General features: G+C 36.4%; 2 protein-coding genes and 1 non-coding gene across 5 annotated transcripts; 2 read left to right on the plus strand and 1 right to left on the minus strand.

The window, feature by feature from the left end:
* Positions 1 to 14,662: 14,662 nt before the first annotated feature.
* Positions 14,663 to 205,944, plus strand: THEMIS (thymocyte selection associated). 3 transcript variants are annotated; one of them, XM_028117032.2, is made up of 6 exons: positions 14,663 to 14,920; positions 61,993 to 62,151; positions 103,880 to 104,338; positions 117,162 to 118,210; positions 191,965 to 192,118; positions 204,260 to 205,944. In XM_028117032.2, the coding sequence occupies exons 1-6, from the start codon at positions 14,830 to 14,832 to the stop codon at positions 204,289 to 204,291; spliced, it is 1,944 nt and encodes a 647-aa protein (XP_027972833.1). In that variant the 5' UTR covers positions 14,663 to 14,829; the 3' UTR covers positions 204,292 to 205,944. The 3 variants fall into 3 exon arrangements, with proteins under 3 accessions (XP_027972833.1, XP_027972834.1, XP_027972835.1); XM_028117033.2 differs by lacking the exon at positions 191,965 to 192,118; XM_028117034.2 differs by lacking the exons at positions 191,965 to 192,118; positions 204,260 to 205,944 and adding an exon at positions 182,370 to 184,682.
* On the minus strand, positions 137,451 to 137,555 carry LOC114219565 (U6 spliceosomal RNA). The gene has a single exon (XR_003611411.1). It is a non-coding gene; the product is annotated as a U6 spliceosomal RNA (small nuclear RNA).
* A 31,607-nt stretch (positions 205,945 to 237,551) lies between the features above and the next one.
* LOC114219495 (protein LEG1 homolog) lies at positions 237,552 to 265,383 on the plus strand. Its single transcript, XM_088024250.1, has 7 exons — positions 237,552 to 237,852; positions 242,304 to 242,390; positions 243,166 to 243,350; positions 244,261 to 244,361; positions 250,448 to 250,686; positions 264,832 to 264,854; positions 265,276 to 265,383. The coding sequence occupies exons 1-7, from the start codon at positions 237,552 to 237,554 to the stop codon at positions 265,381 to 265,383; spliced, it is 1,044 nt and encodes a 347-aa protein (XP_087880376.1).
* Positions 265,384 to 288,358: the final 22,975 nt, after the last annotated feature.

The raw sequence follows: 288,358 nt of genomic DNA on the forward strand, positions 1-288,358 counted from the left end.
CTAGGAATATAGTACATGTGACTGAATTCTAAGGTGTGGGTTATAAAATCTTACTCAGGAGGAAAATATTTAGCATCTTTATGTGGTCAATATTTACTTCAAATGCAGAGTAAATAATGCTTTGGGGATTAAAAACCTGAATTTATAGTCTTACTTCAACAGAGAAGTCTCTTGGTGAGACAAATGCCCTAGCATTGGCCCCTGTCCAGGTCTGGTCATGACTTGACTCTGTTACCTTGAGGAAAAGAAAAGGAGGGCATAGGCACAACTTAACCTGGGTCAGTTTCAAATTATTCAATTAAATACGACAAATACGTGAAGGCCATTCATTTGTTCTTTTCGAGAATATTCTTAGCACAGTGCTTGGAGCTGTGAAGTGCATGCAGCTGAATTAGACATGGACTTTTCCCTTTAGAATTTTAAATCCAGAAACAGAGAAAAGCATACAGAAGCCCACATAATAAGAGATGGTGCGTTACTGAGACTTGTATGAAAGAAAAGAGACTTTCAAAAATAGTTCAAAGATCAAAAAAGGCTTCACGGAAGTAAAAGAATTCTAGTGGGAACTTAAATGATGAATGGAGGAGACATTGTTTTTTCCCACCCAGTATCTATCTGCCTTTCTCTGAGGAACGAGTCCTTATTTCACTGTCTATCCAGCTGTTGTATGTCCAGTGTCAGAATGGGGCTGTGACCTGACCTGGCCAGACAGAGCCCTGCAGTCCTGTGCACTGAGGTTTTTCAGGGGTGGATGAGTCACCCAGGCAGATTGCTGAGAAACACATATAATAGCAATCTTTTCCCATTATTTAAGGAACATGTTCCTAAAGAACAAGGTTCACATTGCTTAAATGGGTGGTTTCATGGCAGAAGCACTGGAAAGGTGGTAACTTCAGGCCAGGTTCTGGATACTAAATGGATTGGATTTTGTGAGACAAAAAAATTATTTTGTGTGAAAGGTTTTGCTCTAGAGTCCCAAGACACATGACATTGGTCATAATTTCAGGAAGATAATAGCTTTTCTTTTTTTACATTTGCTTAGAGCTTTTAAATATTTCTAGTTATGTATTGTGTCTATTAATAATTCAACTTAGACCATAGAAGCAAGTCATAGTCTAGAGGTCGAAGTTTTCTCAAAGAAGCGTTCCGGTTTCCAATGAGAACTTCTCAGACTAGTCTAAGATGATATGGAAGCTTGGAAATAATAAGATGACTTCCATAGCTCTTCAACCCTATTAAGCTAAATACATGCTTCAGGATTTGTATAAGTCATCCAAAGGAAGGTGAGATGGTGTGGATAAGCTTTGTCCATGGCTATTAAGCTCATGACATTTTTTGAGAAAATATCAGACTGTTCACTGCTCGCAAACAATCATACTTTAGTCTGGCAGCTCCCTGAGTGAAGAGATCATAACCTGTTTGGGGTTAGTGGACTCTCTAACAACTAGCTCAGGGCCTAGCCTATGGTACAAGTGCAATAGAGATCTATCAAGTAAGTGAATAAATGAGTACATGGCTTTGATTATTTCAACTTTATAATTTTAAATACATAACTAAGTCCATAAGTATATGTACTTATTTAATAAGTTTAATAAATTAAAATAATAATAATATTAAAAATAATGAACACCTGGTCACCTTAAGGAATAGATTGTTACCACTACCTTTGAGGTCCTTGAACACAACACATCTCTTTCCCCTTCTTCTCTACAATATTTGTAGTATCCTGATTTTTGTGTCTTTTATTTCTTTGCTTATAATACTATGTATTAATTGAAATACACGTTTGCATTAAATGTAATTATATTTGTATTATTTTGTGACCTCTTTTATTCTTGTGTTTGAAAAGCACTCATGTTGGTGTGTACATTTGTATATAATTTGTTTTTCACTCTGCATAGTATTCCAATGCAGAAATAGGTCCTGATGTACTTATTCATTCTACTATTGTTTTGGATTATTTTAGTTTTTTTCAGTTCTTGTGCATATTCATATGTTAACATGTATTTAAATACTTCCATACAGCAAAATATAATTATTAACTTGGAATTTAGTACCTGTATGTATTCTTCAGTCTCTCTTTTGTATCTTAGAAAAGATAATTAAGCATCTCACTGCTAGGTGATAAAGAGCTTATAAAAGTGATAATTGCCCAGGAATTCCGGGATGGAATTCAGACTTTGACAAAAGAATCTAACTGTGTTATTATGTATAATGTGCATATTATGTACACAGTGATTATATAATTGTATCATGTATTTGTGTATAAATGTATAATATAACCATACTGAAGGAGGGGGAGATAAGATAGCCTTTTATTTCATTTATTCTTTGTTATTTCATGTGTAGAAAAGAGAAAGAAAGGAAGGAAGGAAGGAAGGAAGAAAAGGAAAGAAAGAAAGAAAAAAGAAAGAAAAAAGGAAGAAAGGGAGAGAAAGAAATTGGATGTACTGGAAAGTAATGAAATCTAAAGTCACTCTTTTTATATAAAGTGAATCTGTAAATCTCTCACACTGCTATCCTTTTAATCCCTTTCTTTGAGACTTTTATTGGGGTAGGGGGAGGTATAGTTTCTCAACAAATTGGTTTCTTTCCATAAGTATTTCCTGACTCAGGTTATCATGTCACTAGATACATAACTTTTCCAACTTTGAAAATTATCTCAATTAAATTGTGTATTATGTACTTAGTTTGTAAAATAGGGGAACTTTGAGAAACATAATGACCTCAACCATATGTTGCTTATCCACCAAGTGAGCAAAATATTTCCTTCAGTTATTAAAATACTTTAAGAGGTAGGAATCCTGACCAAGCTGCAACAGTCACCACTCTCTTTTCAGTATATATATAGAGAGGCATTGGTCATTATTTTATATTTGTATGTTTGTTTATTTTTGATGCTGTCTCTATCACTCTCCCTATAATCAATCTGTTAGTGATACTCCAGAGATTTAGTCACCTGGTACCTTACTCAGTCTCATGGTACCAAGTGAAAAAAAGTTTACAATGAACAATTTCGTATCTGACAGGTTAAGCAAAAGGTCTATTGCTCATGAAACGGACTTGGGTTAAAGAAATACATAACCTTAGTTAAATTTGCCAAACTAAATAATTTACATTTAACATGCATTTTAATATTTTATTTTTCTAATATATTTTATAATATAATTCATATTTAACATATTTTTAAATTTTTAGGTCTAAAAAGAAAGCCCTGATCTAGAAGAGGTTGGAACTTAACATTTCATTTGCAATGAAAAATTATTTTAAATCTTTTGAAATTTATTTTTTCGAATGCTTAGGACTGAGTTGTTCCTCAGAGACTCTAGTATGTTATCAAACTGATACGTAAATGGCATCCTTGATTATCTTTCAGATATAACAAATATGTGAAAAAGAGAAAAGAACTGGTAAAAGTGGGACATCTTTTCTACAGGCATATTGCAGTTGTTAAATAATGCCATAGAAACGTCAGGAAAAAATGGTAGAGTTATATCACAGAAACTTCACCATTTGGAGAGAGAAAATGGAATATCTTTCATGAGTGAAGGGGTTTTATTTTTGATCAGTCATTATGGTTTTGAAGAAAGGGGGTGAGTTCTACAGCAAGGAAAATGTCTGCGCAAGATTCATATGATGCCGATATCCACATCATTCCTCTTTGCAACATTCATGTCACAACGGGCGCTCTTGCTCGGCACTATCTGGCCATGGGCAGAATCCCATGGAAAAATATGCATCCATTTGAGTAAAGCCTCTACAAGGTGAGCAGGTTTAGCTACCTAACCACCACTTACGTTTTAATAGAACTAGCCTCAGGAACACTGTCCCTAGGGAAACCCATTCTTTTTTTTTTTAAGATTTTATTTATTTATATGACAGAGAGAGACACAGCAAGAGAGGGAATGCAAGCAGGGGGAGTGGGAGAGGGAGAGGCAGGCTCCCCCCTGAGCAAGGAGCCCGATGTGGGACTCAATCCCAGGACCCTGGGATCATGACCTGAGCGGAAGGCAGACGCTTAATGACTGAGCCACCCAGGAGTCCCCAGGGAAACCCATTCTTAACTCAAGTCTCTGGGTTGGGTGTCCCTCCTGTGTGTTCCTGCTCATCCCTATGGAGAACTTTATACATTAGATTATGATTCTTAAGCTGTGTGCATGGTCTGCTAAAATATAACCTTATTTAAGGGTTATTTATATTCCCAGTGCCTTTTATAATGACAGATGCAGAGGAAGGCTCAAAAATGTTTGCTAAAAACAAAACAATTAAGCATTAGGGTAGAAAAAGGATAACCACAATGATAAACCTACTTGGGAGGAAATATGAGCCTTGCATTGAGCTTCATTCAAAAGGTGAATTAGAATGCTAGGAGGCTGGCACTTTGAAAATGGGGCCCTGATGAAGGTACACACTCACAGGTTGTGATACTTATAAAGAGTAACTGGAGAAGGAAGAGGTTTTGATTTAGCCATCTTTTTAAAGATATGCCTATCTGGAATTTGACAAGATAAATAATAATTTTATAGCAGGTTTTAATTTTCTTTCTGGACTATTAAATACTTTCTGCATTATTAAAATAATTCATACTTATAAATTAAGAATGCACATAATTCTATCTCCAGTTGGAGATGGAAGAACAAGGTGGCTAAAGTACTGTAAATAGGAAGCCATATATAGCACTGGGAATACTTATGGTAGTTGTACTGTGAATTTGCCCGTCAAACACCAGTTTCTCCTTTTGTTGGTAATAGCATGCTGATTTTCCTTTGAGACCTCTCCTCTCCCAACTCTATTTTTGTTACTTAGCAGGGACAACAGCCTAATAAAAATCTATGAATTTGACTTGGGCAACTAGCATATTCCATTTTCTCAGTCACAAAGTTTCGCTGAGAGATGGACATGTGACCCAATTTGAATCAATCAGAGCTTATCCTGGGACTTTTCCTGGTATAACTAGGAGAAAGGAATACTCTTCCCATTGCACTTGGGTCAATGGAGATATAAGTCTTGAGTTGCCAGGTGTTGCCAAGACAGCATGACCTCCCTAAAATGCAACCCATGTATAAGAAATCTGAACCTGATGCTCTGATGATGTTGTATGATTGCCCAGAATCACTTTATCCTGTAGCTAGAATTGCTTCTTAATGCATCAATGACTTGAACCAATAAATTCCACATTAGGGAGCAATTCCTATTTTCTAGGAAAGGCTTAATTTTTTATTTCAGAAATAAACAAAGAGGAGAATGTTTTAGAAATTAAGAGACTTAGATACCAGTCAAAATGATCCATCTCTAAGTTTAATCTCCACTCAAAAAATATTATGTCATATTCAAATATTGGTTTAAAATCCCTGCTTTGTAGTTTATGTAGTGAGTTTTTGTTTGCTTATTTGTTTTTTTATGTTCAGCTAGTTCTCACTTTAAAGAGTAGCTACTGAGTATTTAACAAAGGAATGAATATCTTGAGCAAAGCTTGTTTTTAACTTTTCTTTGTTTTTCTTCTTTTTTTTTCTCCGACATTACTTCTCTTAGGGCAGATATGGTTGACAATGATGGCAATGATGACTATAACCTTATCGTTTCCTTTTAGGTTGGCTAATGGGCAAGGCCATCTCTGTTCTTTGGTAAAATCACTGAGGGGCAAGCTCAGTGTTCAAACAGAGACTTTTCTCTCCAGGAACTTTCCAAGCATGTTTGAGTTATTGGAATAATGTGAAATGCATCTTTCTCAGGGAGATGCCCTTAAGCACTGGTGACGCTTACCTGAGAACAAAAGCTTTCAGTCACAAGTATTTATTCCTACTTTCCCTAAAAGAAAGGACCAAACGTCATGCACAGGATGTGGCCACAAGTTGTGTGGAGCACACTACCTGAGTTGAGCTCCTGTCACTTGCAATTTATTTATTGCAGATAATAACCACTGAAGTCTCCAGATAATAACCACTGAAGAATAAACTGCTAAAGTTTTGATGTTTGCGGTATAGTTGATAAAAGAATGTCACGTTCATTTCAGAGAAGTGTTTTAATGAAGGGAGGAATTTGGTCAGATTAATCCTTTAGAGAGATCAAGCGGACTTCACAGTGAGGAAGGAGGTTTTAAGAACTAAGAACTTTTACCCTCATGTAGGCAAGAGATGGTGATGGCCTTCATTACGTAGGTGCAATAGCCTTGGGGAGAGATAGGAGACTTGAGAAATATCCTAGCGACAGACCTGGATTTCTTCACTGATTGTTTGATAGAGGGTATGACAGAGAGGAAAATGTCATTAATAAGACCCAGGATTCTGACTTCAAAATTGGATGGAAGTTGTTGCTATTTCCTGAGATAGAGAGTATAGGAGGAGAGAACAGATATTGGAGGTGGTGGGTGGGGGAGTGAAGAAAGCAGAAGAAATGAACAATTCAATTTTGGGCATGTTGAATATAAAATTTGAAAAATATCCAGCAGTTCTTATATAGGTCTGGATCTCAGTAGAGAATTAGGGCCAGAGACACAGACTTAGAATCCATCACTATTCTGGTACAGGTCAGAGGTCATAATGGACAGCCCTTTAATTGATTCATTTTTGGTTAGCATTTCCTTTTCTGAGAATAAGTCACAAACTTTTAGTAAAAAGATCAGGCAATTTCACATAAAAATATTAATTTGGCCATCACTTTTAGAAATGAGAATTAGTTGCAAACATGGAAAGGTGATTTCATAAGAAAAACATCATTTTTTATTTTTTTGAAAATTTTGAAAAGCCAGGACCATTGGACTTATATTTTTTCCTGACAACATTTGGCTAGGGGTGCCTGGGTGGCTCAGTCATTGGGCATCTGCCTTCCATTTGGGTCATGGTCCCGGGGCCCTGGGGTTGAGCCCCACATTGGGGTCCTTGCTTCTCTCTCTCCCATTCCCCCTGCTTGTGTTCCCTCTCTTGCTGTGTCTCTCTCTGTCAAATAAATAAATAAAATTAACAAACAAACAAACAAACAATTGGCTAGAGATGGGACAGGCTCCTCTGAGTAAGGCTCTTTCTCCAAGAAATCTTGTTTTTTTACCTTGGCCCTTTTGGTGCTTCATATTACCTTATACATTGCATTTAAGGTAGAAATTGCAGTTGAATACCCAAAATAAAGGTGAGCAAGAACACAATATTTAAAAAGAAAGAGAAAAAGGAAGCTGCAAATTTGACCTAGAAGTTCTGGAGCAAGTGGAAAAATAGAATGAAAGCTGAGGGAAGCCAAGTAAAGAGAGTATTTCAACATAAAGAGCATGGCCATGAGTATAAAGGTAACATAAGGAATAAAAATGTCCACCAGATGTAATAAAGGGGAATAGATTAATAGGTAGCTTAGGTAAAAACAATGAAATGATGGTATTAGAAATTAAAGAATTAAAAAAGTAATCTTTATTTATCCAAAAGAAAACAATACTTCATTGACTTTTAATCTTTTTAATTTTTTAAAATAAAACCACTGAAGCATATTAAAAATATAAAATTTGGTGCCTATTCTAGACTTTGTTTTCTGTGCTTCTTCTCCTTTATCCTTAATTTTTCACATTATGTTATTGGCAAATTTCTGTCAACAATTTTCTTTGAAAACATACTTTTTAGTGGCAGTGTAGTATATAATCATGTAAATAACCTCCATTCTTGTACTTTAGGTTTCTTTCCTTTTTTTTGCCATTAAAAGTAATAAATGCTTCAATGAATGGTATAAATAAATCTTTGTGTGTAAAATCTTTATCTGATTATATTTAAATGCAAAATTACTAGATCAAATTGATTTTAAAATAGATCAGATCAGTTTGTAGTACAGGTGAATATACTGCATCCTCAGCAATATATGGGTTTTATGAATTAAATATGTGGTTGTTCTCTCAGCTATTGAGTGCAATTGACCTTTGAACACACAGGTTTGAATTGCACTGGTCCACTTGGACACTTTTTTTTTTTCCTGCAAAAATCTGCATTGTTTCCATTTGGTCCCTGGCTACGGACGTCCCTGGCTAGGGAGAGGGCTCCAGGGTCATTAAAAAGCCCCTCAGTGGCTGAAGGGAGAGGCTCAGGCAGAAGCCCTAACACCAGGGGAATGCCAGAGGCACCCCTCAAGGCCCGCTGGGCTCTGGAGGCTCCTAATTCCTGCTTGACCGTGAGCCTTTGGAGAGAGACTGGCCCAGGCCAGCCTGCAGGGGAGACTGGGGTGGCCGCCATCTTCCTGACGCTTTTCACCTCTCGTCCCGGAAGTGGCTCTTCAGGAAGTCCGAGTTGGGGTCTGGTTGCCTGGGCAGAACCCAGGGCATGCAGATCCAAAGCGCCAACGGGTTCTTGTCCAGGACCGTCGGCTGCCTCGCATCCTGGGTTTTACCCACTCGTCTTGGGGCGGCTTCTGCAGGCCCCGGGGAAGAGGGCGTGGTTTCCCAGCTGGTTTTGCATTTCGGGAGAGCTGGGGGGCCTCCCACTTCTCCTCAGTCAACTCCAGAGGAAACGGCCATTGATTTCCAGAGCCACATGATCACGCTGCAAACAGAGGCCCAGAGAGAGGTAGGTGTAGGGGCTCCACAGATGCATGTTGTCACTGGAATAATTCCCATGAATCTGGGGTGCATGGTGGATGGCAATGAGGAGCTAAGCGCGTAAAAACAAGACAAAACCAAAAACCACCCATTTACAATTGCACCCAAAACCATATGATACCTAGGAATAAATCTAACCAAAGAGGCAAAGGATCTGTACTCAGAAGACTATGAAATACTCATGAAATAAATTGAGGGAGACACAAAGAAATGGAAAAACTTTCCATGCTCATGGATTGGAAGAACAAACATTGTGAAGATGTCAATGCTACCTAGAGCAATCTACACATTCAATGCAATCCCCATCAAAATACCATCCACTTTTTTCAAAGAAATGGAACAAATAATCCTAAAATTTGTATGGAACCAGAAGAGACCCCGAATAGCCAGAGGAATGTTGAAAAAGAAAAGCAAAGCTGGTGGCATCACAATTCTGGACTTCCAGCTCTATTACAAAGCTGTCATCATCAAGACAGTATGGTACTGGCACAAACACAGACACATAGATCAATGGAACAGAATCGAGAGCCCAGAAATGGACCCTCAACTCTATGGTCAACTCATCTTTGACAAAGCAGGAAACAATGTCCAATGGAAAAAAGACAGTCTCTTCAACAAATGGTGTTGGGAAAATTGGACAGCCACATGCAGAAGAATGAAACTGGACCGTTTCCTTACACCACACACAAAAATAGACTCCAAATGGTTGAAAGACCTAAACGTGAGACAGGAGTCCATCAAAATCCTAAAGGAGAACACAGGCAGCAACCTCCTCGACCTCAGCCGCAGCAACTTCTTCCTAGAAACATCGCCAAAGGCAAGAGAAGCAAGGGCAAAAATGAACTATCGGGACTTCCTCAAGATAAAAAGCTTTTGCACAGCAAAAGAAACAATCCACAAAACCAAAAGACAACCAACAGAATGGGAGAAAATATTTGCAAATGACATATCAGATAAAGGGCTAGTATCCAAAATCTATAAAGAACTTATCAAACTCAACACCCAAAGAACAAATAATCCAATCAAGAAATGGGCAGACGACATGAACAGACATTTTTCCAAAGAAGACATCCAAATGGCCAACAGACACATGAAAAAGTGCTCAACATCGCTCAGCATCAGAGAAATCCAAATGAAAACCTCAATGAGATACCACCTCACACCAGTCAGAATGGCTAAAATTAACAAGTCAGGAAACGACAGATGTTGGCGGGGATGCGGAGAAAGGGGAAACCTCCTACACTGTTGGTGGGAATGCAAGCTGGTGCAACCACTCTGGAAAACAGTATGGAGGTTCCTCAAACAGTTGAAAATAGAGCTACCATACAATCCAGCAATTGCACTACTGGGTATTTATCACAAAGATACAAATGTAGGGATCCGAAGGGGTACATGCACCCCAATGTTTATAGCAGCAATGTCCACAATAGCCAAACTGTGGAAAGAGCCAAGATGTCCATTGACAGATGAATGGATAAAGAAGATGTATATATACACAATGGAATATTATGCAGCCATCAAAAGGAATGAGATCTTGCCATTTGCAGTGATATGGATGGAACTGGAGGGTGTTATGCTGAGTGAAATAAGTCAATCAGAGAAAGACATGTATCATATGACCTCACTGATATGAGGAATTCTTAATCTCAGGAAACAAACTGAGGGTTGCTGGAGTGGGGGGGGTGGGAGGGATGGGGTAGCTGGGTGATAGACACTGGGGAGGGTATGTGCTATGGTGAGCGCTGTGAATTGTGCAAGACTGTTGAATCACAGATCTGTACCTCTGAACAAATAATGCAATATATGTTAAGAAAAAAAAAGGAAGATAGCAGGAGGGGAAGAATGAAGGGGAATAAATCGGAGGGGGAGATGGACCATGAGAGATGATGGACCCTGAAAAACAAACTGAGGGTTCTGGGCGGGGGATGGGTTAGCCTGGTGATGGGTATTAAAGAGGGCACGTTCTGCGTGGAGCACTGGGTGTTCTGCACAAACAATGAATCATGGAACACTACATCAAAAACTAATGATGTAATGTATGGTGATTAACATAACAATAAAAAAAAAAAAACAGTGTTGGCTGGTCCTGGAGGCGGGGGATGGCTGCGAGGATGGTTTTGAAGTTTGGGCCTGGAAGAGGTTGGAGGGTGGTCCGAGGCTGGAAGAAGGGGTAGCCTCGGATTTGTTCCCCCATCCCCCCACACTATTGTAGCCAGAGATGGACCCCCAGGAACCCCCATCACAGGGCTACACCCAGAATAGCATTGGAGAATCTTTAGCCATTATCTCTTGAAATACTGCTTCTCCCTCTATGCCGTCTCTCCTTTCATGTTACGTTGCAGTGTACACATAAGACCTTTTCACTATGGCTTAAATGTCTCTTCTATTCTTAATGTTGAATTCTTTTTATCTCTCTGTTAATAGAGAATATTTTCTTCTTTCCTGTATCCAGTTAAGAACCTCTCTTACTATATGTCCAGTTTGCAGTTAAATCCAACTATTGAATTCTTAATTTCAGTTATTGTTATTTTTCAATTCCAGAATTTCATTTGATACTTTTAATAGATGGCTGTTCTCTACTGAAATTCTCCTTCTTGTCTTCTAGTTTCCAACATGTTAATCAAAATTATTTTAAGTTGCATGCCTCATAACTCCATATCTGAGCTTTTTAAATCATTAAATTCTAGACATTGTGTTTAAAATATTATAGAAGTTCTGGTTGCTTTTCCCCAGTGGCAAGGTTGACTTTTGCTTTTGTCCTGCAGCTCAAATGGGTCAGATCACCAATCCAGTCAGGGGTTGAGCTAACTTTGATCTGGGCATCAGAATTTATAAGGCCTATTTATTGTCAACGCTTTCTTTTGGGGAGTAGCCTTCAGGGGCTCCAGCTGAAAACACAGGGTATTTCCCGGAGCTCCTTCCTCCCCTTTAGCAGGGCCTGTTTTCCCACCAATGAGACCACCAGAAAGTGCTGCTTGGTTTTGTCAGCTTTTTACTGATCACTTTCTAACCGGTGTCATACAATCAACCCTGTACTGGTTTTGAATGGGCAAAACCCTGAAGGGGGAAAAATGTTGCTGAACAACTCATTTCTCTGTTTCCCTGGGTGCCTTGCTAGGCCCAAATTCCAATTTTTATCTCCCTAGCTATGTGAAACTGCTAAAAATTCAGCTTGGCTTCAGTCCCCCTTAACCACCACATATGCTCTGCTTCTCAGGTCCTCTTTTGATGCCAATTATTAATCCACAAATGCCTTGAGAGGAAAAGAGATGTGGAAGGTTGGGTTCCCCTCATCGTGTTTCCCTGCTTTTCTGGTCTGGCCTCTTGAGTCCCGACTGCTCTGATAGCTCTCCTGTTCCCTAAAACAGTAGTGTCAAAAAACCACTCACTTTTCTAGTTGCCGTTGGTTGGAGAGTTGGTAAGATACAAGCTCATAGCCAGAAGCAGAAGTCCTTGAATATTTTTTATTTGCAAATTGATTAATAAATGCTCTTTATGCATTCAGAACATCAATTCTTAATTTGAAGTATGTGTTTTTTTATTTTCTATTTTGTTAAATCTTCTTTTTGATTTATAGACATATTTCCTATGTCTGTCATCAAATCTATTAGTCTTTTCCTTCCATTAATGCTTTAAAAAAATTCTTCCTTACTTTCCCCAGACATTTTTCTATTTTTTCCTTTGTTTTATTTTTATTTAAATCTAATTTTTAAATTTATCTAAACTTTAACTTTGGTGCATAGAATTTTAGGGAACTAACTTATTTAAAAATTATTTAACTATTTGTTGAATAAAACATTTTTCTCTACTGCTTTGGAATGTCACCTTTTTCATATAGGAAATCATTGTTTATACTCTGGTTTGTTTCTGAGCTCTCATTAATCTGATTACTATTGCACTTGTAATTTACTGTTTCAGTTGTTCAACTTTAGTCATCCATTTTACTACCTGGTGATTCACGTACCTTCTCAATACTTTTCATTTGTCAGTTTTGTCTTGGCTGTTCATGTCAAGAATTCCTTGCCTACAGTGTCAGAAGTGATTTCGATCTAAACTGGTAACAGTGGGGATACAGAGCAAGAACAGAATGAGTGATAGTGAATATAAGGCTTGAGGGATTTGGAGGCCAGAAATAGCCTCTCCCATGGTGTAGCCTTCTGGCTTGGGAAACTGGTAGAATGGTAGTGTCATTAACTAAGATTGGTAATATAAGAGAATCAAATTGTAATAGAAACCGAGGGTCATCTGTTGAAAGAACAGAAGCAGGGGTAGCATAGATAACTCTAAGATATTGGTGATGTTTCAAAAAGGCTTTATTGGTTAGTAGGATAGAAAGTTGGTTTGGGAAAATTAAAAAGCAAAAATAAAAATAAAAAAAGCAAGTGAAGTCTAGCTTGAATAGGTGTGAAATGAAATTGGTTGTGGCACCAGTTCTAAAAGATGTATGATTTTTAAGTCCACAGCAGCCTTTTTTATATGTTTTACAATGTGAGATATGCTATTAGGCTGTAAACAATATTTGCAGCCAATTGAAGAGCCTGAGCTTAGGAGTGCAGGAGGCAGACAGATCAAGTTTGGGAGATTTTTGGGACAAAATAGTTGCAAGTGAGGAAGTAGAAGCTACTAGTGAAAAACCATAAATTCTAGTTTTGTAAAGAAAGAAATGAAGCCAAGTAGATTACTGCAAATGTTAAATATGATTATAAAAGCTAAAAGAGTTTTGTAAGCTCTATATCAAAATAAGGCTGTGTTTTTATTGCTTGGTCATTTATGTCAAGGATATGGTGGAGCTGGGGTGAGCCCTGACCCCCTCTGTTTAGCTATACTCTCTGTAGCCTGAAGCTGTAACAGTTTCTCAACAGAGAGCCAAGAGTCCAATTTATAAGGAGAATGTGCAGCTTCTTAGCATCATTCACCTGTATCTATACTAACTAGTCTTCCTTTACTCATCCTTAAAGAGACTTAGAAAATTTTCTGTCAACTTGAGGGATGCCTGAGTGGCTCAGTTGGTTAAGTGTCTGCCTTCTGCTCAGGTCCTGACCCGCATGGGATCCTCATGGAGGCTCCTTGCTCAGCGGGGAGGAGCCTGCTTCTCCCTCTGCCTGGCGCTCCCCCTGCTTGTGCTCTCAATCTCTGACAAATAAATAAATTAAATCTTAAAAAAGAAAAGAAAAGAAAATATCAACTTGAGTTGTATATACTAGGTCTAAAACATTGTTTCAGGTACATACAAAGAATAGGGAGGGAGGAAATTTTTAAGAGATCTGTTTCAACAAGACTTCTCTTGCTTCCTTTGACTTTGGGCATTTCCCTCTCCCTAAAATTTGGACCACAGAATCAGAAATGCAGAATTTTAGCCTGGGAAGAAATTGTTTGATTCATCTGACTCCTACTTTTTTTTTTTCATTTAATAATTGAGCCAAATGAGGAACAGAGAAGATAAGGCTGAAGTCACCTATACATCAAAAGCAGAGTTAAACCCAGGAAACCCAGTTTCCTTACAACACATTTAGATACTTTCACTATACTGTAGTGATTAGAAAATTCATGTTAACTTATAGGATTAATTTACTGTATCACTTTGCATATTGTGCCACTCCCCCGCCCTCCTTTAAGATTCAGCAAAATTTTTAATGTGGAAGAATAAAAAGTGGTTTCGATCCTCTCTCTTTAGAGTATCAGATTTTCTCAAAAGAGCTGACACAGAGCACTTCTGTAACCAAATTTAATATGAAAGCACTGAGAGTATGCAAATAAGACACAAAGCCAAACTTTAGAAATGAGCTAAAGACATAAAGAATTAACAGGGTGCCATTTTTAAGATTAGACTCTAGTCCTGTATTCCTGTTCTTTTCTGTTTCAAAAAGCCGCAAGCAGCCCTAACTCCAAACAGTCTTGCCAGTGTTGTAGATGCACACCTGGACTGGCAGCAGACAGTGAGCTGCTTAACAACTCTCATATTTTTGGGGCATTGTCTGTTCAAACATGCTCATCCGCCTCCCCATCCTGTTCTGCTTCAGTGTCAGAAGGAAATGAAGCCACAATGAGAACAAAAAGAGCTGTCACACCTTTTGTCCCCTGCCTCCTCCTTCCCTCCTCACAGTCCTCCCCACATAGAGCTACTCCACCCTAGTGAGACTCTAGTGTGACATTCTTGCCTGCCTGAAGGAGGAATGACCAGCAGGGACAACAGCTGCAAACAAGTGACAGCCAGAAGGCAGGAGCTTTTATAAGTGCCTGGATTGCACAAGACCCAAGCCAGAGTAATGGCATTGTCGCTGGAAGAATTTGTTCACTCCCTTGACCTCAGGACCCTTCCCAGGGTCCTAGAAGTCCAGTCAGGCATCTATTTTGAAGGTAAGCACCCTCCTATCTCTTGGCTGGCTAGAAAGTGCTTATAAGGTATGCATTCTTGGGAATTGGAGGGGGAAATTTTAATAGAAAATATATGAGTCCCATTGAAAGAAAGGTAATCACAAAAGAGGGGAAAGTAATTAACTGACAAATGGTTACAATCCAAGAGTGCTAGAGAGAAGAAACTAGATAGGACTCCAGGGTAGGTAGGGAAAAGGAATTGTGTGAAGCTTTTTGAGGTTTTTTATAGGCCTTCAAACAATCCAACATGAATGGTGAATTATTTCTCTCTTTGAAATAGGTTATACTCCAGGAGTGAAAAGTTACTATCCATGTTTATGTTTCTAGAATATAAAAAATAAAATTTAGTGTTTTTTTTCTTTAAACAAAAACAACTATTAAAAACACAGTGTTTAGAAAGAAAAACTAACCCAACTCTTAAACACTTCGCAATGTTTACGCCAACGTTTCTCTCACTTATTCTGTAGTGGCCTAACTCCTCTAATTCCTTAAATAATGACATTCTTATTTGAAGGTATAGGAATTAATATCTACTAATCACAAGATAATTTTTAAGAATCTATGTTGAAAAGTCAGAGTTCAACTAAGATTCTTGAGCAATCTTAGTGTGTTTTGAGGCGACTTACTATGTTAATTCAGTAAAAGAATGTTAAAGCCTACAAAATAGACCCTAAAATCTTTAAGGAGTGAGTTTGAATACATGCAAGACAAAGAGTTATTTTCTAGGAAAAAACATATTTCTGGTCACAAGAGTGGTAGAATTAGATCCAGAAGAACTACTGAGAAATTAAGTTAAATAACTGTTGGTAGGCACATCTTTCCTGTTCAGAGACAAAATAATATTTTAGATATTATATTATGAAATAAAGGTTGACAAATGTCAGATCTAGTTCATACACACATACACTCACCTGCTGTCATCATCAGCTTAACATAGGGTTTTGTTTAATTCATTTGTAAATTGATTATCTGGAATCAGACTATATTTTTCCATGTATACCATATTATGAAATGCATCTTTGTTCCTAAGCCAGCCCCACATCATTTTTTTTGTTTCATGGTTTGTGCTTTTGAAGCTTTGCATAAGAAGTTACAAAGATATTTTTCTTTATTATTGTATATCAACTTTACAGTTTTATATTTCTCATTTAGTTTTTAATCCACTTGGAAGACACTTTGTGATGCAGTGTAGAGGGATCCAATTTTAGATTTTTCCATATAATAAACCTAATTTCCCAGTACCATTTACTAGGTAGTCATCCTTTCCCGATTGGTTTGTGTCGCTACTTTAAATCATAGTATGTGCTCACATCTGGATTAGTCTGTCTCTGAAATATTTCTTCTATTCCACTGGTCTATTTTTCAGTTGTGCCCAAATCACCCTATGTGTGTAACAATGGTTCCAGGCTAAGTGTTAAAATATATTTCATGGATAGACCAGTTCCTTGTTTTTACTCCTTTTTTCTAAGTTGACTTAGCCTTTCATAGGCCTTTTAATTATGTTTTCAAAGAAGTTAATTTGTTACTTAAGAAATCCTACTACGATTTGCATCAGATTGTATTGAGTTTATAGATTAACTTGAGAAAAATTGACATTTTTATGTTAAGTCTTACAAAAGAAGATAGCTTATCTCTCCATGTGTTCTGACCATCTTCATTCTTTAATACTTTACTACTGTGTTATACTTCAGTTAAGAGAAAAGAATGTTCAGTTTGATGAGTTTTCACAAAGTAAACACATTTATATAACCAACACTCAAGTCAAGAAATAGAAAATTGCAAATATTCTAAAAGCCCCAGTTTGTGCCTTTTCTCAATCATTATCCACCATCTTCCCCAAAGGTAACAATTATCCTGACTTTTGTCCATTTATGAGCTTTACATAAATAAAAAATTATAGTATGTATTCTTTTTTGGTTGGCATATATTTTCAACATTATCTTTGTAAAAATCAATCCATGATGTTCTATATAGCTTATTCATTTCAGTGTGTATTTCAATATTCTCTTGGTTAACTATACCACAATTTATTTATCCATTCTATTGCTAATGGGCATTTGGATTATTTCCAGTTTGGAGCTGTTACCAGTAACGTTGTCATGAACATTCTTGTATAAGTGTGTTCATATGTCTCTACATAGGTGTTCACATGTTTATGCATTTAGTTGGCTATATAAATAAGTGGAATTGCCATGTCATATGGTATGTGTATGTTCAGGCTTGATAGATAATGTAAAACAAGTTTTCAAAGTAGTTATACTAATTTGCATTCCCACCAGCAGTGTATGTATGGGAGTCCCAATTAATCCATATCTTTGGCAATACTTGATGTTATCAGTCTTCATAATTGCAGTTATTCTGGTAAGAGTATAATGGTAGCTCATGGTTTGAGTTTGCATCTCCCTGGTGACTAATGAGATTGGTCACCTTTTCATATGTTTCTTGACCTTTTGGAAATGTTGTTTTATTTTTTTAAGGATTTTGTTTTTTATGTAAGCTCCACAGTCAGTGTGGGGCTCAAACTCACAGATCCGAGATCAAGAGTTGCAAGCTCCACTTACTGAGCCATGTGCCCCCAGAAATGCTGTTTTATGAAGAGAGCATTCATGTTTCTTGCTCATTTCTTTATTGGATTTTACAACTTCTTATTATTGATACAAACACACACACACACACACACACACACACACGTATGTATATATGTATATATATATAGGGGGTCCTGACCTTCTTGTCAGTTACTTGTGTTGCAAATGTCCTCTCTTAGTCTATAGATTGACACTTCATTTTTTAAATGGCAGCTTTTGATGAATGGAAGTTTTTAATTTTAGTATTAGTATAGTCATTTTATAATTATTTTCCTTTTTGTGTGTTGTCAGAGATTTTCTTTACCTTAAGTTCATGAAGATATTGTCTTAGCATCTATTCCATTGCTTACTCCCTCCTTTAGATCTAGAATTGATTTTTTTTGTATATGATTTGAGGTTGAGATCAGTGTTTATTTTTTCTTTTATAGAGCCAATTGGTGTAGTGACTTTGATTGAAAAACTGCCTTTTTCCTACTGCCTTACTGTGCTACATGAGTCATAAGCAGTGTCCATACATGTGTGGTCTCTTTCCATAGCTTCTATTCTGTCCCATTCAACTAATTGCTATCCTTACATTAATTTCATGCTATCTTAATTAATGCAGGTTTGGAACAATACATAATTTATATTATATTATATATGATAATATGCTGCAAAAGCTGTGGTTCTCAAACTTGGATGCACATGAAACACCTGGAAAATATAAAAAATCTCGATGCTGGATCTCTCCTCAAAGATAAGGATTTAATTATATAAGAAATAAGGTATCCCCATCAGGTTTTGAAAGATATTCCTGATGATTATAATAGGCAGCCAAATTTGAGAATTATACTGTAGAGTAAGTTCTTCCAGTTTATTATTCTCCTTCAAGTTGGGCAGTTTGAATTTTCATATACATTTTAGAATTAACTCATAAACTTTCACAAAATCTTCTTGGCATTTTGCTTAGCGATGCCTTGGTTTAGAGAGAATTGGCATCATTTTAAATTATGTCTTCTGACCCATAAACCTGGTATAGCTATCTAGTTATATAGATCTCTTTTCATTTTCTAGCTTTTGTTTGTGGAGTTCTTGTACTTCCTTTTATTCTTAATTTGATTTTTTCATTCCATTTTAAATAATATCTTTTGAAACTTTCATTTTCTCTTTGTTATGTTTGTTGAATTCTAAAAATAATATCCTTAGATTATTTTGGATTTGTTATGTACACATTTATGTATTATATGAATATTGATGGATCTCATTTCTTCCTTCCAATTATTGTATTTTTTTTCCTCAGTTAAGGAACTGACTAGTGCTTCTACTGTAATACTGAATAGGAGTAATGATTAAAAAAACCCTCCCTATCTCATTCACAACCACAGAGAGATTTCAATAATTCATCTTGAAGTATGTTTTAAGTTAAATAAGTTTCTAGTTTTCTGATAATTTTTAAAAATCATGAATGTATGTTTAATTTAACACACATTCTTTCAGTGACTTTTGTGATGATTATATGTTTTTTATATTGATTGATTTTTAAAATGTTGAATAAGCCTTTTCCCTGTGGAATAAAACCAATCTGGTCCTATAACACTAAATTTGGTTTACTAATTTTTTTTCTTTTAGGATTTTTGTATCTCTTTTAGAGAATTAAATCAGCTTACAATGTTTATTTCTTGTAATATCTTAGCCATGTTTTTGTACTGAGTTATGTTGAACTTAATAGAATTTCTTGGATAGTCTTTTTCTAGTCTTCTAAAAATATGCAAATTTACTGTTTCTTCTCATTTAAATATTTAGGAGACTTCCAAATGAAGCGATTCTGAGCTGGGATTTCTAATATAGAGATCTTTTAATTATGACTTCAGATTTTTAAATAATAAGGTCTTCGTATCTATGAGCATAGTTTCTCTCATTAAAACAAAAACAAAAAACCCATCTAGATAAGGTATTAGAGTCCAATAAAATGTCTTCTAGACTAGTTCCTAGAATGCACACACATAAACATGTATATATGTATTGCTATATTGACTGATGATCATATTTCTTCTGTTTTCTCATTGACTTATCACTGACATAGAGGAATCAAGTAAATTATCAATAGTACCGATGAACTCTCTTATTAATTCTAATAGTTTATCTTTTTTATTTCATTGGTTTTCCTAAAACCCTGTAGATATTGATATCATTAGAAAGTATCAAGAGATACATCCCTTTCCTACTATGTTTTACAAAATTTTCTTCCCCCTTACCTTTATAGTGTAGTCCAGGGCCTCCAGTACTATAGAAGCAATAATGGAAATCCTTGTCTAATTCCTAATCATAAAGGAAATACATCAAAAATTCTTTCTTTAAGCATTAGGTTCTGAAATTGGTATTTAACCTTCACTAAATTAAGGAAGTTTTCATCTATTCCTTGCTTTCTAGGTGTTTTCATAATAAATAGATATTGAACTCAATGAATATTTTTTCTTCATTGATTAAGATAATAATGTACTTTGGTTCCTTTAGTCTGTTAATGTACATTACCTTTAAAGAATTTTTGAGTTGAGGGGCACTTGGGTGGCTCAGTCAGTTAAATGTCTGACTCTTGGTTTCCACTCAGGTCATGAGCTCAGGGTCCTGAAATCTAGCCCTGCATGGGGCTCCTTGCTCAGTAGGGAGTCGGCTTGAAGATTCTCTCTGCCCCCCTCCCACTTGCATGCCCACTCATGTGCACACAGACTCTCTCTCTCTAAAAAATAAAATAAATCTGGGGCACCTGGGTGGTGCAGTGAGTTAAGCATCTGCCTTTGGCTCAGGACATGATTTCAGGGTCCTAGGACCAAGTCCTGCATTGGGCTCCATGCTCAGCGGGGAGCCTGCTTCTCCCTCTCCCTCTGTCTGCTGCTCTGCCTGCTTATGCACGTGCTCTCTCTCTATCAAATAAATAAATGTAATCTAAAAAATAAATGAATAAAATTAATCTTAAAAAAAAGGATTTTTGGGATGCCTGGGTGAATCAGTTGGTTAAGCATCTGCCTTCCACTCAGCTCATGATCCCAGGGTCCTGGGATGGAGTCCTGCATGGGGCTCCTAGCTCAGCGGGGAGCCTGTTTCTCCCTTTGCCCCTCCCCCCTCACTCATTCTCTTTCTCTCTCTCTCTGACAAATAAATAAAATCTTTAAAAAAAAAGAATTTTTGAGTTGAAGAATCCTTTCATATTACATATACATTTTCAAAATACAATTGTAGAAGTCTGATATTTAAGATTTTTGCATTTAATCATATTTGAAATGAGCCAATAAATTCATCTGTTTTCAATTCAAGGCAACACTAGCTTCCTAAAATTAGCTAGAGAGATTTTTGTTGTTTTCTATTTTCTGGGTAATTAAAAAAAAAAAGCTTCTGAATTTTTCCTTATAATTTGTTAGAATTCTCCTATAAGAACTATTGACCGACCACAGAATTTTTTGGAGGACAATCTGAATTTGGTTTTGTTGTTATGTCCTCTTCTTTTGCTTCTTTCATAGATTTCTGACTTGATTTTCATTATTTTTCTTTCTTTTGTTTCTCTTTTTGCTCCCTTGCTTGTTCTCTAGTATCCTAGGTTGAATCAGTAGTCATTTTAAAGACATTTTTGATTCTCTTGATTATAGTGTAAAACTAATTTTTCCTCTAAGTATTTCTTTGTTTCTTGTGAATTTTGTCAGGTAGTATTTTCTCTATTATGCAGTTCACAGTTTATTTCTTTTAATCCAATGACTATTTTATTTATTTACTGATAATATGGGATTTCTTTTTTTTTAATTAATTAATTACTTTTTTTACGTAGTGTTCCATGAGTCATTGTTTGCATATAACACCCAGTGCTCCATGCAGAACGTGCCCTCCTTAATACCCATCACCGGGCTAGCCCATCCCCCCACCCATCTCCCCTCTAAAACCCTCAGTTTGTTTCTCAGAGTCCATAGTCTCTCATGGTTTGTCTCCCCCTCCAATTCACCCCCCCTTCATTAGCACTCACCATAGCACATACCGTCCCCAAAATCTATCACCCAGCCGCCCCATCCCTCCCACCCCCACCACTCCAGCAACCCTCAGTTTGTTTCCTGAGATTAAGAATTCCTCATATCAGTGAGATCATATGATACTTGTCTTTCTCTGATTGACTTATTTCGGTTAGCATAATACCCTCTAGTTCCATCCATGTTGTCGCAAATGCCAAGATTTCGGGGTTTTTTTGATGGCTGCGTAATGTTCCATTGTTAATATGGGATTTCTTTAGCTATTTAGCTATTCTTAGCTTTTCTTTTGATTGTAATTAATAATTTTGTTGTATGTTGTTAGAAAACAATAGTCTGCATTATATTGTTTCTTTGAAATTGATTAAGGCTTCCATTACTTTATGGTATGAAGCATATCCTATTTTGGAAGTATTTCACATGTGTTCAAAGAAAGCATATGTTTTGTTGTTTGGTATAACATTTCTCTGTATATACCAAGTAGCTTGAGTTTTTAATTGTTTTATTTGGATCTTGCTCTCACTGCGTATTTTTCATCTGCTTTATCTGTCATTTTCTGAAAGGATTATATAAAAGAAATCCTTCAACAGTTCATTTATCTAGTTCATTCCTCATTTCTGTCTTTTATTTTTGAGGTTGAGTTGTTGCATGTGCTTATGTTAATGAGGGTTAATCTTCTTACTCTTATTTTTATCATCCTTTTTCCTATATGATTTTTTTATTACGTTCTATTTTGTTAGATAATAATAATCTCCAGTTTTCTTTTGGAATATCTACTTTCAATATTTTGGGGTCTCTTGTTTTTAGTGCAGGGAAACATATTCTTTATCTTCTTTTTGCTTCTTCTAATAGTGTAGAAAGTGGAACCAGGTTTTGCCCATCCCGTGGTTATGACTCCATGACAGGAGATTTTGGGGGAAGGGAGGTTTGAGGGAACTTGAGAAAGGCTGACATGAAGTTCTGTAGTAGTGGTTTCAATGCTCCCAACTTAACCACAGTAATAATAGGCAGGATAATACTCTAATAACATGCTGCTCATATTAAATTACCCTATTGATATGAAGCATAAAACTGGGTTAAAAATTCAAGACTCTGCCTGCTAGCTATCACAAATGAAAGATGATTTCACAGTCAACTTAAAATGTTCGACATTTGCTTTGTCCCTCTCTCAAGAAAAATAGGCTTCGTCATAACCCTGAAGATTGATATGAAGATTAATTAAACGATTTTATGTAAAATATTTAGCAAAATGACTGGCCCATAGATATCTTACAGGAAATCTTAACTATTATTATGATTACCATAATGGTGGTATAGAATGAGGAAAACTGATCAGCAATTTCTAAAAAGTAAAATAAAACTAGTTTGAATTCTACTGCTGTTACATGTACCAACATAAATTAAATATGGAGAAAAAACATTAAAAGTTAAAACATTAACAAAAAAACACTCAGAAAAACCATAAAAGAATATATTAAACTAGGGATTTTAAAAAATGAAAAATTGAACTTGTGAAATAGAAAAATTCCTTAATAAAAAATACATAAATGTGTATAAAAATCATTAAATAATAATAAACAATAATGAATAAAAATTTTAAAATGGAAAAATATGTAAAAGGCAATTCACATGCCAGAAATTATAAAATTTTTTCAAATTTATTAACCATAAAATGCAAATAAATAATAAATCATTCTTAATCACCTCTTAGATCACAGGTATTAAAAAGATTCACAAAACTTGTACGCAAGAATGTACAGAAATGAGAGGAGGCATGATCAGTGGGTATGTAAACCATTACAGACTTTCTAGGAATCAATTGAGCAATATGTGTCAACATATAATGTGTTTAAACATCTGACCTCTAGAAATTAACTTAAAATATAATTACAAATAGCAAGAATAATGATTTACTACAATGATCATAGCAGCATGTTTTACAGAGAAGCATCAAGTGAGCCTCAGCATGGAATAGCGTATATAAATTACAATAATATTGATCAGGCATTGTTCAACAAGCTAGAATTACAGTGGGGGAAAAACACAAAGCCCCTATCCTATTGGAGCCTATAGTACAATGAATAGGACAAATGACCAACAAATGATCGATTTAAAATATTTACAAGTGCCATGAAAAACTAAGTAGATAGAAAGTAAACTGAGGCAGACAGAAGGGATGAGTTTTTGATAGGATGATTAAGGCAGGTATCTCTGATGAGATGAAATTTGAGTAGGGGCCAGAATAAACTGAAGAAATAAGCCCTTGAGCATATCTGGAAGAACATTCCCGCAGAGGACAGAGCAAGAGCAAACCACATAATGGCTTTCTTCCTCTAATTGGGCAACTCAGAGAAAGCCAGTGAGAAAGAAGCAGAGCAGCTGAGGGGAGGATGACGTGAGATGAGGCTGAGGACGTGAGGAGACACAGATTTTGCAGGCCTTGAAGGCTCTAGCTATACATAATATACTGCTGGGTGGGGAAGCCACTCTAAAGAACTGATTTAGGAGCAGAGGCCTGAGTGATGAGAAGCAACTAGCCAAGAAAAGATCTAGAAGATGAGTGTTCCAGACAGACTGAAAAGCTAGTATAAACATCGGGAGACCAAAAAGAGCTTAGTCTGAGGAGGAGAAAAATACTCCTGTCACCTCGAACATATAGAAGAACCTCATAAGAGAAGATAGATGTTTGTGCCTTTGACAGAGTGGCTGTGGAGACCAGGGGAAGAGAGCTTCAGTGGAGATTGGAAAAGTTCTGTAATGGTCATGTGACATGTAAAAATCTGGTTATCCACGTAGAAATTTCAAGTAGACAACTGAAAAGCCAGTTTTGGCCACAGAGTGAGCTCATGGCTGGAACGCCCCATCTGTGACTTCAATGATCAGGACTTTATTGATCACAAACTTCACCAGTTAAAAAAAATGAGCATGTACCCTTATTATATGTATTTCTTTATTGATATTTATGGTCATTCTAAAACATACACAGTAATACAAATTTTAAGAGAATAAAGATAAAATTAATAGTATGTACTATATATAATATATACTTAGAGCAGATTTTCATTAGTGTTGGTGGCTATCAATCTACATGTGAAATGATCTTATTAATCTGATTTTGGTAGTTTCTTTAGATAGCAATTGTATGCAGCTGATGACAAGTTTGTACTAGGAATAGATGTGTCACTGGGCCATTTTCTTCTTGATAGGCTCTGTAGTCTTCAGTTCTCAAGTGTCTTTGTGAGCATCTTGCAAAGTTATTGTCTATTTTGTGAGAGTTAGTGTAGTTAAAATTAGATTATAACAATTCTTAAATCAACTTAACTTGATGCATATAAAATCCATTATATGGAAGTATTGTAAGTAAATGAATGATTAGGACAATTATTTTTTTAAATTTTAGTTCCGGTATAGTTAACATACAACGTTAGTTTCAGGTGTACAATACAATGATTCAACAGTTTCATATATTACTCAGGGCCCATCAAGATAAGTGTACTCTTAAACCCCATCACCTATTTCACCCATCCCTCCACCCACCTCCCATCTGATAACCATCAGTTTGTTCTCTAGAGTTAAAGAGTCTGCTTTTGGGTTTGTCTCTCTCTTTTTTCCCCCCTTTGTTCATTTGTTTCTTAAATTCCACATATGAGTAAAATCATATGGTATCTGTCTTTCTCTGACTGACTTACTTTACTGTCTAGATCCATCCATGTTGTTGCAAATGGCAAGATTTCATCCCTGAAACCTGAATAGTATTCCATTGTACATATACCACATCTTCTTTATACCACATTTACCTATTGATGGACACTTGGGCTGCTTCCATATCTTGGTCATTGTAAATAATGCTGCCATAAACATAGGGGTGCATATATAACTGTTCGAATTAGTGTTTTTGTATTCTTTGGATACAATTGCACCCAGCAGTGCAATTACTGGATCATAAGGTAGTTATATTTTTAACATTTTGATGAACTTCCATACTGTTTTCCACAGTGGCTGTACCAGTTTGCTTTCCCACCAGCAGTACACAATGATTCCTTTTTCTTGATTAGGACAGTTCTTTTAACTCTTATTTTTTGGAATTCCCAATCTTACTTAGTATAATGTAGATTATATGTGTCATGTGACCATTTGATGTAGGAATAAACTAGGATTTTTTTAATAGTAAATATTAGTAAAGTTTAAAATTAAATGTTAGAGGGGTGTCTGCCTGGCTCAGTCAGAAAAGCATACAGCTCTTGATCTCAGGTTTGTGAATTCAAGCCCCACAATGGGTATAGAGACTACTTAAATAAAACTTAAAAAAAATAAAGTTAAATATTGGAAAACACTTATATTAACTACAGTACAGCTTAATTTTCTTATTTGTTTTATGTAGAAATGAACATGAATTGAAGTTCATATTTTCTTCTCTTAACGCACATCTTTAATACTCTGTGGAGTATGTAGCCTACTTTAGAGATCTGTGTTAGGAGATAACATAATTGCCATCACAAATCCCAGATTAAAGAGCACTGGGTAAACTAGTTCCTGAATAATTATAATTATAGATTACCTGACTTGTGTCATCCTATCATGTTCAATTCTTTGAAAGAATAGTTTATCCCCAATGGAATAGTTTAATCACCATTTATATTCTTTTTATTGAAGAATAAAAAAAATTGGTGTTCATTTATTCCAGTTTCCCCTTTGGAGTACATTATAGGATTGCCACAGGCCTTGCATTGGCCCGTGGAATGAGAGCAGAAGTAATGTGTATCATTGGAAGGAGATGCCTTACAAACCAGTTCATAATTTTACATATTTCATTGTGGTAGACCATGTCAAAATGGAGCCTTTGACATTTTGGGTCCCTAAATGAGTACAATTATTAGATAGCTCACCCTCATCCACCTGTCGTGGACAGGTAGTGGAATAAGATATATACCTTTATTGTTTAAATCTCTTAAGACTTTGAGATTATTTGTTATATGAGCATAAACTTAGCTTTCCTGATTGATAAAGGTTATATTTATTATGATTGGAACTGTACTTATTATCAATTAAAAAAATTAGACATCAGACATACACTGGAGAGAGTCCTGTAATGCCAGGAAAGTTACTTGGTAATAATGCTACTGCATGTTCATGAGAAAGTGAGTTCACCACTCTGTGGTCAGGAAACATTATCTGTTACTTCTTTAACTACTCTCCATGTTGCTAACATTACCGTTTATCACTATTTGCTTCATGTATGTAACCATTTTGACTTAAAAATTTGGCAAAAAAGAAAGTTTGTTTGAATTATGATCATGTTCAGTGAACTGGATATTGAGACAATTTCTTTTTCTGCTTTATAGAAATAGTGCATGCACATGACTGGCAAATTGGAAAATGCAGAAACACAAAATTATCAATAACTTCATCAAACAGAGAAATACTATTAAAATTTTGATGTATTCCCTTCTAACTTTTATGAAATTCTGAGTTAACTTTTAAAAAGAGAAAAATTGATGCCAAAATCCCTTTCCCCGTGTTCTGTTTTTTCCCCCCACAAGCTTCTTGGTTCAAGCCACCATAATTTATTGCCAGAATTATCAAAATATACACTGAATCGGTCTCCCTGCTTCTATTCGTTCATACCTAAAATTTATTCTCAACATAGCATCCAGAGTCACACTTTGAAATTGTACATCTGATTATGCCACTCCTGTTAAAAAGCCTCCAGTGGCTCTCCATTTGTTTTAAAATAAAAACTATTACAATGGGTAATAAGGCCCTATATTTTTTTCTCCTGGCTCCCATTAATTATATGAATTCCTTGTTTACCAGTATTCTAGCCATGCCTGCCTCTTCACTGTTCCTCAAACTTGGGGATGTGCCCCTGACTTAAAGCTTTGCTCATGCTCTTCTCTTGGCCTGGCAAGTTCTTCTACCGAGATGTCACGTTGACTAACTCCTTTATCTGTGAGGCTTACCCTGACCACTCTATTTGATACTGCAAATTTTCCACCTTCCTTCCCTATATTCCCTAGCCTTATTATGTTCTTCATTTTGTTTGTAGCAAAACATCTATCTCTTTCTTACATACTATGTAAATTATTTGTTGTTTATTTTTCCATCTTGTCCTACAAGATTTTTCTTATAGTTTAATTGAGGTAAAATTTTCTAAACTATAAAATTCACCCACTGTAAGTGTACAATTAAATTATTTTTAGTAAAATTTATAGAGTTGTGCAACCACCACTGATTGTAGACCACTTCCATCTCCTCAAAGAAGTCTCCTGGACTCTTTGCCAATAATGGTCGCTTCCAGCCCCAGGCAACCACTCATCTGCTTTCTGTCTATAAATTTGCTTTTCCTTGACATTTCATATAAAATATATACTTTTTTGCCTCTAGCTCTTTTTACTTAGCGTAATGTTTTTGAGGTTCATCCATGTTGTAGCATGTATAGGTATTTTGTTCCTTGTTACTGCTAAATAGTGTTTTATTGTATGGATATACCACCTTTGTTTATCCAACACCCAGTTAAAGGACACTTGTATTATTCCCTTTTGGAGATACTATAAATAATGTATCATTTTACATTTCCATTTATAATATATTAGGATTTCAGTTTCTCCAAAATCTCACCAAAACTTGGTATTGTCTATCTTTTATGTTTTGCCCAATAGTATCTCATTGTAGTTTTAATTTGAATTTTCTTATGACAAATGGTGTTGAACATCTTTTTCCTGTACTTAATAGCAAGTTGTGCTTTTTAAATGAAATATCTCTTCAAATTGTTTGCCCATCTTTAATTGTTTGTCTTCTTGTTATTGAGTTATTTCTGCATACAAAATTATTATTTTTTATATAAAGATGTGTATAAAAATTATTTCTGTATTCTGGAGATACAGTTGCAAATATTTTCTTCCCTTCTGTGGATTGCCTTCTCATTTTCTTAATGTTATCTTTTGAAACAAAAAAATTTTAAATTTTGATGAAGTCTAATTTATCAATTTTTTTTCTTTAGGGCTCATGCTTTTATTCTCATGTTACTAACCCAAGATCACAAAAGCTTCTTCCTATGCTTTGTGTTGGGGGTGCTCCCCAGATGACTTCTAGTTTTGATGATTTTTTTAGAAATACAGAACTCAGTAAAGCTGTCACACTCAGAGTTATGGTATATTGCAGGAAAGGGATACAGATTAAAGTCAGCAAAGGAAAAAAGTATAATATAGGGCAGAGTTCATGAGAAAACAGGCACAAGCTGCCAGCTGTCCTCTCCTAGTGGAGATATATGGAGAACGCTTAATTCTCTTAGCACTAATGTGTCACAACACAAAGTATTTCCAATTTAGGGAAGTTAATCTGTGCCTTCATGTCCAGGGTTTTTATTGGAGCAGTCACATAGGTGTGGAGTATTTGTATAACACACCCTAGCTCCTGAGTGTCCAGCCTTTCCAGAGGTCAAGTGATAGTGTCATCCAGGATCCATGTGAATAAAAACAGGCAGTCACCATAAATCACGTTGTTATCATACACTATCTGGTGTAGTCCAAGAAGCCAGATATACAGAAATATTGTTTTCTGGCAGGATATTCCAAGGACTTAGATTTTATCTCTTAGAAGCCTGTCAAAGGGCTAGTCCTTTCTTTGGAATGTGCAGGGTTTGAGCATTTCAATCCTTTACTGCATAGCTTTCTTTTAGAAAAGGTTTATCTCTTATCTTTACATCTAAAATCCAGTTGAGTTAGCCAGAATTTTCTAAAGACTTAAATTCAAGTAATGGAGGAACAAACCAAATTTCTCCACAGGAACAACTCAGGTAGAAAAGGCTTTCTGTAGTTGAGAGAGGTGAGGGAGTTATTTAAACAGATATCTGGGTGAATGACCCTATAAGCTGAGGGAACATCTTCAGCAGGGACGTATTGGCATATTTCATAAAAAGTGAGAAACCAGTGAGACTGGAAGGAAGGGGAGAGTAATCGGAAATTATATCAGAGGAGAAATTGTGGAGAACCATATAAGGGCCTTTTGGACATTGCAATTTACTCTTGAAAGAATTGGGAACATAGAGGGGTGCCTGGGTGGCTCAGTTGGTTAAGCAGCTGCCTTTGGCCTAGGTCATCATCCCAGGTCCTGGGATCGAGCCCCGCTTCTCCCTCTCCCTGCCGCTCCCCCTTCTTGTGCTCTCTCTCTCTGTTAAATAAGTAAATAAAATCTTAAAAAAAAAAAAAAAGAATTGGGAACACGGAGAAACCAATCTAAATTAGCAAAAACAACTAAAACAATGCTAGAATTCTCCTCTTCACAATGAATTTAGACACCATCACTCTTTGTTTTTCACTTTTTATCGAGAAGGACAATGTTGATGATACCACACGTTTGCAGAAGTCAGAGCATAGTTTTGCTTCAATGAGTCCATAAATATAATGCTCAAAAGTGTTTGTTATAGCAAATTTTAAATACTGTGAAGATGTTTCTCCCCTTTTGGGTGGTAAAAATTTTAAGTACCATATTTTGAATGTATTAAGTATTTTATTTCTTTCTCCCTCCAAAATGTGTTGAAATCATGGAAATTATTTTGAAGATTACATATCTATCTCTCTTCATTTCTTCCTTCTGTACTTTCTTCCTTCTATAAATGACTAAAGTATGGTTTTTGTCCTTAAGAACTCCATAGGTCAGTAAAAGGAGATTGATTTTTTTAAAATCAGTATTTTCATCAGTATTTTGCATTTTACAATGCAAAAGTTGCTCTACTAGACAAGAACTGTTTTGAGAACACTGGGGAGAACACAACTTACCACCCAAGAAGTCAGAGAACGCTTGACAAGAGGTGGTGGTATTTTTTGCTGGGCCCTGCAGCCTATACGAAAGATGAACAGATAAATAGGTTCTCAGAATGAGAGAAAAGTGCTTAGAATGTTATACAAGTTTGAACATTCAAGATATGGTCCAAGAATAGTTCAGGGAATAGTAAGTAATCAGGTAATTTGTGGACATATTTTGAATGGCTTCTGAACTATAAAAGGGTATTTGAATTTATTCTGTAATCAATAGGAAACTATAAAAAAGATATTACTTTGTAGTGTGTTTTTCTGTTTGCAAAAAAATCAGAAAGGCAAGAAAAATCTCACATCCATGATAGTTTGTCCAGATGTGAGACAAACACCGGAAGTTAAAAGCAGATACAGATATAGGGACTAGACAGAATCCATGGTCTTTTTGGGTAGAATCTTCTGAACTTGAAAATATATGAGAAGCAGTGAGCAAGAAGGAGGAGTTGGTGACAGACCTGAGGCTCCTGGACTAAGTAAATGTGGTAGATGATTAAAAAATATTTAAAGAATTATTACAAGAGCAACAGTGGTTTTGGAGACGGAGGCATGATTCAGTTATAGTCCAATGAGTTTAAAGCTCCTACAGAGGATTCAGGTACAAATGAGCATTTGACCATTAAAAAGTATGTCTGACTTAAAAGGAGTAGTAGACTTGTCAGGTTTATAATTACAAATTTTAAGTGGATGAAAGAAGACTTGTTTTTTCAGGGATTATCCTATAATCCATGTGTCAGGTCCAGAGAAATATGTGGGTCTCAATGAACACCAAGGAGGTATGGACAGAGAAGGAGCCTGTCAAGCCAAACAACAAAAAAATCCCCCCAAACCCTCAAATCCTCTTTGTTGGTGGAGAGGCGGGAAAAAGTAGGGTAGTTCATTGATGAAAAGAAATGATAGAATACTAGATGAAGAGAATGTCAGGGATAAGTGTTTGCTTTCAGCACATGGTTTATGGTAGGTTATTAATTATAACTGTAGCCCTATATACTGAAGATTTATGGGCCAAGCAGTGTGCTATGCCCTTTGTATATAGATTTGGGTGAGTAACCATATATAAATATATTTTATATAGGTGTATGTCTATATATAAGTATATCTAAATATATCTAACACAACATAGATAAATAAATGAAACTAGGGGTGCCTCAGTGACTCAGTCATTAAGCATCTGCCTTCGGCTCAGGTCATAATCCTAGGGTCCTGGGATCAAGCCCCGCATAGGGCTCCCTGCTCGGCAGGAGGCCTGCTTCTCCCTCTCCACTCCCCCTGCTTGTGTTCCCTCTCTCGCTGTGTCTCTCTCTGTCAAATAAATAAATAAATAAATAATAAATAAATAAATAAATAAATAAATAGATGAAACTTTATATATGCTCATCTGTACACAAATTTAGTGTTCATATGTATAAATGTACATATATAATCCTATTTAAATTTTTTAATTCATATTTATAAAAACATTTAATCCTTGGAGGTATCTTGTGAGATCATTATTATTTCCGTTTTCAAGACCACCTTTTTGCCGTATCACCTACCTCTGGCCCAAGGATAAAACTTAAGAGTTTTTTCTTGCTCTGCCCACCACCTGAAGAGTTTCTGAAATTTTGTAGTGAATCCTATCATTATAGACCATTCGTGTTTGTAATAACTTATTACTGATTAATGACTGTGATTGTAATTTGATAAGTATGACATTAAATAATTAACTCTAAAAATGGTTGACTAAGTACACTGAATAATGATACTTAGTGAATTGTGCATTATATGAACATGACTTTTATGGATTTGATGCATATATGAGTTCATATGGCAAAAATTTACACCTGTTTTAATGCCAACATAATTATTTTATGGCTAATTGAAACTAATTTTCTTCAGGCTTACTCAGCTGATGACATGGTAGTAAAATCAAGGCAAATTTGAAAATTATAGCATTGTCTTCAACTTGCATTTATTCATATTTCATGAGCTTTAAGTATTCAGACAAGAAAAACCTTTTTTTCTCTTTTTAATATGTATTCACAACATTGATAGTGGTTCATGTGGACTTAGGAGGAATGAAATTATGTAAAAATCTAATGAAATATGGTCTGCTACATTTTTTAAAAAGAATTTTAGCAAAGTGAAAACAATACCAGTATTTATCTACATAAACGTATACTTACGTATATATTTATTTATATATTTTGAAAAGATTTATTTATTTATTTTAGAGAGAGAGAGCATGTGCACATGAGAGCATGGGGAGGGGCTGGGGGAAAGGGAGAGTGAAAGAATCTCAAGCAAACTCCCTGCTGACCAGGAGCCCGACGTGGGGCTTGATCTCATGATCTCATGACCCCAAGACCATGACCTGAGCTGAAACCAAGAGTTGACACTTAACCATCTGAGCCACCCAGGTGCCCCAGTATATTTATAATTATTTATTAAAGACAATAATTATTTATTTATTACTGAAGTAGAATTTTTCTGCATGTTTGTAACATGTTTTGTTGAGCTTCACAGTTATGAAACTGCTTTGAGATTTAGGACAGCCTAAGTTCACAGATACTGAAAATTGAAAACTTTATATCTGAGCTTTTTTATTTTAAGATACTATTTATTTATCTGAGAGAGAGACAGACAGCAGGGAAGAGAGGGAGAAGCAGACAGCCCACTGAGCAGAGAGCCCTGGGATCCTGACTTGAGCTGAAGGAAAATGCTTAACCAACCGAGCCATCCAGGCACCCCTATTATCTGAGCTTTAAAATGAAGTAAAGCTTGTTATATCTCCAAATTTAAAATTGATAATGGTTTATTAAATAAATAGAAATTTGCTCTGTTCCTGCCAGTGGCATATGGTTGGACACTAAAATGACTATCAGAATAGAATTCAGAAAACTTTACTCAGTTTCATTTAAACATATATATTGAAATTATATTTGATAATATGCAAAAATTACATTTGTAGCTACATTCTTTTAGGGTATAATATTGTTTGAAATTATGTTGAATTTTTTTTCTATGAAAACTTTGGAACCATGTTTTGTTATCTCAGACTTGACACTTAAGTTACTGTATAATTTGGTCCCTAGAATGCCTTTAGGCCATACACTGTGGATCAATGAGAAGTTACCCTTTCAGTGTAAATTAAATATTACATTTACAAAAATAAGTATCAAAATATTTGAAGTTTAAAAATGTAAAAGAATTTTTAAAAGTTCAGTGCTTTTTTGTTTGTATGCTTGAATGGAATACTTTCTCCCTAAGATTTAGCTCAAACAGGACTTATTTTAGGAAAAAGTCCTAAAATAGGTACATGAACAACAAACAAAAGCAGCTCAGAAAAGAATAATTTCAGTTGTATTATATACAAAAGCTGTAGAGCAAAATAACTGCCGGAAAATATTTTGTGTTGTTTACTTAAGTGGAGATGTTCCAAAGTGTGGACTTTTTTGTGCAGTGGAGTACATTATTCACACCTGTAGTGGAGTGTTCACACTTAAACATTTCTAACCTATTTATTGTTAAGTACTGACCTTGACTATGGAATACGAAGTTAAAAAATAGAATGCTGGCATATGTTTTACATATAATCATATAAATATAGGTTATTCATATGCTTACTTCATTTTGTAAGTATAAAGAAATAACTGAGCAAAAATCAGCCATTTCTTTTTTTTTAAAGATTTCTTATTTATTTATTTTTGAGAGAGAGAGAATGAGAGAGAGAGAAAGCACATGGGGGGAAGGGTCAGAGGGAGAAGCAGACTCCCTGCCGAGCAGGGAGCCTGATGCGGGACTCGATCCAGGGACTCGATCCAGGGACTCCACGATCATGACCTGAGCCGAAAGCAGTCGCTTAACCAACTGAGCCACCCAGGCACCCAGTCATTTCTTTATATAAAAATCAGTTAAGTAAAAATTGTATTGTCTGCTAGATTTTCAAATGCCGTGAAATGGGCATTTTGGTTTGGGATATTAATTATCTAAATTTATTTTAATAGGTACAAGTTACTGGTCAATTATTTCACATTGAACAAGATTTACAAAAGGAAAAGAATATCGAACTTTTGCCTTAAGTGTGGTAGTTTATGTTTTTGTATATTATGATACCAATTAATTTTTTTTAGGCACTGCTAAATGACTAGTAAGTATTGAGAATGAAAGAGAAAATAACCTCAAGTAATGTGTAAAAAACACCTGAAAAATTATTTTTAGAAATGACTTTGATGCAATATCCAAATTCTTGAATTTAATAACTTTACGTTTTAATTGGGAACTCTACTTTGTTTACTCCTAATAAATATTTGGAATCACTGCACTTTTTTAAAACTAAGATTTTAGCAAAATCCATGAGATGAAATTTACTTAAATGAGAAACATATCTTTTTTTCATGAAATAATGCTTTTTAAATGGTAATGAAGTCATTATTTAGCAAGATTTTGTTATTTTAAAGAAAACTAACTTATTGGAAAATGGAGCAAGTTTTCTACCAATCTGTGTAATGAAATTGGCTATCCAGTGTTCTGATTCTTATAAACAGTTATTAGTTTAAAGAGTTTTACTCTAGGTTAGAAGTGTTGGTTTTAGTGATTCAGCATTTGTGTCAGTTAGGAAAAGAACACCTGACCCATAAACAATGTATGAAGTCTAACCACAAAATCAAGTACTTTTTTTTTTTTACTTCTCAGTTGACATCAGGAAAAGCTTAAAACATACATAAACAATTTTTTCCAGAACTGAAATGAAATTATGTGAGTTTTGAATTAACTGTTCATTGCCAGAAACCAGTCTGCTTTTGAACATTAATAGCATAGTAATTTAAACATATTTCTACTTAAATATAGTATATATATTTATTACAGAAGTTAAAAAAATCTGCAAAGATTTAGCATGTTAAAAGAATTTATAGATTCTTGCAAATAATGGAAATTTGAACTTGTCTTGGGTCAGCCTGTTTCTGACCCACCCTTATTCTCCCCATTCTCTCTCCCTTCCATTCCCCTTTGTACGTGAGTCAAATGAGATTGGATGTATTTACAGATGCTCTTTGACAGTAAAGTACTGTATTGTATAATATATGTATTAGGTGTCATCTCCATCATTAGTCTCTTAATTATTTGTCCTTTCTTTGAATGAAAAACTTGATGGCCCTGGGTTTTATTTTATACGCACCCCCTAGCCCCCACCTCATGTTTTACTACAGTACATAATGGGTACTCAAGGTACATTACTGTCAAAGAGCATCTGTAAATGTATCCAATATATATATTCCAGATCAACTATACAGGCATTGCGTTCTTCAAAAAATCAGGAGAACCAGGTGGCTGTGACCCTAGTGATTGGATTAAACCCGGCCAGGGGTTGGGGCAGGAGTGGGCTCAGGGGTCGTAGATTAGGGCCTCCTGAGGAGGGTTAATGCAGGTGTACCACCGTGGCCCCGTGGAGAAAATCTGAAACAGAGGACCGGCCTCTGGGGAGGGCAGATCGTAAATCCTGGAAGACCAGCTCAGCGAGACACGTCAGGTCGGAAACGGAGCACAGCACCGAGCGGGGTAGCTCCAGCTCCTTGAAATACCCGCGGTAGGCTGTGCGGCGGCCGTGATACGGATGAGGGGCCCCCGCCTTTGCCGCCCCGCTCCCGCCTCCGGGGCCTCTTGAGGTGCAGCAAGCAGAGCCGCTACAGCGGACTGGAGCAGCTTACTCACCCTCCTTCCTTAACAACCCTAAGGATCCGTTTTCTTTTTTTTCCCCTACACCCTGCCCCCAAATAATGTGTCTGTTTTTTTAAAAAGTAATTTTCTACATTTCTAGTAAATCTACTCCTTTTAGAATGAGACAGCATTCCAGAGCAACGAAACTAACCTTGTTTTATAGAGGCAGAGACCTATCCAACGTTATGTTTTTGTGCAATTATTCCATGTCATGACATGCTCTATTGTAACATATGCTCAACAGGTTTTGTGATCACTCCTGGATTGATATACTTTTTGTCAACTATTAGACCATCTGAACTTTCAGATAATATGCCCAAGGGAAGTTTCCTTTTTCAGTATAGAAATAACATTATCTTGAAGTAGACTTTTTTAAGTCGACATTTAATAAACTACTTGTTATTATAACACATGCTTTAAAACTTAAGTGAGTGATCGAAGTAACCACTAAAGAGAGAAGTAAGAATGGAAATTTTAATTTCTGCTACTAAGAACATTTTCTTCTTACTTGGAATACTAAGCCATTCACTTGCAAATTCTCATTAAAAATTTGACAGTGAAATTAGCTACTGATAGATGCCATTCATCTAACAAGTGACCTGTGGCATTGTATTTTTACTGTTGGGGTTCATGCTAGTTGCTTTTCTCATTTATATTCCTTTGAATAAAAAAAGGAGAATTATTAAGAAAACATCATGCTTTAAAAAAAACACAGGCTCACTGCTCAGTAAAAATTCAGCAGCTCTTATTTATTAAAGTAACCCATTGATGAATATTAATTTCATGCTATGTAATAAGAATAGAAAAAATCATGCCAAACCTGCTGGAGAATATGACTTTTGTTGCACACTGACCAGAATTGATTTGATCATAACCATTATTAGGTTATTTTTTATAGATGTGTAATGCCCTCAATCCCTTGGAAACACAGGGTCGCATACAGTAAAATAAAACCTTAGATGAAATTTTGTGAAATGTGAAACACTATTTGCAGTCAGGCATAAAAACAGTTATATGACCTGGGTGTCAGCTTGATGTAGTCCTGATTGTTATCTTTTTATAAGCTCTGATAGCACCTTGCAGGAATGGTTCATTAGAGACGTCAGCAGTATTCCAGAAGTGGAATCCAGCTACCTTTCTGATTAGTGTCTAAACTGCTTTGAATCAGCCACTGAATCAGGGCTGTGAAACATAGAGTCTATGTTGAATTTACTAGATTCTTTTTTTTTTAAGATTTTATTTATTTATTTGACAGAGACACAGCAAGAGAGGGAACACAAGCAGGGGGAGTGGGAGAGGGAGAAGCAGGCTTCCCACCGAGGAGAGAGCCCTATGTAGGGCTTGATCCCAGGACCCTGGGGTCATGACCTGAGCTGAAGGCAGATGCTTAAGGACTGAGCCACCCAGGTCCCACTGAACCTACTAGATTCTTATACCCCTTTGCAAGGCAGGCATGTCCATGTTACCTTTAGAATTAATCACCATAGTTTGAACATCACTCATTTCACCAATGAAGTAGTCTTACTAATATTCATTGTTCTAATTAAGAAACTTCTATGTTAATAGGAGATAAATGTAGGTGAGACCTGTGGTAGTTGTTTAAAGAGTATAGACTTCAGATTAATCTTTTGTGTCTTAACTAGTCATCTTGGGTTTATTTTTCTGATTATTGTACTTCACATGTTAACATGTTCCTCAGCTCTTCCCTAGGGGTTTGTAGGTTAAAACTAAGGAGCGTACACGTATGTATCTCACTGTCTATGCTGAAGTACTTGAAATAAATTACATGCACGTGATAGTAATATTAAACATTTATCTTCACACATGTCCCAGATACTCTATTTTTCTAGCTCTCAGTGGAGATTTATCCTTACAGTTGCTTTTGTTTTGTTTTTGCTCTTAGAGTTTTATCTAAGTCCTAAATTTGTAGGATTTCTTAGGCTGACATATGTAGTCCGGATTCCTCTTTACCTAGTTACTGATTTGTAACAGTTTTTCTGAAACCTAAGTAAACTTTGGAATCTACTGGGGAACTTAAAAAGAATTACATATTCCTGGGTTCCACCCTGGAGAATCAGATTTAGAATTTCTAAAATATAGCACAAGAATCTGGATTTTTAAACTTTTTCCAATTACTTTTTGTGCAGCCTGCTGGCAAATAGTTGTTTAAGAGGAACTAGATGGGACCATCTTTTGCCTGAGGAAAAGCATTTGACAATAGAAGCAATATATGAAGAACTGAGCTCCTTGGTCCCTTCCCAGTTTTTTTCTTTTTGTTAGTCATCATTCACTCAGTGCCCCGGCTTCTCAGTCTGGAACTCATTTAGTTCATAGAGGGCCATTTCAGGTTTGCAGCTGCCATTCTATTCAGGCTCTGGTCCAGCGGTACCTGTAGCACGTCTCCTTGCCTCTGTGTCTTCTGTGATTCTGCAAGCAGCTCGTGGGACAGCTACTTTAGAGCCTTAGCACTGTATTGCCTGCAGTTCAAATCTACTGTCAAGTTTTCTCCAACCACTGACTTTTTATTTTGAAATCAGATCATCTTGGAAAGATACTTGATGTCAGATAATCCTTTTGACACCTGTTAATTTAAATCTGAAAAGTGATATTTTTTCTTTCGGAATGCCTTTTCCATCATTATTAATAACCAGTCATCCAGATTGTGTCCTTTTGGCCATAATCACAGGTTAATTACTTACATATATAAGAGATTGTACTTGAAGTTGTTTGTTGCTGACTTCATCAACATGAGAGGACAGTCAAGGTGCAGCAAGGATGCCCAAATTACCAAAGCTCTGAAGCACTTTACCTATAACAAAACCTAGGCTCTCATTAAGTCCCCCTCCTTTTTTTTAGTAGAAAAAGAAAATTCTGTTTAGTATAATAGCTACTAGCCATATAGTGCTATTTACATTTAAAATAAAGTAAGTTCAAATTTAAAAATTAAGTTCCTTAGTCACATTAGTTTCATTTCAGGTGCTCATGAACTTCATGTGGCTATTAGCTGCAGTGCTGGACAGCTTACATTATACTATGTCCATCACTGTAGGAAGTTCTATTGGACAGGGCCGCTCTGGAGTTTCTCAGGGAGCCCCAAAGGTGAGAGGCTCACACGTTTTCTAATATTGATATAATCCACTGCCTCTACCTCTGCTATCACTCTCCTAAGGACTTACTGCAGTTTTGTGGTTATAAATTTTCTTGGCTGCTTCTACTACTTTACCTTGTCAGAATTTTGTGTGTGTTTGACTCAGGTTTTCTCAGTCTGTCATTAATGTGGAAAGTTGTACTGTAGCACATGCATAGTACACAACACACACACACACACTCAGTTAAATTGAACTATTTTGAAATGATTGCAGATATGCACATACTAACTTAAACTATTTTGAGATCATATGGATTCATATGCCACTATAAGCAATGATACAGAGATCCTATGTATCCTTCACAGTTTCCCTCGATGGTAACATCTTACAAAATAATTGTACATTATCACACTGATCTATTGATCTATTCAATATATAGAATGTTTCTATCATCTCATCACTCATGTTGCCCTTTTATAGCCACACCCACTTCATTCCTACTTCCCCCAATCCCTCCTTAACCCCTTTCAACCATTAATCTGTTAAGTATTTTTGTAATTTTGTCATTTCAAAAAATTTTTTTCTGTTTTTTTTTCACATTTTTATTTACTTATTTTCACATTTTATTTAAAGTCTAGTTAGTTAACATACAGTGCAATATTGGTTTCAGGAGTAGCATTCAGTGGTTCATCACTTACATAAAACGCTCAGTGCTCATCAGACCAAGTGCCCTCCTTAATACCCATCACCCATCATCCCACCCCCCACCCACCTCCCCGCCATCAACCCTCAGTTTGTTCTCTATCATTAAGAGTCTCTTATGGTTTGTTTCCCTCTCTATGTTTTCCCTTCCCATATGTACATGTTTTGTTTCTTAAATTCCACATATGAGTGAAATCATATCGGATTTGTCTTTCTCTGACAGACATTTTGCTTAGCGTAATACACTCTAGCTCCAACCACATTGTTGCAAATGGCAAGATTTCATTCTTTTTGATGACTGAGTAACATTTCTGTGTGTGTGTGTGTGTGTGTGTGTGTGTGTGTGTACCATATCTGCTTTATCTATTCATCAGTGGGTAGATATTTGGGGTCTTTCCATAGTTTGGCTATTGTTGATAATGCTATAAACGTTGGGGTGCATGTACCCATTCAAATCTGTATTTTTGTATCCTTTGGGTAAATACCTAGTACTGCAATTGCTGGATCACAGGACAGTTCTCTTTTTAACTTTTGGAGGAACCTCCATACTGTTTTCCAGAGTGGCTGCATCACTTTGCATTCCTACCAGCAGTGCAAGAGGGTTCCCCTTCTCCGCATCCTTGCCAACATCTGTTCTTTCCTGAGCTGTTAGTTTTAGCCATTCTGACTGGTGTGAGGTGGTATCTCATCATGGTTTTGATTTGTATTTCCCTGATGCCGAATGATGTTGAGCATCTTTTCATGTGTCTGTTGGCCATTTATACATCTTCCTTGGAAAAATGTCTATTCGAGTCTTCTGCCCATTTCTTAACTGGATTATTTATTTTTTGGGTGAGGGGTTTGATAAGTCCTTTATAGATTTTGGATATTAGCCCTTTATCTGATAAGACATTTGTGAATACCTTCTCCCATTCTATCGGTTGTCTCCTATTGTTTCCTTTGCTGTGCAGAAGCTTTTTATCTTGATCAAGTCTCAAGAGTTCATTTTTGCCTTTGTTTCCCTTTCCTCTGGAGACTTGTCTAGCAAGATATTGCTGTGGCTAAGGTCACAGAGGTTGCTGCCTGTGTTCTCCTCTAGGATTTTGATGGTTTCCTATCTCACATCTAGGTAGGTCTTTCATCCATTTTGATTTTATTTTTGTGTATGGTGTAAGAAAATGGTCCAGTTTCATTCTTCTGCATGTTGCTGTCCAGTTTTCCCAACACCATTTGTTGAAGAGATTGTCTTTTTTCCATTGGGTATTCTTTCCTGCTTTGTCAAAGGTTAGTTGACCATATAGTTGTGGGTCCATTTCTCAGTTCTCTAATGTGTTCCATTGATCTATGTGTGTCTGTTTTTGGGCCAGTACCATACTGTCTTGATGATTACATCCTTGTAATATAGCTTGAAATACAGAATCATGATGCCTCCAGTTTTGTTTTTCTTTTTCAGAATTGCTTTGACTATTTTGGGTCTTTTGTGTTTCTGTTCAAATTTTAGGATTGTTCTAGCTCTGTGAAAAATGCTGGTGATATTTTCACAGGGATTGCATTAAATGTGCAGATTGTTTTTGGTAGTATAAACATTTTAACAATGTTTGTTCTTCCAATCCATGAACATGGAATGCTTTTCCATTTCTTTGCTTCCTCTTCAATTTCTTTCATAATTATTCTATAGTTTTCAGAGTACAGATCTTTTACCTCTTTAGTTAGGTTTATTCCTAGGTATCTTATTGTTTTTGGTGCAGTTGCAAATGAGATTGATTCCTTGATTTCTTTTTCTGCTGCTTTGTTATTGGTGTATAGAAATGGAACAGATTTCTGCACATTGATGGAGGGTATGTAGCTATGTCCTCTGTTTTAGTGTTCTTATTGATAATTTTTATTTTGTCTCTTTCAGAATTGCTAATGATTTGTCAATTTTGATCTTTTCAAAGAATCTTCTTTTTGGTTCATTGATTTTCTCTCTCTCTTTTTTTTATTGTTTTTCTTTTCAAGTTCCTAAAGAGCTTATATTATTGATTTGAGACTTTTTACCCTTTATAATTTTTATTTATTTATTTTATTTATTCATTTATTTAAATCTATTTACTTTTCAGTATTTCTACACCCAACATGGGGCTTGAACTCACAGCCCCGAGATCAAGAGTCGCATGTGTTCTGACTCAGCAAGCCAGGTGCCCCTGCCTGTTTTAATATATAAGAATTTGGTACTATATATTTCCTGCTTAGTACTTCTTTATCTGTGTTCCACAAACTTTGATATGTTGTATTTTCATTTTCATTTCATTCAGTTAAGTTTGTAGCTTAACTGAATGAAGTATATATAAAATTTTCAAAATTTAATATATATATATAATTTAAAAAATTTCTCTTGAAAAAGTTTTTTTTTTTTTTGTCTACAGATTATTTGGAGGTATGGCATTTAGTTTTCAAGTGCTTGGAGAATTTCCTGTCATCTTTCTGTTATTGATCTTAATTTAATTCATTGTTGTCAAGAATACTATGATTTAATTCTTTAAATTTGTTGGGATTTGTTTTATGGCACAGGATATCTTGGTATATGTTCTGGTGGGCACTTGAAAACAATGTGTAGGGGCATCTGGGTGGCTCAGTAGGTTTAGCATCTGACTCTTGATTTTGGCTCTGGTCATGATCTCAGTGTCCTGGAATTGAGCCCTGTGTCAGACTCCATGCTCAATGGGGAATCTGCTTGAGGAGTCTCTCTTTCTCCCTCTTTTTCTCTCTCTCTTTCTCTCTCTCAAATAAATAAATGAATCTTTTTTTAAAAAGTGAAAATGATGAAAACAATGTGTATTTGCTGTTGTTAGGTATAGTGTTTTTTAAATATAGATTAAATGCTGTTTGATGATATTGTTGTTCTTCTCCAACCTTACTGATAATCTGTCTAGTATGTCTGTCAATTATTGAGAGATTGATGTTGAAGTCTCCAACTATAATTGTATATTTGTCTAGTTCTCCTTTCAGTTATATCCATTTTTGCTTTACATATTTGCATGTACACATTTGGATTGCTTTATTTTCCTGTTAGATGGACCCTTGTTTTGTTATTTGGCATATACACATTTAGGATTGCTATATTTTCCTGTTAGATGGACCCTTTTATCATTATGTAATGTCTTTCTATGCCTAGTAATTTTCTTTGCTCTGAAGTTTACTATACCTTTTGTTAATATAGCTACTACTGCTTTCCTTTGATAAATGTTTGCATTTATTTTTTCATCCATTTTCTTTCAACCTGCCTATATTGTTATATTTGAAGTGAGTCTCTTGGAGGCAGCATATAATCAGGTCATGTTTCTAAATCTACTCTGTCAATCTCTCTCTTTTTATTGATATATTTAGGCGATTTACATTTAATGTAACTATTTACATATCAAGGCTTAAATCTATCATTATATCTCTAGTTTTCCATTTGGTTTCTGATTTTTGTTTCTCTAGCAGGGGATGGGGTGCACAGCTTCATTATTGTCAGGTGGGCTTATAAGTTCAGGCTCCCCCTTTATCCTCTACTGACATGTGAAGGGGAAGGGATCCTCCTTACTGCTGGCCAGAGTGGGAAGTACTGGCTCCTCATTTGGCCTTCACTAGCATCACTCTTTTTCTTTTTTTCTTAATTGAAATATTTCTTTAATTGGAAATACTTCAACACATGAAATAACCTTAAATTTACTGAATATTTTCACATATTGAATCTGTCACAATAATAAAAGAGAAGCAAGGAATGAATTCGATGAACATAAATCCATGCATACAAAGTGGTATTTATAAAGTTTATTTTTCCTTAGAAATTATGGCTAAAAAGTAAACTTTTCTACTATATTTATTTATTTATTTATTTTACTTTTTTTTATTGTGTTTGTTAATCACCATACATTACATCATTAGTTTGTTTGTTTTTTTTTTTAAAGATTTTATTTTTATTTATTTGACAGAGAGACAGCCAGAGAGGGAACACAAGCAGGGGGAGCAGGAGAGGGAGAAGTAGGCTTCCTGCAGAGTGGGGAGCCCCATGCGGGGCTCGATCCCAGGACCCTGGGACCATGACCTGAGCCGAAGGCAGATGCTCAACGACTGAGCCACCCAGGTGCCCCTACGTCATTTGTTTTTGATGTAGTGTTCCATGATTCATTATTTGCATATAACACCCAGTACTCCATGCAGAACGTGCCGTCTTTAATACTCATCACCAGGCTAACCCATCCTCCCACTCCCCTCCCCTCTAAAACCCTCAGTTTGTTTCTCAGAGTCCATAGTCTCTCATGATTCGTCTCCCCCTCCGATTTCCCCCCCTTCATTTTCCCCTTCCTGCTATCTTTTTTTTTTTTTTTTAACATATAATGTATTATTTGTTTTAGAGGTACAGGTCTGTGATTCAACAGTCTTACACAATTCGCGGCGCTCACCATAGCACATAACTTGATGGGAGGGATGGTAGTGCCTCATTACTATTACTCACATGGCCTTATGCTGGGGAGGTGCCTCATTACATTTGACAGTAGTGAAGGTTCTGATCTTTCACTAGACATCTTTTGGCATCACCCCAGTGGCGAGGGGATAGGGCATCTCAATACTCCTGCGTGAGGGCGAAAGTCCAGACTCTCCATCTGGTTTCCCTGACAGGGCTTGGGGGCTTATTACTGGCTCAAAAAATGTGAGTCCCGTCTCAACTCTGCCTTTCGTGCCTAATTACTCTCATCAGGGGTGGGTTCTAAGATCTCCACTCATCCTTTCCTGTGTGGAACCAAGTTATTTTCTGTGGTGTAATGGTAATTGTCAAAAGATTTTCTTTCTTACAGGCTGTTCCTTTTCTGATTCTTTAGCTAGAGAGAACAGGATTGGTTGGAGGTTTTGTTTTGTTCTGTCTTTATCTGTACCCATTGGCATTTCTAGGTTGCCAGCTTCTTCACCTTCAAGACTGGGATATATGAGGTTAGGAAAATTTATGTCTACTTCATCCTCCCAGAAACAGAAGTCCCAGCTGCAATCTTTTAATAAACCTCTACTGTAACCTTGAGATTGGTATGCCTGACACTCAATACATATTTATTGAATGGTTTAATGAATAAATATAATACAGATGTACTATTCACTGGAGCCCAGAAGCTCAGGCCCTTTCTCCTAGTATTATGCAATTTTATTTCATAGTAATTATCATTTTGTAGTCATTTATTTGTATGATTTTTTGATTAATATCTTTCATTCCAATATATTAAAAATTTCATGAGGGTTGAGTCCACATGTCATTTGCTCACCATTATATCAATAGAATTTATCATAATTCTTTTGTTTGGCAAATAGCATCTATTCAGTTAATTTGTTGAATAGATTAAAAAATGAAAAAAATGAATAATTTGATAAATACACAAAGTGTCTTTCAGAGTGCTTTTCTGAATGGCTATAGAGCTGTAACCTTCCCTGGCATAACAGTTACTTCTCAGCCTACTTCCATATGAAAAAAAGCACTTATCTTTTCCGTTAGGAGTGTTCTTTGAGCATTCCTCCCAACTCTTTAAATTATATCAGACATGTATACCTAATAGGAATATTTATTTGGCACATGGGGTAAATAGATAAGGCACCTTACAGCCAGAGGTTACCAGCTAAAGCCGCTATTCATCTCAGAACCACCTCAGTTGGTCACTTCAAGGAATGAGGAGTTCAGTATTTGGCACCTTGTAACCCATTTGTGGCATACCAAGTTTCATTGGTACAAGTTGGGAATAAAGTTCATTGCCATTCTCAAGTTTCTGTTTTCTTTTCCACAATCATCTTCTTAGGATGATTGACAAAGGAAATATCAATTTTTTATTCAGGGAAAGCCCTACCCGCATCTGTAAAAGCACACTTATCTTTCATTTTGGCCAACAAAATCATACCAGCTTATAATAATATAACATTATACTGATTTGTCTGGTTTTAACATCATAGGGAATAATAATAATGACGTCAGTGATGGCTAATATTTGTTAAGCCCAATATAGATGCCAGGTGCTGACCCATGTGCATCTAAAAATTATCTTCTTTGATCCACAAAGTAATTTTTTTAAAAGATTTTATGTATTTATTTGACAGAGAGATAGAGAGAGAGCACAAGTAGGCAGAGCAGCAGGCAGAGAGAGAGGGAGAAGCAGGCTCCCCGCCGAGTAGGGAGCCCAATGTGGGGCTCCATCTCAGGACCCTGGGATCATGACCTGAGCTGAAGGCAGACGCTTAACTGACTGAGCCACCCAGGTGCCCCTCAAAGTAATTTTTAAAGTAATGTTACTATTCTCATTTTAAAGATAAGGAAATTGAGGTACTATCTCCATTTTACAGATGAAGATACTGCCTGAGGTCATGCATCTATTAAATATAGATCCTGGATTTGAACCTGACTCTAGAGAGGCATTCTTATCCGTGATTTTTACCTAGTTAAATGCCTAGGAATGAATGGAGAGAGGAATTTTATGCATGTTTGATGTCTGTGTGTATGTGTGGGTTTGATAGTTGTGTCCCTTCAGCAGAGATAAAGATCAGCCCTAAAATTCTGACCTGCGCACTCACTTCAGCAGCAGACCTCCTGGCTTTGGTGTTTCAAAGAGAAATATATGTCCCTCCACCCCTGCAATGTAAGATTTACAGGCACAGTGCAGCTTAATTTAAATCATGAAATATACATACCTTTCCCTCAGCTGTTGGATGAGAGTCTGTTAACTGTCCCCCTAACTATATCCATTCTCTCCTCCTTTTGTAGTAACAAAGGTTTCAGCTGTGAACACAACTGCCCAGTTAAAGATGACATTGCATAGCTCTCCTGAAGCTTATTTTGGTCATTTGATTCAGTTTTGGCTAATGGGTTGTGAAAGTATTTGATGTGTGAAATTTCTATTGCAAGCCAGTAAAACAAAGGGAATGTTTCCTCCTCTTCTCCATTTCTCTTTCTCATTTTTTATTTCTCACTAACTGAAAATTCAGACATATTAGGAGTGGAGCAGCCATCTTAGAACCTGACAGGGAAGTCTCATGTTGAAGAGGTGAGAATTGCAACATAGAGAAAAGCTGGATCCAATAAAGACTTCATGTAAATCCTGACAAGTTACCACTGTATTGTTACTTGCGAGAGAAATAGACATATTTTTTGTTTGTTTGTTTAAGCAACTGTTTTGCAATTTGTTTCTGCAGCTGAATTGAGCTTCTTGGGGTGGATTCACAACCATTCATTATTTTGTTTCTCAGTGTAGAGAAAGACTTTTGGCTCAAACATATCAATTAATATTACAGAGAAATCATTTGACTAGGCACAGCTGCATGAAAGTCAGTGGTTGCCTCAGAGTTTTTCCAACAATAATGGTTTATATAACTAAAGGAGTTCTTCATGTTTTTTTCCACCCAGAAGAAAGGAACAGTCTTCAGAAAGAGAGTAGTCACATTTCCTTTTCTACAGCACAGAAACCCTTTTATTTTTTTTCTTGGCTACTATCAGTTCTTTTTTTTTTTTAATTTTCTTATTTTTATTTTTTTAAAGATTTTATTTATTTGTTTATTTGACAGAGAGAGACACAGTGAGAGAGGGAACACAAGCAGTGGGAGTGGGAGAGAGAGAAGCAGGCTCCCCCCTGAGCAGGGAGCCTGATACAAGGCTCCATCCCAGGACCCTGGGATCATGACCTGAACTGAAGGCAGATGCTTAACGACTGAGCCACCCAGGCGCCCCTGGCTACTAGCAGTTCTATTAAATATAAAAATACTTTAGTAAGTTTAGCCACAATTCTTTGTGCCTAGCACTAGTGTCTACTAGCTTACTTGTTTTCATTCTTTACTATTTGTGTATGCCTTCCATTTCTAGTTACGTAGAACATAAACTTCTCAAAGAAAAGGAATCTTTTGTTTTTGTTTATTTGGTTGGTCGGTTGGCTTTTTGTATTTTTAGTTTCTGGTATTATGCTCTGAATTGTATAGGATCTCAGTGGATGATAGTTACTGATTAATAAGATTGAATACTGGAAATTCTTTATTATACCTGTCATCTTAATTAAGTATGAAACTTTCCTCATTGTTTTCAAAACTTTAGAGAATTATGAGGAGAGTGAGCTCTTTAACATAGGGCAATTTAATATTTAGAGTGCACTTTAGAATTTTATTGTGTTTTAAAATTTCTCAATTTGACTCTTTTGAACATAAAATTTAAAAACATTCTTAAAAATGATATTGAAATTTTATCTGTTGCAGACATGTTTTAATGAGAAAAGACTTATAAGAAAAATAATTTGATCTGCAAAAATAAATTATATTAAGTCACATAACTATATAATGATGTTAATTAGTGTTTATTTTAAAATTTTTACCAATAAGCACAGAGAAAAAAATAAGACAAATCAAGGAAAAAACTCTTAATTATACAGAACAAACTGATGGTTACCAGAGGGGAGGAGGTGGGGGATGGGTCAAATAGGTGAGGGGATTAAGGAGTACACTTGTCCAGATAAGCCCAGGGTGGTGTTTGAAAGTGTTAAACTACTATATTGTACATGTGAAACTAATATAACACTGTATGTTAACTAACTGGAATTAAAATAAAAAAATAAAATTTTTATTCTTTGAATAAATTATAGACATTTTGGGTAGGTACCTTATACTGAATATTGTACTTTATAGAAAGATTAGAGTATGTTGAATATATTTTGAAGACAATATAGATCTTTAATCTTCTCTCTTCACCTATCAATTATTTTTTAAAAATTCTTCAGTAAATCAGAAAACAGGGGAAGGGAAAGCAGGGCAAACAAAAAAAAAAAAAGAAAAGGAAATTTGCAGTATAAGTCATATACAACACTTTACATATGTAAGGGGAGTGAGTTTCAACACTGCATTTCCATCCAAATATAGACATTGAATACTCTCCTTATCAGATTATCAATGCGTTTATGGGAATCAAGAATCCCACTCTCTGTTACAAATGACTAGACATACTGAAAAGAGACTGTAAACACTCTGCAACTAATGTGAGATTGATAAAACATATTTTTTCACAAAGATAAAAACATCACTCCCATATAAACATAAAATGAACACATGAAAGATTTTACTGAACTCACTACATGAGAGAACCAGTGAGATATTAAAACCAGTTCAAACACACACATACACACATGCAAAAGTACAATCAGAAATGCTGAAATGAATTTTCCACTATTTAAACCTGATTATCATCCTTGAATATGTAATATTTAGGGTTATCTTTTCTGCAAGGCATAGGTTAATTGTATGTATGGTGTAAAAATTTATTTCAGTGGAAAATAATCACTTGCATTGCTTGGCTAAATATGTACATTTCTATCAATTTTCTGTAAGTCAATTTAATGTCATTCAAAGCTGCATATCTCTATAGAATTAGACAATTTCTAAAAGGTCTGCTAGATGATATTCATCTCTCCACTAAAAGGACGGCTATTGGGTGCCTGGGTGGCTCAGTTGGTTAAGCGACTGCCTTCAGCTCAGGTCATGATCCTGGAGTCCCTGGATCGAGTCCCCCATCAGGCTCCCTGCTTGGCAGGGAGTCTGCTTCTCCCTCTGACCCTCCCCCGCCTCTCATGTGCTCTCTCTTTCTCATTCTCTCTCTCTCTCATAAATAAATAAAATCTTCAAAAAAAAAAGGACAGCTATTATTCTTTTTTACTCTATTCAAATCTTGGACAACTTTTTTCTGACAAGCTTTAACAAAATCTTGATACATGGTGTACAGTAAAGGGTTAACTCAACAGCCTTTGGATGTTCAAACTCTGCACAATCTAAAGAAGGGGTTGGCCTTTGACTGGCTCCTTTGGAATATCCTGCCTGATAAGTGTGTATACTTTGGAACTTGGGCTATTTATTCTAGATAGCTTATATACATATATATACATATATATGTATATATATATATTTTATATGTCTATATATACTTATATACATATATACATATATATGTGTGTGTGTGTATATATATATATATTTAAATATTTTATTTATCTGACAGAGAGAGAGAGACAGCTAGAGAGGGAAAACAAGCAGGGGGAGAGGGAGAGGGAGAAGCAGGCTCCCGGCTGAGCAAGGAGCCTGATGGGGGCTCGATCCCAGGACCCCAGGATCATGACCTGAGCTGAAGGCAAACACTTAACGACTGAGCCACCCAGGTGCCCCTAGATAGCTTGTATTAATGATGTGACTTATGGTAAATGCCATTTCTTATTTGGCTGGGGTCCTGGGCCATGCTATTTTATTTTGACCTCTGAGGGGGTTGCTGAACATTGAGTAGTTAAGGTCAGTCATATGGACACTCCATGCCTATATAACTGACCTCTAGCAAAATCTCTGGACACCAAGGCTCAGTTGAACTTCCTTGGTTGGCAATTATTTGTATATGCTGTCATCCACCATTGCTGGTACAATTAAATTCTGTTCATGTGACTATTGGGAGAGGACAACTGGAAACTTGTCTCCTAGACTCTGCCCTCTGTGCTTTTTTCCTTTGGTGATTTTAATCTGTAACATTTGTCTATAATAAAGAATAAGTGTAAATATAACAGTTTTTCTGAATTCCGTGAGTTCTTCTAGTAAGTCATCAAGCCTGAAGATGGACATAAGGACCTCTGATAAATATGGATAGACTTCATTTTTACTGGGCATTCAGGCCTCATTGAGGGGAGCCCTTAAAAGTGAGAAGCTGAGACACTGAGCTTGTTTTTTTCATGTTTATGTAGTATTTATTAGAATGGCCATTTTTCCGAGACTGCAGTCACAGATTCCTGGAGTTGATCATAGAGGACACTGGGTAGGCTATTTATAGACATCTTTGTACCTCTCCTCAACTAATCTTCTCCAAGATGACTCTGCATTGAACTCACCTCTCTCCTTCCCAGCTGGCCTCCCAAAAGATAGCCTGGGATTGCTCTATTCTCTTTATAAACTAACCAAAGTATAATTTCTTATGACCCTCTTCTTTAGGACCTGGCTTTTACTTCTCTCAGTAAGAAACAGCTCTTGTAAATCAAAAGCTTTGGTTTACAAAAGTAATTTTTTTCCTGGTATGGCACAAAGAGCAAATTTTGGGAATAAAAAATAAGGTATTGGATTTTTTTCATCTTTGCAATTTAAAAAAAAATCCTAATTCTTTTGCAGCTAGACAATTCCTTTATGTCATGCACTGAGTCTCCCTTGTCTACAGTCTACAATATAATAATCTTCCATTATTTGATTCTTATATTCACATAAAAAGGTTTTGGCAGTTGTGAAAAAAAAAACCATCATCCCCTTCCAGTAAAATCTGTCTTTTCAGGATTATAATCTCCCCAAGTATTGAAAAATTCTTTGCATCTCAGAACTAAATAATGACTAAATCTGTCTCCTTGACTGGGGAAATAACTTCATGTCTTGGCTTTAATGGGGAAAGAAATGCAGAGAAGAATCTAGTTGCTGATGAAGTATTATTTCCTTAAATCTACTACTCAGCTTTAGGACATTTTTACTTTTTCTCTTATAGAAATTACTTTGACTCATTGGTTGGCAAAGCCCAATGTCGCTAGTGTGAAATGGCTGCGTTATTGCTCATACAAAGATGTTTAGTTTCATGGCAAGTTTCATCCTTGTAGGCACTATTGACCCTCCCCTGAAACACTCAAGGGCACACTTTTTGAGAGGCATGATACCATGTTACACAACTCTGAGAATGCCATTCACATCCATGTAAGTTGTGCTATAAGTAATTTTATAATGGGGCAACCTATGCTGTAAGGAGTGGCCCTGAACATGTTTCAGCTGTTTGACAGTTTGATTTGTTAGAAAGGACAACTGTGACAGCTATCTTCAAACATTTTAAGGCTGCTTTGTAGAAGAATTAAATGGAGGATGCCTGGCTGACTCAATCTGAAGAGCATGGGACTCTTGATCTCCAAGTCATGAGTTTGAGCCCCATGTTGAGTGTAGAAATTACTTAAATAAATAAGTAATTTAAGTAATAAATTACATAAATAAATAAAACTTAAAATAAAAAAGAATTAAGGGGCACCTGAGTAGCTCAGTCAGTTAAGCGTCTGCCTTCGGCTCAGGTCATGATCTCAGGTACTGGGATCGAGCCCCGCATCGGCTCCCTGCTCCAAGGGGAGTCTGCTTCTCCCTCTGCCCCTCTCCTGCTCATGCTCTCTCTCTCAAATAAATAAATAAAATCTTAAAAAAAAGTTTTCTGTATGATTTCAGTGGCTAAAAATAGTTCTAGTGTGTATATCCCATAGGAGCACACATTGCACTTAATAAAATGCAGAGGTTTTTTTTACAGTCAGAATTGCTCAAAAGTAGAGTAGTTTACCTTGAAATAATTGGAATTCAACCAGTGAAAGTGTTCAAATATAGTTTGAACAACTACTTGGTAGATATACTGTACAGAGATTCAGTCATTGTAATAACATTGGTAGGATAAGATGGTATTTAAGCTCCTGTCTGACACTGAAACTCAGTGATTCAAGGGATCATTAGAATTAGCAGCACTGTGCTTAGAAATGTAAATGAAATTGAAACTCATCCTATGGCTGCCATCGGGCTATATAAAGTTGTGATTGTTATCAAGTTAAGTGTTTCATGCCTCAATTCAGACAGCTGCCCTGGAAAAAAAAGATGGATTCAAGGAGTCTGTATTCTTCTGCCAGATTTCTTATAACTAAGCCTGTGGGAGTAAGTTAGCTCAATCTGGGATGCCTGGGTGACTCAGTCGGTTAAGTGTCTGCCTTGGGCTCAGGTCATGATCCCAGGACCCTGGGATCGAGTCCTGCATCGGGCTCCTTGCTCAGCGGGGAGCCTGCTTCTCCCTCTGCCTGCTGCTCCCCCTGCTTATGCTCTCTCTCTCTCTCTTTCCCTCTGACAAAGAAATAAATAGAATCCTTAAAAAAATTAGTTCAACCTGAGGATTAAAAATCTTTAAAAATACATGAATGAGGGCGCCTGGGTGGCTCAGTTGGTTAAGCAACTGCCTTCGGCTCAGGTCATGATCCTGGAGTCCCGGGATCGAGTCCCACAGCGGGCTCCCTGCTCAGCGGGGAGTCTGCTTCTCCCTCTGACCCTCTTGCCTCTCGTGCTCTCTATCTCTCATTCTCTCTCTCTCAAATAAATAAATAAAATCTTTAAAAAAATAAAAAAATAAAAAATAAATGAATGAGTGAATGAATGAATGAATGAATGAATAAATATTGGCCAAGAGGCTTAAAACAAGGTAAGTTGTAGAGCAGGACTGGGCTGGAAGTAATTCATACCTCACATGCCATCTTCATTTGACGGATAGTCACCTGGAACTTCATGTTGAGGAAGATTATTAGGCCTTATCTGGATTCAGCTGGATATGTGCCATGGATGATTAGTGCTGGGAAGGAAAAATGGTAGAATATTTAGTCTAGATATTTGCCATCTCTCTCATGCAGAATACTTGGCACTCTAGTTAGATAGAACTCATGGAATTCATCTCCTAGGAGACTTCACCTGCTCAGGGTTTTGGACCTTAGCTGCGTAGGTCCAAAAACTCAAAGCATTCAGGGTCAATTAGGTTCAAGCACTGCCTCATACAATCAGAAGTTTATAATGTGCAAATTAGAATGCCAATGTAATAATTTTCAATTAGAACTATTACTGTCAAGTTGATTAAAATTCCTGTGTTTTTTAGTCAGGGCACTCATGCTACTGGTGACGTTGAGATAGATGAGTTAATAATACTGCTTAAGACTTAGTGTATTACTTTATAACTCTCTTTTTCCAGTGTGTTCAAATTTCACTCTTTCTAACTTCCTAAGACTACATCCTGGTTCCCTGCACTGACTGTGGTCACACATTTGTACTTAATGGCTTAGGGTCAAACTATTGTGGTGAAGGTCCAATTTCTTTTGTTTTCCCAATCCATTATGGATTGGTACTTTAATAAAATGCAATATAAATGAGTTATTATAAAAATAAAATTAAAAAATGAAAAACATACAAATACAAGCATATTTTTATTATTTAATTCAGTGGGCATAAAATAACTTCAAAATTCTTATAAAAGTTTCTAAACCTTTACTTCTCAATGTCTAAACCATATTTCATAAGCAGAATACTTAATGAGGTGTTCAATGCTAATGATCTTAAGGCAAATTTATAATACAGTGGAGCTTAATTTTTATGCACTGGATGAACACATTACAGTGCATTGGAGCCCATGTATAATCAATTCAATCAGTATATTTATATTCATTAAATGAAATGAAGAGAACAGGTTTATTATTTTAAATGACTATAGAGGTCTGTAGTAGCTATATTTAATATTTAGGATATAAAGCATAGGCAATTATATTAAAGTATATAAAATGTACTTGAGACCAAGTTCTTCCTAAAATAATAAGCTCCCAAAACAACATTGTTCATATAAAAAAATTATAATAGTATTTATGATATCATTTTGAGGATTAAAACTTGGGTAAAATGTGGGGAATATTTGGTCAATAGTAGTGTCAGGAGATGTAGAACCACTGATTTGTTTTATCATCATAGAGAAATGTTTCATCGATGTGTAGGAGGAATATTCATTTCATATATACACGTTCCAAATCCCTTTGCTCTGATAATTGTTAACACAAAGAGACACAATGATAACTTCTATCCTAATACCCAACTTGCCAACTCTCATCATAGCTTTGTTGAATCTATTAAATTGATTCTGCCATTAAACGAACATTTAGCTAGCATATGAAACTATGCATTTTTGTTCCTCAGCCACTAAAACTTAGTCATTTAAACGCCACACACATCACACAGACTGGTTGAAAAGTGGACATTTTCTGGTTTCTGGCCTCACTACTATTTTAATCTGCTATATAGGCTCTTAGGCCTCAGCCTTTCCAACCTGTTGTGGTTTAAAAAAAAATATTTATTTATTTTTAGATGGAGAGAGAGAGAGAGAACATGGGAGGTGGCAGGGGCAGAGGGAGAGTGAGAGAATCTCAAGCAGACTTCCCACCGAGTGCGGAGCCCAAAGCGGGGCTTGATCTCATGACCTTGAGATCACAACCTTAGCTGAAACCTAGAGTTGGATGCTTAACTGACTGCCCCACCCAGGTATCCCTCCATGTTTATACTTTTTAAGACTCAGCAACATTCACTACAGTTTCTAGTGTATTTCTGTCTTTAGGCTTGACTTCCTTCCTGCATAACACTTAAATTCCCACCTCACAAGAAGAACCCCATATTCTTACAGGTGAGAGAGATTATTATACCTTAATTTTTCTTAGTGTGACCATCACTTTTCTTACTACCTGATGCCAACGTTTTGCCCTCTTTATATTGATATTTTGGCATTGGGTTAAGAGAGTCTGTACGACCTTGCAAGATCATTTCCTGTCAATGTTCAGATTTATATACCTCTCTGTGGTATATCCAATGTCAACTGGTATAATCCCACCCTAGTAAAACTGCAAGCTTGTTGTTTCATACCTACTTATTTCCACAATTGCATTCCAATATCATGCTCATCTATTTTTAGGCATAGTCTTCATATAGAATATGAATTCTATATGAATTATATTCATATGAATTCAGTGGGAATAACTTTGCTCTGCTCTACAGGGGATAGAGACAGTCTTTTTATGGAAGACTGGCTGGCTATGTAAATGTCTGTTACAACCATAGGCCACTTCAAGCTTTATGCCTATGGTAAACTATGCAGAGATTCATTTGGAAAATTGAACTTATTACTCTAATGGTCTCTAAATGCCTTATCAACCACCAAGTCTAGGGACAGCATTGCTAATAAAATTATTTCACGCTTATATGTTTCCTTTGTGGGAATGTTTCTTCTTGGTAATTTGCACAATCCTTAAGCAAAGAAAGAATAATCATAACTGTTTATGAGGAGCAAAGACACATCTTCACTGGCAATCCCAATCTGACATGGCTCTATATACACTGTCATACAGTATCAATCAAATTTTGCACATGTAATTTCCTAACTCTTCTAAACCTATCTCAGATCATTTCATGAGTACCACCCTCAAGTTCAGCAATATAAAAATGGTAAACTTAATGATAAAATGGGAAACTTAATAAGTAAGAGATTCATATTATAGAATTATCCATTCTAATATGCCTTGTCTAGCTAATCTCATATATGCTTGTACATTTGCTATTAAACTACCAAATGAAAATGTAACCCATGCCATAGCTTTGGTTGACCATGCTTTCTACTACATTCACAATAATTTAGTGTTATTTTACAGTAAAGCTAAAGTATATATAATTCAACATTCACTAAGGATCTGCTAAGTGTCAAAAACTGTATTACTAGCTGTGTGTAATGTGAGGATGGCTATAAATATAGTTAAGAGATATCTCTAGGGGGGCGCCTGGGTGGCTCAGTTGGTTAAGCGACTGCCTTCGGCTCAGGTCATGATCCTGGAGTCCCAGGATCGAGTCCCGCATCGGGCTCCCTGCTTGGCAGGGAGTCTGCTTCTCCCTCTGACCCTCTTCCCTCTCATGCTCTCTGTCTCTCGTTCTCTCTCTCTCTCAAATAAATAAATAAAAATCCTTAAAAAAAATTAAAAAAAAGAGATATCTCTAGGAGCTCATGATAAATTCTATTATACATAATATCAATGGGTAGAAAATTATATCCCAATAGCAGGCTGTGATAATAATCACATAGGGGCTATAATGGAGATACATGCATACTGCTTTAGAGTGCAGAGGAGAGAATTAATTCTCACCTAGGTGTAGGAATCAAGAAAGACTTTGAAGATGATGGGTATGAGCTGAATCTTCAGGATTGGTTGAACTTTGAAAAGTGAGGGTGAGTGAATGGCCTGGTAGGGCAGGAGAAGGAAGTGGGGAATGGAAGGAATGGGTACATCTTGAGTAAAGGGAAAAATAGCCTCTAAACAATGTAAGTTTTTAACTTTCTATAGGAAGTGGAAGAAAATCTATTGAACCAACTGTTTTGGCTGTTCCAGTGTGATCATAGCATTGCTTGTATGGATTGTCAAAGAACGGATGAGCTCATAAAAGGATATTAACGTGTCATTTTTATTGAGCAAAGTAGGATTACAGGAAAGGTGATTTCAAAGGCACATGGCTCTTTCATTACAGCCTTCAGGGGCAATGTTTGATCACTGAAAACAGCCTGCTTTGTTCCAGATTTCTCTGATGTTTGGCATTATCCTGAATACATATGTTCTGACTTGGAAAGAATCGGTCTATAAAGATTTAATAGATTTGAGATTTGCATATTCCAAATACATGTCATGGTAAAAATGAAATGAAAACTATTTTAATATCTACATCTGTATTATACATAAACGTGGTTCAGGCATATCAGCAAATTTTTAAAAGGCAATTACATGTGTTATATTTGCTAGTTCTGAGATTATGAAAGTTGGCTATTTTAAAAATTAACCATTTTATATTTTCACTGAAGAAAAATATTATAAGAGACATTATATTGGTGATAACAAAGGATAGGAACCCTTCAAGTTTCAGGGATTTGAAGTTGTTGTATGTTCTTGTCTCCTTTCATAGACATAACTTGTAGTGGTGTGTGTCAGCAACCACTTTCTTTATTAAAAATGAGTTAACACCATTCTTGGGTAGACGAAATTGAAAGTCACAAATAATTAAAGACAAATGTAAAAGATTAATATTTGCATGAGGTTCTTTTCCTTATATGACTGAAAGAAGTGACTCCCTCCTGCAAAGAGAGATTCTTGGAAAGGGACCTGAAAAGTCAAAAGCTTGTATGGTGACTAAAACAGTTTTCTCTTCATAGAATTCTCTGGCCTCTATTCCTGTAAATTTATATGTAATCTCACATAAATTCATCTTTTAATTTTGAATTCCAGTGGAAACTTTGAGAGAAAGATGGCATTCCAAGTCAGTCAGTTTGATATATATTACACCTACAATTAGACACTCATTGCATTGAAATTAAGCCCAATGGACTTCAGCTAATATTCTCTTTCATGTGACAAAGAAAAATCTTACCATGTCACTTAAGATCTTTCTTTTTCCCTGTCCCCACTTAAAACATCTTCCACCTCCATGACACTGAATGCTTTTGTATGGCATGTCCTTCCTTTTCTGGTTAGTTTTGCAACAGTCTCAAGACAGAGACTTTTCCAGTTATACATTTGTAGCCCAGATCACTGCTTTCCAAATGTTAATGTATTTATGTATCATCTGGAGATCTCATTAAAAATGCAGGCTCAACACCCAAAAAACAAATAATCAAGTCAAAAAATGGGCAGAAGACATGAACAGACACTTCTCAAAAGAAGACATACAAGTGGCTAACAGACACATCGTCATTAGCCATCAGGGAAACTCAAATCAAAACCACATTGAGATACCATCTTACACCAGTTAGAATGGAAAAAATTGACAAGGGAAGTAACCACAAATGTTGGAGAGGTTGTGGAGAAAGGGGAACCCTCTTACACTGTTGGTGGGAATGCAAGTTGGTTGGTACAGCCCCTTTGGAAAACAGTGTGGAGGTTCCTCAAAAAATTAAAAATAGAACTACCCTATGACCCAGCAATTGCACTCCTGGGTATTTACCCCAAAGACACAGATGTAGTGAAAAGAAGGGCCATATGCGCCCCAATGTTCATAGCAGCAATTTCCGCAATAGCCAAACTGTGGAAAGAGCCAAGATGCCCTTCAACAGATGAGTGGATAAAGAAGATGTGGTCCATATATACAATGGAATATTACTCAGCCATCAGAAAGGATGAATACCCAACTTTTACATCAACATGGATGGGACTGGAGGAGATTATGTTAAGTGAAATAAGTCAAGCAGAGAAAGTCAATTATCATATGGTTTCACTTATTTGTGGAACATAAGGAACAGCAGGGAGGACATTAGGAGAAGGAAGGGAAAAATGAAGGGGGAGGGAATCGGAGGGGGAGACGAACCATGAGAGACTATGGACTCCGGGAAACAAACTGAGGGTTCTAGAGGGGAGGGGGGTGGAGGGGGTGGGTTAGCCCGGTGATGGGTATTAAGGAGGGAACGTACTGCATGGAGCACTGGGTGTTATGCACAAACAATGAATCATGGAACACTACATCAAAAACTAATGATGTAATATATAGTGATTAATATAACATAACATAATCATAAAAAAAACTAATGATGTATGGTGACTAACATAACATAATAAAATAAAATTTAAAAAATGCAGGTTCTGATTCAGCAGGTCTGGGGTCTGGCCAAGATTCTAACAAGCTCCCAGGTGATACAGTAGACCACACTTTGGATAGCAAGCACCTAGATACATACGACCTCTTATTAAATTGGTATTAGTTCCTGAACCATGATAACTGAAAATTTAGATTTTCTTTTTTTTTTAAAGATTTTATTTATTCATTCATGAGAGACAGAGGGATAGAGAGAGAGAGAAGCAGAGGGAGAAGCAGGCTCCCAAGGAGCAGGGAGCCCGATGCGGGACTCGATCCCAGGACCCTGGGATCATGACCTAAGCCGAAGGCAGACGCTTAACCATCTGAGCCACCCAGGCGCCCGAAAATTTAGATTTTCTAACTTTGAGGTTGCATCAGACTTTGACCTTTTTATTTATTGGTAATCTCATAAAGAGGCTGCGTGATCTGGAGTTCTTTTTTTTCTCTAGTCTCCTTTCTTATCCCGTTCTTTCTTTACATTTGAGACATAACAAACTACTTGAAGTTTCCAGAATGTGTCAAGTTCTTTCACATCTCGCTACCTTTTCAAATACTGTTTCCTCTGCCTGTCCCAACATCTTGTGCTGCTCCCTTTAAAACTCAGCTCAACTAGGGGCATCTGGATGGCATAGTCAGTTAAGTGTCTGACTCTTGGTTTCAGCTCAGGTTGTGATCTCAGGGCTGTGGAATCAAGCCCCGTGGCAGATTCCATGCTCGGCACACACTCTACTTGAGATTCTCTCTCCCTCTCCCTCTGCCTCTCCCCCCCTCCCATATTCTCTCTCTTTCTCAAATAAATAAATAAATCTTAAAAAAAAAAAACCCTCAGCTCCGCTGTGGTCTCCTCCAGGAATCCTTCCCTAATCTCTTTAGGTTGTAATTGTTTAATTAAATGCTTCCAGTATTCTCCCACAATGCCCTGTATTTCCTATGTTATAACTTTCTCATAATTTATTGTAGTGTCTGCTGACTTGTCTGCTTGCTTCAAGACAACATTTCATGGGAGGAAGAGATTATGCATTTTATCTCTGTTACCTACTGCCAATCACAATGCCTGACACGTAGTAGGTTTCCATTAAAGTTTGCAGAATGAGTGAGGAAGGACAGTTGATGTGTTGTGCAATATATATGCAATGCAATATATTATAAATATGTTATGCAATAATATAATGCAGTATTTTCTTCCATGAAGTTTGAGTTGGGAGTAATAACTAAAATCATAAAAAGTTAAGTACAGGATGAGATAATACTGAAGGTATAACATGTTAGTATGTGATTAATTGCCAAATGAGGATCATAGAAAATAACTGTTCTAAGTTCATTGGAGAAAAATGTCACTATAGATTTATTACTGTGTCTTTAATATCCCAGTTTTTCCACAAAAGATTGGAGATAGCTGACAACACTATGTATGGGAGTTAATGAGAGGTATGAACACATACGTAGTTAAGGGGATAGCATTAGAAAAGGAGGGAGTTATGGAAGTACATGCTCAGAACTTGAGGAGCAAATATACTCGCATATTTGCAAAAATAGTCCTTATTCAATAATGGGCAGTAAGAATGGTGTGCTGGACTTCCATTTCCACTCTCTACCTTGGAGGCTGACTTCTGTGGTGGCATCAGTAGCTCCCTTGTCCTCTGGCTTCTGGCTGAATTTGGCCAAAGGAAGGGACGTACCCAGGCAGAGGATCAAATGGAGGGCGAAGAGTGAGGTCAGGGTATTTATTTTCTTGTGTTACCGAGAACTGGCTGTGCCTCTGTGTAAACTGCCCCTTTGTTAAGATCTCCTTAAATTATTCTAACTTGAGTGTGCCCCCTGTTCCCTGTTGACACTCCGATACAATCATGGAGTTGTTTAATGCTGGATTGGATGCCCGGCTTAATAACTTTTATGATAACCACTAATGCTACAAAAATGTTTTAGGTGTTGTATATCAGGTAAGATTCTATGAGGAGGGGGTTCAGTAGGAAGAATTTGGGAAGCAGACCAACCCGAAATCTCATACTTATACTGTTCACATTTTAATGTGGTAAAGAGGATATAAATCATATTGGAGGTAGGGAAGAATTGATAGGTTTAAATCCCCACAGTTCTATAATATTTTTTTACATCAGCCTTTCATTTACCGTTCAGTTGTAAAGTAACAATGTCTTAGAGATGTAATGTTTGGGTTGTTCCCTTTTTATTTGGGGTAGATTATCCAGAATTTTTGCCTCTCCTCTTTTCTGTTGCTCATTTTCTGGTTATTTCACTGCACACTCTTCTTCCATCAGGAGATAAAAAAAGAAAATAAATGGATGAAAAGCTTAGCTTTAGTATCTATGATAAGAGGTTTGTTAGGAAAAAGACTGAAATTCTGAACTAAAATGAAGCTTTTCAGTTTATCTGGGCTGGTCTGCCCCCTATTGCCGTAAAGATACCAAGAGGTATTTCCAGCTTGTCAAAAATCAACAGATAAAATGGACAGAAAGTCTTGTATTCATGATGATGAAGAGAAACAGGTTTAATAAATGGATAAGATGCTCTTAATATAAGGCCTTGGTGTATAGACTCTGTCTTTGAGCCTTGGATTGTATTACAACCTTGTTTGCAATACATACTTAGATCATTGTTGACTCATATGAGCCTAATTCTGTGACCCAGCAGAAATAGATCATAAATCCCAGCAATGGAAGACATGTTTGTGGTTTGACCTTGGAATGATGAGCTAAAGGTGCTGAGGAAACCATGAATCTACTTTACAGTAATAACAAAAATAAGGTTGTTTATACTTTGTCCAGTGGATGAAGTGAAAATCTAATATTTTTCTTGGTACAAGCTATACATTTTACCAAGCTTGATTAAATTCCTGTTTAGTAGGTAGCTAGGAGAGGAACTGAATAAAAACAATATATGAAGCTTTCGACTCCTACTTTGTTCTTCCTTATTTAATTCTTTTTTTAAAAGCTGTTTTAACTCTTCCTTTTTTTTTTTTTTTAGGTTCCATTTATGAAATGTTTGGAAATGAATGCTGTTTGTCAACAGGAGAAGTGATTAAAATTACTGGTCTCAAAATTAAGAAGATCATAGCTGAAATTTGTGAGCACACTGAGGGTTGTGAGTCTTTACAACCATTTGAGCTGCCTATGAATTTTCCAGGTACAGTATTTTGTAACCATTTCACATTTATAAAACTATGGTTAATATACATCTATACAATTGAAAACAAGTGGTAGCTTTTTTTTCACTCTAGGGTGGTGGGTGAAAAAATTAGAATTCTTTTTTATTTTTTTATATGCAGTGTTATGTGAGTTTCCGGTGTACAATATAGTGATTCAGCAGTTCCATACGTTACTCAGTACTCATCTTGATAAGTCTACTCTTAATCCCCTTCTCCTGTTTTAACCATCTCCCCGCCCCTACCTCCCCTCTGGTAACTATCAGCTTATTCTTTATAGTTAAGAGTCTGTTTTTGGTTTGTCTCTTTTTTCTTTGTTTCATTTGTTTTGTTTTTTAAATTCCACATATGAGTGAAATCATATATTTGTCTTTCTTTGACTGACTTATTTCACTCAGCATTATACTTTCTAGATCCATCCATGTTGTTGCAAACAGTAAGATTTCATCTTTTTTATGGCTGAATAATATTCCAGTATATATATATATACCACATATGTATACACCACATCTTCTTTATCCATTCATCTATCAGTGGACACTTGGGCTGATTCCATAGTTCCATAGTTTGGCTATTGTAAATAATGCTCCGGTAAACGAAAGGGTGCATGTATCTTTTTGAATTAGTATTTTTGTATTCTTTGGATAAACACCCAGTAGTGGAATTACTGGATTATATGGAAGTTCTATATTTAATTTTTTGAGGAAACTCCATAGTGTTTTCCACAGTGACTGCACCAATTTGCATTCCCACCAATAGTGCATGAGGGTTCATTTTTCTCCACATCAGTGCTTTTTAAGGACTAATAGAAGGCAAATTATTTTTCCCCTTTTTAATAAATATCCTTCATTTAGGACTTAATATTTTCTGTTAACAAACACTTAATGAGTTCTAACTGTATGCATTACTTGCTATGCTAGTGAGAATGAAGGAATCAAAAATATTTTACAAAGTTATGTAGGACTAGTATCTCTTAAACATATTTACTCTCTTTATTCCTATTGTAAGTAGAATCTTGCTCCCTGGATCATTGCTAAACTTCCCAGTAGGATCCTACTGACACATCTGGTTGCTCTTCTTTTTCTAGTTAATTCAACTCACCCTTCCAAAATTAGCTCAAATATCATATCTTCTGGAATACTTTTGCTGATGCCCTAACCTACTCTGGGTATCTCTCTTTTATGTTTCCATATATCTTGTTCACCAATAGCATTGGGTAGTCATTAATGATTTTCTTATTTGTCTTATTCTCCAGACCAGGTGTTGGCAAATGTTTTTTATAAAGAACAAGATAGTAAATATTTTAGACTTTGCCACCAGATGATCTCTGTCACAACCATTCCAATCTGAGGCTGTAACATGAAGGAAGCTATAGATGATCCATAAACTAATGGACATGGCTGTGGTTCAATAAAAATGTATTTACAAAAATAGGTGGCTGGCAGAATTAGGCCTGTGAACTGTAGTTTGCTGACCCCTCCTCTAGACTAAAACTTTTTGACAAATAAAGTATGACATATATGACTTTACGTCTAGTACCAAGCACTTTTTCAGTAGTCATTTATTGAATGGTTGAATGAGTGAAATGAGTGAATAATTGATTTAGTGGAAGAGAAAAATCTAGTAAACACTTACAATATGATGTGATTTGTGGTGTGATTGAAATATCCATGGGTTCCAAAAAAAAAAAAAAAAGGAGAAGGAGGAGGGGGTGGGGGAGGAGGAAAGAAGAAAAGAAGGAGAAGGAGAAGGAGAAGAAGAAATATGCATGGGTTCCATGAGAGTCTTGATAAGGAATATCTAACTCTAGTTGGTCATGTTTCAGAACATGGATTTTGGAGTCTTTATATATATTTGAATTCCAGCTCTGCCACTTCTTAGTTGTATAACCTTGCCAATTTACTTACTCTCCTCTCATGTAAAATGGGAATAATAATACTATCTATCTTCTAGTGTTTTGGGAAGGAGTGAATATTGAAATATATTTGAAGTGTTCACAATGGTACTTGTCATATAGCAAGGACGATAAAAAGTGTCAGGTTTTATACCATTATTATCAAGTGGAGTCAAGTTTTTCAAAGCTTTTGAAAGAATGTTATACTTCAGCTCAGATTTGGAGAATGAAAATAAATTAGCTATATGAGGAGAGGATTCTTCAAGTTTTCTGGTATCTTCTTCCTTTCAACTTGAATTTTACCTATTTTTCAATTCTATTTACTCCTTCCTTACCCCCATCCTCTATAGCAATGGTTCTCAAACTTGGCTGCACACTGGAAATCACCTAGGGAGGTTTAAAATATCCTGATGCTCAGGCCAATTGCCTGAGATATTTTGATTTATGTAGTCTGGAATGAAGTCTGGTTACCAAAGAATCTTAAAGTGACCAGGGTGATACTAATGAGCAGTCAAGGTTGCAAACCATTGTTTTATGAGAAGCTTTCCCTGAGTATTCTAACTGAATGTAACAATTCCCTTTTTGAACAACTATATAGTCTTTCATGCCCTAATCATTGCATTTATCACATTTTGAATGTAATTGAGGTTATCTGTGTGTTTGTCTTATGAGGACCAACTGCTTAACAGATTACAACATTGCTGACAACAGAATCCGAATCTCATTTACTGTTATAATCCCCACAGTGTTTAGGAGAAGATGTATATAATAAATATTTATTAAGTTAAAATTACTAGAATCTTCTAGTAGAAGGAGTGTTTCTTATGAGAGTAATGAAAACACTTAGCTTTTTTTGGAATTTGTATTATATTATATTATATTATATTATATATTTACTATAGGGAATTAGCTCACATGATTATGGAGACTGGCAAATCCAAAATTTGCAAAGCCAATTTCCCACTTAGCTTTTGACTAGCAGTTTAATTTGGGGAGTTGCTATTAAGAATTTTTTGAGTTTTCAGTTGACATGATCAGCTTGCATCAATTGAGCAACGATTAGAAAAATTTATTTACAAAATTAGTTTTAATGTAAGATCAGGGCTAAAGTGGAGGGGAAAAGTGATTGGTGATGATTACAGAATACTTTCTTTCAAAGAGGATCCCAGATATAGAAGTAATTCTACCTCAGTACTGGTGAGAAAGAGAAATTAAGGCCATTAACATTTTTTTAAAATAATTTCAACAGAAACATCTCTTTTTTTAAACTCTATTTAAAACTGTCAATTTAAACTCCTGGTTAGAAATTAAATTCAAAAAGTACTTTAATATATATTTTAAACATCCTTTCTTATTTGGGAATTTCTGAAATTTTCTTTTGTTACTGATTTCTGATTGCATTTTGTTGAGGTCAGAAGACATACTTTATATGGTTTCAATTCTCTTAAATTTTTTCAGACTTGTTTTACGGCTTAACGCATGGCCTATCCTGGAGAATATTCCATGTGTACTTGAGAAGAATGAGTGTTCTGCTGTCGTTTGGTGTAGTGTTCTACACATGTCTGTTGGTTCATAGTATTGTTCAAGTCTTCCAGTTCCCTGAGAATCTTCTGTCCAGATCTATCCATTATTGAAAGTTTCAACTATTATTGAAGTTTCCAACTATTACTGTCAACTTTTGCTTCATGTAGTCTGGGGTTATGATGTTAAGTGTATATGTGCTTATAATTGTTATCTCTTCTTGATGAAGTGCCCCATTCTTTGTCTCTAGTAAAATTTTTGTTTTGAGGTTTATTTTTTGTCTGATATAGTGTGGTTATTACAGTTTTCTTTTGGTTACTATTTGCATGATCTATCTTTTTTTAATTTAAATCCAATTAGCCAGCACATAATACATCATTAGTTTTTGATGTAGTGTTCAATGATTCATTAGTTGCATATAACACCCAGTGCTCATCGCATCACATGTCCTCCTTAATGCCCATCACCCAACTGCCCCATCCCCCTACCCACCTCCCTTTCCACAGCCCTCAGTTTGTTTCCCAGAGTCAGGAATCTCTCATGGTTTGTCTCCCTCTCTGATTTCTTCCCATTCAGTTTCCCCCGCCTTCCCCTATGATCCTCTCCACTATTCCTTATATCCCACATATGAGTGAATCAATATGATAATTGTCTTTCTCTGATTGGCTTATTTCACTTACATAATACCCTCCAGTTCCATCCATGTTGATGTACATGGTAGGTATTCATCCTTTCTGATGGCTGAGTAATATTCCATTATATATCTGAACCACAATTTCTTTATCCATTCGTCTTTGAAGGGCATCTCAGTTCCTTCCACAATTTGGCTATAGCTGCTATGAACATTGGGGTGTAGGTACCCCTTCTTTTCACTACATCTGTATCTTTGGGGTAAATACTCATTAGTGCAATTGCTGGGTCATAAGGTAGTTCTATTTTTAACTTCTTGAGGAACCTCCACACTGTTTTCCAGAGTGGCTGTACCAGCCTGCATTCCCACCAGCAGTATAAGAGGGTTCCCCTTTCTCTGCATCCTTTCCCCTTTTCTCTGCATCTTTGACATTTGTTGTTTCCTGACTTGTTCATTTTAGCCATTCTAAATGGTGTGAGGTGGTATCTTCATTGTGCTTTTGATTTGTATTTTCTTGATGGCAAGTGATATGGAGCATTTTTTCATATGTCTGTTGGCCATTTGTATGTCTTCTTTGGAGAAATGTCTGTTCATGTCTTCTGCCCATTTTGTGACTGGATTATTTGTGCTTTTTTGGGTATTGAGTTTGATAAGTTCTTTATAGATCTTGGATACCAGGCCTTTATCTGTTATGTCATTTGCAAATATCTTCTCATATTCTGTAAGTTGCCTTTTAGTTTTGTTGACTGTTTCCTTTGCTGTGCAGAAGCTTTTTATCTTGATGAAGTCCCAATAGTTCATTTTTGCTTTTGTTTCCCTTGCCTTTAGGGATGTGTCTTGCAAGAAGTTGCTGTGGCCTAGGTTGAAGAGGTTACTGCCTACTCCTCTAGGATTTTGATAGATTCCTGTCTCACACTTAGGTCTTTCATCCATTTAGAGTTTATCTTTGTGTATGGTGTAAGAGAATGGTCCAGTTTCATTCTTCGTCATGTAGCTGTCCAATTTTCCCAGCACCATTTATTGAAGAGACTGTCTTTTTTCCATTGGATATTCTTTCCTGCTTTGTCAAAGATTAGTTGACCATAGAATTGAGGGTGCATTTTTGGTCTCTCTGTTCGGTTCCATTGATCTATTTGTTTGTTTTTGTGCCAGTACTATGCTGTCTTGATGATCACAGCTTTGTAATATAGCTTGAAGTCAGGCATTGTGATGCCCCCAGCTTTGGTTTTCTTTTCCAATATTCCTTTGGCTATTTGGGGTCTTTTCTGGTTCCATACAAATTTTAGGATTGTTTGTTCCAGCTCTGTGAAAAATGTCGATGGTATTTTGATAGGGATTGAATTGAATGTGTAGATTGCTCTGGGCAGTTCAGACATTGTATCAGTGTTTATTCTTCCAATCCATAAGCATGGAATGTTTTTCCATTTCTTTGTGTCTTCCTCAATTTCTTTCATAAATGTTCCCTAGTTTCTAGAGTACAGATCCTTTCTCTTTGGTTAGGTTTATTCCTAGGTATCTTATGGTTTTTGGTGCAATTGTAAATGGGATTGATTCCTTAATTTCTCTTTCTTCAGTGACATTGTTAGTGTATAGAAATGTAACTGATTTCTGTGCATTGAATTTGTATCCTGCCACATTGCTGAATTCCTGTGTGAGTTCTAGCAATTTTGGGGTGGAGTCTTTTGGGTTTTCCACATAAAGTATCATGTCATCTGCTGAGAGAGAAAGTTTGACTTCTTCTTTGCCAATTTGAATGCCTTTTATTTCTTTTTGTTGTCTGATTGCTGAGGCTAGGACTTCTAGTACTATGTTGAACAAAAGTGGTGAGAATGGGCATCCCTGTCGTGTTCCTGACCTTAAGGGAAAACTCTCAGTTTTTCTGCATTGAGAATGATGCTGTTGGCTTTTTGTAGATGACTTTTATGATATTGTGTTATGTTCCTTCTATCCCTATACTTTGAAGAATTTTAATCTAGACAGGATGCTCTATTATGTCAAGTGCTTTTTCTACATCACTTGAGAGGATCATATGGTTCTTGTTTCTTATTAACGTGATCAATCACATTGATTGATTTGAGAATGTTGAACCACCCTTGAATCCCAGGAATAAATCCCACTTGGTTATGGTAAATAATCCTTTTAATATACCGTTGGATCCTATTGGGTAGTATCTTGGTGAGTATTTTGGCATCCATGTTCATCAGGGATATTAGTCTGTCATTCTCCTTTTTGATGAGGTCTTTGTCTGGTTTTGGGATCAAGGTAAGGCTGGCCTCATAGAACGAGTTTGGAAGTTTTCCTTCCATTTCTGTTTTTTGGAACAGCTTCAGTAGAATAGGTATGATTTCTTCTTTAAGTGTTTGGTAGAATTCCCCTGGGAAGCCATCTGGCCCTGTGCTCTTGTTTTTTGGGAGGTTTTTGACTACTGCTTCAATTTCCTTGCTGGTTATGGGTCTGTTCAGATTTTCTACCTCTTCCTGTTTCAGTCTTCGTAGTTTATAAGTTTCTAGGAATGCATACATTTCTTCCAGATTGCCTACTGTGGCATATTGTTGCTCATAATATGTTCTTAAAATTGTCTGTATTTCCTTGGTATTTGTTGTGATCTTTCCCCTTTCATTCATGATTTTATTAATTTGGATCCTTTCTCTTCTTTTGAATGAGTCTGGCCAGAGGTTTATCAATCTTATTAATTCTTTCAAAGAACCAGCTTCTAGTTTTGTTGATCTGTTCTACTCTTCTTTTGGTTTCTCTTTCATTTATTTCTGCTCTAATCTTTTTTATTATTTCTTTTCTCCTGCTTAGTTTAGGCTTTATTTGCTGTTCTTTCTCCCGGTCCTTTAAGTGTAAGGTTAGCTTGTGTATTTGGGATTTTTCTAATTTTTTGAGAAAGGCTTGTACTGCTATGTACTTCCCTCTTAGGACCACCTTTGCTGTATCCCAGAGGTTTTGAACTAATGTGTTTTCATGCTCATTAGTTTCCATGAATTTTTTAAGTTCTTCTTTAATTCCCTGGTTGACCCATTCATTCTTTAGCAGGATGCTATTTAACCTCCAAGTATTTGAGTTCATTCCAAATTTCCTCTTGTGATTGAGTTCAAGTTTCAAAGCATTGTGGTCTGAAAAATATGCAGGGAATAATCTCAGTCTTTTGGTGTCTGTTGAGACCTGATTTGTGACCCAGTATGTGATCTATTTTGGAGAAAGTTCCATGTGTACTCGAGAAGAATGAGTATTTTGTTGTTTTAGGATGGAATGTTCTGTATATATCTGTTAAGTCCATCTGGTCTAGTGTGTCATTCAAAGCCCGTGTTTCTTTGTTGATCTTCTGCTTAGATGCTCTGTCCATTGAGGTGAATGGGGTGTTAAAGTCCCCTACTACTAATGTATTATTATCAGTCTGTTCTTTACTTTGGCTATTAACTGATTTATATAATTGGCTGCTCCCATGTTGGGGGCATAAATATTTACTATTGTTAAATCTTCTTGCTGGATAGACACTTTAAGTATTATATAGTGTCCCTCTACATCTCTTACTGCAGTCTTTGGTTTAAAATCTAATTTATCGGAGAGCCTGGGCGGCTCAGTCGGTTAAGCGTCTGCCTTCGGCTCAGGTCATGATCCCAGGGTCCTGGGATTGAGTCCCACGTCGGGCTCCCAGCTCAACAGGGAGCCTGCTTCTCCCTCTACCTCTGCCTGCCATGCTGCCTACTTGTGCTCTCTCTATCTGTGTCAAATAAATAAATAAAAATCTTTAAAACAAAATAAAAAATAAAAAAATAAATAAAATCTAATTTATCTGATATGAGGATTGCTACCCCAGCTTTCTTTTGAGGTCCATTAGCATGGTAAATGGTTCTCCACCCCCTCATTTTCAGTCTAGAGGTGTCTTTAGGTCTAAAATAGTCTCTTGTAGACAGCATATGGATAGGTCTTGCTTTTTTATCCAATCTGATACCCTGTGTCTTTTGGTTGGATCATTTAGCCCATTTACATTCAGAGTAACTATTGAAAGATATGAACTTAGTGCCACTGTATTGCCTATAAAGTCCCTGTTTCTGTAGATTGTCTCTGTTACTTTCTGGTCTGTGTTACTCTTGGGGTCTCTTTTCACTTACAGTATCCCCCTTAATATTTCTTGTAGGGCTGGCTTGGTGGTCACAAATTCTTTCTGTTTCCGTCTGTCCTGGAAGCTCTTTATCTCTCCTTCCATTCTGAATGACAGCCTTGCTGGATAAAGTATTCTTGGCTGCATGTTCTTTTCATTTAGCACCCTGAATATATCTTGCCAGCCCTTTCTGGCCTGCCAGGGTTTTGTGGATAGGTCTGATGTTATTCTGATGTTCCTCCCTCCATACATAAGGAACCTCCTCTCCCTAGCTGCTCTCAGGATAGCTTCTTTTTCTCTAACATTTGCAAGCTTCACTATGTAGGGGTGTGATCTGTTTTTATTGATTTTGGGAGGAGTCCTTTCTGTCTCTTGGACATGAATGCTTGTTTCCTTCCCCAGATTAGGAAAGCTCTCAGCTATGATTTGCTTAAATATACCTTACGGCCCTCTCTCTCTCCTCACCCCCACAGGCAATTCTGACATTGTTTCATTTTAGGGCGTCCTTAATTTCTCAAGACTTTCTTCATGGGCTATTAGTTATCTTTCTCTCTTTTCCTCAACTTCTTTCCTTTCCATCAGCCTGTCTTCTAGATCACTTATTCTCTCTTCTGCCTCATTTACCCTAGTTGTTTGTTAGAGCATCCAATTTAGACTGCATCTCATTCATAGCAAGTTCAGCTTGATTAGATCTCATTTCCACCCTTTGAGATTCTGTACTGTCATTTATGCTTTTTTCAAGCCTAGCTATTAATTTTATAATTGCTATTCTGAATTTCATCTCTGACATCTTATCTATATCCATATCAATTAGCTCTGTGGCAGAGGACATTGCCTCTGGTTCTTTCTTTTGTTGTGAATTCCTCCTTCTAGTCATTTTGCCCAGAGACAGATGGGTGAGCGAATGAGCAGAGTCCAAAATGTCAACCATGACCCAAGCAAAATACACCCTTGACAAATCCAAAGTGGTTGGAAGCCACCACAGAAAAGCATACAAAACCAAATCAAACCAAAACAAAACAAAACAGGGGTGAGGGAAGAGAGACTATAATCTTGCAGGGTGGACAAAGCAGGGTATTCCACTTGTTCTTGTTCCTGATTGAATTTTGGTCTGTGTGTTAGAAGACACTACATCCCAAAATTGCAAAAAAATCAAAACTTATATATATATATATACACACACACACATATATATATAAAATTGAATAGAGTGAAAAAAGGACTAAAATGAAGCATGTATCTATAAAATGTAGATGTAAGAAATAAACGTTAAAAAGCAACTTAAAAACATAACTTGGTAAAATAAGAATCTAGTTGAAATGGGAAAAAGGTAAAAAAAGGAAATGGAAAATTTTAGACTGAAAGATAAACGAGTCATAAGAGAACACCTGGAGCTCAATATACTGTTTTCTCCTGGTGCTAGAGTTTTATTCTTGTGGGTTCCATAAAGTTGTAGTCCACCTGTTCTTCCAGTCTGTCTTCTGGGGGGAGGGGCCTGCTGTGCTGTTCCTTAGATGTCTTTCTCTGGGCAGAGCTGCCTCACCCCTTGTCAGGGGGCTGGGCTCAGTATAAGCTAGTCATCTGTGTAAATTTTTTTCCCTGGCGGCTTTCCACACCTCTTCAGAGCATCAGAGCAAAAATGACTGCGCCGCATCTCCAGCCCGGAGGCGAAAGATCCTCATCCCACCTACTCAATAAACCCTCTGGGACAAACAGTTTTCACTTTAGTGTGTGCCAAACTCCACAGACTCTTGTAGTGCAAGTCCACCGCAGTCTTCCTGAGGGGAGTCCCAGGGACCCCTGAGTGCCACTGTCCTTTGTGTCCTTGGGACTGCGAGTAGTTGCAGGCTCACGCCTGCACCCTGCTCTGCTGCTCTTGAGTCATGGCTGGGTGCTGTTCTAGTGTCCTTTCCAGGGACCGCCACCACTCTGAGAGCAGTTGCCTGGTGGTGGGTGCAACCATTTCACCCCTCCCAGGGGATGGTAAACGGCCTGCACATTCCAGTTCTTTTCATGGTGCTCATGCAAAGAGCGGTCACCCCACTGGCCTGGCTCGCAGTTTATGGCAACTCGAGCTGAGAGCCCCTCCTGGGCTCGCTGACCATAACCACTTTCTCTGCTCCACTGCTTGGTCACTCTATCGGTTCAAGCACCCCCTTTTCATTCTGTGTCTCCTGGGATCCTGAGACCACAATGACCCACCTAGAATTTTGCCCTTTTCATCCCCTGAGCCCTTTTCAGAAAGGGATGTCTCTCATTGGAGCAGATTTCTAAGGGTTCCGATTTTGCACTCTGGTGTTATATCACTTTTCAGTAGCCAGCTTATGGAGGCTCTCTCCCCCCACTCCATTTATCTTCCAGTATCTCACACAGATTCACGACTCTGCACCTCCTATCTTGCAAAAAGCAGTCGCTTTCTACTTGTACCGTTCCAGATATATTTTCTTACATCTCAGGCTGAATTCGTGGGTGTTCAGAATGGTTTGATAGATATCCAGCTAAATTCAAGGGACCAGATGAAACGAGGTCCCCTACTCTTCCACCATCTTGCCTAACCCCTGATCTATCTTCTTGTATTCTTTTTCTTTCAGACCATTTGTGTCTTGGAATTTAAAGTATATCTTTTGTGGGCAGCAAACAGATGATGTTTTTAATCTGTTCTGCCAATTTCTGCCTTTCAATTGGAGTGTTTAATCCACTTATACTTAATGTGATTAGTGATAAAGTAGAATTTACATCTACCATTTTGCTATTTGTTTTCCATATGTCTTAGGCTTTTTGGTGTTTTTTGTTAAATCGGTATTCTCTAGTGTACCATTTTAATCCTCTTCCCTGCCTTTTTTAAAATTAACACTCCATTTTATAGAGCAATTTAGGTTCAAAGCAAAATCAAGCAGAAGATACAGAGATTTTCCATATACTAGCTGCTCCCAAATATGCCACAGCTTCCCTAATATCAAAATATCCTAATGTCTTTTTATGGCTTTATAGTTCATTTCTTTTTAGTGCTAAATAATATTTCATTTTCTGGATGTGCCACAGTTCATTTAGCCTTTCACCTACTGAAGAAGAACTTGGTTGCTTTTACATTTTGGCAATTATAAATAAAGATACTATAAACATTCATGTGCAGGGTGGTTGTGTTTTCAACTCATTTGGCTAAGTACAAAGGAACATAGTTCCTAGACCGTATGGTAAGAATATATTTAGTTTAAAAAAAACCTGCCAAACTGTCTTCCAACAGCCATTTTGCATTCCCACCAGCAGTGATTGGGAGTTTCTGGTGTTCCACATCCTCATCAGTATTTTGTGTAGTCAGTGTTTTGGATTTTGTCTATTCTAATACATATATACCTATGGTATCTCATTATTGTTTTAATTTTCAATTCCTTAATGACATTTGATGTTGAGCATCTTTTCATAGGCTTATTTGCCATCTGTATATATTCGTGGGTGAAATGTCTGTTCAGGGTTTTGCCCACTTTTTAATCAGGTTGTTTGTTTCTTGTTGAATTTTAATAGTTCTTTGTATATTTTGGATATAAGTCCTTTTTCAAATAGTTCTTTATATATTTGGATATAAGTCCTTTTGCAAATATTTTCTCCCATTCTGTGGTTTGTCCTTTCATTCAGTATTAGTTACAGAACACAACTTTTTTTTTTAATGGAGCCTAGCTTATCAATTATTTCTTTCATAGATTGTGCCTTTGGTGTCATAACTGAAAAGTCTTCATCAAACCCAAGGTCACCTAGATTTTCTCCTGTCATTTTCTCAAAGTTTTATAGATTTGCATTTTACATTTAGGTCTATGATCCATGTTGAATTAATTTTTGTGAAGGGTGTAAGATCTGTGTCCATATTCATTTGCTTTCATTTGGATGTCCAGTTGTTCTAGCATCATTTAATGAAAACCTTTCTTTGCTCCATTGTACTGCCTTTACTCCTCTGTCAAGGATCACTTGTCTGTTTTTATATGGGTCTCTTTCTGGGTTCTGTATTCTGTTCTGTTGATCTGTTTGTTTATTCTTTCACCAGTACCACACTATCTTGATTACTGTAACTTTATATTAAGCTTTGATGTTGAGTAGTGTCCGTTCTCTGATTTGGTTCTTCAGTTTCTTTGGCTATTCTGGGTCTTTTGCCTCTTCATATAAATTACAGCATCAATTTCAATATGCATAAAATTACTTGCTGCGATTTTGATTGGCTTTGCATTGAATCTGTAGATTCAATTGGGAAAAACTGACATCTTAATAATATTGTTTTCCTATTTATGAACATGTAATATCCATCTATTTAGTTCTTTGATTTCTTTCATCATAATTTTGTAAGCTTCCTAACATAGACCTTGTACATATTTTGTTACATCTATACCAAAGTATTTCATTTTGGGGGCACTAATGTAGGTGTTATTATGTTTTTAATTTTAAAATGCACTTGTTCATTGCTAGTATATAGGAGAGTGATTGTTTTGCATATTAACCTTTTATCCTATAATCTTGCTATACTCAGTTATTAATTTGAGGAGTTTTTTGGTCAATTTTTTCAGATTTTATACATAGACAACCATATTATTTGTGAACATAGTTTTATTTTGTTCTTCTCACCAGTTCCTGGTCTGATTATCCCAACATCCTTGCCATATCTGAGTTTGCTTCTGATGCTTGTTCTGTCTCTTCAATTGTCTTTTTTTCCCTTTTAGTATATCTTGTAATTTTTTCTTGATAACCAGACATGATGTACTGGGTGAAAAGACACTGTAGTTAATAGGACTTCAGAATCTAACAGTAAGTTGTGGTAGGAGGGAAGCATTCTATAGCCCTATGATAAGGTCTCAGTATTTTTTCAGGCCTGTGCCTCTGAACCATGAACTTCACAAGTGCTTCTCCATTTTGTTCCCCACCCATTATGTGGGAAAGGGTGGTTACAGTGGGTTGAGCATTTCTCTTCTCACATGTGGAAGACTAGAGCAGACCAGATCTGGGTATTTCCATTTCCTTAAATGGAAAGACTAGAGTGGGCTTTAGTTGTACATTTTCCCTGAGTGAAAGGCTGGAGTGGGTGTTAGTTACATATTTTCCTCCCCCCAGGTCAGTTAGTCCTAATGAAACACCAATAGTGTTTTTAAGGGCAGGCCTTATTAAGAAGAATAGATTGTTCTGACCTATTTTGAAATTTTTGTTTGTTTGTTTGTTTGTTTTACCTTTCCCTTGAGAGAAGTATGAGGAGATTTTTCTCTGATATTTACTGTGAGAGTCTGGTCAAGACCTAGAGGTAAAACTTACAAAATTATGGGAGCTCTCTTATGACTAGGACCCTGGATCTTTTTACTCTCAGACTTGTCCATTCCGAGCTTCTAGCAATTCAGCAATTATAGTTGAGATTTTCCTAGCCTGGTATTGGTTCCTGTAGAGGTTTCCTTGGAAAGTTGTGGTTCTCTATACTTGCCTTTCTGTCTCTCCAATTTTGGAGGCATCAGTTTATCCTCTGATCTCACTTCTCTAATGGATCTAAGAATAGGTGTTGATTTTTCAGTTTGTTTGGCTTTTTAACTTTTTGTAGGATAGAGTGACAACTTCCAAACTTTCTATATGCCAGGTCAGAAACGAGAAGTGCAGTGGTGTTTTTTTGTTTTGTTTTGTTTTGTTTTTTAGCATATACATTTTTAGTTGTTTTTTTAGTGGTTGCCTGGGGATTATAATTATTGTCTTAATTTATAACAGTCTAGTTTGGATTAACTAATTTAATTTCAATAGTATGTAAACTTTGGCTTCTTTGTAGTTCTATTCCCTATGCTATCTTTCTAGTTGTTATTATCATAAAAATTACGTGTTTATACATTATGTGCCCATCAACATATATTTATGATTATTCTTTATGCAATTGCCTTTTAAATTAGATGGGAAAAAATATTTGAAAATAAAAAAGTACATGTAAAACTTTCTTTTATATTTACCTCTATAGTTTCTTTTGCTGTTACTTTTATTTCTGGACACAGAATAAAGTTACTGTCTTATGTCCTTCAGCCTGAAGAATTCCTTTTAAGATTTCTTATGTGGCAGATTTGATAGTAATAAATTCTCTCAGTTTTTGTTACCTGGAGATGTCTTAATTTCTCCATCATTTTATTATTTATTTATCTGAGTGTAGTTAACTCAGAGAGTTACATTAGTTTCAGGTGTACAACATAGTGACTCCACAATTTCATACATTATGTTGTACTTAGTATAGCTACCAATATAATTGACTGTATTCTTTATGCTGTGCCTTTTATTTCTGTGATTTATTCATTCCATAACTGCAAGCCTATATTTCCCACTCCCCTTCACCCACTTTACCCACCCCCCCAACACTCTTCCCCTCTGGTAACCATCAGTTTATTCTCTGTATTTATGTCTGACTCTGTTTTTTGCTTATTTGTTTTTTAGATTTCGCATATGAGCAATATCATATGGTGTCTGTCTTTCTCAATCTGACTTATTTCACTTGGCATAATAACCTCTAGGTCCATACACGTTGTTGCAAATGGTACAATCTTATATGGCTGTATACTATCTTCCCACATCTTCCTTATCCATTCATCTGTCGATGAACTCTTAGGTTGCTTCCATATCTTGGCTATTGTAAATAATGCTGCAATAAACGTAAAGGTGCGTATATCTTTTTGAATTAGTGTTTTCATTTACTTTGGGTAGATAGTAGTGGAATTATCGGATCGTATGGCATTTCTGTTTTTTTTCCCCTTTTTTATTGTTATGTTAAACACCATACATTACATCATTAGTTTTTGATGTAGTGTTCCATGATTCATTGTTTGAGCAGAACACCCATTGCTCCATGCAGAATGTGCCCTCTTTAATACCCATCACCAGGCTAGCCCATCCCCCCACCCCCCCTCCCCTCTAGAACCCTCAGTTTGTTTTTCAGAGTCCATCTTCTCTCATGGTTCATCTCCCCCTCCAATTTACTCCCCTTCATTCTTCCCCTCCTGCTATCTTTTTCTTCTTTCTTTTTCTTAACATATATTGCATTATTTGTTTCAGAGGTACAGATCTGTGATTCAACAGTCTTGCACAATTCACAGAGCTCACCATAGTACATACCCTCCCCAATGTCTTTCACCCAGCCACCCCATCCCTCCCACACCCCCCCCACTCCAGCAACTCTCAGTTTGTTTCCTGAGATTAAGAATTCCTCATATCAGTGAGGTCATATGATACATGTCTTTCTCTGATTGGCTTATTTCACTCAGCATAACACCCTCCAGTTCCATCCACGTCGTTGCAAATGGCAAGATCTCATTCCTTTTGATGGCTGCATAATATTCCATTGTGTATATATACCACTTCTTTATCCATTCATCTGTCGATGGACATCTTGGCTCTTTCCACAGTTTGGCTATTGTGGACATTGCTGCTATAAACACTGGGGTGCACGTACCCCCTTCGGATCCCTACATTTGTACCTTTGTGGTAAATACCCAGTAGTGCAATTGCTGGATCGTATGGTAGCTCTATTTTCAACTGTTTGAGGAACCTCCATACTGTTTTCCAAAGTGGTTGCATCAGCTTGCATTCCCACCAATAGTGTAGGAGGGTTCCCCTTTCTCCACATCCCCGCCAACATCTGTCGTTTCCTGACTTGTTAATTTTAGCCATTCTGACTGGTGGGAGGTGGTATCTCATAGAGGTTGTGATTTGGATTTCCCTGATGCCGAGCGATGTTGAGCACTTTTTCGTGTGTCTGTTGGCCATTTGGATGTCTTCTTTGGAAAAATGTCTGTTCATGTCTTCTGCCCATTTCTTGATTGGATTCTTTGTTCTTTGGGTGTTGAGTTTGATAAGTTCTTTATAGATTTTGGATACTAGCCCTTTATCTGATATGTCATTTGCAAATATTTTGTCCCATTCTGTCGGTTGTCTTTTGGTTTTGTGGACTGTTTCTTTTGCTGTGCAAAAGCTTTTTATCTTGAGGAAGTCCCAATAGTTCATTTTTGCCCTTGCTTCCCTTGCCTTTGGCGATGTTTCTAGGAAGAAGTTGCTGCAGCTGAGGTCAAAGAGGTTGCTACCTGTGTTCTCCTTTAGGATTTTGATGGACTTCTGTCTCACGTTTAGGTCTTTCAACCATTTGGAGTCTATTTTTGTGTGTGGTGTAAGGAAATGGTCCAGTTTCATTCTTCTGCATGTGGCTGTCCAATTTTCCCAACACCATTTGTTGAAGAGACTGTCTTTTTTCCATTGGACATTCTTTCCTGCTTTGTCGAAGATTAGTTGACCATAGAGTTGAGAGTCCATTTCTGGTCTCTCTATTCTGTTCCATTGATCTATGTGTCTGTTTTTGTGCCACTACCATATTGTCTTGATGATGACAGCTTTGTAATAGAGCTGGAAGTCCGGAATTGTGATGCCACCAGCTTTGCTTTTCTTTTTCAACATTCCTCTGGCTATTCGGGGTCTCTTCTAGTTCCAAACAAATTTTAGGATTATTTGTTCCATTTTTGAAAAAAGTGGATGGTATTTTGATGGGGATTGCATTGAATGTGTAGATTGCTCTAGGTAGCATTGACATCTTCACAATGTTTGTTCTTCCAATCAATGAGCATGGAAAGTTTTTCCATTTCTTTGTGTCTTCCTCAATTTCTTTCATGAGTATTTCATAGTTTTCTGAGTACAGATCCTTGGCCTCTTTGGTTAGATTTATTCCTAGGTATCTTATGGTTTTGGGTGCAATTGTAAATGGGATCGACACCTTAATTTCTCTCTCTTCTGTCTTGTTGTTGGTGTATAGGAATGCCACTGATTTCTGTGCATTGATTTTATATCCTGCACTTTACTGAATTCCTGTATGAGTTCTACCAGTTTTGGGGTGGAGTCTTTTGGGTTTTCCACATAAAATATCATATCATCTGCAAAGAGTGAGAGTTTGACTTCTTCTTTGCCAATTTGGATGCCTTTGATTTCTTTTTGTTGTCTGATTGCTGTGGCTAGGACTTCTAATACTATGTTGAATAGCAGTGGTGAGAGTGGACATCCCTGCCACGTTCCTGACCTTAGGGGGAAAGCTCTCAGCTTTTCCCCATTGAGAATGATATTCGCTGTGGGTTTTTCATAGATGGCTTTTATGATATTGAGGTATGTACCCTCTATCCCTATACTTTGAAGAGTTATGATCAAGAAAGGATGCTGTACTTTGTCAAATGCTTTTTCTGCATCTATTGAGAGGATCCTATGGTTCTTGTTCTTTCGTTTGTTAATGTATTGTATCATGTTGTTTGATTTGTGGATGTTGAACCAACTTTGCAGCCCAGGGATAAATCCCACTTGGTCATGGTCAATAATCCTTATAATGTACTGTTGGATCCTATTGGCTAGTATTTTGGTGAGAATTTTGGCATCCGTGTTCATCAAGGATACTGGTCTGTAATTCTCCTTTTTGATGGGGTCTTTGTCTGGTTTGGGGATCAAGGTAATGGTGGCCTCATAAAAAGTGTTTGGAAGTTTTCCTTCCATTTCTATTTTTTGGAACAGTTTCAGGAGACTAGGTATTAATTCTTCTTTAAATGTTTGGTAGAATTCCCCTGGGAAGCCATCTGGCCAAGGGCTTTTGTTTGTTGGGAGATTTTTGATGACTGCTTCAATTTCCTTAGTGGTTATAGGTCTGTTCAGGTTTTCTATTTCTTCCCGGTTCAATTTTGGTAGTTGATACATCTCTAGGAATGCATCCATTTCTTCCAGGTTATCTAATTTGCTGGCATAGAGTTGCTCATAATATGTTCTTATAATTGTTTGTATTTCTTTGGTGTTGGTTGTGATCTCTCCTCTTTCATTCATGATTTTGTTGATGTGGGTCATTTCTTTTTTCTTTTTGATAAGTCTGGCCAGGGGTTTATCAACCTTGTTACTTCTTTCAAAGAACCAGCTCCTAGTTTCGTTGATCTGTTCTACTGTTCGTTTGGTTTCTATTTCATTGATTTCTGCTCTGATCCTTATTATTTCTCTTCTCCTGCTGGGTTTAGGCTTTATTTGCTGTTTTTTCTCTAGCTCCTTTAGGTATAGGGTTAGGTTGTGTATTGAGACCTTTCTTGTTTCTTCAGAAAGTGTTTTATTGCTATATACTTTCCTCTTAGGACTGCCTTTGCTGTATCCCAAAGATTTTGAAGAGTTGTGTTTTCATTTTCATTGGTTTCCATGAATTTTTTGAATTCTTCTTTAATATCCTGGTTGATCCATTCATTCTTTAGTAGGATGCTCTTTAGCCTCCATGTATTTGAGTTCTTTCCGACTTTCCTCTCGTGATTGAGTTCTAGTTTCAAAGCATTGTGGTCCAAAAATATGCAGGGAATAATCCCAATCTTTTGGTGCCAGTTGAGACCTGATTTGTGACCTAGGATGTGATCTCTTCTGGAGAATGTTCCCTGGGCACTAGAGAAGAATGTGTATTCCGTTGCTTTGGGATGGAATGTTCTGAATATGTCTGTGAAGTCCATTTGGTCCAGTGTGTCATTTAAAGTCTTTATTTCCTTGTTGATCTTTTGCTTAGATGATCTGTCCATTTCAGTCAGGGGGGTGTTAAAGTCCCCCACTATTATTGTATTGTTGTCAGCGTGTTTCTTTGCTTTTGTTATTAATTGCCTTATATAATTGGCTGCTCCCATATTAGGGGCATAGATATTTACAATTGTTAGATCTTCTTGGTGGATAGACCCTGTAAGTAGGATATAGTGTCCTTCCTCATCTCTTAGTACAGTCTTTGTTTTAAAATCTAATTTGTCTGCTATAAGGATTGCCACCCCAGCTTTCTTTTGGTGTCCATTAGCATGGTAAATGGTTTTCCACCCCCTCACTTTTAATGTGGGGGTGTCTTTGGGTCTAAAATGAGTCTCTTGCAGACAGCATATCGATGGGTCTTGTTTTTTAATCCAATCTGATAGCCTGTGTCTTTTGATTGGGGCATTTAGCCCATTTACATTCAGGGTAACTATTGAAAGGTATGAATTTAGTGCCATTGTATTGCCTGTAAGGTGACTGTTACTGTATATTGTCTGTGTTCCTTTCTGGTCTATGTTGCTTTTAGGCTCTCTCTTTGCTTAGAGGACCCCTTTCAATATTTCTTGGAGGGCTGCTTTCGTGTTTGCAAATTCCTTTAGTTTTTGTTTGTCCTGGAAGCTTTTTATCTCTCCTTCCATTTTCAATGACAGCCTAGCTGGATATAGTATTCTTGGCTGCATATTTTTCTCATTTAGTGCTCTGAAGATATCATGCCAGTCCTTTCTGGCGTGCCAGGTCTCTGTGGTTAGGTCTGTTGCCAATCTAATGTTTCTACCATTATAGGTTACATATCTCTTCTCCCGAGCTGCTTTCAAGATTTTCTCTTTGTTTCTGAGACTCGTAAGTTTTACTCTTAGATGTTGGGATGTTGACCTATTTTTTTTATTTTTGAGAAGGGTTCTCTGTGCCTGCTGGATTTTGATGCCTGTTTCCTTCCCCACATTAGGGAAGTTCTCTGCTATAATTTGCTCCAATATACCTTCTGCCCCTCTCTCTCTTTCTTCTTCTTCTGGCATCCCATTTAATCTAATGTTGTTTCATCTTATTGTATTGCTTAGCTCTCGAATTCTGCCCTCGTGATCCAGTAGCTGTTTATCTCTCTTTTTCTCAGCTTCTTTATTTTCCCCCATTTGGTCTTCTATGTCACTGATTCTCTCTTCTGCCTCATTTGTCCTAGCAGTTAGTGCCCCCATTTTTGATTGCACAGCATTAATAGCCTTTTTTATTTAGATTTGATTAGATTTATTTCTCCAGGAAGGGTGTCTCTAATAACTTCCATGCTTTTTTCAAGCCCAGCTAGTATATTTAAAATCATGATTCTGCACTCTAGGTCCAACATCGTACTAATGTCCGTATTGAGTAGGTCCCTGGCAGACGGTACTACCTCTTGTTCTTTTTGCTGAGGTGATTTTTTTCGTCCTGTCATTTTGTCAAGAGAAGAATAGATGAATGAGAGAACAAAATGCTAACAGGTTAACAACGTCCCCAGCAAATATACTCTAAACAAATCAGAAAGGACCTGAAAGCAGGGGAAAAGAAAGGGAAAGAAAGAAAAAAGAAAGAGAAAAAAAAGAATAAGAAAAGGATAAAAACAAAAACAGAATAAAACAAAAAAAACAGAATATGATCAAATATGATCAGGCTAGTGCATAGCTCAGTGCCACACACTAGATTTTGGGTGTATTTTGGTCTGTTAGAAGAAAATGCCTCCTAAAATTTTAAAGAAAGAAAGACTTATATATGTATAAAATAAGGGTTGATGCAATGAAGGTATGGAAGATGACTGTAAAGAGGAAAATTATAAAAGATTTTATAAAAGGAATTGACAAGATAAGAAGGTGTTTGAAAAAAGAAAGAAGAAGATTTAAAAAAAAGGGGGGGGAAGAGAATGTGATCAGGCAGGAGATGAGAACAAAGCCGTACACTAGTGATTTAGGGTATATTTTGATCTGTTAGAAGAAACTGTATCTCAAAACTTTAAAGAGAGAACAACTTATATATATATATATGCCAAAAAATAAGGGTAACTACTATGAAGGGATAGAATATGACTCTAAAAATGAAAAATAAAAAAAATTTTTTAAAAGGGATTGATAAGATGTTGGTTGAAAAAGGGAAAAAGAAACATTCCAAAAAAAAAAAAAACTTAAAAAAAATTAACTTTGAAAAACTAATGAATCATGGTAAAAAAAAAAAAAGCCATGAATTCTATGTGCAGAATTCCCCTAGCGCTGGAGTTCTCCTGTTCTCCTTGATCGGTAAACTTGGTCTTGGCTGGCTGTTCATGCTGATCTTCTGGGGGTGGGGCCTGTTGGCATGGTTCCCAAATGTCTTTGCCGGAGGCAGAATTGCCTCGCCCTTGTCCGTCTGGGCTAAGCAATCTGCTCGCGTTTGCTCTCGGGAGATTTTGTTCCCTGCAAGCTCTCAGTACAGCTTTGGAGGATGAGAGTGAAAATGGCGGCCTCCCAATCTCCGGCCGGAGGAGCCGAGAACTTGGGGCCCCACTCCTCAGTGCATCCCCAGAGAAAAGCAGTCAGTCACTCCCGTCTCCCCGGTCTCTGGCCGCACTCCGTGCTCACCCGGCCTGTGACCGAGCGTTTCTATCTCTGGCACCCAACCCGGTGTGGAGTCTCCAAACCCAGCAGATCCCTGCGGTGCTCTCCCGCGCCACTCCTCCCGGGGGAGGAAGGGGAGTCTCCCCGGATCTGCCGCTTGTTGGGTCCCTGCTGGAGGAGCAGTGGCCCGACTGGGCCGCGGATCACAGTTTATGGCAACCCCGAGCTGAGAGCCCGCGCCTCGGCTCCGTCTCTGCAGCCGGCTTCCCCGCTCCAATACCTGGGAGCTCTGGCGCACTCAGGCACCCCTGGTCTTTCTGTGACCCTGAGGGTCCTGAGACCACACTGTCCCGTGAGGGTTCCACCCCCCGCTTAGCCACTGGAGCGACGTCCCTCAGCGGTGCCGACTTCTAAAAGTTCCAATTTTGTGCTCCGCGGCTCTATCACTTGCCAGAAGTGGCCGACGGAGGCCCCCTCCCCCGCCATCTATCCTCCCAAATATCGCCTCGGATTCACTTCTCCACACATCCTACCTTCCAGAAAGTGGTCGCTTTTCTGTTCAGAGAGTTGTTGCTATTCTTTTCTTCGGTCTCCTGTTGAGTTCGTAGGTGTTCAGAATGGTTTGATCCCTATCCAGCTGAATTCCTGAGACCAGACGAAATCCAGGTCTCCTACTCCTCCGCCATTTTGCTCTGCCCCCTGGTATTTCTGTTTTTAATATTTTGAGAAATTTTGAGAAAAATTGAGAATTTTCTGGGGGCACCTGGGTGGCTCAGTTGTTAAGCGTCTGCCTTCGTCTCTGGTCATGATCCTGGGGTCCTGGAATCGAGCCCCGCATCGGGCTCCCTGCTTGGAGGGAAGGCTGCTTCTCCCTCTCCCACTCCCCCTGCTTGTGTTCCCTCTCTCTCTCTCTGTCAAATAAATAAATAATATCTTTAAAAAAAAATAAAGGATAAATTTTCTGGATAGAGAATTAGTTCACAATTCTTTTATTTCGATACTTTAAATATGTCATCTTAGTGATTTCTGGCTTTCATGGTTTCAGAGTAGAAATTAGCTTTTAATCTTACTGAGAAATGCTTGTACCTGATGAATCTCTTTTGCTGTTTTCAAAATCCCTTATTTGTTTATCCTACTCGGAATATGTTGAGCTTTTTGAAAGTATAGATTAATATTTTGGAAGCTTTAGTCATTATTTCTTTAAATATTCTTTCTATGCCTTTCTCTTTCTTCTCCTTCTGGAATACACATTATTCGCATATTGATATGCTTGATGGTGTCATATATGTCTTTGAGACTCTGTTCATTTCTCTTTATACTTTTTTATTGTTGTTTCTCAGATTGGATAATCTCAATTAATTTATCTTTAATTTTGATTTATATTCTCTATTTGGTAAGACTTCATTTTCATATTTCCTTTTTAGTTCTTTAGACATAGTTTTCTTTAGTTCTTTGAACACATTTAAAATAGCTTATTTAAATTCTTTTCTCTAGGAAATCTAATGTCTGGGCTTCCCCTCAGGGACAGTTTTTATTGATTATTCCCCACCCCCCATCTTAGCCCCCCCGGTGGATGGGTCACACTTTCTTGTTCCTTTGCCTGTCTCATAATTTGTTGTTGAAAGCTGGGTATTCTAAATAATATAATGTGGCAACTCTAGAAATTTAATTTTCTCCCCTCCTCAGGGCTTGTTGTTATTGCTAGTTGTTGAGTGACTTTTCTAAACTGTATCTGTAAAATCTGTATTCTTTTTCAGGTGGGGCCATTAAGTCTCTGCTCAGTTAGCTTAGTGGGTTACTAAGGCCTGGACACAGATTTCCTCAAACAAGTAGAACCAGGAGGTTTCCCAGTCTTTGTTGAGGGACTCAGTTTTCATTTGGGGGCATGCCTTCAACACTCAATCTGGCAGGTAAAAATTCTTACTTGTTTCCTCATGTGGAGCCTTAAAGTCAGCCAGAATTGAGAGTTTAGGACCTTCTCAGGTCCTGAACATACACACAGTCTGAGGCATGTGTACAGTCTTACACATGTATGAGGAATATATTGAAACTTTTCAATATTCGTATGGATATCTCATTTCTCAGCTTTTCCTTTTAAACTGTTTTGGTTAGCCTATTTTTTTCCCCAACTGTTACAACACATGACTACAGGCAGCCACAAAAGTTAATAATTTTCTCCTTTTTGACAAATACTCCCTAGAGAAAGTCTTTTCCTACTGAATGAGCTCAAAATGAGATCAAATAAAGACAATGTTGCAAGTAGAATCTTCCAGGGAGTCACCAGACATGTCAAAAAAGAATAGTTCTCTGAGAATGAACTTTGAAAGAATTCTAGCTACTTTCTGCCCCATCTTGTGACTGCAGTAGTGTTGGTTTTACCATGATTGCAAGCTGTTAGTTTCAGTGTGAAGTTGAAGGGGGTGGGAGGAGTAGAATACTGCAAGTTAAAATGTCAAAAAATTTGCTGATCTTACCAAGATTTAGCCATTTTTTCTTTAATAAATGCTCCCCAGATTACTGTAATCCTTTGTCTAATTTCCAGAGTTCTAAAAAAATTAATTCTGACCATTTATTTTTAACCAATTTCTCCACTGCTTTTTTCAGAGGTCCTTATTCTACCATTCTACCATATTTGCTGACATCATCTATCCTATTATGTTAAAGTATATTAATAGAGATCCTTAATTTCTCATTGTAATTTCAAAGTGTTGAGGAAGATGGTCATAACCTTGGGCAAGGGTGCCCATAATGATTTCTTTGCAGATAAAGATGCTCTACTGAAAAAAGATACCCAGACTTTGATCAGTAAATAGAGCTTTATAGATGCAGCTCCAGCAAGTGGAAGCTCAAGCAACAGTCCAGAAAGGAAAGCTCTGTAGAGATTTGGTGAGGATACTTTTAGGGGACAAATGACGTTGATTTTTGCCAAATTGTGAATGGGGAACTAAACTTGCAATATATATCACTGGTTGCATTCTGTGCTAATGTTATATTTCCATATGTCTATTTTGTCATTTCAAAAACTGTCCAGTATATTAAAAAATAAAAAGCAATTATTTAAGTTCTTTATGGACATAAACATAGCACTTTGGAAGTACAATTTGTTCTTTTGGAAGACAGCCCTTTTGACTGAGCCTTTTTCTGAGTTAGAAAATGTGCCATTTTTACCAAGTACAACAAAAATACATTCTGATAGTTGGTAGTGGATTACATTATCCCCATAGATTGGTAACTCATGTAATGTTTGGGTTGTAGTGAAGTTCCAAATTTCTGAATTACTTCCTGGAAGGATCCTTATGAAGCATGAATACTAACTGCCTTCCCTTTAAACATAATAAATTTCCTGGAAGTGTTACAAGGAAGAAATACATTTTTCTGATAATCAGAGTCCCCATCCCCTCCCACCAACAGCAAGTTTCACAAGTGTCTCTAAACTATGTCCAAGAAAGGTTGTGGTTGCATCTCTAAAACCACTGTTAAAATTACGTAGCCACATTCAAGTTTTCTGTTTGAATTTTAAAATTCTGTGAACTTACTTTTACATATAAAAGTTTTCTAATCACTTTTATGTATATGTATATATTATTCATAATATATATGTGTGTATGTCTATATATATACATATATATATATGTAATGAATTAAATTTACATTTACATATGAGAAAACAAGGAACTTGCCCATGGCCAAATAGTGGGTAAGTGGTTGCATTAAATCTATGCTAGCACTGTTTAATATAATATAAAATGTAATGTGAGACTCTACATTCAATGTTCATTCATTTAAGTTTGTTTATGTGGCTGTTCTAGGAGGCTTCAGTTATTTGACACATGCCCACTCCATAAAGTTCCTCCTTAGTGAATGATCTGAGAGTGAGAGAAAGCCCAAGATGGAAATCATAGTCTTCTATAACCTGATCTCAGAAAAGAAATACCATCACGTCTGCTATATTCTTTTGATCTCCCAGGCAAATGCTGGTACACTTTAAGAGGAGACTGCACAAGGGTGTGACTACCAGGAGGCAGGAATCCCTGGGGACTATCTTGGAGGCTACCTGGCACAGATATTTAAATAAGTAAAAAAAAAAAAACAAACAGCAAAAAAAGACACAAACACAGAGACAGCGAGAGAGATGTGAAATTAATTTTAATAAAACATTTTATTAAAAATATATAACTAAAGTATTATCCTTTTGACATATAATCAGTATAAAAATTATTGAGATATTTTGCATTTTTCTCATGCCACATCTTTAAAATCCAGATGTATTTTGCCCCCATAATACATCTCAGTTCAGGCCATGCTAATTTCAAGTAGCCGTATTTCAAATGCTCAGTACAACGCCTCTAACAGTGGTACTGTATTGGAGAGCCTCAGTACAGATGCAAACAGTATGGCTCCAGAGTCTGTGCTCTGAAGCACTTCTTGCTTAAGTGTAGGAAAAGAGGGAATGATCTTTTTGTCAACCAACATCGGTGTTAGGATGAAGATCCGCAGATCCCTTGGATATGTGGCATTCTTTCTAATTTTTCTGTTATATGCAGTAAACACTGTAATATTAAAATGATCTAAATTGATCCCTCTCCTAAAAAAACACAAAATAGGAATTTTTAGATGACTGTTAGAAAATTCATTAAATATAAAATTTCCTTCATATGTTTAATGGATTTAAATCATGTTTTAAAGACAAGCTTCAGGAGTGCTTCCTACTTAAAAGAATTTCTATCAGATAAAGGGATAAATGAATTTTATTTGTCAAGTGGGCAGTCCATTTCTAAGCAGCCATGTAGCTGCCATGCTGAATTGCCACTCTTCCATAAATACGATCAGTAATGAAACAGTGAGCCCAAATGAACACAGCAGGTTAGTTCTCATGCCAAAACAGACAGCATTATCTTCATGTCTTAGTGTCCTTTGAACCCCATGTCTCATGGGGGTGATGCTAGAGTAGGACCCTGTGGGTGCTAAATGCACAGCAGAGAAACACTAAGTTTAGGAAATCCCAAACATGTGAGGGGCTATTGGCAAACCTGCCAGTCTTTGCCCCTTAGGAAAACATTGTTTTTATTATCCTGGAATGTAAGAAACTCTTCTTTAGGGAGAAGGAAGAAGACTTTGCTATCTTAGAATGTCTCTCAGGAGAGAGATATTCTCTATTATCTTTATCCTGGTCAGGAAACAAAACCTCTAGCTTCTGAAGCATGTAGACATGCCACAAAGCATGTAGACATGCCACGGAGAATTAGCTCCCAAAATATCTCTATCTCTTCTGAACAGTAAGATTCTTTTCAAAATCATTTGAAATATAAATGAGAAAAATAAGAAAAGTACTAGGAATAATCAGTGGCAAAAATTGGATTAATAGTAGAATTATTTCTTCAAGAAATTGATTAAGATTAAATGACTAAAATTTATGAAACCTGTTCTTTCATGCCTTATGAAAAATACTTAATACATTCACTTTTTCAAAATGAATTTTCCCATTGTTTCATTTGAGAAACTGTATACTTAATTGTTAGACAATGTATAATACATTCAGTGGTCATTCATTTTGTGTTTTATGTACCATTGAAATGATTAAATCTTTCATGTTTAGCTATTTTATGTTTAGCTATCTTATGATTATAGGTATTTTTTTATTCGACCAAAATATCAGTTTCTTAAAGGACCTGACAGGAAAAGTGTTATGCAAAAAATATTTAAAATATATTTAATGGCTTTATAGTTGAATAACCTTTTTATCTTTTATTGTGTGTGAAGGACTTTTGTCAAAAGAAACAAGATATAGGGCACGTATTGCTCCTATTTTTCCATCTGGATGTTATGATGACATATGATTCAGAGAAGCCCTAAATAGGGTTTTTTGCCTTTTGGATAATTTGCTATTCAGGGAATCATGGGGTATTTTTCCAAATTTTCTGGGTCAACTTCTCTTAAGGCATCTCTTCCCACTGTGCTCACTTAGGCAAAATAAATTGAGCTGTGTCTTTTATACAAAATATTTTCCTAAACAAAAAGGGGTATTCTGCATATACTGTGCAAGAAAATTTGAAGTTATCTACACAAGAAATTCAGACTTTTACATTAATTTTCATTTCCTTGGGGGGGCTATTTTTCTTCTATTCTCTAGCATGTGATCAATTATTTCTCTAAGCCCTTGGTCTTTGGATAAATAAAATATCTGGAAGACAAAGAGACCGCAGTTCTAGGTTAAAATGTTCTTTTCACTCACCTTAGTACATTTTATCATCAGGCCAGAATTTTGTCAGAAAGATTATTTTAAAATAGGCTTTTCTACAACTTGCACTGTTCTATAAGTTTTCATAGTATTGCTATTTTATGTACATCTTCTAAAAATCTGTCTCATCACAGTTTGCTCTTCCTGTCTCCTTTTGCATGTGCATAATTCCTCTAAAGATCTTTATGGTATTCTTTCAATGGTGTCACCACAGAGGGACTCTCATGAGAGGAATCAGTTGTCCTTAAAACATTGCCTACCCAGGTCTTCAGTTCCTTGACTCTCTTAACAGTGATAAAGCACACGACTATATTTATACAAAATTACATCTTAATGGTTTAGCGGTTCTGCCATTGGAACAAAAGCTTTTTTTAAATAGACTTTACTTTGAAGAACAGCTTTGGGTTCACAGCAAAGCTGAACAGAAGGTACACAGATTTCCATATGCCCACTGACCCCAAGTCTACATAGCATACACCACTATCAACACCCCATACCAGAGTAGCACACTTGTTACAATTGATAAGCCTACCTTGATACATCAGAAACACCCGAAGTTCATGGTTTACATTATGGTTCCCTCTTGATATTGTACATTCTGTGTACAACAAATGTATAATGACATATATCTATCAGTACAGAAGTATCACAAAGTATTTTCACTGTCCTAGCAACCCTCTGTGCTTCTCCTTTTCATCCTTCCTCCTCGACAACCCCTGGTAACCACTGATCTTTTTAGTTTCCGTAGTTTTACCTTTTCCAAAATGTCATACAGTTGGAATCATGGAGTATGTAGCCTTTTAAAGATTGGCTTCTTAAATTTGGTATTATGCCTTCAAGTTTCCCCATGTCTTTTCATGGCTTAATACCCATTTCTTCTTAGTGCTGAATAATATTGCATTATCTGGATATACTATAGTTTATTTATCCATTCACCTACTACAGGACATCTTGGTTACTTCTAAGTTTTGGCAATTGAATAAAGCTGCTGTAAACATCCATGTGCAAGTTTTTTGTATGGACATAAGGAACACAACTTTTTAAAGTTATAAAATGTATTGATTTTTTTCAATTTTACAAATACCACATATATCTTGTAGAATGTAAGAAAATGCAGGGAAGTGAATTAAAGCTCCCTATAATCTCATCACCGGAGCTGTCTAGCATTAATATTTGGTACATTTCCTTCCTTTGTTTTTGAGTACATTGAACACATGCATATGTTCTAATATAATGGGAAATAAGCCTGTTTCAGAGGACTTGCCCATGTCATTAAATATTCTTTAGAACATAATTTTTATATTCTAATAGTTTTTCATATGTATATATCATAATTAATAAATCCATCTCAAATATGTTCACTTATATGCAATTTATGCTATTAAGAGTAGCCTTTTAACTGAAGTTTTGTCTGCACTTCTGCTTATTACAATAATTTCATATACATGAAGTTATGACTTCAGAAATAAAACATTTTTAAAGGTTTTGGTGTGTATTGCCAAATCACATTCCATAAATACTCGGCCAATTTACATTCCCTCAGGACCTAATGAAAGGACCAATCTGACTGATTTTTTGAATCTGCTACTTAACTATTTATCCCTTCCCCTTCTGATTTTTAAAAAATTAACAGCTTTATAGAGCTATAATTTATATAGCATAAAATTCAGCTGTTTAAAGTATATAATTGTTTTAGTATCCCTATCTCAGTTTGTTTGTTTTTAGCAACACGAATTTAAAAACCTTTAAAATCCTAGAAAATGCAGGGCCTGACACAAGGTGGCAGAAGGTCACACTGTCAGCAGTGCAAGTGAATTTAGCAGGATGACAGAATAAAAAATGTATAGAAAACAAATATGTACAAAATATGCACATAAACAAATACACATTTATATATAGAAGAATATATAAATGCAGTCAAAACTTTCCAATTATAACCATTTAGAATTCGTAAGAATAATCTATTTAAAATAGCAAGGTAAAAGCATAGAACAACTAGGCTTAATATCTTTATAACCTAGTATAAGAAATATTAGAAAACTTTAACTTATGATTTACTTATTTACTTAAAAGTATTGTAAAAGCTTATTTATTAAAAATAAAAAGATATTTTAGGTGCTTGAATCAGAAAACTGAATATTTTGTGTGTGTGTGTGTGTGTGTACAAATTGCACATGAATTAATTTGTGAGATTAACAATGGTAAACATAATTCCCATATTATAATCATAATTATTATTATGTTGGCTCTTAAGAAACTGATTCTAAGGTTCATTTGGGAGAATGAACACGTGAAAATATCCAAGAAAATATTTTAAAAAAACAAAATAATAAGGGGATATTTATCCTGCCAATATTAAAGCCTATTATGAAATTAGAGTAGATTATACTGAATATTACTTATAGAAAATCAAAAGTTGAATTAATTAATAGCATTGGTACTAGTTATAGAAGCATCAAGAGCAATGATTTGAATTTGACTCTAGCGACTAAACTTAAGCATTTGTTTATAGCTCTGAGGTAGACCTTAATATAGAGTATTACTTTGTATTTGATGAAGTTGGTACTATACATCTGAGGTTAAGGAAAGAGTTATTTAGTAAATTATTGTAGTATGGTTATCAATTTAGAAAACAATAAATTAAATTGGATCATCATCTTAATACCACATAGCAAAGGAAAGTTGAAGTAGATGAAAAAGTTACATTTTAAGTAAAACTATTTTATTTGAAACAAGTTTCAGATTATAAATATAATGAAAAACCATAAAGAAACAATGTATTTTATTACATAAAATGCAAATTCTTGCATATCAGAAAAGTAAGAACAGTAAAAAAAAAAAAAGGTTAATAACAAACTGACACAATTTCCAAAAGACTAGATAGCACTAAAATGTAAAACAAAAAAATCAGTTAAACAGTCTAGTATAACACTAATTGGGAAACACTAATTGGACAATGGACAGAAGAAACTCAGACCACATATAAATTAGTTTGGATTCAGTGTAAATTAAAACAATAATGACACCTTTTCCATGTATTTGTTAACTAAGCTTTATAATTATGAAAATAAAATTGAGAAAGATACTGTCAAATGGTGACTCTCAAATCCAGCCGAAGGGTGTATAGAATGTTATAACCTTTCTGAACATAAATGTGATATTCTGTTTTGAGAGCCATCTGCCACTCAATTGGCAAATGTCTCTTTTGTGCATGTACAGAGATAGTGATTGATGACAGAGATACACTTATGTCCCGATCCCTGGTCTCCTGGATCTAGTAGTATGCTTGCAAAAGGGCCTTTTATTCAGTGGTTACACATATTAAAATAAACTCTAAGGGAATAATCATCTTAGAATTATTTGTAATAGCAAAATAATGGAATCAATTTAAATGCCCAATAGTGCAGAAAAAGATAAGTATGACACATTCTTTATGACATATTATTACAGCCATTGGAAATCATATTTATGAAAAAGACTTTAAAACATGAGGTTTAATCGTGGTTCAGTGTTTAATGAAACAAGTGGAATCCAAATGAATGTATATGATATAGTTTCAATGTTGTTAAGACACTTGTGTCTCTGCCTATAAATATGTATGTCAAGATTGAAAAAAAAATACCAAAATTTTAAGACTGGATGATCTCCTTGATGTGTTTTAGTGCATCAATTTATTAATTTCCTTATTTATAGAGTTAGGAAATAATCAAGCTCTTTATGTCATAAAATTCTTCCAAGAAATAAATAAATGAAATGAAGTGATCATTAAGTGTGTACTACAGAGATTGGTCTATAGAAACTACTCTATGATTTTAATTCTTCTTATTGTTAATCTTCTTGTTATCTTTTAAAAATTTAGAGGGGCTCCTCTGTTTCATGAGACCCAGTATGGGGTTCTTATTTCAGCTCTATCTTCCTTATTATGAAAGTAACCTTTCTGGCTTTTGGGGGCATTTAGTCTATTATTCTTAGTTTTTGATGGTGTGGTTAGTTTTCATCTTTTTCTCTCACATTCTGTGTCTCTTTGCAAAAGACAGAGAAGTTAGGGACTTTCATGTCTAGGCTGCTAGATAGTGATATTTAAATTCCTCTGGATGGCATATAAACCATATAAAACTCTTAATTCGTTTATCTTCACTGTCTAAAGTGATCAACAATAGCAGGTCCAGTCTCTCTGGTCTTTCCAGCAAGCTACCGTCTGGGCCAATCTCTGAATAGCCTGGGGCTGTTCCACAGGCATTCCCTGCACCAGATCTCCTAATACTCTAAGGAAACTCATCTCAGAACTTCTTAGGAACTCTTGCTGACTAGGTGCCAGGTCAGATCTTCTGTATGGGATTTAGCAACCTGCTCTCCAGAGCAAATCCAGTGGGCGTAGAGGTGGGCTAACCATCTGAAGAACCCATTGCCAGTTTTCAAATTCACGTCATTCAGGTTGCCTTTTTGTTGCCTAGTAATATGGAAGCAAAAGGATGTGCCTAGGAAGGAAACGTTCCTTTTTATATGCTGACGAATTTAGAAAAAACAAAGTTCCGTTTTCTTTATCATGCAAATCAAAATCTATTTAAATCATAAGCTCTGAAATCCATTTAAAACTTATGGTTATATCAGGAAATTATATCTCTTCCTAATTTGAATTTAATGTAAACTGATTTTTAATTGTTTCGTATAACCATGAGTAACAGATATTTTTGAACACTGCATGGTAAAAATCAGCAAATATGTCAGACAAAGCACAACATTAAAGGAAATACCACAGCATATGTTGACAGTTATAGAAGGATTGCTGCTGTTGTCACCCTTCACACCAGAATAATTTTTTCAATATTTACCTCCCATGTGAGGAGAGGGAAACATATGGGGCTTTACATAATCGTAAGCATAAACAGGTGGCTACTTAGGTACATTTAATTTGCAGGCAGCAGCGATACTGAAAAATGCAATCAGTGCCACATGGCTCCCCAACTCCTTCCACTAACATTCCATTAGCAAAATTAAGATCATTAAAATACAGGGAGGGTATACTCCTCAGTCAGTTGGCTTCGACTACCTTTCAGGGCCATGAATAAAACACATTTTCAAAAATGCCTTGGCATTTTGCTGTTTCTTTTGTTCAAGGGAACTTCAGCAACTGTATAATGTATACCTTGTGAATAACTACAAGCAGCACAATATTTGCATTTAAAATGTGCGTACATCTCCCTATAATCTGCTCATTGTGGGCATAAAATTATGGTGGTTAAATTCTGAGCAACTTGTCAAAGCATGGGGTCAGACAAACTCTTCAGAGCAAAGACAGTCCACCTTAAGAGATCACCTAAGGCTCCTTTCCATATTCTAACACTCTGGCAAAATCTGTAGAAATGATTGTTGCTAGGATTTTTTGCTCAGTCTGTGTCAGATGCTAAATTGTAGATTGTCTCATCTGATTTGATCCAGATTAGAATATTTACTTTGTCCTCTTTGACCCTGTAAATACTAATCTCTCTGACCTTATAACCATCCTACAAAGGTTTAGGATTCCAGAAAAAAAGAAAATAAGGAGAAAGAATAACTGTTATTATTTTGCTTTTTCGTGCTTGCTATGTGTATGTGTGAAGTATTGTCAGTATTGTCTAAACATGTTACACGTATCAACTCATTTAATCATCACAATGACTTTATGAGGTAGATGATATAATTTTCTCCATTATGCAGAAAAGGAAATTAATTGTGGCCCTGGAGGGTATAAGTTCTTGAGTTTACACAGTGATGAAAGGACTGAGTCAGAAGTAAACCCAGGCTGTTGAAATGAATAATTAACATTTTTAAAACCACTCCATTTTACTATTGGGATAGTTGTGTATTGCTTGCCCTGCAAATTCTATTGCCTAAAGTTACCCAAGGCCAGAAATCATAAATGTGTAGTATTTTTGAAGAACCTCCTAAAAAAAGCCTAGTGAGAGATTTTGGAGTGGCTGAGGTCTCTGGGGTTCTTTCCCATCCCAGTGCCTCTGTGTGTCTTCCTAGAATACGAGGGGCAGTGTTCTGCACAGTCCAGGGAGCTGTGCTCTTGCCCAGGTTTATGAGTTCTCACATTCTCTCTCCTCCCCCTAGTCTGTTACTTATCCTCACTGCTTGGGAGAGAAAAAGCTTTAGCATGAACAAGTATGTATGACACATTTGTTCATAACCTTAGATTATAACAGAGCTTTAGACATAGGTGTCAAGTTACGTCATTTGATTTCAAGACCTAACATTATTAATGTAAATTATTTGTTAACCCAAATGTGTTAAATATTATGTAGTTACTCCTTTCAAGGAGTTTAAATGTTACTGGGAAAAGACGTTTTTTGCTTGTTTGCTTTTTTGTTGTTCTTTTGTTTTTTAATGCAAAGTTTGAACCAAAAAGGAAAAGATGAATCGAAAGGTTTTATGATTTATTCTTTTTGTCTCCAGGTGAAAGAACTATTAAAAACTGCTAATAGCTATTATAGACAATTTTGATCCCATTGTAAATGTAAAGGCATTCAAACACAGGAATTCTACAGTCTCAATCTCAGCTAACATTTAACAAACATGGTCACCATCTTTGATATGGCCCCTGCCCTCCCAAATACTCAGTATTGCTATGCAAAATTTTCTTATCATGAACTTGACTTTCTTTAACATTTCTTGTTTCTGCTGTTCTATCAAGACTCTTTTGTCTTCTTCTATCAAGATTCTTGGAGTCACTCATTTGTTGATGATGTTATTATTATTATATATCTCAATACTTTGCTCAAGAATTTTGAGTTTTTGCTTTGGTAAGGTATTTCATGCACCCCATATCAGTCTGAAGTTGGGTAAAGATGCGTGAGCTAGAATTGCTCATGGAAATACTGGATTTGGGATAGTCTTGAAAAAGGTACTTTTTGTAGGATATGCTGACCTAAAAAATGTCTTGGAAACATAACAAAATGATAGAAGAGCCACAGGAGGCATGTGAAATGGAAAATCTTTTTAGACAAGTGTAAAATAATGAGGATGTTTAGGAATTTGACTGCAGAACAGAGTGCAGTTAAAATTTTTAAAGGAGAAGCACACACCCACTAAAATAAGTGAGATGCACTTTGCATCATTGGCAGAGAGACAAGACACATAATCAAAATTCGTAGTGGTCTGTTTCATCTCCAAATCTTCTTCTTCACATAGCTCAGTTAATTAGAAATTTTTGAATATGCATCTCAAATATCTATGTATTTATTCAAAATTGTGTGCATCTTTGACATATCTTTACTTGCACTTTCAAGGCAAATTTGTTTGTAATGATCATGGAAATGAATCCACATTTTGGTAACTTTGAGATGATAAAGAAGTTTCAACCACTTTTTATATGTTATTAGACTAGAGTATCATTGTTTTACCTCAAAATATGGCTAGGGAAAAGTTTGAGTGGGAGTAGAAATGTCAACTCTTTCATCTCTTTGTTGTTCACCTATGTTTATATTAGTTTTATTTTCAATACGTGGTTTCTTTGAAGGATGTGTTTAAAGGCATTTATCCGTTTTGTGAGAATTACTTTCTTTAAAAACTATAATAATGTATGCTTAAAACCCACTTGTATATGGCCAGGTGACCTGCAGCACACTGGGAGTACATGAGCCTGTGTGGGCAGCACTGTCAACCCCTTCACTTTGTGTAATCCCCAAGTCTCCCTCAGAGGCCTCACCTAATCTACAGGCACCTGGCCGTCTGACACATGGACAGATGAGACTAGTGCCAATCAACATCTTAAATATCAGTGAAGTTCACTTTCTTATGTTGCTTGATTTAAAAAGTTCTAGGACTTTCTGCACCCAAAAAGAGGGGAACTTCTTCATTAGCTAATGAAAGGCTGGACAAACAGTTTATGATTTACAATAATAATGGAAGAGTGAAATGTGTAACTCTGTGATTAAGCCCTTGAACTTTAGAGACACAAAAACCTACTATGTATCTTGTGAGCTATGGGGTAATAGAGGATTTATGGCATCTCTTCAAACTTTCATGTTCTTTCATCTGAGAAATGTTTGTGTTTTATTTGTAGCTACCTCATACTACAATTATGAAAATTAAATATCATACATGTACATTTCCAGCACATTCTAAGCTGTATATTTTAATAATCCTATTTTTGTTTGTTTTTACATTATTTTATTTTTTCATCATGATAAGTGTACTATTCAATCCCCATCACCTGTTTCCTCCATCCCCCCACCAACTCCTCTCTCGTAACCATGAGTTTGTTCTCCATAGTTAAGTCTGTTTCATGATTTCTTTCTTTCTCTCTCTCTCTCTTTTTTCTTTGCTCATTTGTTCTGTTCTTAAATTCCACATATGAGTAAAATCATATGGTATTTGTCTTTCTCTGCCTTATTTTGCTTAGCACTGTACTCTCTAGCTCTATCTTGTTGTTGCAAATGGCAAGATTCACTCTTTTTTATGGCTGAATAATATTCCAATATACATATACCACACCTTCTTAATCTATTCATCTGTCAGTGGACACTTGGGCTGCTTCCGTAATTTGGCTGTTATAAATAATGCTGCTTTATAGGGATTCATGTATCCCTTTGAATGAGTATTTTTATATTTTTGAGGTAATTACCCAGTAGTGCATTTCCTGGATCATGAGGTAGTTCCATTTTTAACTTTTTGAGGAACCTCCATATTGTCTTCCACAGTGGATGCACCAGTTTGCATTCCCACCAACAATGAAAGTTCCTCTTTCTCCACATCCTCCCAACACTTTTGTTTCTTGTGTTTTTAATTTTAACCATTCTGAGAGGTGTGATAGCTCATTGTAGTTTTGTTTGCATTTCTCTGATGATGAGTGATGTTGAGCATATTTTTATGTGTGTTTTGACCATCTGTCTGTCTTCTTTGGAGAAGTGTCTGTTCTTGTCTTCTGCCCATTTTTAATTGGATTATTTGTTTTTTGGGTGTTGAGTTGTGTAAGTTTTTTATATATATATTTTAGATACTAACGCTTTATCAGATATGTCATTTGCAAATATTTTCTGCCATTCAGTAGTTTGCCTTTTAGTTATGTTGATTATTTCCTCTGCTGTGCAGAAACTTTTTACTTTGATGTAGTCCCAATAGTTTATTTTTGCTTTTTTTTTCCCTTGCCTCAGGAGACATAGCTAGAAAAACATTGGTGCAGCCGATGTCAGAGACTTTCCATCTGTGCACTTGTCAAGGGCTTTTATGGTGTTAAGTCTCACTTTTAAGTGTTTAATCCATTTTGAGTTTTTGTGTGTGTGTGTGTGTAGGGTAAAAGAAAGTGGTCTGTTTAATTCTTCTGCATGTTGCTGTCCAGTTTTCCCAACACTATTTGTTGCAGAGACTGTCTTTTTCCCATTGTATATTCATTCCTCTTTTGTTGAAGATTCATTGACCATATAACTGTGGGTTTATTTCTGGGTTTTCTATTGTGTTCCATTGATCTATGTGTCTGTTTTTATGCCAGTACCATATTGTTTTAATTATTACTGCTTTGTAATATAACTTGAAGTGTCAAATTGTAATACCTCCAGTTTTGTTTTTCTTTTTCAAGATTGCTTTGGCTATTTCAAGGTCTTTTGGTGTTCCATACAAATTTTAGCAATGTTTGTTCCAGTTCTGTGAAAAATGCTGTTGGTATTTTGATAGGGATTGCATTAAATGTGTAGATTGCTTTGGGTAGTATAAACATTTTAACAATATTTGTTCTTCCAACCCATGAGCATGGAATGTCTTTCCATTTCTATGCATCATCTTGAATTTCTTTCATCAGTGTTTCACACTTTTCAGGGTATAGGTCTTTCACCTCTTTGGTTACCTTTGTTTCCCCTCAAATACAGTACTGTGATCATTTTGATGATATATGTGTAAAATGTGAATAATAGAATTTATGTGCCTGTATGCAGTCTTTTGAGGTCTTTTGAGGACTTTCTCACATGTAGCAATATATATTACTCTTTATCCTTCCAGTAAAGCACATATAACCACCACTGTTCTGTGTGTTCCCTTTTTGCCTCTTAAATGTCTGATTAGTTGGAACCCAAAGATTCCAGTGAGTCGATGTATATAACTTTGTATATAATACAGCTATATTATTGCCTACAACAACAATCTGGTGCTACTGTTTTGCTCTTGGCATTCTTAGATGGTGGCTGATTGCCCCCCCCCCCCCCCCCCGCCCCATCGTAGCTCAGCTGTTATGCTCTGTGTGGTGAAATTTCAGTCAGGAGTAGTGCCTGTGGCTTTTATCCTACCGTCCACTGTAGAAAATGTGTACATATTTCCTGCTTGACACTTACCACTTACCTCTCAACAGATCATCCAGCTTAACTTTAACAAAACAGTTTTTGAGTGAATGGGAAAAAAAAATTATGACTGTTACTGAAAGTTAATTTTTAATCTGTTAGATATCCCAGGGAAGAGGGAACCATAGGATTTGGAATTGGGGATGTGGCATTTAGCAACTAGGATACATCCAAGCTTTTAGAGAATAGACTATCTGATTATTTATACTGTATTGGGCCATTACTTTCAGAGAATTAGTAGGCAAAGTTCTAAGATTCCTTATCTCAGAGATGAAGGGAATATATTTGGTTGGAACTGGGAAAGCAAGCTAGAGTTTAGCCTATGAAAAAGATTGTGAAATCCTCATGATGATCTTATGTTATATATAGTAAAGAATATTGTGAGGGTGCCTGGCTGGCTCAGTTGGTGGAGCATGCAACTCTTGATCTCTGGGTCATGAGTTCAAGCCCCCCATTGAGCATGGAGCCTACTTAAAGAAAAATAAAAAAAAAAAATAAAGGTAACTTAAAAAGAATATTGTGATATACGGTTGGAAATTTTAATTTTTAAAATTACTCCCTATTTGGGTGGGAATTGATGGGATAAAAAAACTAGAAAAAAATCTGATGAGCATAATTTATGCACAATGAACCAGGAACCTACTCTTGTTCTTCTTACACTGGAGGTCTAGAAAGGCTGATTCATACAAAGGGAGAACTGGCTAATGAGACCCATATATATATTTTGTGAACTAGAATAAACATGCTTTCCTGAGCAATGTCCTTGTAAGTTATATGCAGGATGGGGAGGCAGCCTCGTATGGTGGCAGGAGGGATGTCAAAGGTCTGATTTGAGATTCTAGAGCGATGACAATGAAAATCATGACCATTTTTATGTCCTTCAGTAATAACATTTGTTTTATTGTCCTTAAAAGATTGTCAGGATAAATGATGCGTGAAAAAAATCTTTCAAACTTGTAAATTTCCAAACAAATTTCAGTTGTTACTACTACTAATAATTACAGATCATTAACAATTGGTTAAAATTATAAGCTATCCAAAAACTTAAGATTCAGAGACAAGATCTTAAAGACTGAATTCACTCATCAGTTAATTTTCAATAGATCAATAATTGCATTTCCTTATAATTTTTATTTCTCAAGTGCATGCTCTTTATGAATAATTTCTCCTAATTTAAAAGTAATAATATCCATTTTAATAGGTGACAATAAAATTTGGAAATTGAAATATATTTTCTTTCTGCTTCTTAGCTTACTTTAGGAAGGTTACATATTGCCTTATTTTATAATCACCCTTATGATCACTCAGGTCCTGAAATGTAGGTTTGTTTTTTTTTTGGAAGAATATCAAATTATATTTTCTCCAGTATAAAACTATTGTGCCCTTTGTGAAAAGATGGAGGAAAATTGATGAAATTTAAAGCTGATCAGGCTTATGGTGCTTTATTGTGAAATTGAACTTTCAGTATGACATCATATATATAAACTAACCCTAGTTTGTATAATATCACTTGGCTGTTTACAAGGAGGGACTCTGGATTGGCTACAATAGTAGATGAAGAAATAACTTAATCAAAGATAATTTCCTGTGTCTACCACTCAGTATGCTAAACTGTGTACTTAATCATCTTCTAAAGGAAAACACACAGATTCATAGATAGATTTTTCTTGCAATAGAGATATTCGACAAGACAGCTCTGAAATATGTGATTAACTTGAAATAATGGTGGCCCTTAGGGTTTCAGGCTCTTTCTACCTCATAACATTTTAGGTCTGTTATTGCCTCAGGTGAACCCAATTCCCCAAGAAAGAAGATGCTGAATTAATTCTTCCATGACTTATGTCATCAATATATCTAGAATAGAAATAAAACTATGTGTCTCTACTATTTATGAGATCCTAGGTAGATATTTTTTTAATATTTCACAAAAATTGCTGAATTTTCTAAACCCTGATAATGATTGTGGACTCTTAAAAACAAATCTTCACATACAGACAAATGAGATTAAACATATGTGTACACATACATGCGCACGCACACACATGCACAAATTCATGTACTGTGCAGAGTTCAAGAATATTCTTTTACTGGATTTTCCCTGAAACAAGATCTAATAAAATAAGTTCTTTTAAAGTAAATGTTTCTTTGCCTTACTGTCTTCAAACACACCATACAGTGAGTGAACACTAGTCAGTTTCTGAAACTTTTCAAGCCAGATTGCACATGCTACCTTACTTTTTGCCAGGATTGCATCACACACACTTTTTCAGGATGTTTATGTCTAAAAATAGCTCAAATTCTTTTTTTTTTTGTTTGAGCAAAGATCAGCTACAAAAATAACTGATCATAAATCTTTGTGTAGTAACCCAGAATAGACATGAGACATTATAATCTGGTTAATAATGATTTGATATATAGATGAATTTAATTGGAATATATTTGTTGATTAAACTAATAAATGATTTTTCAAGTTATATTGAATTCTAGTAAGACTTTCTCATTGTCTGATGAGTATCTAGCAAGATAATCTACTTAGTTCATGATAGTATATAATTTATCATTCATTTACTTTTGTGTTAAGAAAGCAATTACCTAATTTTTTCTTTGTTCTTATTTTCTCTGGAATTTGTTAAAACCTCTTCAATAAATTCATTTCTGAAAATGCTACAAAGCAGATGTGCCAATAAAATAAAAGTAATTTAAAGAGGAGAATTGAACATGCATGCCTAAAAAGCTATATCTTAAACAGCAAAAATTCATTGTATTAGTGATTATCCTAATAGTATTAGAGGAAAAAATTTCCAATAGTGAAACTATGGCAAACTTAGAGAAGCAATGAGAAGAATGATGTATCACCAAGAGTATTCAATCTAGAACAACTACCTAACCTGGCATTTTCCAAGGAGAATTACATGGAACACCAATATATCATTGCATGGTATATTGCAATTTATTAATAGATGTTTCCCCAAGAGTTTATAATCAAAATTTCAAAATTCTGCATGTTATATTCTCTTCTTGTGCATTGCAATGCATCTAAAGTTTCTGAGAAGCATTTAATTGGAAATATGTAGGTATTTCTTACTGTGGTAAAATGCACATAAAGTAAGATTTACATTCAAAAATGTACAATTCAGTGTCATTAAGTACATTCACAATGTTGTATAACCATCACCACTGTCTCCTTCCAGGTATGTAACTTTGTAATTGTTAATTTGACCATGAAACAGTTTTCTTCTGGAATATCTTTTAATTTAATAGAAAAGATAGAAAAGAACTACTTTTAAAGTTAGATTCTCATCTATAAATAAGTAAACCATGTATTTGGTGCAAGGATCAAATGGAATAATGTATATAAATACATACTGTAAGTTGTGTGGTGCGATCCAAATGTAAATTGCGGGAATTGGCAGGTGCAGACAGGTTAAACTACTAATTTATTTCTATCACTGCCAGTTAAACATGGTCGGAAAAGAACTACCTTTAATTTTGGTACATCCAGAAAATATAGTTATGGAAATACCGATCTAATCCAATCCTCTCAATTTAAAAATTAAAAATAGAAAAATGTGATTTTGAGAGAGTAAATGCCTTGCTCAAGATTACACAGGTAGTTGGGGTACAGCCAGTCAGTATCTCATTCATATTTCCCACTTCCAAGAACAGGGCTTTTCTATTTCCAGGTATTTTCTGCTTGTTTCCATTGGTGTTGCCTGGATCCGATGATCCAGTAATCTACAAATTATACATTACAATTTGACCTAGAAGAATTCAGGATTAAATCAAATGCATTACTTTTTAAAAGCTACATTGTACTTGTTTTATAACTCTCTCACTGTGATTTTCTTAAGAGAACTTTCATTGTAAGAATTCTCTTTAATTTATATAATCCTTCTGTTCTTAGGTCTTTTTAAGATTGTGGCCGATAAAACTCCATACCTCACTATGGAAGAAATAACAAGGACCATTCATATTGGATCAAGTAGACTAGGGCATCCTTGCTTCTATCATCAGAAGGATCTAAAACTGGAGAATCTCACTGTAAAACAGGGTGAGCAAATCATGCTCAACTCAGTTGAAGAGATCAGTGGAGAAATAATGGTGAACTGTGGAGTGGTAAGGAATCATCAGAATCACTCGTTTACTTTGCCTTTGTCACAAGAAGGAGAATTCTATGAGTGTGAAGATGAACATATTTATACCCTAAAGGAGATTGTTGAATGGAAAATCCCGAAGAACAGAACACGAACTGTGAAGCTTACCGGTTTTTCAAATAAGTGGGACTTAACAAATCCATTCCCTAAAGGCTTTTATGGTGCTCTGATTCTCAAGCCTGTTTATGAAATTCAAGGTGTGATGAAATGTAAGTATCCACTGGGAATGATGCTCTTGAGGGTGAGCATTGTGGGGTTTGGGAAGGAGGAAGGCTTTAGAGTTTGAAGAATGCGACCCTGTCCCTGACTTGTCCTTTAAACCCACTAAGAGTTAGATTCTCATCTATAAATAAGTAAACCATGTATTTGGTGCAAGGATCAAATGGAATAATGTATATAAATACATACTGTAAGTTGTGTGGTGCTATCCAAATGTAAATTGCGGGAATTGGCAGGTGCAGACAGGTTAAACTACTGATATATTTCTATCACTGCCAGTTAAACATGATCAGAAAAGAACTGCTTTTAAAGATTGAGCATATTTAGTTAGAAAGAGGCTTTCTTGTATGAAGGTAGTCAACAAAGTGATAAAGATACAAAGTTTCCTTAATATATCCCTTACTGCTATTTTTTTTGATAGCCTTTTTTTTTTTTTTTCCTTTTTTCCAGCTACCCATCACTGGACATAAATCTTATTAGCTGGGAGTCCCTCTGACTTAGGGAAAATGATGTGACAAATTAATTCACACATAAGTGTGTTTTAATATGTGATCTTTATAGAATTATTTGCATTTAAAAATGGAAATAGCTAGGGGCGCCTGGGTGGCTCAGATGGTTAAACGTCTGCTTTCGGCTCAGGTCATGATCCCAGGGTCCTGGGATCGAGCCCTGCATCAGGTGCCCTGCTTGGCGGGGAGCCTGCTTCTCCCTCTCCCCCTACTGTTCCCCCTGCTTGTGCTCTCTCACTCTCTCTGTCAAATAAATAAATAAAATCTTAAAAATAAAATAGAAATTGCTAGAGAGAGCTTTGTTACCCTAGAGGAATTAATACTTTGAATTTTCAAGATTATGGCACATAAGTGGACAACCATGGAACAAAGAGTTCTGTATGCAGTCAAAAGTCCTGGATTCTAACCCTGAGTCAGTAACTTAATAGGTGGGGACTTTGGTTGAGCCATTTAAACTGCGTCTTTGCAAAAGGAATGATGATACCTCTTTTACCTACCTCTCAGAGTTGTTTTGAGAATGAAATAAGATTGTATTAAGGTACTATACATAATATACTTGAGGAAAAGGCAGTATGTAAAAATGTTTGGTCAAAGGCTATCCCTGGGATACATCAAATTCTCTTTATCTCTGCTCTTACAAATATTGTTGGTTGTCGGTCACTTATATAAATATGAAAAAAACTGATGTGAACCTTTGGGTAGGTTTTAGAACTACATGTTAAATTTTGTTACATAAGTAAGTAATTTAACCAGAAATTAATTAATTCATCTGAATTAAAGGTACAAGTAAGATATAAATTCCACTCAAGTAGCGATTATATTTTAATATTGCAAAAAATTGAGGCCACAGCATGATCATTTTTTAATATGACAAAAAATGGAAATCGCAGCAAATTTTAGACCTCACATTAGTGCTTTGTTAACTATCCCAAAATGTGTAATTGAAAGTGATAATTGAGTTCTCCTCACTTTTCATAAATAATGGATATAGCATTTTCTCATTTTCAAATTTGTTTATTTTTTAAAACCACTGGCATCTCCTATCACAAAGCTGCAAATGTAGGCCAAACCAGAACCTAAGCACGCAAACAAGGTGGTTACTGCATTTAATGAATTTAGATTAGGGATCAACAAAGCCTTCTCCGAGGAAATGGCATTTAAACTAAGACCTGAAGGGTGAGTAGGAGATAATCAGGCAAAGAAAGAGGGGACAACATTGGAGGAAGTGATAGCAGTTTTCAGGAAGGCAGATAAGCAAGATATTGGAGCTCAGTGTAGCTGGTGTGATAAAAAGGAGGACAGGTTGAGACAAATATTAAAACATGCAGTGGGGTAGTGGAATCAGTCATGGAGAGTCTTGAAATACATGTTAAGGTGTTAACATTTGTCCGAAGGGCAAATTAATAAAGGGTTTCAGAGGAAGGAACAGGGTCAGAGGAATATAAGGAGACCATTGGGTGTATGGCAGGATATTGGGGGGTTAGTACAATAGTGGTATCAACAGGACACTTGCTCCTAATGGGTATTTAAGAAGTACAATCAGCAAGATTTGGAGGTCTAATGGAAGGAGGAAAGAAGTCAACCTGATTCCCAGGCTTCTGGCTTGATCTACTGGTTGGATGATGATGCAGTTTACTAAATATAAACATTGATAGCTGAACAGGACATATTAACACAATTGTTTAGATGGACTTATATATGGTTTCATGCTAACCAAGGTCCCAAGAAAGTTTTTGGTTGAAATAAAGTCTTTTCCAAAATATTTTAGTCTAATTCCCATTCTTTAATGGTATTAAAATTGAATTTTGATTTAAGTTATTTTGGATCTTTAATTTCTTAGGGATTATTTTAAACATCAGTTCTTTTTCTATAGCAATTTCAGGACAGCTGCTGTATGGCACTCTTTTGCATGTGTACTGACTGCAGAATATTCCCCGGAAATAGAGGACAGGTGTCCAACACAGAAAGTCCAATTTTAAAAATTATTGTTGTAGGCATTTTTCTTCTAAATATAACATGTAGGCTATTTTATAAAATCAAATGTGGTCTTGTTTTACATTATTCTTTCTTATATTGAAGATTCAAACTTGCCTTGAAGTCAACGGCATATTGCTTGCTAAGTTACTTTCCGAAGGCCTTGAGTTCAGGCATAGTTGAAAACCCTCTTGTCTCAAGTCCTCCCTTTCTTAAGTGACAAGAAAAAGAATAGGTCTGAGGCAGGGTTAGAAAATTTTAGAGAAACCTTAGGGGTAAAAGCAAGATGAAAAAGATTGAGAACTATAGGAAGTTCTGAAATAGTGATTTGCTGAAAAGAGAACATAATAAATAGGGAAAAGAAGGAATACAACATATTCTACTCCTGGTGTTAGGTTTTTAATATGTTATTGTTGTGAACATTTAGGCAACACAAAGAAGTAGCAGGACATGTTTAAATGAAATATCAGTTCCTGGAAACTCTTGGTCATGATCCCCATTACAGGCCTGAAGCCCCTCTGACTCTCACTATACATTTCATGATTTGTAAAACATTCTCTCTTTAGAAAATAGATATAAATAACCACCCAAGACCTTTAACTACTAGTCTCATATAAGTCATAGTAAGATCGGTTTGTGCCTTTCATTGGAAGATAAAATTCATGTTGTGTGACAAATGGAATACATAATATTTACAAATGAAAAATTCAGTCCGCTATTTAAAGTTGCTACTAAAAGTCAGAAATCTTGCTCGTTAAAACTTTTTAATTGTGTTTTGTTTTGATGTACAGATTGATAATTACTTCTCCCCTAATGAAAATTTCAAGAGTTGAAAAGCTGCATTTCATTTTAGGTAAAAACCTCAATGCCTTCCAAAATTGAAGGGTACAGTTTTTGCTTAGATACATGACATATCAACTCATTTATGAGCTAAGGGTTGAAATCACATGAGCAGAAAGGTGGTATCAGAAAAGCAGTATCTGAATATTGAATAATAGGTGATAAGTCAATAGAAATCCCCCCAAACATTGATCTTTTAGTATTCTGAGACTTCTTCGTTTTTTTTTAATTATGTTCTGTTAGTCACCATACATTACATCATTAGTTTTTGATGTAGTGTTCCATGACTCATTGTTTGCCTATAACACCCAGTGCTCCAGGCAGTACGTTCCCTCCTTAATACCCATCACCGGGCTAACCCATTCCCCACCCCCCTCCCCTCTAAATCCCTCAGTTTGTTTTTCAGAGTCCATAGTCTCTCATGGTTCGTCTCCCCCTCCGATTCCCCCCCCTTCTTTTTTCCCTTCCTTCTCCTGATGTCCTTCATGCTGTTCCTTATGTTCCACAAATAAGTGAAACCATATGATAATTGACTTTCTCTGCTTCACTTATTTCACTTAGCATAATCTCCTCCAGTCCCATCCATGTTGATGCAAAAGTTGGGTATTCATCCTTTCTGATGGCTGAGTAATATTGCATTGTATATATGGACCACATCTTTATCCATTCGTCAATTAAAGGGCATCTTGGCTCTTTCCACAGTTTGGCTATTGTGGACATTGCTGCTATGAACATTAGGGCGCATATGGGCCTTCTTTTCACTACATCTGTATCTTTGGGGTAAATACCCAGTAGTGCAATTGCTGGGTCATAGGGTAGCTCTGTTTTTAATTTTTTTGAGGAACCGCCACACCATTTTCCAAAGTGGCTGTACCAACTTGCGTTCCCACCAACAGTGTAAGAGGGTTCCCCTTTCTCCATTCTTTCATTTTATTTTAAAAAATAATCTCAATATTTATCAAAGTCAAAAAAGTCAAATAGTGGTAAAAGGATTTATTACAAAATGATCAGCACACCTTATGCCCTTGACAATTCCCAACTTCTCCCCACATTCTGCTACTTCAAGGTAACTGCTTTAAATATTTTGTCCCTGCTTTCTTGTATTTGCATTTAAATTTCCAAATAATATAAAGATAGTGCTATTTTTCAAGGCATTGACTTTATACAGGTTTAGAAGAACAGTAATCGCCTTCATGAAGGCTCCACCCTGGTGGCCTCATCAAATTCTAATCATCTCCAAAAGGTCCCACCTCTTAATACCTCACTCTGGGGAGTAGGGCTTCAACATGTGAACACTGGGGGATGAAAACATTTAATCCATACTAGTGTTGTCCTGGGACTTCCATTTAAAACCATCTGGGTGGTCCTGTTCTTTCACTGTGATAGCAATTTTTAGTCTGGAAACTCAGATATTTGATTTCTGAGATAATTTCTTTGATAATTTCAACTATATATTTTTCTCTTTTCTCTTTCTGTAATTTCTAATCTTTTGTTGAAGCTCCCATACTGATCTAGGACTATTTTTTTCCTTATTTTACATCTTTCTTGTCTTTGGTTTACCTTCAGGGAAAATTCCTTAACTACATTTCCAACTGTTTTAATGAATTTTTAATTTCAGCTATCATATTTTTAATTTCCAAGAGTTATTTCTTACATCATTTTTTAAATATTAGTGTTCTTGTTTTAAGAATGCAATATCTTATCTCTCTGAGAATATTTTACAATTTCTTAAAGTTTTCTGTGTTCCTTGCATTTAACTGCCTCTTTTGGGCATTTTTAAAAAAAGTTTTGGGGCGCTGGGTGGCTCGATGGGTTAACTGTCCGAATCTTGATTTCAGCTCAGTTCATGATCTCAGGGTCGTTAGAGCCCTGAGTCAGGGTCCATGCTCGGCAGAGCTCGCCTAAGATTCTCTCTCTCCCTCTCCCTCAAAAAAAAAAAAAAAAAAAGTTTTGTTCTGTCGCTCTCATTAACTGTTTTCCTCAAATGCCTGGTGATTATTTGCCATTTGTTCATATTTATATGTGAGACACTTTTTTTTTTTTAATTTACAAGTGAGGCACTATTTACATACAAGCTCTTTGTTTTTGAATTTTAGGTTTCATTTTGCCAGCTTTGTCATCAGAGCACTCCCTAAATTCAGGCTCTGTGAGCCTTTCCTCTAGGACTTGTTCAGTTTCACCAGAGAAGAATCTGATGCGTTGTGGAGCTTCTGAAACTGCTGTAGCTGAGTGGGGAAGTTGCTAAGGGTTTCACCTTCCCCCACAGGTTTAGACTTAATCCTTTGCTTTCAGTCCCCTGTTTCTCCCCCACTCACCTATGCTTAGTTTCCAGATTCTGCAGCTCCGTATCTACTGCTTCCTGCAAAGAGAGAGGTAGTAGGGGTGACCGCTTATCTTCCCCAGAATAGAGTTGGAGACCTAGGGTTAAGCACTCTTCAAACATTCAGATAACCTCCTTAGGCTCCTAGATTCTCATCCGCAGGTCAGAGGGGCCTCATGCCTCCAATTTATGAGCCTTTTTGAGATCTCAAGGGGCAAAAAAAGGCTGACTTTTCATTGTGCTATGGCTTCTTAGGCACATAGGCTTTCCTTTTTCCATTCTGCCAAATTTTTGACCATTCTTCCATCCTGAGCTCTACCTACATTCCGTGTAAGGATTGCAGATGTCTTTTAGTTTCACTGAATCTTACTCTTTTTTTTTCTTTTTCTTTCTTCTTTTTGCCCTCATGGGAAATTTGAGAGGAAAGAAAGGTTGGAAAGCCACATACTTCACCTATAAACCTCACTACTTACTTAAACTAGTCCTAGCCCAGAGCTTTCCCTGGACCTAGTATAATCTTGAAAGAAGTGGTTGTTAATATTGCTAAAAGATAAGCATAATTTATAAACTATTTTTAATGAAACATAATCTTCAGTAATTTATAAATATATCAGAGTCAGTTTCTTATGTTTTTATTTTTATCTTCTCAATGCATGAGATAACGTGTTCAATATTGAATAAATCAAATAAACATGAATTAATGAATGAAGCAACTAAGATATTTGTTTCTGTGTATATATACTGCATAGTACAAAGTTCCTGTTTAGGTAACAAAGTTTTCTCACTCACCATATCCAGATTTGATTTATTATGATAATATATTTATGAATTTAATAGCTAAGGAGAATGAATATTCACTTCAGGGCACCAGAGTTGATATCACTTATATTTGTATTACAAGTTCAATTTTTCTTAGTGCTGCTTTTCCTAATGTGCCTATGAAAATATTGTGACTTAACATGATATTTAGAACCAATGAACACTTTAGGCCACTTCCATTTCATTTTCTTCCTTTAGGCAAGTAATCTTACTGCTAATAGAAATATCAAACAGCAAGAAGTATAAGATACAGTTTATATATTTATTTATTTATTCTTACACTACCAACTGTAAATATTTTACCAGTCAGCGTTCTCCAGAGAAATAGAGAGATTTATAACGCTATATGTAATTATATTGTAATATAAACAAAATTACATATTAATTAGTTAATTAATTAATTTTAAGGACTTGCCTCATGTAATTATGGGGGCTAATAAGTTCAACATCCATAGGACAGATTGGCAGGCTGTAAACTCAGGCAGAAGTTGATGCTGTAGTTTGAGGCAGCATTTTTTTCTTCTCTGGGAAACTCCAGCTTTTGCTTTTAAAGCCATCAAATGATTAGATGAGGCTCACCTATATTATAGAGGATAACATCCTTTACCCAGAGTCAACTGATTTAGATGTTAACCACATCTGCAAAATACCTTAGCAGAAACACCTAGAATTGTGTTTGATTAAGTAACTGGGTACTGTAGCCCAGTCAAGTTGATATATAAAAATAACCATCACAAAAATCAATGGAGAACACATGTTGACATGTATCATCCAGTATAAGAAAATGGCTGGTCACTTCCCATAGCTTTTATAAATTAAATAAAAATAGAAAAGGAAATGTATTACAAATAAACCCATATTAAACAAAAGTGTATTCATTTTAAATGACTCTTGATTTCTCAGTGAAGGTCATGATGATTTTTTTTTTCTGCTACAAATGTTAGAGAGCAACCCAAAAGGCACTTTCTCTATTCATAAATATAAACAACAGTAGAACCAGGGAAGAACTATCTAAAGAAAATGAAATTCACAGGAGAGTTTCTTTTAAGTTGAAATGAAGCTGAATAAATGGGGAAAAAAGATAATTCACAGAATATTCATAAAAAAAAGGTGAGACCAAATGGATGAACTATAAAGAAATTTTAACTTAAAAGCCTAGAATAAGGCAACATTTGGAAATTATTAGTGCATCCAATAATCACTATAAAGAGTATAATGTGATACAAGAATATAAACAATTCACTGAGCAATCAGATGTGAAAACACTTTTGAGAGGGGCGCCTGGGCGGTTCAGATGGTTAAGCGTCTGCTTTTGGCTCAGGTCATGATCTCATGCGGATTGATACCCGCATCGGGCTCCCTGCTTGGCGGGGAGCCTGCTTCTCCCTCTACCTCTACTGTTCCCCCTGCTTGTGCTCTCTTGCTCTCTCTGTCAAATAAATAAATAAAATCTTAAAAAAAAACACTTTTGAGAAAAATAGAATATAATCTTGGAAAGTAAATGACAAAGAAATCAAACAGAAAGTGAAAATTTCCAACAAATATAAGAATTATTATTATTAGATAATAACGTGGGAGGAACTAGCAATTGAGAGAAACTACAGGGCTAGAATTGACAAAACTTGTTTAAAAAAAATATGAGGGGCAATCATCTCTTAGGGCTTTTTGGCTGGGCCTGAGAATTAAACTGACTTATTAGACAGATTAAATAGGGAAAGGCAGACAGATTTACGTGTTTTATGTGAAAGGTGAGCCCTCAAAAGGGAATGAAGACTCCTCAAATGGCAAAACCTACATGCTTTTATATTGGTTTGAATAAAAGAGGCAACTGCAGAGAAGTAACTAAACTATGTAGGGAGGCTGAAGAAAGGTAAGAATTATTTCAACAAGGTCTGTTTTGACAGAATTCACTTGGCTTTAACTCCCTGTAGAAGGATGTTTCTTTTCTCCTGATAATAGGGAGGGCATCTTTCACATGGGTGTTTTATCTCTTGTTTTCAGGAGGAAAAGGAAGCATTAGAATACTCTTCTTGCACCTGCTGTTTTTCAAGTGCCTTTAGCTCAAAATAATCTTGATGCCAAAGTGATTTATTTTGGGGTGGCATTTTCTGCCACCCTTGACTTTTGAAGGATAATTTTGCTGGAGGCAGAATACTAGGTTGGTGGGTTTCTTTTTCTTTTAACACTTTAAGTATGCCACCTATTCTCTTCTTGCTTGAATAGTTTCTGAAGAGAAGTACAATCTAATTTTTATCCTTCTTCCTCTAGAGATAAGATTTTTTTTCTTCTGGCTTCTTCAGGTTTTCTCCTTTTCTTTGATTTTCTACAGTTTGAATATGATATGCCTAGGTGAAGTTTTTTTGGTATTTATCATGCTTACTGTTCTCTAAGCTTCCTCAATTTTGGAAAATTCTTCACCACTATTACTTCAAATATTGTTTCTGTTCCTTTCTTTCTTGTTTTCCTTTTGGCATCCCTGTGGTGTGCATGTTACACCTTTTGTAGTTAGCCCACAGTGCTTAGATATTCTGTCCCATTTTTTGCTTTTCAGTTAAGGGAAGTTTCTATTGATAAATCTTGGTATATCTTCAAGCTCACTGATTCTTTCCTTAGCCATGTCCAGTCTAGTGATGAACCAATCAAAGTCATTCTTCGTATCTGTTATTATGTTTTTAACACCTAACATTTCCTTCTAATTCTTTACAAAAGTTTCCATCTCTCTGCTTACATTACCCATCTTTTCTGTCATTTTCTTCCATTAGAGATCTTAGCATATTAATCATATTCTAAATTCCCAGTCTGAAAATTCCAAAATCTCTGCATATCTGAGTTTGGCTTTGTCTCTTCAGACTATGCTGTTTGTTTGCCTTTTAATATACTTCGTAATTTTTTGTTGAAAGCTAGACATGTATCAGATAAAAGAAACTGAGGCAAATAAGCCTTTAATGTGAGATTTTATGTTCATCTAGCTGTGAGTTAGTCGATGTTTACAGTTTTCTGTATCTGTAGGTGTCAGAGGCTAAAATTTTATTCAGTGTCCTTGTTTTTTGTCTCCTCTGTTGTCTTTTCTAGAGGCCGCTTCTTAAACAGAAATATAAATGCTTCAGTTGTAATCCCCCATTATTATACAGAAGTCTTATTGATATGGTTAATAAGGTGTAAGGGAGGAAATGCATTCTATAATCCTGTATTTAGGTCTGAGTCTTTTAGTTGCCCCGTGACCTTCACAAGTGCTTCTCAGCTTTCTTCCACATGCCTCCTTAAGTGAGATAGAATATTGGCAAGTGGGGGCTGGAGGTGGGTATTTCCTTTCCCCCATGTGGAAAGATAGAGGAAGTTATACTTGGGTATTTCCCTTCCCCTACATCAGTTAAACTCTGGTAAAACCCAGATTGGTTAGACTGTGGTAAAATACTTTTCCTTGAGGGCAAACCTTTTTTAAGGAAAACTGAATTCTCTGACTTTTTCCATTACCCTGCCAGAAGCATGAGGGGATTTTTCTCTGATCTTCACCCTAAGAACTTGGTGGTGCTCTTGGGAATAAACAAGAGAATGTGGGAGGATCCTGCTAAACTTGGACCCCAGAAGTTTTATCCCTCAAGCTTATCTAGGCTTTGTCTCCAGCAAGTAGTCAATTACTCTTAAAGTGTTCTTACTAGTTGTTTAATCCAGTGGTGGTTTCTGCTCCCAATAAGCTGTAAGTCTATGTTCATCTATTTCTCTCATTTTGGGGGTGGATGGTTTGCCCTGTAACCTCAATCTTCTGATGGATCAAAGAAGAGTTGTTGATTTTTACCACATGTACTATTTTTCCTTATTGGATCTTCTAAGGCGTGTTCACTATGATTATTTTTATACCTTAAAATGTCTAGATTGTTGTTTCATAGAAATTAAACAGTGAAAGTAAAGATAGTTATTGCACTGAATAAGCCATTGAGTAAGATAAACTACAACCTAAAGGGGCATGTTTTAAATGATATATACAATACCTTCTATGATATATAGCAGGAGCATTAGCAGTAGAAATTTATTTTTCCCAATGAACTTTTATGTGGAACTCTACTTATTTATAGATCACATCCTTTAAGGCTCAATCAAGGACATCGTTCTGGCAGTAGTTTTTCCTTTATTCAATTCATGTATTTAGTACCTATTGTGTGCCAGGCAACATTCGAGACATTGGGATATATTGGTCAACAAAATATAGTGCCCAAATATAGATTGGGATCTAGGTTACACTAGGGTCCCTATGTTCTGATGGATCAATATAGAGCTCCCAGAAAGTCCTTAATGACATCCATTCTACCAGTGTTTAACTGTTGCCTCAACTTGAGAAATGGCATGAGCTTATGATGCTTACCTAGTGCTAGTTCTACAATTCTTAAACCTCATTCATTTCTATCCAACTTGTTGAGATTTTAGAGTTTTTAAAATTACCTTGGGATGCAGGGAAGCCCGTGGCAACAATCTTAAAAGTTTGGGTATGTGGGGCATGTGGGTGGCTCAGTCGGTTAAGCATCTGCCTTCAGCTCAGGTCATGATCCCAGGGTCCTAGGATAGAGTCCTTCATTGGGCTCTCTGCTCAGCAGAGAGCCTGCCTCTCCCTCTCCCTCTGCCTGCCACTCCCCCTGCTTGTGCTCTTTCTCTGTGTCAAATAAGTAAATAAGTAAATAAATAAATAAATAAAATCTTAAAAAATTTAGGTATGCTAAACTTTATACAATGAATTGATGAAGTGTTCTTTTAGTCTTCTTTTTATTTTTTAAATGAAGAATTTTTACAGATCTTCATCCTCTAGACAGCCATTGATTTTTTTTCTGTCCTCTATTCAAGAATATAAAATAATACTTTTTATTTCTTTTTTTTAAAGGTTTTATTTATTCATTTGAGAGAAAGAGAGAGAGAGAGTGCACACAAGCAGGGGGATAGTCAGAGGGAGAAGGAGAGGGAGAAGCAGGCTCCCTGCTTAGCAGGGACTTAACATGGGGCTCCATCCCAAGACCTGGAGATCATGACCTGAGCCGAAGGCAGACGCTTAACCATCTGAGCCACCTAGGCACCCCTAAAATAATGCTTTTTCATGTTATGTCTTCAGGAACTCTGTTACACAACATGTGCAAGTAATATGACACAAATTATAAAGTTGCAGTTTCCAGATGCTGCATAAAATTAATAATATAAAAAGTAATAGCACAGGTAATGCTTTTAAAGAGGAAATTCTGTTTTTAAAATCTTCCAAATTATTTGTTTTCAAAAGCATGCAAGGAAGAAAGTGTATTGACAGAAGGGTGGCTGGAGATATTGGGAAACAACAGTGGATTGTGAAAATGCTATAAAACATTACATGGTAGGAAATTGTCGAGAAAATATAAACCTTTATACAACCCTGTTAATAGTAACTTTATTTCTAGTTCAAGACCATTATAACAATCTATGTGGGATAGTACATGTAGAGCAGATAATTAATTTTAGGACAATATTTTCAGTGTCTCTGTAGTCTCAAACAAAGACTTCTAGGATAGAGGGTGCTTAGAAAGAATTTGAGATTTATTAGTCCCCAGTGCCACATTAGGCAAAGAATACATTGGTAAGCACCCTGCCAGCATACCTAAGGCTCCTGAATGGCTCCTCTGACTGGGACCCATCCTGTGATGCTCCCTTTTCTATCCAGGTTAATGGAACATCAGTGGAGAAAGAATAACTTTCACATTGGAAAAGGATTGCATCTTGTTGTTCACTTCCATATATTAATCTTAAGTACCTTATATCCCATGATCTTGCAGTGTTGTTCTGCAGGAGGATAGAATTTTGTGTAAAGAATGTATGTCTTGGGCCTTATGCAGGAAGGGTCTTACTTGAGGTATTGAAACTTTCTTCTAAGATAATTTCGTATATTATGGCTAGAGCTCAAGGGCATGACTTCAGATATTATAAACCTTCTGAAAAAGATATATACACACAGATATACATTTATAAATATGCACATATATTTATCTATGTTATGTGTGATAAAGCTATTTTAAAAAACAGGAGAATGATTAACTCTAGAATCAGGAGAATGGTTATCCTTGGGTTGTAGTGAGGAAGGTGAAATTTTGATAAGCTTCATAGGGCTCCGAGGGACAGGTTAATATCTCTTTTTTAAGCTGAGCAGTGAGTTTATGGGTGTTGATTTTACATATGATCTACTTCATTTTAAAATGTGAAAAAAAGAAAGTCACACATAAGAAATATCATGGACATCTGATTTTTTTAAGTGGAATTTATCTATGGCACCAGGAGAGACTCTAATACTTTATCAGAGCAACATTGTGATGGACAAAATATCATAGTCTTTTTTTTTTCTTTCAGTCCGAAAGGATATAGTCCGCATCCTCCCCAGTTTAGATGTTGAAGTCAAAGACATTACTGACAGTTACGATGCCAACTGGTTTCTTCAGCTATTATCTACACAAGATCTCTTTGAAATGACCAGTAAGGAGTTCCCCATAGTGGCTGAAGTCATAGAGGCACCTCAAGGAAAGGAGCTTCCCAGAAGCATTTTACAGCCTGGGAAGACCATTGTGATTCACAAAAAGTACCAGGCATCGAGGATCTTAGCTTCAGAAATTCGAAGCAATTTTCCTAAAAGGCACTTCTTGATCCCCACTAGCTATAAAGGCAAATTCAAGCGGCGACCCCGGGAGTTCCCAACTGCCTATGACCTTGAGATAGCAAAGAGTGAAAAGGAGCCTCTCCACGTGGTGGCCACCAAAGCCTTTCATCCCCCTCATGATGAGCTGTCATCTGTATCTGTTGGGGACCAGTTTCTAGTGCATCACTCACAGACAACTGAAGTCCTTTGTGAGGGAATCAAAAAAGTGGTGAATGTTCTGGCCTGTGAAAAAATCCTCAAAAAATCCTATGAGGCAACACTGCTCCCTTTGTACATGGAAGGAGGTTTCGTAGAGGTGATTCATGATAAGAAACAGTACCAGATTTCTGAGCTCTGTGCGCAGTTCCGCTTGCCCTTCAACGTGAAGGTATCTGTGAGAGATCTTTCCATTGAAGAAGACATTTTGGCTGCTACACCAGGACTGCGGTTGGAGGAAGCTATCACAGACTCCTATCTACTTATAAGTGGCTTTGCCAACCCCAGGGAGTGCTGGGAAATTCCTGTCAGCCGCTTAAATATGACTGTTCAGTTAGTTAATAGTTTTTCTAGGGACACAGGATCAGTTCTAGTCAGGACTCTGGTTGAAGAGATCACCGAAGAACAGTATTACATGATGCGAAGATATGAAGGCTCTTTCTCCCACCCCCCACCTCGCCCTCCCAAACATCCCTCAGTGGAGGAAACAAAGTTAACCCCGCTCACCTTAGCAGAGAACAGGGCTGTGGGTCTGCCTAAGTCTCCCAAGGTAAGGCTATGATTTTGTAGTTTTTCCTTTTTAGCATTTTTCTTGAGGCAATTTATTTCAAGTCTCTTCCGAGTTTCTTTTTTGCTTACTTTTCTTTCTTTCATGCCATATTTGAAATGAGTCTTTCTGATGCACAGTAGATGAATGAACATCAACAGAGCATAAGCTGTTGCAACATTTTGTATTTTGATGCTTAACCAGTAGATATGACAAAAAGTTTGTATTGAATTAGAAATAGCAGGGATGACATTTGGATATGATGACCCAAATTGCTGTCTCAATGGGTTTTGGTAATTAGGAATGTTTTATAAGGTGCCTCAGAAGCAAATCTCTTTTATTTTGGAAGTGCTGTTCTTTTTTCTAGGTAGAGTTGTTTTAATACTTCATCCGGGAAATGAGCATACAATAAGCTCCCTTCTTCGGGGGAGTTTACCAGTAGCATGCATCTATAACACATGTCTTCATTTTGTTTTATGTGCAGAAAGATGTAAAAATATCTTGGCAGAACTGTGTGTGAGCATATGAGCATCTGCCCACATTCTGCCTATCTGAGGATTGTAATCTTTAACAGTTCTATTGAAAAACAAAATCAATAAAATTGCAGACAGTGTGAGATCATAACAGAATCAACAACTCCATAACCATTGGAAAGGTTTTGGGAGGGGAGGGGTTTCAGCTTCATTTCCCCTTGAAGTCTTTGCCTCTTGAAAACTGCCTGCTGAGTACCTGGAAAGCACTTGCCCTGACACCATGGAGTGTAGGTCGTTTATCTGGCCCCCAGTGGTTCTGTGGTGTGTGGAAGGAGTGCGTTCTGGCCTGGCAGATGTTGTGCTAGCAGCTTGGGGAAACAAAGCAATTAGTAAAACAAAGAGAGATGCTGTGTTGACTCTCTATACTCAGGAATGATAGCAGCCTCGGGCTTCAAGTATGTGGGTATGAAAATACTTTTAATTCTACATTTCAAAGATTGCATTCTGAGTGTGTGCTGGATAAATCCAGTAACAATCTTCAAACTCATCTTCAGAAAAAAGATAAAAGCAGCAGAAATTTCCTTTCCAGAAAAAAATGATCTCGACGGGGTCATTTTAAATTAAACAATTGTTCCCAAATAATGTTGATTAACAGACTGCTATTAATGTCGAAAGTGTCTAGCTTCTCCTGTTTAATATATTTTTATTGCTGAATGGAATGATGTGAGAGATGGAATGATGGTCTCATTCTTAGTGGTAGGCAGAATAATAACCCCCCACACCCTCCCAAGATGTTCATGCCTAAACTTCCAGAACCAGTGAATATGTTACATTAGATGGCAAAAGAGACTTTTTACATGTGCTTAAAATTAAGGACTTTGAGATGAGGAGATTATTCTGGATTAACCAGATAGGTCCCACTTAATCACAGATCCTTAAAGAACCTTTCCCAGTTGAGGTCAGGGTCAGAGAGAGATGTGACTCAGGGGAATGGTCACAGAGAGACAGTGTTGCTGCCTTTGAAGATGAAGGAAGGGAGAATTGAGTCAAGGGATGCAGATGTCTCTAGAAAGTTAAGAAAACATTCTCCCCTAAAGCCTCCAGAAAGGAACACAGCTCTGCTGTGGTTTTGGGATATAGGTGAGGTTCGGTGGAGTGAGGTCCTGAGCTGACAACCAAGAAAGATTCAGCCAGCCTTCTGTTCAACTCTGTCAACACCTTCATTTTAGCCAGTGAGACTTATGTAGGATTTCTGACTTACAGAAATGTCAGATAATAAATTTGTATTGTTTAGGGCACCATGTTTATGTTACAGCAGCAGTAGAAAGCTAATATAAGACAGAAGTTGAGCAGGAGGAATAAGTAAAAACTTTACATAAAAAGATCTATATTTAAGTTAGAACTTGTTTTTTTGGCAAAATGACTTTTCCTTTTTCTTTTTAAAGAATTTATTAGCTCATGTACCCATGGAGAACCTAAGGGTACAGCTAAACTTCAGGGACAGTTGGAAGCAGTATTTTGAACATGGCCAAAGTGAGTCTTGCTTTTCATCACAGAGTTATTTTCACAGACTAGTTTTATTCATACAGGGCACACTGCGATGATGGTTCCAGCATCATTTAGTCTCACCACTTGATAAAAATGTCATCTCTTTGTTTGTTTTCAGCTTAAAAAAAGGGGGGCTTTGGAGCACATGCTCATTTCCCGGTTCAATCAATTCATTGGCTGCTCCAATTTACAGCCAAGATTGTCTCAAATGGTAGAGGTAAGTGTGAAGTATGTGAAGATCTGGAGATGTCCATTACAATCAGAAAGGAAGGAGTCGAAAATCCTAAACTACTAAGAAAGCATTCATAGAAAAAAATAGGTTAAAAGTTTTAAAAATGCCATTTCACAGAATGTCAGATGAAAATGATCCAAGTGTTTTATTTGGAGAGAAACTCACAAAACAAGTTACACCTAGGTTACTGACTTGGAGAAACCTCCAGACCCCTCCTGAGTTTCTCCTTTACTCACACAACTGCCATACTCACAATACTTCCGACACCAGATATGTGAGGTTTCTGACACAAAGCAGTTTGTTGACACCAAGTGGGTGTTCTACAACTTAACTCAATTCTGAAACTACTTACTTGGAGATAGTGTCAGATCCCACGTGTTAAGGTCTCAGTCCCTCAAGTCTGCCCCCCACTTCAGATACTATTTGCAAGTAGTAGGTCCTCAGGTTACCTACAACTTCTGTCTGAGAAGGCTACAAATTCCCACAAGCCCCTCATCAGGTTTAGTGAATTCCCTAGCACAGCTCAGAGAACTCAGGGATTGGGTTTACTAGTTTATTAAAGGATATGATAAAGGATACAGATGAACAGTCAGAGGAAGAGATACACAGGGCAAGGTCTGGTAGGGTCCTGAACATAGGATCTTCTGTCCTGTACAGTTGGGATACACTACCCTCCTGGTATATGGATATGTTTGCTAACCTGGAAGCTCTCCAAACCCCATACTTTTGGGATTCTTGTGGAGGCTTCCTCACATAGGGATGATCAGTTATTAACTCCATTTCTAGTCCCTCTCTGCTCTCTGGAGAATTCGAGTGGACAGTGGGGGAAGGGCTGAAAATTCCAAGCTTCTAATTATGGGGTGATTTTTCTGGTGACCAGCCTCTATCCAGAAGCCCACCCAGAGTCACCTCATTAGAACAAAAAAATATTCCTATTACCCAGGAAATTCCAAGGGATTTAGGAACTCTGTGTCAGGAACCAAGGATAGAGACCAGTATATATATTTTCTAGTATCTCACAGTTACTAAAATAAAACTAATGCAATCTTTGACTCAATTCATATGTGTAGGATTCCAGATCAACTGAATAATTCCTAGCTCCTTGTTCTCTGGTCAGACCCCACATGGATTCTTTTGTCTATTTCTGAGTCTCACTTTTTTTTTTTAAGGTTTATGTATTTCAAAGAGAGAGAGAGAGAGAGAGAGTGCACAAGCAGGAGGGGCAGAGGGAAAGAGAAAACCTCAAGCAGTCTCCATGCTGAGCATGGAGCCTGATGTGGGGCTCGACCTCATGACCCTGAGATCATGATCTGAGCCAAAACCAAGAGTCAGATGCTCAACTGATTGTGCCACCCAGGTGCCCCTCTGAATCCCACTTCAAAGAATATTGATAATAGAAGTTTGTTAAATGTTGAGTCATTTATTAAGATTTTAAAAAGTCCAGGAGACATTTTCATCTGAGAAATAATTGAGGGAACTAAGGGATTGTCTAAACCTGAATGACTTGGTGCTGGGTGATACTGTTGTATACATTTAAAGTGCTACTCTGTGGCAAAGAGTGCATTCTGATTTTCTATTACAACATTGGCTGAGTCAAAGGGAAGACAGTTTTAGTGTAATATGTGGGAATAGGTTCCTTGTCCCCTAAAAGGTGAAAGCAGAAGCTAGGAAACCCTAGTTCAGTGATGTCATCAGGACACTTGTGCTCGGTTGAAAGTTTATCAGTCAGTTGAGAAGGGTCTATAATTCTTTGTTTATAATTAGTTTCATCAATGCTAGTGTAGTGTGGTAGACAAAGAAATATATTTTCTCTGAAATCACTTTAAAATGGCAGAGAATGCTATAATTTACCTGTGCTCAGACCTACTGACCTCATTTTTCAACACTTTTTCTTACCATGAAGATAGAAATCTGCTTAGTGGATCATTTGTGGAATATAAACAGAAGCTCTGTCAGTTTCTGCATGATCTACTTGAAAAGTCTTACAACCTACTATTTCTTATCATCACAGTGTCATCCTTTCATATATTTCTTTTATGTTTCTTCTGATATCTACATTGAAGCTCTTCTATCTATGTATGCTTTTAGAAGTGATTGGTTAAAACGCTTTTTATACTCCACAGGCCAGAAACAGCCGTTGAAAACAAGCCTCTAAGATTCTGACTTGCATATAGAATATTGTTTTAAATTCGGAGAACAATTTGTAAGGGCTGTTCAGAGTTTAAATATTCAAACCCACTTAACTCCTTAAAATACCTTATTCTACATGTAAAGAAGAGTATCAGATCCTCCTTATGTAAATTTACGTATGCCTTCCCAGTGGGTCATTGCTTTTCCTAGGTCATTTCTTGCACCGTGAAACAACAGGACGGATGGATGCATGTGCTACCTGAGAGTATAGGTATCCACTGCCAGTGATGAACCCTACAGGTTCATCTTTAGAAATTAAGAATATATGAGGACATGTTATAGAAACTAGGATAAATAGAAAAAACTGTTTTTCAGGGTAGAATTGCAAGTGCTCTCTCTAGCTTGAGCAATGGCCTAGAATAAGAAAGGCTCAATTGTAGTAGCACTTGAGAATTATAATATGGATATGATCAGGGCAGATGTAGGGTATGTGTGGGGTAGATATCACCAGAGATATCTCGAGGCCTAGGAAGTTTTACATGGAAGGACTTTATTGTCATTTTGAAAACATGATAGCCGTTAGGGGGAATAATGGATGGGGTCTGAACAAAGGGATGAGAATGTCCTGAGTAACCCCTCAACATTCCTTTTGAGCTTATGACAATGTAGACATAACATCTTTAGGATCTTTGCATTCTGTTTCTTAATCAGATGAGAACAGTGTTATAAAATGACTAAGTAAATGGCTGGGCTTAAAATTGTTTTCTAAATGCGAGTGTTGTGGGGCAGACTCTCCTTTCCTGAGGGTTATTTCCTATGTCAGAAGTAGTTTCAGATAGTTTGAAAGAACATGTACTCACTGGGGTTTTTGCCTGTCGTGGATATATATGGCTATGACTTCTGAGTGCCACACAGGAGAAATGTAACTTCTGTATTCTGATGAAAGGGCCTATAACCAGATAGAAAAACAAACCTTTGGTTGAAAGATGAGGTGTTCCACTCCTTCAGAGACTTCACCTGGGACCAGAAATCTTGCATTTCACTAACTCTGTTTGGCCATTTAATGCCCAAGTGTCCACTTTGCTGCTGGAATTTCTAGATTTCTGTCAGACAAGAACACCCACAGGAGACATTAAGGCAAAGAGCAAGGGAGGCAGTAATGGCAAGGTAGTGTGATTGGAGCAGAAAACAAACCCGGTACCAGAATTAGAGAGCTGAAAAAGGCAGAGGGAAGCAGCGGTTTCTGGGAGGTGCAGAGAGAACACTTCACCAGCGGCTGCTGGGTGCTAAGACTCACTTCTGATCCGGTGTGACAGTTAGTGGCTGAAAAGTGTTAAAGAAACCATGCTTCTAGGGTAAATCTAGATCATTAGAGAATAGTTTTATATCCTCTGTTTTTGTTTTTGTTAACCTGATGTAGTATAAAGACAGTAAGAGCTTTTGGATTTGTAACCAACTCTACACTTCTGAAGATTGATACCTATCTACTCGTGATGCATTCTCTCTAACATAGAGCTGTAAGTCTGTTTCCCTGTGAATAGGGAAAAGTAACGTTTTAGCAGTCTTCAGAGACCAAAGACAAAGATGGTGGAACATGGACATACTTAAAAAATTGGGATTTTAAATCTGAGAAATAAGAAAGAGGGAACTTATGATCTTCCTTTAAAAAGTTGACAAATTTAGCATATTTTCAGCAGATATTTGAGCCATCCTCAAGGTTAAGGTTAAGACACCATGGGTTTTGAGTTGCCCAAGATCTGTAGCCTAATGTAAAGGCATGAACCTGTAAACAGCCAACTATATTAGGAGCAAGTAAAAAAGGTGGGAGGAGGAGGGAAATGATGAATCAAGGAAGTGCTAAGTAGAAAATTAGCCAAAGTCAAGTTCCAGCTGAAACCCTGCAGGTAAAACTCCATACCCAATGGGAAGTGTGGAATAGTTACAAGTTCTTTTTGTGCTTCTGGAAGTGAGAGAGTAAAAAGAACTTTTAAAGTTTTCCTCTGGCATAACATGTACTATATTAATACTTCTAGCTGGATAGCCAAAGAATGGCTTAAATGACTTTTAAATGAAAAAAAAATTAGTTAAAGTCAGGCATTAAGGAGACATGGCCTTATTTTCAGGAAATGTCAACCAAAAAAATGAATGTTATTCAACTAATAACAAAATACTCATTTTCTCTAGAGAGTTTGTGTCCAAAGAACACTGTTTCCTTCTGGGAGGCTGAAGTGTACTCCTACTCGGAAATACTTGAATTAACCAAAATTCTGGCCCTCTTTGAGTTTTCAGTTGTCAATGTTTACAGCAGGGGAATGAGGAAAGACTGATAAAAAGCATTAGTGAATACTGCTCCTTGCATCCCTCTCCCATCTGTGGAGTCAAGAACTAAAATATACCACCAAATATGTGATTATCACGTTTTCAGTGTTAGTAATTATTATTTTTTAACTGCAAAAAAAGTCATTTAAAATTTTTGTTTATTTTCCCAGGGGATTGGCAGAATGATTGAATGAAACTTACAGTAAATCATTCCACATTAGATTTCTGGCTTTTATGGTGATTAGAATAGTTTTCATTTTTTTAAAGCATTCATAACCTGGAAATCCCTGTTTAGAAATGACCAGCTACCACTGAAGAATCAGTAATTTGGGAATGCTCAGTGCACAATATGTATAAAGTAAGGGCATTTGAATTGCCAACTTCCTATAAGCCCTATAGGGATTCATTGATTCACTGAGTCATTCATTTCCCTATGTATCCATTGAGTTGGGTGTGGGCTTACTAGATATTTAAGTTCTGTTCTTTGAGCTCACTACCTTTTGTTCTGTTTTTTAAATTTTCAAAAAATCTAAAGAGTAGCTGGAGAAATCTAGAGGAGGTTAGTTCCAGCTGGCTTTGCAGTTTCAAAAACTGATTTATCTGAGTTTTCCATTACTATATTAGTTCTGAATTTATTTTAGAATAAAAACCTTACCTAGAAATAAATTGATAAGACATAAGCTATATATTTGAGCAAATAAGTTTTGCTACAACTCACAGTTTCTTGCAAGTGAACCATTACTTTTAATCTTTTGGTTGTGTTTCCAGACTTACATAAATGAAAACATTTATGTTTTTCTTCCCAAACATTTCCTGGGTAAATGTTAAGATAGAAAATGAGCACAAGAGTGCTGTGAAAGAATGTGTAAGGGTAGGCTTCCTAAAATCAGTATTTTTTTTAAACTTAAAAAGTAGAAAACTTAAGAAAAAGATTTTCTCTGTATTAGAAGACAGTAGTAAGTAAAAATGAACGTAGAATTTAAGAGACTAGAGGGTCCATAAAAACTCTAAAAATTCAAAGAGAAAGAAATGATTCATACTTATGCATTATATAAGGACAAATTCTCAGCCAGCCTATTACAGCACTAATTTTTTTCTTTAATCATACTTCATCCAGAATCTAACCTCAGTATGATCATGATGTCTTGGAAAACCTCTGCTTAGTACTTAATTATCAATATACACTTCTAATAGAACAAGTTGCTCTTAGCTATTTTGTAAGATATGCCATTGCTTAAGACATTTACCATGAACCAGTCACACAGCTCATTTAAAATTTGTTGAGGAGAGAAAAAAATTAGAGGAAATCCTGTAAGATCATAAGGCCATTGACTGCAAAATTAGCCAAATGAATAAATATATATATATATTATTATACCACTATATATATACACCATTATATATTAGACCACAAGAACTGTATAATGTCTACTGTTATTTATGCAGGCAAAGAATTGAAAGGGGCTGATCATAAAATTGTGGAGTTACACAATATATAAAAAGCAAGAAATATCCATTCTCCTGGTGTAAGAGATAAGAATGTAATTTTAACTTGTGATGTTAAGCTTATTTAGATCACTAAACTTTATATACCATTTGTCCTTAATGGAAATTTGTTGTTTCCAATGCTTTCCAGACCTTAACTAGTGTTTAAAAAGTGTTTCCTTACTAGTTGTGAAATGGGATAAAATACCAAGTCATATGAATTGTCTAATCCAAGGATGGGAATTGCCCTACCCAAGATATTTTTCTCTTCATTGTCTCTGGTTCTAGCTTCTCCCCTGATCTGTAATCATTTCTGTATTTTTCCATTAGCACTAGACTCTTCTCAAGCCAAATTTACTCTCACAGGCTTGACAGGCATCCTGTGTTCAATAAAATATCATAAGGTCTATGATCCAGGCTGCTCAATGTTCTGTAATTAAAAAACTACTTGCCCATTACTGCACTCTTCCTCTGTTCCTGGCATTATGCTAGGTGCTTACATGTATTATTATCTTATTTAATCCTTCACACAGCTTCATGAAATGGGTGCTGTTATTATCCCTATTTTGTAGATGAGATGAGTGGGGCTGAAAGGTATGTAATGTGTCCTGGTTGGCAAATTTTGTGGTAAATCCTTAGTCCTCATATTATTTTTTTTCAATTCCAGTATAGTTAACATACAGTGCAATATTAGTTTCAGGTGTACGATATGGTGATTCAACTTCCATACATCACCCAGGGCTCATCACAATGAGTGCATTCCTGAATCCCTATCACCTGTTTAACCCATTCCCCCACTTACTCCCCTCTGGTAACCATCAGTGTGTTTTCTATGGTTAAGAATCTGTTTCTTGGTTTTTCTCTGTCTCTCTCTCTCTTTTTTCTTTTGCTCATTTGATTTGTTTCTTAAATTCCACATATGAGTGAAATCACGTGGTATTTGTCTTTCTCTGACTGGTTTATTTCTCTTAGCATTATACTCTCTAGTCCATCCATGCCATTGCAAATGACAAGATTTCATTCTTTTTTATGGCTGAGTGATATTCCATTATCATACATATATATATATGTATGTATGTATATATATATATATGATATACATATACCACACCTTCTTTATCCATTTGTCTATCAGTGGACACTTGGGCTGTTTCCAAGTTTGGCTGTTGTAAATAGTGCTGCAGTAAACATTGGGGTGCAGATGTCCCTTTGATTTAGTATTTTTGTATTTTTTGGGTAAATGCCCAGTAGTGTGGTTACTAGATCACAGGGTAGTTCCATTTTTAGCCTTTTGGGGAACATCCACACTGTTTTCCACAGTGTCTGCTCCAGTTTGCATTCCTACCTACAGACCATGAGGGTTCCTTTTTCTCCATATCCTCGCCAGCATTTGTTGTTTCTTGTGTTTTTGATTGTAGCCATTCTGACAGGTGTGAGATATCTCATTGCAGTTTTGATTTGCATTTCTCTGGTGATAAGTGATGTTGAGCATCTTTTCATACGTCTATTGGCCATCTGTATGTCTTTGGAAAAATGTTGTCTTCTGCCATTTTTAATTGGATTATTTTTGGGGTGTTGAGTTGTGTAAGTTCTTTTAGAGGGGACATTCCTCAACATAATAAAGGCCATATATGAAAAACCCATAGCTAACATCATCCTCAATGGGGAAAACCTGAGAGCTTTTCCCTTAAGGTCAGGAATAAGACAAGGATGTTCACTCTGACTCCTTTTATTCAACAAACTACTGGAAGTCCTAGCCACAGCAATCAGACAACAAAAAGAAATAAAAGGCAACCAAATTGAAAGGAAGAAGTAAAACTTTCACTATTTGCAGATAACATGATACTATGTATAGAAACCCTGAGAGACTCCACCAAAAAACTACTAGAACTGATAATTCAGTAAAACTGCAGGATGCAAAATCAATATGCAGAAATCTGTTACATTTCTATACACTAATAAGCAGCAGAAATCAAGGAATCAGTCTCATTCACAATTGCAAAAAAACCAATAAGATACCTAGGAATAAACCTAACCAAAGAGGTGAAAGATCTGTACTCTGCAAACTATAAAACACTTACAAAAGAAATTGAAGACAACACACAAAAAATGGGAAGACATTCTATGCTCATGGGTTGGAAGAACAAATATTGTTAAAATGTCTATACTACCCAAAGCAGTCTATACATTTAATGCAATCCCTATCAAAATACCAACAGCATTTTTCACAGAACTAGAACAAACAGTTCTAAAATTTGTATGGAACCACAAATGACCCCAAATAACCAAAGCAATCTTGAAAAAGAAAAGCAAAACTGGAGCTATCACAATTCCAGACTTCAAGGTATATTATGAAGCTTTAATAGAACAGTGTGGTACTGGCACAAAAGTAGACACATAGATCAGTAGAACAGAATAGAAAACCCAGAAATATACCCACAATTATATGGACAATTAATCTTCAACAAAGGAGAAATGAATAGACAATAAGAAAAAGACAGTCTCTTCAACAAATGGTGTTGGAGAAACCGGACAGTTACATGCAGAAGAATGAAACTAAACCACTTTCTTACACCATACACAAAAATAAACTTAATATGGATTAAAGACCTAAAAGTGAGACCTGAAACCATACAAATCCTAAAAGAGAGCCAGGCAGTAATGCCTCTTGACATCAGCTGTAGCAACATTTTTCTAGAATGTCTCCTGAGGCAAGGGAAATAGAAGCAAAAATAAACTACTTGGACCACATCAAAATAAAAAGTTTCTGCACAGCAAAGGAAGCAATCAACAAAACTGAAAGGCAACCTCCTGAACAGGAGAAGATTTTGCAAATAACGTAGCCAATAAAGGGCTAGTATCCTAAGTCCTCATATTATTTGAATACTATGCAGTAAATGTCATAGTTGAACACTCCCTCCTTTTGTTTTCTGGAACATCATGCCCTTCTGGTTTTCTTGTACTGTAGTTAGTTGTTGAATTTCCTCCTGGATTTTTGACTGGCTCTCCCTCTTGTGGTCTCCCTTAACTGTAAGTATCTGAATGCTTTAAAACTTAATCTTTAGTATCTTCTCTATCCAGGCTCGCTTTTAGAGTCTCTATCCCTACTCACAAATTCCTTATTTTATACCTATAAAACGGCTCTCAAAATTAGTCACATGTATGGATTTATTAAGAGGAGCAACTGGAAATGAACTTACATTTTTCCTTTAAAATCTACTTTAATGTGCTTAGGTGTCATCTTCTAAAGAAAGTTCAGTCCTTGAGAGATAGTAGCCTGTGACATTGTGTCTGGTCTGTTGGAGTTATCAGAGGTCAGAGAAGTGACCAGGTGAAGACAGACACTTCCTTCTGATGTTATTCTTGTAAATGTAGGTTTATCATGCTTAGGACTTTTTTTTTTTTTTTTGACTGCTCCAGTGATGGCAAAAAGCAGGAAAGTACCTTAAACTTTCTAAGAGATGTTAGAATTTTAGGGAAGGCCTAAGGCCATTCCGGGCATCAGCGGAAAGCTTTTTAGTAACAATTCAAGTTTCACTGAAATAAACTTCAGGAGCCGGACCTCAAACAAGGACTAGGACCAGTAATTTTGGAATTCCACACCAAGTAGGTGATAACACAAGGTCGAGAAAGACTGTCAAGCCTTTTCTTCATCAAGGGGGAGATGAGCCTATTAAAGAAAAGAGGACTATTAAGGATCAATACATGAGTTCAGAAATGGACACATCCTTAATAAGCCAAGGAAAAAATCAGAGTATATTACTGCTACATAGAGGAAAACTAGAACTATATAATTGCAATAAAAGATTGAAGATAAAGATTTAAAATCTATTGTTTGCATTTCTTTAGATATTACTATAATTGTATATTGTGTGTAAAATGCTCTTAAATTATTTATACCTATAATTATTTTAGAACGTTAAGATAATGATTATTATTATAATTGTTTACACTTATTTTAGCTCCATAGATGTAAAGCCTTAATTGCGTGCCATTTGCTGTGATAAGCACTGGAGACACATTAAGAGAATGAAACACAGTACCTAAGTTCAGGAGACTTTCTGTCTAATGGCTTAGACACAGGAAGATAATTTCAGTGTGAAAACTGGAGAGAAGAATAGTGTTAGTTGGAGAGTGCACAGATCTGGGGGACAATTTATTATGATCTATCAAAAATTGGGATTGAGCTCAGAAAAGGATATTTAGATGTCCAGGTTGAAGTGAGTGAGTTTAGACAAGTAGAATTCGTTAGATATACAGCGGTATTTACTGTGATCCAGCCAGAAGGAGCGTCAGGTGTTGGTGATAGTGTGTAGACATAACTCTATCAGGATCCTGGAAAGGTTTATAATGGCCATAGTGTAGAGCAATATTATGAGGGTAGAAGAGCAAGTAAGACCAGATCAGTTAAAAGTGTGTCATTACCAAGCTTCTTATCTCAGGCTCATAAGTAGTTTGGTGCACTTCTTAATCATTCTGTTCCAGATGAGGAATGCAACTCCCTCAACATCAACTTCTTAGGTTCTCTGCCACACTGTGCTCTCCCAGTGTTCAGGGCTCAGTTTTTGAGTTACTAGATCTCTCCTTTGCCTGGTTCAGGCATCAGGTGATTGCATGACTATAGACTTGTCTCTCCTTGGCTAATTTCCTAAAGATTGTTAACTATGTTCTTGAGGACTATATCCATCATCCCTTATCTTTCATCTTTTTCGTCATTTCTTCCTTTTTATTTTGCTAAGAGGTACTGTTTTGTGTTTTTGTGTGTGTGTGTGTTTTTTTCCTGTACTTCCACTCCTTTTTTGACAATAGACCCTAGTGCCCCATTAAGCCCACAGCTAAAACATTAGCAGCTGAAACAAGCTAGGTCCCATTTTTACCTCACCCTCCTAAAAGAAATACTGCATTTTATTCTTCTAGTACAGAAGAGAATGAAGACCAACAAAATCAGTTGTATTCCATATTAAAAAAAAAAAGACTAGTCCTTCTTTAAACTGGTCTATTTTTTAAGGAAATTCTTTCTATAGAGATAGAGGAAAAATGGAGGGTATTTTAGAGTTCCCAGTAGGAAAATAATAATAAAATTTCTGTTTTAGATACAAAACGTCTAGAAAAGGCAAGTTTATAGAGACAGAAAACAGAGAAGTGGTTGCCTAGAGTGGTGGGTAGGAGCAGGGATGAACTGCAAACAGGCGTGAAGGAACTTTTTGGATGATGAAAAAGTTCTATACCTGGATGGTTGCCCAGCCCTTTAAATTTCTTAAATTCATTGAATTTTACACTTACAATGGTGAAAACATCAATTTCCTTAATAAATCTATTAAAATGTCCATTTTGGAAAATTTAATTATAGAGCAGATAATCAATTCAAATAGAAGCAGAAAGAACACTTAGAAAGCCAAAGTACCAATATCAGAGAGAGAGAGATGACTGCCTCTGTGACTGGAAGACAGAAATTCAAGAGGTTTTAGGAGATGGTGTTTGTATGGTATGTGGTTGAAAAAGTGTTGGGAATAAGAAAGGCACAAAACAAGGAAAATATCCAGATTTCTGACATAAGCATCATCATGGATGGTGGTGAAACTCATTAAATAAGGAGCTCAAGACACAGATAGAAGGGTGGTTTTGCAGGGGCAAGATAAGAATTTAGTTTAAAGTGTGCTCAGTTTAAAATGTCTGTGAGCAGTCTGAGCTGAGATGTCTAGTATAAAGTTAACGATGGTCTATAGTTGAGGAAAGAATTCCAGGCTGAATCTGGTGATTCAAGTGTCAGCAAATATAAATGGTAAATGAAGTTCTGTGAGAGGATGAGATGAAGCTGGAGAGTGTGTAGCTCATGAGAAAAAAAAAAAAAAGATGTACTTCTATGAGGAAATCCAAAATATAAGGGATGAAAGAAGTCATTTAATTATAGAAAATTACATTCTATGTCTATTTTGGGGTGAGTGTAACTTTCTCTTATCCCTCAAAGTAGAGGGAAACCAGATAATAGTGAGCAATAAAAGAACAGCTGTATCATCTTAAAAATTAATCATATTAATCTTCCTTCTGTGTTTCTTATCTTTACAAAGGCCATCAGCATCTACTGAGTAGCCTAAAGCAAACATGTAGGAACAGTCCTGCCTATTTTTTCCTCTTCCCATGTATCAGTCATTAAATCCTATGGATTCTACTTCTTTAACATTTTTAAATTTATACCTCTCTACTTCACATCTTCATCATTTCTCTTCTGGATTACTGAGACCATCTCCTAACTAGTCTTTTTATGTTTGGTCATATTATGTTGAAATTTATTATCCACATCACTGATATAGTTAACATTATAAAAGAAAAATCTTACTGTGTGATTCTCTTGCTAAAAATTCTTTGTGTCTTTCCTTTAAATTTTTATCATCTGTCCCTTATTTGTTTCTCAAGCAATACTTCTCTCCATACCATACCTCACATCTATACTTCACCATAGTGAATTTGCAGTTTGCAAAAGACTGTATTCTCTCCTGAGTTCCTAATCTTTCCAAATGGAATTTTGTAATTTTTGTTTGTTTTGAACAACCATTTATTGGGGACTTACTAAATTCTAAGTAACTAAATAATTCTCATTAAATCCTTTCAGTGTCCGTATAAATGTTATTATCATTCTCAATTTATAGACAGGGAAACTGAGGCAAGAGAAAAATTGCCCATAGAAAGAGAGTTATCAGTAAGTGTTAGAGCTAGAATTCTAAACCAACCTTTATTCTTCATCTAAGTTACTCTCTGTTGTTACCTGTTCTAAGGAAATTTCCTTGGCCCTCTTCCTCCTATCCGCTAATTCACAGGTTTGTGTTTGGTACTCCTAATTTGGGTTTCCCTAACAGGCCTTACGAACCGTTGTCATAGTATTTACCATAAAGTGTTAGGATGGCTCTCTTACTTATCTGTTATACTCATTAGATACTGTGCTTCTTTAGGCGTAGGGACATATATGTAAAAATAAATAAATAAAATAAATAAATAAATAAGACAGAGAGTTAATTAATTACTTATATATTTATTTATTTGTGCTTGCTTTCTTGGTGTTTTAGTAAAGCTTCTGGTTCAGAACAGTCACTCAGTAAATATTTCTGGGACGGAGGAAAGAAAGAAAGAAGGGAAGAGGGAAGAAAGTATTTTTTTCTAAGTAAACTCATTTGTGTCTGCACATAGACACAAAGAGTCTGCCAACCTGTCACATTTGGGGTATTTTCAAACTACTGGTTCTTAATACTTCTAAGTGGAAGTATGAAATTTTTATGAAGCCAAACCTGTTAACCTTTTCATTTGTGCTTATTTTTATTGCTTTTATACTTACTTTTATTGATTTTAAATTGATCCAGTACATGTCCCTCAATTCTATTTAGTTCTAATATTTTTAAAAGATTCTTTCTTTCTTTCTTTCTTTCTTTTTTCTTCCTTTCTTTCTTTCCTTCTTCTTTCTTTCTTTCTTTCTTTCTTTCGTTATTTATTTAGTGCCTGTGAATGGGGGGAGGGGCAGAGGAAGAGGGAGAGAGAGAATCTTAAGCAGACTGTGAGCTGAGCACAGAGCCCAATGCGGGGCTTGATCTCACGACTCTGAGATCATGACCTGAGCTGAAATCAAGAGTCAGGTGCTTAACCAATTGAACCACCCAGGCGCCCCTAGTTCTAATTTTTTTAGAATTTGATTTCATGTATATACTTAATATATATATACATTTATGCATACATAGATATCGTGTATGTATGTGTGCACATATGTGTGCACATATTATAATATGTATTATACACTATTGAGCTCCCATCTGACTTTTATTATGAAGGTAACTCCAAAATATCTTAATCCCATTTGTTAAGTAATTCTTCCCAATTTTTTGGATGTTTTCTTTAGCATATAATGAATTTCTTCATATATAAGTCTGTTTCTGGGTTATTCATTCTTTTTTGGTGATCTTTTATTTTATTTTTGAATCAGGATTACATTTTAAAAATAGGATCCATTATTATGTGTTTGTATATAGATATACTTTTTAAATGGTTTTAAGAGTAAGGCATGTTATTTTAGGAAATAGAGAAAAACCAAAGAAAATAAATCACCAGTAATCTTATTTTATTAATATATTTTCTATAAATATTATATTTCCATAATTCATTAACATATAGACTCAGACACCCATACATGGATGATTCTGTATTTGTATCTGTGATAAAGTGACATATGGACATACATGTATATGTATACACGTGTGCATAACAGATTGTTACATTTAACTCTTTGCCCTGAAATTATTCCAGAGGCCCAAAACCTCAGAACTGAAGGTGAGCCCATGAACCTTCACATTTTAAAGTGAGTTGCTAGACTATCTATGCAGGACTTGAAAGGTGAAGGTCATACAGTCGGTGCCAACAGCATTAGCCAGTCTTGCAACTTGGAAGCCAGGAGCAAATGTTCTATAGATGCTAGGGCATTTCTACTCACCACAAGTCAAGAAAGAGAAAGGTTAAGAAGTTAGCAAGTTGAGGAAGGATTTGTTTTGCAGAGAGTTAATCATACACTGTGGAGATTTTATCTCCAACATTATGGGTAAAGAAAGTTGAGTTTTTCTTTCTCATCTCAAGTTATGCGATGGGGTCTTCAAGTGATCCACTTGTAGGCCTTGTCATTGGGCTGTGGGGATTTGAGAAAAATAAGAACTGACATTTGACCCACATCTCTGAAGTCTAAAGGTAAGAGGCTATAACTGGAGATTTCCCCCTTCTGGAGTAAGTGATATTGAGAGTAAACTGTGCCTCCATCAATGGCAGAGCAAGTGGGTTCTCTGGAAACAAGATGTGAACTGGAGAGAGGGGAAGGGACCTTAAACACTAGATGTATTTCCTGAAGTCCAGGACTTGAGGGTGATAGTTATAAGTGGCTAGCCTTGGGCAAAGATCTTACAGTGTGGTTCCCAACTAGGATGGTTTCCAAGTAATCTGCTGGAGTATCTCAGGAATGGATGGGGTCAGTTTTTATTATTTGCCATGCCCAATTTAAAGAGATAGGAGCAACCCAAGGCTGTATTTCTCCTTATTTTCTCCTTATTTTTCTTTTCTCCTTAGACCTTATGCTGGAGAAATAAAAAAAGAAATTAGTGAGTAGAGGAAGGAGATAGAAAGAGCTAATAATTAAGTCAACCATAATTTCTTCTCTATTTGTAGATTTGGAAGCCTCAAGGGAGATTAAGCTACTACAGGAAGATGCTTTAAATTAGAGAAGCTCTTTGAGCTTTGCTTATTATATTAACTGGACTGGATCTAAGTGGCTAATACATAAATGTGGATTTTTATAAACTACTTGTTCCTTAAAAGCTATGGGATTGCCTTAAAATTTTATGCAGTTAGAACAATCACCCGTTTACAGAAACTTGAAGGGATATAAAAGAACAAGAATGAAGTTGGTTCCTTCTTATATCCTGTCAAGTCCCATTTGCTCAATAAATTGCTTATATAAGTATGTGTGTTTGTACACCCATGTGTGCATATCTCTGTATATGAGTATGTAAATGTGGGTATGTGCAGTGCAGTTATTTCCAGACATTCTTTTGGATGTCGTTTTTTTTAATGTCCAAATAAAATCAAGTAAGCCCTAATTTCTTACAATTTTTGGCATTCCAAGTGCCCTCCTCCTTTATTTTCCAAAATTTATGTGGGAGATTTATATATTCTCCTTTGGTCTCCTTTGTTCTCTTTTTCTTCATTCTTTTCTGGATTTTATTATTTTATATTTTTGACATACAGAAAGCTATACATAATTAATGTACACAACTTGGTGAGTTTAGTAATAACTATACACCCATGAAAACTCAAAATAGTCTATACCATAAAACTGTCCATCACCTCCAAAAGTTTCCCACCATCCTCTTCATTATTGCTTTTCACTTTTACCTCATGTTTATTTTTTGTCTCAGTATTGTGTTCCAACCTGCATCAGATTGCTCTGGTCTTAAGTGCCCCAAACTATGAATTCAGTTTATTCTGTTTGATTTTTCAGGGAGCCACTAACAATGCACTTGTGGGTAAAAATGAATCTGCTGAAGATCTGGTAACTAGGAACAGAAAGTGAAGTTCTAAACCCTAATAATGATTAATGCTTGACCCTTAACCCTCTCCAGACTTTCATCTCATAGAATTAGTGCCTTCTAGGATCACCTCATATTGGTTGTTTACTTTTAAATAACATCAACATTATTACTATTAATGCATTAAAAATGCTCATCTCATAATTTAGTTATGTAAGCTTAAACTTGGAGAGCTTGACTTGCCTTATAACCAGACCCACTTATAATTATTCTAAATCTGTGTTTATTTTCATATTTAACTCCTTAATCCATGAGGAATTTATTTTGTATATTTTGTGTTGTATGAAAAAAACTTTTTTTTAAACAGATGGTTAAACCGTTTTCCCAGTTCCATATATTTACTAAATATTCTTTACCCATCTGTTCTGAAGGCAGTTTCTCATTTTTTTATTCTGTTTCTTTGATTTACCTGGCTTTTCTTAAATCAGTAGCTCACAAATAGTATTTTCTAATATGTTGTAATATTGGTATATATTTTTTTCTTCTTGTTATTAATTGTTTGGATTCTCAGCTCCTCATTCTTTCAAATGAGCTTTAAGCCACTTCATTAATTTCTATAAAAACATCTTGGGGGGATTTTGATTGGAATTTTATTAAACTTAAATATTAATTTAGGAGAATATGAATTTTTATTTTACCATCTTGGCAAATGGTTTGATATTCCATTTAGTCAAATCTTTTTTTTTATTTTTTTATTTTTTTAAAGATTTTATTTATTTATTCATGAGAGACAGAGGAGGAGAGAGAGAGAGGGAGAGAGAGAGAAAGAAGCAGAGGGAGAAGCAGGCTCCCAAGGAGCAGGGAGCCCGATGCGGAAATCGATCCCAGGACCCTGGGATCATGACCTGAGCCAAAGGCAGACGCTTAACCATCTGAGCCACCCAGGCGCCCTCCATTTAGTCAAATCTTATAATTAAAGTCCTGTATATCTTTATAACAAATTTTTTTTTAATATGGAATGCTTCACGAATTTGCATGTCATCCTTGCAGGGGGCCATGCTCACCTCTCTGTATTGTTCCAATTTTAGTATATGTGCTGCTGAAGTGAGCACTGTCTTTATAACAATCTTTGATATACTTCTGACATTTCTTCAAATTGCCGTTTCTTCATATTAGACCTCTTCCTTCAGAGTTAGGAACACTCAGTTGGGTGGTACTCTCTCCAGTGTAGAACTTCTGTAGTTTCATTTGAGTAAAACCAGAGATTATGGCTTTTAACATGGGGATCATCTGCTTTTAGTCAAGCCTGTCGTTCAGCAGATATTTCTTGATTATTATGTTTTAGGTACTGTTTTAGATGCTGCATGTACATCAATAACAAAGGGGTAAATGACTTGATACTCTATGTAATGTTACATTCTAGTGGGAGTAAAGAATACAGAATGGCAGTTCATGATAAGTGCTATGTAAAAAAGAATAGGGCAAGATAAGTAGGATTAAGAGTGTAAGGTGAATAGAATAATTTTAAATAGGGTGGTCATGGTACGCCCTACTGGGATCAGGGCACTTGTCCAAAGACTTGAATGGATAAGATGAGCTATGCAGACAGAGGATGGGGTAAGTGCTCCTGGCAGAAGAAAGAGATGGTACAACCCTGAGGCCTAATGTACTCAAAAATCAGCTGGAAGGCCAGGATGGCTGGAATATAGTGAAGAAGGAGACAAAAGGGGATGAGTTCAGACAAAATGGGGGAGGCAAATTGCGTAGGTCTTTGTAGGTCATTATAGTAATTTTGGCTTAACTTCTTATGAGACAAAAAAATGATTGGAGGATTGGGTCGGGGAATGACAATTATATTTTAAAGGATTCATTCTGATTTATGTGCTGCTGTTAATAGGGGAGCAAGGATGGAAACAGGGAAACCAACTAGGGGGACATTGCTATACATGATGCTGCCCTGGGCCAACAGGGTAGCAATGGGGGTAACAAAAAAAATGGTTAGTTGTAGATGTATATTAGAGTGCAAAGCAAAAGTTTTTTCTTTCTGGGTTGCATTTTTCTCCTTCTACTTTCAGTAAAGAATCTTCATTTTATAACTCTCTGCTGCTGACCTTTTAAATTTAGCTTATTCCTACTTAGATCCTCTTATTAATACAAGTTTCTTCTCTTGGACTTTATATAGGTACAATTCTCTTTTGAAAATATTGAAAAGGGCGCCTGGGTGGCTCAGTCGTTAAGCATCTGCCTTCGGCTCAGGTCATGATCCCAGGGTCCTGGGATCGATTTCCGCATCGGGCTCCCTGCTCCTTGGGAGCCTGCTTCTCCCTCCACTTCTCTCTCTCTCCCTCTGTCTCTCATGAAGAGATAAATAAAACCTTTAAAAAAAAATATTGAAAATTTAGGGCGCCTGGGTGGCTCAGATGGTTAAGCGTCTGCCTTCGGCTCAGGTCATGATCTCAGGGTCCTGGGATCTAGTCCTGCATCGGGCTCCCTGCTCAGCGGGGAGCCTGCTTCTCCCTCTGCCTCTCTCTCTCTGTCTCTCATGAATAAATAAATAAAATCTTTAAAAAAATATATTGAAAGTTTAATTTTAGATAGCTGTGGTGGAAAAAAAAAATACTGTCTGGAAATAAGGAGAATGTGATTCTTATCCTGGCTGTGTTACTACTTCGCCATGTGATATGGGATAATCTTAGCATTCTTGACTATAAAAGGTTAGAGTAAATGATCAGTATTATTTTTTTGAGCTTAAATATTCTACAAATCTATGATTCTGTATCTGTATTCTGGTCAGTAAAGAGTTAAAAGTAACTGAAAAATCTTGATTTGGGATCCTTAAAATATCAACAGATTGCTTTGCAGAACAATTCTTTTTTAAAAATTTTTTATTGTTATGTTAATCACCATACATTACATCATTAGTTTTTGATGTAGTGTTCCATGATTCATTGTTTGTGTATAACACCCAGTGCTCCAAGCAGAAAGTGCTCTCTTTAATACCCATCACAAGCCTAACCCATCGCCCCACCCCCCTCCCCTCTAGAACCCTCAGTTTGTTTTTCAGAGTCCATCATCTCTCATGGTTGTCTCCCCCTCCAATTTTCTCCCCTTCATTCTTCCCCTCCTGCTATCTCTTCTTTTTTCTTTTCTTAACATATATTGCATTATTTGTTTCAGAAGTACATATCTGTGATTCAACAGTCTTGCACAATTCACAGTGCTCACCATAGCACATACCCTTCCCAATGTCTATCACCCAGCCACCCCAACCCTCCCACCCCCCACCACTCCAGCAACCCTCAGTTTGTTTCCTGAGATTAAGAATTCCTCATATCCGTGAGGTCATATGATACATGTCTTTCTCTGATTGACTTATTTCACTCAGCATAACACCCTCCAGTTCTATCCATATCATTGCAAATGGCAAGATCTCATTCCTTTTGATGGTTGCATAATATTCCATTGTATATATATACATCTTTATCCATTCATCTGTTGATGGACATCTTGGCTCTTTCCACAGTTTGGCTATTGTGGACATTGTTGCTATAAACACTGGGATGCACGTACCCCTTCGGATCCCTACATTTGTATCTTTGTGGTAAATACCCAGTAGTGCAATTGCTGGGTCGTATGGTAGCTCTATTTTCAACTGTTTCAGGAACCTCCATACTGTTTTCCAGAGTGGTTGCACCAGCTTGCATTCCCACCAACAGTGTAAGAGGGTTCCCCTTTCTCCGCATCCCTGCCAACATCTCTCATTTCCTGACTTGTTAATTTTAGCCATTCTGACTGGTGTGAGGTGGTATCTCATTGAGGTTGTGATTTGGATTTCCCTGATGCCGAGCGATGTTGAGCACTTTTTCATGTGTCTATTGGCCATTTGGATGTCTTCTTTGGAAAAATGTCTGTTCATGTCTTCTGCCCATTTCTTGATTCATTCTTTGTTCTTTGGGTGTTAGTTTGATTAGTTCTTTATAGATTTTGGATACTAGCCCTTTATCTGATATGTCATTTGCAAATATTTTCTCCCATTCTGTCGGATGTCTTTTGGTTTTGCGGACTGTTTCTTTTGCTGTGCAAAAGCTTTTTATCTTGATGAAATCCCAATAGTTCATTTTTGCCCTTGCTACCCTTGCCTTTGGCGATGTTTCTAGGAAGAAGTTGCTGCGGCTGAGGTCGAAGAGGTTGCTGCCTGTGTTCTCCTTTAGGATTTTGTTGAACTCCTGTCTCACGTTTAGATCTTTCAACCATTTGGAGTCTATTTTTGCGTGTGGTGTAAGGAAACGGTCCAGTTTCATTCTTCTGCATGTGGCTGTCCAATTTTCCCAACACCATTTGTTGAAGAGACTGTCTTTTTTCCATTGGACATTCTTTCCTGCTTTGTCAAAGATGAGTTGACCATAGAGTTGAGGGTCCATTTCTGGGCTCTCGATTCTGTTCCATTGGTCTATGTGTCTGTGTTTGTGCCAGTACCATACTGTCTTGATGATGACAGCTTTGTAATAGAGCTGGAAGTCCAGAATTGTGATGCCACCAGCTTTGCTTTTCTTTTTCAACATTCCTCTGGCTATTCGGCGTCTCTTCTGGTTCCATACAAATTTTAGGATTATTTGTTCCATTTCTTTGAAAAATGTGGATGGTATTTTGATGGGGATTGCATTGAATGTGTAGATTGCTCTAGGTAGCATTGACATCTTCACAATGTTCGTTCTTCCAATCCATGAGCATGGAACGTTTTTCCATTTCTTTGTGTCTTCTTCAATTTTTTTCATGAGCATTTTATAGTGTTCTGAGTACAGATCCTTTGCCTCTTTGGTTAAATTTATTCCTAGGTATCTGATGGTTTTGGGTACAATTGTAAATGGGATCGACTCCTTGATTTGTCTCTCTTCTGTGTTGTTGGTGGTGTATAGGAATGCCACTGATTTCTGTGCATTGATTTTATATCCTGCACTTGACTGAATTCCTGTATGAGTTCTAGCAGTTTTGGGGTGGAGTCTTTTGGGTTTTCCACATACAGTATCATATCATCTGCAAAGAGTGAGAGTTTGACTTCCTCTTTGCCAATTTGGATGCCTTTGATTTCTTTTTGTTGTCTGATTGCTGTGGCTAGGACTTCTAATACTATGTTGAATAGCAGTGGTGAGAGTGGACATCCCTGCCACGTTCCTGACCTTAGGGGGAAAGCTCTCAGCTTTTCCCCATTGAGAATGATATTCGCTGTGGGTTTTTCATAGATGGCTTTTATGATATTGAGGTATGTACCCTCTATCCCTATACTCTGAAGAGTTTTGATCAAGAAAGGATGCTGTACTTTGTCAAATGCTTTTTCTGCATCTATTGAGAGGATCATAGGATTCTTGTTCTTTCTTTTGTTAATGTATTGTATCATGTTGATTGATTTGCAGATGTTGAACCAACCTTGCAGCCCAGGAATATATCCCACTTGGTCATGGTGAATAATCCTTTTAATGTACTGTTGGATCCTATTGGCTAGTATTTTGGTGAGAATTTTGGCATCCATGTTCATCAAGGATATTGGTCTGTAATTCTCCTTTTTGATGGGGTCTTTGTCTGGTTTGGGGATCAAGGCAATGGTGGCCTCATAAAAAGAGTTTGGAAGTTTTCCTTCCAAATGATGATTTCTCATCATTTTTTGGAACAGTTTCAGGAGACTAGGTATTAATTCTTCTTTAAATGTTTGGTAGAATTCCCCTGGGAAGCCATCGGGCCCTGGGCTTTTGTTTGTTGGGAGATTTTTGATGACTGCTTCAATTTCCTTAGTGGTTGTTTTTTGGAACAGTTTCAGGAGACTAGGTGTTAATTCTTCTTTAAATGTTTGGTAGAATTCCCCTGGGAAGCCATCTGGCCAAGGGCTTTTGTTTGTTGGGAGATTTTTGATGACTGCTTCAATTTCCTTAGTGGTTATAGGTCTGTTCAGGTTTTCTATTTCTTCCTGGTTCAATTTTGGTAGTTGATACATCTCTAGGAATGCATCCATTTCTTCCAGGTTATCTAATTTGCTGGCATAGAGTTGCTCATAATATGTTCTTATAATTGTTTGTATTTCTTTGGTGTTGGTTGTGATCTCTCCTCTTTCATTCATGATTTTGTTGATGTGGGTCATTTCTCTTTTCTTTTTGATAATTCTGGCCAGGGGTTTATCAATCTTGTTAATTCTTTCAAAGAGCCAGCTCCTAGTTTTGTTGATCTGTTCTACTGTTCTTTTGGTTTCTATTTCATTGATTTCTGCTCTGATCTTTATTATTTCTCTTCTCCTGCTGGGTTTAGGCTTTATTTGCTGTTTTTTCTCTAGCTCCTTTAGGTATAGGGTTAGGTTGTGTATCTGAGACCTTTTTTGTTTCTTGAGAAAGGCTTGTATTGCTATATACTTTCCTCTTAGGACTGCCTTTGCTGTATCCCAAAGATTTTGAAGAGTTGTGTTTTCATTTTCATTGGTTTCCATGAATTTTTTGAATTCTTCTTTAATTTCCTGGTTGACCCATTCATTCTTTAGTAGGATACTCTTTACCCTCCATGTATTTGAGTTCTTTCCGACTTTCCTCTTGTGATTGAGTTCTAGTTTCAAAGCACTGTGGTCTGAAAATATGCAGGGAATGATCCCAATATTTTGGTACCAGTTGAGACCTGATTTGTAACCTAGGATGTGATCAATTCTGGGGAATGTTCCATGGGCACTAGAGAAGAATGTGTATTCCGTTGCTTTGGGATGGAATGTTCTGAATATATCTGTAAAGTCCATTTGGTCCACTGTTTCATTTAAAGTCTTTATTTCCTAGTTCATCTTTTGCTTAGATGATCTGTCCATTTCAGTCAGGGGGGTGTTAAAGTCTCCCACTATTATTGTACTGTTGTCAATGTGTTTCTTTGCTTTTATTATTAATTGCCTTATATAATTGGCTGCTCCCATGTTAGGGGCATAGATATTTACAATTGTTAGATCTTCTTGGTGGATAGACCCTTTAAGTAGGGTATAGTGTCCTTCTTCACCTCTTAGTACAGTCTTTGTTTTAAAATCTAATTTGTCTACTATAAGGATTGCCACCCCAGCTTTCTTTGGTGTCCATTAGCATGGTAAATGGTTTTCCACCCCCTCACTTTCAATCTGGGGGTGTCTTTGGGTCTAAATTGGGTCTCTTGCAGACAGCATATTGATGGGTCCTGTTTTTTTAATCCAATCTGATAGCCTGTGTCTTTTGATTGGGGCATTTAGCCAATTTATATTCAGGGAACTATTGAAATGTATGAATTTAGTGCCATTGTATTGCCTGTAAGGTGACTGTTACTGTATATTGTCTGTGTTCCTTTCTGATCTATGCTGCTTTTAGGCTCTCTCTTCACTTAGAGGACCCCTTTCAATATTTCTTGGAGGGCTGGTTTCGTGTTCGCAAATTCCTTTAGTTTTTGTTTGTCCTGGAAGCTTTTTATCTCTCCTTCTATTTTCAATGACAGCCTAGCTGGATATAGTATTCTTGGCTGCATATTTTTCTCGTTTAGTGCTCTGAAGATATCATGCCCATCCTTTCTGGCGTGCCAGGTCTCTGTGGATAGGTCTGTTGCCAATCTAATATTTCTACCCTTGTAGGTTACATATCTCTTCTCCCGAGCTGCTTTCAGGATTTTCTCTTTGTGTCTGAGGCTCTAAGTTTTACTATTAGATGTCGGGGTGTTGACCTATTTTTATTGATTTTGAGAGGAGTTCTCTGTGCCTCCTGGATTTTGATGCCTGTTTCCTTCCTCACATTAGGGAAGTTCTCTGCTATTATTTGCTCCAGTATACCTTCTGTCCCCCTCTCTCTTTCTTCTTCTTCTAGGATCCTAATTATTCTAATGTTGTTTCGTCTTATCGTATCGCTTATCTCTCAAGTTCTGCCCTCATGATCCTGTAGTTGTTTATATCTGTTTTTCTCAGCCTCTTTATTTTCCATCAGTTGGTCTTCTATATCACTGATTCTCTCTTCTGCCTCATTTATCCTAGCAGTTAGTGTCCCTATTTTTGATTGCACCTCATTAATAGCCTTTTTGATTTCGACTTGGTTAGATGCTGAAGAATTCTTAAGAGAAGAAATAGGAAGTCCAAAAATGAGCATATATTATTTTGGGGGGATAGTGGTCGTCCTTGACATTGCTGGTAAGTTTCTGTTTTTGGCAGCTGAAGAGGGGCATTTTTCTGTAATGCTTGATTTCATGGGGCCTGCTTGTCTTTATAATCCTACATTTAGTGGGAACTTGGTTCCCATTTTCTCTCTCTCTCTCTCTTTTTTTTTTTTTTTTACCTCCCGTGAGAGGATTTTCCCAGGACTGCCTCTTTTTAGAATTACCCTTTCCTATTTCAGTCCTGCATTTCTAAAACCTGATTTGTTGTGGTTGTATCACCATGTTATATACGCACAAGGTAGTATTTGCATGCACCTTTTTACCTGTTTCATCCTACCGTTTCCCTGTATTTGACACTCTTCTTGAGATTCCTTTCCAGGGCTACCAGGTGCAGCCCCATGTTGCATCCACTGGGACATAGTCTTCATGTGTACCTTGTTCTTTCTTCTCTCTTAGATCACACAGTACATCTGATTCTGTGCCCTGGTGCTGCTTTATTCTGCCCTGAAGCTAGCTTAGTCTGTTTTGCAACACATATAACAATATTGTTTCCGCCATGTCAAGGGCGTTGCATTTGCGACTCTATTTGACACCGGGTGACTAGAATTAAGATACTAAGAGACTATGAAATGAAAGGCAGACATAGCTTGTTCTTGCAAATGGAAAGAAATTCACCCCCATTTTGCTAAAAGCACAAGATCTTTCTAATCAAACATTTGACATCATGACCAGGCTGGAGAAAGAGTGTACCTGTTCAGTTATAATTGGTTCTGCTCAGAGAAGTGGATTTCTCATTGTCTGTGCAGCTACAGGAAATATGGTTAAAAAAGTGCATGTCAGTCTGACTGAAGCTGTTCTATAAAGCCTTGCCAGGCCACTCTGCAAAACTGATATTTCCTATTATGAAAACTAAATCTCAAATCATAGTTAAAAGGTAATCAGTCTTCAGGAGAGTGGTCTGTAGAGGTAAGCAGTAATTCAGATTTGATTGGCAACATAGGCTTTTCAGGGAATAGTTCAAAATGAGAAGCATTTGGAGGAAGCCAGAAACACAATCCAAAATGATGATTCTCAGAGTTTTCTAACATTGGGTTATTGGTAGATATATACACATTTTTTAAGTTGTGCTTTCCTGGGAACTATGATAATAGTAAACAGTGGCTTTGTGTACTTCATCTCCTTTAGTTCTTGTAACACAACCTTGTGATACAGGTATCATTGTCACCACTTCATAGCTGAAGAGACTTGCCCAAAGTTCCTAGATTGTAGTCAGTGTCAGGATGGGCCTTTCTCCTGCCAGCAGGGCCCAGGCATTCCTTATGGTCCCATGATGCCTCCTGGAAAGGTGGTGTAGGATTGTCTCTAGCAAATTTTCTGTGCTATTGCTCCTTTCTTTATATCCGTGTTTATTGTTTCCATCATTGACAAAACAGAGCAATAGCACTTTCATCATAAGGTGGTTGTAAACACAAAATCCAAAGAAATAACACATATCTTAAAAAAGAAAAAAAAAAGCCCTTTCAAAAGGGAATTAATGTGACCTCACCTAAAAGCTCAATTTTGTATGCAAATTTCATGATTTGAAATAAAATCACTTCCTCTGGTTGAAAGGCATTGTGATTAGATACATTAGTAGCCTAAGTTTAGAAGCAAGCACATTTTTCTTTTCATACAAAAATGGTGTTGCTGACACATTGTTGTGAGAAACAGGTGTTGTATACCATTTTCCTAGTTGGATCTGCACTAAATTTGTAGTTCTTTGTGCTAACCAGGTAAGCAAAGACTGTACTATGTATGCCAATATACCTGTATTGTATAAAGGCATCACTACCAGCTTTTTGTTTGAACTTTATAAAATTAGTGTTGCCCTACTTCTGCTTTGTCTTCCTCTGAGAGAGCAGAACTAAGTCTCTAGATATTCTTAACTTCACTCAGGAGAGTTTTCCATTTTGTCAAGTAATCAAGCAATTTTGACTATATTTTTCCTTGGAATTCCTTAGGATTTCATTTTTTTTCTTTTGCTACTTTGCTAATATTAATATTGATGTACACAGCTTATCTCCTTTGTTAGACCTGGAATAGTCTGTACTTCAGATTCCATGTCTTGTATGAGTGTGTGACTGTCCTCAAAAGATGCTTAATAAGTCTCTGTCTGGGGCCAAACAAGAGAACACATTTTCATGACACTTAAAATATCTCCCAGGGGAAACCATTTGGATTACATACAGAATTTATTCAATGCAAAGCTAAATAACTCTAGGACTTATTTCTAGGCTACATGCCAATCATACTGAATTTATCAAATTATCCATCAATTAGATGGAATATGTAGATATAACAAAACAAACAAAAAACAGCTGTTACTCAAGATGGGCAGACCATGAAAGTTATTCTAGGCCATTGAAAGGACTTTGATTTTTTTCTATGACTGAGATAGGGAGCCATCAAAAGGGGAGAGCAGAGATGTGGCATGATATGATTTATGCTTTAAAAGAGTCACTATGGGGGCATCTGGGTGGGTCAGTTGGTTAAGCGTCTGCCTTCAGCTCAGGTCATGATCTTAGGATCCTGGGATGGAGCCCTTTGTCAGGCTCCCTGCACAATGAGGAATCTGCTTCTCCCTCTGCTGCTCCCCCTGAGCATGCTCTCTCTTTCTCAAATAAATAAATAAAATCTTTAAAAAAAAAATCACAATGGCTGTGAGAGGGTCCTAAATGATTAACATTAGTAATGCTCAGGACACTGAAGTTTTGTTTCTAAAGTGTGATTTAGATATTAGGGCCATTTTGTTTTGATTTTGAAATTTATTTGAAAATATCTTTGCTATATCAAAGTAAATAAAGTCAGCTTTAGTTTTCTAATGTTTTGCCGTATTCTGGGCAAGTGGGCAGAAGGTAATGGGGATTAAGTAAAGTAACCTGGTCTGAACAGAATTTGTGAGATATAAAAATTTATTGCCTATTCAGTGATAACAAGGGAGAATCTCTGAAGCAGATTGTTTTTGTTGTGTGTTTTCAAGAAAAGATTTAGGGATAAAAATGTAAAGAACAACATCCTTATTTTCAAAAAGAACTACAATCTGAAAATATGTTTTAGTATCAATTTATTGCCTGTAAGTGATTACCCTAAAAGTTCAGGTAGTTTAGAGTAAGACAGTTATTATGAATACCATTGATTTCTTTAATCAAAATGTCAGTAATGGTGAAGAAAGCATTTTACTTTTTTTCCCATTTACATTATCTGCCCAACTTTTCATTATTCAGTAATAGAAAGTTGTAAAACAAATCAGTAAAGGTCACTAGACTATTTAGCTTCAGCCCCTAGATCTGATTATTGGAAGGCAGTTCTCTGTGAATGCTTTCGTGTTTCCTCATGGTCTAAACGTTTGGAGGAATGACCACTGGCAAATTTGGTTAAAGGATGACTGAATAGCAAGCATGTTCTGGAAGATAGTTATACTCCTTCAGAGAGATTCAGAGACTCCTCTCTCCTGTAATATTTGCTTATATCCCAGAATAAAAGCCTCTCCCTCTCCAAAGGGGAGGATGGGACAGTGTGCCAATCAAGCTCTGAGTGTCATATTTTGTGAGTCTGTGGTACAGTCCTTCTGTTTGTGCAAAATCCTCATTTCCCCCCAAATAATTAGCCAATTATATCAATGCCATTTATTCAGAATGATTTTAGTAGTGATGCCTTTTATAGCCTCACCAGTGCTAAGATGCTCTGTGATAATAAACTGTGTTCTGATCTAGAAACTTAGTGTTTCCTGTCGGGATATCTATCTATCTATCTATCTATCTATCTATCTATCTATCTACCTATCTATCTATCTATCATCATCTATCCTTCATCTGCCTATCTACCTGACACCGTGGCAGGCTGACTTGTTATCTTATGAGCATTTTCTCAGACCCTTAAATTTCAGACTGAACACTGATGTCTTCCCTTTATGAGGCTCATGCCATGTTGATGTTTGTACTGATGAGGAATGAGACTCATTTTGTGTTAGTTGTCAAGATATTCTGTATGTCATTTGTTCTCTATGATACATTCAAAAAAGAGATTCCAGAAATTGTATATAAATATGGAGTTCTTCACACACACATATTTGCAGGACTGTTGAGATGGATAGGAAAAAGCATTTCCTTGGCAGTGGTGATAGGTTTGAATTTCATTGAAACATACTATTAAGGATGATGTCATACAAAAAACGTGGTGACTGCAGCAGAGTGTCATGTTGGCACCATGGACTGGTGTTTTCTGGGGCTTTTTATCTGCATGAGTAGATATGCAAGTTTTTTGCTTTCTGGCTAAAGGAAGAAGGTGTGGTACGGGGGGGTGGTGTATACATGTAAGGGTGCTGGAGAGAGAGTAAATAATACAAGAAAGTTGGGGAGATTTAGAATAAGGAGACTTAACCTGATATATTTTGATTGCCACAACTAGTATCACAGCTCTAGGAAGATGCAATGTTAAATAATTATTGCTGATCAGCTTCAATAAATGTCTAGTGATAGGGCCGTTCCCAGACTGGGTGGAGTCAGGGTATAAAAGGAGCTTTTCCAGGGACCTCCCAGATTGGTTTATCAGTGACAATAATCTGAGAATGAGGCTTTTTAAAAATTTGTTTTGTCGGGGCGCCTGGGTGGCTCAGTTGTTAAGCGTCTGCCTTCGGCTCAGGTCATGATCCCAGGGTCCTGGGATTGAGCCCCGCATTGGGTTCCCTGCTCAGTGAGAAGCCCGCCTCTCCCTCTCCTGCTCCCCCTGCTTGTGTTCTCTCTCTCGCTGTGTCTCTCTCTGTCAAATAAATTAATAAAAAATCTTTTAATAAAATAAAATAAAAATTTGTTTTGTCATGAATGTTCATAAATAGGAACATTTAACAAGAGATCTACTCTCTTAACAAATTAAGTGTATAATACAGTATTATTGAATATAGGTACAATGTTGTATGGCAGATCCCTAGAACTTCTTCATCTTCCTTAACTGAAATTTCACATACATTGATTAATAATTTCATTTTACCCTCCTCCCAGCCTCTGGCAACCATGATTCCACTCTTTGATTCTATGAATTTGAGTATTTTAGATACTGCATATAAGTAGAATCACGTAGTATTTGTCTTTTTATGACTGGCTTATTTCATTTAGTATCATGTACTCAAGATTCAACTATGTTTTTGCATATTGCAGAATTTTCTTCTCTTTTAAGGATGAACATTATTCCATTGTATGCATATACCACATTTTCTTCGTCCATTCATCTGCTAATGGATATTCAGCTTGTTTTCATGTCTTGGCTATTTGAATAGGGCTGCATATGGATATGAGAATGCATTTATCTCTTTGAGATCTTGATTTCAATTCTTTTGGACAAGTATTTAGACTTGGGTTTGCTGGATCCTATAGTAGTTATGTTTTTAATTGCTTGAGGAATTTCTGTCCTGTTCTCTAAGGTGCTCCAAACCCAGTGTGGCCCTTTGGTGATTGCAAGTCTGCTGGGTTTTGAGGCTACTACAGAGCTGGGGGTAAGAATGAGATGAAAGCAAGTCAAGCCACCACAAAGCTCATTGTTCTCATCAAGATTAAGTCATTTTTTGAATAAAAGATTCTTGGGTTGTTGAAAATACTGAGTTAATTTTAGAGTTCTGAAAAAGTTGATTCTGTGATTTTTGCCAGTGTTCATTGCTTTTATGGATGAGTGGAGTTTTGGACGTCCTTAGTCCATCATTCCTAACTGTTGATCTTGAGCAAATTATTCAACCTCCTTTTTTCTCAATTTTTACATTTGTAAAACAGGGATAATAACATGCCTCAGAAAGTTGTTGTGAGGATTAAGCAAGTTTATTTTAGGAAAATCACTGAGAATAGTACCTGGCACATAACGAACACCCAATAAACACCTGCTGTTAAGATCAAGTAGTTCATTTAAAATACATTAGTTCAGATGTTAACAAACCTACCTTTTATTATTATTATTTTTTTAAATTTTGGTTTAATATTCACAGCATAAGTCACATTTTATTTTATTTTTTAGTTGGTTTATCTGGGTAGGTAGATTTATAGATTATATTCCACAAAGCTTCAGACCACAGCAGCTGTTTTCCATTCTATTATATTGAATATTCCCGGAAGCTTTTGAAACAATGACCAATGGCCAAGCTGTTGAAGACATTATGATTATGCTAACTGTTCAGATAAGCATGTTGAAAACCATAGTAAAGCAATTTTGCCTTTTGTTACCTCAGAAAAATAAGCCTGTTTATGCATGTACTTTTTTTAAAAAAAAGATTTTATTTATTTGAGAGAGAGAGAACATAAGCAAGGGGAGGGAGAGGGAGAAGCAGAGGGAGACAGAGAAGCAGGCTCCCCACTGAGCAGGGAACCCAACTGCGGGGCTCCATCCCAGGACCCTAAGATAAAGACCTGAGCCAAAGGCAGACACTTAACCAGCTGAGCCACCCAGGCGCCCCTGAACTTTTTTTAACTTGGTTTATAAAACAGCACTTTTTGAGACTATTGCCTCGGGACTAAATATAAAATTTACGATATTTTATGAAATACCTAGAATTATCAGTTATTGATGTTTTTATAAAATGTTATAAATTTTGATGACAAAGATGCTTCCTTACAACATCCCCTACTAAGGGAGAGAGGATATTAGAAGGGCTCTTTCAGTGCCTTAAATGTCAGCAAACTCCAGCCTGTTAGAGAAAGCACGTGGGAATTCCATGAGTAAGTTTAATGTACAATCAAAATGGCCAGTTCAGAATATTTAACAACTGCAATTAATTATGAAAACTAATTAGTTATTTTCCCATTGTTCTATAAATATATTAAGCATAATAGGGGCACCTGAGTGGCTCAGTCAGCTAAGCATCTCAGCTCAGGGGCGCCTGGGTGGCTCAGATGGTTAAGCATCTGCCTTCGGCTCAGGTCATGATCCCAGGGTCCTGGGATCGAGTCCCGCATCAGGCTCCCTGCTCCTTGGGAGCCTGCTTCTCCCTCTGCTTCTCTCTCTCTCTCTCCCTCTGTCTCTCATGAATGAATAAATAAAATCTTTAAAAAAAAAAAAAAAAAAGCATCTCAGCTCAGGTCCTGGTCTCAGGGTCGTGAGTTTAAGCCCCACACTGGGCTCCGTGCTGGGCATGGAACCTACTTAAAAAATAATAATAAATAAATAAAATATATATGTGTTAAAATATATCTGTTAAATATATATGTATATACACACACATATATATATAAAGCACAATACTCCTAATTATCCCCTTCATTAAAGATGAAGGGGATATTTATTATTTATTTATTAGTATTTACTAGTATTCTATATATAGAACTCTATATAGTATAATATTTATTAGTATTCTAAAGGCTCTGATTTTTGAAAAATGCCTAAATTTGTTCAGCAGTTTTTCTTCAATTCTAATATTCAAATGAGATATTTTAATTACTACATTTTTTAAATATTTTCATATAGTAAAGATAACACCAAATCAGATCTAAAAGAGAGAAGTATACTAGATACAAAACTTTCTAAGATGTATCATTCTGAGAAAATAATTTAGATCTTATATCTATATATTTAACCCAATACCCCCCAAAATTCAGCTGACTTCATAAAAACAGAAATTCACAAGCTAATACTAAAATTTATATGCAAATACAAAGGACCTAAAATAGCCAAGACAATTTTTTTTAAAAGAAAGAAGTTGTAGAAAAAATGTTACTTCATTTCAATTCTACTAATAAATCCACAGTAATCAAAACATTGTAGCACTAGAATAAGGATAAATCTAAGATCAATGTAGCATGAAAGAGCAGAGAAATAAATACACACATAAATAGTCAACTGATTTTCAACAAAGGTGCCAACGTAATTCAATGGAAATAGATAATCTTTTTATCAAAGGTATTGAAATAACTGGTACTTATGGAACAACTTGCTGTCAGCTGGGAAAAAAGAATGTACCTCATAAACCCAAATCAAAAAGCTAAAGTTATATAATTTTTAGAAGCAAAGATAAAATATTTACAATTTGGGAAGGCAAAGGTTTTTTAAAAATGGGACACAACAAAAATGAACCATTTTTTAAAAAAGTTAAGTTGAATGCCATCAGATTTGAAAACTTCTCTTGGGGCAGCTGGGTGGCTCAGTCGGTTAAGCGTCTGCCTTCGGCTCAGGTCATGATCCCAGTGTCCTGGGATCGAGCCCCACATCGGGCTCCCTGCTCAGTGGGGAGCCTGCTTCTCCCTTACCCTCTGCTTGCCGCTCTGCCAACTTGTGCTCTCCCTCTCTCTGTTTGTCAAATAAATAAATAAAGTCTTTAAAGAACAAAACCAAAACTTCTTCTCTTTTCAAGATACTCTATTAAAGATGAAAAGAAATGTCCCAGTCTGAAAGAAAATATTATATACATGTATCTAAAAAAACATTTGTATTTGTTATATGTTAAAAAAAAAACCTGACAACTCAACAATGAGAGGACAACACAACTGGAAAAAAGAAAAGAAAAAAATTTGACCATTTTACAAAGGAAGCATTCAAAATGGTTGATAAATGTTTGAAAAAAAAACTGCTCTACATTCAAAATCATCTTTGTCAGTAATTAATCACAATGAGTTACCAAATAGCTAAAGTTAAAAAGACTAACAGGATCAACTTTTGGTGTGCTTGTGGAGGAACTGGAACTCTCATACACTGCTTATGGGAATTAAATGGTAACTTAAAAAAAAAACTACGTGATAGATTTTTTTAAAAAGATTGATTTATTAGCCTGGTGATGGGTATTAAAGAGGGCACATACTGAATGGAGCACTGCGTGTTATACGCAAACAATGAATCATGGACACTACATCAAAAACTGATGTAATGATGTAATGTATAGTGATTAACATAGCACAATAAAAAAAGGGTTGATTTATTTTAGAGAGAAGAGAGAGAAAGTGCAGGGGGCAGGGGCACAGAGGAAGGGAGAAGAGAGAGAGAGAATCTCAGGCAGACACCCCACTGAGCACAGAGCCTGATGTGGGGCTCGATACCACAATCCTGAGATCATGACCTGAGCCAAAGCCAAGAGTTGTATGCTCAACCGACTGAGCCACCCAAGTGCCCCTATATGACAAATTTTTAAAAGAAGTTCTGTATAAATCTTTTGTAAGACTTTGCCATTCCACTTGAAGGAACTTACCAAGGAGGAATGATAAAAGTATGTATCCACACAAAGACATGTACAGGAATATGTATATATTCTTTATTTATTGTAACTCCAAACAAGAAGCAACCTATATTCTTTCACAGATGAATAAACATACTGTTGTATAGCCATATAATGGAATATTACTCAGCAATGAAAAGAATACAAAGGTATGAATCAATCTCAAAAGCATGAAGCTGAACCAGAGAAGTCACAGAGAAGACAGTAAATGATTCTATTTATATAAAATCTAGAAAGGCAAAACTGATCTATAGTAAGAGAGAGCAGATCATTTGTTGCCATGGATGGGAGACATTCACTGCAAAGGGGCATGAAATAATTTGGGGTGGTGGAAATAGAAAATATATTTTTTAATTTAGGAAAAAATATCAAAGCCAGAGTGGTACCAGTAAAGTATTGTGGCCTCTGGTTCAAGATGAGACCAAAAGTGTGGCTGGAAGTTTCTTGAGGCTTCAGAAAATTATAAAGAGTATCTCATTTTTTCTCTCAGTAGAAATTACATCTAAGGCTCTTAAAACATATTCACCCTCTATGCTATGAGCCTGTGCATCCTCACTACTGACCCAAAATAAAGACCCCGCTCAGAAAATATGTGACTGTCACTTTTGTCTAGTGAGAAATTTCATTACTATTTAAACAAATTCACAATTTTTAAAAGAATTGCAACAGTTGGGACAGAAAGGAACAGAGCATTTAAAACAAAAAGTTCTTGAGCCCCAAACTTCTTCCTGGCAGGAAACAGGCTGAGAACACTACTCAGCTGCAAGCATGAGCTATTTCTTTTCTTTTCTTTTTTCTTTTCTTTTCTTTTTTCTTTTTTTTAAGATTTTATTTATTTAGTTGAGAGAGAGAGGGAGAAAGAGCAAGCACAGAGGGAGAGTTAGAGGGAGAAGCAGGCTCCCACTGAGCAGAGAGCCTGATGTGGGACTCGATCCCAGGACCCTGAGATCATGACCTGAGCCAAAGGCAGACACTTAACCGACTGAACCACCCAGGTGCCCATGAGCTATTTCTTAAGAAAAGAAGAGGATTGAGAGGATAGTGTCAAGACTTCAGAGCATGGGGCCTACAGCCAAGAAGAACCACCCAGAGAACATATTTGGGTCCTAAGCAACATATACCCCCTGCCTTCTGAGCAAAGTGAAATGGCAACTGTGCTTTGCTAAATTTCAGTAATTTTTCAGACCAGCGACTCCATTTTGCTCCCATTTTTCCTCCTCTTTTTGAGTGGAAACATCTATTGCAGTTCTCCTGATCCTGTCTCTTCATTGTATGTTGGGTATGTGGGGGCCACATAGCTCGTTTCTGATCAAGAGGTGGTGCCCCACAAGCAGTCTCTACTACACCAGAACCTGATTTACATCATGTGATCCTGGACTTAAAGTGTAATCCTGAGGTTGAAATGGGATGAAACTTGGAGGGTTTAGGGAGTCTGGTAAGTGTATGTTGGAAATGGAAGAGATGTGTATCATCTTTGGCCAGAGGACTAACTATGATAGTTATTCTCCAAAGATGGCCCTTGTCATAATTTTATTAGATTAACATTTGTTACATTAAACACTAGCCTGTCAGATGGTGAGCTGAGGTTTAACAAAAGACCACAAGAGAATTGAAATAGAGAAGTCTTGGAGAAAATACGTGGCGAGCCTGGAGAGACCACACGGGGCGGTGAAGGCAAGGCACAGCAAAGAGAACTGGGGGCCTGGGGGCACATGCCTTAATTAGGGTCCCACGGTGGAGTCTTCAGTATTCCCAGGCTAAGATTAAATTGGTCAATTTAAACCAAGGAAGAGTAAGGTTTTGGTAAGCTTCACAGGAGTTTTATCTGAGTTTAAGAGGGAAAGGCCCTGGGAGACAGAGGAGACTGTTTATCATGCAGACCATTGGGGAAGTCATACCAGGAACTTAATGCTATCTTGTTGGAGAGACCACTGGAATGTCCAGTCATCGCAGCATTCCAGCAGGGCCTAGCTTTTCCTACCAAAGTCCTCTGCACGTAGTGAGCCGTCTTGGACATTGCAGACCCAGCTACTATCACAGGGAACTGAGCCTACTTGAGTCACGGAATAGTGGCAATAATAAAATGCTGTTTTAAACCACTATATTTTGAGATGATTTGTTATGCAGCACTAGATAGCTAAGATATGTATACAAGCCACTAACTGGGTATAAACATGTAAGATTTTATAGAATAAAATCAAGAAATTGGCTATTATAGTATTTTTACTTTGAACTTGAGCTAATCTTAAGCCTTTTATTCTGGCATATAATTACATAACCACTAATATTAGAGGCTTCTACAGTTGTTGCTATGTTGATTATTATTCTTTAGGTTGTTTGGCTTCCAAAAAAATGTTGCCTTTTACAAAGTTAAGTGACAGTTTCAGCCATTTATAGATCTTGGCAAGGAAGAAGATACCAGATGTCATGTGTGTGATGGAACTATCCATAATCTTCTTGTTGTCATTAAAAAATCTTTTAAAATCCTTTAGTGGAAGTTTAAATTTGTAGCTCCTTATCAGTCAGGAGAAAGCAGGTAATTTTTTTATAATACATAAATAATTTTTAAGGTATCTCTGAGTATTTTTAACTGTTTTCTTTTTAATGGTGGAAAGTGGGATAAAGAGGCTCAAACACATTCTAAAAATGTAAATTCTTCTTTGAGAAATTTCTAGTGTACAACTTGGCATACTAGTCATGCTGAAATATATCCAGAGTATGTGTGATGATCAGAAACAGTGATCCTTGACAGAAACATTTTAAGTCTTGAGGCTTCCACATTAGCTTAATTATGTGAGACCATTATAACAAGCTATATTTTTTGCCTTGTTCCTCAAGGAAGTGCCTTTTAGGCCAAAGTTCTATTCTCTTATCAGCAGAATCTTAGAATTACCTCTAGCTTCTTACTTATTTTTCTATCCTCAAAATCATGCTACAGGTAACTTCAAGGCTTTAGGTGTATCATTTGAATCAGCATGTCTTTATACGAAGACAGACTTTTAATTGTGGAATTTAGCCAATGTTAACCAACTTGATTTAGTATAACTTCATTTGTTAAGTAGATCATGACTGGCACAGCCAAGAGAAGTCTAATAAACACATTTTACTTCTTATAGGATAAGAATTCCTTGAAGACTGAGTTTTCCTCCCCTTTTAGTGAACCACCTAAGCAGAAAGATTAGACCTTTAAATCATTCACCAAAACTGCCTTACACTTTTAGACTTCTCTAGGAGTAGAAACATCAAAATCACATTAGAATTCAAAGATATTGTTGTTTCCAGGAAAAAAGAACATAGGAATTAGAATCTATTGGCAAGAATACTTATTAAAAGAAGAGTATAATCTGTGGAATGGAAGATATTTGAGTAATCCTGGCTGTACAGAAATGAGCCATCACATCCAAGCTTTTTTTTCCCCCCAGAAAATGACCCCAAGAACTTAATCTTCAACCAATTAAATTTTTAATAAAATACTTTATTAGCTCAAATATAAGGACTCTTCCTTAAAAATCCTCCATGAACAGAAGAACAACACTCTTTGAAAAATGGGCAAATTATAGGAATAGAAAATTTACAGAAATAAAAATGACCAATAAATACATAAAGCAATTGTTAATCCCAGTAAAAATAAAAATTATTCAAATTTTAAAATAAACTATTTTAATTCATCAAGGGCAAAATAAAAAAAGAAAGATAAAAAGTTAATCAGATTGTATGAAGAAATAGCTTCTCTTCTACTCCTTATGAATACTTTTTTGACCTAGCAATTCCACTTAGCATTATCCGTCCTAGAAAATCCCCCATGGTGCATTCATGCCACTCCCCCTGCTTGTGCTCTCTTTCTCTCTCTCTCTATCAAATAAATAAATAAAATCTTTTTTTTAAAAAAAGCATAATAATTGTTGCATTGTTTCAAATAATGAACATATGGAAGCAATATAGACGGGTATTAAAAGAAGAATGATTATATAATCTAAAAATAGCCATACTATGCATTTTGGAATAATGAGACAGATGTAGATGTAGTGAAAAGTAAGTGTCCAAGATGTATTATTAAGTGAAGAAAGAAAATTGTAGAACGAAATACACAGTATTTTCCCTTTATTAAAAAAAAAATCACAAAATGAAACTGCTCATTTTCATATAATCTTTTTTGTATTCTGATACATATATATAATGTAATACACACATATCATTCTGAATATAGTGACCCTGGGGAGGGGGGGAGGGAGAAATAGTGAAGTAAAGGCTATGCATATATTCATTTTGTAATTATGCAGAAATAAAAAGAATGGGAAAAAATCCAAAGTGCACCTTAAAAGAATCCCGTCTGGTTTTAAACTATGCTTAGGTGAACCATAATTAAACTATGCTTAGGTGAACCATAAATAATTAAACACTTTTGCAGTTCCAAATTTCAATGTGAGGTTAGTAATTGCTATCGAATAGAAAGGTAGTTTGTAAGGTCCTTTATTTAATGCAGCAGAAATAAAATCTTCTTAAGCCAAGGAAATAAGCATGATTGGCAGTAGAGAGCAAAGCCTGAGTGTATGGGCTTAAGTGACATTGAACATGTTGCTTTGCTTCTATGCCACTCTTTCTTCACTTATAAAATGAGATGATATATACCTTATAAGTTCCTGAGGGAGATCAAAGAAGATACTGTAGGAAAACATTTCATACACTGCCAAGCACATAACTCCTCAGATATTGGCATGTGTTTTCATTTATTCATAATAAATACAACTAACTTAGAAATTGAAATCACTGATTAGAACAAAGTGAAGAAAGCTAAGGAGCACTAACTAATGATGTACCCAATTTAATGGGATCCTTAAAAATATTAGTTTTATTTAAGTCTTTATTTCCTTATTAAACTTTTTATTTGAAGTATAGCTTTAAGAAATCAAAAATTCTTCCAAGTATAATTAATGTTTCCATCTCCCTGCAGAGTCATAAGTTGACTAAGATTCAGAGAGCTGCTTAGGAAAAAAAGTCAGTCAAGTGAATTGGAAATGAATATTGTCTTCTGATGATGTATTTGAAACACTGTAATATTTGCATTTTAGATTCAGTTCAACTTTGTGTTGTGTAAGGTGAAAAGATTCTTCAGGGTTAGCTATGTGGTAAGCAAGCAAGATTGATTATGTGCCGTAGAAAGCTAAGACCAGGACTGCCAAAATGACTAGAACCTGCTAGTAGAAAGCAAAGCCAATACATTGAATACAAAGTGATACTTGTACATTGGGCATTGAGCTATATCCAGGTCACCTTGTAGAAATGATGAGCAACTTGGGAACTTTTGTTTAGAAACATTCTAATATTTTTGAAACTTTAATTTCTGATCTGAATAATTGTCTGAATGCATAAATAATTCAGCTGACAATTGTGTTGTGATTTTAATACCCTGAAATTTAAAAATACAATTAATACTGTTTGGAGATCTCTTTTACACTTTGCCTTTTCTCTTTTACAAAAGAAAGTTCCTTTGTCTTTTTCTTTTTGGAGGAAAAGGCATATATATTTTAAAAGGAAGTGGTAATTAGCATCCCTATTCTATTGTTTTCATTGGAAAGTATGGTTTCTTTTTAGGTAAGCCAACTCTCCCTTCAGACTACAAAACTGATGATGAGGCAAAAATATTCACACTTTGAAGTCAGAAGGAACAGCTTGCTGGGTTGACAGAGGCAAGTGGAGGGAAATGTGCCTGGAGTTGTTAACGAATCCAGAAAACACAGCATGGCATTTAAGTTAGTTAGAAGGGATGGACAATGAATCCCTGGAATACAAATAATGTTAGTTAACATTTATTTTGCTCTGCAAGTGTACTTCTCTAATTAAGCGAAAGAAACATTATATTCTACCAATTTATAATCTGTATGAATGGAAAAATGTTTAAATACCTAGACTCAGAACTAAATAGAGTGAATTGTGTGTTTGTGTGCATTTGTGTGCTGTAGTTCAGAGAAAGAGATGATAAGAGGAAAGGGGAGATGTATTTGTGAACATTTGGAGGTTCTATCATAAGCCACTAAGAAAGAACTCATCAGTTGTTATATTGGAGCTGTTATATTGGAGCTATTTTACATTTTTACTTACCTGAGGAAGGGAATTCTCTTATTTCTAGAAGTAGAATAGAAAAGGGGCTGAATAGGTGTCTAATAATCAACTATTTTTACCAATAGTATCATTAAACATTTTTTAAAACAAAGATTTCCAAACTTTGATTCATGGTTCATGTTGCATTCAATAAATCTGTTAGTTATTGCGTCAGACAAACAGAAAAGCTACATGGAATGTGTGAAATTCACTTACGGAATTCCTGGTGGGCATCACAAAGACATAAAGCAGTCATTAGAAGGGCTAAATCCAATGGGCTCATTGGATGATGATTACACGTTTTTTGGAATTCTCATATTAACAATAATAATTCTTATCTCTCAAATAGCTTTATACATGATTTTGGCCTTATGTTTGTAGAACCATTAAGAGTCTGAAGAGATCCACTTTTTTTTTTTCATTCTGCATTATTGAATGCTAAGGAAGAAATTATGTGTTATCATAGTACTCTTGACTTTGAGAATTCTTGAAAGTCTCAGGGGGTATCCCTTAAGAGTGCAAGGGTCTCCTATAACAGGATTAGATTTATGAGACACTTGTAGTTTACATGAAGCTTTAAAATTCACAGTTAATGAGGTTTCCATCGTGGTGGCCCATACAAATGGAGATTTTAGAACAAAACATAATATAAACTCCTACTGCATTTGGGGGAGGGGTCTGATTTTGTGATAATGAAGAAGAGAGAGCAAAACAAAAATAACCTTTATACTAATCTCTTCAGGAAAAGCAGAATTGGAACAACTTCTGGAGATTTTAAATAAGAAGTGAGAAAATACAGATACTCATAGATGTAATGAGAGAATGCAAAGAGTAAGACAAATACACAATCTGTTTCTGAATCACAGTGTGATTACCAGTGATTGCCACTGTCTTCAATTAAGGCCAGCATGCAACAGCCCTCCTTGGGGCCTGCCTAGATCTTAACCAAGTGCATTAGTTTAGGAAATAGGGTCTTAAAAAGTCAAGGTGCAGATAAGGGAAGGTGTCAATAGACTAGTCCCATTTAGTCCCTCTCTGAGGCTATGATCTCTCTCTCTATATTTAACAATCAGTTTACTTTATATTTTAATCTTGTTGATCACAGGATTCTTCTGCATACATACATTTCATAACCACCTTTACTTTTTAATGTTTTAACATTTCTTTACTATTAATTCTTTCTCAAAACTAAAGGACAGCTACTGAAATATAAGAGCCCCAAGTTTGCAGACTTTAGCTAAATACAAAAGACAAACTAATTTTTGGCAAATGACTGTGGAAAAATATACAGCAAATGCCTTTGGTCCTGATTTAATCTTTACCTCATAGGAGTTTTATGAGTATTAAATGGGATAAAGTATGTATTATATCAGGTACTTAGTAAGCACTCAGTAAATGTTATCAATAATTAAGGCCTTGATCAACCAATCTTAGGATATAGATTATGTTGCACCCTTTCCTGTGTCTTTCTAGACTGGTGATAGATACTTCTGTGCTCTCATTTATCTCTTTCTTAATTAAATCTAAATTGAACCAGCATTCAGGAATGTATAAGATTGGTCTATCGTGTCTCCTCTCAGAATTATCTATCCGATAGTACTGTAATATAAACCACAAACATTAGTCACATATGCAATTTTAAGTTTCCTAGTAACCATATCAAAAAAAGAACAAAAAACAGGTGAAATGAATTTGATTTATATACTTTAGTCTGTTACTTACAAAATATTAACAATTTCATTGATTTATATGTAATCAGTATAAAATTACTAATGAGATATTTACATTTTTTTAAGTTAAAAACTTCTTTAATTAAAAAAAAATGTAGCCCCGACGGAAAAAAAAAAGGTAGTGTGTATCTTACACTTACACATCTCAGTTCATAGTGGCAATAAAGCACTCAGTAGTCACATGGATCTACTAGTTACATATTGGATAATGCAGATCTGTATAAAGAGAGAATGAACTAAGCTAAAGGAAGTCATCTCTAATTCTGTAACCCTCATCATAACCCTCACTCTAGCCCTTTAGTATGCATTTAATTCCCCTATATAAATTCATACTTTAATATATAAATTATTTATTATGAATAACTATAGTATAAATAAGTATAATTTATTATTTGTAATTATTTATAGTTTAACATAAATTTATTATTTATATATTAAACTCCTTTTTTAGTTTAGGAAATTACTAAATTCCGAAAATATAACCAATTTCTGTATGTAACACATAGATATTTTAAAAGGGAATATCTAATATGACTTCAGTCCTTTAGTATATTTCTTTTGAGACTTTTTGGCATCTCTAGCATTGAATTCTTTTGTTAGCTAAGTATTTTATAAGTCCTTAAAACATGCATAGAACTGTACTAACTACGTAAGTATCCACTTTAAAGTATACAATTTCGATTAAAAATTCTTGTAAACTTTTATTATAATTCTGATGTTACTTAACCAATAAAAAACCAGTTTCTTTTTACATGAAAGGATCTAATTCTTTCTTACATAAATGATCTTGTCCATTCATTCTTCTATATACTCTAAACTTCTTCTTTCAAGTAACATAAATATTTATATATTTGCCTTCTTATAAAAGGTATTTTATTTTATTGAGCTTTAACATTATGCATTAAGTGACTTTTTATATTACTGTTCTAGGAAACTTGACATTCCTCTTTATTTTTTTCAGTAAATATCCACTGAATAGTTTTATTTATTTACTGTAGTGGTATATATTTATAATATATATTTATTTTGAGGTAATTTTTTTTCATTATCACAGTGTTTTCGTAAACTGTTTTAACAATAAAGGCTGTATTTCTCTAGGAAATTGATTTATTTTTGTCTTATGATTAATATAAATGTAAGAATTTATGTATCCCTCTTTTGGTATACTAGAAAGTTCAGAATCCATTTTACAATCCAACTCTATCAATTGTAAAGGACCTATGATCTGATATTAATATACTCCCTCTTTTTTGACTATATCTTATCTTTCTTGTATTCTCAATTCTTTTTTTTTGTATTCCATTGGTTTTATATATAATTGTTATATATATGTATATATATACATATATATGATTCAAATATCTTTTGTAATGAAGCTATGTAAGTATATATGAATACACATACATATTTGTGGTCTATCTATATGTATATATATATATGTATCTATAGAAAATAAATTATATTATTGTCAGGATATTTCCTGCCCTTCTCTATTAGATTGTTCTCTACCAGGTTATTTCTGAAGGAAGATAATATTCTCAGCACCATTCATATCAGACTTGTCCATGTGTCTTGACTTGGCTGATAAAATGTGACATGGGTGACATATGCCACTTCTAAACAAAAGCTTTGAGAGTCTGTACTTGGTTCCACCATTGTTCTCTTCTCTCTGCCAAGAATTTGGTCATTCCTTGATAGTAGCCACTCCTTTAGCTTGGTCCCAGAGCCTAGTTACAGCTGAATCCTGAAAAGCAGGAGTAAGAAACAAACCTATATTGCTGTAACCTACTAAGACTTGGTGGTTCTTGATATCACAACTAACTAATTTAAGCTAATACAGTTGATACTAATATATATACATACATGCATATATATGTGCATGTGTGTATATATGTGTAAATCTATGTGATGAGTAAATTGATGTCTCTTTAAATATAAAGTACCTAAACATATTAGTGCCTTTAGAGATTGTCACATTTTTAGTACATTTTTGTCTATTCAAGAATAAATTTATATATATTATCAAAGGCTTAGATATATCAGTAACTCTGACAATAATTGTAGAAACCAGTAACTTATTATACCATAGATCATGGCTCATATGGCCACTAGCCATGTGGGGCTATTTAAATTTAAATTAGCTAAAATTAAAAATATAGTCCCTTAGTTCAGTCCCCTTTCAAGTACTCAATAGCCACATGTAGCCAGTAGCTAATGTAGTAAATAACACAGATAGCTAACATTTCTGTCATCCCAGAAAGTTCTGGTAGAAAGCTCTGTTGTTGAATAGAAATTTTTTTTTTACTTGCTGTACAGATTATTTGATTTCCTCCTCCTTTCTAATATAAGGTGGTGACCATTTTTTATTATGAAACTATTTTATCATTATTATTGCCACAAAAATCACAAGTTGGCAGAAACATTCTAATAAAGAAATGTCTGAATTAAAAAGTCACTCTATATTGTCCACTTAACAGGAAAAAAACCCAAGATTAGTTGTGACAGCATTTCCTGTTAGGATAGAAATAATTGGGCTGCAGAGCAGGCACATTTTGGAGTTCAAAGTGACATTACTGTTCCCTCATAAAAGCTGAACAATGAACCACTTTGATGAAACTCACTTTTGAAATTAACTCGACTAGCATATTAAAATACTAGAAAATACACTATCATTCTAAGCTTTATTTCTTCAGCTAAATAAAGTAGCTGTCATATTAGGAAATAATTAATAATTAGTAAAAAATACCAGAGGATGCAGTTGAATGACAGAAGAGTCAGGGGAAAAAGCCAAAAGCTTCATTTAAAAATTCCCGAATGCTTTCTGAAATGTTTTGTATGTTGATCATTCTTACCTCTTTGTTTTTATAATCATCTTGTCAAAAGTAGCCAGTAGGGGTAATGGGCACACAATCATCTTGAATAAAATTGAATTTGGTCACGGAAGTACTCTGTTAGAGAAAGTCATACAAGAGTTTTCAACTTTTGTGCTTCTGCAAAAAGTGAAATTGGTTAGTAATAACCTTAGGTATAGTAAAATTTGTTCATAATTTTATAGTTGCATTTGTAACATTGATCTACAAGTTAATGAGATGTTTATGTACTCCCTTTTTTAAACTGACAGCACTCTGTACAATTGTTCTTGTGAAATCATACAAATGTGTACCTGCCTGTATATTGATAGTTCTACATATAGATATCTTGAAAGTTAAATTGAACAGGATTGAAATAAAATGCCTAATTTTTTAAAAAGACAATGATGATAGAGCTTTCCTTTTTTAAAAAAGAAAAGGGAATTATTTAAGGACATACCTTTGTTACCTACCATGAATCCTTTCTTGTACTTGGATGAGTTAGTGTTGGATATTGATTCCTAAAGCATCACATGTAAGATGAGACTATTGCTTATTTGCTGCTATTACTTTGTGGAGAATGTTTGCACAACCCACAATTTAAAGTCATACTACATTGATACTGAAGGTAAAAAAAAAAAAAAACTTTAAAAAGTGGTATCGGGGCTCCTGGGTGGCTCAGTTGTTAAGTATCTGCCTTCGGCTCGGGTCATGATCCCAGAGTCTGGGATCCAGCCCCACATCGGGTTCCTGCCCAGTCAGGAGCCTGCTTCTCCCTCTCCCGCTCCCACTGCTTGTGTTCCCTCTCTAGCTGTCTCTCTCTCTCTGTCAAAAAAAAAAAAAAAAAAAGTGGTATCTTGTTATGCTCCATGGTTCTTTCCAGCATTCTGTAGGATGATGGAAAAATGTATATTTTGAATCAAAACATGAAATGTTAAACTTTGTATTGGAAACCTCATAATTCTTGCTCATCTCCATCTCCATTGGTTTCTCATTATAAACCCAAAACTTGCTTAGACTGAGAAGCCAAACTAAGCAGTTCCTTATAACATTTAATTTGAAAAGTATTTAGGCCTTCTTTATTTAGGGAGTCATTGCCTATCATGTGCTATAACCTCAAATTGTATTGTCTGAGTCTAATTCGTAATGCTAATGCCAGATATAATTTTGGAGCATTATGTGTTCCTGGAAGTAATGTTCTGTAGATCTAGCAGTTTTAGAGGAAAGATGCCTTCCATACCAGCAACGAGGATATTTTTAAGGAGGTCTTTTGAAAAGAATAGATGTGATGGAGTGTTAAGATAATCCTTAGCCTGAAGATTCTCCAATTAGTCGCAATAATTTCTGGAAATATGACTCTACATACATATATTATTAAGAAAATATGAATATTCCCTAAACTGTCAACAGATAACTTACAAAGAATTCACTAATTTGAACAGTTGTTACCATTCATCATTCTTTCCTCATCTGTTCTTATTGTCTCTAGTGCTGTTCTTCCCAAATCCCTAAAGCTGCATCCCAAATCCCAAAGCCCATAATACACTGCTTTCTTCCTTCTTCTTAATACAACTCCCCCTCTTTTTTTAAACCTTTGTCCTGAGTTCCAGGGTAACTTCATGATTAAGTTAAGGCAATTTCCCTAACAAACCATTATTGGTCTGGAGGTGGGCACATGATGCAAGGTTGCCCAGCGAGAGGACATTATATTCTTTAGTCGAGGGAGAGATTTCCCTGTCTTTCAGTGGATGTGAACTAAGAAGCATTTTGTTCAGTTGCTGCTGGTAGCTGTCTTGTGTCCGTGGAGGAATTGGCTAATGGAAAAATTGACATGCTAAAAATGACAGAGTGGAGAGACAGTAATAATCTGGATCTATGACAGCATCACTGGACCACAGCATCCTGAGTTTCAGCTTCATACACATTTCACCATAAGAATTATGCATTAAATCTCAGTTTAAAAAATACAACCACATTAAAGCAACGGTTGTGAAGAAGTCCTAAAGCCTAAGCATATGCTTGAGAATGCTTTTAAGGAAAAATTCTCCAGATCACTTTACTCAAGTGTGGGAATATAATCCCTTCACACGTTGGGGACTGCTTGTATAAAGCATTTAATTTGTAAAGCATTTAAGTAATTTAAACATTTGTAAAGCTGTTAAATAATGTGAGATGAATATTAAGCAGCTTCTTTATAATATTTTAACTTTTACATAAATTTTAACCATTAACTTAAAATTATATGAGTAATTTTCCATTCAGTCTTAGAATGAACAAATTTTTCCTGCCTTAAATCTGATAAAAAGATCTAGTTTGGCCGTATCTTGTGCCACTGTTGGGAAATCCAAATCCAAACGTGCTGGAAGAACAGCTCTAATATTAATGATGCATTGACATCCTGGTTTAGAATTTGTGATCAGGCATTAATGAAATTGTGCCTATAATTAATTAGTTGTTTTGTGTTTTCCTTTTCACATTAACCATACAAAATACTATATGAGGTATATATAAACATAGATAAACAGAATTAGTACTTGAAATGTGTATATGAAGGAATACTTTCCATGTAGGCCAAGGCTATGACAAAAAATTATTCCTGCCTCAAAAGAATGATATCGAAACTAAAATATGTCTTTGTTTTTCTCCCACTTGAGAAAAAAAATTTTTTCCAACTGCAGGTGACCAGAACATGCTATTAGTTGGAAAAAGACATCTGTAATTTTTCCTCTTCCTTGTGAGGACAGCTTTCTTATCACAACCCGGGTCCAATAAAGTTTGTGGGCTGAGACCTAGACAGAAGTATGGTAATATCCTTGAATAACAATGATTATAATGAGAACACTGACACTTTGTTTATGTAGAACATTTCTGATAAGTGTTTTCAAGTGCTGTAGGAAACAGTGCCCCCCATTTTATAAAGAAATGAATAGAGGTTAGGAGTGGCTTTTTATTAGTGCCCCCAGAAAATATCAAGCAAAGTGCTTTTTTATTAATACCTTGATCTACTCAAAATTACAAATCTGTCTCTATATTCTGCAAAACTCATGACATGGTATTATTGTGGTCAGTGGAGCTGGCTGCAGTTCTCCATGATGTATGATGCTCTAATAAACTTCCAGTTCAGCTACATGTGCAGGAGATGAGGCCTATTAAATGGCTTAAACTTCATCTTCAATCTAGTAAGGTCTAGGAACATTTAACCCTATGGCCTGGTAATGCTTTGTCGGGGTCTTACAAAATACGATTACTTAATTGGAGTCTTAACCTCTTTTCATAAATTCTCTAAAAAGTCTCTGGTCCTATCACAGCATCTATTTCAGACTCACCTGTAAGTTTCCTGCTACATTAGAGTTGCCACTTCTCATGAAGGCATAGAGAACATGTGGCAAAAATCCTAAGGGAGAATTGAAAATGTGATAAAGCCTTTTTATGAATATGAATCATTCTTTTCTGTTTCTAATCTTCTTTCAAAATAAGCTGCAATGTGCAGTGCTCCATATCTAGTTTCATGAAGACTTTTCTTCCCCATTAACTTGACACAGAGAGCATCAATCCTGGGGTTTGAATAAATATCAAATTCATTGCTTGGCTTACAGTCAGTTTACAATCACCATATATTTTTATGCTCTTGTCATATTTGAACAAGGGAGACTTAGAGAAGTTATCCACACAGTGAGGGGTGTAGATTGAATAATTATGTGCTTTTCCAGATAAAGGAAGAATAAGTTTCACACTGTAGTGAGCTCTAGATTCAACAAGGCATAATAACCTCAGAGCTGGATCAGGTTTTACATGTGAGGAAATTTTTGCCATTTCTGACATATGAAATTGTTATAGAGGCCATAGTCAACAAATCCAGGAATATTAAACTCAATGAGATTTTGGAGTCCATCATATCCTATTTCTTCATATACAGATATGCTATTGGCTCCTAAGACATTGTCTAGCTTAGAATCAATAAGAAATTAGGACTGGAACTGAGAATGGACGTTTAATCTCCTTTCAGTCCAAGGATGCTTTTCACTATGAAATAATTTGAAGTACGAATCTCAAATTTTAATTCAGTAAAGTCTCTAAATATTATATATTATAATTGGTTAACATGAAAACTAAGTATCTGAGAAATGTGATGCTCCCAAGGTTATATAGTAGTAGTAACAGAACTGAGATTAATATCCTTGTTTCCTTCTTTATATTGAGGTATAACTGATAAAAACGTTGTATTAGTTTCAGGTGTACAATATAATGGTTTCATATTTGCATGTATTGTAACATGATCATGACAATAAGTCTAGCTAACATCCATCACCATACATAGTTACACATTTTTTTCTTGTGATGAGAGTTTCTAAGATTTCCTCTTAGCAGCTTTCAAATATGCAACACAGTATTATTATGGTTATGTATTTTATAACTGGAAGTTTGTACCTTTTGACCCCCTTCACCCATTTCACCCATCCCCCAACCCCCACACTGACGACCACCAATTTGTTCTCTGTATCTATGAGCTTAGTAATGATTTTTTATTTTTTAGATTCCACATATATAAGAAAAATATTTTGAAAAAGAGATAAACAAGCATGAACATAAGATTGCCTATAATTCACTACTTAATTACCTTAATAATTTTGATAAATCTCCTTTCAGTTTCTTTTCCTCTCTGCTCAATCTGATTTGTAATCAGCTGTTTTCAATTAATTTAATATCAAGCCAACATTTCCCATGTATAGTATTATGTTTTAGAGGCATACAGTTTTATATTGTTGGTCATTTATTATTTCCCATTTTTTAGTCTCGAAGAGAATATTTAAATAAGCAGTGTATCTTGTTAAATTCTCAAGCACACCTTTGATTTGTTACTTAATATAAATAACTAGAAGTGGCATTTCTAGATCCTTTTCCCAAATTTGTGACTGAATAATCTCTATCAGTTGAATTAAATTTTAAAAATACTATCAATGAAATACTCATTGTACATCTGCCTTGTGCAAAGCAACTGTGATAGGTTCTATGAGAATATAATGTGGAGTAAGCCCTGTGTGGCCGATTGCTGATTGTTTTCTAATTGTTCTTCTGCACTTCTTCCTTAGTAACCTAGAATCCCTGGTTTTTAAGTTATGGCTGCCAGTTTAAATACTATATTTCCCAGCTTTTCCTAATAGCTAGGTTGGTTCTGTGACAAAGTTATGACCGGTCAGATACAAGCATGAAATGGTATCCATAAATGCCAAAAGTGTCTCCAAAATGGGGGGTGGTCACTGGAGTGTCAGTGATGACTTAGAGCTCCAGCAGTGATCATGGCCTTGAGGAGGAAGCAAGAGTTTGAGGGTGTTAAATGAGGGAGAGAGAGAGAGAGAGAGAGAGGGAGAGGGAGAGAGAGAGAGAGAGATGCCTGCAAACCTGACACTGTTCAGTTCATATCAACCCTGGATAGTCTACCTCTATTGTATTTTTCTGTGAAAAAGAAATACAATCTCTCCATTGAGCCACTAATATTTTGGGTTTTCTCTCACATATAGCCGAACTTAGTAATTTTTAATAGAATATTACCTGTTGGAAATAGAAGAGGGTAAAAGAATAAGAAGAAATGGAGAAATAGCTGGGTAGAAACTGAACTTGAAACAAATAGTTTCAATGTTCTAAGTATGGGTATTAACTTTAGGCATTTTAGACTTTCAGATCTTATTCTAGTAGTTTGAACAATCTTTGACCATTCTACCCATATTTATAAATACAGAAGAATTGATCTAGACAATAAATTAAAAACTTTTAACTTTAAGTAAAATAGTTGAATATGTTGAATTAGAATTTGGCTCAGGTCATGGTCCCGGGGTCCTGGGATTGAGTCCCACATCGGGCTCGAGTGGGGAGCCTGCTTCTCCTTCTGCCTGTTGCTCTCCTTGCTTGTGTGTTCTCTCTCTCTCTCACTGTCAAATAAATAAATAAAATCTTAAAAAAAAGATAGAATTGGGATCCAAATCCACAGGGTAAATTGCTAATCTATTATGTTCACACCAACAAGTCGGTACTTATGATTTGATACTGTAATGCAAATGCCTTCTATAATATACCTGCATTGTTAATTGCTTTTTTTCCATATGAATTATAGCATAAAGATATTTATAAGCATTATAGATCCTCTTGTTAAATGGCTTTCAATATCTACCTTATGATTTCACTACAGTTTCCCTAGTTTCTCTGCATTACTTTGGGATTTTAATTGTCTTTTGAATGATTATTTCTAATTTTTCTGTATAAAACATTTTATATTTAAGATTAGTTGCTTAGGCATATTTCCCACAAGTAGAATTATCAGTCAAGGGTGTAGTAATACTTAAAGGCCTTGATACATATTTCCAAATAGCTTTTCATAAAGGTAGGGAATAATTTAAGCTCTCCCAAGTTAGAATGTATAAGAGTGCTGTTTTGGTCACTTTGGCTGATTTCTTTGTGAAGTTGAAGAAAGTTTTCTGTTTAAATATCTCTAAAGCTCAGGAGCCATCCTGATGTAAGGACCATTGTGTTTTATTTCTTTATGTTAGTCTTTCCCTCTCATACTTTTCAATTATACGTTTGATACAATATGAAGGGTCTGGGATAATGTGGAGGTAATAAGGGGATTTGGGGAATTGAAGGAGGGAGAATGAGCAAGAAGAGAGACTACTAAAGACAAATTTTCTTTCCACTGAAATTTCCAAAAGATCAACCCCTCTTTAACTTCCTGAAGTAAATCCAGATGATTCTGGCAAACTCAATAAAGACATTTGCAGCTTCTGTAACTTATTGGAGGATAATTGCCTGGAGCAGGCAATGAAAAATCTAGTGTTCTAGGGGCAACTCTGGTCACTGTACCTGTATCAGATATTGGAGGGTTGGTCAATTTCAATGATATAATAAAAGTTTTATTTCAAAATCTCAGTTATTTGTCTTTACTATCTACCTTTACTTTTTTCTGGGCCAAAAGCAATCTTCAAAGGGTAACATATTAGATTGTTGGAAGTAAAACTAGTGAGCTGTTGTTCTTTTACTTAAGGGAACACCTGTAGGCATAATACAGAATTGACTAAAATAATATTGCAAAACATAGATTTGCTTTTCACTATTTATGCATTGTTTTCAATAGAACTTATTCTAAATACAAGATTTGCTTTTGTGATATATTATGTACCTGAAAAATTTGGGCTAAGATTTATGAAAGGAATTGATTTAATCATCATCTTCATCATCATGTGTGTCAAGTAGCCTGGGGCACAATAAGATAGATGTCTGTAGTTTTGTTTGAATTCAGCATCTGCCCACAAAGCTAATACCATAGCAACTAAGAAACACGAGTACATCTTTCCTTAAGAGACTCTATCTTAAGAAACCTTTTATGCTCCATCCCCATTACATTTAAGGACTGCATATCTGATCCTCTGAACAATACAATTCCACTCTACTCTTTTTCCATATATCTCATTCTTTAACTCCTCTTAACCACCAAGCATATTTCTAACATGAACTTCCTTCATTCCATTCACATCCACAAATTCCTAAATGCCAAGCCGACTTTCTCATTTAATTTGGCTTTGGGTGGGAGAAAAATTTAGAGTGATGACATTTTCTCAGGCTTAGACTTCGTATGTGGAGTGTTTGGTGCTCTGAAGATTAGCAGCCACGTGATAAACTTGAAATTAAGAGGATGTAATGTAAAACGTTCTTCAGAACTGAGATATCATTATTTTAATCTGGAGCAGACAGTCACCTCTGGGTGCTTCTTGCCTGTAGCCCTCCCTGGACCATTTATAAGTATGTGGACCTTCCTCAAGAGAATGGCTCACTTTTTCTTTCTCTCGCCTTTCATATCTTGTAGATTATTTTTAAAATGATTCATTCTCCTATATGGTAGCCATTTTCATAAATCAGCTTTGTACAACTCAGGAAGAAATATTCCTCATTGTGATAAAATGTACACAATATAAATTTACCACTTTAATCTATTTTAAGTGTAAAATTCTATGGCAGTAAGTGGATTCACATTGTTGTACGACCATCACCACCATCCATCTCTGGAACTTTTATATCTTCCCAAAATGAAACTTTGTATCCATTAAACAGTGGCTCCCTATTCCCCCATCCTCCCAGACCTGGCAGTCACCATTCTACTTTCTGTCTGCATGAATTTGACTACTCCAGGTACCTCATATAAGTGAAATTATACAATGTTTTTGTGTCCTTTTGTATCTGGCTGAGTATTTCATTTAGCAGACTGTCTTCAAGATTTGACACATGTAGCATGTGTCATAATTTTATTCCTTTTCAAGGTCAAACAGTATTCCACTGTACGGATATTCCACATTTTGTTTATCCATTCACCTGTCGATGGACACTTGGGTTGCTTCCACTTTGGGCTATTGTGAATAACGCTGCTATGAACATTGGTGTACAAATATGTATTTGAGTTCCTGCTTTCGATTCTTTTGGATATATATCCAGAAGTTGCATTGCTGGTTCATATGGTAATTCTATGCTTGATTTCTTTAGGAACCACCATACTGTTTTTCACAATGATCCGTATCCCTTCCCTCTTCCCTCCCATATGTAATGTGTCTGTCCTGCAAAGACCTTCCTTAAATTGTTTTCACTTAGTTTTTCTGTGGAAGTCATTTTTTTTTGTCATTTTTCACTGGTGTTATTATTATTTGCTTGGGGATCAAGAGTCACCTGACAGAAAGTATCTCAATTCCAATGATTTCTTCTTCTCCTATCTAGCCTGAGCAGCCTCATGTAAACTTGACCCATTATCTTGGCCAGCCAGTAGCTGTTATTCCCATTTTTCAGATTAAGAAATAGATTAGATGAGCAGGTCTGTTATGAGAATTAGTTGATATAGTAAAGGATTAACTGAAAAGCAGAGTAAACATAAATGACTTCCATAAGTCACTTAGGGAATTGGAGAAGCTGGTTATAAGAGTTTCTAAATTCGTAGCTGAACACTTTCTGCTGTGTCTCTAGATTTTTTATGCTTCAAGCCTTAAGAAATCATTCCTTAATGATTGGCTTATCCTCCTCATTCACTTCATTGTGCATCTTTATTTTATTATGGAATAAAATGCATATCATACCTGGGAGGGGGTATTCCTCTATGATTGTAAGTATATAATACTGCGAATGAAATTTTATAAGCAACAGCAAACAATGCTTTCAAGGAACTATTGTCAAGATCAGAAGAAACACAAAGGAAATAAAAATGATAATTTTATATTAAATGAGGTGAAGGTCATTATTTGACCCTTAGAAGTACTGAAAACACACAGGAAAACTTATTGGCAAAGTTTAAAGAAAAGGATAATCTTGCCTATCTGTTTAGAAGTTATGTATTATACACTGTTATCTTTGGCTCCTTCTGTGTCTGTTAACTACATGTTTGTTGAGAAATAGTGAAGTTGGATAGTAGGTTTGCCAATTTAGAACTGAATTATCTACAGAGTTACAGTACTTGTAGGGTTTTATTGGTTCCTCATAGATGGTATCTATAAAATTTAAGTACTTTTCAAGTATGGACAAACAAACATATACAAATATCTGTATATATGTGATGAGGGGAAAAAAGAAGTGGAAATATTTTCAAACATGATTACAAGAGCAAAAATTTTAAAAAGGCTTTTGATTTTTGAACACTTGCTGGCAACATAAAACATATATATAGATAGATAGATAGGTATATATATATATAAAATAAATGCCCCCTAAATTTGTATTTCTTTTCTCTTAAAAAATATTGTAGTAAATGGTTTATAGTTTGTATATTGGAGTCCTAGTAACTCATAAATGCTCTCTGGAGGAATAATGCTATGTCCATCACAGACTGCTTCAATAAATAAGTCATCCCCTTCTCCACAGCCATTTGTAACTACATACTTGCTTTGTTTTCATTTTTCAAAAGAAAAAGTGTGGTCAGGTTGTTTATGATCTCATTTCTGTTTGCAGCAACTCAGCAAAATGGGGCTGGCCTTACATATGGTCACCGTTTTTTAATGACATTGGGAGGTTTTAGATCAATTAAGAGACTCTTTTAAAAGAATCAATTGGGTTGGCTATGCAACTGAGTTTGATTAAAATCCCCTAATTAATCACTTTTGTTCTATTTTTTTTTTATTCACTGGGCTATGACTATGAACAGTTTGAACTTTATATCCAATAAAGATTTTAGTAATGTTCAAATCCACTAGAGGCTTCCAAACTAGTAGTATTTGTCTGACAAGATACTGTCATTAACCAGTGTTGACAGACTGGTAACTTCAATCCTGAGTCAGTCAAAACTACGGTGCTTACTTTTTTCTTCTATTGTCTGTTTTGAGCCCTGCTTCATGTTTGAGTTTCCAGCACTTCATTTTATGCGTATTTTAAATGATTTTAGATGTACATTGTGATAAAATATTCCCACCTGCCCAGGGAGGAAAAATGAGTTTCCTATTGCCAACGCTTTGATTATTTTCATACTTCTTCCTCTGGAGGAATCAGGGGTGAATCTCTGCTTCAAAGTCCAGGGATCCTTTCTCCAGCGATTCTTTATGCAACCCTATCCTATATTACAGGCCCATGCATACAGAAATGACACCAGAAAAAATCAATACGGGCACTAGCTGATCAGAATGTGCCTTGAACTGAGGCTGGTCGGATTGGTAGGAATGTGAGCCCTTCGGCGAATGCTAGGAAAAACCCCTTGTGTTTTTAACTATTAGTATAATGGAATCTCAGAGTGTAAGAATATTGGCAAAGTGGCAGGCAGATTGCAGATTCGTATAAAACCTTATTTTAGTTGACATGTTTGGAACAATCTGTGAGGCTTACGGCGCTATTCGAATAGGCCGCCCAAGCCCTCCGAATTTCACATAGCACCTCTGCCTTTCCACTGGCTGGTTCTTCCTTTGCTCTGAGCCCTTGGAGGTAGTTGGAAGTAATTTTTATTTATTTTTACCCCACAGTTTGCTCACTTTTGCTCTCTCAACTCCTTTGTTTCTGGGAAATGAAAATTAATTTTTCGTCGTGGGTTTCTTATCCACCTTTTGGATCTCGCTTCCAAATGATTCTTTCTGGACTCTATGCATTTGAAGTCTCCATCCCCAGACGTTCACAGCCCTGGCCGGTGCAGTGCACGGGGCCAGAGGGCCTAGAGCAGCTCTGTCTCCCAATTTACCCTTTTATCACCAGAGTCTTCTCCACTTTCGTCTCTTGCAACTCTTTGTTCTCTAGGAAATGTCAGTTTATTTAAAGCTCACTTCACATTAGCAATCCACTTGAGTACTGTATGTAAAGGTTCCATTTCAGAGGTATAGAAACGCCTGGGTTTAGGTCTTGAAGAAAATACTGTGTTGGTGATAGATACCCTGAACCCAGTTTGGACTTTGTATAGCCTCAGCTCTTTGCTCTCAGGTTGGTGGTGGGGGGGGGGTTATGTATGGCCCTTAGTAGCCTACACCTTAATCAGCTGAAAATTTGACTATCATGTTATATGGCAAGAGAATGAATATTTCCTTCTCTGGCAATGAGGTGGTTGAGGAGGATTTTATCCTGGATGAATTGGTGGACCCTACACGCCTTTATGCATATCTTACAGGAGAGGAGGTGAAGGGGTTTAGTCACACAAAAGCATTGAGAAGACAATGTGAAGATGGAGGCAGAGATTGGAGTAGTGTGGCCAGGAGCCAAGGAACGCCATAGAATGTCAACAGCCAGAAGTTGGAAGAGGCAAAAAGGGTTTCTCCCCCAGAGCCTCTGACCTGGCCCTGCTGACACCTTGTGATTTTAAACTTCTGACCTCCAGCACTTTTCAAGAAGAGATTTCTGCTGCTGTAAGCCACCCAGCTTGTAGTAGGGAACCCTAGGGAACTCATACAACACACAGGTTTTCTCGGGCTTTCCAGGGAAAAATGAACAGGCATATATTTCCCAGGCGTTTTGGAATTTTACAGAAATAGCACAAAAAACTAACCATGAGTTACTTAATTGATTAATTAAGTCATCACGTATATATATCAAGGACTCACGGGAAATTCCAAAGGTAAGCAAGCAGAAGAATGGCCAGGAGCATAGTGTCTAGCAGGACGGACTTGAAAATAAGAAACTCACAGCCTACTCAGGAAATCACAAAGCAAAAGCAGAGAAGGGGAGCCATGAAATGGAGCTGTGGACTCATCTTAAAGGTCACAGAAAGTGGTCTGGAATTGATCCTTTGGGCTACAGAATAGGAGTTACAGAGGAATTTTTAATAAAGAAGTTAAATTGAAAACTGTTAATTTTATAAGAAAAACCTATGACTTTTCACTTTTGAAATAGGACTCTTTGTTTTCAACTAGCAGGAATAATACTACAGCTTCTCCTTGTTGCATTGTTTACCTAAATAATTTTGTTCCAAATTCCCCATCCATAGAAAATTTCCCTTTTCTATGCATAATTGTATCCACATATGCTACATTAGTTGGCAACTGGGTTACAGACCCGTTCTCTGTGAATGGCTGTGAATTTAGTTGCGGGTAATGAGTACTTTTTTTTTTTTAACAAAAGTTATACATTATATTATGTGTATGAAATATGAAAAATAGTTTAGATTCTCTAGATCTGCAGCATACTACATTGTGTGGAGTAGGGTTGAGAGGGGAGAATGAGAGAATGAGAATCTAGGGTAGGGTAGAATTTACCCCTAGTTTTGCTCACTAGCTTGTGCCTTTCTCTGTTAGGTATAAGCAGTGTAGGCGAAGGAAAATAAATTTTCCTCTGCCCTTCTGAGTTCTTGGTTGAGGCCCGTATAATAAAAGACAAATCAACAAGAGAAAATCAGAAGTTTACTAACATGTAGACCTCATGTATACAAGGGAGATACCCAGAGAAACTGAGTAACACAAAGAGGTAGCTTTTAAATTTAGTCTTAAATACCATCTAAATGGCCAGAGGGGTTAGGGGATACAGGCTTCTTAGGGAAGAATGATTTTTAAAAATAATTTTTAAGGAAAATGAATGGGCCTTTAGAAAAATAAGTGGGAGGTGTGGCAATTTGTGACAAAGTTTGTCTGGGTGTGATGTCACCTAGTCTCTTCTGTGATAAGTCAGTCTTCTGGTTGATGGAGGATACGTCTCTAGGCAGATAAAAGGAGCTCAGAGACAGTCTCTCCTTGCAATTTGCTTTTTTTCAGTGCCTATAGCTCAAAGTAATCAGTATCCCAAAGAGGCATCTTTTGGGGTGGCATGTCCTGAACTCCTACAGTTGTCATATTTGGGGATGACATTTTCTGCTACCCTCCAGTAGGAAAAAGCCAAGGTAATAAGGACAGAGTCCCACCTCAGATGTGCCTCCCTGAGTCACCATCATGCTCTCCCTGCCTGAGAAGTCTCCCCAAAGTTACACCTTTTGCCCTCTACAGGCACCCTGTGAGAATGTTCCTAGCCTGCTCCCTATCTAAGGTATAGATAGTATCTAGCATTGTGTGAATTCTTGTATTGAAAAAGTAGTCCACTAATATTGATCTGTGTTGGGGATATGAATTTGTTAGAAATACAAATTAAAGATATGTAAGTTGAAAATGCATCAAGTTTCTTTCTAGCAATATAGGAAGTAGATGAATTTTCAATTGCTTATAATTCCTGAATGCAAATGTCACTGATCATTGAGATAAGCCTTTTATTCTGGAATTAGTTTATGATATATTTGTGCACATGTAGTTAGAGAGTAAAATTCTTAAACCTAACGCATTAGTCAAAATGTCTCAAGGACATATGTATAAAAAAAGGTAAAATTGAATGTATTTACATAGCTCCTTGCCAAGAAAATGAAAATGTTTTACGTAAATACTCTAGGAGCTGAGATTAGATGAGAATACTTGAGATATGGGTGGCATTTGAATACTTCTTACTTGGCTCTGCTTGAAGAAATACAATACTCTGAAATATTCACTAATGCATTTACCAGCCTTTTGGGGTGCCGAACATCAAGAAAAAGTGCCAACTGAGATCCCAAGAAGCTCAACTTAAGCCTGGAGTTTATGTAAATAGCCTTTGTCCCGAAGATATATGTATGACTTAAAAAAAATAAAAACCTCTGCCCATAGAAGTCTCTTTTCAAATAAGAGACATTTAATCCTGGAGCCACAGAGTCCTGGCAGATTTCCCATATTCAAACCGAGTACGTAGATAAAATCTCACTGCTTTGTCAGCAATGAATAACTGGATTCTGAAGACAGCTTCAAAGATCCGGGGAAGACTGCCATCTGGTGGGAAAATGAAATTACTGCTAAAGTACAGTCACAAGCTCCCTGTTGCTTTGTCAAGTATTTGTTTAAAGCCAAACTTTAAAGCAAAATAAAATGATATTTTAAGTCAAACACCACCTGAGTGAAGTGTTAATTAATAACCATATGATTATCATTGTTATCTTGTTTTTGTTCTGTTATTTTACCTTTTCTCTGACATGTGAAAAAAAGAAGGAACTGACAGATACTGTGCTTTTTTTCTATCTGGTTATTCAGTTTTCCTCACTCATCAATTTCTAGTTTTCAGAAACTGAGATAAACCCTGTAATTTCAGTAAAGGCAATGTAATACACAGCTCTGACGACTGTGGGGGATCAAAAATACAGAGAAATGAATAAAATGGCAAGTAAGAAAAAGAATCTGGACATAGGTCTGAAAACAATGAGCCTTTAGCCTAGACTCTAGTCTGGTTTGCATTTGAGGATATTGTTTAATCCTTTAGTACTTGAGTTTCATTTCTCAGCTTTGACTCTTATAGTTTCTCTGTCAGCTGAGTTTTAATTTGGCAAACGATAATGACAGATTGCACACATATTTGTGTAGAGATTTTAATGTATTTAGGGTGCTTAGATGATCCTGAGGCTAGATTTTAGTGTTATATCGATAAATGCTCAGCTCTTAAATACCCCTTATCATCGATTTACTGTCTACTGAATTTCTCTCTTTTCAAAGTAACGTGGGAGTGGAAGTATTTTCTGTAGAATTTTAAATGGTATGTATATACACATTTGTGTCTGTGTGTGTTTGTGAATGACACTTCATATTCAGTATTTTCTAAGTATGAATTTAAAATCTCTCTGCTCAATATACAAATTACATTTAATAAAATTAATTTCTTCTCAATACATTAGACATGCACTACTACTAAAATATCAAGAGATAGATCTAAATTCTTGGTTTTTTATAAAGTGAGAATTTCAGGTATAGATGGGAAAGACACCTGGACCCAACCATTTTCTCTCTTTATTCTCTATAGTTAACCAAAAGCAAATGCCATGTTGAATGGTGAGTTTGGCCACATGGGAGGATCTGGTCTTTGTTATTGTCCACCAGCAAATCCTTCCAGGCCTTTCAGCCTTGCTGTTAGCTTGCAGCCTTACTCCCTGACCCCCTCCGCTCCCCAACTCCCTGCACCATTGTCCAGACTGAAGCTTCCTGTGTAGCTTCTGGAGAAGTAGAGTCAAGTCTCTGAAATGCTCCTCTGAGAGTGTAAGGGATCCAGTTATGTCATCCTAGCCAAGTCAGTGCTAACCACCAACTCCAATTTGAGGCAGATGAGATGATTTAAGAAACTATAGCCTAATCTCTACAATACAGTATATTTTTTATGTGTCCTCACATTGTACATAAGTCTGCTATTGTCTTGATCTATAGTCAGGCCAAGCTATTTTTTAACTTTTTATCCTGAAAAATTTCGAGTACATACAAAGGTAGAATAGCATAATGAACCTCCAGACATCCAGCACCCAGCTTCATCAACTATCAACTCAAGACTAATTTTATTCTACCTATATCCCTCACTATTCAGCCCCACTGGATATTTTGGGGAGAAGACAGAAGCAGACATCATTTAATTTAATTTTATGAGGAAATAATTCATTGGATACCTCTGAAAGGTAGGGATTCTTAAAACCAACAATATAGTTATCATACCTGAAAACATTAGCAGTAATTCCTTAAGGATATCACATATCATGTTAGAATTCAGATTTGCCTGGTTGTCTCATAAATGTCTTCTTACAGTTTGAATCAGGATCTAAGTAAGGTACACACATTGCAGTTGAATGACACGTTTTAAGTCTCTTTTAATGTATGGAATTCTTCCTATTTTTTTTCATATTTTTTGGAGAAACTGGCTTCCTTCTACAGAGTTTCCCAAAACATGAATTCTGCTGATTGTGGTTGCCAGGGAGGAGGAGTGGAAATGGTTTTTCTTTTGCAAGCTATTTAGAGCAACTTGTATAGAAACTGGACTGTTATGTTTTAGTGCACTTTGCTGTTTTCCAGACACCTTCTATTCCTTAGTTTCTCATACTTCACATAAGATTTTTGTCTATCAGTTTCTTTCCTGGTCTATCACATGCCAGATATTCTAGAAAATATATATTTTTTATGTCATACATTCTAGAGTTGTTTTGCCTGCGAGTTGCTTTCTACTGAGATATCCTTCTGACTTGTTTTCCTGTGAATTGATAGTTAAATTTTGAAGTTTGATAGACTGAGGTTTGAATTTCTGGGAAAACTACTCTATAATGAGTGCTGTGTATTTTCTATCAGGAGATACACAGCATCTGGTTGTTTTTTGTTGTTGTTTGTTTTTAAAAATAAAGTTAGAAACTGTTGATGATCATTGTTACCTCAAAATATAGAACAGTTCTGGCCACTGGATCTTATTTTTGTTTCCAGAGAGTGAGTATCTCTGAGAATGGGACCCTGACTAAGCACCCTCCGTTTGAGAGTATTGCACTATGCTGTAGATTCAATGAGCCTGGTCAAGTTGTTTGCAAATTGTATTTTCTACTTTAAGCAAAATTGAATCTGACAAAATGGACAAGTATTTTAAAAAAATACTAAAAGCCCCATCAATTAAAGATTATACTATTAAAGACACCATTAAGAGAGTGAAAAAGCAAGCTACAAAGTGGGGAGACTTATTTGCAGAACAGATAAAGGGTATTAAAAAGGACTTGTATTCAAATACGTAAAGAACTTTTACCAATCAATGACAAAAATACAGACAGCACAATAAAGAAAATGGGCAAAATACTTGGATAGTTACTTCACAAAATTGGTGTCTCACAATGACCCATAAAACATTGAAAAACTATTTAATCTTGTCATCTAGGAAATGTAAATGGAAACCATGATGAGGTAATACTATAGAATCATAGAATGATTAAGTAAAAAGACTGACAGTACCAAATCATAGCAAGATTGTGGAGAAACTGGAAGTTTGTGTACTCCCGGTGAGAATATATTCTGGAAAACCACTTTGTGGAGTCTCCTATAGCCGGGCATACATACCCGCTATGACCCAACAATTAAATGCTTACAGAAGCATATGCGTATGTGAAAAAAATGTGTACATATGTGTACAGAAAGACATGTATAGAAATATTCATAGCAGCATTTTTTATAACAGCTAAAAATTGGAAAAAACTCAAATGTTCTTCAGTAGTAGAGCAGATAAATAAATTTTGGTGTAATCATACAATGGAATACTCTGACATTAGGGATAAAAAGAAAGAAGCCAGACACAAAAGAGAATATACTCTATGATTTAAACTATATAATACTTCCAAACCAGAGAGAAATCTAATCTATGATATTAGAAGTCAGGATACTGGTTAGCTTTGGGGAAGATGGGTTGGAAATGTGATGGGCTAAGGTATGGTGGAGCTGGTGGGAGCCTATTAATATTCTATGTCCAGATCTGGGTAGTAGTTACATAGATGCATTCAATGTGTATCAAGTCATTGCACTATCATTGTGCCTTTTTCTAAAAGTACTACATACTTCAGAAGATAAATTTATTAAAATATTATATTTATAATATGAGCAAAAGGCAACAGTGATAAAAAAAGTAGAACTGACTATTTTCATACTTCTCATATTTCTCCATCAGCCACATTAGGAGGAAAAAAGTACAAGAAGATGAACTAATCACACCCATCAAGATGTCAGCCAAAAATTTGAAATTTTCAAGACAATTGAATGAAGATTTACAAATACTCTCAGTGACGGTGAATTTCACCATAGTTTATACTGTGTTATGTGATGTTAGCAACTAGGAAAATGAAGCCTTCATGATTAACAATATATTTTCAAACTAAGCAAAAAGAATATGAAGACAATTATGTACACTTTTTCATTGCTGTTTATAATTATGTTATAACCAATCCAGTACCTCATTACATTTAAACCTCACTCAAATTAATGTTCAACTCTTTTGAGTTTTTTAAATAGAGATAAAAAAAACTACATACTATTAAGTGTACCAGTCCTTCCTAAAAATGGCTAAAATAATACAAAGAAGCAATATGGTGAAAAACAAAAACATTTCTTTTTCTGAAAATACTCTTGGAAGGTGCTTGGGAAAGAAATGCTGAAGAATTCAATGAGCTCATATATATAATAGGCATAAAATGGTACCTGGCACTTAGTGAGCACAAAATAAATGTTAGCTGTTACAATTATTTGTATGAACAAATGACTCTGTAAGGGAGATTTTCTGCAAAGTTGCATGAGGGCTCGGTTTTTTCCCAACATATGTGTTTATTGTCTTTGCTAGATTATGCTTCAATAATAAAATCCATGAAGTATTTTTTTAGCGCATTGGAGAAACCACTCTTCTATCCCTTAATGACCTCTTGAGCACAAGCGTCGCCTTCTGGATGAACCGAGTCAGGGCAGCTACTGGTTGTACTGGTAGAGCAACGGTGCTGTCCAGACTTTTAAAAAGTGATTCTAAAGGGGGATTAATGACATGACTCCACCTATGAAATGTATGCTAGGTGTCATTATAGGCAAGTTACTAAAGCAAAGAAATTGTAGCCAGAAGTTTACAAAGTTCTGAACGATGTTGTAAATATGAGGTTAATTTATAGAAACAAAAGTATAAAATATAGTAGGATCCTCATGATACTTTGTGAGATGAGGAATAACTGTGGTACTCTTTTGTACCATTTAAAGATTTGCTGATTGTCTTATGACAAATAATTTTCCCCCAAATTAAAGGTGTGCTAATATTAAGATTTATTTTTCAGGGCACCTGGGTGGCTCAGTTGGTTAAGCTACTGCCTTCAGCTCAGGTCATGATCCTGGAGTCCTGGAATCGAGTCCCTCAGGCCAGGGTTCTGTAGAAATTTAGAGAAGGTGTGAAATGGTAGTGCCAGGCAGTGCTTGACAAAAGGCATGGGGAATAGGGTGTCTGATTTGGAAGAAGTCAGAAGGGCAGCCTTCATGGGAAAGTTTTGAGGAAATGTTGCCAAGCTTGAGTTGAGGTGAAGAGGTGGGAAGCAACCTTCAAAGACTACATCCTGTGTTAGACACCTGTTCAAAACAGCATGAGATTTTTACATTTTAGCAACACTTCAGTGGCACACATGCCATTTAACATTTCATATAATCGGAATACTTAAAGAAAGAGTGGGATTAATCATACTCATCACAATCATTTCTAGCTCAAATAATAATGTGCCAGTGTTTTACATCAGGTTGCCAGGATAGATACCTTTCAGAGACATATATGGAAGGCTGTGTTTTCATACCCAGAAGGTTAAAATGATTTCAAATGTAATTTTTAAGAAATGAATTTAGAATACTCTTCCTAGATACAGAGATATTATATGGTACACTGCAGTTCCCATCTGCCATCTGCAGCAAGTGTTGTTCTGCTGGACACTTTTCAAATGCTCTTCGTATGTCTACTGATTAAAAACTAATTTCATGAAAAACTAATCTAAACAAAAAACATGTCACATACTTCATTCTACTGTAATTTCTGTTTCTATAACTCAAACCAAGATTAATTTTCCTATCCTTTGGCCGCAGATTGCCCCCACAGTGTCTAAGAGTTATGATTTTCCAATTAAAATAGGAGCTATGAAAGTTATAACAATAGTCATGTGAATTAATAATTTTACAATTTGCAGAAAGGCAAAATAAGAAGAAAGAAGAGAATTTATTTATATACAGAATTGTTCCAGTGTCCATGAATCATTATAAGTAAGCTGACCTTGGTATTTTGTAGGGGATGCACTTGCCATAGCCTCTCTAAAATAGCAGACCCTTTGGCATGCTTGTCCATTATCTGGAGTGACATCGCTAACATCTTTGAGGGCTTGAGGGCAGTCGGACTTCTCATTTATCTCCTTAAGATTTACAAATGTACAGATTAGCTGTCTCTTCTGGCCTCATTTTCAAATAAAGATATATTGGTTAAGCCTTACTTCAAGTGTCCGTTTCATTTTTGGCTAAATTTATAGAAGATTAGAATAGCAAGAAGCAGATTGAATTGAGCTTGACAAAAGGGTGTGAAGAGGTTCTTTACCCTGAGTACTCTAAAGAAAAATTCTTAAACTTGCTTAAATCAGACAAAGTGTGTGATTATATTGAGTTCCACCTGCTCCCATGAGCTAGGATTTGCTTTTTCCCAAGAGGGTGGTCAAATCAACATCAAATCAGGATGCTGGACTTCTAGATGTCAAATTGTCTAGTTCCCTGTTTTCAGCAGGAAAGATGGAGGAAGAAGCAACTGAAATATATGCACACTTATAATTCTTTAATACATAATATGTTCTGGAAAAGTGTCTTTGAAAATGAAGGTTTAAAAGAGTCTTAACAATAAATGATTTCTTTCCCAGAGAGCATAGTACAATCTTTGATATATGATGCCTGATGAAATCTCTAATAGTTCCAGCAGGGAGGGATTTGTTTTCTTGGATCTGGTCCCAGTAAGTTCAGCAGGTAGAAGAAGTTCTTGAAGGGCTGAGATGGAAAGCTGTCTTTTTTTTTTTAATCAGAACAACTAGGGAAGCAGATACAGGCATATTTCTTTTTCATGGACCAATTGCCTCTTCTCTGATCCAAGGGAAAGGGCGGGGCAGATAGAAAACCCCAACTCTTCAATGTCCTGAACTTCTGGTGATACTTGCAGCAGGGGAGAGAGGGATCTGTCCCTCTTGTTCACTACAACTGGGCCAAGAGTGTCTTAAGTGTCAAGCCACATGTAAGCACCTGTTATTGCTGAGGTCCCCAGTTAGCTGCCAGCTCAGAGTCCAGCCAGCATGGTCCCATTTGAAGAAGGTGTGCATGGTTGAGGGGGGGAAGCCCTTACTGAAGAGGTAAGGGATACAGCAAAGCGTCTCCCACAGGAGGACCACAGCCTGGAACTCTGGGACGAGTGGGAGAGATGGTAGTGGGCTTCTGATGGGCTGATGAAATGAGGCCTGCCAACCACAGCGCTGGGCAAAGCCCCTAAGGCTGCAAGGGACAGGAAAGGTGTCAAAGATGTTTTGTGGGGATTGGGTGGAACAAGCGCAAAGGGACTCTCTTGCAGGTTGTATAAAGAACATATTCTGCATAAAAGGCAGGTTATTGGTATAGATGGATGATTTGATGAAACCTCAGATTATTGTCTGAAAGGGAGGACTGTTTATGCAGATGATCAACTTCAAATTATTTTTCAGTTTAGATTCTTGCTTGTTTAAATATTTTCCTCAGAAAAACCAAACATTTGCTTCCATTTAATTGGGCCTTTATAATGCACAATGAGAAATTTATTAGGTTTTTTAAACCACTTAATAACCTTCTGAATTATTTATGGTGATTCAACCATGTAACAAACAAAAGAGAAAACACACACACACACACACACTAAAAGACAGATGGCATAGAGGATTACATGTTCTCCTGGAATGATAATTTGAATACGCAAACCTGTGTTTCTTATGATTGGATTTGGAACTTCATTTATTTATTTTAATGTATAGTTTCTGAATTACTGTTAATACTGTTCTTAAGTGTAATTTAATTCTGAGGAAGAAAGTTACTTAATGGGAAATTTCTTCCCAAATATCACTTGAAATATCTTCCCACATATCCCTTGAATTCACTTTTCTGAAGTGAAAAAGTACAGGCTGTGTTGTTTATATAAGCAGAGAAGAGGACACTTTTTTTAGTCCATTAGGAGAGTGATTTTTTTTTTTTTTTTTTACCAAGTGAAAAATAAAGGACGTTATCTGGGATACTTCGTGTTGTTTAAAATGTGAATGATGTTTAGTCCCTGGGCCAAGACAGGCGCTGTGTGACTTTCTAAAGAAAAGTGAGCCTCGCCCTTGGGGAAAGGGGACACGAACAAATGTAATCACGAACCAGGAACCTCAGTGAATTGCTTGGAAAAGGATGATTTTTTTCCCAACAACATGGCCTTAGGTGTGAGATGAAAGATGGATATGAAGAAAGAAAATACTTTTTTGGGTAATATTTATTTGTTCCTTTCTTTGTTCATAAGAAAAATATTCAGTGCCTTGTAATTGGATCATTGCTTTCAGTGGGAACCCTAAAAGCAATATACAAACTACAAGCTAAGAATAACATGAAAAATAATTTAATAGCCATTTTGTATTAGCAGATGGGATTATAATGACTCATTTTCAATGGCAAGGTAAGTGGAAATTACACAAAAGAAACAGGGTATATCTTTGAACTATACCTATAGAGTGGTCAGAAAGGCATGATGCATGCCAGTTCAAATTTATCTCTGTTCCTGTCTATTCTTTGCACACATTTTATTTTTCTCGTTTTCCTCTGGACCTGATCTTTAGGTTGAAGGCTTGACATTGTTGAAGCAGTACCTGACAGAGTTTTATTTCTTCCATTATTGTCAGGTCATAATTTCATGCCTAGGGAATATGGGGCCGCTGGGTATACATACTAAGTTCTCAATTTCCCTAATATAACCATTCTTTGATTTATAATTATCACAGATAGTAACCAGTCTAACTTGGGCCATAGAAATATATGGGATACTGTATAACTATAGTGTTTGCAATGATTGCAACAGTGAATTTATTTAAAACCGCAAAATTTGCAATGTGTATATTTTGATAGATAAAACAAGTTAAAATATGTGTTCCTTTCAAATACATATTATTACTGTTAAAAGTGACTGCATATCACTTCTAACATATAAACATGTGACTGTTGTAGCCATTGATAAGCTAGCCAAAGAAAAAGTCATAAAAATTAAGTCTGTATGTATTCATGCATTTCTCCATTAATTTAGTATGTAGTTATTTAATACCTGCTCTATTTAAAACACTGAGAGAGGGGCTCCTGGGTGGCTCAGTAGGTTAAGCATCTGCCTTTGTCTCAAGTCCTGATCCCGGGGTCCTGGGATTAAGTCCCACATGTGTTCCCTGTGTCAGAGAGGAGTCTGCTTCTTCCTCTCCCTGTGCCCTCCCCCCACTTGTGCTCTCTCTCAAATAAATAAGTAAAATCTTTAAAAAATAAAAAAATAAAGACTAAGAACAATGAATAGGACAGGCATAGTCCTTATTCTCAGTGGGTTTATATTTTAACCAGAGAGATAGACGTTAAACACTAAACCAGGTATTATTTAATTATATTGTGAAAACTGCATCACAGTAGAACTACAAGGTACTCAAAGACTAGAGAACAAAGGTGCTGGCTAAACACTACATGGTGAGGGAAAGCCTGCAGGAATTTGAGACTTGTAAAATTAAGGAGGAAGAGTTTGTGAAGAATGTTCTAGGCAAACAGAAGAGCTAAGCCTTAAGATAGGAAGGAAGAATGGTGGAACTGTAGAGTTAAAAGACAATAGAATTGGAATCTAGAGTGCTGATCATGGCACACAAGCCCAGAGTCATCTCATTTAATAAATCTCACCCCTGGAGTCATAAATACATAGGCAGTAAATTAAGCCATGTGATTGTTGGAATTATCCAGGATGGTACAAAGAAAACTGGGTCAATAACAAAACTTTGAGAAAGTCTTAACAGTCAATGTTTAGGTAAAGAAGGTCAAACCAACAAAGGGGACTAAGAATGAGTAGTCAGAGGGGTAGTAGGGACACCAAAGCCAAGGAAAGGGAGTGACTAGACATGTCAAATGAAGGGTAAAGCGGGATAAAGTCTGACACGCTGCTGGCCAGATCAAAGTTTTCAAACTGGGATGGATGCTGTGTAGAGAACAAAGGGAAATGAGCCTAGAAGGCTGGTGGATATAGAGAAAGCAGAGCGGTCAGTGGAGCTCGGATTCTGGTGAGATCCAAGAACCGTCCTGGTGGAAAAAGCAATGTTGGGGATGGGAGCTTGGCTGGACTACAGACAATAAAGGATAGGAGATTAGATGAGAGAGGAACACACTTTCTGATTTTGGAGATGGAAAAGGTTGTTATGACAGGTTTCAGGTGTGACTCTGGGAGTGAAAGTCTAAGGTAGAGAAATGGAAAGTTCATTTTAATAAAGAGATCCAGTCAGGGTGTTGAGTAGAATGTCTGTGTAGATGTGAACATCAACCAGGTTCATGGGGCTGGAAGGGAAAACAATAATCCAGTCTTTTTATGAAGGATGGATTGTGACTAGAGATTAGTAGATGGATGGTTCCAGCAAGAGGGGAGATGGAGCATAGCTATCTGGCAGGAATATCAAAGCAGCAGGGATTTTTAGCGAGGAGGTCAAGGTGCAATGGACAGTACAATGGGCAAGAATATCATCAACCTGAAGGTATCTAGGGTGTGGAGGAATAAGCAGCCACCTTTGTTTGCAGGAGAAGTGCTGTCCTCAGTGGAGAATGGAATTTTAGTCAAGGTAGGGAGGTAGAAGCAATGTTCTGAAACAAAGTTGGATATGTAGTGAAAATTGCAAACTACAGAGCAAAGTTCTGAAGGCTCCGTGGAGGAATCCAAAGGATAAGAAAGAAGAGAGAGAAAGAGGAAGGGATTGATGCTTAATGGAAGGCAATTGGGCAGTGAAAAATGGAGCATTGTGGGGAAAATCAATGCCTATGAATGGTTTGGAGAACCTGGGAACTGGAGGGAGGGGCTGACTATAAGTAAACAAGGTTGAGAGAATATGGGATTGTCGGTAGCTTAAGAGACATCTACCTCCCTTTACATTAGGACTAGGGAACAGGAGCCTGGCTGTACCAAGTAAAGCTAAGGAGAGACTGGAAAACTTGACGTGGCTAGACAGAGGAGACCCCAGTGTGGGGCGTGCCTCTAGAAAAATGGGGTTCTTAATTATTGAAATGCTAATGTGTTCATAAAATGCCCAATCTGCCAGAGGTTTGCACCAAGATGCACCAGGCCTGTGCAGTACTTGACCCATTATGATCAAACAGTCAGCCTTGATCTGCTCAGCCTTTCATTTTATAGATTTCAGGTTTAAGAACTTTATTTAAATTCTGTGTTTCTTCTTTGAAGTCTGGGATATATTATAATACACGTAATTTTCATGACCTTACATTTAGTCATCTAATAATTTGACATAATAATATATTTTCCAAAGGCATCTAACATCAAAATCAGGAAAGTACTTAAGTGCTGGTTGAATCTGCTTCTTTTCAAAGCTATGTGCTAAGACAAACTATGTGTCAGGCCTGACAGTAAATTTAAAAATTCAAACTGCGTGATGGTCTTACATTTTTGTTGGCTGTGGATGAGTCAAATATAAGCAGGTGTAGTGGTTTTGTTTTGGTCAATACCAACATTCAAACTCTGATCTTTTGAGTTGCCCTCTGTAGTATCACCTGGATCCCATCTTTTGTTATTAGAGAAGGAATTTGAGAATTATCAGCAAATGACTTACCACACTCTATTTTTTAAAAGATTTTATTTATTTGAGAGAGAGAGAGAGAGCACAAGCAGGGGGAGTGGCAGGCAGAGGGAAAGGCGGTCTCCCTGCCGAGCAAGGAGCCCGATGCGGGACTCGATCGCAGGACCCCGGGATCATGACCTGAGCCGAAGGCAGACACTTAACTGACTGAGCCACCCAGGCATCCCCCACACTCTAGTTTAATTTTCCACTTAAACAATTTAAGAAATTATGTTTGAACAATTTAAAGTCTGAGACTATGTCATATTTACATTTGTATTCTCATACTGTACCCAGTGTCTGGGATTCTATAGAATTCTAACGGCTCTTGGAGATACCATTTATTTATTGCCACACAATGCTGCATACTTACCAGAAAAACTTAGTGCATATAGCTAAAACCACATTTATTTAGTCCATGCAGCTGTGGACTTCAGCTGACCTGACTTAGTTTCAACTGATCTAGGCTGGGTTCACCCGGATGTCTGGGCTTCTACTGGCTGTTGGTTGTCTCAGCTCTGATGACTAGGGTAACCTGACTTTACTCTCCTGCTCAACCTCCAGCAGGCTAGTCTAGGCATGGCATAGTAAAAGGACAAGAATGACCGAGGTTAATTGTGCAAATATCTTTCAATTCTCTGTTTCACATGTGCCAATAATCTATTAATCCAGAAGAAGTCACATCATGACTCAAAAGTCAGAGTAGGAGGGCATGGCAAAATTACATGGAAAGGATATGATACAGAGAGAGGTGAAGAATCGGGGCCATTAGTGCAACCAGTCCACCACATTGAATGGATAAATGAACAAATGGACTGTACAGTGGCATGAAGAGCACTGGACTAAGGGTTGGGAGACATATCCCTGAGGCTCAGCACCATTCATTCTGTTTATTTGGGTCAATTATTTAGTTATGATGGGTAATTTCCTTATTGGCCCTTTACAAGCTTTAAAAGCCTTTGATTCAAGCTTTTAATGAATCTTTTAATAAATTTAATGCTGTACACAGTCTGTAGGAGGAACTTAAGGAAAATGATTCATCATCCTATCCTTTAGTGAACTAAAATGGTTAATGTGGATGGCCAAAGTTGAGTGGCTAACTTTGACTGTATGAATCTTTGAATATTATGTAACCATATTTAAACTGAAAATTTTCTAGTCTGAATTTGGATATGAAGCAAAGCGCTGAAAGCTCAATTTCCTACTTAGGTCTTTAGTTTTTGCTCCTCTCTGATGATTCTTTTGAAGTGTACAATATGACAGTATAACATCAAACACTATGACATCTCTTATATGGGAGATATGTTTTAAGGTCCATTGATGTTGTGCCTTAATAATTCATTGTTAGGATGAATTATTATTCTTAAATTGACTGGAGGAGCTTTGTTAAGTTTGCATAATGCTAATAAAAATATGGGTTAAAGTAGATGTTATGATTTGTTTTATAAAAAGCCTACAGATAATGCAGAAGTGAAACCTCTTCATTATACAATGTGTAATTATGTGATATATAATGAAATGCTGGATAATTTAACTAAAAGAATAAAAACTGAGTGAAAATGTTTTAAATGAAAAATATCTTATAAGTTTCACAAGAAGAAAATGATATACTCAAATGGGATTCGAAGATGATTTTCTGAGTCTGAGAGGACTTACTCTGGTCACTTAGATCATTTCAAAAATTCCATGCCTAGATTACCAAAATATATTGATGAAAGTGTAATTTGTAAGTCACTTTGACATATAGAATGTTCTGATTCAGATATGCAAACATAACTTGCCATATGATGAATGTTTATCCTTGTTATATCTCTGGGAATCATTTATTTTGGACTGATAATTTACTTGTGAAATCAATCACTCTGGCCTGTGTCATTTCAGAGTCTCCATGTAGACATATCCAAGAAACTGCACTCAAATCAAGCTGGTCTGGATTCAAAAGCACCAGTTGGTTGTCAGAGTGATTTGGCCGAATTGGAGAAAGAGAGAAGCAAGAGTGGGGCAACTCAGCTAGTAGCCACCAGTGTAACCACAGGTCGGTGGAGCCGCACAATACTGGTTTTAACTGTCTACGTGCCATATGCCTAATTTACAGATTCTAACTTCCACTTTGCTTGGAATATAAGGCTCTATCAATGTGACTGCCTCAACTGCAAATCTCATGGAAATGTTTTAGGGGCGCCTGGGTGGCTCAGTTGGTTAAGTGGCCAACTCTTGATTTCGGCTCAGGTCATGATCTTGGGGTGCTGGAATTGAGCCCAGCGGCAGACTCCACGCTCAGTGGGGAATCTGCTTCAAGATTCTTTCTCCCTCTGCCCCCCACCCTGCTGTGCATCCTCTCTCCGTCTCTCTCAAAGAAATAAATAAATCTTAAAAAAAAAGAAACATAGTTTTAAGTGCAGTATAATATTAAACACAATAATGATAGGTCTGTTCATTTTTCCTTTTTATTAGGGTTTTCATTTATGGTTTTTATGGCCAAGAAGTGTTTAATATTGCTTGTATTATCATGACAATAATGTTTTTAAATTTTTGCTAGCATTAACAAAAGGATTAATGGCTTGAGAAGAGGTTATAGTAATTGAGATGCCTTAAAGATGTGTCAGATATATATACAATGGAATATTATGCAGCCATCAAAAGGAATGAAATCTTGCCATTTGCAACGACATGGATGGAACTGGAGAGTGTTATGCTGAGCGAAATAAGTCAATCAGAGAAAGACATGTATCATATGATCTCACTGATATGAGGAATTCTTAATCTCAGGAAACAAACTGAGGGTTGCTGGAGTGGTGGGTGGTGGGAGGGATGGGGCGGCTGGGTGATAGACATTGGGGAGGGTATGTGCTATGGTGAGTGCTGTGAATTGTGCAAGACTGTTGAATCACAGACCTGTACCTCTGAAACAAATAATACATTACATGTTAAAAAAAAAAAAAAAGAAGAAGAAGATAGCAGGAGGGGAAGAATGAAGGGGGGGAATCGGAGGGGGAGACGTACCCTGAGAGACTATGGACTCTGAAAAACAAACTGAGGGTTCTAGAGGGGAGGGGGTGGGGGGATGGGTTAGCCTGGTGATGGGTATTAAAGAGGGCACGTACTGAATGGAGCACTGGGTGTTATACACAAACAATGAATCATGGAACACTACATCAAAAACTAATGATGTAATGTATGGTGATTAACATAATATAACAAAAAAAAGATGTGTCAGATAAATAACCTAATGTAGATTTGAATTACGATAGTTTTGTTTCAAGAGATGATGATCTGATATTTTTCATCTCTACTATAAGCAAAACAAGAGCAAATGGACTTGTGGAGAAGTTGATAGCGTTCAGACTAACTTCCATAATGTAGAAAGCTGGGATGAGTTAACAAGGGAAATGAGAATTTTCTTTCTTGACAATATTTTAGGCACACCAAAGCAGCTCAATTTCTGTTACACTTTATCTTTGAAACTTCACATTTCATTTGTAGGAAAGTGGAAAATGTAATTATTCTTAAGCATATGGTTTGTTCCTTTCCCCTCCTTATTTGGTTCTGTAGCTAGCACTCTTTTTTTCCTCCAAGGGCATGTAAAAGTCAAAATACTAGATATAAAGTCTCTGAAGTGTTTCTGCTCAAACTCTGTCTGTACAATCTGGGTTCTTTCATGTAGTTAGCTTACTGGCTTTTGACACGTCTATAAAAACATCCCATAGAGCTTTTCTTACTGCCTTTTCATTGACTCTTGCTGAGTGATAAAAATGAAATTCTGTAAAGGGCTTTGAAAACCATGCATATTGCAATTCCTGCAAATTTCAAATACTAATCAAGCATGACCATAAAGAAAGAATTACTGCAATGAATATTGCTATAGCATGTTGAGTCTCGAGCCATTATTAATTCATTGAAAACTTTTTTTTTCCCCTTAAGATTATGGATCCTAAAAAGTACCAGATAACGAAATTCCTGAGATCAGTTTTTGTTTCAATCGTGGGAAGACTTATCTGATCTACCCCTGTGTGTGCATCTTCCTGGGATGGTACGGGACAGACCCCACTTTGCTCCCTGAATGAAGAGTGCAGAGGATGTTACAGATCAGGGTAGCACGTGCTTGAACATGTTGCCTGTACATGGTGGCTTAAGAAAAAAGAAGACCTGGGATTACAGTAGTGTTTTCTTTTTTTTAAAGGTTTTTATTTATTTATTTATTTAGAGAGCACAAGCAGGGGGGTGGGAGAAGGAGAAGCAGGCTTCCCGTGGAGCAGGGAGCCCGATGCGGGGCTCAATCCCAGGATCCTGGGATCATGACCTGAGCCGAAGGCAGACGCTTAACCGACTGAGCCACCCAGGTGCCCCTTACCACAATGGTTTTAAGCAAGTGAGACTCCTAACATTTTTAAGAAGAGTAAAATGACATCTTATTTAGGTTATTTAGAAATTATTTAGCATGCTCATCTAGAAAATGTCTTCATTTGCTTTCCCATTTGTAATTACATCTCGGAATATCCAGTAGCCACCGTGGTCAGGAAGGGCGAATGATATCCTTTCTGAATTTTCACCTCTTTTTAGTCCTAGACATGTCAGTCATTTCCTAAATTCTCTTTGGGCAAGAATGGCAAGTCTTTGTAGGACATCACAGACAAAAAACAAAAACAAAAATCTTATTAAGACAGGGGTGCTGCTTCTCCAGGTTTGCTCCTTCTAGACACCCAGATCTTATTCTTCCAGTTAGATGACATAGAACCAATTCAAAAATGTATCTAATAATTATACCAAAGGGAATTCTTTATTTTGGAATGGAGCGTAAATACCTAGAAGATTCACTGTGAATGGCTGCATGCACATTGTGTGAAGGGAGTTTGCTGTACTGCAGCGAGGAGTTGGCAATAAATTGCACCTCAGGATCCATGCTGTCAGGCCTGGTTCCTCTTCCCTAAGCAACTGATGAAAATGCTTCACCCGATCTCCTGCATGACCTTCGTCTGTGGGTCCTTGATTCACTCTGGTTGCTTGGCAGCCTGGCAATGCCCCTGTCTTATTTTAGGAACTTTGCTCTTAAGTCTGTACATTGTTTTGTCCATAAATTACTAAAAGAACAGTCCTCTGAAAGTAGGATGATTAAGTGGTTAACCTTTGGAGTCTGAACTCAGACTGCTGGGTTTAAATCTTGGCTCCCGCTTGCTAGCTGTGTACCATGAGCAATTTGTTAATGTCTCTGTCTCTTTATTTCTAAAATTGGGTTAATAACAGTGCTCCACCATAGGCTATTTCAAAGACTACATTAGATGAAGTAGGTTAAAGTTGGTACAGGACATCACAAACTCCAGTTGAATAGTAGCTATTATAACTAACTTCTGCATCTTTATGAGCTGATGGCTAAGAAAAACTTTGCTTCTGGACAGTATCTTCTGCAAAGTGCTGGCCATGCCCACCTGCTGCGGCTCCTGCGGTCTCCGAGTTTCTGCTTACACTCTTTCCCTTTGGAAACTGTATCCTCCTGGGAACTTCATGGCCCCTCTGAATCCTGTGGTCATGGAAGTTGGGTGGAAACCTTCTTTCAAGATGAGTCACTGATTCCTCTGAGTCCAAGAAATAGTGCAATTTTGCAGAGGCCTGGAAGCCCTAATGGACATCTTGCCCATCTTCCCTTAGCCATAATAGCTCAGGAAGAGCACAGGACTCCCCTGGTTATTTGGTTTAAGCTCTCTTTTTGGTAGGCAACATGTGTGAAGTCCAAATGTTTGTTTTAAGTGATTTGTTTCATGTCTAGTTCCGTGGGTGGAACATTCACTGGGAAGTGATCTCAGAAACAACACATAAAGCAGAGGGACAAAAGCAGGTCTGGGCAGAGGGGGAAGGTGAGTCATGATACAGTCACAACAAAGACCTTTGCTGATCCCACCGGAAGCCCTGGAGCTGCTGTGGCTCTTCGGAGTTGTCCTGTGTTGGGGTAAGGAGGCCAGGTCTTTATAGCCCCCGCATCACTCAGTCACTGGATACTGCGGCTCCTGAGAGGGGGGCAGGACTGTGGGTGAGGTGGCTTCCTTCAGCTGAGGGCAAAGTCACTTGGTATCAGAATATGATCAGAGAGTTGTAAAGAGGATCTGGTTATTACGTAGGTCACTCGTGAATTGCAGAGATTGCTTCTGGTGGTCTGACTGGCTGAACAGGGGTTTCCTCCTTATGTGTCTCTTAGAAACTGCACTCTTTGCCAGAAGGGATGGTCTTCTAAATATGCGTATTTGTTTTTGCCCTACATAAATGTTCTCCACTGAGCAAATTTTACACTCTCCTGAACAAAGTTATCTAACGGAATTTCTTTTCTCTCGAAACTTCAGGTACACACCTTCTAATTATTCCTCCATTTTTAGATTAAATTCATGCCATGACTTGTCCTCCATAAATTCAACTTGTCAAGTAGTGAGAAAAGCCTCAGGCCAGGAAACAAAAAGCAGGTACCCTAAGGTCTAGTCCCCACTCTGCCACTGCTAGATGTTTTGCCCTTCACAGGCCATTTCATTTTCCTGAGTTATACTTTCCTCACCCAAATAGGAAGTATACCAAGTAATATTTGTGCCCTATCAATTCTGAATGCATGAGATTCTGTGGCCTAATCTGATACCATCGAGCAATGCAACTGTTGGTCATCTTTAAGCAAGATTCACATAGAAGTGATTCACCACATGTAAGAAACTACATATTGTGGTAAATTAAACAGGGGAGAGAAAACACTCTCCATGGAAAAACTCATCACTGAGGTCACAGTAGAAGCTACAAATGAAGAATGGATCTATAGGAAAATAAATTTTTCAGATTTTATTTATTTGAGAAAGAGAGAGAGAGAGAGCAGCGAGAGGGAGAGAGAGAGAATCTTAGGTAGAATCCTTGCTGAGCACAGAGCCTGGCTCGGGGCTCCATCCCACGACCCTGAGATCATGACCTGAGCTGAAATCATGAGTCGGATGCTTCACTGACTGAGCCACCCAGGTACCCCAAGAAATGTTTATATTAGATTTTGATTTAGCCTTAATATTTAATCTAAACTTCAGATTTTACTTATGAGAAATAAAACATGAGGTGGTTCTCTACCAGAACTACTTTGAGAATTAGACAAGATTGGTGTTCTGTATTAAAGACCTTGACTGATGAATGACAGAATGCATGCCATCAAGAGACGGGTACTTTAGATACCATAAAACATATTCCTGTTTCACAATTGTAATAAAGGAACACTTCAATAATTCAGCCTTATTGTAAGTAGTGTGTAATTCTAAGCACAATAATTACTTTTACTCCAAAGACTGAAAAACCTGTTATATAAAATATTGGATAATTTCAAACCAGTAATCAAAAAATCTGGTATATTATTCATCCTTCTATTTAACATCAGTGCAGATTTTTCATAATACAAACAAAACAATGACACTGGTAGAATTTCTTTCCCATTTCCAGGGAATACTATCTTAGTTTGGAAGTACTGACAGCCTAAAGTAAAATATTATAAGATGGCTCTTCATTTTATAGCAACTTACTTCCGTCTTCTTGGAAGGTTTAAATGTTAAAGAATTTGCTGAAAGGAGAACCCATAGTCATTTCATTCTTTCAACAATCTTGAAATATCATTTCCTATTAGGCAGTTGTGTGAGTACTGACAGCCTTGCCCCTCTTCTTCCCTAGAGATTAATTTATTTCCTGCAGTGCTTGCTCTTCATGGAAAATCTGACTCGTCAGCCTTCACCAGTGGGAGATCTCATCAGCAGAATGTTAATTATAAAAGTACAATCATATAACCATATTGAAAGGGAAAAAACAGTTCTCTAGGCAAAGCAACTTTTTTCTTTTCTTCTCTCTCCATTCTCAATCTGTGGCTTGTCAGGAACATCAACCACTGGGGAAACATTCTGCAGGATAGTGAGGGATAGAGGGAAATACGCAGGCTTTGCAACCAGACAGACCCAAGACTGAGCTCTTATTTCAAAGAGTGTCACATTTTCTTGTGATTTTGTTTCTTTATCTGTAAAATGAGAATTGAAATACCTGCCTCACATGAAATTATGAATGAGACTGGAACAGAGTAGACACTCAAATTATTATTATTATTATAGAGCCAATCAACAGCTTTTGGTTAACACTATATTGATTGCTGTGGCATCATATTAACCACGTCTCATGTGGGTTTACCAAGGAATCTATTAGAGATTTGAAGAAATATAGCTTTCAGCTCTTAGGAGTCAGGAGTGTTAGACCAAGACAGACTATTGAGTAGCCTATTTGAAGTCCTGTCTTCCTCTCCATTTCCTTTTTCTGCTCACTCCACTCACATAGTTTTCATAATGCTCACTAAATGCTTAGAAACCTATTACTTTTTTCACCAATAAATTCTTTAGATAACCCAAAGGCTGTTTGCTAGTAGTTTTAGATCTATTAGGACTTGACACTGCGTTTGAGTTATATTTTCAAAAATATCATTTTCTCTGAAATAAAAATTGTCAATTTCTATTTGATTCAGTTTCAGAAATGAAACGTTGGTGAATTAAATCTTGAGACAAAGAAGAGAATAGAGTGATAGCAAAGTAGGGATGAAGTTGAGAAATACTAAATGAAAAATCAAAGTCGATTTTTTAAGCCCAGAATGATCATTATTTTTGTACTATGATTATGACTAAGAAATCCGTTTAAGTAAATTAATTTTTTTCTTGTTTCCCCCATATTTTTTATGATTTGAGTGTGACACATGAGAGAAAGAGCAATCAAAGGATTAGATGATCAAGTAAAAAAAAAAAAAAGAGAGATTGTGGTACAAACTCGTATAATAACTGAGACCTAAACCACAGGGTCGCTTACAAGTAGAGATGAGCTGCGTGCATGGTGTGCAAATTACAATAGGTGGTATTCTTTCACAGGGCAAAATAATAACTGTTCTACCCAGACCGAACACAGTATCTTAACCTGTGTAGAACAGGGAACTGGATACATATGAGTTTTATGGAATCAGGCAGAAATTACTGATTGATCCTTTTTAATGGTAAATGCATTTTTAAACTATAGTTTACTTCTAAAAAGTAAGCTTTTGAGTGTCCCCCCCAATTCCTTAATTATCCTCATAAATAACTTTCAGTTCCTTCCTCCTTTCTTCTAACCTTTTTTCTTGTTGGCAGAGGAGAATCTTGCTTTTATCCATTATTCCAAACCAATTCTGGTTCTCATTAGAGAAATCTGTCTTTATTCTGACCAATGAACAAAGCAAAGGAAAAAGGAACAGATGACAATAACTTTCAAAACTTATTCCAGTGATTCTCTAAGTTCTTATATATAAAAAAAAGTCACTTAATGAGCATGTTAAGAACACATATTCTTAGAATCTGTTCTCTGGAGAAAAATGGGCAAACTGGCAGTGGGAGAGTCTGTCCCATTGCCTGTTTTTGTATGTCCACGAGCTAAGAATTTTTTTTTCATTTTTAAATGCTTGAAAAAGATTAAAAAAAATTTTCTGACACATGAAAATTACATGAAATTCAAATTTCAGTATCTATATAAAGTTGACTTGCAACAGAAGCCACACTCATTCATTTAATGTTCCCATTGCTGCTTTCATACTGTATCAGCAGAGTTGAGTGATTTTGACAGAAACCATATGCAAAGCCTAAAATATTTACTGTTGGTCCCTTTAGAATAAAAGTTTTCTAACCTCTGCTCTTAACACTCTGATTTGGTGGTTGTCAGGTAGAAACTAGGAATCCATTTTGACATTGTTTTTTACAAGACTGTGAGGCAGGGGGTCTTTGTACCACACTTAGAAAAACAAAGAGTAGAAGAATTATGAACAGCTTTCTCTTCCCACTCATCACACACTCTCTCAGCAAATCCTATTGGTTCTTTCCTCAAGCATTATCTAGAATATGACTCCCTTTTTTTCTTCTTTTACCATGTTTACTGTTGTCGACCTAATCCAAGTCATCATCATTTCTTGTATTACAAGGCTTCCTACCTAGTCAGCCTGCTTCTGCCCTTGCCTCATACCATCCATTCTCAACACAACAGCCAAAGGGAATGTGTGAAAACCTTAGATCATAGAACTCCTTTCTTCCAAACCCTCCAGTGGTCTCTCTACTTCTCCCCCTTCCTCATTATCTAGCTCCATCAGCCTCCCAGCTGTTTCTCCGAAACTCTAGGTGTGTGTGCTCCATGCTCAGCACCTACACAGACTGTTTTCTCCAAGTGGCCCAGTCTTACCCCAGAGAGTGACCTGACTTCTGGCTTTGTCTTCTAGTAGGTCTTTCCTTAGCTGCTGCCGTCTTAGTGATCCCTTCTGTAGAGACTTTACTTAAAATTGTAACCTTCCTTCTGGGCTGCCTGTCTCCCATATGCCATCCAACATACTGTACATTTTACTTCTTTACTTTGATTAGGGGTCACCTTTTGCACATGAGGGCACCGTGGAGGCAGGGATTTGTGTCAGTGTGCTCTATCCTCAGATTCTAAAAGAGTGCCTGGATCGTTGTAGGTTCTTGATAAGTATTTCTTGACCAGAGAAATGAGGCCCAGACTCCCATTTTATACTTAACAGATACTATGTGACAACTATCAAACATTTCCTGTGTGCAGAAACAGTTGCCAGGAGTATCAATATAAGACTCGCCTCTGGAAAATGGTGCAATGTGATGAGAGGAAGAATAAAGCAGCTATTTCAATCTCAACCAAGGACTTAATTACAAAAGGTCCTCAAGAAAGGAAAGGAGAAGATGGTACAGATGTGAGAGTGGGTACATAGGTGAAAATCCAGTTGAAAATGTTCAGAAGAGATTCCAGGAAACCTCATTTCACAATCAAGCTGCGCCCTACGAGAAGTAGATATGCTTACTTCAGGTTCTACTGTTTATCATCAGCTTGAGCAATTTGAGGGGACTGGATCCCAAAGTTCCTGAAAAGGAAAGTGAGCAGGGTGTGACTAGCGGTGGTTCAAATTCACTTTTTAGGAAGCATCGGCTCTAGAAGAGAATGTAAAGCAATATTAGATATACTTGAACTTGATTCCTATAAAGAGGAAATGGAGGTTTTTCTTTCACCTTAATCTTCTCATTCAAAAAACTCATCTGATTTTACACATATAAACCTTTATTTTGTGGATTAAACAGTAGGCTATTCTTACAAAGATGTTGATTTTAACTACTAAAAGATACTTTTTAGAGAGACAAAACCAAATTGCATTGTTTATCTGTCCTTCTGTGGATGATGTGTTTGGCTTGATCTTCAAAGCGTGCACACGATTCCACACCCCATAGTTAATTTGATCATTTAAGTAAATGTGAATTCAAAAGCAATCAGTGAATATTCAGTTCAGTGTAAGAAATATCACCTCCATGTTAAGTTTGTGACATTTCCAAAAGGAATAGTTTATAAATGCCAAAAGAGTTCAGATTTAAAATCAATTTGAATTTTAAAATCTAAATTATTGTCAGAAAAATCAGTTCCTGCACACTTTGAGATTCTTAAAAGTTAACCCAATAAAGAACTCAGTTTCTATTCAACATGAAATCCACTCTGTCAACCTGAATCGGCCACAAGAACACAAGTGTTAGTTGGGGACTTCTTACACTGGATGGAAGATTGGGCTAGATCAGGCAGGGAAAGGCAACTTATAAGGGCCCTTCCAGAACAAAGACTATTTAAATCCTATTATTTTATATTGAGGTAATCTGATTATTCTGATTCCCTCACCACCCATTTTTCTGCTTAACTATGTCCTATCTTAAATCAGTTTATTGACAAGGGAGAATGAGACTAATAACTGTCAAGATGACAGATTGAACTTTCAGACTACAGGCTTATAATAGTTTTATGTGAATATGAGATGATAATAACAGGTAATATTTCTGTAGCACTTTACATTGTACAAAGCACTTGCAGGACCATTATTTCGCTTCATATTTCCTCAACTCTGTGATTCACTTATTACTACCACAACTCATTCCCTGATAGAGAAATGGAATTCAGACATTCCTGCAGACATACAGCCTGTAAGTCTTAGAATCAGGAATCAGACCTAATTCTTCAGATTCCCTTTCTCTGTCCTACAATATCCCCATTTCATTTGCCTTCATCCCCTTCCCCCCCTCCCCAAGGAAAGCAATACTGTGGGAGAAATAATGTTGTTATCCCTTTTTATGGATAAAGTCACAAAGATAGTAGGTGATAGAAGTGGGAATTAAATCTGGGCATACTGCCTAAAAAGCCTGTGTTCTTTCATCTATAATGTATATTCGATGGTGGGTAGTTTTATTGCTGTTTGTGATGTGAGGAAGACCTAAAAAATCTAAAGGCAGCAGTTGGAGCTAGCAGATAATGAGAGAGAATGAAATCAAGAAGAGCATGAGTGGGGGGGAGGCGCGTGGGTCGCTCAGTCGTTAAGCCTCTGCCTTCAGCTCAGGTCATGGTCCCAGAGTCCTGGGATTGAGCCCTGCATCGGGCTCCCTGCTCCACGGGAAGCCTGCTTCTCCTTCTCCCACTCCCCCTGCCTGTGTTCCCTCTCTCGCTGTGTCTCTGTCAAATAAATAAAAATAAAAATAGAAGAAGAGCATGAAATCCAGGCTTTCTCACATTAGGCCACTGACTACCCCCACCCCACACCCCCAACCCCCAGCCCCAGTTAGCACTTAGAGATGGTGACACAGGAACATAAATTGAGATTTCCAGGGAAATTAACATGATATGTGGAGAAATTCCACTTCTTTCTGCTTTGACATCTCTTTTCTACTTTCCCAGTTAGTCTGTGAGCTCCTTAGAGGTCACAAAGCTATATTTTGTCTTTGTATTTCACACCTATAATAAAAATAGCTAACAGCTGGGGAGACAGTAAATCTCTTAGTGTTAAATGTAAAACTCTTTACAGCTATTGGCTCATTTAATCTGTGTCATAACCCTATAAAACAGGAATTATTATCCCTTCCCCCTTCTTTTTAAAGATGAGGAAATGAGGCACATAAAGACTAGGTAACTTCCTTAAGGTTATAGAGCTAGTATGTAGCAGAAAAGGAAGGAAGGAAGGAAGGAAGGAAGGAAGGAAGGAAGGAAGGAAGGAAGGAAGGAAGGAAGGAAGGAAGGAAGGAAGGAAATGGGTGGTAGGGCAGAAGGAGGGGAAAGGAGGGGAGGGAGAAAGGGAGAGGGAGAAATGGAAAGAAGGAAAAAACAAAAGGAAGAAGACAGAGGGGGGAGGAAAAAAGGAAGGAAGAAATGGAGAGGAAAAGAGGAAGAAAGGGAAGGAAGGGAGGAAGTCATAGGCTAATGAGAGCTCAGAGTCAAGAGCCTCAGAGTGTTCGTCTTCAGGGCCACGTGGCTAGCACTTAACAGATCACTAGTACAGTGGAAGTATGGGAGAGCAAGAGATGACTGGTTTTCTGTACCTCTTGACCATTATAGTGCATGCTGTTAGAATTTTTTTAAACCACCCATTCCCATGTTCCACAAAGCCATAATGGAAGGGAATGCAGTGTCTTGCTTGAACACACAGAATTCCTATCTGCAGTGTAGCTTGCTTTACTTGAGGGTTTGATATGATTTTTTTTATGTTAATGTCAAGTCCATATATGCTCATTAGAAACTGTAGGTCACTCTGCTTATGCTTGAGCCCTGTTACTTTTTCTTCAGTTTAACATTTATAGGTACTCTTTTCCTCCTCTGCAGTATTTAGAACTCCACTAGGTTTGGGCTCCATTCTGAAGGCCTTGTGTCACAGCCAAGGTGATGGGCCTGCAATCAGACCCTTGTAGGGCACAATCAAGCTTCAGTCTCTTATTCACTGTATGATTCCTGCGCAAGTCTCTTCGTTGTGGATTCAGTTTTTTTTTTTTTACCTTACGCTACCTGTATACTAGAGTTTTTATTAAGATAAACTAAAATGCAAAGAAAAGTACTTTGTAACCTGAGGAACACTTTACAAATTTCAGGTATTATCTCCTACCTCATAGAAATATCTGCCTTGTTCCTAAAGAGTTTACATTTCTCCTTTGTTTTGTTTTGTTTTTTGTTTTTTGTGTTTGCCTCCTCTTAATGTGCTCCCAATTATTTTACAAAGAACATATACACATGTGAGTGTACTATAAACAGTATTTGAAAGCACATAGTTTCTTTCCTGGCTATTTCTAATACATAGTTCTGATGAACCCCTTTTATTTTTCTTTACTTATAGAAATCGTCAAAAGTAAAAAACATCAAAAATAATGAGATGTGACTGAAACCAGCTGGGCAGTGAACATAAATGTTGTGATGGAAAAGTGAGCTTAGTCTTCAAGCTGAAAACAACCATTCCCCAACAGACCTCAGAAGAAACTGGCCACTGCAAAGGAAAACAAAACAACCTCAAAAGTTTGAACAGATAATACTTAAAGAGAAACCTATGATATGGAATTCACATAGTCTGTTCTCTTGTGCCCAAATCTGTATATATTGTTGTATTGTTACTTAGGACATATTTATTTAATATGCATACTTTTTTATGGGTCTTATTTCCCCTCCCAACCAGGAAGCAATTGAAAATTCACTTTATATTTCAGTTTCTGAGTAAAAACCAGTTGGAAATAGGAGGAAAACTCACCAAATATTCTCAGGTTTTCAGAATTTGTTTTGCCATTTTTCTAGAATTATCATCATTCCTGCTAAAAATAACTTAAAAAAATAATTATATCTGAGAGTGATTTTAAAATTCCGAAGTTTCTTATCTGATCTCCTTGGAGCTGTGAAAATGAGTTTGACTTCACATTTTCAGTTTGTTTGTAAATAAGTGTTTGAGGCTTAACAGCCAAAGCTATCATGAGTCACAGGAATTTTCTATAACTTTTTCCCCTGCCTTTAACAATCAGAGTTCATGACTGCAATATCACCAAAAATCTGATAATATGCTGTATTATTTTAGGTACTTTATACTAGATAACCCTTTAGATGAATGCTTGTTAGGATTATAAGAAAACCATCTTGTTTATGTATCATTATGTATTAAGAGTACAGGGACCATATTATTTTGCCTCTAGCAAAATGAAGAGACAGAGAAGTTTTCTTGTTAGTTACACAGGAATTTAATGGCAAGCTTTGGACTTTGTTCATAGGTCATACTCTATACAAAAACTGTTGGCTAATCTATCTCATAATTATTTTATATTAGATATAATAATTATTCATTGGTTTAGTACCAAAGATTTTGGGAAGACAACAAATCATGAAACAGCTTTTCAACAGAAAAAAAACCTACAGTAAGAGATCTTTCACATGATATTTATATTCTGATACAGGTTACTTCCCCTTACCTTTTTTTCTTTTTAAGTGGAAATCCTGATTTCCAATACCGTCAAGATTGTTTAGTGACTTTATGTGATGCTAGTTTTTTATTTACAACTTCTGAAATTTTCTGAGATGGTTTCACCTTTACTTATTTTGCTGGTTTGTGTCCATAAGAACAAGAACTTTCCAAAGCTTATATCCCCACATTTGATTTTTTATCAAATTTTTGATTATTGAATTCCACAGGGAATCCTTTCTCAATTCAGCAATGTTGGCAAACTCCTAGAACTCACAGGCCAATTTTCTATTTTTCAAATAGCAGTGAATAATTAGTGGTTTTTATTTGGTACATGAGAACAATTAAATTAGTACTTTTAGTAAGTACAGTTCTTTGATTGGAAAATTAAGAGAATGCATGTCTTAGGTTTGGTGGTAAACATCAGGGTCTTTCTAGTGGACATCAGATATAAACATCTCTAACTTAATACAAATCCTTTTAGGTACGTTGATTCCATCTCGCTATTGAAGGGAGTTAATCAATATCATGTTCATCTGTGGAGGATTTTGGAAGGTTGAAAATAAATTTTCTAATTTTCATCATGTTTGTGTGTGTGTGTGTGTGTGTGTGTCCTTTATCATGTTTAACTATGGAATAATTCTCTTCATAACAACTAAGTTAAAATTCTTTAACTGGAATCAAAATCAGTTCTTCATTAAGAAGAAGGCCTCCTGTGTTAAAGAAGCCAAGAGAAGAGAGATACCATCCTCCTGCCCCCCTTACACAAGCAGGGACCCAGAATGCTGGACACAATGACCAAATTTCAGAGTATGGTCAGGCTGTATAGATAGCTGCCAAGACTCCCAATTATTAATGTTGCCCTCCTCCTAATTGAATTAGGCAAGCAGTTTTAGGAAGGCAATGGAAAGGAGTGAGAAAAAGAGAAAGGAAAATGTTCTTTTTGAGATGTGTTTGGCTCTTATAATCAGGACTTCGATATAAAAAGTGTTTGTTTTAAGGTCAAGGTCAACATTAATGAGACTTCTGGTTGTTTATCCAAAGGCTCAAGATACATCTACTCTAACAGGAAGAGGATATATAAAATTCATGGGAATATCTCCCAAGAGGCTTGAATACTAAAGACTGAATCTAATAGAATGAAAGTATAAAAATATTTCCACAATTTTACCATTTCTACTGCTTCCACTTGTATTAACCCCATAGCCAGTCTCCTACTCTGGCTGCCAGTCAATCTGTTCTTAATGAAGTAGCCAGCATGATCTCATTAAAACACATTATTTCACACCACACTGCTTCCTGCCTCACTCAAGAGGTTTTTACTCTTCCGAAAATGATCTACAAAGTCCTACATGATTTGTTGCTGTCACCTGTCTGGCCTCTTCTCTTCTCACTCACTGAGCTCAAGTCATGCTGGCCTCCCCACTGCTCATCAAACACACCGGGATAGTCTTGCTTCAAGTCCTTTGCATTTGCTTTCTCTCCACGGAAAATGCTTTTTGCCCAGACATCCACACAGGTCACTCCCTCGGTTCTGAACAAATGTCTGCCCAGAAGTCACCACCTCAACCCCACTTGGTTCTTTCTATCTCCTTCCACACTTTATTTTCCTCGTAAGAATTGATCTTATCTAACATACTATGTATCTTCAAATCTTTGAGGGGGGCACTGATTTCTGCCAACACCTGGGCTATGATTTGTTTTATGTTCACTAGTATTGGTCAGAAGAAAGTGAAGAAGGGATTCAAAGGATTCATCTCAGCTTTTTCTACTAGAATAGCTCTTTCTCCACAGACCAAGGAACCATTGCTATGGTTCCAAGAGCCACCAAGTATGTCTATTTTGATTATAACTTGAGAATTGAGGGAATAACCACTGGTAATGTCTATGGAACCAGCAAACTTACCGTGACTTGGCCCAAAAGACTCCATCTGTTACTTGACCTACTTTATGAAAGGATAAATTCAAGTACTCTGTGCATGACTGTTACTCTTATTTATTACATATTCTGTCATTAAGGTACTGAAGCCTTGCTAAAGAATGGGAGCTAGCTAAATACCCCTTTAGGTGACTAGAAAGATACTTATACTGAGGGGCTCTAGCCTCTGTGGCTTCCCTATTCGGATGTGACTGACACTCTTACCATCTTCTTATCATTTCTCAGAGCAGTACAAATGATTGGGCACATGAGATGCTGCATCTGGATGTCTGAAGCTTCCAGAGTTATCCTTCTCTGCGTAGTGCTCCTATCTGTTTTCTCTTCTTTATTAAAGCTAAATAAACTTGATGCTGGGTGAACCTATTGAGTCTTGTATATTTGATGGACAACTTGAAAGTGAAATTCAGTGGTCTTTTTCTTGCAAGAGCACAAAGGAAACAAAAATATTAGAAACAAAAAATATATATAATAATTTTTTAAAAGTTAGGCACAACAGAAGAGAAAGTTGATGAGATGGTAGACCTTAAGTTATCACTCAGAATCCATCAAAGAAAGACAACAGAAAATGTAAAAGAGATGTTAAAAGATGTTGAGATGAGTTTAAGAAGGCATAGCATTTACGTAATTAGAGCAGGAGAAATTAAGAGAGTGGTGCAAGACTGAGGTGAAGCAATATTCAGAGACGATATGTGAGAATTTTCTAGAATTGATAAATGATTCTAATTCTCAGATTTTAAAAGTATAGCATATCTCAAGAAAGATAGAAAAGTAATTTCCCAACATATCATATTATAGTAAAATTTGAGAAGATGGATACAAAGATAAGACTTGGGCAATAATTGGGAAAACAGTAGACTTTTCTAAGATCAAAACAGAAGCTGGAAGCCAGGATGCTAGGGGGGAAACTCTCAAGAACTGTGAACCAAATTAAATAATTTTTAAAAATAAGAATAAAGACTTTCACAGATAATCAAAACCAGGATTTGCAGTGACTTGAATTCTCAGTACAAGACTATATAAAGGGTGTACTCTAAGAAAGAAAATAAATCCAGATATAAAGATCTGAGAATCAAGAAGGAATGGTATGTTGAAAGGGAATTTTCAGAATGGGAGAAGAGTTTGCCATATATACATCCAACATAAGAATTATATCCAGAACATAAAAATAACTCCTACAAACCATTAAGTAAAATGTAGACAACCTAATTTTAAGAGAAGTTAAAGGACTTAAGCAGGCATTTCATGTACAAGGATATCCAAATGGATAATGAACATATGTAAATGTGCTCAAAATCACAGCAGTCTTTAGGAAAATGCAAATTAAAGCCACAATGACGTATACCATTACAAATCCACCAGATGGCTAAAAATTTAAATTAAAAAAAATGAATAAGTTTTGAAGAAAGTGTGGAGCAATCAGAACTCACACATATTGCTGGTGGGAGTTTAATGTGATACATTTACTTTGGCAAACTGCAGTATCTACTAAAAGTAAGCATATACCTACCTGTGACCCAGAATTTCCACTCTTAGGTGTAAATCCCACAAAACTGAATGCATTAGCCTACCAATAAGACATGTGCAAAGATGTTTGTACCAGCCTCACTCATAACAACTCCAAACTGGGAACAATCCATGCCCATGAGCTGTAGACTAGACAAATCATGGAAAATGAGCCAGCAACAATGTGAGTGCCATGATACACACAACAATGTGAATATATTTCAAAGCCACAGAGTTGAACAGTAGAAGTCAGTATATGCTGGGGGTGCTTGGGTGGCTCAGTCAGTTATGTGTCCAACTCTTGATCTTGGCTCTGGTCATGACCTCAGGGGTGTGAGATCAAGCCCTGCATTGATCTGTGCTGGGCATGGAGCCTGCTTAAGATTCTCTCTCTCTTCCTCTCCCTCTTCTCCCCTCCCCCCAAAAATATTACATGCTGTATGATACTATTTATATTAATTTTAAGAACAGGCAATGCCACTTTATGTTAACAGAAGGAAGTATACTGTTTGCAGCATTGGGATTAGTAATGACTGGGAGGAGATACAATAGAGCTTTCTCGGGTACTGGAAATGTTATATATCTTAATCTGTGTTCTGGTTACATGGGCATACACATAGATATAAAGTCATTGAGCTTTACATGTAACAGTTGTGTGCTTCGCTGCATGTATATGATAAAGCAAGAGAATGATAAGAATAAGTTTCAGAATAGTACTTACCCCTGGGGTAAAAGTTGAGGATGGATTGGGATGGGAACCTAAGGGCCTTCAAGTATATTGTTAATGTTCTATTTCTTTATTTTTTATTGTTATGTTAATCACCATACATTACATCATTAGTTTTTGATGTAGTGTTCCATGATTCATTGTTTGTGCATAACACCCCGTGCTCCATGCAGAACGTGCCCTCTTTAATACCCATCACCAGGCTAACCCATCCTGCCAATCCCTCCCCTCTAGAACGCTCAGTTTGTTTCTCAGAGTCCATCATCTCTCATGGTTCGTCTACCCCTCCGATTTACTCCCCTTCATTCTTCCCCTCCTGCTATCTTCTTCTTCTTCTTTTTTAACATATATTGCATTATTTGTTTCAGAGGTACAGATCTGTGATTCAACAGTCTTGCACAATTCACAGCGCTCACCATAGCACATACCCTCCCCAATGACTATCACCCAGCCGCCCCATCCCTCCCACAACTCCACCACTCCAGCAACCCTCAGTTTGTTTCCTGAGATTAAGAATTCTTCATATCAGTGAGGTCATATGATACATGTCTTTCTCTGATTGACTTATTTCGCTCAGCATAAACCCTCCAGTTCCATCCACGTCATTGCAAATGGCAAGATCTCATTCCTTTTGATGGCTGCATAATATCCCATTGTGTATATATACCGCCTCTTCTTTATCCATTCATCTGTTGGTGGACATCTTGTCTCTTTCCACAGTTTGGCTATTGTGGACATTGCTGCTATAAACACTGGGGTGCACGTACCCCTTCGGATCCCTACATTTGTATCTTTGTGGTAAATACCCAGTAGTGCATTTGCTGGATTGTATGGTAGCTCTATTTTCAACTGTTTGAGGAATCTCCATACTGTTTTCCAGAGTGGTTGCACCAGCTTGCATTCCCACCAACACTGTAGGAGGGTTCCCCTTTCTCCACATCCCCGCCAACATCTGTCGTTTCCTGACTTGTTAATTTTAGCCTTTCTGACTGGTATGAGGTGGTATCTCATTGAGGTTTTGATTTGGATTTCCCTGATGCCGAGCGATGTTGAGCACTTTTTCATGTGTCTATTGGCCATTTCGATGTCTTCTTTGGAAAAATGTCTGTTCATGTCATCTGCCCATTTCTTGATTGGATTCTTTGTTCTTTGGGTGTTGAGTTTGATAAGTTCTTTATAGATTTTGGATACTAGCCCTTTATCTGATATGTCATTTGCAAATATTTTGTCCCATTCTGTCGGTTGTCTTTTGGTTTTGTGGACTGTTTCTTTTGCTGTGCAAAAGTTTTTTATCTTGAGGAAGTCCCAATAGTTCATTTTTGCCCTTGCTTCCCTTGCCTTTGGTGATGTTTCGAGGAAGAAGTTGCTGCGGCTGAGGTCGAAGAGGTTGCTGCCTGTGTTCTTTAGGATTTTGATGGACTTCTGTCTCAGGTTTAGGTCTTTCAACCATTTGGAGTCTATTTTTGTGTGTGGTGTAAGGAAATTGTCCAGGTTCATTCTTCTGCATGTGGCTGTCCAATTTTCCCAACACCATTTGTTGAAGAGACTGTCTTTTTTCCATTGGACATTCTTTCCTGCTTTGTCAAAGATGAGTTGACCATAGAGTTGAGGGTCCATTTCTGGGCTCTCGATTCTGTTCCATTGATCTATGTGTCTGTGTTTGTGCCAGTACCATATTGTCTTGATGATGACAGCTTTGTAATAGAGCTGGAAGTCCGGAATTGTGATGCCACCAGCTTTGCTTTTCTTTTTCAACATTCCTCTGGCTATTCGGCGTCTCTTCTGGTTCCATACAAATTTTGGGATTATTTGTTCCATTTCTTTGAAAAAAGTGGATGGTATTTTGATGGGGATTGCATTGAATGTGTAGATTGCTCTAGGTAGCATTGACATCTTCACAATGTTCGTTCTTCCAATCCATGAGCATGGAACGTTTTTCCATTTCTTTGTGTCTTCTTCAATTTCTTTCATGAGTATTTCATAGTTTTCTGAGTACAGATCCTTTGCCTCTTTGGTTAGATTTATTCCTAGGTATCTTATGGTTTTGGGTACAATTGTAAATGGGATTGACTCCTTAATTTGTCTCTCTTCTGTGTTGTTGGTGGTGTATAGGAATGCCACTGATTTCTGTGCATTGATTTTATATCCTGCCACCTTACTGAATTCCTGTATGAGTTCTAGCAGTTTTGGGGTGGAGTCTTTTGGGTTTTCCACATACAGTATCATATCATCTGCAAAGAGTGAGAGTTTGACTTCCTCTTTGCCAATTTGGATGCCTTTGATTTCTTTTTGTTGTCTGATTGCTGTGGCTAGGATTTCTAATACTATGTTGAATAGCAGTGGTGAGAGTGGACATCCCTGCCGCGTTCCTGACTTAGGGGGAAAGCTCTCAGCTTTTCCCCACTGAGAACGATATTCGCTGTTGGTTTTTCATAGATGGCTTTTATGATATTGAGGTATGTACCCTCTATCCCTATAGTCTGAAGAGTTTTGATCAAGAAAGGATGTTGTACTTTGTCAAATGCTTTTTCTACATCTATTGAGAGGATCATATGATTCTTGTTCTTTCTTTTGTTAATGTATTGTATCATGTTGATTGATTTGCAGATGTTGAACCAACCTTGCAGCCCAGGGATAAATCCCACTTGGTCATGGTGAATAATCCTTTTAATGTACTGTTGGATCCTATTGGCTAGTATTTTGGTGAGAATTTTGGCATCCATGTTCATCAAGGATATCGATCTGTAATTCTCCTTTTCGATGGGGTCTTTGTCTGGTTTTGGGATCAAGGTAATGCTGGCCTCATAAAAGGAGTCTGGAAGCTTTCCTTCCATTTCTATTTTTTGGAACAGTTTCAGGAGACTAGGTATTAATTCTTCTTTAAATGTTTGGTAGAATTCCCCTGGGAAGTCATCTGGCTCTGGGCTTTTGTTTGTTGGGAGATTTTTGATGACTGCTTCAATTTCCTTAGTGGTTATAGGTCTGTTCAGGTTTTCTGTTTCTTCCTGGTTCAATTTTGGTAGTTGATACATCTCTAGGAATGCACCCATTTCTTCCAGGTTATCTAATTTGCTGGCATCGAGTTGCTCATAATATGTATGACAAGTATCTTATACTTGTTTGTATTTCTTTGGTGTTGGTTGTGATCTCTCCTCTTTCATTCATGATTTTGTTGATGTGGGTCATTTCTCTTTTCTTTTTGGTAAGTCTGGCCAGGGGTTTATCAATCTTGTTACTTCTTTCAAAGAACCAGCTCCTAGTTTTGTTGATCTGTTCTACTGTTCCTTTGGTTTCTATTTCATTGATTTCTGCTCTGATCTTTATTATTTCTCTTCTCCTGCTGGGTTTAGGCTTTATTTGCTGTTGTTTCTCTAGCTCTTTTAGGTGTAGGGTTAGGTTGTGTATTTGAGACCTTTCTTGTTTCTTGAGAAAGGCTTGTATTGCTATATACTTTCCTCTCAGGACTGCCTTTGCTGCATCCCAAAGATTTTGAGCAGTTGTGTTTTCATTTTCACTGGTTTCCATGAATTTTTTGAATTCTTCTTTAATTTCCTGGTTGATCCATTCATTATTTAGTAGGATGCTCTTTAGCCTCCATGTATTTGAGTTCTTTCCGACTTTCCTCTTGTGATTGAGTTCTAGTTTCAAAGCACTGTGGCCTGAAAATATGCAGGGAATAATCCCAATCTTTTGGTACCGGTTGAGACCTGATTTGTGACCTAGGATGTGATCTCTTCTGGAGAATGTTCCCTGGGCACTAGAGAAGAATGTGTATTCCGTTGCTTTGGGATGGAATGTTCTGAATATGTCTGTGAAGTCCATTTGGTCCAGTGTGTCATTTAAAGTCTTTATTTCCTTGTTGATCTTTTGCTTAGATGATCTGTCCATTTCAGTCAGGGGGGTGTTAAAGTCCCCCACTATTATTGTATTGTTGTCAGCGTGTTTCTTTGCTTTTGTTATTAATTGCCTTATATAATTGGCTGCTCCCATGTTAGGGGCATAGATATTTACAATTGTTAGATCTTCTTGGTGGATAGACCCTTTAAGTAGGATATAGTGTCCTTCCTCATCTCTTAGTAAAGACTTTGTTTTAAAATCTAATTTGTCTGCTATAAGGATTGCCACCCCAGCTTTCTTTTGGTGTCCATTAGCATGGTAAATGGTTTTCCACCCCCTCACTTTTAATGTGGGGGTGTCTTTCGGTCTAAAATGAGTCCCTTGCAGACAGCATATTGATGGGTCTTGTTTTTTAATCCAATCTGATAGCCTGTGTCTTTTGATTGGGGCATTTAGCCCATTTACATTCAGGGTAACTATTGAAAGGTATGAATTTAGTGCCATTGTATTGTCTGTAAGGTGACCGTTACTGTATATTGTCTGTGTTCCTTTCTGGTCTATGTTGCTTTTAGGCTCTCTCTTTGCTTAGAGGACCCCTTTCAATATTTCTTGGAGGGCTGCTTTTGTGTTTGCAAATTCCTTTAGTTTTTGTTTGTCCTGGAAGATTTTTATGTTTCCTTCCATTTTCAATGACAGCTTAACTGGATATAGTATTCTTGGCTGCATATTTTTCTCATTTAGCGCTCTGAAGATATCATGCCAGTCCTCTCTGGCCTGCCAGGTCTCTGTGGATAGGTCTGTTGCCAATCTAATGTTTCTACCATTATAGGTTACATATCTCTTCTCCCGAGCTGCTTTCAAGATTTTCTCTTTGTCTCTGAGACTCATAAATTTTACTATTAGATGTCGGGGTGTTGACCTATTTTTATTGATTTTGAGAGGGGTTCTCTGTGCCTCCTGGATTTTGATGCCTGTTTCCTTCCCCACATTAGGGAAGTTCTCTGCTATAATTTGCTCCAATATACCTTCTGCCCCTCTCTCTCTTTCTTCTTCTGGGATCCCAATTATTCTAATGTTGTTTCATCTTATCGTATCGCTTATCTCTCAAAATCTGCCCTTGTGATCCAGGAGTTGTTTATCTCTCTTTTTTCAGCTTCTTTATTTTCCATCATTTGGTCTTCTATATCGGTAATTCTCTTCTGTCTCATTTATCCTAGCAGTTAGTGCCCCCATTTTTTTTGCACCTCATTAATAGCTTTTTTGATTTTGACTTGGTTGGATTTTAGTTCTTTTATTTCTCCAGGAAGGGTGTCTCTAATAACTTCCATGCTTTTTTCAAGCCCAGCTAATATCTTTAAATCATGATTCTGAACTCTAGGTCCAATATCGCACTAATGTCCATATTGAGTAGGTCCCTGGCAGATGGTATTACCTCTTGTTCTTTTTGCTGAGGTGATTTTTTTTCATCTTGTCATTTTGTCCAGAGGAGAACAGATGAATGAGAGAACAAAATGCTAACAGGTTAACAATATCCCCAAGAAATATACTCTAAACAAATCAGAAAAAACCTGAAACCAGGGGAAAAGAAAGGGAAAGAAAGAGAAAAAAAAAAGATAAAGATAAAGATAAAAACAAACAAAAACAGAACAAAACAAAAAAAACCAGAATATCACATATGATCAGGCTAGTGCATAGATCAGTCCCAGACACTAGATTTTGGGTGTATTTTGGTCTGTTAGAAGAAAGTGACTCCTAAAATTGTAAAGAAAGAAAGACTTATATATGTACAAAATAAGGGTTGATACAATGAAGGGATGGAAGATGACTGTAAAGATGAAAATTATAAAAGATTTTATAAAAGAAATTGATAAGATAAGAAGTTGTTTGAAAAAAGAAAGATTTAAAAAAAAAGGGAGAGAATGTGATCAGGCAGGAGACTAGAACAAAGCCATACACTAGTGATTTAGGGTATATTTTGATCTGTAGAAGAAACTGTATCTCAAAATTTTAAAGAGAGAACAACTTACATATATGCCAAAAATAAGGGTAACTACTATGAAGGGATAGAATATGACTCTAAAAGTGAAAAATAAAAATGTTTTTTTTTAAAGGGATTGATAAGATGTTGGTTGAAAAAGGGAAAAAGAAAAATTAAAAAAAAATTAACTTTGAAAAACTAATGAATTATGGTAAAAAAAAGCCATGAATTCTATGTGCAGTATTCCCCTAGCGCTGGAGTTCTCCCATTCTCCTTGATCGGTAAACTTGGTGTTGGCTTGCTGGCTGTTCGTGCTGATCTTCTGGGGGAGGGGCCTGTTGCCATGGTTTCCAAAAGTCTTTGCTGGAGGCTGAACATGCCCCGCCCTTGTGAGTCCTGGCTAAGCAATCTGCTCGCGTTTGCTCTCGGGAGCTTTTGTTCCCTGCAAGCTCTCGGTACAGCTTTGGAGGATGAGAATGAAAATGGCGGCCTCCCAATCACTGCCGGGAGGAGCCGAGAACTCGGGGCCCTGCTCCTCAGTGCGCCCCCAGAGAAAAGCAGTCACTCCCGTCTCCCCGGTCTCTGACCGCACTCCGTGCTCACCCGGCCTGTGACCGAGCGTTGCTATCTCTGGCACCCGACCCTGTGTGGAGTCTCCAAACCCAGCAGATCCCTGCGGTGCGCTCCCGCGCCGCTCCTCCCGGGGGAGGAAGGGGAGACTCCCCGGATCTGCAGCTTATTGGGTCCCTGCTGGAGGAGCAGTGGCCCGACTGTGCTGCAGATCATGGTTTATGGCAACCCCAAGCTGACAGCCCGCACCTCTGCTCCGTCTCTGCAGCCTGCTTCCCTGCTCTGATACCTGGGAGCTCTGCCGCACTCAGGCACCCCCGGTCTTTCTGTGACCCCGAGGGTCCTGAGACCACACTGTCCCACAAGGGTTCCACCCCCAGCCTAGCCACTGGAGCGACGTCCCTCAGCGGAGCCGACTTCTAAAAGTTCCGATTTTGTGCTCTGCGGCTCTATCACTTGCCAGAAGTGGCCGACGGAGACCCCCCTCCCCCGCCGTCTATCCTCCCAAATATCACCTCGGATTCACGTCTCCGCACGTCCTACCTTCCAGTAAGTGGTCGCTTCTCTGTTCAGAGAGTTGTTGCTACTCTCCTCTTTGATCTCCTGTTGAGTTCGTAGGTGTTCAGAATGGTTTGATCCCCATTCAGCTGAATTCCTGAGAGCAGACGAAATTCAGGTCTCCTACACCTCTGCCATCTTGCTCCGCCCTCTTAATGTTCTATTTCTTATACTTGTTTGTGGGTCTGTGGAATTTTTTATTCTTTTTTTTTTAAAGATTTTATTTATTTATTTAATTGACACAGAGAGAGAGACAGCGAGAGAGGGAACACAAGCAGGAGGAGGGTCAGAGGGAGAAGCAGGCTCCCCGCTGAGCAGGGAGCCCCATGCAGGGCTCGATCCCAGGACCCTGAGATCATGACCTGAGCTGAAGGCAGTCGCTTAAACCAACTGAGCCACCCAGGCGCCCCTGTTTTTTATTCTTTATATGTATTTATATGATATGTATATTATATCATATGTTATATATAGGTTTTTTGTACATATGAAATATTTCATAATAAGTATAAGAAAAATGATATAAGGAAAACACTGGTATTTTATTTGATTCCAACAGAGGAAGTAGCTGTTCAGCAAACCTCCCTCAAAGTACACATTATAATCCCTTGCAAGCACTTTATTTTATCGTATGTAATGTTAGTAGGCACATACTTTTGCTCTGCTTTTGCTCTACAACTCTGTTAGTAGTCATATACGTTTATCTTGCTGGAATGCATTTTTCCCTTAGGATAATCTCATAAATATTTTCAGATATTTATCCCACATACTAATAAAATATAATAAACACATTTTCCTCAGCACGTTTCTTAAAATGCTCCCAAATCTTTTTGTTAAAAATAAATGCCTTCTACATTGTATGTCAAACTCTTATCTTATGCAGTATCCAAAGGAAAAGCTAAACTCTTTAGTCAGTGTTATCAAAGTATTTAATAAATAACGGTATTTATACATTTTTAGACATAACCCTGATATTTAATTGAATTCATTTTATTTCCTTTTGTGCAATATGAGGAAACCTCAAGCTTGGGTTGAATATTTGCAATGTATGTTAAGATACATGAAGAATTCTTATTTCTAAGTTAGAGGTTCATAGTGAAATAGTAGCAAAAATATTTTAAGTGGTCATATTCTTGGCTAGACCAATAGTGTGCTATTCGAGGAGAATGGCCAAATCATTTCTCATCTCTCTTACATGGAAATAATTCCCTGATAGTAATTTCATCCGGATTACTGGTTCGTATATTTAAAGTATTAAAAAGTAAAAGCTACCCATATATTTTTTCTCATTTAGATTCTAAAAGTCTAAAATATTAATTCACTTTATCAGAATTTGTTACAAATATGTTTCCTTTATGAGAGTGGGAATTAGACCCTATATTTTGTTTTATGTCACTTTTGGTGATTTTTGTCATTGTGGTTTGTGTTTGAGTAACTGAATTATTTCATTTTGGTATGGGTATGGAAAGATGTACTCAAAATACTACTATATCCTATCCTCACAACAAAGTCATGGGGAAGGGAAATTTTGAACATGGGTTTACAAAGTCTTGGAACAACTTGATAACCCAGGACTAATAACCCACAAGCCATGGAAATTAGAGGTGAAGCTAGACTTCAAATAAATCTATATATCCAGGACTGTTAAAGTGGGGAATAAATAAAACTGCTAAACAAGTGCTTTCAAATTCTGTATAGATACTAATACTGGGAGTTTGGGCATAGGAAACTGGAATTTGTGGGGAATTCTCCAAACCATAAAGTTTTCTTATATTTTAAAATGGTAATTTATTTATATGCTTGAAAATAATAATAAATGCCCTAATAATAGTGAATCATTTTTTGTGACAGAGTTTTAGTTTTAGAGGGTTTTAGTTAAAAAATAGAGATATGATAATAAATGCGTGATTTATTAATCTTAAGAGACAATATATTGTGATAAAATTTAAAAATGATGTCTACTTGAAATAGATATTTGATTATTAGAAAAAAAGTTAAGGAAGGGAACATTTAATGAAATAAATGTTACGTAAAAATCATTAAAAATTAAATGATAATAACACATTTATTATTTAAGACTTATTATTCTTAAAATCAAATTTTACAAAACACAAGGCAGTAATTGTCCTCATCCATAATCTTGATCTTTGTTCTGAGACAAATATTCCAGGCATAGAAAATGTTGCGTTGTTGTCGGTTGAATTATTAAGATGAATTTTTAGGGTACATGTTTGTTTCCTATAGACTAATTTTTCCATTTTAACAGTGAAAATATTTTGTTGGCTTGATTTTGGTCTTGCATTGATATTGCTTAGGCTGTATTAGATTTTAGATCAGTTTCTGATTTCATTTTGGGGTATTCAACAACATTGACGTCTATTCAACAACGTCTTCTTTTTGCATTTCTTCTGTTAAAGTAGCTACAAAGAGCTATAGCCTAGAGCAAATACTTAATCACTGGAAATGCCAGGCAACATTACTAAGATACTGTAACATTCCAGCCTCTGAGGGAGGTTAACAGTACTCCACAGAATCATATGCCAAAATTGACAACTAAAAGCTTTTAATGCTTCTGAAGCTTGATATTTTGGGAACATTATTCATCAATTTGTATGAAGTAAACTATGCATGTAAACTTGTTAATTTTAATTTCATTTGCAAGAATACCTCACCGTTAACAGCAATCAGGGCCACAAACACCCAATTATAATCTGGCAACAGCAACAAGAAAGCATGAATGATTAGATTTGGCTGCTTCTCTCCTACCTGCTCCTGTTCTGATTCATAGATATGTCTGCCTTAAAGTTTGACTCAGTTATGTCAAAACATAGGTTTAACTAAGTTATGAAGAAGGAGAATGCCTACATTTTCCCCTGATTTCTGCAAGTATGAAACTTACTGATACTTATTTTAAAATATTATTTCAAATGTCTTGCTCAATAAATTCATTTTAGGATACCAACCATTTATGTTATTTCTACAGAGTATATTTAAGCCAATCATAAATGGGAATTTTAGTAAATTTTTTTAATTTGATTTTTATATTGAATAATATGCCCAGAATTGTAATCTATATTTTAAACTATCCTAATTTATTTTCTCTGAATTAATTGAAAATTTTCCCCATTGGAAAAAAGGAAGCTCAATTTTTATTTTTAAATGTTTCTGTGACAATTAGGTTCCTATTCTAAGAGCTGGCAGCTCTATTAATTACTTTTAATGATAAAATTACACTGATCTATTCAGCCATTCAATTAAGACAAAAAGCTTAACAATCTTTCAGATTTCATTAACTACTTTTAATGATAAAATTATACTGATCTATTAGCCACATAATTAAGATAAAAATCTAAAAATCTTTTAGATTTCCATTACCTATTTTTAGAAACTTTCTGGACAATAAGAATGGCATGGAACTTAAAACATATTGTGTCAATAATTAATTAATTCTCGGGCGTCTGGGTGGCTCAGTTGGTTAGGCGACTGCCTTCGGCTCAGGTCATGAACTTGGAGTTCCGGTATCGAGTCCCGCATCGGGCTCCCCGCTCAGTGGGGAGTCTGCTTTTCCCTATGGCCTTCCCCCCTCTCATGCTCTCTCTCTCTATCTCATTCTCTCTCTCAAATAAATAAATAAAAAATCTTTTAAAAAAATAATTCTTGTCTTATAATACAAAAGGAAAGAACAAATTTTTGAAAAATGTTAAAGCAAATTTATTATTTTATTTTATTTTATTTTATTTTATTTTATTTTATTATTTTATTTTATTTTATTTTATTTTATTTTATTTTATTTTATTTTATTTTATATTTTATTTTATTTTATTTTATGTACCATGTCATTATTTTTAATGTCCAGCATTCATAATACGAGGGCCAAAGCTTTCTCTCCAACTCAAGTTTATACATTTTCGATTGGCTTGTGAGGCCAATAGGGATACTTCTTTTCTAATTTGGTTTCTGGGAAGACTTCATTCCAGTCCTCAATGGTCATCTGATCAAATGGAATTATGCTCTTCATCTTCTCCAGCTCTTTTTCATATTCCTCAATCCTGGCCTTTGAGAGAGACAAAAAGTCAGCACAACTGTTCACATCTTCATTTTCTTCAGCAACCACCCGAATAATATATTTATCCTTGGCACAGGAAACTTCAGGGCATTAAACTTCTTCTAAAAGTCATCTACCTAGCCAGCCTTCGCCACATTGGCCTTGTTGTAAGCCCAGTCGATAGCAGCTGGTTTCTCCAGGAGAGTAGCCAACCTGGAGGTAAGTGTCTCTTTCCAGGATTTCAGGGTGTTAGCAATGGCCTTCTGGTTTCGGGGTATGATCTCCCCAAAAGCTACCCAGTCAATGGCTTTTTTTTTTTTTTTTTTTTTTTTTTTTTTAGGAAACCCAGTCAATGGCTTTTAGAGCAAGTTTTCACCCCGCCATCTTGAGATCTTTCATGGATGGCCCACAGTCCACAGCAGCAAGGAATGGCTAAACCAAATTTATTTCGATTAATTTATATCACCATTAAATAAGTATAAAGCATGAGAGTAAAAGAAAAGACAAAGAAAAATGGAGTATATTTTTATATTTATTTTTACAACAGCTTTGTTGAGATATAATTGACATACAATAAACTGCACATATTTACAATGGAAAGTTTGATTAATTTGGACTATATTTAAACCCTAAAACCATCATCTCAATCAACATGATGAACCTATCCATAATGCCAAAAAATTTCCTCATGTACTTTTGTATTTGTTCCTCCCACTTTTCTCTGTTGCTTCTTTCTGTCCCTTTCTGACTGCTTTCTGTCTTCTATCACTATAAATCAGTTTGTATTTTCCAGACTTTGTATAAGTGGAGTCATGGAGTCTATACTTTTCTCTTTTACTTTCGTATTAGTGTAATTATTTTGAGAGTCATACATGCTATATTGCATATATAAATTGCTTAACCTTTATTTTGCTGAGCAGTGTTCCACTGTGTCGCTATACCACAAGTTGTTTTATTCATTCACCTGTTGATGGACATTTAGATTATTTCCAGTTTTTGGCTATTACAAATAGAGCTACTAGGAACAACCATCTACAAGTTCTTCTATGGATATATGCTTCTATTTCTGATAGGTAAATATCTAGGAATGAAATGTCTGGGTCATACAGTAGATGTATATTTAACTTTTTATGAAACTCTCAAAATGTTTTCCAAAATTATCCTCTGTTCATTTCAGTCAGCTGCGTATGAGATTTCCAGTTGTTCCACATCCTTGGTGCACTCAATCCTCTGTGTGTGTGTGTGTGTGTGTGTGTGTGTGTGTGTGTGTGTCTTGCATGGTGTCCCTATGCACAATTATTAGTTACCATGGTTTAGTTAAATAACCCCAAATAATAACAGCCCCCTAACAACACGGTTCAAGTTTTAGTATCACAGTCAATGAGCTAAGTATACAAGTACAAACAAGGCTGCTAGCTCTTCATCCCACAAATCTCTCTGTAAAGAACACAGTACATATAGGTTAGGGACTAATCACATTATTTCTTTTGAAGTACGTTGGTCGCTGCTCACTCACTGCACCTCTGTTACTCCTTGTGTTCACACAGGACAGCAAAGCATGTGATTGTGTTGCTCCCTCGTCTCTCAGTGATAAACTCACCCAACACTTCAGAAAACTAGATAGTCCAAAATGGGTGTCAAAGAAGCCAACCAAGATGCAAGTGCAGCAAAGAAATGGAAGGCGGTAACACGGGCAGTGAAATTTGAGTTGGACATGAATGCAGTTGGGAAGCATAGCTGACTGTGGGAATATTGACGTGGCTGCCATCGGAGACTCTAGGTATGCAGCCCGAGCAACCTGATGATGGCCAACTGGGCAACATAAAGGAGGATGAAGAGGAGGAGGTGGTGACTGCACAAATCTGCACATTAGCGGAACTCTCTGGGATATTTCACAACATTGCAAGGATGCAACGCTGGAAACCATCCAAACTTAGAAATGAAAATGACAATTCACCAAGGTATGCTCGCTCTACTGTAAGAGATCCAGGGAGAAGGAGGCAAGGACTGGCCACACTATTCTTGATATGTCTTTTACAAAGAAATAGGACATCGTAGTTCTCAACGTTCCCAATGCTTTCACTTACAGTGTACTAGATAAATATTCGTTTTACTATTGTTTTTCATTTCCTTATACATTTATAACTGACAGTAAGTTGTTTTCATGTCTAGACAAAATTTGTAAAAATCATGGAACAATTTTAAACGTTCTCATTGAGAATTAAGATCACTGTGCAATGTCAGCTTGTACAATTATTTTTATGGTTCCGTGCCACTGTTTGTAAAGCAAGGACTGAGGGTCTAAATTATAGAGGTATATAGTGTAACTTTGGCAATAAATACATTACAGTATCAAAAATAACTAAGGGACAGTGGTACAACTATGTTAAATAGAAAGTGTTACCAAAATAAGAAATGATTAGTAACTCCTTGGGAATGATGCTGTGGAAAGGGAACATGTCAGGTTAGACCAGCTCATGTGCAAGAGTCAACAGCTTCTTCTCGTTGCCCCAAACTCTCCTGCATCCCAGTGGCGATGTCTATTTCTCATTATTCTAAGGCCACGAAGGGTCATTACCCAGGATGTAGTATTACCTTCCAATTATGTCTCAAGACCATGTACTTCTCTCCATCTCTTTCTTGCTTCTACACGTACTCCTCTTTCATCCCATCTCAATCAGGCTAGTGCACTGCAGAGTTCAAACATCTCCTCTGTAAGTTCTGCAAGACTCACTCAGGCAGACACCATCATTCCTACCTCTTCTCAACCACTATATATAGTACATATGGTACAATAATTTGTCTTCAGTGTTGTGCGTACTTGCGAATATTTTCACTGGGTTCCTGGTATTCAGGTCTTTGTATCTGCAATGACACATTGTAGATACACAATACATGAATCTCTAATGATGTATAAATTCAAATTACTATGTTGCCTTTAACTTAGATTTGTATCTTAAGCCTTCTCTAGTCTCCTGAGTGCTTAACATAATAGTTGAATGAAAGTGTGAAATGAAGAACTTTGTTCACTGATGAATAAAAGTCAGACTTGACCAGTGGGGCATCATTCAAGACAATATGAGACCCAGGAGCCATTTTTCTAAGGCTTGTGAAAAAATGAAAGAACTAAAAAATTGCTGATATTGTATTTAGAGCATTTTTCCCAAAGTATAAGTTTAGTGTAGTATGTATATGAAAATTTGATAAGCACTGAAAGCATTGATTTTTGTTTTTTTTTTCTTTGAATGCTAGCATAGCTTTATTGGAATTAGATTTAAAAAAAAAAGATTTAAGGTCAAAGCAGTGCCAAATATAAAATGGTTACATGTTATCATAAAAAGTATTAGACTATAAATTTAACACATTGACAGAAATTTAACAACTGTATTTTACCCTCTATATCTTAGGTTTAAAATAGATGAAGCTAAAAAATTTCACAGAAATGTTAAGAATAGGCAATTCTACAACTATAATGGGTGATTTTTAGTAGAATAAGTATATAGTAGAATAAGCTGATTTTTTAAAAAAAAGTTTTAATTAACTTGATCAAACGGACATGTAGAGAACACATTCTTTGTACAGTTGTCTACATACTGGGTCATAAGGCAATCTTTTAAAGGATTGAAATAATACAGGATATGTTAATTTTACTAAGATCGAATAGAACTACATTGCAATCCAGCAATTGCACTACTAGCAATTTACCCAAAGAATACAAAAACACTAATTCAAAGGGTGACATGCACTTCAATGTTTATAGCAGCATCATCTACAAAAGCATTGATTTTTGAAGTCAAGAGTGAACTGAATTCAGATCCACCTTTGTCACTTACTAGTTGTATGATCACAGGAATGGGAGTCCATTTCTTTACCTATAAAATGGGGTGGCTGGCACAGCTATTGACATCTGTCCCCAGAATTGTCATGGAGATGAAGAGATGGCAGATGCACATGAGGCACTACTCAGTGTCTGGCACTTGAAATGTACATGGTCAACGTTAGTCTCTTTCTTCATTTCCCCTCTGTTTTTAGCTTGCAATCCTGCTTGTGTTTTCAGTATCAATAATACATATTACATTATCAATATTTGAAACAAATAATCTTTTAGAGCATTTGAATTACGTTTCATCCATTTCCTGACAGTTTTTAATTGGTATTCAACTTTTTATTTGTAGATTAACCATGAAAAATATAAAAATATACTTTGTTGCCAAGTAATTATTAGCTATTATTGTTTCTTTTTATGTGTAGGAACCCTTACTGCCAGATTATGTGTATTCAAGGATTGAAACCTGATCTTTCTATTGCCTGATTTCAAACAGTTGAGTAAAATAAACAGTGGTTCAAAATCCATGCATGCCATTTTTATCAGTTAAAATAACGGAGAGTCTGTAGTAGGAGTCTTAAAATATTAGTTTAAATTTTAGGGCTAAAGGGGCACATGGGTGGCTCAGATGGTTAAGCGTCTGCCTTCGGCTCAGGTCACGATCCCGGGCTCCTGGGATCGAGCCCCGCATCAGGCTCCCTGCTAGGCAGGGAGCCTGCTTCTCCCTCTGCCTCTCTCTCTCTCTCTCTCTCTCTGACTCTTATGAATAAATAAATAAAACATTTAAAAAAAAATTTTAGGGCTAAAGTTGGCAAAATTAAGTCCAGTCTCCTGTGTTTAGCAAAGTTACCACCTTTCTCATGACAAGTAAACCAGCCGAACACTCTTTAGCATTTCAATGTATTAAGTTCTGTAGTTCATATACCAAAAGCTGTAAATAATAATATATGTGTTGTATATATCTATACTATGTAAATGTATTAAAACTATGCTTAGATTGCAGTTAATGTTGTTTCCCATATTTATTTTATTTTATTTTTTAAAAGACTTATTTATTTATTTTAGGGGGGCAGAGGGAGAGAGAGAGAGAGAATCTCAAGCAGACTCCCCAGTGAGCAAGGAGCACAACGTGGGGCTTGATCTCAGGACCCCAAGATCATGACCTGAGCTGAAATCACGAGTTGGATGCTTAACTGACTAAGCCACCCAGTTGTCCCTATTTTATTTTTTTATTTTAAAATATAATGTAAAAATACATCATTTAACTATAAATGTAATATTTTAAGAATTAAATAACATTAGAGGGGACGCCTGAGTGGCTCAGTCATTAAGCGTCTGACTTCAGCTCAAGTCATGATCTCAGGATCCCGGGATCGAGTCCTGCATTGGGCTCCCCACTGAGTGGGGAGTCTGCTTCTCTCTCTGCCCCTCCTCCTGCTTCTGCTCTCTCTGTCAAATAAATAAATAAAATCTTTAAAAAAAAAGAGTTAAGTAACATTTTTTTTTCAGACAGCATGTGCTATTTTATTGAGCCTGGAAAGCTTTCAATACAGAAGTGAGACGTCTGGCAAGGGGCAGATGGCAGACATGCTAGCCCTTGAGAACAGATGTACCAGAGAAAAAACATCATCAACAGCTTAATTTTTTAAATTTTACTTAATTCACAATAGCTGCCAGACTTTTGTCATGCGACTGAATTCTAAGCAACAATGGAAACAAGAGGGGGTTGATTATAGGAATGACCACTAGATGTTGCTAGTCATCCAGTTTATAAATCTAAGCAGCCCTATTTTCCCAAAAGTTTCTTCTCCTTTTTCTGCACCCATACTTTATTTTATTATTGAAGTATAGTTGGCATACAATGTTATTTTAGTTTCAAGTGTACAGCATAGTGATTCGACTATTCTATACCTTATGCTTCTTCACAAATGTTTTCCAGACACAATATCTATCTGACACTTCCAGTAAAATCAGAATTTATAAAAAGCTAAAACTTTGTAACATCTCAAAATTAAAAAAAAACACTTTAAACTCTCCACTCAATCTCTTTTAATTATATCTTAAAAAGTAAGAGTTTGTACCATCCAAATCTGGAATATAGTTATGAAATCTAAAAAGTGATTCTTAATATAACTTTTAATGTATAAACACCACCTTCCATACCCATATTAATTGGATAATTTTGCCATGAAGATTACAAATGATTCAATTATGTTTTAGCTTGGCTCAACAGGGCACATTTATTCTGGAACTATGCTAAATGAGTAAATTTCAAACTTTCAGTTACAGTGTGCTTCTGTTTCTTCCTTTGCTACATAATCCAGGAGCTGGGGAAGCCCTGGTACAGAACACTAGGATTTGGGGAAAGGATTTTTGGCTATGTCTGAAATCTACAGAACTTGATAGGCAAAATTCTGGTAAAACAATTGTAATTATTGCTTCCATTGGTCAGGCAGGGTTTTGTGTTTAACTTTTTTTCTGTTCAACAGCAGTGGAGGCAGCAAAAGTAATGAGCCCCGGGAAAGGAATAGAGAGGCTACGTATTACCTCCAGGTCAGTCAAAGGGCATGTGCCAGGGGGCCTGCTATCTGAGCACCCAGCAGAGAGAGCAGGATGATTGTAGGAGAGCCATAAAAGTGCCTGGTAACTGTTGTTGCAAAAATATTGGATGACATTTCTAAAGGAAGTCACACTTCCTTTTTTAAAATTATGTATCACAATGATTTATATCTGTGATTAAACTTCTAATTTGTTACCCATCCATGCCATACAATGTAAAATGTATCAAAGAACCTGGAGAACATGTAGAATTAGGTGCTTTGTGGAGAAAACTTAATCAGACAACACTGTCCTTTAAGGTACTATGAAGGGTTTATCTCCAGTAATAAGAATCCACTGTGATAGGTCCTTTAGAAAAAGATTTTTTATCAAGATTATAGAAATGAGTGTTGCAGTCCACAAAGACAGGCCAGCTTTTTGCTTATTCTGCTTCATAATATTCAAATATTAAAAAAAAGGTAGAAATAAATGCAAACTGATTGACTTTCCTGAGTCTCACCTTCCCTAATTTTTGAGTAGGAAAATGAGATAGTACCTGCCATCAAATCAAGTATATGAGCTCACTCAGTAGACTAAATATTTTGGGAGATGTTGGTGACTTAAGCTTCATTCTTTGGAAATATGAAATGAGACTATTACAACTTTAAATTTCTAAAGATTTTTCTCACCAAGTATTTAAGTTTTACTTATTTTTTCCCATGTAATAATGCTCAGTATAACAGAATACCAGATAAAACCAATGTTTAGAGCTTTGACTAAATAATGCTAAAAACATAGAGTTAAAAAGAAAAGAAGCCGAGACACAATTTCTGCTGGAATCTGGTAATCTTTCAAGTGGAGCTGCTTGACTAAAATCAAGGAGCACATAGAGTGTGAAGCACCATTGAGAAAGAACTTGAATTCCTTCTTAAAAGTTTTAACAGTTTTCAAGTGGCAATCCACACAAAAGCTAGCTTTTCCAATCCAAAAGACAGGATTTCCTCAAGGGAAATCTTAAGTAAAAAAATAAATATTAAGGTGAGTGAGTAATTTTGTAACTGTGCAAAACCTTACACGGGTCTACTTGACTGTCTAGGCATGTGGCAGGAGCTTTCCTTGTAAATTGTTTTGTATGCTATTATCTCTGCCATTAATTTCCATTAGATGAAATCCTATTCATCCTTTAAGACTGGGGATATATGTCATCTTTCAGGAAGCTTCTTTGTGACCCCAGAGCTGAGTTAATCACTTCCTTTTCCTCCACACTTCTTGCTCCATAGGGACCTGTTGATTTTTCCTGTAGGGGAAAAAAATATCTTTTTTCTCTACTCTTTCAAATTCTTGACTATAACCCCTGTAACAAAAGACAGGAAAACAAAGGAAAAGCATGTGAATTTATTTTTTTAAAGATATTTATTTTAGAGAGAGAGAGTGACAGAGAGAGAGAGAGGATGCAAGTGGGGGGAGGGGCAGAGGGAGAGAGAGAAGGAGAGAGAGAATCTCCAACAGACCCCCGCTGAGCACGGAGCCCAATGAGGGGCTCAATCCTACAACCCTGAGATCATGACCTGAGCTGAAACCAAGAGTCCAATGCTCAACTAACGAGCCACCCAGGTGCCTCAGTGAATTTATTTAATATAAGTTTTACATGACATGAGAAACTTCATGAGGAAATGAAAATCCAAAGAAATGTTTAAATCTGAGTGTTTTTATGCTAGGTTTGATAAAGAATGGAAAGATATAATAGGACAAAAGATATGAGGTAAATATACTAAACTGAGGGAAATTTCTTAACAGGACTGTTCAGATTCCTCTCTGTGTCCCTTGTCTTTGGAGATAAGGATGTTCCTTTCCTCTTGGTATAGAAAGGGTACCTCTCATCTGAGGGTTATGTGACCTGCTTTGGGGGAAAGTCAGAAAGTCCTTCCTGCCACAGCCATTTCTCAAGTTCTTTCAGTCTGAAATATTCAACATTTTAAGCTGCCATATTTTGGGGTAGTGTGTCCTGAACATCACCATTCCATGTCGTGGACAAGGATTCGATTCTCATTGTTCTCCACATCTCCATGTCTCTAACCACCCAGCAGTGTATCCCTTACACAGTAGCTGCTTAATTCCTGATTCTTAATGTTAAATAAACAATAACATAACCCAGATGACAGTGTTCGCTCTCCCCAGATGATAGCACACATTCTCTGCCTCCCCCTAGGAGGCACTTGGTAAGCCTTCAATGCTCCCTCTTTTCCCTTTTAATAGGCTTTATTTTTAGAACAGTTTTAAGTTCACAGCAAAATGGTTTGGAAAGTACAGAGAGTTTCCATATACGTCTGAACCCCATAGGTGCACAGCCTCCCCCGTTATCAACACCCTGTACCAGAGTGATACCTTTGTTATCACCGATGAACCTACACTAGATCATTATCACTCAAAATCCAATTGTGACCATAAGTGTTACAGATGATGAACCTACACTGACACACAATTATCACCCAGAATTCAGAGTTTACATTAGGGTTAACTCTTGGTGTTGGACATTCTATGGATTATGACAAATGTATAATGACACATATCCACCCTTACAGTATTGTGTAGAGTAGTTTAATTACCCTAAAAATTCTCTATGCTCCACCTATTCATCCTGCCTTCCACCCTAACCCCTGATGTTTTACATTTAGATCCATTGTGAGTTCATTTTTGTCAGGGGTGTAAGATTTGTGTCTAGGTTCATTTTTATATATGTGAATGTCCAGTTATTTCCGCACTATTTGTTTAAAAAGGCAATCTTTTTTTTTTCATAGTACTGCCTTTGTCCTTTGTCCAAAATCAGTTGCCTTTATTTGTATGGTTTTTTCTGGGCTCTCTATTCTGTCCCATTGATTTGTCTATTCTATCAGCAATACCACACTGTCTTGATTACTGTAGCCTTATAGTAAGTCTTGAAGTCAGATAGTCAGTCCTCCAACTTTGTTCTTCTTCAATATTGTGTTGGTCAATGCTTTTTTCAATCTACCACAGCTGCTGCTCCAACACAGGAGAGTAGACAAGTGAGTCTATAAGTATATTTTGTAAGGAGAGCACAGTCTTCATAAAACCATTTCGAGGCATGGAGTAAATCACAGGGTTGCTGGCAACACGGAAAAGAGGAAGAGATGAAGATGACAGATCAAGGCACAGAGGACACGAAAGCAAAAGTGAAACTCAGTGCAAGTCTTCCTACAGCCACAACTGGGTGATAAAGGAGATGGTCAGTGATTTGAAGAAATTGGATAGAGAATCATAAACCAAAAAGATACAAACACGACTTCAATATTTTGTTCTAACTTAAAATTGTCCATGTACCGGCCAGCATTCTGTTCCTAGCCATAACCTTCCCTTGACTCGGTTAGTTAGAATTCATCTTTGTCCTTGTCTTAACCACACAATGCCTTATGTTTTCTTGTGTAAGTTTCTGCAAATGAGGTAAAATTTAAGGATCTTTCAAAAGTAGTCTGAGTGCAGAATCCTTCTAGAATCCACCTCCCTAAATATGATAGCATTTTTTTTTTGAAATTCTCTTCTTATTGGCTTTCCAGAGCAGCGCAAAAAAAAAAAAAAAAAATCCTCATCTAAGTATAAAATATTTGATTACATTAAATAAATTATTCCTATAACAAATACAATTGGCACTAAAAATAGGTTCAAGGGGGCACCTGGTTGGCTCAGTCAGTTGAGTGTCCAACTCTTGGTTTTGGCTCTGGTCATGATCTCAGGGTGGTGGGATCCAGCCCTGAATCCTGCTCAGTGCTCAGAGGGAAGTCTGCTTGGGCTTCTCTCTCTCCACCTCTCCCATACCCCCCTCAAAAATAAATGAATGGCATGATATATTTTTAATTAAAATTTTTATCATTTTGAGTTTTCATATTATAAACTATTAATTTCTATCATGGTTTTAATCTTGTTTTCTATGAATCTATTTTATCATTTAAACATGTTATGTAATCACTTGACTCATTTATAAGCAACAGCATGTATCAGCATTCCTCAAACATACATGGCTGAATTTATATATTCATGCAAGCAGTAACACCTCCTTTCTTTGTTGCTTTTGATTTAATACAGGTTATGGCCCAGAGTGATATATTAATTTCTCCTCCAAATCTGGATACTTTGTAAGTGAAAAGTTGCCAGGCAAACTCCTTGTTAGGCAAGCTAGGATGTATGGATGCACTATTTCTAATGCATATCTATCTCACTCTGGAGAGTTGATGGCATGTTCCAGATTAGGTCATTTAACAATACCTAATTTTGATAGCACACACACTTCCAGTGTTATATTCTAACAAGCAGTTTTGTATTGTGTTTATATGTTGCATGTTATGAGATGATTTTTTAGGTAACCTTGTTTGGCTCTTGTGCATTGCCTTGTTTGTCATAGCATGATGCTAGATTTTATTCAAGGGTGTTCTGATCAAAAAAAAAAAGAGCATTCTGATCATATTATAGTTCTGTGATCAAAAATATTCAGATAGCCAGACATTTGCTTTCCATTGCATTTTCAAGAGTTATAGGCAGAAATTGGTGATAAATGGACTTCTAAAAAATGTCTGTGTAATTTTTTGCTTTTGGAGGGAGATTATGACTGCCTTTTTTTACACATTATTTTCTGCTTATTTTAATTTTTGAATGCTATATAATATTTTCTGCATTTTGCCTCCTCAACAATTATTATGTAGGTAAATTGGAAAATTTAATATGTCTGCAGAAAAATTTAAGAATGAAAGTGTGTTTTTATATCAAGTAGAAATGATGATTTAGAGTAATATAAGAATCCAATATTACTCATCATTAAAGATGTTGCCAGCAACTTCCAGGGACAAACTATATACAGTCCATTTGTTCCTAATAGGTCATCAAATTCCTAGAAGATGCCTGTGAATGCTAAACCAAGGGGGAGAATCTGATTAATATTTATGCAACAGTAAAATCCCTCTCACTGAAAATTTTGCACATATAGTTTTACAATGTTATAAATGAAGGAAGAATACCATTGGTAGTTGTCATATATATATAAAATCTTTTATGTCTAAAACACAGGAAAGAGTTTCAGTGGTATTAAATATGTATCTGGAAGAATGAGCTGAAATGCTTTCAAAGTGGATCAGTATTCATAATGGATGGAACCAGATTTGGGGAACATGCTTAAGTGTTTTTTCTGCTAGAAGGATAGCACTTGTGAAAACTGAAGAAAAAATATAGCTTTTAATCTAATAATATTCCCCCAAAACCTGGTTATATAAAAGTATAATAAACCTATGTTTTCATAATCAAACTTAGACCATGTCTACTTTCTACTTTTGGCCAACAAACGTTCAGTTTTAAGTACTACAACTTGTTTCTGATCAACTCTACAAAAACCAATTTTACCGTCTTATCTATACAAGGAGAGTCGGCCTTGGTGGATTTGAAATTTCAATTAACCTAAACACCTCTTTCTCCATCCTTCAAGATGTGTGGCTATATGTTTAATTTGTGAAGAAAGGAATGGGCGAGTATGTGTCAATGCTTTGTTGAAAAGAATTAATAATGATACATCACACTATACTAATGGTATTACTACAATAATAATTTACATTTTCATTATGGGAATCTCAATTCTTAGAAAAGTGTGAAGTGCAATACATCAAATCTTACTTATTTTTATTATTTTTTTTACTTATTTTTAAATACAAACAATTGTTCTCTTAAATTCAAAAGTAGGTAAAATGCATTTTGTATTTTGTCTTTTTATTGCTGCTGGGATGAATGAATGGCAGCTAATTGTTGTTACAGTTTTGTTGTGTATACCTACAGTTGACCCCTGAACCACATAGGGATTAGGGGTGGTTAAAAATCCACATATAACTTGACTCCTTAAAAACTTAATTACTAATTGTCTACTGTTGACCAGAAGCATTGTCGATAACATAAACAGTAAATTAACACACATTTTGTATATTATATGTAACAAATACTGTAGTCTTATAATAAAGTAAGCTAGAGAAAAGAAAATGTTATTAAGAAAATCATAAAGAAGAGAAAATACATTTACATTTACTGTTCTGTATTTATTGATACCATATGTTTACAGCATCTGTTTACAAGACAAATCATCTGTCTGTCAGTACCTACATCAGTATTGTCTATGATACAAAACACGGTCGATGTCGTATGTATTACTAACACTAGATATAAAAAATGGAAAGATAGTATGAAAAAGAAATTTAAATTTATTTACAGATAAATGATTCATGCACTGATAATGAAGAAGAAGCAATATTATTGCTTTATGGTAGCCTCGTGTAATTGATACAATTTCTTTGTGATAGCCTAGCCTTACCTAGTGAATGAATCATTATGACATGCACTATTAGAGTCATTTTCATCATACAATATTGGAAACATTGTTATACTTTTTAAAAAAACCACTTACCTGTGATGATAGGCTGATACACAGTTTTTCCAATTATAAGAAAGGCATACTCTAGAATAGTGTAATTCTTTAAAAGCAAAGTTACAAAACAGCAAGAAAACTAATACATTATTAATTTTATATTAAATATCACACACCTTATACCTGTGTAAGGATAGGCTGTGCACTTCCATACAAGCCTTACCCATGGTGTTCTACATGATGAACACTCAGGTGATGAAAATGATGATGACACAAAAAAGTCCTTTAGAGTGCTTGCCATACAGTTATTAGATTTTTCACACAAAGACAGTCACACACACACAACAGATAAGTTTATGAACAGGTAAGTTTATTTACAAATATGGCAGGATGATTATTTACTCTTCATTAAGCAGAAGTAGCTCATCATAAAGATCATCCTTTTCATCTTTGCACTGAGTGGTTTGAGGAGAGGGAGAATGAGGAGTAACTATGGGAGGTGGTCGAAGGGCTATCAGCTTGATTGTTGTAATCATTTTATAATAAATATGTGTACCAAGACATCACTTTATATATCCTAAATATTTACAAATTTTGTCAATTATACTTCAATAAAACTTGAAAAAATTCAAATTGAAGATAAAGTTCATCTATCACAAATCAAATTACCTTCTTTTTTCAGACATTATATTTTTATAATAATCCTCTGTTAAACATCTGTTGGGGCAAGATATCGAAAAGATGTGAAAAAAAAAAAGGTGTAACTGCCAGTTGACCCATGAGTTGGATTCTGGCCCTCAGAGACTCCTCACCCCCACCTCCATCTCTCTGTCCTTGGAATATGGGTTCCATTTGCCTTTCCCACTCCCAGAGACTACTCCAAGGACATCGCCAATGAGATAGGGATGTGGCATTGAAAACACCTACATGGTATATGTGACTAAATCCAGTTAAGGCCTTTTGATAAATTTTTAAGATTTGGTAGGTGGGTGCAGGAATACATTCATCTTGCTGCTGTCCAAAACAAGCCTCATATGGAAGTTTCCGTTGCTTAGGAAAGCTTCCATCTACCAACCTGGAGAGGCCTGCCTCTTTCTTTCCTCCCGCTGCCCTCCTTGTATGTTTCAGAGGACACAGGGGAAGCTCCTGAGAGGTTTGTGAACCAACATCTCAAAGACAGTCATGTTACCTTGTTCACCATGGTAGGCCAGTGCTGATAGAGCACCAAAAAATAAAAGTCACCACTCCATAAATACCTGTCAAATTAGATATGAGGCTGAGGGATGATTTTCTGATAAAAAATTTCTTACAAACTGATCTGTTATCAGTTCAATTCACCATCTCAAGGGATCCAATCACTCTTGCAGGACACTGTGTTACCTCCTACCTGGGAGTTAGGGAAATAGGAATTGGCAGGTGGGTTAGACTAGAGGAGATGGCTGAAGTTGTTGGAGAAAATTTTGTCCGCGTTGGTTCTTCATTTGTGTCCTTCTCAGTGTCTAGAAAGTGCTCTGACTCAGAAGCTCTTTATTTCTGCTCCCTTGCATGTTACTGTTGTTTGCACTCTAGAGTCTATGGCTTTGGCCACCTCTGCTCAGCATCACTTTTCATACGGGACTGAGCAAGATGGTGACTTGGGCTCCAGTATCCAAAAGAGCTGTAAAGAGTTCAATCCCTTCCTGCCTCTGGAGTTCCTCAGTATATGTAGGACCTCTAGTTCTATTAGGGACAAGGAGACTTTGGCCCCACCTCTAATTCTTGGAGCAGCTGAGATCAGTGCAGAGAAGAAGCCGGGGGTTGGTGGGATGCAGGGAATGTGTCTCCAAGCCATCACAAAGTCATATTTACCTTCAATGTGGAAGAGAGTAACACATTTATAGTTTTCAGTCCACCTAAACCTCTCCATTAGCTTTTTGAACTACTTAACCTGTTTCCCTATCTGGAAAGAAAATATAACCAAAAACCAACAAAAACAAAAACAAAAACAATAAAACCTCCATAGACTTTTGATGTTTTAGCCCATACAATCCCTATACCAGCTCTTGGGACTCCCTGACCTGTTCTCCAGCCTGAGGAGGAACACAAACAATGAACTTCTAATGTTTTCTTTCTGCACAAACCCAACACTAACTTGGGGATCTGTAGACGTGTTCTTGCCCCACTTGGAAAGAAAAACCAAAAGTCTCACTTAGGCTATTTGTTTTAACCACCTTCAACCACTTTCTTCCATTAAAGGAAAAAAAGTAGAGTTTCATATATTGCCCAATTGACCATATGGTTTGGTTAATATGTCCACCATGCCCATCAGCACTCTGTTCCTTACAGAATCTCTTCCTTATATCCAAGAATTATTTCATTCATATATATATATATATAATGGTATATTTCATTGTTTCATGTATATACAATTTTTGACAGGAAACAAGGTGCCTCTGGATCAGAAAACAGGCATTCATTACTCATAGAACATCCTGGTGCCAGCACCTCATGCCCTAATTTCCATGGGGCGTTGCAATGAGGGCCAGGTGTTCACCTTGGCATGCAGTGAGGTTGCACCACAGGAAAGGAACTCTGAAATAATAACTCTGACATAGAACAGCTGACCTATCAGCCTATCGTTCTCTATGCTCATGCATGCAACAGAGAGAAAGAGAAGCCCCACCTTTACATTGAAGGGAAGGGCAGGGCATGAGGTGAAAGAAGGTAAAATTCATCTACTACATATTCAAATTCCTTGCATTCATTAAAGATTAATTTTTTCAACAGTAATCCTTTGTTTGACTTCTCAAAGATAAGCATCTCTCCTACTTTGTTCACCATGGCGGACCAGTGGTGATGCAGCATCAGGAATAGGGACACTGCTCAATAAATATCCACTGAATGAAGTCTGAGGTTTGGGATTAATCACCTGATAAAGAATTCCCTGGCAACTCACTGTGGTTATAATAAATACACAGCACATGCATATGGAGAAGGGCTGGGTCTGCTTGAGCCAGTGGTTATAGTGTAGGGGTTCTGAACTGACATCTGTGCTTCACTCCTGAATCCTCTTAGCCTCTCTTCTGACTATAGCTACTGATGCAAGGACAGTTCCACACTGACCTCTGACCTGCTTTCACACAGGTGCAGTGGTGCTGCTTAACTTCAGTATCTACTTTTATTTTTTATCTATTGCCCTGGGCTTCTGTACCATGGCTGCTACCTGAGGTGCCTGTCAGAATCCAGTTACCCTACAGGTCGGTGTAACCAGAATGGCAGGAGCATCTACCTTTGGGTCACCTTGGACCAGGGAATGATAAGAACAAGTGCTTCTCTGGGGTGCCTGGGTGGCTCAGTCAGCTAAGCATCTGCCTTTGACTCAGGTCATGATCTCAGGGTCCTGGACTCCAGCCCTGCCTTGGGCTCCGCAGGGAGTCTGCTTGTCCCTCTCCTACTGCTGCTCCCTCCACTTGTGCTCTTTCTCTCTCTCTCAAATAAATGAATAAAATCTTTAAAAAAAAATGTTTCTCAATTCCATCCCTCAAGGCCAGGGATTCTATCATAATAGTGTTCCTCATTAGTTCCCAGACAACAATTAAGCCCCCCCTACCCTCAGTGAAGGCAAATTGACAGTGTCTCCTTGTATTTACTTTTCCTCCTTTCTTTTTTTTTTTCTCCCTCTTTTACTTTTACTCTCTAGCCACAAATCAACTGCTTGCACACAAGCCTTTGGCTCAGATCCTGCTAACGTGAAATTTGGGTTGACATCTCTGACATACAAGTCTGGACTTACACATGGACTAAAATTTCAAAGAGATTTGGTGAAGTTCCAAATATCACTAAAATGTCTTACAAAATCTATCTAAAATTGTTTAGTTAACAATTTATGTGACTGAAATGCCACTAATTAGAGATTAAATTGGTTCAAAACAGCTGTCTTTTAAATTTCAAGTAACTCTGGGAAAGACATACAATTTAATATGATGATTAATATGAGAAACAGATCAGAAGATAGAGACAAAAACAAGTCTTACTAAAAAATTACTACTAAAAATTACTAAAAATTCTAGAGACTGGTACATAATCAACAATTTTTATTTGGGAGATGATTAACAAGGGAGGTACCCTAATCTCTCTGGTAAGGCATTTGTTTATCTCTCACCTTCTTACTACCATGGAAGGTAATTTAAAGTGTTGATTAGTCAAGGTGCAGTAAACAATATAGCTTCCTCCTCTACTTCCCAATAAAGATCTTGCCATAATCTCAATCTCCAGGCTAAACACTATGACTTTCCATCTTTCCTGGGCCTGTGTAATAATTTGTTGTATTTTTGCTTCTTTAGCAAAAACATTCAATATCTCAGATATGTATCCCCCTCTGTGGAAAGAGAGTCCTGGTCAGTTCAGTGACTACAAGATAGAAAATGGGAAGTACATCATTAACTTCTGGCATTACCCTGAGAGACTGGGGATGTATAAAATCCTACTGAACAAGACAGCCAAGTATTTTGCAAAATTTTCACCAGAAAATGAACAAAATATTTTATGGGGACTGCCTATACATCATGGATGGCAATATCATACAGGTAAGAATGTCTCTTTTTCATTGCAATGACCCTTTGATTTAAGTGTGAATTAATTAGGACGTAGTACCTGCACATTTAACATCACCCTTTTGAAAATGGATGTTTTCTCTCTCTTTCTTACTTCTTTTGCAGCTATTTGAAGAATCTCTTGCCTAATCTTTATCAAGTATTTATGGAATACCCCTGCATGCATAGTTTTTCTACCCAGAAATGTCCAAAAGAACTGTGTGCAATGCTGAAAATTTTCTCTATTTGCCCTATTCAGTATGACAGCCGCAGTCATACTGTGCTCTCATATTCTTACATGTGGCTACTGAGCACTTGAAATGGCTAACGCTTTTGCACCACTGAATTCTTGATTTTGTTTAATTTCAACTAATTTAAATTTAAATAGCCACAAATGGCTAGTGATTACCACATTACTGAGATACAGCATATTAGACCTAGTTCATTCTGTGTCAATAACTATTAATTGATGTGCTATTGGTACCAAGCCTAGTTCTAAGCACTGAAGAGTACATCCAGGAACAAAACAGTTAAGGTGATACACATGGGTGTATAAAATTAATTTGCATTATCTGTAGTTCTAAATATGATTAGCTACAGTCATATAGCTGTATGGAGTGACAGAGGAGAAAAATAACCTCTGTGGGAAAACCTTTTTCTACTAGAATAGCATCTACACTGGGGAATGAAAGTAGATACTTGTTTTGGAACAAAAATATTGTAAAAGTGCCAAGCTATCTTGTTGAACAGATTTCAAGAAATAAAGGACCTTCACTCTCAACTTCTAGAAAACAGTATTGGAAGAAAGGAATCAATGAGAAAATGGTTAGCATTATAGAAAATACAGGGGAAGAGCATGCCGGTCTGGCCTGTGATGACATTCTAAGCTAGCGTTACAACCAAGCTTGTCAGGGAATCTCTGGACATCCAGTATAATCCCCATTCTTAGACTGTCCTTGGTATGGAAAAGAAGAATATTTGAACTCCTGAGACATGGTTCTGGAGGAGCCTAAACATAAGGTCCACTGGAAACAATAACCAATTCCCCCAAGGGGTGCACACACTTACTGCTAGGAAAGTTTTCAGCCCTGGGTCCAGTAATAAATGAATAGCAAAGTAGAATATTGGATAGGGTACTTTCAAAATTTCATTTTCATTTTAGAATACAATAAATTGGATTCTGCTGTTTTTTAAGAGGCTGCTTTTACTTAGTGTTTAATTGAGTTAAACTCCATAATATAACTAGAGAAAACCAGAACAGAATTACAAATTATGAAAATAGCCCATAAAAGTATTTCACCAACACTATGTTAAGTCTCAAAAATAAATAAATAAATAAAGACTGTAAGTACAAGAGTAGCTCAGGAAAGAGAGTGATAATCATGGGCTGAGAATATCATGGAAAGAAAGCAGGGCCTAAGACCTTGATGGAGACATTGCTAGAATATAATTGCTGAAATACAAATTACAAAGATGACAATGATAACAGGTTGAACTGGAAGAAGACTACCACGTTGGCAGGAGAACTAGAATATGAAAGAGTCCTGGGTGGTAAATTTAAGAAGGTCGACAAGCGTCAGTTAAAGAAATGTCTTAAAATCAGACTGGGGTGTTTTAATTGGGCTCTTAAGCAAGATGGTTTAGTTTAGTAACAAGCATCTAATGCTTACAAAATACTTAAACATTTTAAGTGCTTCTAGATTGCTTAGCAGAGGTTTTTTAAAAAATAAAGTTTTATTAATATACAATAAACATACAATAAACAGCATATTTAAAAATGTAATTTTTGGTAAGTTTGATGTATGTCCATAGCCTTGAACCCATCACCACACATAATGGACCATATATGTCATTCTAAAAGTTTTCTTTTCCCTTTTGTATTCTCATCTTCAGGAACTTCCCTATTCTAGTCTCTCCTAGCCCTTTCCCCTCCCCTAACTTCTCATGCCCCTCACTCCTCAACTTCACCAGTAACCAACTACTGATCTGCTTTCTATCACTGCAAATTAGACAGCATTATCTAGAATTTCCATATAGACAATTGGGAGCTTTTTTTTAGTCTGTTTTATTTCAGTTGTCATGATTATTTTGAGATTCATCTGTCTAGTTAACTTGTCAGTATTCATTCTTTTTTATTGGTTAGCCAAAATTTTAATTAGAATAATGTTTGAATTGGGAAGAGAATACTGGGAGTCTGAGTCAGGATAAGGCAGTGACACCAAAGAGAAAAATAGATGAAAAAAGGGAAGACTATGGCAAGTATACAAGAAATTGATAGTAAATGTCATTGCTTCCTTCTCAAAGCGCTTATAATATGGTTAAGAAAGCATTAAGGAGGGCATGTGATGTGATGAGCACTGGGTGTTATACGTAACTAATGAATCATTGAACATTATATCATAAACTAATGATGTACTATACATTGGCTAATTGAATTTAAATTAAAAAAAGAAAAATTAGACAAACAAACAAAAAGGAGAGTTAGAAATGATATAACCGTAAGACAAGAAAGAGCCAAATCATTAAATGCTAGAATAAAGTGAATGTTGTGTGTTGGGATAACCTAGGAATAGAGTAAGATTTGAAGGAAATCCTGAAAAAAGGGTAAAACACTGATGGACTTTAAAGAAAAAAGTAATCCATGAAGAAAGAAATAGAATAAACTAAAGGACAGAATTTGGAATTAGTGTGGTTTTTGTGAGAGCAAAAGGCAAAAAGAGAGGGAAATGTTGGGAGGATGGGAGATACATAATGTATGCTACAGAAATAATATAATTGGAAAATATGGTATATTCACAGCAAAAATTTGGATTTGAATAATAACAAATATAACATTAATTTTGCTCTGGGAAAATGGGGATGACAAAACAATTTTGGTCAAGGTTATTGAGACTGATGTATTTCTTGCCATGGGAAGACAAGGACAAAAATTTCTTCAGAAGATAAAACAGCAGTAAGCAGGCACAGCTTGGCTGTAAAGAAAGGGTAAGTGCTGAAGATGTTCAGGAGAACAGTGAAACTCTGCTGACAAAGAACAGAAAGTTCAGGATGCAATCTTCCTGGACTGTCAAAATCAAGGGCTCAGTCCCAGGCATGTGCAGTTGGAGGTGATGTGGAGTCACTAATAAAGGAGTTCTGTGGGAATTTGATAAAAATGGAACTGGAACACAGTCGAGTATTTGGAGGAGAAGACAAGGAAGTTAGCAACATAAGGAAATCCTTAGGTTAGCATCATGGGCAAACATCCTCAGATACCGAGTGGTTTTAAAAAGACAATCTTAGAAACAGATTTCAAACAACTCCCAACTGAGGCAAAACCTAAGAACCAGGAGAGGTATGTTTCACATACTTGGATATTATTCCAGTTCAAAAGAGGAATAACAATTTTTAGAAATTTCCATGTATTAACAGAACTACCAAGGTCTTTCCTCTTGCCCACCGAAGGGTAAGCAGGTCAAGAAGAGCCAAATGAGAAACCAGGATGAGAAAGTAAAAGGAAAACAAAAGAAGTTCATGAGAAACAGAACTGGTGAAAAGAAATAATAATAGGGAAGGAAGGGGAAAGAAGAATAAGTGAATGTTGCAGAAGAGCACTGGGAGAAAAGAAAGAGAGGTACCCAGTAGGTGAGCAAGGACTGGGGAAGAGAGAGGCTGGGGTGGCAAGTGAAGAGCCAAAACAGTGTGAGGAGGAAGCCAGAGAAAAGGGAAAGTTAGCAGGAGAAAAGAGAATAGGCCAGTATGAAAATGGTGGAAACAGGGAAAGAGATGGGCTGAGAGTCAGAGATAGTTGAAGGGAGATGCAGGGAGTATACGCAGAAGTTACAAAACCTCAAGTGAGAAAGAAACAGAAAGGGATGTTTTGAAAGTAGAAGATGAGAGAGGATGACAAAAAGAAAAGAGATAAAAATAGAATAATGGCTAATATTTACGGAAGCACATGTTCTCTGAGCTGAGCACTTTCTGCACCCTTCTTGACTTAACAACCCTGAACCTCTATGAAGTGATTATTGCTAGTCTCTCCAGTATGTACATGAGAAAACTGAGGCTTGCAGAAGTTATTTATTCAGGGTCAAACAGTAGGCAGGTAAGCAATGAAAAAGGATTTGATTTTAAGCAAATAGAGCCTGGATCTTGTTTACTATACATGAATATTCACTCCCTAATATTGAAAATAAAGAGTAGTTAGTAAATAGAAGACACACAGACTACAGAGACTAAAAAAATATGGCCTTCGAGAGAGAATAGAGCATTGTAGGGATGTTAAGGAAAAGGAAAAATTATGAATGAGAGATGGGAAGCAGAAAGTCATGAAATGAAGGAAAGACAATGATGGGAAAGCTGACACAATTCTTTATTCCTGTAAACATATTATATCTAGTTACATTTTGTATCCACAGTTTAGGAAGGGGTCTAGTAAATCCAACTCTGTATTTCCTCTCTTTTAGGCAGATTAGCTGATCCCACCCAAAGTACAGATTGTGGCCTTAAGTCTGGGGATCATCTCTGTATCTCTGTGGACAGTTGGTGGGCTGGTGAGTTCAATGTGACAGTAAAACCTCAAATTGATGACCTTTCCACAAAAAATCAATTCAACCTAGGATCCTGTTTAGAGAAACAAAAACCAAAACCGGAATCATTGCTTTTACAAAAAACATTTGTTTGACCCAAATCTGGGTGTTTTGAAAATGAGTCTTGAGATAGATATTTTTTTTAATTTACTGATTAGTTTATCCAATTATAAAAATATCAATTAGGGAAAATTGGTAACCTCAAAACTTGGTTTAAATACATAAGACAGAAATAAGAATTTGTGTTACATTATCAAATAAAAAACCTTGTTAACAAGAGAAATCTTTAGATTAAATATTTTAAACTACATCAGATTTTCAGATTTAAAGTAAAAACTTAGAAAAGTATAGAATTCTGCTGCTAATTTTTTTGTTTTGAGTTTTTAGTTAAACTCTCATTTGTTAATTCTGTTACTAATTTCTAAATTTTTCATTTACTATGCCTTAAAATTTAATTTGTATTTTTAAATTCCAGTGCAATTATTTTCTGTGATTTAAAATAATAAATCTACAAGATAAATCCATTTTGCTTTATGAGATTAGGGTTTTTAAGAGAAGCATATTCAAGTTGCATATAACACTAAGGGAAATTTCTGATAAAATTTCTGAAGTTCCCAAAATTACCACTTAAGTTTTACCATCTTTCTAGATCTTTAGGCTTACTTTTAGATAGATTCCTTTACTTTGAAAACAACTTCTTTTGTGTGTTAACAATATTAATAACTTTTTGTTTATACAGACCTTAATTATTATCTCTCTGCAATGCCCTTCCTTGCTGCAATCGATTCTGGCATAATGGGGATATCATCAGATAATGTCACCTTTCTGCCACCATCCAAGGATCAGATGAATTTTTGTTACAGTGTTTCTAACTGCCAATCATCATTTCCAGAAGCAATGAAAAAGTGGAATGAATTTTACCAGGTTTTTTTTTAAGTGTTTTAATTAATACTCTTCAAGGGTAGCCAGATAATTTTTGAATATCACTTAATGTAGATTTTTTTATACATTGAGCAATTGTTCCTAAGCAACAAAATTGCTAATATGAAAATATTGTGGTGACAACAGTATTAGTATGAGTGAATTGCTGCTTGACATCATACCTCATTAGCATCCTCATTACCAAGACTCTATCGAGGCCACGCTATCTACTATTCTCATACCAAATAAATTATATACACACACGTGAGCCCAGAGAAATTATGACTTAACAGTACATGAATTATCCTAGCTCATCATAATTTCAGGTCAACTGAGCAATAACCGGTATAGAAATACAATTGTGTAATAGGTTGTAGTGAATTTGAGTAGCTTATTTCAACTGTCTTGATAAACAAATCACATATGAGTTGACTGAATTAGTATTTGACAGTCAGAATCAAATATTGATGTTCAAAGTAATGTGTCATGGATGAAAGAGTACATGACTAAAGATTAGGTTTTCCTTTAGAGAACTTGTTCGTTAAATTGCATATGTTTAGATAAAACACTCTTACCCTTAACAGTTGGTGGAAAATTCATTGCATGGCAAGAGAAAACCAAATGCATAAAATACTAAAGGTCTGGTTCTGAACAGTGTAAAATCCTGAACATTTCTAAAAGCACATGGTTTATTCCGTTCATAGGGATTCAGTATGACTTGTAATTAAAATGCTTGATATTAAGTTCTTTACGGAGTGTTTAGCATTAAATCTCTCATACCTTAACTCTTAGAAAAAAAATGTTTTCCCCTCATTAAAATGTTGAAAAATTATATTTGTAAATAGAATTGAATTTCAAGAAGAGAGATTGTTATAACTGCCTAAATATCAGTAACATTTTTTGTCTCTGACAGCACATAAAGTCACATTCTAGTAGCTTTGATGACCTGTTGGAGTACTTATGGGCTGCACATGTCTCATCTTTGGAGGTTGCTCATAAAAATTTTCAAAATAGGTAAGAATGTATCTGAAGTTATTTTGTTTGGGGGCACCTGGGTGGCTCAGTTAGTTAAGCATCTGACTCTTGATTTCTGCTCAGGTCATGATCTCAGCATCATGAGATCGAGCCCCATGTTGGGCCCCATGTTGAGCGTGAAGCCTGATTGGGATTCTCTCTCTGTCTCCCTCTGCCTCTCCCTGCCTGCTCACACTCTTTCTCTAAAAATAAAATAAAATAAAATGATTTTGTTTTAATATGGTAACAATCTTTCTATCTTACACTATCTTTTTCATTGAAGTCTTTTTCAATTTACCTATTCACTAATATGTCAAACATTAGGATGTATTATGATAAAGGACAGGAAAATGTTTTAATGGATAAAGCCCAAAACTATGTTATAAGCAGCAGGGGAAAATATGAAGAAAAGTATGTTTGTGCCACAAGACAGCAATAAAACAAAATGAATTCAGAAGTAGAAGAAGACTTTTTTAAGGCTGTTTTAACAAAAACTGGTGTCTGTAAACAAAAAGGATGTGATGGCAAATAATTATAGGATCTCTGCATCACTTTGATCAGAAAAAATAGCTTGACTAACACATATTTGGAGGGGAGTGTCCATCTTGGTTACCATGTCAGTTAGCTAAAATTTCAGAACTCTCCCCATTTTATAGCAAATGAGATCGAATAAGACAGCATGACTTGGTATGGAAGTGAATGACACTGTATTGGGGGCGGTATCTGTCACCCAGAGTGGGACGTGCAGTATAAGGAACTAAAGAATGGGTGACTGGTTTAAAGTACACAAAAAATATAGGCACTCATGTTTGAGGGCTTCTTGTTGATCAAGTACTGTTGATACTACAGACTGCATATCCAGGGAAGATAAACAAATCAGAGTCAGGAAACTTACATTGCTTTGTATATTTTATTTCTTAATATTGCTTCAAAGGCTAATTTTTATATTGGTCAACAGAAGAGTTCATCCTCTTGGCATGTCTGTGAGATGAATTAGGATTGTAGCCATCATAATATCTTTTTGCTGTGACTCAACTGCTTGATTCTGACCACTGCCAAAGAGAGGTGAGATTATCAGCCAACGGAGTAAACAGGAGTCGTCAACATCAAAAGTGGAACTGAGGTCAAGTCATTATAGTTTATAGAAAGTAGTTTATAAAATATTATTTTTTGCAGACTTTCCCAATGACATGCAAAGCTAAATTCCTCTGAAAAATAGCATTTTTCATAGCAACTCTCAAAGGATGATGAGATCAGCCCTCAGTATCTGAAATAAAACAACAAAACTGAATTTATTGCAATTCTAGGAAGGGAAAGTTACATTGTCAAGCACAGTATCACTGAGCAGAGCACTCTTCTCATCTTGAGATGGGTTATTAGGAGATGCAGAGTTTAGAGACCGGTAGATTTTTAGGCATTTAAGTGGGTTGAGTCATCAGTATAAGAGGGCTACTTAGGGGAGACAGTTTTCATTTGGCATCAGAGGCATAGTTATGCAGGGAGTCCATTCCTGACTGTCTGACTTTCGGAAATGAGGGCATGCCACTTATTGGATGCTTGGAAAAACCTGGTCACTGAAGCAAGTTTTTGGTGATGGATCAAATTCAGTCTAAAAATGGTTTGGTAGTTACTTGTTACTCTGTCTACAGAGAATTTGTCTTTTTCTAGGACCCACAAACATGAACAGAACTGAGGTCATACCCAAGCAAGAACTGAGAGGACCCCAATGTCTCACCTCTGGCTACCAGGAGACCCTGAATAAATAGGAAGTAAAGGCTTGAGAAAAATTGTAAAAGGCCTTAGCACTGAAGGTATACCCCAACACATACATAGAGCTCTTCAGCAAAAGGCGGAAGACTCATTGGTTCAAGGAATTTCAGAAAATCTTTAATCATTAGCGGACCATTAAGCTTCTGAGCAGGGAGTTCAGTGATGATTCACTACAGAGAACACAGAATGAATAACAGAATTTGTCCAGGCAAATCAATAAACAAATAATGACAAGAAAACCAAACAACAACAAACCCTGGTAAGGGTGGGCATCTGATTTTTAGAATTTCCACTTTATAGTGTCTGAATTGTCCATTGTTAAAAAGAGAGAGAGAGAGAGGTGCAAAGAACAGAGAAAATAGTGCATGCATGCCCCCCCCACCCATACAGACACACAGAGATAATCAGTCATAGGAATTGTTCCTCTGAGTTCAGATGATGGACAAAATTTTTGAATCACTTATGAGCATGTTTAAAAAATTTTTTTAAAAATTGTGTCTAAAGAATTTAAGGAAAGTATGAATCGACAGCAATATTTTCCTAAGTAGAGATTATGAATAAAGAGATAGAACTTATAGAAAAAAATAGAAATTCTGCAGTTGAAAATTATAATAGCAAAAATAAATAATCCACTTGAGGGATTCAAAAGCAGACTTAAGCTGGCAAAAGAAAGAATCCATAAATTTGAAAATAGGTAAATTGAGATTACCCAGTGTGAGAAACAAAAAGAAAAAAGGATGAAGAAAGATGAAGAGAGCTTCACAGACCTGCAGGAGAGTGGGAATGGAACTCTATTGCAGGAAAATTTATGTAAATGGTTAGAATAAGTTACTATTAACATTAATACATTGTTTTAAGATGGATAGTAATTGTATCTCATCAGTGAGGAGGAAGAGTTAAGAAATTATAATGTAGATAGATTATAGAGATATGATAGAAAAAAAGCACAGGGAATAAACATTTACACGAGAAAAATATCCATTTAGCACAAAAGAAGACAGCAATGAAGAAAAAGAGGACAAAGACATAAGACATAAGAACAGATAGCAAACTGGCAATATTACTCTGATAGCAAAACCGAAAACATTACACAAAAACTACATGCCAACATTTCTTATGAATATAGACACAAAAATCCTCAATGTAATGCCAGTAAACAGAATCTAGCCACATATAAAAAGGACCATAAACCATGACCATATGGGATTTATTCTAAGAATGCAAAGTTGGTTTAGTATTTGATAATCAATATAATACACCATATTAATGGAATAAGGGACAAAAATCACAAAATCATCACAGTAGACATAGAAAAAGCATTTGATAACACTCTTTTACGATAACAACATTCAAAAAAAAACTAGGAATAGAAGAAAAGTTTCTCATCTTCTTAAAGTGCATCTAGAAAAACCTACAGTTAACATTGTATGGTGAAAGACTGAATGCTTTTCCCTTAAAATGAAAAACAAGACAAGGTTGCCCATTCTTACCACATCTATTCAAGATTGCACTGGAGTTTGAAGCCAGGGAAATTAGGCAGTAAAAAGAAATGAAAGTAATCTAGATAGAAAGAGAAGAAATAATACTTTCTCTCTAAGAAAGCCACTAAAAATATTATAATTAACATATGAGTTCTTCAACCTAGCAGTATACAAAGTCAACATACAAAAATTAATTGTGTTTCTATGTGGTAGCAATAAAAAAATCCTAAAATGAAACTAAGAAAACAGAAACATTTACAACAGCAACAGGAAAAATAAAATATATAGGAATAAAGTTAGCAAAAGAAATTTAAAACTTGGATACACTGAAAAATACAAGATATTTTTGAAAGAAGTGAAAGAAATGTTTAAAGGAAAATCTTCTTGTGTTCATGGATTGGAAAACATAATATTGTTTAAATGGCAACACTCCCTAAATTTACTTACAGATTTGGTGCAATCACTGTTAATATCTTACTACAAAAGTACAGTAATCAAGACAGAGTGTTAATACATGATAGTAGACATATGGATCAGTAGAATAGAATTGGGGTCCAGAAACAAAAGTTGATTTTCAACAAAGGTGTAAGACAACTTGATGGGTAAAGAATAGTTTTTCAACAAATGGTGCTGGTGGAACTGGTAATCCACATGTAATGAATGAAGTTTGTCTCCTAAAACAACAAATTTAACTCAAAATACATTATAGACCTAAATATAAGAGCTGAAACTATGGAACTCAAACTAAAGCTTGTGGCCTTCGGGTTAGGCACACAATGCCTAGTTGTGCTATTATTAAAATTGTATGACCCTTACCAAATAAACTTATGTATTCATGTTTATTCCTTCTTGAATTTGAAAGTTGGGTATGATTTGATAAGAGCATGAAGGGCCAACCAATTTTTCTATAATCAAGGGCAGATTAGTTATTTCATCCTCTATACTCCCATAGCTCTATATGAACCATGTATATACAGGTATGTTTCTTTCACAGATGTTAACCAGGGGATATGTTCCAGTTACTTTCTGAATCCATAATACCTAGACCCTGATGTCTATATTACTTTGAGCAATTCCAGGGGGAATGTAACAAACCATAAAACTTCCATAATAAGACTTGAAGGACATAGGGCAAGATGAGCAAGAAATAGCGTGTAAAATGTTTCAGAAGGAACAAGCATGGTTCAAAATAGCAAGCAAATATGTATCACCCTGGTAGAGAATAATGTAAACACATACATAAAAGGGTGCCTGGGTGGTTCAGTCAGTTAAATGTCTGACTCTTAATTTGAACTCAGGTCATGATCTAAGCCTGGTGAGATAAAGACCCATATCAGTCTCCACACTGGGTGAGGAGTCTGCTTAAAATTCTCTCTCTCCCTCTCCCTCTGTCCCTCCCCCATCCTGCAAGTGCTCTCTCTCTCTCTCTCTTTCTCTCAATAAAATAAATAAATTAAATTAAATAGATAAAATTACTAAAAATTTAAATTAAAATTTCTTTCTCAGTAAGAAGAGAAAGCAGGAATATAAATTGTTGCAACTATCATGGAAAACAGTGTAAAGATTCCTCAAAAAATTAAAAATAGAACTACCACGTGATCCGGCAATTCCATAACTAGGTATTTTTCTGAAGAAAATGAAAACGCTAATCTGAAAAGATATACATGTTCATTGCGGTATTATTTACAATAGCTTGAACATGGAAACCATCTAAGTATTCATCAATGCATGAATGGATAAAAATATGTAATATTATCATATATATTATAGTGGTATCATATATAATGGCATATAAATATATATATAGAGAGAGGTGCTGAGTGAAATGGGCGAAAGGGGTCAAAATGTATAAATTTCCAGTCATGCGTAGTTCACGGGGATGTAATGTATAACATAGTCATTGTAGTTAATAATAGTATAATAATAATAATAAATACATTGTAGTTAATAATAATACATTGTAGTTAATAATAATACTGTACTGCGTATTTGAAAGTTTCTAGGAGAGTGAATCTTAATCTCATCACAAGAAAAAATTTTGTAACTATGTTTCATAACAAATGTTAATTAGACCTGTGGGGATCATTTCACAATATACACAAATATCAAATCTTTACATTGTACACCTGAAGAAAAGAAAGAAAAGTTAGCTTTCTAGTATATATCAGCAGAAATAAAATACCAAGCTACCTAAAAAGCAAGAAAAATTGTTACTTCATTTTTAGTGGTTGCCTGAAATGAAAATTATGTGTTCTTTAGGAGATATCTAAATTCAGCAGAAATTTTGCCAATTTTCTTTGACTTTTACCTTTACATTTTATTTATTTATTTATTTACTTACTTACTTACTTATTTTAGAAATAATGAGGGGCGGGGAGACAGAGAGAGAGAAAAGGAGAATCCCAAGCAGACTGCCCACTGAATGTGGAGCTTGATGCAGGGCTTGATCCCATGACCCTGAGATCATGACATGAACTGAAATCAAGAGTTGGAGGCTCAACCAACTGAGCCATCCAGGCACCCCATCTTTACATTTTAAAATAATGAAACTTGGTCACATTTCAGTTTATGTAAGTAATGTAAATGCTTTATGAAAAGGGAAAAATATGATTAAAAACACATGATCTGAGATGGTAATTTCCGAATTTAAAATTCTAATAACATCTCTTCAAATTTTCAAATCTAGGTGGTAAAATCAACACCAAGTTTCTATAATCTATATTCCAAAAAGTAGAATAAAGTCATTTTGAACAAATTATCTGTTTTGAAAATTGAGTTGGTAAAATTCTGAGTAGACTAATTCAAAATGCATACTTTCCCCCACTTGTCTATTAGATTAAAATATTATTCTAAACAAGAAGCTGATTTTGCAAGAAGCTGGGCTTTATTTGTGGATTATTTAGCTCCACCATGCTTTCCTACAACCTTAATTAGAACATATGAATTCCAGAAGGAGCTTCCAAGACGAATGCTTGTTAGTGGAGATAAAGTTCCCTTCATCAGTGACTTTAGTGGCTTTCAGAACATAATGCTGTTTGCTCTAAATCTTCTCCACAAAGTGCATACGTATACAGGTAAGAGCCACAGAGACCTTTTTTTTTTTGTAAATTCTATATGTTGTGTTGATTTCATACATAATGAAATGAAATACCATTAGAATCATAAATTACAATAGACTGTTTGAAGAAGAAAATGTTGACTTCCTAAGATATCTGTTTCAAAGTTTTAAAAATAATCCTTGTGGGTTTATGATTGGCTTCATTTAATGAATATTACAGGCCCTCCCTTATTTAGCATGTCCTCTCCTCTGGGACCTTTGCACAAAGCAGATCAATACCGCCACATGTTAATTTGACAACGAGACAATGGACATCTCTATTCCTTTCTTGGATAAATTTTGCTATTTTATCTTATTTTTGTTTTTAAATGAAAAAGATACTAAACAAATAATGACACTTGCCATGACTAACAGAACCATGAAATAAATTGTGTTTTATGAACTTTCCTCATCCTCATCATCTATGATTAGAGACATAAAGAAAAAATTTGACCCCCCCCTCCAAATTCTGGTTTTGAAGGAGGTATATTTCTCCAAAATTTCAAAATCCTAGGTTTACTAATAGTGGAAAACATAGAAGAAATTACATAATAATAAGTTTGAAAATTACTATGTCATTCAATTTCCAAGATACCATTTATCCTTGTTCTACTGAGGAAAAAAAAATTATGTGTGTGTGCGTGTACGCATGTGTGTTAAATTTATATTCCCTAAAGCAGAATTCAGAAATAAGACATGAGTCAAAATAAAAATGAATGCATTATATTTTAAATGTAAAACTTGTATGTGTATTACTTAGAGTACATTACTTAGAGTACATTAAAACATTTGCTGTTTTAATAAATAAACCTTCGAATTGTAATGGCAAAACTCAAAGGATTCTATTTCTGGCTCACATAATGATGTAGGCTATTACATCGGTTGGTAAGAGACTTTCTTCCATGGTAATTCAGAGACCTAGGATCTTTCCATCTGTGTCTCCATCCTCCTTCACAGTTTCACCACTGTATCCTCCCTATAAGGCAATTCAAAGGAATTAGCTTAAGGGGGTCCCTCTTTGAAAAGCCTAGACTAGCAATGACAAAATTAACTGTATCTCACATACCTTTGGTAAGAATAGTCATAGAGCCCAACTAGATGGTGCATAGGAGGGACTTGGGAAAGTTAATTCTTGCCTGAGCCACACTGTTAGGAGCATCATAAAATGTATTGATTTCCAGTCATCTTTGCCACATTGTCAGATATGGAAAGTACGATCTAGGCTCAGATGATATGAACAAACTCTACTGGCCTAGTAGGTAGAGTGAGGCACTGAATGGATGGTTAGGATTAATTACATTTTTTTTTTAGTTCTTTGTTTTTAAATTTAACTTTATTATGTTATGTTAATCACCATACATTACATCATTAGTTTTTTACGTAGTGTTCCATGATTCATTGTTTGTGTATAACACCCAGTGCTCCATTCAATATGTGCCCTCCTTAATACCCATCACCAGGCTGCCCCATCCCCCCACCCCCCTCCCCTCTAGAACCCTCAGTTTGTTCCTCAGAGTCCATCGTCTCTCATGGTTCATCTCCCCCTCCGATTTCCCCCCCTTCATATTACCCTTCCTACTGTCTTCTTTTTTTTTTTTAACAAATAATGTATTATTTGTTTCAGGGGTACAGGTCTGTGATTCATCAGTCTTACACAATTCACAGCGCTCACCATAGGATTAATTACATTTTAAAGATTGTACACAACAGACTTCTAGATTTTTGTAAATTCCAGTTTTGCCAAAATTAGCTTTGGATTTGTTAAGGAGTTCTGAATTGACTCTATAGGCTACAATAAAAAGAAAAAAGGACAAGTTGGAATGTAGTTAAACTAGCTACCTTGTTTCCTCTCTTCTTCTACTAATTGCATGCACTCACTGGATACTCAGAATTCAGAAACAGTGCTTCGAGCCTTGGCAGATATTTTTAATTAATTCCAGTAGAGAAAAAAACAGGATACTATTAATAAGAATAGTTCTACAGTTGAGCATGTTTGATTTATAGTCAGTAAATATATATTGAACAAACTTTTTCGTATAACATTCGGCTACATTTTTAACACCAGAACATTTCAGCTTTTGCTTTACACTGGAAAGTGGACTGCATTTCCTTATATTTTAGCCATTATGCCCTGATATTGTTGAGACTTCAAGCCTCCATATTTTGGCATTTTAAAAAATATTTATTTGCCACAACCATGTGGGGAAAGTTTAGTCTGCGGAACAGACCTCTTGTATGGGTGTTCCGCCTCACTGCTAGTGTGTAATAACAGAGGGAAATGAGTGATTCCTGAGTCTTGAGACATTTGCCATGTAAGCTCCAACCACTTGTTAGCCACCAATTAGGGACCGCCCATGGAGAGGAATTAGGGGTGAGCCAAGAATCCAGGGATAGTAATGAAAATAGGTGCACATGAAATAAAGCAACGGGAAACAAACATGCTTTTCCTAACAGGGAATCGAATAGAAAAAGGGCATTGCTCCAGGCTCATGACTTCTGTATATTTCTTTTTTGCTCATTGACCTATCAATCCATTCTGATATATTTGTCCTATTGAAAGTTCATACCATTACTAAACACTTTTTCTCCATTTCTTAATAATATTTCATTTTTTGGCTATAATTTCACTTATACTTATTTGAACAATATGTTCATTTATGCCTCTTATTAAAAATTAAAACATTAAAATGCATGTAAAACTTAACCTCTCTCCATTATCTTTTAACTTCCATATCTTAATTCCTTGCCTGCTATATATTTTTTTAAGTTTTAGGCCTATTCCTATAAAAAATTTGTATGAACTCGTGAATAAATATATTTTAGTATATGTGCTGACGAAGTGAGCACACTCGTGAATAAATATAAAAATAAATAATTTGATTAAAAACTGTGCTGTTTGCATAAAAAAGATTATATGTATAACACCGCTCTGTGCTTTAAATTTTTCAGTAGCTATATATACTTGAGATATTAGCAAGTCAGCAAATATTGACACACATTATTCTCTAAATAATATATAACTTTCTATTGAATGGATTGATATTCTTTTCAGTTTTAGGTAGTGCAAAAGTGGAATTCACTGTGTCTTTTGTTAGCTTAATTTGTTGGGATAGTGGCAGATTATATTACTAGCAATGAATTCATGGATCAGGTATTGCCAAGTGGCAACTAAACAGTGTGCTATGGATTACATTCTTGTCAAAACCAGAATAAAAACAAAGCAACACAAATTACTTATTAAAGTTCAAATTTCTGCATAGACACCAAAAATGAATATTAGCCAACTTTCTAATTTTCAAGAGTCTGATATGAGAAAAATGGCACTTCATTTTTTTATGGGTTTTCATTGCTTCAATCACTGCTGTATCCATTATTTTCTTTAGTTACTTATGCATAAGTTTGAATATGAAGGCAAAATTTAAAACACATCATTTTAAAGAGCAAAATATTGTTTTATTAAAGAATGTATATGAAATGCTAATTTCATACTAATTATATCGAATTTTGTTTTAGATAATTCAACATTTGGGATCAAAATTAAAACTTTACCTAAAACTCTCACATATCTTTACTATTTTTCTAGGAACACTATCTTTAATTTTATGGAAAGCTTTAATGAAGTCAACAGTTGCAAGGAAACTGTTTCTAGAGATTTTGGAATTCATCCTTCACTCTTTTAATTAAATGCTTCTGGAAATCTGTATAAAATAAAAATCCACAATGATAATTTCTCGAAGAACAGCATTCTCAAAAATTAGTCCTTGCATGTTTGCATAATTCTGTCATTGTCTATGCCTATATTTTAAAGTTTGAATTAATATATTGCGATTAATTTGCTTAATTAATAATTAGTGAATAAGTATCAATAATTAAAATGTTTACCTTTTAATGTAGATTCAGTTGAATAACTGACAAATGCTAATAAATTAATAAAGGTCACAAAACCTGATTGGAATTTTGGGTGTCATTCTATCTTAGTTTTATGAAACTTGGAGGAATAGATTTTCATGGTCACCAGTCAAGAGGCAGAAGATTTTAAATAAAATTTGGATGATGAATTTGGATTTCCAAAACATTTAAAAATAAACTATTAGTTTAGAATGTATCACCAGATCCATCAATATCTTGGGAGGTTGTTAGTTTTCTCAAAGTTAGAAAAATTATGTTCCTGACATCTCTTTTTTTCCTCTTTTTTTTTTTAAATTCATACTTAGTATGGAGTACTTCAGGGTCACAGAGGGTAAATGTTTCTCCTTTCTCTTTTTTTTTTCAAAATTATCTCCTTTAAGAGGAGACAATGTGCACTGACAGGAAGGTGGCTTCTCTCCCACTTGTCCTCTTGGTGACTTTCCTTCCACAGCTTTATGCAGCTTGCTGACAGGTTTTCACATAGACCCACAACCACAGGCAAAATGTATCCACTAACAAACTATTTGGAAAAATAAAATGAATAAATTGAGTCGAAAGGTAGATATTATGATAAAATGACATGGCACTGATATCAGAAAGACGTGAGTTTACATCTAAGGTCTGCCATTTTCCAACCAATGTCAACTGTTTAATCCTAAGCGATTTATCAAATTCTTCTGTACCTCAATATACTTACTGAAAAAAATGAAAATTATGGGAAAGAAATGAAGATGAGTGAAGAGTCCACAAGATTTTGGTTATAAAAATTGTCTAGTTTGGGCACCTGGGTGGTTCAGTCAGTTAAGCGTCTGTCTTTGGCTCAGATCATGATCTCTGGGTCCTGGGATCAAGCCCCACATCAGGCTTCCTGCTCAGTAGGGAGCTGTTTCTCTCTCTGTCTCTTTCTCTCTCTCTGCCCTTCCCCACTGCTCATTCTCTCTCTCTCTCAAATAAATAAATAAAACCTTTTTTAAAAATTGTCTAGTTTAAAAACCAAAAGGCAATGACTATCCAAGTCTAAAACCTACAGCACATAGTTGTAGTATGGAATATAAGTTTGATGAACAAGACACCAATAAGATAACTTGTATCAAAACCCCAGAAAGCCCAAACCATGAAACTTACCCATAACTAATTACAGCAACTCTACCATTCCTAGAAATCATATTCATTTGCTAATAAATTTTAACCATTTGTATTAATTCCCTTTTGCTATTGTAACAAATTGCCATAAACTTGGAGGCTTCAAAATAACACAGATTTATTTTATTACACTTCTGGGGATCACAAGTTAAAAATGGATTTCACTATACAAAAATCAAGGTGTTGATAAAGCCTAGTATTTTCTGGAGGCACCAGGGGAGAATTAATTCTCTTGACTTTTGCAGCTTCTAGAAGCTGCCCTCATTCCTCAGCTCATGGCCTCTTCCTTCATCTTCAAAGCCAGTAGTGCAGCATCTTCAAATCTCTCTTTGATTCTGACCTTCCTGCCTCCCTTCTTTAACTTATAAGGACAATCATGATTATAATGAGCTCTCCCAAATTATCCAGGATAGCCTCCCATCTCAAGATCCTAATTATTTATTTATTTATTTATTTATTTATTTATTTATTTATTTATTTTTATTATGTTATGTTAATCACCATACATTACATCATTAGTTTTTGATGTACTGTTCCATGATTCATTGTTTGCATATAACACCCAGTGCTCCATGCAGAATGTGCCCTCTTTAATATCCATCACCAGGCTAACCCATCCCCCACCCCCCTCCCCTCTAGAACCCTCAGTTTGTTTCTCAGAGTCCATCGTCTCTCATGGTTCGTCTCCCCCTCCAATTTCCCCCCCTTCATTCTTCCCCTCCTGCTATCTTCTTCTTCTTTTTTTTTTAACATAAAATGTATTATTTGTTTCAGAGGTACAGATCTGTGATTCAACAGTCTTGCACAATTCACAGCACTCACCATAGCACATATCTTCCCCAATGTCTATCACCCAGCTGCCCCATCCCTCTCCAGCATAACACTCTCCAGTTCCATCCATGTCATTGCAAATGGCAAGATTTCATTCCTTTTGATGGCTGCATAATATTCCATTGTATATATACCACATCTTCTTTATCCATTCATCTGTCGATGGACATCTTGGCTTTTTCCACAGTTTGGCTATGGTCAACATTGCTGCTATAAACATCGGGGTGCACGTACCCCTTCGGATCCTTACATTTGTATCTTTGGGGTAAATACCCAGTAGTGCAATTGCTGGATTGTATGGTAGCTCTATTTTCAACTTTTTGAAGAACCTCCATACTGTTTTCCAGAGTGGCTGCACCAGCTTGCATTCCTACCAACAGTGTAGGATGGACAGATGTTGGTGGGGATGTCAAGATCCTAATTTAATCACATCTGCAAAATCCCTTTTGCTATCTAAATTAACATCTTCATGTGTCCAGAAATTCACCATGGACATCTTTTGGGGGCCATTATTTTGATACCACATTATTCATAATACTATCACTGTACTGTATGCATTCAAAGAGGGTTACAGAAGGGAGGGAGGTGGGGGGATGGGGTAACTGGGTGATGGGTATTAAGGAGGGCACATGTTGGGATGAGCACTGGGTGTTATATGCAACTAATGAATCACTGAGCACTACAACAAAAACTTATGATATACTATATCCTGGCTAACTGAACATAATAAAAAAAAGATAGATGTAAGAAAGTGACACATTAATAGTTGCAGAGCAATAAACACACAATAAATTTCTGAGTATATCATTACAAAGTAATATGTGTGTTTTCTATTGATGGCTATAATACAACAGGAATTTATTCCATATCAGAAATGGTGGTTGGCAGTATCTTAATTAGTAACAAAATTACTAATTAAAAATGAGAGCAATCTAATTTCATGGAGTGAAATCACAAAAAAAATTAAGCGAAAAAGGAGAAAGATTTACATAAAGAGTACACGAATACTGCATGGAAACAGTGGGATGGAAGAACAAATGGTTTTCATTGGCTATTGGAACAAGAGGTAAAAAATCATTACAAACCTAATAAAGTAGTCTTTGTATTTCTTGAGCTTTATGAGAACTCATTTCCTTTTCTCTCTGTGCATTATATTTATTCTTCCCTTGCTATATACTGCTTCCCTTTCTCAATCTGTACATGACTTATCATTTCTGCCTAAAGCTCTAGAGACTACATCAGTTTACAAGTTATGGCTGTGAGCCCATATTCTTGTCAATGTACAGATTCCCTGGAGATAGATTTCGTCTGGTGGAATGTACCCCTTGTACTGGTTTCCCTGTTGGTTATGCACACTAGCTCCAATGAACTGTGAACAAAGGTTAATCTGGAGTAAAATTATGATCCATTTTATGTAGAAAGTGAGTGGGTTATTTTTGCAAAGGAGCATATCCTCTCAACTGTTATGTACAAACAATTCAGATGGGCACCCACACCTGAGGTTCAGATCAAATAATGAAAAATTTACAGGAGATATTATACAGGATATATTTAGAAGACATATCTATGTCTAAATATCTTCTAAAAAAATCTATGAAAGATGACTCCAAAAATGCACGTTTTTTGTGGTCTCGTATTTGCATTATTGCTTTAAGAAAATCAAACCTTGAGGTAGAAAATTTTAGAGACTGAAATTTTTGCCATATTAATCTGATTATCTTATCTTCTAATACTATCTTTATTCTTATCTCATGTTTACATCTTATATAATTGGGTCTTGATTTTTTTATCCAAACAAATGTCTTTTTAACTTTTATGATTAGGCCATTAATTACTGTACATTAGTTACTATAATTTTAAATGTTCAGATTAAATCCATCCATAGCTAAGAAGTATGTCCCTTTGTTATCATATTTGCCTCTTTCACCCTTTTTTGCGGTATTTTTTTATTATTTCATTTTATCTCTACTATTTTCTTATTCTTATTCATGCCACTTTAGAAATACGAATTATTTAAAAATAAAAATCGGCTGTGCAGTACATACAACTTTAGATATTGTGTCACTTTATAATCAGATATTGTGTCACTTTATGCGTAGTACTAGAATGTTCCGATTTCATCCTCTTTGCACTGTTGTCATAAATTTTACTTATACATATGGGATAAACAAATTGCCATAATTTTTCTTTAAATGGCAATTGTCTTTTAGAGGAATTACTAGTAAGTACACACATTTTATATTTGCTTTGCTTTTTATCATATCTAGCAGTGTTCTTTTTTTTTTTTACTTTCTGTCTAGTATTAAATTCTTTCTGTCTGAAGAGCTTCCTTTACCATCTTCTGTAATGCAGTACCACAGGTGATGGCTTCCATTTTGTTGTTGGTAGTGGTAATGGTAATAGTAACGTGGTAGTCATGTTAGCTTTCATTTGTTTCACCCAAAATGTCTTTATTTCTCGGTCAATTTTTTAGCGCATAGATTTCACCTTATAGTCTAATAACTTGTACAGTTTCCGGTGGGATGTCAGTTGGAATCCTTACATTTATTCTTCTCTATGTAATTTGCCTCTTTTTATCTGGCAGTCTTCACTATATTCTCTTTATCTTTGGGTCCCATCAGTTTGAGTAAGATGTGCCCAGGTGTGTTTGGGGGGGTGGATATAATTAATTAATTAATATTAATATTAATTCTGCTTGGTATTCTCTCAGATTTTTAGTTCGAGGGGATTGATATTTTTCATTATTTTTGAAAAAATTTCCATCAATAGCTCTTCAAATATTACCTCACCATTTTCTCTCCTTCCTCCTTCTGAGATTGCAAGTACACCAATGTTAGATTGCTTAATCACAAAGCTCTTTTTTCTCTGTTCTGGTTTTCTACTCTTTTTCTCTTTAGTTTCATTTTGATTAATGTCTGTTGACTTATCTTTGAGTTTACTAATTTTTCCTCAGCTATGTAGATTCTACTGATGAGGCCCTTAAAGGCATTTTTCATCTCAATTACCATGTGATTTCTAAAAGTTCCTAATATTTCTGTTTGCCTCTTTCTCGTGGTTTTACTCTCTTTGCTGAAATCACCCATTTATTCGAGCAACTGTCTATCTTTTCCACTAAAATCTTTAACATCTTAATCATAGTTTAAATTCCCTGCCAGATAGTTTCAACATCTGGGTCCTGTATGACAGGTTCTGCTGATTTCTGTGCCCCTTGCATCTTTTCTGTGACTCATAATTTTTGGCGGAAAGCCCAACACATGTGCAGGACCAGAGAAACCAGAGGAGAGAGTGTTTATGCTCAGAAGTGGGAGGGAGGAGGTGAGCAAATCTAGTCAAGGTTTGAGCTGGTTTGTTTTGTTGTTGTATCATTACTCTCAGTGATTTGCTCTAATGTTCTCTTGTGGTTAGGGTGTAAACAGGATTGCTGGAGAATTCTTCTCAATGATTCTCTTCCACCCTTGGCTTTAGATTTTTTTTGCATCAGCTTGTGCCATACAGTCTTTCTATGCTTTTTCTCTTTCTTGACTGTTAGAAGTTTGTTATTATTTGATGCTTGTTAGCCTGGGATAAGTAGGCAGGGTCATTCTCCATTGTCCTGGCTCATCCTGGTCTCAGTCAGGCCCTGTATTGCTGTAAAGCTAGCACTTTAGGAGTGACTGCAACCTCACCTAAAGGTAAGCTTTTCTAATGATCTAAATTCAGGTTGGTTCCCTGCCTTTCTCGCAGGGTTAGGATTTTTTTTTTTTTTTTTACCTTCTCCCAGCCGAATAAGGCAGTCAGAACTGCTGCCTCTCTACCAGCAGATTAAGGATTTTGTACCATTGAGTAGATATGGGGAGAAAGCTCTGAGTAGGGTGTGTCTTTCTGGCTGTTCTCCCTTCCTCCAGGCACACACCAAGAAGGAGCCTTTTTCAGTTCCTGCCCTGTCCCCAAACTCTAGCAAATACCCAAGAAGACCCATGGAGAAGAACATTTATTGCATAAGAAGTGCCTTTAAATCTGAGGCTTTCATGGATTTGATTCTCTCATGCTAGGTTATACTCAGCAATATTCCCTCCCAAGATTCCTGTTGGGTTGGCTGTGGCTTTGGAGGGCCTGGACCACAGTTTATCTTGTATCTCTGTCCAATTCTACTTACTTCTTTTCTTCCTTCTGGACTGTTGATCTCTGTAGATATGTTGTACCCCAAACTCCATCTCAGCATATAAATCCGGAAGACCCAGCTCAAAATACTTTTAGAATTTAAAATTTTTTAATTATATTTTTAAAGTTGAAAATTTCCATTTTTCAATATGGTTGAATAAAAACATCTTTGCCTACTCTATTCCCTAGCAAAACTGAACCCTTCTAGGCATTTTTGTAATGGAAAATTTTCTGATTTTTCTGACACTAAGATCTATTTAAAATCACACTACTTACTATAGGAAAGGAATCTGATGAAGGGAGTGAAAATAAACAAAGGAGAGAGGGAATACTTAAGGAAGAAAACAAAATAATGAGTCTTTCTTGTATCAGTAAAACCATTATTAATTGGCAGTTACAGGAAAATCCCTGGACCCTCACTGATAGATACCACAATGTGTCAGAGAGGCAAGGACTATAAGAAAACACAACCATGCAATCATACCAAATGTGATAGAGTTTAGGAGACAATGTTTCAATAAGTCACTAATTCAAGAAGCTGTTGATTGACTGACAAATAAATAAATAAAACAATAAATGCTATTGAATGATACAGTGTGGTTCCAATTATGGTGAGTTTGGGGGGAAAAGAAATGAATAATATATTCTCCCTTACCTGAAATGATTTATGATTTAATGAAGAAGGAAGATTAGATGGAATATAGTTTGTATTTTTAATATGTTTTATGCATCAAAAATTTTATTTCATTTAATAGACACAAAAAATCTGTTCATTCAAAAAATACTTATTTGTACATGCTATATGAGAGTCACTGTCCTTGGTTGTACTTATATAGTAACCAAAAAATAGAAATCTGTGACCCCATAGAGGTTATATTCTCAGTTGTGAATTGGATAATAAGCAAATCTCATAGTGTTAGTTAAATATTAGTGCAAAGAAAAAATAATAAATTAGGGAAAAGTGATAGGGAGTGCTAAAATACATTAAGCATCTTAAATTTAAAAAGGTTCATCAAGTAAGGTTTTGGTAAGGAGGAGGTATTTCAACAAAGATGAAAGTGAAAGGGAATGAGCCTTGAGGATATCTGGGGTAAGACTATCCCAGACAAAGAAGAGCAAGCACAATTGTTGGAAGTTGGCTGCAGGCCTGGTACTTTTAGAAGAGCAGAAAAAGACCATTAAACAAGGTGAAAAGAAGTAGGAGGTATAATTAGAGCAATATTGCTTTTGGGAGGCCAAGGGTTAGGACTCAGGTGTAAGGGTTAATTATGTAGCTTCTTGTAGTTCATTGTAAGGATTATTAAAAAAAAAAAAAAAAACTTACAATGGAATAGAAAACAAAGAGAAGGCTGTTGAGCCTATGAGTAACCAAACTAGCCTCTCTAGTTGAAACTAGACTATAGAGGTAATGGGAAAACAATAAGGAGTCTATTGAGGTCATCCAGAAGAAATGTGCTGTTATCTTGGACCATAACAGTAATGGTAATAAGTGATTGTATTTTGGGTATATTATGAATATAGTGCCAACATGATTTGTTAATAGATTGGGTGTGAGGTATAAAAGGAAAAAAGATGTTATAAATGATTCCAATCTCCTCTTTCCCTTTCTTTCCCTTTTTCCCTGACAATTTAGTGCAAAATTGATTAGGGAAACAAGGCAAGATGGGAGCCGGGCATAGGAGAAGGGGAGTCATTAAGCCAGCATGAAGATCAAGAGCCCAAGTAAAGTGAAGAAAGTGTACCCACAAAGAGGAGTTTCAATGAAAGAAGAAGCCAAACTTGGCTAGAAAGGCATTCCCAGAGAGGAGAGGCCCAGCATAGACAGCCAGAGTTCAAGTAGTGCGAGGGAATTCACTGATAGAAGCCACATAGCATGGAATATTGGAGCCCAAATAAGGTGAAGAGGGCATCCATACAGAGGACAAAGTTGTGACATAGATGACAGATTGACTAATGTACAGAAAAATTAATTAAATAATGGAAGTGAGTTTTTTCACTATTGGAAAAGGACGTTACAAATATGAAAAGAATGATAACTAAAATAACCCCTATGCTATTGGGTTAAAATTGGAGGTATTGGAGGGAATTCATGATTTTCAATATAGGTAGATTAGATGAGACACATGAGATGATCTGTAGAGACATTCCCAAAATGATAAACACATCCACCACTCAGATCTTGACTTCAAAATATCATTTTCCAATAAATGGAATAGAATGCCTTAGAGAAATGGCTGAATATGGTTGAGGCAGGGAAGGGAAAAGATAAGCTTGGAATGCCTTATTATTCCAGAAAACAATGAAGTGTTCTAAAAGAGATGGATATATTGTCAAAGGGGCTTCCACTGGCCAATACTAAGACAATGGAAAATTAAAATAAATAATACAGTATTAAAACCCATTGAATAAGGTATCAAAACGAATATATAGAGATATAAATAAATGAATTAGTACATTTAAAAAGGATATTTACATAGGTTCAAAGCACCTTCCAAATACATATCTATAAATATATATGTGTATATATAACATAGACATACACATACATATACCAAAAATGTATATATAATACATATACATAATATAGAGTATATAAAATATACATATATAATATATAAATATTAAATAAAAGAAACATAACAAATATAAGTAACAAACATGAAATATACACAATAACAAATAATAAAATAAAACATTAATATGCATATAAATATATAATAAATAAAAAGAAGAGTATGATTTCATTGGAAAGACCTGGTAGACACAACCTTAAGTGAACATCATTCAGCAATGAAACAAATTAAAATTGTGTTCTCATATCTGATGCATTAAAAGAATACAGTATCAAATTCGGTGATATTTCTGCCAGAGATGCATAACCTAAATCTAATTATGAATAAACATCACACAATCCAAGACAATCCAATGGAACATTCTACCAAATAACTGGCCTATGGTTTAGTGAAAAAGTTATAGAAATAAAGAAAAAGCAGCAAATTTAAGCGGGAGAAAAAGTGAATTGGCTCAATTGACTATTTTGAACACAAGAAAGTGACCTTTCATAGACATTGCTTTAGATAAATGGAAAATGTTGGACTCAGTGAGGGAGAAATGGGCAAGTTAGAGCTTATTTAGGAAAGATGACGATGCTGTTGTGTATGGAGGTTGAGGAGGGGAGCTGTGGCTTATTGAAAATTTTTAAAAAATTATTTTGGAACCACAGTCATTTATTGCAATGATTTAGAGAAGGATTAATAAACACAAAATTTTTTATAGTTATATGTAACTTACAATTCCCTCGCGGCTGTGGTTGAATTCTTTGATATGCTGAATTTAATCAATGGGTTTAAGCAAAATTTGCAGTAAAAAAAAGAAAGGTAAAACTATATGAATGTGTCCCTTAGGCCTAATCCCTTGTACTTGTTTTGTTTCCTATGAATTGATCTGTTATCAGTCCAATTCAGGACATCAAGAGATTCAATATCCTTCCAGGAGACCATGTTACCTCACACCTAGGAGTCAGTGAAGCAGGAAGTGGCAGGTGAATCATTATCCCCATCAATTCTCTGTCCCTGACAGAATCTCTTCCTTATAACCAAGAATTATTTCATTCATATACATATATATACATATATATGTAATATATAATATATATCTTTCATTCGTATATATATATTTCATTCATATATATATATATATATATATAATGGTGTATTTCATTGTTTCATGTATATACAATTATTGACAGGAAACAAAGTGCCTCTGGATCAGAAAACAGGCATTCATCACTCATAAAACATCCTGGTGCCAGCACCTCATGCCCTAATTTCCACGGGGTGTTACAATGAGGGCCAGGTGTTCACCTCGGCATGCAGTGAGGTTGCACCACAGGAAAGGAACTCTGAAATAATAAGACTTGGAACTGATATAGAACAGCTGACATATCAACCCGTCATTCTCTATGCTCATGCATGCAACAGAGAGGGAGAAGCCCCACCTTTACATTGAAGGGAAGGGCAGGGGGTGAGGTGAAAGAAGGTAAAATTCTTCTACTACATATTCAAATTATTTGCTTTTATTAGAAATTAAATGTTTATAGTAATCCTTTGTTTGACATCTCAAAGACAAGCATCTCTCCTACTTTGTTCACCATGGCAGACCAGTGGTGATGCAGCACCAGGAATAAGGTTACAGCTCTATAAATAACTGCCAAATTAAGTCTGAGGCTTAGGAACCATTTTCTGATAGAGTTCTCTGTTAGCTCACTGTGATTATAACAAACACACAGTACATGCATATAGAGAAGGGCTGGGCCTGCATGAGTCCATGGCCTGCATATTTCTAATTACGGCCCATGATTCAGGTCACAGTGCAGGGGTTCTGAACTGATGTCTCCTGTGCCTCACTCCCGAATCCTCTTGGCCTCTATTCTGAATGCAGCCACCCCTGCTAGGACCAATTCCACATGGACTCTGACTAGCTTTGTGCATGTGAAACTTGTGGGCTACTTTAAGTCACTCCTTGGAACTTGGACCTACTGCCCTGTACCTCTGCTGCTACCTGGAACATCTGGAAGAACCTGTCTGGTACTCAGACTTGTGCAACCAGAATCGCAAGAGAGTTATTACCCATTGGACCAACATTGTGTTAAAAAATTATACCTGGGATTTAGTTTATGGAGGTATGACAAAGAAGACATGGAGAGGCCAATGTCATTGAAGAATTTATTATTTCTATTTCCAGAAAGAAGGGGACATGCTATGCCATGCCAGGACTCACAGGAAACACCAGGATGATCAAGAGGCAGGTGACAGGGTACATGAAAGTGTGGTTTGATTCTTATTGCGATTTCCTTTGTCAAAAAAAAGACAGGGCAGAATAAACAGTCCAGGCTTGGCTTTGGGCAATAAGGGTGGTCTCTGGTTGCCTGGTATCTGGCTTGAAATGATTTAGGGCTGAAGAAATATTGACTTGGCAATCAGAGAAAGACATGTATCATATGACCTCACTGATATGAGGAATTCTTAATCTCAGGAAACAAACTGAGGGTTGCTGGAGTGGTGGGGGGTGGGAGGGATTGGGGTGGCTGGGTGATGGACATTGGGGAGGGTATGTGCTATGGTGAGCACTGTGAATTGTACAAGACTGATGAATCACGGATCTGTACTTCTGAAACAAATAATGCAATATATGTTAAGAAAAAAAAAGAAGAAGATAGCAGGAGGGGAAGAATGAAGGGGAGTAAGTCGGAGGGGGAGATGAACCATGAGAGATGATGGACTCTGAAAAACAAACTGAGGGTTCTAGGCGGGGGGGGGATGGGTTAGCCCGGTGATGGGTATTAAAGAGGGCACATTCTGCATGGAGCACTGGGTGTTAAGCACAAACAATGAATCATGGAACACTACATCAAAAACTAATGATGTAATGTATGGTGATTTACATAACAATAAAAATTATTAAAAAAAAGAAATATTGACTTGGTGTATGAGAGATAAGGGGGGGTGAGGGCACAGCCTTGGGTCCATCTGTCTATACATTAGAGTCAGGTTTTAGGCAATTGTCCACCACCCCCAGGAAATTAGCCAGCCTGAAGGGGCAATCTCTTTCCAGGTGTGTAAAGCCCCAAAGAATGTCAAAACATTATAATATACAGAAAAGAAAAAGCATAATTAATATAACTTGAACAATGAATAATGAGAGCAAATGCATAAATTCCTCTCACTTCCATTTCTCAAAGCCAAAAGTTCTAAGATGCCTTTCAGAATGTTCCTCATATATCCCATGATGTTAAACACCCATACCTTGGTGGTGGTGACACAATTGTCTCTCCTTATATTAGCTTTTCCTTTTTTCCTCCTTCCTTGTCTTTCAGCATATATCCTTGGAATCACATTTCCATATAACTACCTGCATGACAGCCTTTGCCTCAAATCTTGCTAAATTTCAGACAGGTTAGACATATAGGTCTGGACTTGTACATAGGCTGAAATGGAAGAAGGATTTGGGTGTCAAATCTCACAAAAATCTCCTCTGAGTTTTACGTGGAACTGCTTATTTTACATAGCTATGCTGCTAAAATTTACCAATCAGAATTATTTGGATTAACAGTGATTCCTCCCCCCCATGAGAAGTACAAGTACCTTAGGTAAAAACATGTGACTTATTGTAGTTGCGATGAGAGAAAAACAAAGACAAAGACAGAAATCAATGAGACCCATACTTAATAACATTTCTCAGAAACTGAGGCATAATCCACTGTCTGCAAGACAGTCTGTTTTGATTGGTAAGGCATTCCCATCTCTACCCTATTATTAGTAGGAAGAGAAATACAAAGTGGTGATTGATTTGGGATATAAAAAAATAATATAAATTCCTCCTCTGTTTTCTAATAAAATCCCTGCCATATTCTCAATTCCCAGCTTCAGCACCATGGTTTTCCTTCCTTTCCAAGTTTGTGTAATCATTGGTTGTCTTTCTGCTTCTTTAACAGGTCCTAGACAGTATAAAATACTATCCTTTTCAAAAATATCTTTGATTAAAAATTTTCAGGTGTATTCACAGTTACTAATGATTATATAGCCAATATAGCTAATAAGTAGGCTCTTCAGAGTATTAAGCATCGTCCTCATATTCACTAATTTTTAAACAGTGTTCTCTCACTTAGAAGGATAAAATAACATATATGCAAGTACAATTGATTTTCAGGGAAAGTGATTATTCTAGTTGCCTAAATATTAATAAATATTTCTTTCTTGGATAGCATGTAAAATCATCTTCTAGTAGCTTTGATGAGCTGTTGTAGTACTTATGGATTGCACATTCTCATATAGATGTTTCTGACAACAGATTTGACAATAGATAAAAATTGATCCAAAGTTACTTGTGTTTAAAATAGTAACCAACTTTCAGTCATATGTTATCTTTTTTGTTAAAGTCTCAATTTACCTATTTAGTAACATGTTAACTCTGATGGAATACTACAATGAAGAGAAAAATTATGACATAATTTACTGTATAAAGTTCAAAATTTTATATGTAGGGAAACAAAATCTGGAGAACAGAGAGTTTGCACCAAAACCCAAAACAAGACAATAATCATCCACCATAACAAAATGGGAAATAATAGGAAATTGAGAAAATAAATAGGTTATTTTAACAAACAGAGTTCTTTTTTTTTTAAGATTTTATTTATTTATTTGACAGAGAGCGAGAGAGGGAACACAAGCAGGGGGAGTGAAAGAGGGAGAAGCAGGCTTCCCGTGGAGCAGGAAGCCCAATGCGGGGCTCAATCCCAGGACCCTGGGATCGTGACCTGAGTCAAAGGCAGACGATTAACAACTGAGCCACCCAGGCACCCCAACAGACTGAGCTCTATAAGTCTAGAGGGTGCAATGGAAAGTAAGTATCTGGATCTCTGCATCATTCTTATTATGAAAAACTAGCTTGGTCAATACTTTCTGGGGCAAATATCCAGAAACATCTGGGCTATCATACCAGATAGCTTAGAATAACAAAACACTCCCCCTTTTATAGTAAATGGGGTTGGATATAAAATCATGACTTAAGTATGTAAATTGGTAACAGTATACATGGGGTGGTACCTGTCATATTGGTAGAAGAACCATGGGGCAGAAGGACAAAGAAAGGAGAGAAGATACCCATCTTAACAACATATGTAAATGCTAACATTCAGGTTTGAAGACTTCTGGTTAATCTCTATCATCTTTCCCACTGACACCATTTCCTTTAAGTCACAGGATTAGAAGACTCACAACACTTTACATTCGCTGTCCATTGGTATTACTTCGAGGACTGCTTTTAGATCGGACAATGGAAGAGTTCATTTTCTTGTCATGCCTGTGAGCTGCATTTGGATTGAAGCCATTATAACAGTCTATAGCAGAGACTCAACTGTTCGTCCTATTTCTGATGACTGCCAAGGATAGATGAGATTATCAGGCAAGGAGTTTGTCAACATCAAGCTCTTGACTGACGGAAAGTCATTACAGTTTATGGGAAAAAAGGTTATAAAATATTATCTCAATTTATGGTCTTTCCCATCAATATCCAAAACCAAACCTCAAAAAAAAAAAAAAAAACTTTGTTAACAGCAACTCTTAAAGTCTGGTGAAATCAGCATTCAGTTTTTGAATAAAAAGTCAACAGTGAATTCCCTGCTTACTACAGGAAGGCTGAGTCATATTGTTCAGGAATAGTCTCTGTGAGCATTGTGGTCTGCTGATCTTATAGAAGTTTTTGAAAGTGCGGAGCTGAAAGATTGGTTGATTTTCACACTAGCAGACTGTCTTCTGTGTTCACCCACTTTGAAGCTTGTGACAGAATTTCACTTCTTTTTAAGGCTGAAAAATATTCCATTATATGTATGTACTACATTTTGCTTAATCCATTCGTCCATTGAAGAACACTTAAAGTTCCTTCTCCCTTTTGGATATGGTGAACAATACTGCCACAAACATGCATGTACAAGTATCTATTTAAATTCCTGCTTTCAGTTCTTTTGGGTATATACCCAGAAGCAGAATTGCTGGATTATATGGTAATTAGATAACTTATTCAAGTTTGAATTTTAAGAATGATACTTGATTCAGTTACAGGAAAATTTTAAAATATTTTGGAACATCTTGGATATTTGTAACTACTTTTTAAGCTGTAGATTTTATGAGCTCCAAACAAAATTAAGTGCAAATGACAACAATTTAGCATCAGTGATGATTTTTGGAGATTTAATATGCAGAAAAGAATCTAAAATATACTAAAATGATATTTTGGGTATATAAGCTTAAGTGTAAAATAAAACTCTTTTTTTTGTGGCACTCCGTTGCAATGTGGTCCTGGAGACCTACAGCAGCAGCAACAGCAAAGAGGGAGGCAGGACTGCCTAGTGAGGGCACCACACTCGTTCTCAGTTGGTGCCTGCTTGATCTAGCCCACATACTGCTTCTTTCTCTGATTGATTTTTGTCTTAGAAATTATAGATATTTATATTATATATAATTATATTCTATATTATATATGATTCTTATTCCCTAAAGAAAAAATTCAAAACCAATTAAAAATCAAATTCAAAATTAAGAGATAAACCAAAACAAAAATGAGTGCATTTTTTTAAAGATTTTATTTATTTATTTGACAGAGAGATAGAGAGAGAGCACAAGTAGGCAAAGTGGTAGGCAGAGGGAGAGGGAGAAGCAGCCTCTCCACCGGGCAGGGAGGCGGCGTGGGGCTCGATCCCAGGACCCCAGGATCATGACCCGAGCCGAAGGCAGCTGCTTAACTGACTGAGCCACCCAGGCTCCCCAAAAATGAATGCATTTGTATGCTACATTAAAAAACATTGTGTCTGTAATACTTAAGGTAATACTTGTTGTTTTAATAAACAATCCTCTAAACTTAACTCAAAGGAATTCCAGTTCTGACTCATAATGTTTCAAGGATGTTAATCCAAATGGCAGGAGGTTTTCTTCCATGATGGATGATTCTGGTACCCAGGGCACTTCAGCAGAATTAGCCTGAAATGAAAGAACAGTGTCAATCACCTTGTTTTAAATGCCTAGAACCAGAAGTGACTAGTTGGTTTATACATACATATGACATACACTTTTTATATATACACACCCATATATACACTATATTATTTTCTTTAAAAATGCAAAATCAAACTGAAAAATAGAAGATGAATCAAAGTAAAAATAAAAATATTGTATAGAACTATTGACACGACCTAGATGCTTGGATGGGTGGTGGGTGGTTGGTTTTTGTCTGTTTACCACTGACAAAGGGGCACAAAATTTGGTGATTTGCTGATCATCTCTTGATTTTTGTAATCTCCAACTTAATTAAAAGTTAGCATTGGAATTGGTAAGAGATTTGAGTTGCAGAGTTGAGTAAATTGGAATTAAGTAAGCTTCAACCAATTGTCATCCACCAACAAGTATCTTGCTCCACCTTCAGGTAGAGAAAAGAAGGGTGAAGAAAGGGTTTAGGGATATTTATGGAACTATTACCTTATAAAAAAAATAGTAAATAAACATTACTTCTGCCAAAAGGGAAAAAAGTGAAGTAGGCCTAGGTCTTGTATCCTGCAGAACTATTATTTCTTGCACATTAACTAACCTGACATGTCTCTTCTCAAAATCACTCTATACACTACTTTTTCTTTATTTCTCAATAGCACCTAATTTATAAGGATAGTAATTCTTTATTATTTATTTTGCAGTATATTTAATGCTCTTTATTTTTTAAAATCCAAAGTCTGGAGAAAGTTATTAAATGAAACCCTTTCTAATACTACTCTTTCACCTGCATGGCTTGGTTCCCCATACAACGCCTTTCAAACAAAATTTGGTGCTCACTTCTGCAAATAAAATTAAACACACACAGTGAGTATCCAATGAATGTAAACCAATAAAGCCTTTCTCGTTTGCAAAAAATGGGATTATGTTCTTCATATTGCTCTGTAGTGACATACATCATTCTCTTAAAAGAACACATAACTTGTTATCAAATGGATTTCCATTGTTTCCAGTTTTATGCTCTCGCAGACAATGCAAAAGTGACTTTCAGTGTGTGCTTTATTAGCTTCATTTGGGGGACTATAAATAGAGTTAATTAGTGAAAAAAATTGATGGTTTGGGTTTTGACAAATAGAAATCAAAATAGTTTCTTGTAGTTTTTTTCCTGCTACAAATGAAATGTTTGTTAAGATTATTGTTTCCTCGTAGATACTGACAATTAGTATCAATAAACTTCTAAATTTTTGTCAGTCTATTTGAGAGATGATATTTCAATGTTTTATGGGTTTTCATTTCTTTAATTGTGATTTTATATAGAGAGCATTATTCAGGTTACATACTTAGTTTCTTATAAGTCTGAGTATCAAAACATAAAACTTAATTTTAAACATCAATATTTAGTTTTTATTTTAAAAAGGGCATGAACTTATATTAATTTTGCACTAATTGAATTAGTAAAATTGAATTTTGTTTTCTTTTTTTTAAAGATTTTATTTATTAATTTGAGAGAGAGCACGAGCAGTGGGGGAAGGGGGGAAGGACAGAGGGAGAAGCAGACTCCCTGCTGAGCAGGGAGTCCGATGTGGGACTCGATCCCAGGACGCTGGGATCATGACCTGAGCTGAAGGCAGGCACTTAACTGACTGAGCCACCCAGGTAGCCCTGAATCTTGTTTTCAAACTTTCAACATTTGAAGAGGAAAATTAAATTTTGACATAACTTTTTAATACTTTTACTATCTTTCTAGGAGCATTGTCTTTGGCTATATAGAAACTTTAATGAGGTTCCAAGTTGCAAGAAAGATTTTTATAAAGATTTTGGAATTTATTTGTCACCCACCCTTTTAATTAAATGCTTCTGATAATGTGTAATAAAATAAAAATCGATGTATAATAAAATAAAAATCCAAAGGGTAACTTTGAGCAATAATACTTTTATATTAGTTTTTGGCTTATTAAAATTTTGTTATTGTATCTGAATATTTCAACTTGAAAAATGCTCAGTGTCACTAATCATCAGGGAAATGGAGATTAAAACCATAATGAGATATCTTACTCCTGTCAGGATGGCTATTATAAAAAAAAAAAGACAACAAGCACGGGCGAGGATGTGGAGAAATTGGAACCCTCACGCACTTAGTGGGAATGTAAACTGGGAGGTCACTATGGAAACAGTATGGACTTTATTCAAAATATAAAAAATAGAACTGCCATGTTACCCAGAAATCCTTCTTCTAGGCATTTATACAAAAGAATTGAAATCAGGCTCTCAAGAGATATTAGCATTTCCATGTTCATTACAGCACTATTCACAATAGCCAAGAAGTGAAAATAAGCTAAGTGTCCATTGACAGATAAAAGAGTAAATAAAATGTCACATTCATATACAATGGATAATTTTTCACCTTTTTTTAAAAGGAAGGGAATTCTATAATATGTAACAGCATGGATGAGCCTGTGGACAGTAGGCTAAGTGAAATAAGCTAGTCACAGAAAGACAAACACTGCATGATTTCACTTGTATAAAGTATCCAAAATGGTCAAATTTATAGACTCAAAGCGTGGAATGATGGTTGTCAGTGGCTGAGGGAAGAAGGAGGGCAGAGTCACTAGTTACAGCAGAGTTCTAGAACTAGAACTAGTCAATCACACTGTATTGCATATTTGAAAGTTGCTAAGGGAGGGGCGCTTGGGTGGCTCAGTTGGTTAAGCGACTGCTGTCAGCTCAGGTCATGATCTCGGGGTCCTGGGATTGAGCCCCGCATCGGGCTCCCCCTGCTCTGTGGGGAGCCTGCTTCTCCCTCTGCCTCTGCCTGCCACTCCCCCTGCTCGTGCTCTCTCTCTCTCTCTCTGTCAAATAAATAAATAAATAAAATCCTTAAAAAAAAAGAAAGTTGCTAAGGGAGTAAATCTTAAAATTTCTCACATAAGAAAAGAAAATGTTCTATAACTATGTATGGTGATGGATGTTAGTTAGACTTATTGTGATAATTTCACAATATATACAAACATTGAATCATTATGTTGTACACATGAAATCAATATAATGTTATTGGAAATTATACCTCAATTTATAATGAAAGAAAGAAATCCAAGTCATCTGAAGGAAAAAGTTCTTTCTATTGTCTTCCAGAACATAGATTTTTTTTTTTCACTTCCTTTCTGACTTTCTGGCCAAATAGGTAAACCCCTGTCATTCCCACGAGGATCAGTGTGGGGGATCATCCTATAGTCCAACCATGACAGCCATTATCTGAAACTGGCTGTTAGGAAATATGGTCTATACTGTGTATCCTTTCCCTAAGGAATTTTATCATTTGGCTTTGACGTAATAAAACCCCCTTACTCTCCACATATGGGTTGTTATTTCAATTTTTAATCACTGAGTGGAGATAAGTTACATCATCTAGAAGAGAAAAATAAAACACATAAATGGGCTGGAATTTAATTTCCTAGCAATCTGGAAAATTGAGTTGACAGTACCCTGGCTGCCTTATTCCCCCTCCCAGCAACAATGGTCCATGATAATAAGTCATAAATGAATAGTCATCTTGAGATGTGAGAGAATTTTAAACTTTAAAACAGGAAATGACATGAAATAAAATAAAATCCAAAACATTCATTTTATGTCCTAAGAATTTGAGGTCTAATCCAGAGGTGTATTTGACTGGCCCAAAATTACATACTGAGTCAGGATTATAACCAGGCCTACAACCCAGATATTACAGTCCTTTCATCTGACACCGTTGTTTGCAAGACACAAAGGCTATAGCAATGGATGAATGAGAAGAGCAAGCTAGAGCTGGTTCTGGCCGTATGGACCAAGAGAGAGTTCTAGGGAACAGATGGGCTTTTCTACCAGGAGTGTCCAGACCAGGGGGACAATCTGCCGGCAGAGGCACACAGCTGCCTCCTTGGAAAAAAATCTGTCAGCCTGAGAAGTTACCAAAATGGAAAATCCTACCAAACACACTCTGTGTCACTAAAAACTATTTGTTTGGGGACCTTTTAGAATTTTAAGATGTTAAGTTACTTCAATTTAGAGCTGTTCAAGAAGGAGATAACATTTGCAGACTCTCTCTCTTTTAAATAACACTGTAGTAGGGGCGCCTCGGTGGCTCAGTCATTAAGCGTCTGCCTTCGACTCAGGTCATGATCCCAGGGTCCTGGGATCGGGCCCCGCATTGGGCTCCCTGCTCCGCAGGAAGTCTGCTTTTCCCTCTCCCACTCCCCCTGCTTGTGTTCCCTCTCTCGCTGTGCCTCTCTCTGTCAAATAAATAAATAAAATCTTAAATAAATAAATAAATAAATAAATAACACCGTACTTATATATCAACTTCAATATGATTGAAAGTGTGGGAGTCAGTGTAAATGCCCAGGCTATTTAGGGCAGAGTACTATCAAAATAAGTATTTAGCCCCTGAAAAATAACACAGGCCCCTTATACTACCTTATTTTTTCCCATTTTTTAAAATTTAAATTCAATCAGCCAACATATAGTACATCATTAGTTTCACATGTAGAGTTCAGTAATTCATCAGTTGCATATAACATCCACTGCTCAATACATCATGTGCCATCCTTACTGCCCATCACCCAGTTACCCCATCCCCCCACCCACCTACCCCTCCAGCAACCCTCAGTTTGTTTCCTATACTTAAGAGTCTCTTATGGTTTGTCTCCCTCTCTGGTTTCTTCTCATTCAGTTTTTCCTCCCTTCCCCTGTGGTCCTCTGCACTTTTTCTTTTATTCCACATATGAGTGAAACCATATGATAATTGTCTTTCTCCGATTGACTTATTTTGCTCAGCATAATACCCTCCAGTTCCTCCACATTTTGTAAATTGTAAATGGTAAGATTTCATCCTTTTTGGTGGCTGAGTAATATTCCATTGCATGTATATATCACATCTTTATCCATTCATCTGTCAATGGACATCTAGGCTCTTTCCATAGTTTGACTAGTGTGGACATTGCTGCTATAAACATTGGAGTGCAGTTTCTCCTTCAGATCACTACATTTGTATCTCTTGGGTAAATACCTAGTAGTGCAATTGTTGGGTCATAGGGTACCTCTATTTTCAACTTCTTGAGGAACCTCCATACTGTTTTCCAGAGTGGCTGCATTCCCACCAACAGTGTAAGAGGGTTCCCCTTTCTCTACATCCTCACCAACATTTGTTGTTTCCTGACTTGTTCATTTTAGCCATTCTGACCGGTGTGAGGTGGTTTCTCATTGTGCTTTTGATTTGTAGTTCCCCAGTGGCAAGTGATGTGGAACATTTTTTTTTTATGTGTGTGTTGGCCAACTGTATGTCTTCTTTGGAGAAATGTCTGTTCATGCCTTCTGCCCGTTTCTTGACTGGATTATTTGGTTTTTGGGTGTTGAGTTTGATAAGTTCTTTATAGATCTTGGATACTAGCCCTTTATCTGATATGTGATTTGCAAATATCTTCTCCCGTTCTGTAGGTTGCCTTTTAGTTTTACTGACTGTTTCCTTTGCTGTGCAGAAGCTTTTTATCTTGATGAAGTTGCAACAATTCATTTTTGCTTTTGCTTCCCTTGCCTTTGGAGACATGCCTAGCAAGCAGTTGCTGCGGCCAAGGTTGAAGAGGTTGCTGCCTGTGTTCTCCTCTAGGATTTTGATGGATTCCTATCTCACATTTAGGTCTTTCACCCATTTTGAGCTTATCCTTGTGTATGGTGTAAGAAAATGGTCCGGTTTCATTTTTCTACATGTGGCTGTCAAATTTTCCCAACACCATTTGTTAAAGAGACTGTCCTTTTTCCATTGGATATGCTTTCCTGCTTTGTCAAAGATTAGTTGACCATAGAGTTGAAGGTCCATTTCTGGGTTTTCTATGCTGGGAATAGCCAGCAATCCCTGTAACAACAGATGAAAGATTACTCCAAACTTTGCCGTGAAAGAGAAGAGAAGGTAAGGGGGTCAACACTCAGATGAAGACCCTTTGCTTTTCTTTGCTCCCGCTTTTATTGGTACTTCGGGATATCCTTATCACTGTTTCTGAAGCACGTGATGTGTGACAAGGGGTCTTACTGAAACTGAGGGGATTTACAGGAAAGATAAAATACACTAATCTGCATGTTCTACTAAACATAGCCTAAGGGACAATGCGTACATCTCTTAGATCACAGGACGGCTGTTTGGGTTAAGAACGGTTCGAGGAATGGGGCACCTGGGTGGCTCAGTTGGTTGAGCTACTGCCTTCGGCTCGGGTCATGATCCTGGAGTCCCGGGATCGAGTCCCACATCGGGCTTCCTGCTCGGCGGGGAGTCTGCTTCTGCCTCCGACCCTCCCCCCTCTCATGTGCTCTCTCTCTCTCACTCTCTCAAATGAATAAATAAAATCTTTAAAAAAAAAAAAAAGTGGTTCGAGGAAGGTAACTCTTGTTGGCATTCCAACAGCAGAGTGGTCAGGCGGCCCCGGCACTCCAAAGGCCCACACCCTTCTCCGCAAACCTCCCTTGCCCCCAGCGGCCTCTGTGTTACATTTTAGCAAGCCAGGTATTATGGCTGATTTCATGCTCTACATTAACCCCAACATTTCTACTCTGTTCCATTGATCTATGTGTCTCTTTTTGTGCCAGTACCATACTGTCTTGATGATTACAGCTTTGTAATAGAGCTTCAAGTCCGGAATTGTGATGACAACAGCTTTGGTGTTCTTTTTCAACATTCCTCTGGCTATTTGGGGTCTTTTCTGGTTCCACACAAATTTTAGGATTGTTTGTTCCAGCTATGTGAAAAAAGTTGATGGTATTTTGATAGGGATTGCATTGAATGTGTAGATTGCTCTGGGTAGCATAGACTTTTTAACAATATTTATTCTTCCAGTCCATGAGCATGGAATGTTTTTCCATCTCTTTGTGTCTTCCTCAATTTCTTTCATAAGTGTTTTGTAGTTTTTAGAGTGCAGATCCTTTACCTCTTTGGTTTACCTCTTAGGTATCTTATGGTTTTGGGTGCAGTTGTAAATGGGATTGATTCCTTAATTTCTCTTCCTTCTTTCTCATTGTTAGTGTATAGAAATGCAATCAATTTCTGTGCATTGACTATATATCCTGCCATGTTGCTGAATTCCCATTTGAGTTCTAGCAATTTTGGGGTGGAGTCCTTTGGGTTGTCCACATAAGGTATCATGTCAACTGCAAAGAGTGAGAGTTGGACTTCTTCTTTGCCAATTTGAATGCCTTTTATTTCTTTTTGTTGTCTGATTGCTGAGGCTAGGATTTCTATTACTATGTTGAATAGCAGTGGTGATAGTGGACATCCCTGCCATGTTCCTGACCCTAGGGGAAAAGCTCTCAGTTTTTCCCCATTGAGAATGATATTCACTATCGGCTTTTCGTATATGGCTTTTATGATATTGAGGTATGGTCCCTCTATCTCTGTACTGTGGAGAGTTTTAATCTAGACAGGATGATGTATTTTGTCAAATGTCTTTTCTACATCAATTGAGAGGATCATATGGTTCTTGTCCTTTCTTTTATTAATGTGATGTAGCATGTTGATTGATTGTGAATGTCGAAGTTTACAAGCTTCACTGTTATATGTCGAGGTGTTGACCTATTTTTATTGATTTTGTGGGGGATTCTCTGTGCCTCCTGGACTTGAATGCCTGTTTCCTTCCCCAGATTAGGGAAGTTCCCAGCTATAATTTGCTCAAATATACTTTCTGTCCCTCTCTCTTTCTCCTTCTTCTTCTTCTGGGACTCCAATAATTCTAATATTGTTTCCCTTTATGGTATTGCCAGTTTCTCAAAGCCTCCCCTCATTTTTCTCTCTTTTCCTCAACTTCTTTCCTTTCCATTGTTTTGTCTTCTATGTCACTGACTCTCTCTTCTGCCTCACTTACCCTAGCTGTTTGAGCATCCATTTTAGACTGCATCTCAGTTAAAGCATTTTTAATTTGGCCTGATTAGATTTTATTTCTGCACTAAGAGGTTCTCTAGTGTCTTTCATGCTTTTTTCAAGCCTGGCTAGTAACTTTATAATTGTCATTCTAAATTTAATTTCTGACATTTTACTTACATCCATATCAATTAGATCTATGGCAGAGAATATTACCTCTGTTTCTTTCTTTTGCTGTGAATTTCGCCTTCTAGTCATTTTGTCCAGAGAAGAATAGATGAACGAGAAAACAAAATAAAAAATATCAACCAAGACCCCAGTGAAATTCACACTAGACAAATCTGAAGACGTTAGAAACCAAAAAAGAGAAGGAAAGAAAGGGGGGTGGGATATAATCTCACAGGTGGACAAAACAGGGTGATCCACTTAGTCCTGGGTGTATTTTGGTCTGTTTGTTAGAAGATACTAAATCCCAAAAATGTAAAGAAAGAAAAACTTATATATATTATTGAATACAGTGAAAGGAAGCCAAAAATGAAGAAGATATCTACAAAGTGTAAATGTAAAAATGAAAATTAAAAAAAAAGACTTAAAAACAAAGAGTTGATAAAATAAGAAACTAGTTGAAAAGGAAAAAGAAAAAGAGAATTTTAAACTGAAAGACTAAAAACTCATGAGAAAAATCCTTGAATTCTCTATACTATTTTCCCCTAGCACAGGAGTTTTTCAGTTCTGAGTGACCCATAAACTTAGTGTTCCACTGATGTTCCTGCTGATCTTCTGGGAGAGGGGCCTGCTGCACTGATTCTCAGGTGTCTGCCTGGGTGGAGTTGCACACCCCTTGCCAGGGGGCCGGGGTCAATGTAAGCTGCTTCCAGTTGCTCTTTGTGGCTTTTGTTCCCTTAAGGCTTTTCCCACCACTTTAGAGGATGAAAAAAAGTAAAAATGGGGGCACCCGGATCTCCAGCCCCAGAGCTGAATGATCGCTCTTCAGTGCACCCTCCGGGAAAAGGGATTGACTAATCCCTTTTATGCGCACCAAACTCTGCAGACTCCTAAGGTGCACAACCATAGCGTCCTCCCAGGAGGGGTTGCCTGATCCTGCATGCACCTGCGCCACTCCTCCCGGTGGAAGGAGGAGGGTTGCCACATTTCTGCCACTTTCAAGGCCCCGCGCAGAGATCGGTCACCCAATCATTCCCCAGTTCTCAAGTTTATGCCAACATGTAGCTGAAAGGCCACTCTGGAACTTTGGATTTATAGCCAGCTTCCCCACTCCAATGCTTGGGAACTCTGCTGCACTAAGTCACCCCCATTTTTTCTGTGACCCCAGGGATCCTGAGACCACACTGTCCCACCTAGGATTCTGCCCTGCTTTGCCACCTGAGCTCCTTTCAGGCAGGGATGTCCCTCACGGGAACAGACTTATAAAAGTTCTGATTTTGCACTACACTGCTATATTACTTTCCGGTAGCCAGGTTACAGAGGCTCCCTTCCCCTGTGGTTTATTTTCTGATATATCCCCTCAGATTCACATCTCCACACCTCCTACCTTGCAAAAAGTGGTCACTTTTCTCTTTGTAGAATTGCAGCAGTTCTTTTCTGAGGCCGAATTCACAGGTGTGCAGAATGATATGATAGGTAACTAGCTGAATTCAAGGGACCAGATGAAACATGGGTCCCCTAGTCTTTTGCCATCTTTTCTTCATATTATCACATTTTTAGCAAAGAGCTGCAATAATGGGAGATTATAGCATAAAGAAAAAGAAGACTAGATTTATAGGTAGTTTGAAAGATCAGTCAGCTTTTACCTTGGAAATCAGGGACCTGGATCATAGATATCCAAGAACTAGTTGAGTGAAATAAAGAAAAATCAGGAGAGTATGCTGTACACCCCAAACTGATGTAACATTGTGTGTCAGATTTTGAGCATAAAATTTGTGAAAAATTGACATGACTGAAGCCATCTTAAAATAGAGTTGGAGAGGCCACCCTGGAGAAACTCCTTACCCATCTTTATTTGGACTGGGCAAAATGGCAATTGTTTTAGGCAATTGTGTGAAAAGTCAACAGAACATTGACCATCCTGAATCATAAGTCTGTTGGTTGTGGACTTTCTGAAGGTAGAGTAATTAAATAATGCAAACCAGGAATAGTTTCATTTGTTAACACCCACAGAATAGTCAATCTGTGGATCACCAAAAGTGGCTCAGCCTCTTAGTACCAAGAGACAAATTTTTTTCCCTTTTATCCAAATCATGTAGTTGCCCCCTTCCTCTTTTTCATAAAAACTCCTTGTTTTCTCCCCAGAGGCAGATACTTTCTGGTTACTGTGGGAATCTATATTCCCCAAATTGCAATTCTTTAATCCCAAAGAAATGTTCTTTGCCTTTCATGCAGCTCTTCATTTTCAGGTTGACAGCTTCATAGGTAAAACATAGGTAAAAAGAGAGAGAGCTTGGAGATTGGTCACCCAATTGTTCCCCAGTACATGTAAATGTAAAAATTAAAAGATTTTTCTTTTCATTTCTTTTCATTTTCTTTTCAGAAAAATCTCTCTCAGCCTCTGTTGATTCTTAGGGAATGTAGGGCACCATCCTGCCCAAAATATGATTCAAACAATGATGACATTTCACTGTGAAAGACAATGAGACCTAGTGTGTCAAAACATTGATCACAGTATGAAATCTTTTGAAAAATCAGGCACTGATATGTCCAGAACTGCAGTGGTCCTGTCGGATAAATACTTGTTTTTCACAAAGAATAATAAGAGATGGGTTTTTTTTTCTAATTAGTATACAGTGTTGATCTAAAACCCAACATTGTTTCTTAGGAAGGTTCTTTGCCAACATAAGAAAAAAAGAAAAATAATTTGTAGAATAAATGGAATGAAAAGCACTGCTTCAACATAAGTGCTTAGTTTTCACTTTTTTTTGGAAAGAGACGACCTATTCATATACATATTTTCACTCTGGAACCAAAGCTCTTAACTGGTGTTAATTAAGCCAAGCAGGAAAACAATTATGAAGGAGCTATCATCACTGATGTGTGGTGGGAGCTAAGTTTTAATGCATCATTTCCATCTGTCCATATTACTTAAGGGAAGACTCATTTATGCTTCGATACTAGAGAATTGAATATATTTTATATTTTATTTTTAAAAGAACCATTAACTGGTCCAAGTGGTTGATTGAACTGACTTTTTCACTAAGTACTCATTGAAATTCTAAAGGAAAAGAAATTAGGGAAATCAGAGAAAGATGACTTCAAGTAATATCTGGAAGACATGGTATTGATGAATTTAACTTCGTGAACGGCAAACCACCCAGCAGTTCAGCAGTCTACCTTGGAGAGTCTATGGACAGTTTTCAAAGAGATCTGAAACACAATTAAGCTCCGAGGTGCAGAGAATGCAGACAAGCCTAGCCTGAAGCTGGGTGGGTGATGAGTGAAGAAGGGAAAGGGCGTTCTCAGCCTTTACCGGCACACATCACAGGGAAGTACACGGATGCTGATACAGGGCTCACAGGCTATCATTCCCATTTCGCATTTGGCCCAGAAGATATACGAGTAAATGAAACCAATAGCAAATATTTGCTTAAAGGACAAAGCAGAAGCAAAAACAAACCGAACGGTACACATTTAAGCTGTGAAGAATATAATATAAACAAGGTAAGATTACAGCATTGCCTGCTGTGGTTCAGCATTGTTTAGGGAGTTTTAGCCAAGGAAGGAAAGAAGGAAAGAAGAAAGGGAGGGAGGGAGAGGGAGGAAGGAAATCAATAGGGTATAAATATGGAAAAGAAAGAATCAAATTTATGATTATTTACAAGTGATAAGATCATGTACCTGGGAAGACAAAGATAATAAAAGAACCATTAACACAGATGAAGGAGTTTAAACAGCCACTTCTTCCTAGAATCAAAATAGAAAATTCAAGGCTTTCCTATATTTGAGGGGAAAAACAGATAAACCCAAAGAAAGAAATCAGAAAACTAAACAAAATATGTAGCAATGGTGAAAGAACAGATAAATGGAACAGAAAAAGATAAAAAATTGGCCCAAGTATGTGAAACAATTTAGCATAGGACAAAAGTGTTGCTTCAAATCAGTTTGATCTTTCAATAAAGTGGGGTTAAATGACTAAAAAATCACAGTAGATCATTACCTCAGCCAAATTAATCATGTATCAGTGCAAAAAAAACTAAATTTTTGATGATTCAGAGAGTTTGAAAAATTATATAATCACAGAAATACTAGAATAAATACTGGTGAATAATCCCAAGTTTAAAGACCCTTTGAAGTTAATGTCACCAAAGGTAGAAAACAATTATGATCTGCTCAAGATTTTTTTTTCATTAAAACAAAACATGAAACATGGAAGTAAAGTTGGAAAATGATGTGGAAACCTACTGAAATTCAGGATTTAATGGCTGTTCTTAGTATGTTGGGGCTCTTTTCATTGCAAGTGAATTAAGATTTTGTTTGGTGTTCTCCAGGTGATTCAAACAGAGGTAGCATTTCCAGAAAATTCATCTATAGTCTTTCAGATATATATTTCTCAGCTTTGGTCCAAATATGGTGCTGCTATATTCTGCCCAAAATACTTAGTCCAGGAGACTTGCAAGGAAGCCTTGTAAAATGTATTATTTAGATAAACAGTGATTTCTGGTTGTTATGAAGATCATGCCAGATCTAGTATGTCCGCTGTCAGAAGAAACCAGAGCACAAAAGGTATCTCTTAGGAACTTGTGTTATTTACAAATTTCTAGAAGTATGTTTCTATTTATCTCATGGATATTAATATAGTTATGCATTCCCCAGAGGTCTGGCTTCATAAAGATCAAGGTGTCCAAGAGCTGGTTTAGAAAAGGATTGGTGAAACCTATTAGTAGTTTTAATGGCACGGCAGTAAGGCTGAAGAAAACCTGTTAGAAACATAGTTATCCAGTTTTCTTCTTCATGGCATGCATTGGAAGAGCCCAAGAGGAGATGGATGGTATATAACTGATAGAGTGTTGTATAAAAGTATATGTATAATCTGGTTCTATGGACTAACTGTGGAAAAGAGGGGAGATAGACTCCAGTATTTTTTTAAAGATTTTATTTATTTACTTGTGAGAGAGAGCACCCATGAGCAGGGGAGGGGCAAAGGGAGAAGGAGAAGGAGAAGCAGACTCCCTGCTGAGCAGGGAGCCCAGTGACACGACCAAGGGATCCCAGGACCCCGGGATAATGACCTGAGCCAAAGGCAGATGCTAAACCAGACTGAACCACTCAGGTGCCCCTAAGACTCCCATATTGAACAATCTGTTTCTTTATCACACACTTGGAGTCTAGAGTAATGTGTAAAACAATCCTTGGATTCAGGTTTGAATCATATCTTCAACATCAATATATCTGAAGTGCTTTTCTACTCTGTACAAACCATGTCCAGTCTCAAAGGGCTTGGGACTTTGGGTTTTAAGGCTACTCAACATGGACGTTATCCTTGTAATTATTAGAGAATAAGGAAACTTCTTCTCTGGATCCACTGACTATCATTCCATATGTCCCTTGATTCTTCTGCTTCCTACCAAGTTCATGCACCTTCTCCTCAGCCTGCCCTGGTACAAGTTGTCATGTGTTCCATTTCATCAATTTCCAAGGACCTAGAGTTATGGGTGGAGCAGTGGGGGAGAAGGAGGGACCAAAAAGGGCCTCTTTCTAGTATAATTCCTGAAAGTTTTTATGCGAAAATTATCTCTGCCTCTTCTTCTGATTTACATTGCATTTCCTAAAGCTAATTTTCTATCCTAGGTTTGTCTTGCCCTTATTCCCAGAAAAAAAGTTAGGTATGGGAAAAATGGACCATAGCCTGTTACAAAAGCCCTAATCTCAGGCTCTGGGAACTAGAACCACAGTTCAGTAGATAGACTGGTCTCTCCCTTGTATAATATCTTGGTGAGGAATGTTTACAAAAGTATGGTTTACAAGTTTTCCTGAAGGAGGTAGTCCTGTGGGATTCCAATAGGAAACATAGTATTGAGGAAAATAAGGGAAATGGATATGGAGATCAAGGCAATTTTGTGATGTCTCCCACACAAAGATCCACAGGGGAGTTTTTGTCAGTATCGGAAACCTCATCTAAAGGCACCCACCAGCAGAGTCTACTTACTCGGGATGGTCTTACACAGAGGGGACACCAAGGCCACATTGCACCAGAGATTTGGTTCATAAAATGGATTAGAACACACCCCCTCCCTGCCCCATTCCCTGCTTTAAATTATCCTACAGAAGGTCTGGGGAAAAAAGTCAATAGGGTTTCCATCATAAACCCAACTCAGCTAAAGCCTGGGGTCCTGTCGGTATTGTCAATGGACACAATAAATCTCTCCTTTTAAATATGTGCCCTCGGGGCACCTGGGTGGCTCAGTTGGTTGGGCGTCTGCCTTCAGCTTAGGTCATGATCCAAGGGTCCTGGGATCCAGCCCCGTGTCGGGCTCCCCACTCAGCGGGGAGCCTGCTTCTCCCTCTCCCTCTGCCTGTCACTCCCCCTGCTCATGATCTCTCCATCTCTCTCTGTGTGTCAAATGCATAAATAAAATTTTAAATAAATAAATAAATTAATTAATTAATTAATAATAAATATTGGCCCTCATGAGGAAGAGTCAGAGGCAGTTGTGTTTGTAAATCTTCAGCTCAGGGAAGAGGAAGGGCCAGGCATAGCTGACCCAGGCAAGGAAAATTCCATTGTACCAGAGCTTGGAGGAGGACCTGACAGTGTGATAAAGATGAGCAGATAGTCCCAAACTCTTCAATACACCTGCTTAGATCCTACTCTAGCCATACCCAATCTGATTTGTCTCTTGTGTCCCTGAATAATTTGCGAAACTCTTCCTGGTCACTGCCAAGAGCAGGATAAGTTATGTCTTGCTGTAAAGTATTGGCAAATAATGGTGCTCCCTTCATGTTAATCTGTAAGTTATGGAACATGCCTAGAGAATGGTCAGGAATCTTAACATCTTGCTTGGATACAGAAAGGCTCTCCAGTGTATTTTCCCCAATAAGGAGAATATGACCAAAAACCACTCTTTCGGGTTTCTCGAGGTGTTGAACCTTGAGTGTGTGTGTATGAATACTGATTTCTGATAAATCTCAGGTGATTTCTTGCTCACTTCCAAATTTCTCTTGAAGGAAGGAATGGGGTAGAAATGAAGATATTGCAAGAGCTGCTGCTTTCTATATCCCAAGGAAACATTTTTAAAACTTTTATTAAGGTGATACATTTTTAAACAGCTGCAAGGATACCAGATGATTCTGTGATATGACAAATTTATTTAATAAAATACATTATAATCCACATATTTATTTCAACTAAAAAATAATTGATGACACATGTACATATTTTCTATTTAAGGCCGCTTTAAAAAAAAAAGCTCAAGGTTCTTTTGACACAAATGAGATTCAAAATGTATCAACTTTTAAATGTTGCAATCACTTGTATTCATTAGCTCTCAGTTTATCTGTGCCACAAATAACTGTTCCCATACTGGCATTTAATACAGATATTGATAATTAAACTAATTGTAATAAGCTAGAGTAGCATCTTTTTTTCCCCTGGGGCAGGATAAATTAATATGTCCACACATCATAAAGTATCATTATCTCAAGGAAAGAGAACATCGTGTACAAGCCACCTGCTTTCTCTTTTTTTTCCCCTTGCTAGCTAATAATACCAAGCTTTGAAAGACCTCATCAAGTAACTGGAGATGAAGGAATATTAGACAGATTCTAGGCTTCTAGTGCATGGTATGACGAATTCTCTAGATGTAAAAGCTCTTGGTACATGTCTCGTTCTCCAGGGAAAATTTATTGATCACATACACTATGAAATATTATTTCTTCAATATAAATATAAGTTGCTACTAAAAATCATCAGGTGATGTTGAGCTAGATATAATCTTTAAAATATTCAAATCAGTCAATTTTTTATATAAAGCTGTCAGGTATCACATTAAAATTGTACTGCCCTGTGGAGAAATGATAAATGCTAGAATCCTGCTCTTATAATTCCTACATTTATGAAAGAGAACAGCATGGCTGCACTGTATCAAGATTGTTGGTAAGACCAGAGTGGACAGGTGGATTCAGAGCCAGGTTGACTGGCCAGCTCTGCGCCCTGTGGCTCCCTCTGTCCTATCCTGGCTGAGAACTTGCAAAGCAGCTCTGGTATCATCCGTGGGATAAGTGAGCACGTCCTCACGAAGGGACCCTAGTGCTTATCTACCTTTTACTTCATCCTTGCTAGCAACTATTTACTTCCCAGAAAGAAGGCTCACATACCAACCAGAGTGTTGCAAACCTTGAAATCTGGCTCATTTTATATTGCAGCTGAGAGCAAAGGCTTATTTTCTGCAAGAGAATGTATACCAATGTTTTTCACATTTTATTTTTTTTAAAGATTTTATTTATTTATTTGAGAGAGAGAGAGAATGAGAGATAGAGAGCACAAGAGGGAAGAGGGTCAGAGGGAGAAGCAGACTCCCTGCTGAGCAGGGAGCCCGATGTGGGACTCGATCCCAGGACTCCAGGATCATGACCTGAGCCAAAGGCAGTCGCTTAACCAACTGAGCCACCCAGGCGCCCTGTTTTTCACATTTTAAAGTTATTATCAGCATCAGCACTGGAAAGCTGGTTTCTTGAATGTTAATTGGAATGATCCTTTAAATGTGTGCTATTTTCTTTGTTGGGCCCGTAAAATATGTAAATATGTAATTGTAAATATATTTCCAATTTATAATACCTGTTTAAAGACTGCATGAAGCAAAATAAAATATCCTCAGTTATTACATAGGGTGAAATATGTACAATGATGAGATTCTTCTGATTATTACTAGATGGTACTATAAAAACCTAAAGATAACATATTTTCTCTCTCTTTTTTTTTTCTGTTCTCTGTTTTAGGTTCTTTCCAAATGTCATCTTAATGATTGCAAGTCTAATCATAACTAATTCTTATTTAATGACACTGGACAAATAGTACTGTATTAGTTGAGTGACCTTAGACATGTCACTTACCCTCCCTGTTCTCAGTTTCCTCATCTTTGAAATGTAAATAATAAGTGTACCTATCTAGCTCATAAGAGTTGTTGTGATGTTTAGGTGAGCAAATAGATGTAAACAGTTAGAGAAATCCTTAACAATGTGTAGGTTTGTTATTATTATTATTTACCAGATACTCTACCAGACACTTTGATATAAAACGTGTATTTGTGTCTATGTTTTCCAAATTTTAACTTGCCGAAGATCAGAACTGAGACTTGAACTAATATCTGCATGACTCCAAACTACATGGACTTAATCCCCAGGCGCAAGGCCTCTCAGTGTGCAGTGCTGGGGCTCCTTAAGCATTCAATCTCCACTAACCACTCTGTTCTTCAACATGTATTAAGTGCCTACCATGAACCAAAAATGGTGGTAGTTTCAGGGGACATTCTCAGCTTCTATGGAGAGATGCAGGTTCTGCCAGCAAGGAGAATGGTTGGAAGAGGAAAAATCTTGGGCAAGCCATTCTGAGTGGCTTCACATTCCTCCAAAAATAGTTTGGGTTTTTGCTTTTTTTGCTTTTTTAAAGATTTATTTATTTATGTTGGGGGTGGGCAGGCAGAGGGCACCAAGAGAGAGTCCCAAGCAGACTCCAAGGCTGAGCACAGAGCCCAATGCGGGGCTCCACCCAAGACCCCGAGCTCATGACCCCAGCTGAAACCAACAGTCCGGCACTCAACCAACTACACCATCCAGGTGCCCCTATTTGTTTTTTAATATGGATGCTGCCTTAAATTGAAGAAATGCATGGAATACTAGTATGGAATTTCAAAAACCCAAGCACATGAGATACCAATTTTTCAGAAACAAAAAGGCCTTCTCATTTTCCTTGAAATCTCTCCATATACAGAGTGTAGTCACATGGTTCATTTGCCAGCACTTCTCAGTCAATATTCTCCTTCTTCATGGAGCTATCTCCCTTTCCACTTAGGTCACATGGTTTGAAAGGGAGCTGTTATGTTATTTCAGATCTGATCTCCAAGCCCCCACACTTCCTGTGATATTAACTAGTCCAAGATTAGGCCTCAGACTCAGGCTGGGTCAGTCATGGCACTGTGGCCTCTTTGCCTTGGCTGAATACACCAAGGGTAGGCCTATGACCTAAAAAGAGTAACTCAGTATCCTTCCCT

This window comes from Eumetopias jubatus, unplaced genomic scaffold, assembly GCF_037043125.1.
Source record: "Eumetopias jubatus isolate StellerSeaLion01/CBP00866 unplaced genomic scaffold, mEumJub1_p1.0 scaffold_6, whole genome shotgun sequence".
NCBI classification, from domain to species: Eukaryota; Metazoa; Chordata; class Mammalia; order Carnivora; family Otariidae; genus Eumetopias; species Eumetopias jubatus.

Bases quoted from the DNA above. Each gene is read 5' to 3' on its own strand.
- THEMIS (XM_028117032.2), top strand. From the start codon at position 14,830: ATGGCATTGTCGCTGGAAGAATTTGTTCACTCCCTTGACCTCAGGACC. The intron at 104,339-117,161 runs GTAAGTATCCAC...TTTTTCTTTCAG, and splicing joins AATTCAAGGTGTGATGAAAT to TCCGAAAGGATATAGTCCGC. The intron at 192,119-204,259 runs GTCGGTGGAGCC...CTTTACTTATAG, and splicing joins AGCCACCAGTGTAACCACAG to AAATCGTCAAAAGTAAAAAA.
- LOC114219495 (XM_088024250.1), top strand. From the start codon at position 237,552: ATGACTTTCCATCTTTCCTGGGCCTGTGTAATAATTTGTTGTATTTTT. The intron at 237,853-242,303 runs GTAAGAATGTCT...CCTCTCTTTTAG, and splicing joins TGGATGGCAATATCATACAG to GCAGATTAGCTGATCCCACC. The intron at 243,351-244,260 runs GTTTTTTTTTAA...TGTCTCTGACAG, and splicing joins AGTGGAATGAATTTTACCAG to CACATAAAGTCACATTCTAG.